Raw genomic sequence first — 240,367 nt, forward strand, 5'->3', positions numbered from 1 at the left:
CCTAATTGGAGACAGGTTTTAAACACATTGCATGTAAACCTTGACACTGCAACCCCCTGAGCCCCAACCTACTCTCTCTTGAACATTGTTACTGTGTACCCAATGTGTGCTGATTCATGTGTTTCCACTTCCACTGGGCTGTGTGAATATGTATTTAAGATGAATAATTATGTCAGTGTCACTATCTGTGCAGCCATGCATACTGCCTTGAATGTTGAAGTATCACTTGTTCTTTAAAAACGTATATTCCTACTCCATAAGTATTAATCAATTCCACTGTGGTTTGAACATCAACTTCTCATGAAAACCTACAGTACAGTATATCTAGAGATACTGGGGTAAGGCAATTAATTGAAATAGCAGATTAAATAGACTCATGTGCACTGTTAGATGTTTGACTTGTAGGTCCTTTAATCACCCAGCAGTTAGATCCACCAGTGTTTAAATCAATTCAACAGACCTATCCCTACTCATGAAAAAATAAATAAATAAATAATGTATATGCTTTGGTTAAATCACACACAAATAATGCTCCATATCACTATTATATCAAAAACCCTATCGTGGGCATTTTCTTTTTTTTTTCTTTAAAGATTAAACCTATCAATTTTGCACATACTCAGTGGGGCAGTACTTTGAATCTAACTCCAGCAGTTCCGTGCCCCCAATCTTTGGCAGTGTCTGAGTCTCACCATTTCTATTCTCTGCCACAATCACTGCTTGACTGCTGACTGATGTCTTTCTCAAGGTCTTTATAATCCTCTGAACCTCTACCAACACCACAGCTTGTACTGTCTCAAGAACCTGTCAAAGCAGCACCAGGCAGGTTTATTAAAGTATACTTAGAGAATTTGTAAACTTCTCTCAGAACACACTTCATTTTCCAGTACAAATCAAAATAAGTGAGCAAGTGCAAGGCTTTAAGCAAGGCTTAAAAGATGTATCAGTGTTATACATTTTGAAAGAAAGGGAGAGAAAGGTAGACTACAAGTTGTAAAATTCTTCTTCTTCTCAAAGTATACAGTGAATGCGAATGTTTCTATTACCAGTTAAAACAGTTTTACTGGATTGTAGGTTATAAGGATGTAAAAGTTCTCTGATGTCAGCTTTTCCAAAAACACATTTGACACTACAGGAACAGGTTGAAAGATTATTTGCAGTTTTGGAGATAAAACACCAGGTTCCCTAGCTGTCAGATTTCCTCAAAAACAGTATAAACATATCAAAGCATGTTATGGCAGGAGCTGTATATTTTTCAGAACGAAAGTCCAAAAAACCTGAAAGTGTGTCACATTACATTTCGATATGCAATTTCAAACTGTGAGCATGTGTCATCACTTTTAAATGTTACAGTATCACTGGCAGTGGTCAGTGGTCCTCAAAGCGGTGCCCACGAGACCAGGCCATCATGCCCGTGGCAGCTGGTCTTAAATTATGGGTCGTGAACAGGGTCGTAGCGTGGGAAAATGAATAAAGTAATAAACACCTTTTCCAACAAAAGCAGCACAGCATTCAAGCTGACAGTGCTGCTCGCTTATGCTCTGCTTGTACGTACTCGACATTTTATTTTTTTTTGTCCCCCAAAGGGCTTCTGCGTTACGATCAGCCAATTGAATATCTGCATTGTCTCTGCGATAGCCCAATCATAAGTTAGCTGGGTGGGACAAAAACTGTGTCTGTTTCAGTTACTGGTACTGACAGTAAGTTTAACCAATAGGAGAGTCAAATATCTGCCAAGTTTTACGCAGCTGTCCAATCATAAGCAAGCAGAGGCCGTTCATGGTATTCTGCATGAAAATTGAAGGCGAGTCAGTAGCCAATGGGAAAGAGAAAGCTCTGACATCTGTCCAATCATTCGTGAGCAGAGGTGGGTGTTAATATGCCGGGTAAGCACTGAATTTCGCCGACTGTTATTGAGAAAAATAATAAATTTCAGTATATAGAATTTCATTTTCTATCTCAATTTTTTTATTTCACCAGACAAGGGAAACACGTTGTATATTTAATTACGAATCCACTTTCTCTGAATAACTGTACTGGAGATGAGCGATCTTTAAAACAGAGTAGTGTTGACAAATTTGTCAAATTGAAACAAAGCAAGACGCTGTCTGTCCTCTTTTATTTTAGTTTATTCACGGTTATCTGTGTAAACATGCTATTTAAAAAATATTTGCATTGTGTATTTTATATAAATTATTTAAAGAATAAGCTCAGCATGCACAATTACTGCCTGAGACTTGGCTTTATCAGAGTGAGCCAAGAATAACATTTACCCCCCCCTCTAGATTTTGAGCTTTATATAGTGATATATATAAGCCCCCGTATATATATATATATATCTATATTATATATATATATATATATTATATAATTATTATATATTGTGTGAGACACATACAGAGCTCTTCCGTCACAAATTCTATTCTTTAAGATACTTTATCAGTATGTAGTCGGGACGTTCAAGCAGCCATTAAGTTAAATACTGGCACGGGTTTAAATGAAACTCATGGTGACGAGATTCTCTTATGTCCCGTCGTAGGAACTGATACTTTCCAAAAGTTTCAACAAAAGTTTTCTTCTTTATTTATAGTTTAAGGACTATGTACTTCAGGTGTTTAAAAATATATATATATATACATATGTGTGTGTGTACATGTGTGTGTATATATATATATGTATATATATATATATTATATATATATATCATATATATATGTGTGTATATACACACAAACACACACACACACACACACACATATATATATATATATATATATATATATATATATATATATGTTCGCTAGAGACTCATTCGTCTGCAATGGCAGTATTCTGAAGACTGATCTGACTACTAAAACAATGGACAACAGATAGGAAGTAATTTTCAATTCAAAGTCCCCCTCCTAATCCTCAGCCGTTTCTAGAAATGAACTTTCTGCAGCACTGCTGTTTGTGTACTGTTTCGCCAGCTGTATTACTTTGTTTGAAATTAAATTATAAGGCTCATTCTCACTTGTGCAACTCATTTTCTGTGGATGCCACCCTGGCCGGATCAGTGACATGTGACTATTCTTTGATTGTAGACCAAAAGACACTGGAGCTTGAGGTGTAAAGATACCAACATTATTCGTACACATGTCATCAAGTTCTCCATCTGCACCCCATGGGAAGAGGCAGAACAATAGAAGTCTTGCTGTATCTTGAGTTCTATTGATATCCAATTTTCCCAGATCCTGTTTTTGGCTCCTTCTAGAGTTTTTTTTTTTTGCCTTAGCATGACAACTCCTTCATCAGCAGCACTATAAATGTTATTCTCACTTTGGAATAGGTGTACAAACTCATTTACTTGATGAAGGGACACCAACGCGTTGTTCCTTTTCAGTCTAGATTGCTTTCTATCAAAGCTAGTCACTCTTCTTAGGGCTGCAGAGCTGTCATAGGAGCTCAGCAGATCTGACCGTTCCTCTGGGCTGGGGTGTAGCTGTTCCGAAAGTCCTTCCAAGTCGAATGTTAGGACATGAAAACCATTGTCTACTGAGGTGGCTTTCAATTGCAACAACGTGAAAGGGCTCAAAATGAGCTCTGGAATCGGAACCCAAAAAAGATACAACATAAATACCAAATTTTACACTTGTAAAACTTTCATTTTCCATATGCTCAGGTACTGTTATTAATCAAACCTGTTTTTTGCCATCATCTCATATTAATGTACTTGCTTTGAATGTCCACATATATAAATAAGAACACATTACTAATGAAGCTGGGATGCTACATACTGAGAACATAATAAAAATGAACACAACGCTGGAATTATTATTAAGCAACAAGTCATTTTTTATAATGATACATTTTCTGCTTTTTGGGGCTTTCAAATCACATTTCTTCAAAAGCGATAGCTGTTTTCATTTGACTACCTTTTTGCCCTTTAAAGGATCTTTTGACAAGCTCTAGAATCTTACTCTTGCTGTTATTCTCACTGAAGAGTTCCATTAGATTTTTTTTTTTTTTCACAAGGTTGGGTTCTGTTCATCCTATACTCTCAATGGGTAACTGGGGCAGCTATTTCATTATTGGTAGCTTCTTCTGTCTTTTTAAAAGCCTCTCTCTAAGACTCTTGTCTCTCTTAGAGTACGGGTTAAGGGTCATGTTCCTAATAGGAAGGTAAGCCTTGGCCCAGAAGCTCTCAATCAAGTTAGATATGCAGGGTCTGTAGTATCCTAGGATACTCTGTCTCCTTGATCAGACTGTACATGGCTCCACTTCCACCCAAAAATTCCATATTATACAATTCTATCAATAGCACACAGCTGCAGTAGTGTCAGCTACTATGTTTCTTATCTATGCTCTGGATTTGAATACCCCATAGTTTACATAATTACATTTGATCTGTGAACCCAAGCTATGCAAATTACCAAGTGCATGTTTATTATTCTGTCTAAAAATGTACAGGTATGTGCAGACCAATTAAACAGATACAAAAATACAGTAGGTAGGTACATAAAGGATTAAAAAATGAGCAGGCAGCCAGGGGAATTAACTTGTTATATAGCATATAAAAATCGGCAGAACAGGTAATATATGAAAAATTGTGAAACTATGATTTGCATATTGGGTAAATGCTTCATGTAGAACCTTCATATCAAAGCTACTGGAGAAGATATTACCCATCTGATGGTGGATGTGAATCATTATGCTTGAATGCCTGTAACCTGGCTGCTGCAGAAGCAGGTGTGAAGAATCAAGCATTGGTGCACTAGCTCCACACACTGGGGGGAAACAAAAGGTGATGTGAGCCTTCAGTGCCAGCATTTCCAGGCAGGCATAGATCTAGACTGAGGTGTGGTAAAGTTTCCAGATCTCATCCGTGAATGGCAGGGGGTATTGTGCCGTGGTGATGGTGTAAGTGGCTCTCTGGTGTGAAGGAAATGAGAAATCGACTGAAACCCTTTGCTTGCAACTTCACAGTTGGCTTTTAATCATAAACAGACACTGGTTGCTATCACCACCTCCCCCAGCAGGAGGCACTGCAGAGCATTAGATTACACTGTTATCCCTGACTAGTTCCACTCTGTGTTGGAACCCTGCCGTTTTCCTTTATTCTTCAGCTCTGCAGAGAATATACTCCTGAGATAATCAGACCATGTAACGAACTCAAGTCATAAAAAAATGTTATAATAATAATCATTTAAACATTATATTTTATATGTATTTATATTTCCAAACTCCATGTTCAATTAACATAATGACAATAAGACCAGTTTTTATTTGTTAATCAGTGTTTTAGATATTTCACCCTTAGTATTTTCCCCAGATTTCCTTATTGATTAATTCAGGAAGATAGATTGCTTTATTCAGCTGGAGACGCAGCCCTAATAACAAAAAACGTCTGACAGCTTAAAAGCCACAGAGTTTGAGTTTTCCTTCAGGAGACTGGCAGTTTTTAACTGACCACTGATTCTTTTCAGGATCTGCCCTCACAGTGGTTGCTCCTTCTAAACTGACAGAAAGAGCAGATGCTGTTCCACAGCATGCCCCTGCTGATAGCTTCCTGGCATATGTGCACACCTTCCCTGCAGATATTTTAAATGAATAGCTAGCAGCACTGAGCCCTCACTTGCAACACCACAACTTTTGTGTTCAAAGCATAATTACTGAAAGCTTTCCTGACCAAGAAGATCACTAATGAGTCTGACTTGCGAGTGACCCAGAGGAACGCCCAATTCAACAGGGCATACGCACCAACCACATACACACGCAATCTAAAGCCTAATTGACACGACGCTCTTCAAAAGGTGCTTTCGCTTCTTTATTATGCAACTTTGAGGTTCATTAATACAGATAAGACTGGGTGCTCTGAGCTTGCCTCTGGCAAGTGGCCACATTTCTCAAGCTCAGCTACTGAGCTATACCAATAGAATAATAGAAGTGACATATTAAACACCTGATTAAAAGACGCTACATACTTGTAACTGGCACATAACGAGCCAAAATGCAGATGATTACAGTGGAAAATTCAGAGCATTACCTGTGAAGGTTAGAAAGTAACTAATACATAATAAAAAGGTAAGGGCATTGTGAAATACTGCAATACTGCAATACCTGGTATTTAATTAAATGCTGACCTATTGTATTAAATTAGCACTTTAAGGACATACGCTACAAATTGCACCCAAAAATGCCAGTGAGAAGAAAAATAAAACCTTAGAGCGATTTCAATTAGAGAGAGCCTGGCCAGGAATAAAATATGCACAGCTACAAATCAGAAGGAAAGATAACTGTTGACTTAAAAAATGTTTCCCCAAGTGTCATTTCAAAAGAATGAGTCAGTTCTGACAACCTGTTTTTAGCTTATAGCTTGTATAGATAATAGATTGATAATGCAACACAGCAATATCTATTTAATAAAGATAATAGGTTTCATAGAAACAGACCACACTTATTTTCAATACATTTTTATATTTCACAAAAGATATTAACCCTTCAGCAAAGGATCTGGTAAGATTGTCTCTATGGACACCAGTTGCTTCCACAGATAAAGTTCAGTAATACTTTAAAATGCTTGTACTAGTAGCCATGGAGACGGTCTCTTACATCAGAGAAAGGGCAACTTCTGACAACAAGTTTCAAAACTTCTCAAAGCCCCAAGACTCGGATTGCAAACATTAAAAAGAGGTACGAGGACAGTAAAAAAAAACACACACACACATATATATATATATATGTTTTCACCAAACACATTGATTTTTTGTACAAATCTATTCTTTCTAATGCCTGTCCATCAAGAAAGTGGTAAAGCTTTAAGTACTACTTCTCACACTTGATAACATATTTCTTTGATATTTTCCTAATCACCGTTTACACAATTTTTGCAAAAAAGTATGATATGCAGAATTAATTCAAACACTTAAACATAGTAAAAAAAGAAATACAGTATGTGTCTGCTTTACAAGTTGTGCATTTAGGTAATCAAATCTGGCTCTGCTAATTTATTCTTTTAGTTTATTTCTTTATTTAACACACGCAAACAAATTAATAATTATCAGAAAATCATGTAAATCAGAGTAATCAGTAGTCATTTTGAAGTGATTGCTTTATTTATTAGCCAAAAAAATATTAATAAGAAATGTTTTTTCTTGTTGATACAATCTAAGTTTCTTCTAAACTAATATGTACACATCTAAAAAACAAAACAGAAATGAATCCGACAAGTGCATAATGCTATCTACAGCCCACCACATTACTATATGACAATGTAAATTAGATTGATAGGGTGAAAGAAAGGCATCACGTGACTAGGACACATTGATGTAATGCTGAATCTAGAAAATGGCTGCCTTTTTTTTACTGCAAACAATCAAACAGGCAGAGCCTGTAATATTTGTGTGTACTTGAGCAGTGAAGAGACAGTAAGAGGGCTTGAGCATACAAATAAACAGGTATGATACTAAATGTGTTCCTTTCCATTGTTTCAGCATTAAAATGGAAATATTGATTATCTGATGCAGCAGATTCTTCATCTGTGTGTGCCACATACACAACAAAGGTTACTGTGGTAGGAAAGGAATATATCTGTGCGTGCATGCGTGTGTGTGTGTGCTGTTTGGTTAAAGAAAATTACATGGATCAATAAAAGCATAACTGCTGGCTATAGAAGATAAAGTGTGCGTTTTTTTTTGTTTTTTATTTACATTTCAAACATTTAATGAATATGTTCTAAAACTGTTAATATTTCATTCATGACATATAAAACTTTGTATTTTCCAGGAGTACTGCGTAAAATATCCAGTATTTTCAGCAGATTTCATCAATTTGCACTTGCTTCCCACCTGCTTACACAATCAGAGGTCCATTCATTAATCAAAGTGCCTTGGTGTGTGTCGTGCAATGCACCTGTAACAGCCGTATCTTTTGGGTTATCAGGTATCATGTCACTCATGTTCACATTTGCTGAAAGCCTCACATTTATCATCATCTATTCTCCATAAATCTAATTTCAGCTTTCTACGGCTCTTTGTAGAGCAAGTTTATCTGGTACTGTTGGCATTTGGTGATATACTCATCAATTTATGTTATCTCTTTGCAAGAAGTTCTCTACAGCATAACCCACATGCCTGTACCACTATTTTAATCCAATGGGAAGAGACTGACAGGCTACAGTGCACAGCACGAACAACTAAAATGCAGTACTATTTATTTCTTTACAAAACTAGCACTGGTAAAGCAGTCTCTTTTTTTTAGTAGTTCAATAAAAGCATGTGCAATATTCCAAATAGATAAAAGTTGTGTAGTTCTCGATAATACGTCAGATTTTGCAAGAGTTTCAAAATATATACTCATTCGTCTTCCAAAACAAACAAAAAAAAATGTTGTATTAAAAATCTACTTATTGTCAATTGGGTTTGCAACCTGTATGTCCTGTGTGCTGGAGATGCTTGACAGTAGGTAAAAAATTGCCTCCTCCAAATGAGCATAGCGAACAGCAGCTTGATGATTGGCAGCACAAATAGAAGACACGCGAGAAAGCCTTCAGTCTGCAGCTGATGCACAGGAAGAAGACAAGGAGCAGAGTTTACAATGGAGAAAACATTACCAAGCTAATGGCACAGGCAATCATCTGACCACCATGCATCTCTGATAGCAGCAGGGCATCCATTTTCAGTTAAGTGTTAGAGTACCTTTTTGCTTTCTCTGACCACGGCAGGGGTAAAGCAACCTAGTATGTGCCTGGTAATAAATTACTGTATTGGATACTTCTTGTTTTCCTTCAGCAATGACTCTGCTGCTTATTCTGGCTATCATCGTCAATTAAAGTACAGCCATCTTTATCCAGCTGTACATCAGCCATGGCATTCTGATTACTTCTTCAAGAGCCCACAGGGTCAAGAGGCCCTTTTGACCTCTGTAAGTTAAAACCGTCTGACCACTTGCTATTCCGTGCAATCTAGGATGAACAGATGGATACTTCTCTGCCTCTCTCCATAAAGCTTGGAAAATCAAGATAAATGAAACTGGGCTCTGGCTTTGAAACTGGTTTATGAGGGTAAAATATGGTTCGGCTGCCATTTAATAGAATTCCCTTTTCCTTCAAAAAGCTCAATCACGCTTATCCCTCTAACCTGTGAATATGACAGTAGTCAACATCATTATAGAATCTTTGATAATGAAGTTGTGGACCCCATTGCCATTTATATTATCACGACACAGTACATTTGTTAGGCATAATTGATAGCACGGTAGAGACTATTGCTATACACTACATGCAAGTGGGGAAATTGTTTCCCAGCCCTGTAGAACAGCATCGTTAAACAGATTGTAATGCAACTCCAGACATTCGATTATAACACACTCTTTTAACATTTTTGTTTTATAAAATAAGTATCAATTACTGTATGACGCATGTTCTTACACCGCTTGCAATGAATCTGAAAGGACCGCCCTGAATGGATCTTGTAATGTTAATTGAAAGAGTGTGTACTGTGTAGGGAGTAGTTAATTAACGTCATATTAAAAGGGCATTCATCTAATTACAGCTATTAATTGAGATGTTTGCTTATATGCACACACTGCACTTTTAATTTTTCTAAAGTGCCGTTGGCCTGAAATAATCGGTTTTGTTCTATATAGAACATGTATACTCAGATGCTTCCCAATTAACACAAGAAAGAACTTGGTCAGAGTACATCACAGTGATATTGTCTGTGAATGCCTGTGGAAATAGGCTCTGGGTTCTATTCAACTGCTCTAAATTGTGGTGAATCTTAATACAGTAATTGTTGCAATCATTTAAAAGGGGACATTGTGAAACCTAAAATCTGTAACAGAAAGTCTCTTTGGTGTATTTTTTGTCATTGAAATTAAGCAAATTGCCAGGTTTGATCCTATTTTAAATATTCAACAGTGACTGTAGCACCACTGCACATATCAATTGAACAGACCACTCTATGCTCTACACAAGTAGCATCTGCATCCATTAATTACTGTGCTGTTAATTCAAAGAAAACAAAAAAAACATTCCAAATACCAAACAGGAGACAATGCAATTTTTCAAATACTATAATTTGCTATTATTATTTGGACTGAAAATAATCAACTGTAGCCAGTGAACTCCATCAGTATTGATTTGAAATTTCAAAATGAGTTTTTGTTCCTTCCTATACCAGAATGATGCAATGAGTTCTGACATGCCATATTAACATTCACACAAATAGGACCCTGATTATTGCTGCTTGACAGTTTAATGAACACAGGGCTTCTACACCTAGTTGCATCAACATTGCCTTTTTCCATCAGCGCTCGGCTTTCCCCTCCCTGAAGCTAAGCAATTGTAGCAACAATATTCACTGCAAATAGAACTGAAACGTGGCAAAGCTTAATACACATGATGTGGCCAGAGACCTTTAGCATTGCAAATCAGAAGACAAACATTTCCTCTGCATTTCCATTAGTCACTAATTATAATGAATACTTCTTGGTAATGTCCTCTCCAAAGACTTCATTAATCAGTAGGTTGGATATCACTAAAAGAGAATTTAAAGATTTTGATTCATTTTTTGAGTTTGTGTTACACAATCGCCCTGGTTCTTACCCACAGGCTACGGGTAATTATTATCAAGGCTTTTTTACTCAGAAGAATGCAAATTAACAAACAAGCTCATCTGGAAATTAAGTTCAGGTCAAAATTAAAGAGCCAGTCCCCTCTATTCTTTTATCAGCAACTTGAAAGCCGCATAGCGAAATTTATTTATTTATTTATTTATTTTGCACCGGTGACCCAAAAATACTTCCCTTACTTCTATCACGTTCTGCCGTAAGAGCTTGCTTGTGAACTTCAGCCTTCATATTATATATATGTTTACACAGATAACTGTGAATAAACTAAAATAAAAAGGGTAGATAGCGTCTCGCTTTGTTTCAATTTGACAACTTTGTCAACACTACTGTTTTAAAGATCGCTCATCTCCAGTACAATTATTCAGAGAAAGTGGATTCGGAACTAAATATACTACGGTGTTTCCTTTATCTGGTGAAATAAAAAAACAAGATAGAAAATTAAATTCTACATACTGAAATTTATTATTTTTCCCAATAACAGTTGGCGAAATTCAGTGCTTATCTGGTATATTAACACCCACCTCTACTCACGAATGATTGGACAGATGTCAGAGCTTTTTCTTTCCCATTGGCTACTGACTCTCCTTCAATTTTCATACAGAATACCATGAACGGCCTCTGCTTGCTTATGATTGGATAGCTGCGTAAAACTTGGCAGATATTTGACTCTCCTATTGGTTAAACTTACTGTCAGTACCAGTAACTGAAACAGACACAGTTTATGTCCCACCCAGCTAACTTATGATTGGGCTACCGCAGAGACAATGCAGACATTCAATTAGCTGATCGTAACGCAGAAGCCCTTTGGGAAAAATAAAAAAATAAAATGTCAAGTAAGTACAAGCACAGCTTGGGCAAGCAGCACTGTCAGTCTGAATGCTGTGGCGCTTTTGTTGGAAAACGTGTTTAAAGCTTTCTTTATTTTCCAACAACAACACATAACTACTTGCAGTTATTTAAAGCTATCACAGCATAAAATGCCAAAGAGCATCAGTTCTCATTTGTTGTTTGTTTTGTTATCTGGCGCTTAAAAAAAAAAAGCACACACACACACACACAAAGAACGCTATAAGGAGAGTGGCACCATCATTCAAATGTAATTATATGGTGGGACATCAAACATTATGCACTCATGAAAACAATATGTTTTTCATATTAAACCTTTTGTTTAGAATTTGAAGGGATATAATAAAAAATGTGAATCTCTGCGTCTCTGGATGTGTTCATTGTAATCAGAAATCACAAATAACTAACTTTTTTATTACCATCTCTGTAACATAAATGTTAATGTTATTATTTGTATATATATTTGTTACCTTTGCGTCCTAGCGATTTGAAATGACATATTTTTTTCTATTTGAAAACAGGGTTATTAATATGAAGCATTCACTTATAAAAAAAAAATGTTTTATTTAAAGTCAAATATGAATGGTTGTCCAATAAATATATTGTTCATACAATATAAAGAAAATTAAATTAAATGTATAAAATTCACTATATATAACTTAATTTACATATATCTTGAGGGTTAAAACAGATCATTAATATGTTTGAAGAAGATGCCACTAAAATATTGAAGATCAATCTATAGAGCTTACAATGGTGCAAAAATGCTATCAACTGGAAAGCTGATATACAGAGATCAATTGGTTATTAGCTTGCTTGAGTATCGATAGGCAAGGTCTAGAAAATAATCCAAAGATTATTTGCTTAGAATTTCATTCTAAGCAAATGTCAAATACTCACAATGTACAACCGCCAAAAATGTATCAAAATATGCCTCAGAGCAAATGTATTAGAATAATACTGATTGAAACTGTACCTATTTGCTGTGGTACAGTGTAATACTGATTATTTTATAAATTGCTGGTTCTAGTCTTAATATTATTTTTATCATTTGTGTTGTTTCAGGTGGCATGTCAAGGAGTTTTATAGGTTTTGTATTTAAAACTATCTTTGTATATGACAGTTCTTAATTTCTGAGTCAACAACAACAACAAAAAAACTAAATATATTTAGCCTCTAATTTCACTATTAATGTAAACAAGCTCTCTGATTTATATTAGCCCTGTACTGTAAAGATTATATTGTTAGAAAAGTAAGCTGGTGATAACATCAAATAAAAACAGTGCCTACATAGGGGACATAGAAGATCATACAAGTTTGGTGAAGACTGGTGCAAAATCAAGGCTGTTATCGTGTTCAACATATAGTGTGACAGACAGAGACAGACAGATGGATGGACGGATAGATAGATGGAGGGATGGACACAGTCAGCTCACAAGGTCAGCGCATTTCTATTTTACTTCATGAGGGCCACATTTGTCATTATGATCAGATTTAAAAAAAACATTTCTTAAATAATATTTCAACATTTTCACAAACTGTTGCAGAATTTTTATGTAGACATAGTGCTTCATTTGTATTTTTTGTGCGCGTGTGTTTTTGTTTTTTGCTTGACAGCCTTTTGAAAGCCTTGTGGAGTACCTAAAATCAATAGCCTTCACCATCTCTTTCCCATTATCCACAGACCAACTTGCAACCATCACATTAGTGTATTAGTCATCATAGCACACAGTCAACAAGAAACTTTTCTATAGGATGACACTTCTTTGTGGATACCAAAAGGATCAAGCAGATTAATTAGCTGAGATCAACCATCATCCCTCTTTGTATCACTGCTAATGAATGCCCTCCTCCACAGAAGCAGACAACTTTATACCTCACCAGTCATTTCAATGCCATTTCAAAGGACTGATAATGCATTTACACCTCAAACCTTTTGCATAAGCAGACTATGAGAACATGAAGAGTGTGATCACAAACAGCAATATAATTTCCACTGCCTTTAAATATTTATATGAATAAGCTACTATCCTTATGATTTGTTACACAGAGAAAAAGCGTCACCTAAACCCAAGCTTTTATGTTTTGTAAAACTCTATTTAATTACCATTTATTTACTACACACTATAGAAAAGAAACATTCATATAAAAAGCAAACAATAAAGTTTGCACTTTCATTTTTTTATATATGAAAGACATTTTAAATTGACGAGACAGGTTTAAAAGAATGCTTCTTGTCTATAATATAGACATGCTTTAGTGGCTGTAATCTTTAATAGATACAGCTTTAAAAACAAGTCCTAAGATTCACTTGTAAAAATACTAATGCAGCAGTCCTAATCAAGGCTCTTTATTAAACAAAAGCTTCAGTGGGTTAACTGAAGTTCAATTATGAAACTCTTGACTACAACTTCATTCCCTAAAATGCACCAAAACAACAAGTAGCCAAAAATAATTTTACTAAACAGCGAGAACAACAAATAAAAATAAAAACAAAGAGGGGAATGTTTCTTTTAAAAGAAACATGTGTGCTAATTTCCTCATCGGTGCATTATGAACACATCATACAGTTACAACCTACACTGAGGCCTGTAAAAAAAAAAAACAGTAGACAGAAACTTAGATTGAAAACAGATTACTATATAGCACCCTAACAAACAGAAATGAACAAACTAACATGGAACAGAAGTACATCAATGGTTACTGTTTCATTGATATGCTTTTAGGCCTAGAATTGGTTAGTGGTTTTGAAAAAGGGCATTTTTGGACAGCATTTAAATTAATAAAATGTTTTGGTCTTCGCATACAACAAAACTAAAGGTTTTATTATATAAATCATTTGAAACAGAAAAAAAAACAGGTTACCATGAACAAGAAACACTATTGATTTTTCTGCGGTGCAGTGCGATTTGGCTGCTGTCAAAGCCACTCCGTACCAGCTGGAGTCAAATTGCACTATTTACAGCAAGAGCCCTTGTCAAGTGGACCATAAGTATTCTAACAATACACTATTCAAATGGCATCTTGCCATACACTTCACCGGTTTGATGAATATCCTATGCTCTACAACAAAAGCCTATCCAAAGTTTTCCTCTTCATGAGGTGTTCCGCGCACGCGTATGTCTTTGCACGGATGGCAGAGTAATCTCTTTGCCTTTAAAGTTACCAAACACTTTAAATCTTTTCCTACTTTACATAATTAACATGCATGCCGTGTCAACTGCATTTGTCACACAAGACGAGAAGTGTCCCTCTGTCACTGGAGTTCGGGCCGGCACGTGCAGTACAATAAAGCAAACTAAACCGTCAGAGCAGCATGACATCAAGCCATTCTTCTATTGTACTTCTGATTTATTTGATGACAAATGGTTCTATACTGGAAAAGTCTTTGAAGTTATAATGAGCTATGGTGGGCCAACCCAAAGCATTTATTTGACATGTGTCGTGTTTCAAACTCAAAGGCATTCTGAAACATAGACAAAGTATATAAAAGAAAAAAAAAAGAAACTTACCAAATTTTTTTATGAAGGAGTTTTTTTTTCTAGATATCCTATATATATATATATATATATATATATATATATATATATATTATATATATATATATATATTTAGGTGATATCCACTACATCCATGTATTTTTGACTAACAAAAAGAAGAAAGGTAGGTCGACTTCTTTCCAACAGACTTTGTAAGACTATATTATCTAACACCTAGTTAACAGGTGTAAAAACACATAGATGTAATGGAAAAAAAAAACTAAAAACGTGGAAATCGATGTTTCCTTAAAATGAAAATTTTCTTATATATATATAATATATATATTAATATATATAATATATATATAAATTTTTTATAAGTTTTAACATCTTTTATTTTCAGGATGTTTCAGTCAAAAGCCCTTCTTCAGCTGTTTTTTGTGTACATTTTTTAAAAACCTTTTCTTTCATATGCCTTCAATTTTTGTGCACTGCAGAAAATGTGAAAATACATAGTGGTGGAACCCTGTCATATTTTAATTTCAATACTCTATATAACGTTTGACTGGGTAAAAGAATGTCTATAGTACAATGTGCAGATTTTTATTTTCTTTTTTTATCTAAATAAACTGTATTGACAGTTTTGAAATTACGAGTAATCGAATTTTTTTTTTTGTATACACATCTGCATTTGTTTGGCTTTTGTGTTACATTGGTCTCAGGTTTAATAAACAAATAAATATGCATTTTCATTGCTTAGCTTTCTCAATACAGACAAATATAATAATCTGACATCAGTTATGTCACAAACAGAGCAATATATGCTTGCATACTACAATCAATTTTGTTAACTACCCAGGGAGAAAAAAAGCTTTGCTGATAATGTAATAGTGGGATCAAATTCTGTGCCGGTGCCCAAGCAGTGCACCATCTGCCTTCCAAGATGCTTAGCAGGATAATGCTCCAATAATAGTTTCCAGCAAATGTCACCAAAATGGAGCTTCGGGGATATGTGAGGTCATCCAAAGATCAATGATGAATACAAAGATTTTACTTAAAAAGTCAACAATACAATTAAATACTTAATGAATTATTCCTCAAGAATATACATACATATCAAGCAAACAACTTCAAAATTGTCTCATGCATTTTACAATGTGTTTATTGTCTCTTACTAGTTTTTAATAATTCCATGTGTGGCCTATTAAAGTCATCAATTAAATTAGACAATCACTAATGTGCCTATTTTGACAATTTTCTAAACATATTGTAAAAAACCTTTGAGACCTGCCTAGATGAAATCATCACTGGCCTCCTTGACTCCTGTGTTACCCATTCACATTATATAGGTCTTATCATATCAGTAAAATAATAGCAATATAATTAACTGAATTTTAAATGTCAGTAGGGCCAAAAATCGATCATCTTGAAGACTTGATTTGGAACATACTGAGGAATTAACAATAAATTGCAAGATATTTATGTTACACATTCATTTTAATGTTTCTGTCATTACATTATTATAAAGCTTACATTTTATATACTTAAATACTTACATATATAATAGTTTTGTCTCACCAAATTGTAGTTATGTATGTACTTATTTTGCCAACAAAATATGTTTTTATATTTTCTTACATGAATTTTATATAACACACACATCAAATTCATTTGCACAATTGCATTTTAGTAGTCAGTATTAAATAATAACAGATCAGTCTGAACCTGATACAGATTAAAAAATCACTTCTTCTGCAGCAAAACCTGAAGCAACCTGAAGCGTATTTAACAATTTTTTTAAAAAAACCAAATTAATATTATTCCATTTTGCTACAATATTGATTAGTATTATAATGTATAATCGGTTATACAATGCAAGTGCTAAAGCTGTAACTTGCATACTGTTTTCTGTATTGTGTGTTTTTAAAAACATTTACAGTGGAATGAAAGGTGCCAAAGCAAACAGTGGAATTTTTTTTTTCTCCCCCAAAATATCTTTACACACTATTGTTAAATTGTATTTAATTTATAATCATATGTCACGGACACAGTACATTATATATGGTCATTGAGTGCAGCACTAAACTGTTTACACTGAGAATGATGTACAGCACTCACCTCTTACACAACCAACCCAGCTAAGAGAACAAGCAAACAGAATATACAGTCCATTCTCATTCTCACTTTAGAATAGATAACAACCAAATGCAAGCCCATAGAAAACAAGAAAGGAATGATCCTCATCACACATTGTAATATATTCAGTGCTGCTTTCAGGGATTAGCAATGCTTGTATATTCATAGCATTACAATAATTCAATTAAAAGCTTACCTACCTTTTCCTGAGTTCTGTCAGCCCGCATATTGGTAGCTATGTTTAAAAGAGCTGGTTGCTATGCAATGCAGATGATTTCTCTGATGCAGATGGTTAGGCCTTGCTCCTGCAGGTATGGGAACCCATGTATCAATTAGTAAGGCCTGGGAATCATCACAGGAGCCGAGGATTGCTTTAGCCGCGTCTCCTGTTTCATGTTGATCAAGAGCACCTAAACTAGAGTTTATTAGACACTGAAACATGCAATAATGGCACATGACATGTATTTGTGTTTGAGATTACTGCATAGGCTATGCATTATACAGTACAGCAAAACAGAAACCGCAACATAAGCATTCTAGAGGTCTGAAGTGTGTCATTTTATTTCATTCTTTTAATTCACATGAAAGAATTCCGTCATTGCTAAATATATATATATATATATATATATATATATATATATATATATATACACACACACACACACACACACACACACACACACACACACACACACACACATACTCAGTGTTACAGACCTACAATATAAACACATACAACAAATATATTGAGTGCAATGTTTATAAATGATTTAGTCAGAAGAAAATGCATTGGGCTATACATTCCAAAATTGTCTGGAGTGTAATTTGGGGGAAATTAAAAAATTACATTTCTAAAATGAATCAAAAAACTATTTAAGACTACTAATTTCTGAGTTGTTTATTCGTGGTTTGATAACTTTATTGTGTGTGTGTTAAATAGCTTTGAGAATCTTGTGTTTTACAATTTTATTTTATTAAGATTCACTGGCATACTATATTAAAACAAATAAGATCTCAGCTGTTTGTACTGAATGTTTTCATTAATAGCTTTTATTTGCAATTTTAGGGCATGTACAGTATATTAAATATATAGTACCAATATTTTTACAGCCCAGAAAAAAGATGATAAATGATAGATTTCTGGTTTGAATAAAACACTGTTCAAAGCATTAAATTGCATTATACCGCTTTCTGCAACACTCTATTTTGTTGTTTGTTTTTTTATTTCTTTTTTATTTTATTTTACTAAAATATGCATAATTGGTTGATTCATGCCATAAAAGTAATTTCTAGCTGTGGGGAATTGGAGAATTTGGGACATATTAATATACAAATGTAACATTGATAAAATACATTAGTAATAATAATAATAATAATAGTAATAATAATACAAAGTGTGGGTTGCCTATGAACCGCACTTGTCAATACTCTTTATCATCAAATAAATCACAAATACAATAGAAGAATAGTTTGATTGTATGTTGCTCTGACTGTTTAGTTTGCTTTAATGTTAAAGAAAGCAACAACGTTTAGGAAACTTATTGGCTTAGTCCTCCAATCACAGCCACAGTTTAAGCAATAAAATGTAATAATGTAATGACAGAAGTAATAGAAATAATGTGCAACTTAAATAGCTTTTAATTCCTTATTCTTTCCTTGGTATGTTCCAAGTCAAGTCTTCAGCATAATTCAAGGAGGACAGTGATGATTTAACCAGGGCAAGGGCAGGTTTTTTTTTTTACTATGAATTTTTAAAACCTAGTGGCCTAATCCAGACTTGTGTTATTTAAAAAATATATATTTTACAGTTTAAAGTTGTGTAATACATAATCTCGAAAGTGCTAAAAACAGCAGTCTAGCATTGAAACTGTACTCAGAAATTCAGTTGAATGGTTAAAAGTAATCTACACCTTGTTTTTTTCTTTAAACAAAATGTTGTAATACAAAGCCTACAAATCAATTATTTTTTCAATACACGGTCATAAAAGCAATCTTATAAAAACCAAATCTGGTATTAAGAGGGAGGGAAATATGTTCTTCTTCAACCTGGTTTTCTTTGACCCAAAATCAAAATCATTTGAGTGAGTTTTATTAAATAATAATTAAAAAAAAAAAAAACATATTTAAATCCCAGACACATATGTCAATAGCCTTTTCATCTACACAGTTAATGATGAAACATGTTGGTTGCTTCAAAGCCTTCAGTGAAATCAAATTTACTTTGTACAGCTCTTTGGGTTTTACCAAAGAAGCTTTTTGCTTCAGAGACCCATAAAGATGTACAGCAGCTCATAAACCTCTTTCAACTAAAACATCGATATGGATCCAACTACAGTATAATGAAATAATTAACAGGTGTTTTAATCCATCTGCATTCTATTTGCTGTCCTCTAGTGTTACAAGAGACACATAGCAGCATAAAACACATTGTTTAAATGATGTTATAGTAGTATATCAACTTAGACAGAAAGAAGAAGCATTTAAACTAGGATGGAAGGGGGGAGAAATCAACAAAAAAACAGAAGGGAGACCGCATCAAAACAAGAACAACAACTCAGGTAAGACAACCATTAAATGTATTTATCTAAATGCTAGAAGTATCAGAAACAAAATTCTAGAACTTGAAGCTACTGCACTAACAGGTAACTATGATGTGATAGGTGTTACAGAAACGTGGTTATCTGAGAGTGATGGGGACGAATATAATATTTGTGGGTATACACTGTATAGGAAAGACAGGCAGGACAGAAGAGGAGGAGGGGTAGCGCTATACATAAGAAACAGTCTTGAAGCCCAGGTGTTAAACCTGGACAAAGAAAATAAAACCGAATCAATATGGGTCAGAATAACAGACAAAAATTCAAAAGGCATAATAATAGGAGCATGCTATAGACCGCCAGATTCAGACGGTGAGCACAATAATCTGTTATACAATGACATTAGAAATGTGTGTAGCAAAGGAGAAGCCATACTAATGGGGGATTTCAACTTCCCCCAAATAAAATGGGAAAACCCGGTGGGTAGCGCGAAGGATGAAATAGAAATGGTGGAAATGACAAATGACTGCTTCCTAACACAATTTGTGAAGGCACCCACTAGAGGGGAGGCATGCCTTGATTTAGTCTTTTCAAATAACGAAGATAGAATAACTAAAACAGAGGTCAGAGAACCACTGGCAAACTCAGACCACAACATGGTCTCATTTGAAGTGTTTTTTAAATCCCCAAAAGTAAAGACTAAAGCTAAGGTTTACAATTTTAGAAAAGCAAACTATGAAGGCATGAAACAGAGACTAACAGAAGTAGATTGGAGTAAAATAGAGAAAACACCCACAGAAGAAGGATGGTTGTTCTTCAAAAATGTAGTACTAGAGGCGCAAAACAATTATATCCCTAAAGTAGACAAATCTAAATGTAAAACTAAATTGCCAAAATGGTTTAATAGATCAATTAAAAAAAATATTCAGTGAAAAAAGGCACTTTACAGAGCATTAAAAAAGGACCAAAAAGAAAGTACGCAGAAAGAGTACACAGAACTGCAAATGCAAGTCAAAAAGGAAGTTAGAAAGGCCAAGAGAGAAATAGAAATGAACATTGCTAAGGGAGCTAAAACCAATTCCAAAATGTTTTTCCAATATTACAACAGCAAGAGAACATTCAAAGAGGAGATTAAATGTTTAAGAGATACAAATGGCAAAATTGTAGAGGAAGAAAAAAAATAGCAAATATGTTAAATGATTACTTTTCACAAGTTTTTACAAAGGAAGATACTGACAACATGCCCCACATGTCATCCAGTTCCTATCCAGTTTTAAATAACTTTAGCATAACTGAGGCAGAAGTGTTAAAGGAACTAGGAGCTCTTAAAATAAACAAATCCCCTGGGCCGGATGAGATCCTCCCAGTAGTACTCAAAGAAATGAAAGAAGTAATTTACAAACCGCTAACCAAGATCATGCAGCAGTCTCTTGACACAGGGGTGGTACCGACAGACTGGAAAATTGCAAACGTAATACCGATCCACAAAAAGGGAAACAAAACTGAACCAGGTAACTACAGACCAGTAAGCCTGACTTCTATTATATGCAAACTTATGGAAACTATAATAAGATCCAAAATGGAAAATTACCTATATGGTAACAGGGTACTGGGAGACAGTCAACATGGTTTTAGGAAAGGGAGATCGTGCCTAACTAACTTGCTTGATTTTTTTGAGGATGCAACATCGATAATGGATAATTGCAAAGCATATGACATGGTTTATTTAGATTTCCAGAAAGCTTTTGACAAAGTCCCGCACAAAAGATTAATTCTCAAACTGAACGCAGTTGGGATTCAAGGAAACGCATGTACATGGATTAGGGAGTGGTTAACATGTAGAAAACAGAAAGTACTGATTAGAGGAAAAACCTCAGAATGGAGTGTGGTAACCAGCGGTGTACCACAGGGATCAGTATTAGGTCCTCTGCTATTCCTAATCTACATTAATGATTTAGATTCTGGTATAGTAAGCAAACTTGTTAAATTTGCAGACGACACAAAAGTAGGAGGAGTGGCAAACACTGTTGCAGCAGCAAAGGTCATTCAAAATGATCTAGACAAGATTCAGAACTCGGCAGACACATGGCAAATGACATTTAATAGAGAAAAGTGTAAGGTACTGCACGCAGGAAATAAAAATGTACATTATAAATATCATATGGGAGATATTGAAATTGGAGAAGGAATCTATGAAAAAGACCTAGGAGTTTTTGTTGACTCAGAAATGTCTTCATCTAGGCAATGTGGGGAAGCTATAAAAAAGGCTAACAAGATGCTCGGATACATTGTGAAAAGTGTTGAATTTAAATCAAGGGAAGTAATGTTAAAACTGTACAATGCACTTGTAAGACCTCATCTTGAATATTGTGTGCAGTTCTGGTCACCTCGCTATAAAAAAGATATTGCTGCTCTAGAAAGAGTGCAAAGAAGAGCGACCAGAATTATTTCGGGCTTAAAAGGCATGTCATATGCAGACAGGCTAAAAGAATTGAATCTGTTCAGTCTTGAACAAAGAAGACTACACAGCGACCTAATTCAAGCATTCAAAATTCTAAAAGGTATTGACAGTGTCGACCCAAGGGACTTTTTCAGCCTGAAAAAAGAAACAAGGACCAGGGGTCACAAATGGAGTTTAGAAAAAGGGGCATTCAGAACAGAACATAGGAGACACTTTTTTACACAGAGAATTGTGAGGGTCTGGAATCAACTCCCCAGTAATGTTGTTGAAGCTGACACCCTGGGATCCTTCAAGAAGCTGCTTGATGAGATTTTGGGATCAATAAGCTACTAACAACCAAACGAGCAAGATGGGCCAAATGGCCTCCTCTCGTTTGTAAACTTTCTTATGTTCTTATGTTCTTATGTTCTTAAGATTGTTTTAAGACTGTTAAACAGCATATGGATAAACAGTGAATATTAATTCATTGAATATTTACATCTATTGAACTCAACGGTTTAGGTTACAGTATTTGAGCTAATGAACATTCAGAATAAAGCTGTTTAAAGATTGTGTACGTTTGTACTGTAAATGTTTTTTTGTTTTTTTTGTGAGGTCTATACTTTGGATTCATGGACGTTTTTATCTGATCATTTTCTAAATGAGCATTTTGAAATCAAATTCATTCAAGTTTGTGTAGTACTGTTATAACTTTGATCTGCCACCCCTCAGATCTATTTTTATACTTTTATGTCTCATTCATTCATACATATAGTAAATCTTTGATTTGCCAAACAGAAACAAAATCTTTTCAGACAAACTAAGCAGTGTATACTGAAGAAGTGCTGATAATCACCATTTATTATGGGACAGGCTTTCCACTGAGGGTGGCAACAACCTGGATAAAAGCTGCCACTGCTTTTCACTCTGACTCTCAGGGATTTACACAAACTGCAGTACCTTTTAGTACTCTACATCACTAAATAGTTATTGAACTATATCACATACACAGTCAGTCAACCATATCAGTTATTCACTGCAAGCAAGGGAGCTGACGTTGAGGTTTGTGAGCACAAAACACACACCACAGAAACAGCACAAAAACACCAACAAGCTTCTGTCGAATTTTAGGCAGCCATTTTAGTTCTGTTCCGTAATTAACAATGACGCACGCTGTGTCTCTGTGGCCATATATATAGAAGCAAATGTGTTATAAAACACAACAAGAGATGTGTTCTACCAAAAATGACAGATTATCATTGATTTTCTTTTATGTTTTTTTTCTAAACTGAAGAAAATGTATCTGTCTGTAGCAGCTCTCTGCTTCAACTTTGTTTGTTTTTTTAAAACAGTAACTATACAATAGCTCTTGGGTTTCAAATGTCATCTTGATTCAGGGGGGTGGGAACTAGGTGTGCTTGATTGAAGCTGCTGCAGTGATAAATCCTGCTAGTCTCATGAATCTGATGAGCTGGGCATACATTGCACTGCGCCATTTTACATTGCTTTTGAACACAAACCACAATCAACCAATCAGCACCACTATCTTGACTGAGGCCATAGTTTCAGCTACTACACTACAAAGCAGGCACTATATGGGAAATACAGCAGACACTGGTGAAGGTATGAACTTAAATATTTGCCCACTTGATTTTTGTATAGGTTTATCTCACAATAGAAAGAAAACCTTAAAGTAAGCCTTAAAAGTATTAATTTAAACCCTTATATTTGAGTCAGACCTCTTTTAATAGCCTATTAACATCTTTAAAGGTCACTGGAACTGTAAAAACCTGGAAGTCTTGGTATGCGTGTCTCTGTTTGGGATAGCATTGCTTTTGTGTGTGTGTTTGTGTGTGTGTGTGTGTGTGTGTGTGTGTGTGTGTGTGTGTGTGTGTGTTGCATATTGTCTGATATAAATCCCTGATAGCACTTTAAAAATGTAACTGAAAGAAGACAGGCAGGATCAAGCAACAGTCAATCAGTCAATCATTGTGACTGGTCACTTGGCCTGATAAGCATCTTTTATCACCAAGTTCATTGTCTGACTAGAAAAAAACTATCCCACATACATATCAACCTAGAGTGCCTTTCCAGAAGAAAAACATTTCACAGTATCTGCATCTTACCCCCGACTAGGACAAGACACCAACAAGGTAACAGTTCGATTACTAAAAAAATCTGGAGTAACCACAAGAAAAAAATGAAACTGAAAAAAATAAATAAATAAATAAAAAAGATTAATCTGGGTTTTAGATTTTATTTTCAATTGGGTGACTGAGGAAAATCTGCAGGCTTCAGAAATACTGCACCACAGAAAGGTTCATTATGCTCTAGATCTAAACAGAGGTTTCAGATTAATAAGCCCTCTGATGAGCTTTCCTTGCAACCAAACCTTTAGGCTATAGAGAACGCATTTAGAGGGAGCAGTGACCATTTCGACCTTGACCATAGCTTCAGTACAGCCTCAGGCACATAAAAGGCAACCACAGGATTTATCAGCAGAGCCACACTCACCCACTCAAATATAATGCTGACCGATGACCTGGAGAAAAGCAGAGAGGGAGACACTGATAGAGACCGTAAATCACTCACATTTGCAAGGACAAAGGGGTCAAAATGATGGAATTATGATTGCGCAGAACTAATTATATAAGATCCCCTCCCCTAACAGCAATTTGCGTTTATTAAGATCGCCTAGTTTTCAGCTTTTCTTGGCAAGCGGTTTAACATGCATGGGGGAAAAGAACATGGCTTATTTTTTATGTCTGCAATGTCAATATGAACAGGAATATCACCTTTACATTTGAAAATCAAGTGCTGTCCCACATTATTATTGCTTGAGCAGCATGTAGCCCTAACAAAACTTTTCTCTGCAATCCCGCACCAAGCAGCAGTAACTAATAATTCAGTGAATGTATTTCACTATTTAAAGAAATGATAAGAAATACATAAATAACAGGGTCACTCTGACACCATTGATTTGCAATATTGTTTTCACATTTCCTTGTGCTGGAGAGTGCTTACAGCTCTGCTACAGCAATTGTGGAAAGCTTGCCTACTGGCAGCAACATGCAATTAGAAGTCCTCAGCTTGGGGCAAAAACAGAAAACTAATTGTGTGGTCAAGTTTACTGACACAACACTTCCTGGACAGTGAATTAGGAGCACTCCTCAGTAACGTGTTGTGTCCCTTCCTCTACAGGGGTTTTGGTAAATTTACACAGACTTCATAATAACATATATAACATATCAATTCTCAATAACACTGATAAATCTAGATTTTAGCTTAACTACATGCCAGTTACATGTTTGGGAGCAACTCTAATTCAGAGATAGATAGATAGATAGATAGATAGATAGATAGATAGATAGATAGATAGATAGATAGATAGATAGATATAACCACTGATATGTGTAATATGCTGACTAATACGAGCGTGAGGGACCAAGAAGCTTGCACATTCAACTATGCTAAACTGAAACAAGCTGGTCATTGTCTGTGGTTAAACTGGTTAAAGATATGGGAGGTGTTTGCTTTATAAATATATGGGAATATATGGGAATTCCACTGGCCATAGATGGCTCAAGGGCTATCTCAATGGTTCAGAAATGCCTCAGTGTACTACTCAAAGTGAGATGTACAGAACTTGTTTTTCAGAATTTCTCATAAACCTAGATGGAGCCTCTGAGCCATAATCTCTAAAAATCTCGCCTTGTGCAGACTCTTCAAAGCACACCTTCTTTCATTTTTATTTTAACCACAATCCACTTTTAGATTGCTATTTAAACAGAGCCTGATAATAACAATAATTTATAATAATTATGTACAAACTGTACGGGGAAACAAACACGCGGCATTTAACGAGTTCTCATTAGTTTCTTTTAGTCAATATGTATTTGTTATTTGTTGTTGTAATCTGTTTGGCCACAATTAAAATACAAAAATCCAAGCAGGGTAAATACAGTAATCTTTATGAAAGTTTCCATGTAGTTCTCACAATACAGACAACATATGGTTCACTGATTGATTTCCTCCTTACTGAGTGCAATACATAAAAGCTGACTATAAATCAGGTTTTCTTATTGATTAACATACTCAGCTTTATTGCACAATGTTGTAAATGCCCTGTTTTAAACTGGGTGACGTTGGCTTTAAATCAGTGTGCTTAATGTTTATGAAATCATGTACATATTGAAAATAATGCAATTTTGATTACTCATTCACTCCTGGAAACAAACCACTGTACAGTATATTGTTAGACCAATCACTTTTACCACCTTATACTGCACATTATACAGGCAGAGAGATGTCACAAGCCATTTCTTGAATTAAACACTGACAGTAACTGAAGGGGGATATGCAGGATTGGATATCCTAATTATTTGTCCTCATGTCTTATGATGCTGTTTTTATCAGTATTATTTTTGTTTGGGCTGTGAAGCAGAAACCTTAATGGGTCCTCCTTTAACTCTGATATTAGTTTGGCACTGTGCCCAGCATGATGCCATGCACGCATTCATCCAGAAAGAACAATACTGGGAAATATCATTTCAATCTGTCCTTTATAAAATACCATACTATAATGGTTATTGCAACATGCGTTGATGCAGTGAAATCTCGTTAATGAGGGCAGGCAACAGTTCTAGTTTACTGTTTTAGTTCCAGTGTGATTTGGGTGAGGTATTGTTGTGTTTATTATATTGTGTATGTACAGTAATAACTTATTTTTTTAAGCATTCAAAAAGTGTTATCTTTTAACCTTTTTTTTAGGTATAGTATTACATTTCTTACAGTAACTCTGTAATCTGGCACTCTGTCTTATTCAGCACAATTTTCCAATTCCAAGCGATGCTGGGTTGTACAGGTTTTGGAAAACACAACGTGCAACGATATTCCTGATTACCACTGCATGTCTAAGTTAACCGGTTCTTTTATTTTCCTCTAGCAGCAGCTGGTTGAGAGACACTGGACTAACAAAGAGGAGATCTCTGCAAACAACTAACCTTCTGCACAGATTGTGTGATTGCAGCTAATAAGCCTTAAACAAGTATGCACACAGTATGGATCCAAACTGTTCAGGAAATAATACTTAATGTCAAACAGATTTAAGTTTTAGATGAAACCTTATCATATTGACATTTACAAGTCGATCACAGGATGTGGGATGATAAGGAACCGGAAGAAATAACGTTATACCAATAACATTATCGTGATAGCATTAAGCAAATTATCCTTAACTACCTGTTTTATGTAATAATTAAACATTAGTCCCATTGCACACCTGTGTTATTTATGTAATACTTTTTATTATAATGTTCCAACATATATAACAGGTTCTAGATTTCTATTATGAGAAAATTGTAATCAGTAGTATTTGATAAAAAAAAGCCACAATAAAGCCATTTAGTTTCCACAAAAGTATACAAAATAAATTAGCTAAGCACAAGCTAACTAAAAGATGAAAGTCAATTGACATGACGATCAAGGACATCAAATTATTATCTGTTCTTTTTAAAACATTACATTGTTTTATAGTAAGATACAAAAGAGTAATACAAAGCACATGAATTGCTTTCGAACAATATATAAAACCAGGGTTAGACATTTAGAAGTACAGTAGCCAAGAAATCAAAGAAAAAACACACAAATATATATATATATATATATATATATATATATATATATATATATATACATATATATATATATAATTATTTTATAAAAAGTGACATTTTGTTATACGCGGCTTGATTATTCAGAAATGTTACATTATTATAATACAGGAATCAGGAGAGCTGCTCATAATATAAAATGTTATTTATCAGTGAGAATAGCACAGAGTTAATTTCTGTGTATTTCAAAACACACATGAAGGTTTTGACTGAAATATTGTTCCACCTAATGACTATCTATCAGGTTGACTGTAATTTGAAATGAAGGAAAGCTCTGGAGCTACGTCAGCTCGGAACAGATCCTAATACATTATTTTATTAAGGTCAAGGGCAATCAGAAAGTAGAGATAGAGTGCCACTCACAGACAAAAATAGTGCAGTACTGCCATAAGCATGGACTTCTAGTAATATCAGTCCCTTGAAAATCAACAGTTGTCCAAATTCAATTTGTGTCATTCTGTGTGGTAGAGGGTATATGATAAAGTGTGTCCAAGCATACTCTTAAATCATTGCACTGGTTTTCTTAACAGATGTATATATGATTGTATTACTTATATTTTTGATAATAAAACATTATCAGAAATATAGTAAGTACAATTTTTAGATACAGATTACAGCGATGTCTTGTTATCTCCTGCTAGGGATGCATATCCCTGCTGGACTGTTTCAGAGTGTAAGAAGAACATATTACTGTAACCAGTGCAATCTGTTAAAAAAAAAAAAAAAAAAAAAAAAAAAAAAAAAAACATAACACACACACACACACACAGCTGGAATCAGAACCTCACAGTCTTAAAATGACAAAAACACAACCAAGATTAGAGACAAAAACTAATGAAAGTTATAGAAAGCCAACCCATATTGACATTGGTTATATATTAGAAGTGAACACTGCAGCATACTGACCTCGAATTTCTGTCAAATAGCAAAACCGATGATCAAAAGAGAAGCTAAATTCATTCTTTCATAGACCTCACTTAGTCTCGGTGACCTTGTGCAACATTTAGGCTTTACGATGTTATCGATTCGACCAGGCAGCTAACGTAGTCTGTGTAGTGCATTATCCTTTACTGAGGATCTTTTTTAGTTCTAGTTTTTTTGATTTTTTTTTTTTTTTTTTGTTTTTACAAATAAAAGAAATAAAAATGGAAAATGTGTTTTTCAATTTTTAAAGAATGCATGTAGTTTACATTTAATTCTTCCATCATTACTTTTTTGGCTACATGTTTGTAATCTGAAAGAATGGAGCTACTTTATTAACTAATAACTAGGTGGATATCTATTATGGGTGTCAATATGTATCCAGTCAGAGAACTGCACTTCTTAATTTCCTCCATTCATAATAATGACAGAACCAACCTCCCTGAAACCCTTACAATGTTTCCTTCATCGTTCCACACCTTAAAATGTCCAGTAAACATTTGCACAGGTTCAAAATTTGGAATTCAGTTTGATGCTGGTGAGGCTAACTCTTTGTTGTTTGTATAGCATATGTTATAGGTTTTACAGTAATTTCTTAAATATAACACACATCCTATGTATAACACACATTCTGTGTATAATGTGCATGTATGAGAAGCCTTGGTTCTCTATCAAGAACATAATAACGTACTACACAGTATGCTATAATCTGAGTATAGACACACCACGTTTACAACACATAACCTGTACGCAATGCACAGTAATTAGTCATGTTATACCAATTAAATGATGGTTCCCTTTTCACACTGTCTAAATAATGCACAACTAATATATATCGAAGCACTGATGATTAATATTCATGTTGAGCGCATTACTTTGGTAGTGTGAATAGAGAATAAGCCTGTTGCATCCTGGCTATTTTGAAATTGTCAGAACTTGCGATGTCCCTAAGATTCCCTAATCTGGTAAGATTGTCTCTATGGACACCAGTTGCATCCACAGATAAAGTTCAGTAATACATTTAAGATGCTTGTACTAGTAGCCCCGGAGACGGTCTTTTACCTCAGAGAAAGGGCAACTTCTGATAACAAGTTTCAAAACTTCTCAAAGCCCCATGACTCAGATTGCAAACATATTAAAAAGAGGTACGAGGACAGTAAAAAAACCACACAATTAAAATATATATATATATATATATATATATATATATATATATATATATATATATATATATATATATATACACACACACACACACACACACACACACACACACACACACACACACACACACACACACACATATATATATATATATATATATATATATATATATATATATATATATATTAAACCTTTTAAAATGCCATCTAAAGCTACGTTCATATAATCAATTACTGACGCTCTCCAAGACACTTGCGTCAGCATCTAAATATGACTAGTTGATTTCATAAGAAAGGTTGTAAGGTTTTATTATAAAGAAACCTAATAGATTTGTAAAAACAAATGCCTAGCAATTAATTAAGTTCCAACATTAGTAATCTTCAATTGGAGAGAAACAGTGTGGCTGCTAAGTGTGCTGAACAAGGCAGAATGTCATGATATAACTGGAGGATGGGTGGGCAGTAAATTTCCCTCTTGTTAATAATTAAATAGATGGAGCTAATGTTTTTATTTATAGCTTCTAGAAATATCTTTCATTCCCATTGAATGCGATGTCAGCTCAGCATCTCTGCTTGGCAGGACAAGACTTAGAACAGTGTTCATTTATTTACAATCAGTACCTTAAAAGCTTAAAGAGTAAGTAGCTTCAGATATAATTTTTATTGCTTTTGCACATTGAACTGTTGTATGGAGTTCTTCCTGAGTGGAACAACACCAACAATGGAATCTGACTATGCACCAACTGTAAAGCCAGTATCTCAAAACACGTTGTCTGCATCATTGATATTAGAACAACGTCGCAGTGAACACCTGCAGTGGTTTATAAGGTACTAGCAGTTGAAGTAGTGGTCGTGTAGGGGCAGGCACGACAACTGCATATATGCTCCCCTCACAGGAAGTCTTCAATAGGGTGCCATTTAATGATCTTCACAGAGAACAGATGTTTCCTGGCATGGATGATGCAGGCTTGCTCCTGGAGGTTTAGGACTGCTATTGACTGGTCACTTGCTAAACAGCAAACACTTTGGTGTACTTTTGGCTGAATTAATTCATAAATAAATACATACAAACATCAATGGCAGTTAATTAGCTTTAACACTTCCAGCTTTTTCTTTAACTGTTACCAATTAAATTCTTCCTAAATCATGTTTACAATTTTAAAACACTGACCCATGTCAAGGGATGTAGCACTGGAGCCATCAATATTTTTCCTCAGTTATAAATAGCTGCAGCGTGTGATGTTTACTTTGTACCAGTTTATATTATTTATTTGCTATTTCTGTGAGGAGGTCAACAATCCCTACATATTCTATATATTCAGCTGTAGATAAAAAAAAGGGGGGAAATTGACCGTTCACAAACTAAATTCTGACCTTCATGGGCTTATTGATCACAAAGCTCACAACAGATTCACCAAATTCTGAGTGATTACTTTAAAAGAAAATGAATAATTCTGAAAGCCTTACACAACACCGAAACTACCTAAGATTTTAATTTGATTTAATAATTCTGTTAATATTTGCGGTTCATTTCACTGTTAAAAAGAAAAGCTTCTGTTAATTCACAGAGCACCACAAGGCTATAAAAGGGGTATGTATGCTGTACTGGAGCTTGGGGAGCAAACCACTTTTTTTGTCCCATATTTAACAAAGGCAACGTGCCATGGATAATTTGGATACTTGCCAAAATATCCTACCTTACTTACTTCGAATCCCCCTTCATATAAAATTGTCATCCTTTTACTGTTTTAAAGAGACTTACTCTACATTCTTCCGGAGGTAATGAAAGGTTCATCACTGGACCGGCTTGCAGTGTAAATTTCTGCAAAATTTCTCCTGTAAACACATCCCACCAGACTACACAAGAGTCTTACCTCCTGAGACCAGCCAGCTTGGTTTGAAGCTCACAGATTTATTGTACGGGTACAGCAGACAAGTAACTCTTCCACTGTGGCATTGGACAGTCTTGTGAGAGAGCCAGTCTAAAATGGAAAAGTGTGAAGAGCAACACGATGCTATTGATTGCTGCTGCTGTGTCAGACAAACAATAACCGGAGAGATTTTCCAGATTACACGAAAAAGTCCAATACTACAATAACAGCAGAACTATCACACTGTAGCTTTTAAAATACTATTAGAGGTCAAATATTGCTGCAATGAACAGTTCTTTTTGGATTAAGGATTCAATTAAAGCATAGGTTAGCTGTATTATGTGCTGTACATATTCTGGTGATTTTTCAGCATATACATAATTTGAAATTGTTGTTCTCAAATTTCATAGTTATAGGTCATCTCCCAAAACATACTGACATTTTATTTTTATTTCATATGAAATAAATGTTGATTAAGATTAATTATCAGCATATGATGTAATTTTGCATGAATAATAAAAAAAAATATTAAAAAAATACTAGAAAGTATGTCAGTTTCATGTCTGCAATATTAAAATACTAGAACATGTCACTACTAGGTTATTTCAACTGTTATTTTAACAATGAAACCACAAGAACACGGACTGCATTGAATAAAACATTGATTTCAGTTCATAAATTTAATCCAGGTTGACGGAGTCTGTAAACTGCAAAACGAATACCACTAAGGGGTGTTATAATATACATTTAACACTAGATCAGGACTACATTAACTCCTTTCTCTTGATAAGACAGCCATCTGGTATTTAATTAACTTATCCCACTTCAGACTGCAGCAGAGCCAATTCTAAAAAGTCCTTTCTAAGATTTCATGGGGCTGCCACAGAGAGTGCTCGAGGTGATGAAATGGCATGGGGATCAAAGGACAACAATCACCTCTTACTTGAGAGCGGTCGTCAAGCAGCTTTGCTCTGGCTGCATGTAAAGCTGCCATTACTATTATTTTCCCACTTTCACATCCACTCACCAGTTGATTGTTGTTAGGTTTATAAACACTGATAGTGACCGCTGGGAACTCATGCCCAGGACAGCTGAGAGGGCCGATAATATCTTCAGATACGTGTTCTTTGAAAGAATCAGCCACACTGCAAGTTATAGCCACTTGAATGTCTAAAACACAGAGAAATAAACGGAATTCCCCTTAAACAAAACTATGAAATGAAATGACCAATCAAGCATTAATAGAACTGTAAAATAGGGCAATTCGATGTGTAACGGGTGGAAGATTTGCTTTATGTCATTGCTGTGCTCTTTAAACCACACAATATAAAAATGAACCAGTAGTACTTTAACACAAACAGTAGCCCAATGTAGACTGCAATTTAACAGCACCCGTTTAGCTGCACAAATACTATTCTTTGAGATTACAATAGGACAACACATTTGTAACATAATAGTAACCATTTACCTGAGTTTACCACAAAAAATAGTATAGTAACAGTATCATAATATATAATATACTTCAGGGATCTGCCTTAAGGTTATTCTCCCAGATTCATCACCAGAGAATAGAATCTTTTGGAAAGGTTCCTTTCTTTCGCTTATACAACCCAGTATAGGATGAGAAATCTAAAATATATAAACTAATTTGTAATGAAAGGTATACAACATTATCTAGAAAGCATACACTTTGAATACAGAACCTGCCAAAGTAGACATGTAAGTTATGTGTTTTAATCCACTTGTTAACATACCTTAGATCTGGCATGCAGCACAGCATACGTGGTGAAACCGCCTCGCTGGCTGAACTTTCACAGGGGGGATAGATAACGTGTTTTAAAAGACCCCTGTATAAACAGAACAACATTAGTCCATCACAACCTGCATTAACAGAGTCATTAACTTTGTATTATTTAATGAAAAAGCTCCTATATTTACATAAAGCCATGCCTAGCATGTTACAGGATTATGCTCAGGATGTCGTTTCTTTTAACCTTCATGCTAATAACTTGGAATTGGTACAATGTGATTTCTAATGGCCGGTTATTTAAAAGAAACAGTCCCAGCTGCCAAGTTCTGCATGGATAATCTTATTTCTTCATCTCCCGCTGCTCCACACAAAGGCCTAGTGCTACCGAACTCGAGACAAATCTTCAAGCGCCAAAGTGGTTTTGTTCAGCCTTTTGATCATGTGTGACATGGTGTGATTTCCTTTAATAAACCTCCCAAAGTTCATCTTGTACCTGCACTTTTCCAGGGTTTCCCCCGTCTCAGCCCACCTGTCCGACAGCTGGTAGATGTAGCTGTATCCATCCTGTGTCCAGGCTAGGAGTCTGTTAACAGGTCGCAACTCCCCCCCCCAGTAAAGCCCTGTCCAGTTTTACTGAATACCATACACATCAAGGAGAAATCACAATAGTCGTACACCTAAAAAAAAAAAAAAAAAAAAAAAAAAGATAATAACTATTGTTGCAAAATACTTGGTTCCAATGCTAGATTGTTTAATACTGGTATTAAAATGCAGATTTTAAAATGTTTCAAATAAAAGAACGCCGCATGTTAAGTTAAGGGCTCCTGCATGCAGCTTAGTTCTTTATTTCTAGTTTATGTAACATTTGCAGTTTGTTTTGCACTTCGTTTCACAAAAATGGTGCAAACACAGCACAGCGGTAAATGTTTTCTGAATATGGCCCATAATGTAGTGCATATATGTTTTAATATTTAAAATCAAAAATAAAAGTAGCAGAATTACCAGAATGAACCTTTTTTCAGCGTAAATCATCAACATACATATTCTACATTGATTTTATTTGTCAGATCTATTGATCATGTCCGTTTATAACATGGATGCTGAAAAATATTGCATTTACTGTACTTTTTCATTGTATTCGGAAGAGGGGACAGGTTTCAGTGTTATAAGTGCACTGTTATAATACCTTCCAATGTATTTCTTTAATTTTGTCAACAACTTTGTTAATGGATGTTAGCTATTAATTTTTAGGACCATCTAACCATAAATATGCACTTGCAACAATTACTACACAGGATATTTGCAGCTGCTGATGCAGTGCATTTTATAACTGATAATATATTTAAGTAATATATCATCTTGCGTCTTATAAGAGATACAATTAGAGCTTTTTTTTGGTTCTGTAATTGTTTCCTGCAAAGATTCTGCTACACTATATTTTCTAAATTATTCATGTTAAATAGCTGTCACCTATAATTCATTTCACGCAAAGTATCAGCTCATTAAGCTACTGATCTGTATATTTAGTGATAAACTTTGGTGCTACTTCGAAGCTGGCGCTACGCTGTAGCCATTTAAAAACCATTATGAAGTGAACACAAAAGCACACTTCACCCGAATTTGCTGGCAGCAGTCTCATGTTAACTTGAGTTCTTTTAAACTCCAGTTTTTAACTGATTGATCACATTTTAACAAAGGGAACAGCGTTCACAATGGGAAGAGGAAGCGTGACACATAATATTTCTTTGTTGATTGAAAGCAGAGGGAAAATACTAACTGATCTGTGGCTAGGCAGTTCAGCAGTTTAAAAAACACATGTATCATTATTTTTTAATACTACTTATTATTCCATTACCTTCCAAGAGTCTGAACATACTACCAACAGCAATCATTCTGTGTACTTACATGATATGCAGTTTATATGCGGTTATGCAATACACTACAACTGGAAGAGAGGTTTTTCCACCACTTAGAAGCAGGTATACAGTACAGCTATGGCCAAAAAGTTTGCATTACCTATAATTTTATATATATGAACATAATTTAAGATATTTTATTTAACATCATGAAATCAAAGAAAATACAACATGACATGCTAAAAGTTTATAAGTCATAACAGTAGTAGAGCAGTTCATGTTAGATTTTGAAATGTCACTTTTTTCAAATTTTTGTCAGTTTTTTATTAAGTATATGGAAAACTACAAAGTAGTATGTGATTCAATATGTTAACGTAACATTATTCAACAGGTTTCATTTGACTTTATGAAGTAAAATGTGTTAATTCTATATAGTGATGCTAAACATTTGGCCATAGCTGCACAGTTCATTAACATGTAGTTGTATTTATAAACTGAACATCTCAAGTAACAGTAATAGCTGTTGCTGGCAAAATATCCTTTTAACATTAAATATTGCATACCTTTGTTCTCAAGCACAGATTAATTCAATATTATGAATATAAGCTTATTAAAGTACAACAAGTTGAGAAAAGAAAGAATGAATGAAGCCCTTTTCTCTGCATTTCTTATGCTTGTATGCATACTAACCTGCACACTCTTTACTGATGAGGATAAGTTCCAGGCTTTCAAAACTCCAGTAACTGATACAACTACTAAAGAGTCCTCTACAAAAAGAAAATTATCACAGTTAAGGTTAAAAAAATCATTTCATTTGGTGTTCAGATTTTCATTGAAATGACTTTGTTTCTCCAGGAGTGTTATTGATATAAAAGATGATTTATTGCATGTTGCTAACTCATCTGTTTTGTGTGGACAATAACATTGAGCTGATCCAGGCAGGAGACTCAGAAGAGATAAACGTATGAAGAAGTTCCAGCATCCGAGCATCAATGACCAGAACATCCTGGTACTCTCCACTGCACAGGAGCCATCCATCTTCCTCCATGTGGAATGAAGAGTAGTAATACTGGACAGAGAAGGAGAGCCATGTTCTGAATGGCCTTCCAATTCTAGAACACTCACTAGAGCTTTACATTTAGACACAGAGGTCTGAATAATTTACGTTTTCTGTTGAAATCTGGTATAACACTTGTGGTGATTGTTAGGCTGGTGTCTTAGTGATGGAATACTATAACCTAATTTCTGTACGTGTACAGTACACTATATACTTTTTGCATTTCTTGTTACTGTATCTTGGTTAATATTATTAGCATAGTATTATTGAAATAATCACAAACAAATGTCTCAGCATTCTTTAGTGGAATAAAGAAACAAAATCTCTCACAAAAATAATATTTCTTAATATTTAATATATTTTTCGAGAGTCACCTATTTAATGTATAGCTGATCTCAATTCGACTAGAATGTATAGCTGATCTCAATAGATCTCTATTGCATATATATATATATATATATATATATATATATATATATATATATATCTTATATATATATATATATATATATTGAATATTTACTGTAGCATGAAAGCTGGCCAATTTGCAGCATTTCTCAGAAATAATGCCTGAGACACTTACACAGATAGAGGTGTGAGTAAAGATCATCTTCATGTTCTCCACACACTGCCCACTGCTGACATTCCAAAGGCTCATCTACCTGCAAACATACCCCAATATTATTCTCAGTCATTTTCATTACATTGGCTGAAATTATCTGGTGCCACCACATCTCTGTATTGCTGCAACTGTCCACTTATATGGCTTATTGTTACAGATGGCCAAGAAAATGCTGTAGCCATTAAACAGAGGGATGCCATGTCTGTTTCTAACAGTGGCAGGTAATTACACCCTGCTGCCTAGCAGCAAACCTCAGTTTAAGGCATGGTCGTTACCCACCATTTTGCCTACAACAAATTGTAGGGACACTGCTATTATGGCTTGTCAATGTGTCACCCCAACTATCATTTGCTGGGAGTGACATGCTATTGAAAATGGTTCATTTCATCACAAGAAAACTACACAGTTCTGAAAGGCTAATGTATCTTCTGTGCATCTTCGCCTGTCAATCTTTTGAACTGATCTGCTGCTTGATGACTGGGAAGAATAGATACTGCCACCTTGTGGAATACTGATGGATTACTGATGTAGAGTTAGAATGCAATTGTTCTAAATTGAATATTCTTATATTTGTATAGTGGAATGTTACAATTCTCTTCTCTAAAAGCTTGAGTAATTTTGCAGTTGACCACATTTTACTGTGCTTTAGCAGCAAAAGCCATCTTCTACCATACTTTACAGTGATGTTATTTACATGTACCATGCTTCAGTATAATGCAGACCTTGTTTAAATCCGTATGTGTATTTACGCAAACCTTAGTTTACATGGTATATGGTCCACTTCCTACACAGTATATGGTCCATTTCCTACTTTTTCGACTTACCCATTGCTGGGAGCATTGACCACATATGGCTTCTTCTCAGAGTCTCTTGCTTTTGCAACACAGGTAATAGAGGCAGTTTGAAAAAGAGAAGGACTCTTGGTGAGATCTAGTGAAACACACAAGTATATTTTATGATCAGTAACTAATGGTTTTGAGGTCTCAAAGTCAATAAGGTAAGCATATACTGAGACAATCCTTTCCTGAGACAATTTTTTCCCTTTTCTTCTTTGACTTTTATTCACCCAGCATCAACAATTAAAAAGATTTAAGTGATGCAGTTTTGTGTAGTTCTGCAGTGTCCACTACTGTGTACATTGTGTGTATTAGGTGGTAATGCTTGCAAGACTAAATCCTGGTCTACAAGCCAAGACTGGTTGATTTATTTTCCAACTATTCATATTTTTGAACTGAAATCAAATACTTTTTATAGCAAGGAAAATGTCATAAACCAGAGATTCAACTTTTACATGTTAGCTTTACAGTCTTAGTGGTTCAGTTTCACTATCTGTTAAGGATGCATGTCAGCTGTCTAGTTGTCAGGTGCCAGTTCCCATGGAGGGGGAAGCTCTATCAGGGGCCTCACGCTCTCTCACCCAGGGAGACCATGGCAGGACAGAAATCTTAATGCAGCCATAAGACATAGTTTATGGCGTAGACATATTTAATTTTCTTTTGCATTTGGCAATTTTTTTGTAATGGCCTTGTTATTTGTGTAGTTTTAGTATTGCTATATTAATAAGTGATATGAGCAATTAAAAAGGGGGAGGGGTTTGGATGTAACTTTGTGTGACCCCAAAGTACAACAGAGCCACACTCTGGTCAGAAAAACCTCACAAGAACATAGACTACTCAAATGATCATTAGGAAGAGGCCAGAGATAATTAAACACAACCACAAATATGTTGTCTAGTGTCCAAAAAACGGTACTACAGCTGACAGTGAAGAGACATATACTGTAGCTGAAGAATTTGAATGCCTATGCACATCAACCGTTGTACTACCCTCTCTGGAGACTAGTGAAGATGGGAAATTCTTGTACACAAATGTTGCAACCTCATCATGGTTATTTTTAAATTCAGAACAACACAGGTAAAATGCGTTTTGTGTGGCATGCTACTGCATTACTGAAAAGGTGTTACAACTGGCAGCTGTTTTGTCAGATTCATAGAATCACAGAAAATGAATCATTAAAAACATGTATTAGTTAGTACTACAATTCATATCAAAACCATTCAAGCAATTACCAATTTATCTACTAAATACAAACTGTAGAATCTTGATAAATTCTCTACTTTTAATTTGGTAAAAATGAATATGGAACATTTACTGATCGACTAAAAAAAAACCGACACAGTAAATATGAAATGAATTGAAGGTACTCTGGTTTATTTTTTGCCTAAAACTACTCTTCAGGAACATGACAACTTCTCAAATAACAAACAAACAAAAGGAAATACAAAGGGTAATAGCAATGCACACTGTGCGTCTATTACACCAAAATACAATAAACTGCACCTGCAACTGGATTGCATTAGTGAACACAGACTATGTAGAACTGTTCAGTGCTCTTTTGTTTATAGGATAAACATTTTTTGGTGTGTTTTATCAACATAAACTTGAAACCAGAAACCTTATTTAAGATATAATAATAATTAAAAAAAAAATACATTAAAATAATCCAACCTTTAAATCGCTGGAAAGACTCCACAGACATAGCTGACCTTCTTGGTTTCCAGTTACAATGGTCTGTTGATCATCTGTGATCATTATCTCTGTGATAGAGTGAGATGGTGCCCTTCTGCCCCACACTGCCATAGACTGCACTGAGCTCTCTGTATCTATCCACAACCTACAACAATGGGCATATTAGGGATGTTATAGACACCTCTAGATGAATATTAATATTTCAAATATGCTACAGCAATACTAGATTATAAAACATGTTATTACAGCATTTTATAAAACTTTACTGCAGTTACTTTATAGGACATAAGGTTTTCCACTGTTAATACGTCAAGTTGCACAGTTATGACCTTGCTTAAGCATTAACAGAAAGGTGCTTTGACTGTCTCCTGAGTGGATATTAGTAAAGCTTTTTATATTAGTGAGGGTGACTTGATGCATCCACAAGCTCATATGACAAGGTCCTGGACTTTGGTTCTGCTTCTGCCCTGATATGAGTGGCTTCAGCCACTTCCGACTGTTGGCAATGGAAATATTTTCTTCATTCTGCATAAAATCCAAATTAATCTCAACCTCATTTTGTTTTGGGCAGTGTTTCTAGATACAAAGAAAGCTGGCCGAAAGAGCACGTCAATTAGGTTTAAGAACGACTCATTACTTATAGTTCTCTGAATAAAATTCACAGAACATCGCCCTGAATATTTAAACTAACGCGGCACCATTCGTGCAGGAACAGCCTTTGAAAAGGGGGCTCGGAAACGAATGTTTCTTAACCATCATTTCACTTCTGTAATTCCCACAACAACAATAAACAGGCCATCATTTTAAACTGCCTTTTTAATCTGTCATTCTGAATAGGGTCAAATTATGCTGTCTAAAGTGCTTAAATCCATTTCCATCTAGCTTCCCTTTTAGAATGAGAAAACACTCTAACACTCTTACTCTGCAGACGTGATAATTTATATAGATAGGAGATTCCTGCCAAAACTCCTGCCTCGTTAATCTTATTCTTTTATAAAGACACGTTATAGAAGCAAACTGTATTGAAGACAGGGCTCTGTTATGCATTTTTCTGGTCTTTCATTGTGTAGACGCCGGGGGTGGAGAAATACCTTTTTTTTCTAAAAGAAAAATGCATGTATGTATATGTGTGTGTGTGTGTGTGTGTGTGTGTGTGTGTGTGTGTATATATATATATATATATATATATATATATATATATATATATATATATATATATATATATAAAAGGTGTTGCCAAACAATATTATGCACCAGGCTAGAATTCTAACTAAAGATGTAAATGCTGTACAGCACCTATAGCCAAAAGCTGCAGCAATTCAGTTTCCCAACATCAGGGCAGTAAAGCACCATTGTTCTGAATAGAGCAAGATTAATTGGGAGTGCATCAACAGTTCTCAAGATCAATGACTGTTAATGTTACCGAGAATCGTAACAAATGAGAAACAGAGACTTGTGCTATATAAACATAAGCTTTTACTGCCACATTCTAGGAGCACTTGATGGGTACTTCAGTCTTTATTTTAACACCAGACAAATCTGAAATGAAAACTCATTTTCTTGATAGTCCACCGGCTGAAGCCAACTTCAAAAGATAATAAGTGAGATATCAACCAGTCTTATATAAATGGGTAAAACACACGGCCATTTAGATAGTGGGACGTTTGCACCTTAATTATGTAGCATGTATAGAGATCCTTTTGTCACTTCGATATATGCTCTACCTTAAGCCTGTATGTCACTTTCATTAGCGGAATGTCACAGAAAGTGTCTGAAGAGGCCCCCTGAATTCTGATGAGACCAGAGTATCTTTTGATGAAAACATATTTTTTATTGATTGCACTAGAACAAAATCAACCCTAAAATGAAACTCAGGGACACAAAAACAAAAAAATAAGAAGACAATTTCTGAGTGGCAGATGAAGATTAGCATTGAGAAATTGAATTTCAGCTGCAACCCCCTGGTGTAATCAGTAGCTGGGAGGTGGTCTTGCCCTTATTGTACCCCCCTCTGTGATTATGGTAGATTACTGCACAAAATAAAGGAAATGTTTGTTGTTTACTGTTTCCAGCAGCAGTGTGATGCAGAGTTGAATGGTGAGCGATAGGTGGCTCTTGAAACATGTTCTGGTGCCTCTATTATCAGCCATCATTCTGTGGCTGGCTGGGCGCATTTTTGAAATGCTATAAATGTGTACCTGCTGGAAACACCAATTTGACACATTTATTGATTCAACTTTTTGTGGCTCTACTTTACTGTTTCACTCAAAAAAAAGAAAAGATTGCTGAGCACACTAAAAAAAAAAAGAATTGCAAGTCAAACTGCACATACAGTCGTAAAAGCACCTTAGTACATAATCCATTACTGTATACTGTATACTGAAAGCTATCACACAGTCCTGAAACCTAATCAAATACATGCTATTTAGGTAACGTTAAAATGGCTGTGTAGAGTTTTAAACCAAACAAATTGCACATCAAGCTTATTTTGAGAAGGACCTAAAGCTAGGTGAAACTGGACGTGTAACTAAAACTATAACCATGCTGTTCTTCCTGCATCTATAAACCAGCTAATTCCAAAACACACCACCTCTCTACCAACGCATACCGCCACTGTTACGGTTGAGACCATCGTTAATTGTTGCTGCTGTTTTTTAAATACGCCTGTAGCAGGAGGCATGTCACGCTTGTATCTTTTTTTTATTTTGTTTGTTTACAATGCTGGTAAATAAGATACGCCCGCACATTTTCTGTTCTATACTTTTTGCAGGGGCCTTATATTAACAGAAATGTTATACAGTACTTACGGGAATATAGAAACATTACAAATTACTAAAACAATACCACTTATGAATGAGATCGTATTACTTGGTCCTTTTGAAGTGTATTTATTTAAAAAAAAAAAAAAAAAAAAAAAAAAAAAACGCATAAAAAAGGAACAGTATTTTATTGCAGGTATAGTATAGTTTATATACGCGTATAAATGTACATGAATAACTAACTAAACATGGCCACTAGAGGGAACTGTAGCACTTTAAACCTGTACCTTCTAATACTGGCTCAACATTATCTCGTTCTGAATACTTTCAGTATCCGTCCATGTGAAGTATTTTCATTTCTTATATCACCCACTCCCTTATATTATCATTATTCCTAATAAAAACATATTTTAAAGAAAACCATGTTTCCAAGTGAAGGCATATTTCCGATATCCTGCAGTCACTATATTAGTGGGTGAATCTTTTCAAATGTGTCTCTAAAAGGACAAAGACTTTATAATATACTCCTGCCTCCTGCAAGCGTTTGTTCATATATAGATATATAGATATATAGATAGATAGATATAGATATATAGATAGATAGATAGATAGATAGATAGATAGATAGATAGATAGATAGATAGATATAGATATAGATATATAACCTTTTTTGTAAACTCAAGGGCATCTGAACCATAGAGGCATAAGTGACATTTTTGTCAACATGGAATATTATATATCAAATTAAAGCTCTTGAGATCTATCTAGTGCCAAAAGGACCTAACTGAAATCACAAATTGCATTGAATAAAGTGAGAAAGTAATAAAGACACAACTGCAAAATCGAGGTAAACTTAGTGCTAGGAGGGCGTAATTAGCAGACTTACACCCTCCTGTACAATAAAGCTTTGTGTAAAACAATATCTATTGTTTGTGTAGATATTTTACTCAGTTAAATTGAGGATTCAAGAATGAATTCACTGCAGAATAAGAATCAGACCATGTGAATTGCAGAAAATCTTGTAAATTATATTTTACAGTAGTATTTTTTAAGTTTACTTTATTAAATATGACTGCATATGTGAACATTTATATTTTAAAGATACATATTGATTTATTAATTGTTATTAAATTGAAGAAAAACAAGTCTGGGATAGAACTAGTGAAGAAAACCACACTTTTGATGCAATGGGTATTCATTTCAGTGTGTTATTATAGAAAATCTAACTTTTAAGCCAACTTTTCAGTGCTATTCTTACTTCTTGAAGTTTCAAATTCAAAACTATTTTAAATTCTTTAATTTTAAACTGGTTCTAAGCCCTTGAAATGTTATCTACATATATAATGCAATGTACATAGGAGCAAGGAGGTTTCAAAAGGGAAGGAGAGTAGGGTGCATTCCTACAGCTAAAACTGTAAATCAGTTCTCTGTCCTGAATAAGTTTACTACTACAGCAGATAAGACAGGTTTTACTGCTTGTTTATCTATCAATACCAGTAGAAGCTCAGAATCATACTGGATCAACTTTCATTTTCATAAGTGGAATAATGAAAATCCATGAGTGGAGAAATGACTTAGCCATTTAATTTGTTTTGTGTTTTCATTAAATTTTTTTTGCATTTCTTCCAGGTAGAGGTTGATGCCAGGGGCAATACATCACTGCACTGTGGGCATTTAAAACTGCTACATAATATTGTGATCTATTGTGTTTGGGCTATTGACATACAGGAAAGTAATATCTTGCATTACATCATCACAGTCTCATTTACTGATTCACTAGACAATTTAATTTATAATAAGAGGCATTTTCCCACAATTTTATAAAGAATTGAAAGTTCCTTTTAAATATAATTTAGATTCTTTCTTTCTTTCTTTTGTATATGTCCTTGCTATTGTATGGTGTTTACAACAATTCCAATGCATTCTTAACCTGCCTTTACCTGGCATAATCTTGCTTTGAGCTTGTTTGTGGAATCCTAAATGCCGGGACTAAATACCCTTCCCCATTCCATTCATATCAAGTGACAATGTGACCTTTCAGCCACATCTACTCTTACTGCACATAATTAGAATGGAATGAGGAAGGCTATTCACTCCCAGCATTTAGGATTCTCCAGGTAAGCTCATTGCAAGTTCACTGCCAAATAAAGGTAAACTTTGAGAATAATGTATTAAAGTCCAGTGTAAATGCAACAGAACTCATGCTTATTTCAAACATTGTGGCAGTACACTCTTGCCACTACCCACTCCCTTACAGAGTGCTGCTGTCCAGTCATTGTGGCTCACTAACAAGTATCCATCATTCATTGGTTCTCAGAGACTTACTTTGAAACCAGTGCCAGGGAAAGGACCATTTTCTGGAAGGGGGGTGGGGGTGATAACTCATATGTTGCTTTCTTTTTTGTTGGTAATATACCATTACAATTGTTCTCAGACCACAGCTGAAATACGGTACCCTTTGACTTGATATTGACAAAATAATACATATATCTCAGTATTCCTGTAGTTTGATACATTAGAATATATGTTGTTTTCCTGTTGTAGTTGCCAGCTGGTTTTCCACTGACATCTTTTTTTTTTTTTAAAGGAACTTCTAATATATCAGATGGGCCAACAGAATTGAAAGTGTTATATGCTCTCTTTGGAGATTTTTCCTACTTTTTTTTCTTTATAATGTCCCAAATATAACTATGGTGAAATATTCAGGTGGCGTGGCAATGGCTGACTGTCATCACTAACCAGCCACTTTTTAAACTGTATATGGCTTCTTCTTAGAACACACACACACACGCACACATATGAGTATGTCTACCGTTAGATATTATTAAATACTGTAATTTCCATTTCTTTGTGTATAACCCCTTTGATCACGATTTTTATTCACATTTTTGGAAAAAAAACAGTTTGTGTGAACTCTATGAAATTCGTGAACTTGCCCTGCCCAAACTTTAATAATAATAATAATAATAAATAAATAATAATAATAATCAAAACATATATGCATTATAAAATAGATGCACAGACAGGAAATAGTTAGGAAACTTAACGTGGTGCTTGGAACATGAACGTAACGTAAATGTCATATTTAGAACACAGAAAGGAAATATTTAAATGAAGTACCATAATAAAGCTTACTCTAACAGTCACCATGACCTAACTTCATAACATGTGGTATAGCAACTAAAAAAGCACGCTACTTCTGTCACTCTGCTAAGTAAACGTTTGCACTGACTGGATTGGCAAAGGCAGCTGTTTAATTTGCATATACGCTGTAATCCTACAGTAGGGGTTTAGTTCGCCAGTGTGAAGGATTTCAAACGTTTTGTTGCTATCACAGAAGTCAAGAATAATTTTACTGTATCATCGGAGAAAAAGAACGGGTGGGAAGCCGTGGGAATCTAATTTGGAAAGATAATGGCATTACTCTGCGTGAAAGGTACGTGCAAAAACACGTACGGATTGCCTTAGTTTAAAAAAAAAAAAAAAAAGTCCTGCAGCAGACGAAGAAATAACTTTTTTTAAAATATATGAATCGACAAACAGTAATTGCTATTAATAAAAAAATAAATAAATACGAACATAAACGGTTCCTGTAAATGTCTTTGCTAAGGTGCAAGCCAGCTATGCAAATCATTTTAATAACTAGGTGTTTCAGCGCGGAGCCTGCGAGTGTGTGTTGACTGGACTTCTGTAGTTATGCCTTGACGATACACAGGTGCATGCTGAGTCCTGTTTATGCAGCTATGATATTATTTAGAATTGTAAACGTTTCAAACTGATATAGAAGTCCAACGATCATTACTAAACTTACATCATCAGTGCTATTCACACGAATGTACATCTTAAATAACCAGTTATCAGAAGTCATTAACAGCTATTACTGAAACTGGAGAATGCAATGCACAGCTATGTTAAATGCAATACCATCGTTAATGCACGCCACACTATCCCATGTGGTTTAGTATTGTCATAGATTTAATGACAGTTCAATCTTTGTCAAAAACATTCTTGTTTAAAGAACATTTGCCAAAAGCAAATAGTGTGATTCATAAAAGAAAGCTCCTGTTAGACTTTCCAAACATAAATAAGCACGTGTTGAAGTTTTTATGCCTTTTATATCCACAGTTGACTAACAACGATGAGAAATCTTTGCAGTTTTGTCTGTGTGGTAAAGTCTGAGTTTTATTACTGATGATTAATCTCCCCCTCCTCCCTTTGTTTTCAGTTAAAAGAGCAATGATGCATGGACCGTCAGGTGGGTTTATGTCCTTATTTTAATTTCAGCTGGAATAATTATTGCATGGGGGGATGCATGGTGTTTGTGGCAGCCCAGAGATGCAGCGAATTGGTATAATGAGAGACTAGAAACAGTAAAAACTCTCTACAGGGCTGGACAGCTACTGTAATAGTTTAACATACTAAAGATGTTTACCACATATGTGCAAAAAGATGCAATGCTCTTTACCTGGTGCAGAATTTTTTTCAAATACAAAAATCTTCAAATACAATCCTGTGTGCTGATTTTTGTAATGGTTACCAAAAATGATGGTGAGTGAGATTACCACTGACACTATAAAGGGTATAGGTTTCATTCAACAGTATCTCTAAATGCAACTCTTCTATGGTCCTAACCCTAGCCCTAATGTTAATGTAGATAGGTGTGTGTGTGTGTGTGTGTGTGTGTGTGTTGGTATGAAGACCAAATTTAAGTCATAAACTCAGTATTCAAGGTCTCTGTTGGCCCATCACACTCTGGCCAAGGTTTTAATCAAAAAAATGGGGACCTGCATTTCATATAATTTTATAACAAAGTATTTCTTTGTATGATAGCAAACAGATTCATTAAGGAATGAATGCAATGCCATAACGCTTTACACACAATATATTTCGGTCATATTTGGTCAGAAAATATAACCCTGGCTTTACTGTAATAAATTATTTTTTTCAGCTTGGCCTCCTTGCCAGCAAAATGCCACATTAACTGTATAACTGTATCTCTTTAAAAGTGCCATTAAAAGTAGCTGCACTAAATGTCACTTTATTACAACCCCCCCCCCCAATAAATAATTAACTGTGAATCATTGAAAAACACCAGAATTAACCTTCTGGGCCTCCAGTACTTAAGAATTTTCAAAGCTGCCCATATCATTTACATTGGATTACATTTGTATGGCACTTTTAAAAGCATAGCTGTACAAAGGTTTGCGTTTATATTTTTGCACACATTCTTGTGTATGTAGCGTTACTCTGTGGATTGCCAAATGCTAGGTTGTCTGTAAATTACTAAATAAGTTTGCAGGTGTTGCTGAATTACAATGTATCAAACACGCTAAACACATATATGTTAAATGTTAAATCAGGGAAACATTTATGGCTAATAGTATCTGCCTTCATTAACTTTTGGTAATTTACACTTGAATGCATTAAATCCTTTTGGTGGGTAGGCAGTGCATGAAGGCACAAGCCGAAACATTTATCAGCTTGATTCTGGTGAGGGGTCCCATAAGTTCAGATCTGGAAATGTAAACGGAATATTATTTCTGCACCAAGTGGAGGCTTATATTTCCCAGTGGAAGACTTAGCCTAAGTAAGTATGAAAATCAAATAGATTAAAACTCTCTGTATTTACTGTTTGATGCTTTGCCAAGTGTAGCTGTGAGCTCTACAGTGGTCTAAATAAGACTAATTGCTTATGAAATATGAATCTATTCCTCTGAGGAATGAATGAAAAATTACCTGTGGCTTTTAATGGACTGGAAGCAGAGGATTCCAGCAGCTTCTAAAGAAATTTGAAACTCGGTTGAGCCAAAGTAAAATAATATGTCTTACCTGCTTAAAATACAGCATATTGAGTCATTCTGGCCTCAAACTCTAAGTAAGGGTTGAAGTTAAATTGCATTGTCAGGGAATTGGTGTTACTTTTAAATTTTAAGATAACCTGAAACATACATTAGAACTTGAAAGTGAAGGGTAACAGATGTAAATTGCTCTTCCTGTTGCTCATACTGTACACTTGTCAAATGTTTTGCTCAAAAGCCTGTCCTTAGTTAAACTATTTTCAGGAACATCTATTTATGTTGAGGTGTACAGAGAATGCCTGCAAAGGTGGGACATATAGGTCCATTGTGCACCAAGATGGACAGAATCCTTAAGGCAGTTAATCATGGCAGTACTGAAGGTTATTTATAGCTGCAAATAACCCCAAAACTATATTAGTGCAGAGCGTTTTTGCTGCTTTTTTCAATGCAAACAGTTATAAACTGTAAATTCCAAATGATAAATTGAAATACTTTTTTTTTTCCTTAGATAAATTCAACAGCTACGTTATCCTAAAAGTTCAGAATTTGAAGAGCACAACTATAACCAGAAGAGGAAGCCGACCATGTTGGGAACAGGACTACATGTTGTAAGTATTTCAAGTATGTAAGTGCAGACAGGATAAGGGTATTTACAGTATTAATCTAAATACATTGTGGTCTGAACTGCCACGCCTGCATTGTAATCTAAATAATCAAGTTGAGGTATCTGCAAATGTAGGCAAGGACATTTACAGGAATGACTGTATGTGGAGCTTACCTGATAAGAAATGAGACGTAAAACTGAGGTCCCATTGGAGTTCTGATCTCTAAATCACTTTGGATGAAAGTACCTGCTAAATGACTAATTAATAATAATCCTTTTCTATTTCAGCGAAATAAGTGACTTAGAAAGGGGCCTTATAGTGGAAGTGTGGGACAAAGGGTTAATATGGGACACGCTACTGGGCACTGTGTGGATTCCACTGAAAACCGTAGAACATGCAACTCAAGTAAGTTTCTCAGTAGCTCCTGGCTATTGACTTTGTTCATATAATGTATTTAATCCAGTGACAGGCCATAAAACAGGTTGTGATCTTTTATTGTTATTTTTTTTGTAATTCCGATAGGAAGGACCTGGAGAATGGAGAATTTTAAACTCCAATGTTCTCATGAATGAAGGTGAAATCTGTGGTGCAGACAATCCTACACTACACAAGATCTTGTTAGACGTCTACTATGAATTACCTGCAGGTTGGGAATTATTTTTGGGTTTTTTTTTTTTTTTTTAATTATTATTCCTTGATTTGAAATGGGAATGCCTTTCCCTTTAAAAACATGAAATAAAGAAAAGAAATATGGGAAACTAGTGTAATAAATCATATATTACCTTTATATTCTAAATAAGTTGCATTCCTCATATCATAAATGTTGCTACAGTAACAAGCTTGTTATTTTATAAGACAAGCTATTTATTAACATGGTTTTCCTCTATTGGTTGGTGAGGAATTATTTTATACTCTATACTATACATCAGAATACAGTCAAAACCAGGTAAGATTGCTATGCCAGTCTTTCAAGATAACCTAACAACTGTTGCTTTACCAACCTTGCCAGTGAATATTCAACATACCAAAACAAATAAAGTACCATGCTGTGATGTATATACTTGTTTCATGAGTAACAAAACCACTCATACGATGGCTGGGTGTTTACTAAGTAAATACATTTTGGTATTAAAAAATAAAAGGTAACACATTTTTGAGGGTTTGGCTGTATCACAGAAACAGTTTTATCTGGAAATGAAACAAGAAGTTGATATTTTTGTGTAGTTCAACAGGGGAGAAACTGCATTACAGTTCAGCACACATTCTGAATTGTTATGTACATAGAACTGCATTGTCTTCTCCAATAACTGGACTAAAAAAATAGCATGCATGTAGAGGTTTCTGAATAAGGAGCACGCAAACCAGTAAGAATATGTTTCTCAAGCAGAAAATAGTTTTAGAATAAGTTAACTAGGATGGAGCTATTTTATATTCTTACTTATTCATCAAATACAATTTTGTCCTGTGGATTAGCTTTGCTGCATTTTATAAATTAGCCTTCTGTGCGCTGTGCTTTATCAGGAAGCTGACAGTGCTGGAAACAGTTTGTTTACAGCTGTAGGGACACACTGTTCTTGCCCCCTTGAACCCTGCTTGCCCCAGTGCCAAGCTCCAGATAGCTCAAGCTCTGTGTAAAAGTTTATATTTGTCACACAGTGGTGAGAACTTTTCAGAGGAAACACCAACAGAGCCGACATGTCATTCAATGTGTAAGGTAGCACTATTTTCTGATGAACATCTTCAAATGAGTGGACTACGTTTACAACGTTAGTTTTTATGGTGTACCTGTACATTTAATACACAAGTATGTTGTGTTAATGACTTTGATAAGTCTGTCTCATTGTGGATATCAAATTTGATTTCTTTTCACTTCTGCAAAGTCTAGAAATACTCCTGATGCTCTTCTTTATTACTGCTTATCAGAAACTTTGAGACTGCTTCCAGTAGGAGCGAGAACAGTACACTGTTCAATGTGAGCACATCAGCTCGGTTTCGTTGTAATGGAGTGTTGTCCGCAGTGATGCTTCAAGAGCAGAACGTGTCCTCCTGAAGGAAGAGCCTCCACTATGACTACCAGCCTTACCATGCTGTATGATTGACGGTCAGCCTGCAGGGCTTGGACCTGATCCAGTGCAAGCTGACTGTTTTCCCATTGGTGACTTCTGATGACACAGATACTGAATTAATACTGGTTTTACAACAGCTGCCATGACACTTATTAAAGTATTTAAAAAATGTTATTGTCTGTTAAAGAATGCCTAGGATGGAACACATATCTCGCTTAGAGTTAACTTGGGAATATTGATCATTTTCAATATTCAGTTTTCTTTTTCTATTTAAAAGAAATAAAACATGTCTTATGGTATGTTTTGTTTCTGTCAGTTAAGGTATACCGTTTTGCTTTAACCCAATTTCATTTTTTGGAGAAGGAAACAAATATAATACAAGGAGAGCCTTGTGTTCTTGTTTGAATTGTTTATATCTGTATAAGAAACTGCAGATAAAAATAATACATTGAATACAGTTATTTTGCTTACGTTCTGTGTTAATGAGTTGTATTGTTATCAGTAAGGCAGCTAAACTATCCAAAGGTATATTAGTTGTAAGACTACGACATCATCTATTGCAAATACATTACAGCTGTAATGTTATTTTAATGAGAACAATGTTGGTGATACTAAACCCCATAAGGAATTTAGAACAAACTACTGTTCTAGTTTCCTACAAAGCAGGATTTCCTGCATCATCTCATAAACCATTTACATGTATGTGTTCACAATTTCTGATCCAGCAACATCTCTAGAAAGCTGCTGAACATGTTCTGGGCATAGTTATCATTGAAGCAGGTAGAATAAACAAACATATATGTTTTGTAAAGCTAAGCTTTTTTACCAACATTTTTTTTAGCCATTGCAATTATTTATTTACCATAAAGCTTGCTTACTGTTGAAATGTCTGTTGATTTTTATATTTTCCGTGAATTAATTTCTAATTTTTCAGAAATCCCTGAAGATGAAGCTCATTTCCTTTTCCAACGATTTCAAAGCTTAAACACAGACAAGAGCAAAGTGCAGGTATGCGAATTTTTTGCCAAGTACTGTACTAAATATTGTACTTTACAATTCCCTTAATGCTGTGTATGTCTGCAGAGATCAGTACTGGACAGTGCCACCTGGTGTCATTAAAACAACATTGTTGTGAAGAAAGCTAATTCTACATTGGTCTGGGCCACTGTTTACATTGATCACAGTCTTGACATGATGTGGCATAGACTCCACAAGGTTCTGGAATGTGTCTCCATGGATGTTAATTCATTCAGTCTTCAATATTTTATGCAATTGGTAAAGAGAGGTAGGCAGAAGATTGTAATGATGAATGCATTGTTCAAGCTCATCCCAGACATGCTCAGTTAGATTGCAAGCCCAGGCCTTGTACTGTAGGTGTTTATAATCACTTGCTGAAGTTAATATCTGAACAAAACAGTACATAGTCCTGGACCATCTACACAGTGACAGTGGCTTATCTTCACCTTACGTGGGGTGGATTCACCACAGTATGTTCAGAATAATTTTTAAAAAGCTTGATGAATGTTAAAATGTTAGAGGTTCTAGCATTTAAACTATTGAATTTAAGTGATGTCAGTTATTCCAGGTAATTTATCTTGGTCATTTTAAGGTTGTAGAAGTTTGTAGAAAAAGCACTGCAGCTCCTGTATAAAGCTGTGAAACATGCCTCTAAAACAGGTGGAAATTTACCAGCAGGTAATGCACAGGGAAGAAAAAATGAAACTAGCAATTTTGAGAAATGTTTTGACAGGAAGGAAGGAAGGAAGGAAGGGAGGAGGGGACAGGGACAGGACAAAATGGGAGCCTGAGGACCAGCCAAAATACCAGGAAAACAACCACGATTTTCTACTCAAACCATTGTTTAAGGGAATTAAAAGTAAGAGCAATAATGCTGATTAGTTAGGAGTGAAAACAAGTAGCACTGCTTTCAACAATGCAATCTCCCTGTAGCATAAGGTATTTCTTAGGAAAGCACCACAGAAACTCTGTGTATTTATATTGTCTGAATAGTTTACTAAAAGACTAGTTATGTTTGTAATATAAACAGCGTGCAGGTACCCTATTTCTCATGCACTACTTTCACAAAGTGCTGTTTAAACATTTTTTGTAATGTTATGTATTATTATTATTGGACAGACATTCAAAACCGAAGTTGTAAAGACTGTATAGCATAGCATGGCATCAATTGAAAGTGAGTATCTGTATGATCAGCCTAAAAAATGAACCCGCTTCATAATGGCTGAGCTGGTTATGGACAGTTTCAGTTGACGTAGGAGATGTAATGTTTCAAAGATGTAATGGTGACAGAGGGTTACCTAATAAAACTCGAACCTTTGTTAAAGAAAATGTACAGGAACTGTACAGTGCCCTGGATTTAAAAACAAAACCAAAAAAAAAAAAAAACCCTTGCAGTACATCTCTTCCGCATCACAGTGCATTGAAATAGAAAACATACTGTCATCCTGGTCCAGATTTGGGTTTTGATATTTCCGTGAAGGTGATCTTATCAGGAAAATCGTGTTTGTGCACAGTGTTGTAGACTGTTCTGTCATAATTGAGTTTTCAGAAGGGTGCGAAAGAGTGCAACTTTGATTATACAGTAAATATTTGATCTGAAATCATTTTAGGCAAATGGGTTCTGATAGTGTAGCCTTAGTAAACATGTGTACCTCCATGGTGATTTATACTAGTCTGCAGTTTATAAACATGGGTGTACTTGTGTTTCTCTCACCTTTCATCTGAGAGTGTTTGCTTTGCCTTGCCTGGCTGCTGGCTGGATCAGGATTAACCCTGATACTCAGTGTAGAATGTGGTTTAAAGGGATATTTTATATCATCTACATCTTCCTACTCATTTCGTAGCTGTTTTATGTCATATCATGTGCGAAAGAGTGCAACTTTGATTATACAGTAAATATTTGATCTGAAATCATTTTAGGCAAATGGGTTCTGATAGTGTAGCCTTAGTAAACATGTGTACCTCCATGGTGATTTATACTAGTCTGCAGTTTATAAACATGGGTGTACTTGTGTTTCTCTCACCTTTCATCTGAGAGTGTTTGCTTTGCCTTGCCTGGCTGCTGGCTGGATCAGGATTAACCCTGATACTCAGTGTAGAATGTGGTTTAAAGGGATATTTTATATCATCTACATCTTCCTACTCATTTCGTAGCTGTTTTATGTCATATCATGTACGCTTTCTCACGTGAAACTTGATTATACATTAAATATTGATCTAAATCATTTTAGGCAAATGGGTTCTGATAGTGTAGCCTTAGTAAACATGTGTACCTCCATGGTGATTTATACTAGTCTGCAGTTTATAAACATGGGTGTACTTGTGTTTCTCTCACCTTTCATCTGAGAGTGTTTGCTTTGCCTTGCCTGGCTGCTGGCTGGATCAGGATTAACCCTGATACTCAGTGTAGAATGTGGTTTAAAGGGATATTTTATATCATCTACATCTTCCTACTCATTTCGTAGCTGTTTTATGTCATATCATGTACAGTTTTTGTGTGACCCTCGATTGTTATTCCTGCTTACATCTTTACTTTCCGTTTTGCAAACTATTCCAGCAAAAATGAAAGCAAAAAAATCACTCCTCAGCTGGTGAACCATTTTGGTGTTGCACAGGCTTCAGGGCACAATGGATAACCAGTGGGCTTCAGTGCACAGCACAACATACTTCTAGCCCGGCTCACTTCCCCACAATCTGTCCTCAGGAGTATTTTTAGAAGCAAATAATGCATAAAGAACAATTGAGAGTCATACAGAACACATGTCATAGGATATTACAATTAGGCCCAAGGGTGTTTTTTATGACAGAGTGGCAACTTCAGTGAATTACAGGGATCCAATATGATGTGTGTTTTTCTTTGGGGTTTTTTTGTTATGTAAACTTGGGTCTCGGAATTCCTTAGCATATGTTTTCTGAAGACCTAATCTATGTGATATTAACCAGTATTTTAATTTTGGAGTGTGGTTTTATTTTGGGTAAATGAATGTTGGATCTTTAGAACTGCTTGCCTCAATTTACATGGAGATAATATGTTATAAGAAGTCATTCCACAAACTGTACAATTTCACAGTACTATTGGCTGAGCTACGGAAAGCAATTTCTTGGGTCTCATTGAAGAAATCGCTTATCGCTAAAAGACTAATCCTTTTGCCATTGTGGCCAAATAGTTGTAAATCTTTAAACCAGACCCTGTGTTTTCTATGTCTTGTGAACTGAGCTCCGTACCGATAGTGATGTGTACGGTTCTGCTAGACTTCTCCTTATTATTAGGCACCACACCTCTATTTACAGCAATAAAAGTGGTTAAAATGTAACCATTTAGTCCCACAGCTATTTCTGGTAAATGTTTCCTTTGTTGTTTTACAAAGAAATAAGGCAAAGGCCATGATTTTCATTAATTATTTCATAACTAAGAGCCAAGAAGTAATTATCACTTTAATTCGTTAAGAATCTGTGTTAGTTTGCACATTCTATTCTGGGAACACTTTCACACATGTTTTGAAACTGTTAGAAAATACAGTTCAATTCCAGGTGGTTGTGTGTGTAAATGCGAACTATATTGTAAAACACTGGGGCTTTCCACTGTTTACAAGGATGGCTACATATGTGTAGTAATGGTCCAGTGGTTAAAGAAAAAGGCTGGTAAGCAGGAGGTCCCCAGTTCAAATCCTAACCACTGACTCACTGTGTGACCCTGAGCAAGTCACTTATTGTAAGTGACTCTGCAACTGATGCATAGTTCACCCACCCTAGTATTATATCTTATAAAGCACTTTGTGTTGGTGGTCCACTATGCAAGGTGCTATATCAAAATAATAATAAAGTGCTGTATATCATGTTTTTTTTGTGCATTACACAAACGTACACAAGATATTGGTCAACACTGGAGGGTTCTGTTTTTTTGGGGGGATTCCTTTATATTTTGATAAGTTTGTAAATTAGTTGTGTTCCTTAAATTGAATTTAGAAACTTGTAAGCTGAGATTTCTACAGATGTATTTACCAAAGGTTTTTTTTTTTTTTTTTTTGTATTTTTTTTTTTTAAAGGTTGTCCCTCTTATTCCCTCATTGTTTTGCTCCAATCGTGTAGAATCTCCTTCTGTTGTGAAGTATCTTTCCTGGTCCTCCTCTCCACCTCCTTTTCAGCTGCAGCTCCCTTTTGGGGGTCAGTGGGTCCCATCACCAGGCCTTGGTTGACCTTTGACAGTTGTTAGAGGTCTCACCTCATAGGAGTGCGGCTCCTTTGAGACCAAAAAACAAGATCCTGGGCCACACCTATCATTCCCTTAAGTAAATATTCTAACCCTTAATCATGATGTCAACCTGCTTATTGAATCAGTTAATACACATACATCCTGTTCTCTTTTAACTAGGAGCAAACAATTAAAAAAAGGTACAAACTTATAAATAAAATATATTCAGTCTTCTTTTTGTAAGCCACTGGGTGCACTTTTGAACCTGTGATTCAGAAGTTTTGATGACTAATTCCTCTGCTTCCCAGGATGAAAGATTGCTCAATTAATGTTATATCTGAACTTGTTTAATAAATCATTTTGTGAACTGAAATCTGTGAATTGTTAAAGCTTTCTTTTTTCTTCAATCGTAGATATTTTAATTTACCTTTTTTTTGTATAGGTTTGCAGAGAGGAGATCGCTCATATGAAGGTTGCAGATAGCCATGTAGATTTTAGTGAAGATACCTCCCTGTGTTGTAAGTTAACTTTTGAAATAATCATCTATATTACAGACCTATGTGCTTTGAATTAATCTTAATCCTTGTTGTATGATATTATACGTTCTGCAGTGACATACAGGGATGTGCCTTACTTCTGGTCTTATTCCCATTGCTGTGTTATTCTTTTCTAATCCACCATGTAATTATCACTGTCCTTTGCTTCTACCATGTAATTATCACTATCCTTTGCTTCCACAGTGTAATTATCGCTTTCCTTTACTTCCACAGTGTAATTATCGCTATCCTGCTTCAGAGGCCGTTGTCGAAAGCATAACTTAACAATACAGTTTGAACGGGATCCTTCTTAAGCAGATCAATGTAGAGCTCCTATCTCCGTTGTAAACACCATTACAGTTTGCCATTAAAGCCTTGAATTCCTGTAAATGATCTCTTCAAGGCATTGCATATTTCAAGGTTAAAAATAGAAGTGTAGCAATAAATGTAAGGATATAAGACCAACTTTAATAAACCTTTGCTGCACCAAGGTGATACCACAGTTCTGACTTTCTAAGTTGCTGTGCTCTTAGAATGTGATCTTACTCCTGTGATCTGCCTTCTGTTAATATCCATGACATCAAAATGGGCCCAGACTGAATAAGATAATATGGATTCAAGACCTGGTTGTGCTGTGTTGCTGATCAAGACTGAGGGAGCACAGGGAGCAGTGCATTGGCCTTTGCACCCCTGTGGGTTAGGATAGAAAACCAGTAGGTTATGCTGTTGTTCGCCTTATCACGCATCAGCAATCCCTACTGGTCAAGGTACCCCATGAGTCCAGGTGGGAAATTCCGAGGCTGGGCTTGCCACTAGAGTTCGGTAGCTTGGTAACATGCATTGCTGACATTTTCACATTGCAGGTTGATATTTGATTTTCAGCCCTCCTGATAGCAAGTAGGTCACAGAGGTGAGGCACCATTCAAATTGGGCATTTCAACTTTGCTACAAAAATTGAGGTAAAATACAGTTCATCCACAAAAAGAAAAATCAGTTTTACTTGATGAACTGCTCACTAGACCCAATTGTAACCACCCAGCCTGATCCCAGCATTGTGTTCCCTAATAATGGAACATAAATCACTTTTGCATAACTATCACAGTGACAGGCATTAGAATCTGTCTAATTTGCATATACTGGTAATGTATCAAATAAAACATGTCATGCTTAACTTCTGTAATCCTGTCATGAATTCTGCAGAGCTAATGTACATTAGCCTTCACTTTATAACACTGATTCGACCACCAGGCATACATCTACTGAAATCTTGGATGACACTTTAGCCCACATTTGCTCATCCCTCACCAAAACATTTTCCAGCTATTCTGCATTGGTAGGCCTCTGCTTCTTGGTTACTAGCTCTCCTCTCTTGAGTACACCCAGATGTGTTCTATCGGGTTTAAATCTAATTTAGTCAGCTATTGTTTTAAAAAGGGGACATATATTTATTTGATTTAAAAAATATATAATAAAAAATTAAGCACATACAGCCCTATGCATATGTAAATGATTAGGCTACATACGAAGAAGAGCTGCAGATCTAGGTTTATGCATCCAATGTAAGTAAACAAAACTAGTATTATAATTACATTTCATATTCATGGTTGGTAAATGAAGAGCTGAGCTAATTTTCGTTCACTGAGCCAATGCACAATGGCAAAGACAATATGCAACCGGAAACCTCATTTTATACATCTCTGCAACCTAAATGAATCGAGTAAAGCAGTATTTACTAACAAAAAACGTTTATACGTACAGCCCAGTATCTCAACAGTCCTACACATGATAAATCAATTAAACTCATTGATAATGATGTTACCTAGTATGTCCTCTAGAGGTCACTCTAGCACTGTATTGTTGCCGTAGATTAAAATAGCGTCTTAGCCTTGGTGGTTTGACGGGTGAGATAGCGTGTGGTTAATTTTACTGTCAGCTTATTTTATAATTGTAATCATGAATCCAAACAATAAGCCAAGTTTAACCTTTCCCAATGATAAAAGATAGGATTTAACGCAGGTAGTGCCTTTTAGACATGTTCTGTTTAAATTAATTTAGCTATTCTTTCTTTTAGTGTGTTTGTGAGCTGCCCTGTGGCTTTCGTAATGGTGTGGATGTTGTTTACAGGCTCACGTTTCACACATGGATGATCATGTGTACATTTCCTTGCAACACATTAAAGATGTTGAACAAACTGAATAAATATGTGCATTTCAAAATAAACAGTGTATACTGTCTGTTACCTTTATAAATGTGTAACACTCTACATTTCCACTAGTTGTCCCAGGGATATACTATGCATTTAACATGGTTTGCCTTTTACCACATCTCCCTGGGCTTTTCAATATACTTTATCACTGTGTAAAAACACAGACTCCACAACTTTGAGAGTTGACAACATTTTTAATCGACCTGTATTGCTTCAATAGCCATTGGAACCCATTTGTTTGAATCTGCAACAAAATAACCTTTATTTGCCAATAAGCTGGTTGGAAGTTTGAAGGACTTGCACAGCCTGTGTTAAAATATTACCCATTCATTGCTTTTCTGGCTTTGAAACGACTCTGTTTGACCAGCCGTACAACTCCAAATGCAAGCTGTGACTCTGTCAATGTGCAGTAGTCGGTAATCTGTAAAAAGCACTACAGCACTCACTTTAACTGTAGCCCTGTGCTCTCTTTTACATACAGCTCCAGCTGAAACCCTCTATGAAGATCAAGACAGTGATTATCGCAGTGATCACAGTGCCAGCCATAGGCACCACATAGCATACCAGGGTGGATCACTAACAGAGAAACGCAAGCACAGTTTTACAACCTGTAATTCAAGGTACTGCACCTATAATATAACATTTTAATCTTGGATACACTTTAAATTAATTTGTTACAGAAATGCATAGTAATCCGGTACCAGTGTGATACAACATCGTGCTGCGTCTGTTTTACCATTGCTGCTAATGCTGTGGTCTGCTCACTGTTTGGCTAAGGTTTCTTCATTGTAGCACGAAGATATTACAGTGGTATCCCAATGTTAAGCTGCTCTGTCAGGGTCCATATCTTAAGTTAAATTGCTCTGGCTTTTAAAAGGTGTGCCACCGTAATGTTAGACTGACAATATGTATTTTTAGAGGCTGCTGCCATCAGTAGAAGCCCTTTGAAATCCAGCATGCAAACTAACACTCTGTCACTGCTTAGTGCCTTGAGATTCCATTGTATTTTTTCTGCGAATCAAGGTGAGGAGCTGCAGAAAACAACATATTTTATTGAAAGGCTCGAACAAAGAACTTCCTTTCTTTAATCATTGTGTGTCACTGCACCTTGGTACTTTGTTTCCTGCTTTTTCTGTTCAAGATCAAACCTGTAACATCTTTCAGTGCAGTGCCACTGAGAGGCTGCAAGGGGCTGCTGTTTAATAAACACTTTTCTATTCACACCACCCAGTCCTTTGCAGCTTTCACGTATAGAAACAATAGCTATAGACATAGGACTTGATTTACTTTTTTTTTTTTTTCGCATGAAAACCAAGCTGTCAATGTTACCAACATTAAAATACCATCCATAACTAAGACAGCATGCTAAATTATTGTACATGCATTCAAGTTAAAAATAACCAGTTTACCTGTTTTTTTTTTACATGGTTACAATTCACAGGTCCTATAGTAGTACTGTACAGCAGAAATCACATAGTAAGTTGGTTGGTGTGAAAAACATTGCAATATATCAGCAGGGTCCTGGAAAAGAAACCTTGAAATACTTTGGTCTGTTTGGACTGAACATAGTTTTGTCTTCATTACTGTATCTCCACTGGGGGATATGTTACAGACAGGCGACCAAGCCATATAACTCACATACATGTACATTATCTAGGGAACCCGCTTTGTGATGAAACTTTCTAACTTCCTAACTTGCTCTGATCTAACCACAGGTATACAAGTTTTAGAGATCTGCATATGTAAAGCCTTAAATATTTAAGAACATAAGAAAGTTTACAAATGAGAGGAGGCCATTCGGCCCATCTTCCTCGTTTGGTTGTTAGTAGCTTATTGATCCCAGAATCTCATCAAGCAGCTTCTTGAAGGATCCCAGGGTGTCAGCTTCAACAACATTACTAGGGAGTTGATTCCAGACCCTCACGATTCTCTGTGTAAAAAGTGCCTCCTATTTTCTTTTCTGAATGCCCGTTTGTCTAATCTCTATTTGTGACCCCTGATCCTTGTTTCTTTTTTAAGGTCGAAAAAGTCCTTTGGGTCGACATTGTCAATACCTTTTAGAATTTTGAATGCTTGAATTAGGTCGCTGTGTAGTCTTGTTTGTTCAAGACTGTACAGATTCAATTTTTTTTGCCTGTCTGCATATGACATGCCTTTTAAACCCAGAATAATTCTGGTTGCTCTTCTTTGCACTCTATCTAGAGCAGCAATATCCTTTTTGTAGCAAGGTGACCAGAACGGAACACAATATTCAAATGAGGTCTTACTAATGAATTGTAAAGTTTTAACATTACTTTCCTTGATTTACAAGCCTTTTATTATGAGTTTTTCGTGTACGAAAAAGCATGAAAATCAGATTCCACTGATGATATTCCAACACCGACATTTCTGGAGCAAAATAGGTTTTATAGGTTGTGATTCACCGATTTTTTTGTTTGCAGATATTTATGGCTTTACAGTATCTAGAGAACCACTAACCAAATTCAAATGAAACTTGTGAAATCCATTCTAATCTGGGTGTATATTGAGCCTCATTTTAGTCTGTCTGTCTCTCCATCTGAAGCTTTTCTGCATATCTAATAATGTGTTTTATTACATTTTGATGAAACTTGGTCTGGTCATACGTTAGCACAGGCAATTCAGAGTATCATAATCTGGGGGTTTGTGAAGGCAACTGTCTGTTTGTCAAACTTCCATTATTACATGTGCATATAGTAGATTTATGTCACAGTGAATGCTTGCTCATTTATTTAGCATGATTAGTCACTGTAATGTTTTTTTTTCTGTTGTCATACATAAACAATTTCAATGTTTGTATGGTGTTGTCCTATTTTTATGTATCAGTACAAGTCATACATTTTTAAGGAGTTCTCATTTCCTTCGCTTATGTTTTTTTAGTGAAACAATCTGAACTATTATTGAAACTGAAACCATGTCCCCAAAGGATATTCATTTTAATAATCAGTTTTAAATTTTTCGGCACTTAAGGCAATGCTACTTTATTGCTAGACACCCAAACAAATTTGTTGCCAAAGGATAAAGCTTATTAAAAAATGCTAGTGGTTGGTGTTTTGTGGACAGCGCTATATCATGATTGATGAAACAAGTGCTGTAGTACTTTTCCACAAGAGATGTTCATTTTGTTCAGTTCAGTTTTTTCTTTTTTTTTTTTTTGGTTTCACGACCTTAATAGCACACAGGAGCTTTATTCAATCCAGTGTCAATAGCAAGAGACAGTTAGTGGATGCCAGATTAATGTGCTCCCAAGTGTGCAGTACAATACTGCATGTAAAAAAGAATTGTAATTGATGTCGACCTCAACGCCAAGTGCACAGCCCACAGTTTTAGAAATGTTGGAGTTGGTGTGAGCATGAAAAAGTTATATGAGTCCTATACATGGGAGCTTTTATTGTTCTAGCGGCCGAGAATGGGACATATTGTGCTTTTTTTTTTTTTAAAGTGTGCACATATTTAGGAAAAGTACTTTCCTTCTCACTATAAACTGACAATCTGATCAAAGAACTAGAGATGGGCTCAGCTGTTTAAAATGAGTGCTCCTCAGATTACTATCCAACCCAAGGTCTGCCAAGTGGTGTAATTACAAAATGATTAGCAGAAGGAGCGGCATATCACATTAAGAAATTAGGAATCAAAGGCTGTTTTTGTATTTACTCAAAATAGATCTCCATCTGTTTGCAGTTGTGTCCGCTTAATTACACTTGAGATCCATACATCAAATGTGGCTAAATCCTGTGCAGATGAACAAGGCCCACACAGTTTATTACAAGTGCATCTGTAACTAACTGCAGGCAATCAAGCCATATACTGTTTGTGTCCTTGGTGATTGCTGAAAGGAAGGGCTTCCTATTTTAAACATCTATGTTGCCATTCAAGCAGGAATACTAAAAGACTAATTAATTATAAATAATAATAATAATAATAATAATAATAATAATAATAATAATAATAATAATAATAATAATAAAGGAATGCCTTTTCAAGGCTGTTGTGTTGTAGGGTTCAGAAAAATAAAAGCCATACATATAATAAGGCTTTTATCCTATATGTGTCCATTTGTTTTGTGGGCAACTTTCCACCAGACAATTGCATCTCAAACCTGAGGAAACCCATGAAAATGATTTGGTGTACGAATTGAAATGATGTCCTGGGTTTGAGTCCTACCTGGTGCACTTGTGTGATCTCCAACTGGTGGAAGGCGTTCCAACCAATCCACTTTCTGGAGTGAAAAATAAATACCAGAAGTTGTTACACAGTTTGTATCCTAAACATCTGTCATTTCATTGTATCACATGTACTGTATATGTCATTTTCAATTCACATCTAGGCAACAGAATGAATTAGACTTGGCTTTGAACCTCAAAAACAATGTGGAGACCTGTTCAACCTGCAGTCAAACCCCAAGTCCCCAGCTTTCACTGGAGAGCAGACCTGCGCTCACACTTTCAGACAGGTGAGTCCAATCCGAGACAAACTAGTACATTCTTTATAACCCAATCAACATTAAAATGCAACACAAATACCCTTTGAAGTGTGTACATATTGCAACATCATTACATCCTGGAAATGCTTTCTTCTCAAGAGTGGTGATTTCTTTTTTTCGAGAGATTCAGTTGATAATTCAAGACCCTTGCATGATATTTTTGCACAGTCATTTTGCAGTTTCTCCATGTTTTTCCAGTGGTTGTACTATGCTCTTACCATATTTTACCATGGTTTGCCATGATTTTTAATGTGCTTTGCCATACCTTGCTGGGGTTTACAATGCTTACTTACTGTGTGCTTTACCATATGTTATTACACTTTGATATGCTTTTACTATGATACACTTTATAAGGGGAGCTCCAGATTACTTTTCACTGATTTATAGTTGCAATTAGTAACTTGTGTTGCTATAGTGGTCTAACCTAGTCCTACAATACAGGTTTTCTCATTTCAGAGTCCCTCAGATAGACACTGTTTAAATGAGCGTGGTTATCAAATCACCCTTCACACAGTGAGCGGGCGTTCTTTTCAATGCAGGTCTGAAGCACTGTCCATACTGTACCTCCTCTGTGGAAACATTAAGCACTCCAGTCTCTACTTCTTTTAAGCACCTAACTTTATTATATGAATGTTGTCTAACACCCACTGAGCTGCTGTGACACAATGCTCTATAGCACTTGTACAGCAACTCCAGTAGTAGTACTTCATAACATTATTTTTTTTTAGTAGATGTACGTTTTCAAAGCAAAAAAAATGTTTCTCCTGATATTCTGCTAGCGGTAAACTGTAAAGCTTTCGGCATTTGTGCCTCTATTCATAATACAAGTATATATTATATATTTAAAATATTAATGCCATTGCTTTAAATTAAAAAAAAAAACAAGTTAATTTAAACAAACACTTTTTCGCTTTCAATACTTCTGGTTTAATGAATGTGTTTACAGTGCTGATATGATTTTATGTAGGCCATTTTCCAGAGCACTGCTCCTCTGAATATGTGCTGTAAGATGGCTAGACCTTGTCTTGGTTTTGTTTTTCTGTATAAATGTTTCATGGTGATGTTGCTTTGTTTGCTTTTTTCATACATGCATACAACAGGTTGTAAGAGCTGTTTCAAACACAAGTTTCTATGACAGACAATTTTTTGGTCACAAACAGAGTAAGTTATTGCCACATAACAAAACGTTATTGTTGTAAACACAAGTTATATCGTTATGCTAACTAAAATATAGTTTACAGTGTTCATAAGAAACCAGGCATGCTGGCAGTAAAATAACACTCATTGGAGTTTTCTAGAGAAATGCTTATCCAATTGTCATGAAACGTGGTTTGGACAATATTGACGTTATTGAGAATATCAGAATCTGAAGATAGGTTCTGCTGGCTTTGCGTTCTTCTTTTTTGTCGGTGGCACACAGCTAAGCATACTGTTTAAATAGAACGGAACTATGCCAAGTAATATGCAAATGAAAAGGCATCACTAGGCCTTGTTGGTGTGGTTACATGCAAATCATATGGTTTTGAAATGGTTTGCATTTGGCCTTTACTGTTACAGCTGTGAGGACTGCAAGTTTTAAAAGATCATAAGCAAAAACGATTGAGTCTGTCTATTCCTTTTTTAAATTAAGTTAATGGATGTGGTTTAAATCTGGCCTTTGCAGTCTAAAATGGGGTAGGTAACTTTTTTATTGTTGTGTTTTTGGTTTTTTTTATGTTACATATATTGGTACCTTTTTTGTATTTTACAAATTTGTTAAGGCTTAAGCAAATGTATTTATCTTCCCAAATACAGATTTACAGGCAACAATCTATAAGTCAGTTTCCATTAGGAGCATGCGGTATGAGCCTACCCTAACTCATTTGAGTTCATTTCAGGGTTCCAATGTTGAACTGCATGTTTCCTTTTCGAGCATATGGACAGCAAGCTTAGTAAATGACTTGATTAGGCATGGTACATTGTACAGACTGAAGAAATCATATTGCACTATAAACTCGAATTTCGTATGCCTGTGGGTATTTGAATGGTAATCTAATCAATGTCTTGAATTAACATATTCATTCCACAACAGATTTTGTCGTTGAACCACAGCTGTTTTGCTTTCATCTGGTTCATCTGTGGTATGGTTGTGCAATATTATAGCCAACTATCTTGTAGACCCATGAACAGTAAACAGTATAATAGCTAGGCATAATGTGATTCCCTAGGTAGATAGGCAGTCAAGCCTTATGCCGCACTGGCTTTAAATGAAAAAAAAAAAAAAAAAAAAAAAGTTTTCTATAAAACATATATATATTCATATGAGCTTAACATTCAGCCTACAGGGCTCAGTATTCCCAGGAGGTCTCCCGTCCACGTACTAACCAAGCCCAACATTGCTTTGCTTAAGCATTGCATGGTAAGTTCGATTTGAAGAGCTTTCTGTCGTCAGAGACATTGCCTAGTCACTACAAGGAAGTAGCTCTTCTTGACCCCCTATAAAACAATGGACCATGTAAATATTTATTCTCCTATTCAACTTTTAATTTTATTTTATTTCTGAAAATGAATGGAAACAGCTATTCTGCTCCTGGGTAAGATTCATCAGTACAGTGAGTTAAGACTTCAGGGCTTTGCTAACATTAGTTGGTGCATGGATGGCTTTCATAAGACTACAGAGACTGCAACTAAAGCAATTGGATTATTTTTGCCTGCGCTAGATGTTATCTTATCTTGACTTTATTGTCCATGTTTTTTAAACAAATCATGAGCTTGGGGTGGTGTCTACATGAGATCACTCAGTTTGAGGCAGCGTTACTGTATATTTCATACTGTTTCATGCTGCATATCAGCCTAGGGGTTGTTTTAATGGACTTCCTTATGATACCATGGAAGAAAGGCTGTGCTCACCCATCCCTTCTTCTTACATGCATTAAAGGCATTATGACTGACTCCGTCTTCATATGTTTCTTTGCTTGTTTTTTTTTTTCCATACTTCAGTTCGAGTCTGTTTTTAGATGCAGTGGTTTAACCTTAGCTAAGCATTTAGACAGCTGGTTTTCACAGACACTGATTTGTACTAATCATGAACTACCTTAAGTTTATATTAGTTGCATGTAATTAATTGGGGTCTGTGAATCCAGTGAAAAAGGCTTAAAATGGTGATAGCGTTACATGCAACCTATAGAATTGTATCCTTCCATGAAGTGGGTGCCATAAATAAGGCAGAAGGCACAGGTGTCGTTGTCCATCAAATCAACAGTACTAAGGTCACTCTTGAAATCAGGACTTAAAGTATGTGTTGCAGTAAGAATACGTCTGTTAATTAAGAGAAAAAAGACTAAGAGGCTACAGAAATTGGACTATGGAACAATGGTCTGGATGGACACCTGACACCTGTGCCGTCTATTGGTTCTGTTGTCAATTCAACGCTTGTCTTCTTTCTATTCCTTAAGGATGTTATCTTCAAGTATTGCTCATTCTTGTTAGACAGCTTTTTGTGCCTTCAACTCCTGGGTTCTTCTTTATGCAAGTTAAGGTTGTTATAATAGTAGAAAACACTACTGGAGGATTTGAGTAAATTGTTGATGCTCATAATGCATCAGAGTAGATGGACAGCAGTGTGTGTGTGTGTGTGTGTGTGTGTGTGTGTGTGTGTGTGTGTGTGTGTGTGTGTGTGTTGTTCGGCAGCTTTGGTGAGATCACTGACAACATCAGAACAAATTTCCAATTGATGGTCATGCCTTGCAAGTTTCAAGTCAACACATCAAATAGTCCCAGAGATTCAGCCAATACATCAAGCATGTGTGTGTGTGTGTGTGTTGTTCGGCAGCTTTGGTGAGATCACTGACAACATCAGAACAAATTTCCAATTGATGGTCATGGCTTGCAAGTTTCAAGTCAACACATCAAATAGTCCCAGAGATTCAGCCAATACATCAAGCATCAGTCAGATACATTGCTCTTTGGACTGCTGCCCTAGAAGTCTTTCTTTTCTCCAAAACTTTCTTGTAATGGATGGTTGCTTTTCTATGTCTGCCTCGTTTGCTCCTGTGCTTTTGAGTGATCCTTTTAACATCTTGTACTGGTTATACCTCCGGTATTGTGCTCTATACTATGCTTACTTTTTAACACAGCTGTTTGGTTTCATTTAATTTGTGCAGCGGTTCCCTGGAGAGTAGGCCCTGTTCTTCATCAACCCTCAGTGAGAACGATGCTGCACAGGATTCCATAGAAGATCTTGACCACGTCTCCCAGAACACAGACTACAGCCTCAAGAACCACTCTCCGGGACCCCATAGCGACCAAGAACAGAGCATATGCAGTAGCTGCAGTTCATCCAGCTGTAGCTGCACTTCGAAGGAAGGAATTAAAATGGATGGAGAAGCCGAGGCCGCCTTCAGAAATGGAGTCTCAAGGGAGAAGAAAATGTAAGTGCTCCTTTTATAAGTAAACACTTTTTTCTTTCTCAGAAAATGCATCTAAATCAGTTTTATTGCCCAAGAAATCGATAAATAATAAACATATGCAGCTGCTGAGAAGTGACTACTGTAAGAGATATGTGTTCCCTTTAATTTTTAATAGGTGACAAAAAATGCAATATTGGCATATGAGTCAAAGAGTGCGTGATGTAGTGAAAAATTAAGACGCCTTAAAAAGGGCTGACAGTTTATCTATTCTGTCTTCACAACTACTGTGAAGGGATTTATAAGAAACCATTTCTTCAGTTTTTAAGAAATAAAACTTTATTGAAGTTTATTAATGCACTGTTCGTGTTTTTGAGATTCTTTTGACATTGGTGAGTAATGCAGTCATGGAGGGGTTCATGAAATAAAGTCAAAGCATATTTAAAAAATGAAATGCTAATAACAGAATATAGAACTTGACTTAGCATGAACAGTGTTGATGGACAATTAGCTTCAGTCTTGATTTTCAATTAACATTTAGGCCTGTTATGCATGCATGGTCTGTCTTTGCAATTTAACAAAGTATGTTCAGGTTTAAGACTATGCATACAAAAATAACAGAATGTAATATATTATTTGTAGAAGTTATATATGTATCAGACTAATCAAAATACATGGTTAAATAGTATGTGAATTTTGTGAAATATTAGACAAAGGCTTTTACTTTTTAAAAATATCTTAAATAAAATACTATGTACATGCAATAACATATCCTGATGGAGTGTTAAATATTAACATCTCCTGGCAGAAGACAACAGTGCAAACAAAAAAGAAACAGTTTGCATTGTTTTTACAATGAGTCTAGTTGTGCATATAGTGAGGTAGTTAATCAGAAAAGAAATATAGCGAATAGGTCTGATACTTGGATAATCTTATGTCAGGTCTCTATATTTAGTAGTTATGAATAAAAAAGGAAACCTGTTTTTCATCAATGTTTTTTGTACCATAAAAACTAGGCCACATGCAAGTAATGCACTAAGCTTGTGTTGAACTTTTTTTGGGTGCTTCTGAATGTACTGCTTATGAAAGTTACAGGGCCCTGAAACTGGCAACAGTCAGACTGTGCCAAAAGAGCTTTCATTTCACAGCTCCACAAGTGCACTTCAGTTATACCTGAATACTCCCCTGCCATTCTGTCCTGGGCCTTTCTCAAGCAATTGAGCTGTGGTGGTTTTGTGACTAATGTCCACTAAGGGCTCGGCTGAGATATGAGAGGCTATTAAATAAACCCCCATTGCCCCCTTAACATTGTCTTTTCCTTGGAAAGGCCAGGTCAGCCTTCACCAAAAAACGTTTTTGCAAAATTAGATAACAAAGTCTTTTTAATTACTTGGTGAATGAAGTCAAACAAAATCATCTGAGGTATGCAAAGGTTTATATTGTGAGAATTACATAGTGGAGTAGACATCTAACTAGAGAAAGATAATTCTCATTACAACTAGCAGCCATGCATTGCTGCAAGTGTAGATTCTTGACAAGTGTATTGGATTGTACTGCTCAAGAGAGAGAGAGAGAGTGCTGTGAAATCATATTGTTGTGAAAGGACTGTCAGTAAGATATTTCATTTAGTCAGTACTGTACTGCATACTACAGAAGATCTTGGTCAATCCAAAGTATGGAATGCAGTCAAAAGATGAGGGGATTGTGTTGAGAGGAGGGGATTGTGTTGCTTTGTTAATTTTATAATTACGGTTATAACGCTCTGCTATGTGAATGTCAAGCCTTTTAAAGTGTTACCATGGTAACAGCTCTGCAACGAAGTCTGGTAAAGCAATCTAATAAATGTGGTATATTCTAAGCATTTTCTCAATGTATCTTTTGAATATACATAAACCACCACAGGTGGTGGGAGAAAAGGCACCAGGGTAGGTGTTGTGCTGCTTTTTTAAATTTATTGTTTACCTTTGACACTTTTTCAGTTTTGAAGAATTGGTGTAAGTCATTGATGTAAGGGATTGAAAAAAAAAAGAAAAACCTTGGTACATTTGAGCTGGGATGACCCAGATATAAAAACAAGTACTGGTGTCCTCTAGCTTTTATTTGAGTGTCAAAATGAAAACTATACTATGGCATAATTTATAGAATTACACACTTCAACTTTATCACTTCTCCTATTACCATAAACCCATTAATTATAGAGGTGTTGGAAACAGAAAACCAAATTTCTATTTATTTTCCTTAAAATACCTTTAGTCAGGCATGTACAGTATATAAACTTTAATAAAGGCTTTCAGTTATTTCATCATTGGGGCATTAGTGAGCTGAGTCAATAATCATTGTGCTTAGTTTCAAATCAGACGCATACTTTCTGTTAGCATTCAGTTACTATTGAACAACAAGTGAATACTGTGACAATACCATGATTAATCTGCCATCCTTTGCATCCATTACAATTGTGCAAATACTGCTCTTCAGTTCTAGTTATATATGTAACAGCTAGTGACCTATATAGATGTAAGATCCAGCACCACCATTCTAGTTGCCTGCATTACATATGTCTATGGCAGGCAACTAGAATGAAATCTAACAACATTCTTACACAACTTAGTCATATACTAAGAAGGTATATCCTGTGTCTTTTGCTGACATACTGTAATTTGCTGTTGCTAGTGACCATGAAAAATAGTTTGTTCACAACTCGTATGTATTGAACTGAAAAATAATGAAGCTACTGGTCTCTCAACTGTAGATCTTACAGATAGGGTTAGAACTAAAATAAAATGAAAGCATTCATCTTTACTTTTACATCAGTACTTCGGAGCCCTATTTTTTGTTTGCGTGATTGTTGAGAAAACAGATCCTCTCCATCAATCAATGCCAAGACATGCTTGGTCCGTGACAGACTTGTTTATTTTATATTGAGGATGAGTTAGTTTCTGAAATGGTGAGACGTGATGCTTCCTTTGTCATTAAAAAGATTCAAGTGGTTGGTACATGGTAACTGACATTTGTCACGGAGAGAAACTATGGGTTATAAATTCTTTACACTTTGCATGAAGAAACTGCAGCAAAACAGAGACCTTGCTTCCCCTGAGGGGTAATAGCAATTCATTGTCATATAATGGAACACAGCTGTGCAAAGCTGTCAGCGGGCTGTATAGTAGTGTTGTCATGTGATCATTATAGGATATACCCCAACTAGAAGCATCAAAGGCTGTCAAAAAGGAAGAAAGAGTTTAAAATGAATTGAAACATCTTAATAGCACACCAAACCCTTGAACAGAGATAGAGAGAGAACAATAAGCAACACCATATCCATGCTGTATAGCAGAAGCTGAAATATTGTAGCTAATTATTCATTCTTAATTCTTAATTTGTTAGGAAGTATCCATCACATACTTTCTTTCCTAAAGGGGACCAAGTCACTCGTATTACTCCAAGTCAGTGCCGGAAAAACTGTAAAAAAGCAAACAAACAAACAAAAGCTAATAAGTAGATACTGGGGTTGGACAAACACAGAAAAGAAACCTAGCATAACACTGCCAATAGGGCGTACAGTAGCACTACTGTGGGCAGGTACGACGCACTCGGGTATTAGGAAACCTTCAGGACAATCTGCTGTCTTGCCCATCAAGACTGAAACTATATATATATATATATATATATATATATATATATATATATATATATATATAGCTAACATGAGAGGGATGCCATTTAAAAGAAACATATACTGGTGTAGAAATGAAACAGTCATGTCAGGAACAGCCCATCTATATTCAAGTGTCCATCCTCTGTAGTATGTGTTGTTTTATGTAGTGGCTGGTCTGTCCAGTAGACCTGCACCTGTGACAGAATACATTAGTGAGGTTTTTATGTGACACAGTGACTGCTTTTCCTTTTTTTTTTTTTTTCATTGTGAAGGCCCTCTTAAGAAAGAGATAATATTGGATTGTTTATCAGCTACCTTTTGATGTTACCAAGTGTGAATCCAAAATACATACTTTTTTTTTTACATACTTGGAATCCATCTGTAAGCGTTTGGCTTGGCCAAGCAACCTGGAAAGATTAATTGTGGCAGTTGCTTGGCGTGTTGAATCTGTGAACAGCATCTATCTGCAATACATATTGTTATTGTTGTGCCAGGGACTTTTTTTTATATGATCTGAAATAAAGCTCATGACTATAGACCAAATTTTAAATCAAAAAATCACTGAAAGTATTGGAATATAGGGTTGAAGAGAAAAGTGAAAATGGTCATGTGTCTTTGTAATACCACAGCATTTACACAGATGGTTGGGGGGACATGATTGTTATTATGGTTATTATGTTTTTTTACAAAATAATTTTTACAAAAATATTGGCTGTTGCTTGTTTTTCTTTTTTTGCGAATAGGATTGTGTATTTACCAATCAAAGACCTGTATTTTCTCTGCAGAAGTCCAATTATAAGTTAGCTGAGGCGGGACAAACAGTTCTGTTAACTGTAATTTCTGGCCATTTTTATGCAGCTGTCCAGTCTGCTGAATGTCGATGTTGCTAATTGTACAGAGACTGTTCATTTACTGAAAAATCAAAGTAGGCTACAATTAACATTTTAGAAGCGTATTTAGAATTAATTACTATTCTTACAAAAAAAATGTCATAACGAAAAAAATCCATTCCGGCGACTCTCAAAACCTTACAAACTGGGCTTAATCATGATGTTCCACTGGGTGAGTAGAATGAATAACAGAACACATTTCTGTGTATTGTGTATATAAAAATGCTTGATTGATGTTCACTTTGCAGCTGAATAAACTCGTTACATTTACAAATCAGAGAGTGTGCTACCACAGTAGACCTTTTATATATATATATATATATATATATATATATATATATATATATATATATATATATATATATATATTAAATTATTCAGAAAAAAAAAACAGACAGTAGATAGCAGCTTGTCTGGGTAATGCCATTACTAATGGTGACTGCCCATCATTCTGCATTTTCGCTTGGCTGTTGTGTGCAGCTTCTGTATTGGTAGTGAATGAGCAGATGGTTTTGCGAGGCACAAACAAATTTCCGAATTGCTCAAAAAACTGCTATATTCCAATGTCTCGCAACTGCTTTGTGCCATTTTGAAATATCTCTCTTTGTGTATTTTTTTGTGAGGCACAAATTTAGTGAGGGGATTGCGTGAAGATCGAAGATTGGGTCCGATGTTTCAGACCACTCTAAAACCAAAGCTGTGTTCTCTGAATCCTTTAGCTATTATAATGCATGTTTTGGTTTTACAGGGACAGATTATCATTTAAATGTTTATGACCAAATAAATATAGAGATCCATTGTTGTAGGCTGTGGAAAGGCATTTGATCGGTTAGAAATCACTTGACAAGCTTTCTTCCCAATATTTAAATTTGTAGGAGCCTGCAGCATCTCAGATTTATTTTAGATGGCAGAATTTTACTCTCTAAATAATTCAAAAACTTGAGAGCAGCCTAATGGATGTTCACTGTGTTCTTTTGTTCCATTGCGTGTATCTGCTTGTTGCTCTCCTGACAAAAAAGTTTCATTCACAGCATTTATAAAGTGTGCTTAATGCTAATTGTGTTATCTTCTAGTGTACTGTAGTGTCTTTGCTTTCTGTTTTATTATTTCCTATAAGACCTTACAGCATGTCAACACAACAGTTTGCTGTTTTTGCTGCTGTCAGTGGCAGCTAGCCGTCAACTGATAACATTGTCGGCCACAAGGAAGCACCTTTAAAAAGAGTAGTTTTGATACATTAAATACAGTTTGGTGGTCATGAAACGTTTTTAGACTGCTGTTAAAAAGCATGCTTCTATTGCAAGTCAGGATGTTTGTGAGAAATGAGATGTTTGGTTTGTTCTGTAGGATTCTGAGTTTATGGAATTCTATTTAATTTGTCTACCGTGATTCACTCTGGAATATACTGTATGTTTACTATTGAGGAAAAACAGTAATCATATTATTACTACAGTTAGGCTTTGTTACGAGTACTGTATTTAAAATTATAGACTGGTGACCTGGAGCTTGCAGCCAGTCACAATGTACAATGACCCATCACCATTTCCACCTGCGGTTCACTGAAATCAATGACAAATCGCCACGGTTATTGCTGTCTGATCCCATTTAACACTAGACAGATATAGGTAACTGGAAAAAAAATTGGCTAGCAGTTCATACTGACAGCTATTTAGCCCAGCTCTCTTGATTTGCTGTAAGCTGTTTAATCTATTTCTATGTCTGCATACTCTTTGAGATGTGCTAATTCAGCACTCCTTTCCATACCATTAGTTCAGTAGACAGTCTGGGGTATTGTGCTCTTAAATTGCCTAACCCAGGGCTGTTATGGACCCAGATACTTACTTGCTTTAGCATGGCTTTGGGATGCTACCTCCGCTATTGCAGAAAGTTGTCTGTTGTGACATCACTGACCAGGAAGTAAACACAGGCTCAGTACTGCGGGTTGAGATGCAAATGTGCTTGTTTTTATTAAATGATCAAATAAACCAAATCCAGCACGAGTAGCAATTGTATTTTAGATATTGGTTCTTATGTTCCCCCTCTCTGAACAACCAACCCCTTCCAACACACAGCTACCGGTATATATAGTGGTCGAGGGATTAACTGGCTGTCAGTTACCTCGTCTATCCCTCGACCACATTCTGCACAGTTTTTTTTAATGAGTGTGGTCGACAGCCAATTTTGTTGATAACTTACTGGCTGCCGACCATGCATTATCACTATTTTGGCAGAAACGAGAAGCGACCGTCGTCCCTACCAACTACATTTAACTAAAAATAAAATAAACACAATCACATAAAACAATAATAATACAAAAATAATACTAATAAACACAGGGGCAATGTGTACCCCGTCACCTATTTATCAAACCTGATGTTGTTGTTTTTGTTATCTTCAGGCAACCGCAAGCTTTATTTTTGCAACCTATCAATCTACTATAATTAATTCCTAATTCTATTTTTTTTTTTTTTTAAGAAGGGAGAATGGCTAAACTGATGAGCTAGTTTAAAGTTTTTCTGCTAACTGAGCTGTTCTTCAACAGACATGGGAAATGAGCATCTGCTAGCTTAACAATCCAGGTAAAGCACAGGTTCCTTTTGAACTCATAATGAGTCGTGGTCTATATTTCTTGAAGCTTGGGGCCTACTCTTTTGTAATTCAGAAATACTTCGAAACAAAAAAGCTCAGTCTTGGATGCTATAGTGCTGTAGTTTGGATATAGCTGAGCACAGCTCTCTTTGAAGCACATTTACTGTAAAAACCTTTGTATAAGTCTATTTTGTAGATATTTTAGGTGGTCCTAAAAAGGGGGGAGTGACTTATACACTGGTGTGAACTATAGGCTTTTTCCTGAAATTGTTCTCTCTAAAAGGGGAGGGGGTGACTTATCCACCGTTTTTTATGGTACTTTACAACATGATGCTTTTTCTTGAGCACACCAGGAAAGAGGAATTGCGTTGGTAATACCATTTCTGCTGAAACAGCAAATATTCCTCATAAAAAGTAATTGGCTGAATTTCTGCATGAATACCTGTTTTCAATAAAATTAATAAAGACATATTAAAATGACCTGCTTTTATGCTGCCTTTTTAATATGCAACAGCTGAAGCAGGGAAAGGAGGTAGTGACATGTGTGAACAGTAGGTGAGAGATACAGCATGCAACATAATCCCCATGTTGAAACAAGAGCCATCGCAGCTTTTTAAAGTCCATGGCAGGATGCTGGAGATAAAAATAAAATACTGAATGCATTGCTCAGGTGTAGATGACAGGATTAACCTAGCAGGGAAGGCTGTTTTAAGTGTTTACAAATATCAATATGCACAGTGCTGTCTAGAAAAAAAAAAAAAAAACCTTGTGCTATTGAGAGAACTGTTAGCAAAGACACTCACCCTCAGTGTGATTATTCTAATGATAGAGTGCTCTACTACAGTAAATACTGTTTAATGCGTATTGGGTCATTGGTGATAAGGACCAACAGCTGCAGATACAGGCATCTGTACAGACAATATGGATTGACTCCCCACCTCTTTATGGTTTTATGGTTTGCATTTTCATGTTGGTGTTTTTTATTCCAGTGTTTACTCCAGTCTTTTATTAAGCCATAAAATGCCCATATAATTCCTTTTAGTGCTACACAACACTCTATGCACAAATCAGTATTCAATATGTGTATTATTATTATTATTATTATTATTATATTATTATATTATTATTATTATTATTATTATTGTTTTTGTTTTTCAGGGATTATGATGGTGTGATTGGTAGAAACAGCATTGCACAAGCAAGATGGACAAGTGTGATTCAAAAAGTAAGAATATGTATTTATGATGTATGATAACTTGTTGGATTATGTACAGATGAGTTGCACAGTATTTTGGGATTATTAGATTGTGTGGCATTAAACTTGGCAACACAACAAATGGCTGTTGTTTCTCAGACAGGTACAATTTAATACAATCCCTTCACTTTACCCTGGATTTTAACAATTTACTTTTATGTAATGTTTTTATTTTTGGTTTGTTTGTTTACTATAAAATAAGTTATTGCTCAATTATTTTGATTCATTGATTAATACATACTCTGTACATCTGACCCTTTTTTAAAATGCATATACAGTATATGATCTGCTGCAGAATACAGTGATTTAAGATTTCCTGTTTCCAAATGCTCTGATGTCCTGTTCTTACTAATCCTGGCAACTCATTGTTGTGTTTGTGTCATAGCACTCCCCTTTCTTTACTCTCAATACCCTAGCGTGGCATGTCACAGTTATAAGACTGGAGAACATCACCTTTTTTTTTGTGGCAGATGCCACCTAATCTTTATTTGCTAATGACTTTCTGCAGCTCCAGGTAGGAACCATCTGTTTTCCATTAGTCATGGTAGTGTCTTTTTTCAGTGATATTTTCCAAAGATCTGTGCTCTCATGCCAGTCACAGTGTCTGCTTATGACAACTCACATTTGTTTATTTTATTTTGCTGCTGAAAAATCATCTTTCACAGATTTAAAAATAACTAACAATCAGAGTCCCAGAGTGGCTTCCATGGTAAAGTCAGCATAAGTAGATGGTAAGATCCTGCTTGATAAAAAGAAAAAGGCAGTTGATTCCACAAATGTTATTGGAGGAAATTAGCGTTCTTCTGAAGGCTATTGGAATGGACAGTCTCTTCCTTTTAAACAAATATTGATAGTATTATTGTATGTCTGTCTCAGGAGGCTGTGTGGTCCAGTGGTTAAAGGAGGTCCCCAGTTCACTCAATGACTCTCTGTGTGACCCTGGGCAAGTCACTTAACCTTGTCTTTCGGATTGTTGTAAGTGACTCTGCAGCGGATGCATAGTTCACACACCCTAGTCTCTGTAAGTCGCCTTGGATACAGGTGTCTGTTAAATATATATATATATATATATATATATATATATATATATATATATATATATATATATATATATATATATAATATTTGTTTTATTATTATTCAGCATCTGAAAAAATAATTCAGTTTTCATGTTACCATATTATTGACACATTTTGATGAAATGTAATTTCTTTAATGTTACATTTTCTTCAAGTACTATTTTATAATACGCATTACAGAGATCAGAAAGTTTAGCAGGGAGTAAATAACAAGGGTGCCTTTTATACAGAGTGGATTTTTGTTATGGTAACCAACAGCACAAGCCAAACATATAACACTTAATCACTTGAAGAATACATTTAACACTAGAGCTATACCACCCATTCTTCCCAGTTACCCAGACAGTTTGGAGCCTGGTGCTAGGCAACAATAATCTAATGCATACAGGCATCAAACACAGACATTAAAAAAAAACAACACTGTCAAGTGAGAAAGCTTAATAAAATTCCTTAACTTTAAGAATACCAGTATTTTTTTTAAATGCTTCTTGTTGAGATATGTAAACATATCTGTATTTCACCAGAGGTTCACATCCATTTCAACCCTAATAAAGTCATACTGGGTATTTTAATATGTCACTGTTTTACAAATACACAATTCATTAATGAAAGTTATAGGGCTAAGAATTTTATACCACGTTTAAAAATGAAACACTCTTTTAAAGTTCAAGAAGCATCCACATTTAAATGCTGGCATTCCTACATGATGTGTTAACACATCACTGAGACATTTTTGGTGCACTTATACATTGATCAATGAGGCAGGAAGAAAGTCAATATGTAATGGAAATGTTCCTCCTTCCCAGCTCCTGCAGGAACTAAACACAGTTTTGGGTGGGGATTTGGATTAGGGTGGCATAGGTTGGATTATTGGTTTGGGATTTAGGGATTACTCTCAGCAGAAATGATGCTGCTGCATTTTGTATGAAGTGACAGTGTTAGATGATGGTGGCAGGGCTGTATCTGGTACATCGATCGCCAGTCGGCAGAAACAAGGTGCTACCTTGCTGTCTCAGCTGGGTGGTATTTGCAAATAAGTCTTAGAGAACCACTTCATAAATATTCAGTACCTTTCTGATCTGAGAAGGATAGCAACTCCAGGATTGATTTTAATGGAAGAGATTGGATGGGTTCATTCACAACACGTGGGTTTTCATTTGTAATTGCCAACATGCCTAGTCAGTGTAGAATAATAAAATGGACAGAAAATGAACATGCCATTTGTATGTTGTGCATGTGTAATTCCACCATGTAAACATAGTATGCTATCTGATAAAAAGATAACAAATTTCAGTATTGGGCTATTATTTTTTTTTTTATCTCAGCTGTCCACCTTTAGCCTATTGGCTGTGATTGTCAGAGCTCTGTAGTTACTGTCATTTTCAAATTAAAATTCATTGGCTTTTCAATTTTCTCTGGCCTGTTCACTGGAAAGTCACAATTCTATGCAGTTCATCTGTTTTAATTGTACTTTGTCTCAGAATGTTTTGGTTTATTGCTCACGTTTATCAGATTCAGTTTATGACACTCATTAAAATGTTGTGTCTCGGCAGTTATAAGAACAGAGCCTGTGCCTATGGGTCTTAGTGATATACGTCTACATTGTTCAGCTTTAATTTATTCACAGTAGAGTCCGTCCTTTACGATCACCAGAGGGACTGACTATACAGTCTTTATATTGAAATGGAATGTCTATTTATTTACTGGGTGTAAACTGGTAAAAAGTACAAAATACAGTGTTTCACAAATATTAGATGTTTCTTCACCTGCTTTACTTATTTCACTTTTTAACAGGCCCTTTCTCCTTTTTTAATTCATTAGTTATCTCTTCCAGTCTGTAGTTCATATGCATATCCATTGTAGGAAACATTTGCCTGCAGGCAGTCCATATTAGGTGCTGGGGCCCTGTGTAAAAGTGCAGAAGCAAAAAAACGCATTACAAATAAGGCGTCATTTCCAAACGTCCCTTTTGCCAATGTTGAATACTGTGTATAAAAAGCATGTCATGTATAAAAAACAGCATCAGAAGCATCTAGGTGCCAACTTTCGCAAGTGAAAGATAAGATATTTACTCAATCACAGTGTTAGTCTGGTTGTTAATCTTTTCAATTACCTGTTCCCTGTTTTATCGCCTGGGGCTTTTGAGTTTACAAGCCTTCTGTCCAGTATTTCACATTCTTGTGTGTATACTTTTTGCCTGCTTCTCAATATCAGGGCATGCAAATCTGCTTTGGTTAACTTGAACGAGTCGCATTTCCTCCACTTGGAAATACATGCTCTATACTGTATGTAAAGAGATGATGAAATGTTCTCATTTCTGTGAAACTCAAGTTTTTCGAATGTGCATGAATAGTATACTTCATCAGCATGTGTGTTTTGAAAATGAAATATAAAATAACAGCTTGCCCTTGACAAACTGACAGATTATATATATATATATATATATATATATATATATATATATATATATATATATATATATATATATATATATATATATATATATATATATATATACACACACACATAGTGCATTACTGCAAGCAACATGTAGAAGCTGTTTTTAGATTCAATGCTAGATTACACTGGGGGCTTTCACTTGTGCACAGAACTGTACTATACAGATTAGATGAACCGGATAATACAACAGCATTGCAGAAGATGTCTGTTTCATCCTAAGATCTGTTTTCGACAATCAGCATGTATTGTCCTTTTACTTTATGTGATTTAATATGTATTTTTATTCTATTAAACCATCCTCTCAGAGCTAAAACTTTAATGAATTCAATCTGATTAGAACTAATTTGTGAATGCTTATGATGCTAACAAAAACATACTGTCCTTTATGGAAAATTGATGTAATAAGAGTATAAAAGGCTGGGTTCAGTATAAGCTGCTGGAACTGCTAAGAAATATAGGATCAAACACGGTATTGTATCTAACAATTACAGTAATTTGAACAAACTTTCTAATGGACAACAAGTACATTTGAAATAAATAATTTCACTAATTCAGTTCTAGCATAATTTGAAATAAACATTAGTAAGCAAGCATTTATCACATTGGTGCTGCACTGCTTGCTGTCAAGAGACATTGATAGCCATCACTAAGTATCTAACTAAATAGTGTGCATTCTACAAGCACAGTGATGTATTTGCATAAGTTGTATTTGAAATCAAGAATATTGGTGGAAGATGTGTTCTAGAAACTCTGAGCAGTGAATGCTTATAAAATATTTTGTAAAATGTATAAAATATTATTTTTAATATATATTTTGCCCAAAGTGAAGGAACAAAATAGGAATTAGTAAATCTTTTAAATGGCAATCTTTTTTTAAGCAATTATTTTACCCAATTTTCTGTCCACTTTGGACTGTCCAGTCAGTTTGTTGTAGTGTGATGAGGAGAAACTGTCCCTGGTGGTTTTGTCTCCTTAACTCATGGGAGCACCAGAGCCAATGTGACGCTCCCTTCAGAATCCCCAGTGAAGACCAGTGACTCTGCACAGGCAGGATGTGAACCTGCGTTGTGCAACTTGCCCTGCACTCCACAGAGCTGCGCATTTACCAGGTGAGCCACTCAGGGGACCCTGAGAGACCAATCTTTGAGTCATCCATAAAAGGATTTAGAAAGATACAAATTCTGGTATGAACCATTTCATAATGAATCAAAAACAGTCAGATAAAGCCTAAGATAATCAAGCAACATCATAATACAGACCTGTGTAAAATCACAAGTGTATAGGTTTCATTTGTTTTTACAGAACATTTTGTTTTCAAAGGTCAAACGTTGTGCTATTCATGTACAGTACAAGAGACGTTTTAGATAAAATAAACTATCCTGAGTAGTAATTTGACATTCTGAGACAAAGTAAACTGATTTGACAGATCTCAAGCCACACTTAAAACTGTCATGATTGTTGGACTCAATACTTAGCTGTTTATTATTAATGAACCAGGTTAAAAATCAATCTGAGCATTTTGAACATATAGCACATAATTTCCCAGTAAGGCAGGAATATGTTTGAAACAACAAAGACATTAAAACAAGGACAAGTAACAGCAGCACAGTACCTTGTCTCTCACTCTAATGATCATTCACTGGTTAGCTGCAGTAATACATCTGTTCAGAAAGCATACAACCAGAGAAAGTACAATGTTATGTTCAGGGTCATTAAAGAAATTGAAAGTATTTTAATTAAGTGAATGTTGGGTCAATTAGAACACCCAGGAACACCTACTTATCAGTGTCTTACTATGTACTCACTGTGCTGCACATATTTTTTCATTAACCCCCTTGCTCTTTATATATGCAGTGGAATGTCTACAGGAAATAACGAGGTATGGCGAGAAGGGCTGTGGGGGCTGGCAATAATGTTTAATAATGTAACAGACTTGTGCATAATTTACCATTCATCAGAATTCATCATGGTTGACGCTGTCACAGCTAAAACCTCACCAGATAATGTATTGAGTAAAGTGTCAGAAAAAGAAAAAAAATGATGGTGTAATCCCCAGAAGCAAAACTCACTCGCACTCAAACTTACCATGATTTATGTCTTACCAAGTGCTGGTTACCTCATTATAAGCTTGTGTTTTGCAGTTGTATTCATCAATGTAGACCTTATCGTTAATACCAGTTCTAGTTAAGTGATCATTAGACAAGCAGGTGCCTTTTTGTAAAAGATGGTATGTGCTTGTGTTTGTATTTTATCATTGTTCATCAAGAAAGGTGTATCGCACCTTCCTGGCCACTGCAGAGGAATTCAATGCTAATATTTTTTGTACAGGTTCATATTTGTTTGTTTTGAACCACTGGCTATGAGTTCAAAGGGCATCTACCATAGGGCATCTTCTAATTCGCTTAGATGATCTGTGAGGGTTATAAATTTAACCCCTGGATAGTAAGACCATGATGTGTCAGAGAATTATAAATGCTGGCTATTTTAAAACAGTGTGACTTTTCTGATGCAGGCCTAAAACCAAACCAAATAACTTCTAAAAAGACCATGGGTTATTTATGTTCCTTTGTCAAAGACATCCAAGTAGACTTAAACCTTAAAACTCTAGTGCTTCACATTGTACAGTTCTATACAGTCCTTCTACAGTGCATGTGTGTGCTAGTTTAGCCCAAAGGTTTAGTTGTAACATTATTGTGTTCTAAGTAATGTCACATGTGTCAGCTTGGAATCATTTTAATAAAAACTAATTGGTTTCCTTTGGAAGAACAGATTAAATCATGTTATAGATAATTTATTATGACAACAACTAACTCTACTTTTAGTGCATGGTAGGCATTGTCGTTAGTTTGAAGATGACTAATTGACATGGTCCAGGATCAAATATATAGGCATATTTACAATTGCAGTCTTGCTCTATGCAGAAGTTGTAAGGTTATACACTGTACATTCGAATACACCAATATTCAAAGAAATTGAACCCTACTTTGTTTAAGCATCACAATCTTTTCTTTCCATAAAAAAACAGCTCATCTTGCTTTAAATAAGCGAGCAGGGAGCTCCTTGCTGTGATGATTAGCCTTCCTTAGGAAGATCATTAGCATTTGATGGCTTCTCTTCTGATAGATTAGATTAATGAAATCTACTGTCTAACTTGTGAGCTACTTGCCCACACACCATGCTATGGAAGTCCATTACAAAATTTGTTTTGGAAGAACTTCCGTACACTGTGAATATTGCCAGCAATATTCAGATTGTTGCTTCCAATTGAGTTTGACAGACGGACATATACAACCTCTAGCATTTTCTCATATTTTCTTCCCTGACTTTATTGTCTACTGTAATCCCAGCATACATGATGAAGGGAATTTATAAATACAGTACCTGTTTTTAGCTTCATTGTTATTATTAACCAACTCTTATTATTATGATTGGTGCTGCAATGCCACAAACATTTTGACTGGTATACTAGGTCTACTTTGTCAGCCCCTTTAGCTCGGACTTACAAACTAGTTTATTGTGCTGCTTTCCCACACTGATTCTGCAATTACATTTAGATTATGGCTCAGCTATCCTTTTAAACTTCTGAAGTTTCAAATAACTGAGATAAATAAATATAAATGCTAAATATGATCACAATGCATTGACACACCATGTATGTTTGCTGTTTGTTTTGTAATTTAGTAGTTCCTTTAAGCAGCTATAAGGACAGCAGTGCCGGAATTAAAATTGAATCCCAACCTAGCACATATTGTATTTTCTCAATTATAAAAAATCATTCAAATGCCTTTGATTAGAATGCAGTATCCCTACTTAGTAGTTTTAATAGTGCAGTGCATTAAAATGTCAATTAGAGTGCATGTTTTTCTAGTGGTATGAATCATTATGAAAATAAATTAAACCCATTTAATTATTTCTTGTTATGGCTATGTCATATTGTGCGTAAATGTACTACATAGTTAACAGAACTGTAAAAATAAATGGTACGAGCAAATTAATTTGTATGATGGTGCTTGTTCTAGCAAGGGGATTGTCTTAATTTAAACATGCTGGTTGTAGCCAGACAGTTAATCTATGGCTGTAAATCTCTTCACAGGTCTATTACTTTTTAATCATGTGTATCCATTAGAAAGAAGACCGATAAATCTCATTTATCGAATTTCATATATGCTATCAATTTCCAGTTTGCTAGCTGGACACTAGGTTATGGCTGTCACTAGATGTGTTTTATTGTTCAGACATTTAAAAATGTGCCTGCTTAAGTTATGGCTGAACACTTTCCTCAGTCACACTGCCTATAACAGACCAATGTAAGACCAGAATGCAAATTATGTTTATATGGTTGTATTTCTTATTTTCTTGTGGTGTTATAAGGGCTGCATAAAGAAAATGTATTTATTCGTAATATTCCTACAGTGACAAAGCCACCTCTTCAGCGTGCAGGATTCACCTTTACCAAGGATATGGATATGAAACTTGTTATTATGGGTAATTCACATTAATCCATTTCCAAAGTGATGTATGATCATTTTCATTGCAAGTATTACCAGATATTATGTTTAGTTATAGAAGAGGGTGTGGGGGTCAAACTGCTTTGAAAAGACTTCTTGTGAGGCTGTCTGTGATTTGTGAGAGACTGCTTATGCATTATAGTACAGTACATACATCAGTGACATTTCTCTAGGTTACAAAATAGACCATAGAGGTTCACAGCATGTACCTGGTTCTTCAAACTGCAAACATGCTTATTTTTACAGTAAAAACAATATTTGTAACACTGGAACACAAACAACCATTAACAGTTGATTGACATGCCAAATTAACAGAATGGAAAGTTCTTAACCTCCTGCTAGTTCCCCCCAAGCACGTGACACACTCTTTTATAGCAGTCTATTATTGTAACAGTGCACACAGTTTCCTCGCCATGATTCATCTTGATGATGAGACCAGTATAAGAATTACAGCAGCTCCATAGGAGTCCTAAAACAGACAAGTAGAAAAGTATAGGGTGTTTATACATTACTGAAAATATCAGTCCAATTATGAATCTTTTGATAGTGTTTTAAAATGGTAATATTTTGTTAGTTTTAGTTAGTTTCTTAAACATAACTCCCTTTTACCTCGTTAAAAAATCAAAACTATTTATTTGAGTACAATAAAACAGATTAGTACCAAAAATTTCCAAAAATCATCTACTCTTTTGTTTAAACTGTTTACTTGGTTGATGTTTGTTTATTCTGTTGTAGTTCTTATCCTTTTGTGACCCAAACTCTAAGTCAAACACAAGACATTAAGAATAGACAAATGAGTCGGCAAATTGATGCACTTCAGTGCTCATGGAAGCAGGAGCCAGCTCTATTCAAGTGCCCTGTTCATACTGACATGCATGCAATGAGTGTTACATTATTTTAAATCACAAATTAAAACATTTTGCCACATTTGGACCTGACAACTACTGTAATTCCATATAAGACATCCATGCTATGCAACACAAAATGGCATTAAATCATGTATAACAAAATATATTATGTTCTGTAGAATGTTTTGTTCCTTGTATTTTTACTTTGATCAAGACCATTTAAACTGCAGCCACCCTGTCGATCCACTCCATGTCCTGCAGTTATTGTGTACTGCAGTGAACTATAAAGTATTTGTATATACACATTTTATTTTCAAAAGCCTATTCCAACAATCCCCCAGTTCCCACATTTTATTATTCACCAGGGAAAAACATTCTGTAGAGGTGAAACAATTGTAATTGTATTCTAGGTACCTTTTTCCATCTCTTATTTACTTTTGTATTTCACAGTAGAGTTATACCGGCGAGATAAAAAAAAATAAATAAAATTTCCTGTCGGCATGTGTGTAAGAAGCAAACCCCATCTGCTCACATGAAAAGAGCTGCAGACAGTAATTCATGTGTTTTCAGGACTAAGTGGGTTTACCTTCAGTGTACATTTAGTACACCATCAATTAAAAGTGATCAAAAGAGGTTTAAGGTCAAGGGGTCTATTTCAGGGATTCAGGCAGTGACCTTTGACATACCACCACCCTTATCTATGCAATTCCTGCTGGTGTTTCTCCCCAAAGTTATTTACTAACGACAAGATTACATTAAAAAACAACTTGTTATGCAGGTTTGTGAATTTGAGGGCTCCTGTGTTAAGAGCTGATGCTCTTTTGTTCAATCCAAGTGAACATTATAATGTCTTCTATGTTCAGTTTATTACTTTCCTGGGATTTTGTGTATTAGGATAGTCACACTCGTATAGCTTACTCATTCAGCGTGGTCTAAATTGCAGATCACTTTAAGTGAACTCTGATAGCTTCAACAATTACTCTAAATTGCTATAAACTAACAAACCATATCCTAAAAACTGCTGAAGAAATGCCTTTAGTTACAATGGACCATAAATGCTATTACTGTTACTGTTTTTGTAGCATTGCTAATTCTGAACCTCTTTTAAAGGAGCTCTTCATAGATTGAATGTTCAGTAATGGTTTTGTAGCCAGGCAACCAGGTTGCCAAACTTTTGAAGCCCACAGGTAAAATGTAGCAACTAACAGAATAGTATCTTCAGTGATGTGGATAACACATCAATGAGTAAGTAAGAGTCAAAAAAATATTTAATTCGTTGTTGGCCGAGTGATCCATCTGCCTGTGTACCATTTACTCCTTTAAAAAGGTAAATGGTAGAAGTCAAATATTATCCGTCTTTGACACAAGCCTCTACTTTCCTATTTGCAAAATGAACTATCTGCTCACTTTGGCCACTACTTACAACTTGTAATGTGCAAACATTTAGCCAGTTTGCATTGCTGAATGCTGATTATTGTGTTCTTCACACTGCATGATGCAAATTAATTATATAGTGAGATGAAATGGAGTTTTTTCAGAGCTCATTTAACAGCACTGCCTGAATACCTTTCGTGAAAATTATTTTTCTAGGAAACCGTCACTCACTGAATATTTTTTCATGCATGATTCTCCAAGATGCCTGTCAGTTAAGTAAATGTCATGCCCTAAATTAGTGAAACACCTCGACTTTGCCAGACATGATGCTTCATGTTCATATATCCTTCAAAAGCTCTCTACCCCATGTGTAAATAGTGTTATAACAACTGCCAGCAGGCTTTATTCTGTAGTTAAGCATGTTGAATTGTAACTACACACTAGTATATGTAATTACGGTGTTATTACCATGTAACTACACTGCAGCTAAAGACCTATTCCTGTCCCTAAAATAGAATTCATTTTGTTTGCCGACCATTCTTGGTGTTTCAGTTTTTGATGTGTGCCTCCTAAATGGGTTTGTTTTTTTTGTTTTTTTTTTCTACAGTTAGAAAATAACTAAGAACACTGAAGGTCAAACCGGGGAAACATTTTCCATGTCAGAAAATGGAAAAAACGAATTTTGTTTTATAATATATGCAAATTACCAATATTTATATAACCAAGCATTAGCAACTGCTAACCCTGAAACACTTACCGCCTGATTTTAGATTTTTAATTACGTGTCATAGGTGTGTTGAGAGGGGCCACCTCCGGTGTTGCTATGGAAATATGGTCCTCACAATGCACCACACTTCACTAGCCTAAATTGCTGTTCCATCATAATGACGGACTTATTTATTTATTTATTTTTTAATTCAGTAGCCAGTACTGGGTCAACATAGAAGTTCTCTTTTTACAACTATATTCACCAACAGCACCTACAAAGTAGATTCTGGGCTTGTGATGGACTACATGCATACTTGTCTTAGTTGAACTCAAGAGGACTATCCACAATAATGACAGCATTCAACAGACAATTTTTGAACAAGATTGAGACCCAAACTATCAGATGGGATGGCATCAGTGAAAAGGCTGTTGAGCAGCTGTGTTATAAGGTAGATGGTTTACTCTCTTGGGGTATATTATAAATGTCCTTTACAAAGTAGCTCTTTGCGTCGTCTATGTGTATATGTCATGTATCAATCAATTCATTTAGTTGTATCAAGTCATTCATTTGTTTTCATTCAATTTTATGCATATGTTTAATACACAATTATTTTTTATGTGAAACCCTTTACTTTCAGATGAAAAGGGTAGTCCTAGGATTTGTGCATACAATATTCTGAATAATATGGCTTTGTTTGTTTTAATGACGATGTATAAAGCCTTTTTTGGTTAGGTGGGTTCAGAATACATGTTGTATATATCCCCTTCGGTCACAATTTTTTAATTACAGTTTTTGTGAATATGAGCTAGGAGAAGTTGTCCACCTGAGACTTTGAAAAAAAAAATAATAAAAAAAAAAACATATAAATGCGTTATAAAGCACAGATATGGAACATGATACAGTTATTCATGCAGTGATCAAATGAGATTAGTCTCACAGAGCAAGCGCTATATGCAGTATGCTATATGTTGTAATTCCCAAAGAGGTCTTTGACAATTTGATGCCATTAAAATTGAAGGCTAAGCTGGAGTAGACCCATAACCCTTTCAAATCGGATGGATGTGCAAAGAAAGACTGTTCAGCAGTGTTTGTTTTTTCGATACACTGATATATTCATCATATTATGTTTTCTAATTATTGTAAACATCACATTGACTCCTGCGTTTGTGAAATCAATTCATCATATTTAAATGAACAGGATTCGGTAGTGGTTATCATTTTAGTATCACAATTTAAGTACTGTATACCTAGTTCAACAGAGTTGCTTTACAGTGTTTAAGATGTACAGTGTATGTATGTTTTGACTTCAAACTCCAGAAATGATTGTATAGTGTTATAGCTGTAACCACGAAGCAATGCAAAGATTTACTTCTGAATTCCTCATTTTTCTTCATGTAGCATGTATCCCCAGTAGATTTATAATTTTGTAATTAAAAAAAAAAATGATACAGTTTCGGTTAACAGAATATATGCAGTTGTATTTCTGACCTAGATAATTGTAATGGTTTCTGCTTTATTATGAATGAATTATTGAATTAAATATTTTGGTGCAACCTGTCAAAAGCTTTTACTTGACTTTTTGTATGCATTTGTTCTACTCGACACTTGAGTCAGCTCTTGTTAAGTCATTACATTGTTTTAAGATAACAGATGGTTTATATTTATGACCAGCTGTCATCGTCATTACCTGTAAAACAGTGCTCCATAAAGTTCATTTTTGAGACCACTTTCCTGTTGAATGTATTTCGCACTCTGCAGATTACACTGTTATTATCCTCAAGCTCCAGGACAATTGCAGAAATTGAAATAAAAAATGCATTCCGATTACAATGGTTTCAAATGAATACAAAAAGCCAAAACAGGACATCTTGCTTGATAATTGTAAGGTCTGACAGGACTTGTATTTATAATTTGATATACTATACACTTAGTATTGGGTTTTTAGCACGAGTAAGATAGATAGTGAATGTGACATACTGTATCAGAATATAAATAGCTCCAAGTGAACTAGTTGATGTAATGGTTATCGTTATTTAATTGCCTGTTCATTTATATGACATTATTGCTGTTAAATGTTGGTCCACTTGTGCTGGACAATGTGCCTGAATAGCAGTATATTATCAAGCAGATCTTTCGTGATCTTTGCTATGTCCTCTTCCAATTTAATATGTACTGCTAATATTTTGTTTATGGACTAACCTACTGATTTGATTTATTGTTTTGTAATTTTTTTAACCTGGGACCGAGGAAGTGGGGAAATCCATTTTATTTACAAGACTGTCCCAGGAACAGACTGCTTGCGAGCGTATAGAAATGAATATAAGTTTGTTTGTGACTTAAATGTATATATTTAATGTGCTATACTTACTGCCCAGGCCACTCGTGGGAACTAACTGTTCACATCTCTTGAGATCTGATAAAATGTGTACTGTTCAATCAATAGAAAAAACAAAAAATGAATCTCTGCCAAACCATTCTCCAAGGCTAATCTCTTTTGAGATGTCTGTGGTTTGGAGCTGTGCCAGTCCTAACCCTTTGTTTACCATCCTGCCAGACAAGCCCAATAGCGTACAGGTCCTGGCAGGCCTATCAATCACCTTGACCTTTTTCTCAGCTAGAAACCGGATGGCATCCTGAACAGTAGTTCAGTTTAACTTTGCCTACCAGTAACAGCTGTGACCAAGACAGTGTATATAAATTCTTGTTTATATCTGTTTGTCACTGGTTTGTAAATGTTACACTTGTGTCTACCATGCTCTGTGAAGCTCTGTAACTCCAATGTCCCTTTAATTTACAGTTACATGCAAAATGCAGTTACTTGTTTTATCTTGAATTGGCAATTTTATCATTCCTTTTTGATTTAGCCACCTTCTATTCAGGGAAGCTGAGGCACTCCCTTGAGGCTCATACACACTCACAGGTACATTATTGTAGGTACCCTTAATCACCTTGAAACAGCTGCTATGTTTGACTTTGGTGTATTCACTGTCATCACCCACTTGATTTACATGAGGGGGTTAGACCTAATAAGGTGAACATGGCAACAGTTTTATTGTCCAACCTAATTCAATTTGGCTGTAAAGTTGATTTAAAAACCTCAAAGTTGAATGCAGCCAGGTGTTATTTCTATGGCAAGGAAATGATTAATGATATAAGAAAATGCTTTTTTTGTGCATGTAAATTAATTTTGTTACTCTGCATCTTCTGTTTGTGCCAGCTGTTCACTTTTGCTGAGGACCTGAGGACTAAGTGTTCAGACTTGGATTTGGACTTGGACTTTGATTTTGGTGACTTGGACTTGACCAGTAAGAATATGACCACAGCCGGGGTCTGTTTGCATCTAGTAAGCATAGAGCTTTTAAAGTTTTCAAATAGCTTTTCAAATGTGCAGCAATGCCATACAGTATTATATTTCTTGTCACCGCAGTTTATTATAACAGTAACAACATTGCAATTGCCATTTTGGTTCACTGTACGCTACAGCTCATTGTATCTGAGGTTTTGTATGGAGTATTTCTAATGCTGATTGTTGTGCGACCAACTTTCAAACAGCTCCTGTTGATGACTTGATATTCATTTAAAAAAAAAAGTGTTTGCTTTAATTTACATTAATGCAGGGTTTGGGCAAAAGTGTGTATAGAATATGTAATGAGCTGTATACAATAAATACCTTTTGGTACACCTTTTTTAAAGGTTGCATAAACATGCAGTTTCTTAAGAAATATTGAACAGCTTACTAATGAAAATAAAAATCAATTAAATGCACAACCTAATCCTCTACACCAGAGGGACCTGGGGTAATCCAGTTGTCAACTTAACTCAAGTTTCTTGTTGAAATGCATGTGTGTTACCCTGTATAATATAATAAAAAGTTAAATACCATACATAAAATTTGAATATTGTTTTGTAACGAATATTAATAACGCAGTGCCTGTGATGGTGAATGCATGACTGTTGCAGTGATTGTAAAGTGTTTATAAAACCTAGAAGTCTTTTTTTGATGTCTTCAGTGTTTGTAAAACCAAAATATTCTGCACATATTCCCTTTCGTAAATACAAAGAAAGTAAATCCTTTTATTCTTATTTACAAATTTAGCTACATTTTTTGAAAAATGTGTTCCCTTACTATTCTATATTATGATTCTAGAATTATTTTTCATCATGAATAAAGCTTTTAAGATTCAATTGGCTTAACAAAACAGCCCACAAACTTTGCTCTTTTGCAAATTAGAGATGTTAAAAAGGAGCCGTGTAAAGTTTTGTGGCAAGAGAAACTAAACTTTTAGATTGAGCTGCAGGTTTACTGAGTTGCCTTCTAGCTTTCATTATAAAATGAATTACCTTGCAATTTTGTTTTAGTAATTTGCAAAATGTCTCCAGCTGCCTTAGATTCTTGCATGCACATAAAATCTGTGCTGATAAGTTACTCAAGGCTTAATGGAAAGTTATATAATATGGTAGAGCTTTTCAAGAATCCAAACATGCGCTGGTTTGGTACATTTATTAGTTTCTAAAAAATTTAAATGCAGATAAATAATGTATTTAACAGTAAACGGGTTCAGATTTTAAATGTGGGGCTGAGGATAATGTCCTTTTTACTAATCTAGATTAAATGTTAAAATGATTGATTTCTCCCAGTGTTAGGTTTGGCCACCAGATTTAACAGCTGCTTGGTTTCTGAGGAAATCTAATACTGACTATCTTGTATTGGGTATATATTGTTTGACATGGCTACTTTCAGTCTGACACCAACCTTATTGACCTGCTGAGATTGCATTTTTCATATACAGTATATGTACAATAATGACATTGTAAAAGAAAAACAACCTGTGTGACCTGAATTGTAAAAGAAACCATAGTCTGAACACTGTTATTAATATTACAGAGCTCTCTTAATCACTGTTCATACCAATCCCTCAGTGCTCTTTCCTCAGAATGACATGTTGCGGTCTAGAGAATGTGCTCTACAGTTCAGTGTTGCGGTTTCAATTACAATATGATGTGTTTACCTACTACAGTACTTACTGTATATTATATTGCCAGAACATGTAACATTTTGAATTGGGACCTGGCACAGATAAGCAGCTTCTTGGTTAAAAATGAGCTGTTCGAAAAAATTTAAATAAGCCAGAATAGATAAAATACACATAGTATGATAATAAGATGTAATATTTAGAAAATTATACAAATAAAAAAGGATGGATGCATGATATATACTGTAAAATAAAGTAAGACCCTATTCACTGAAAGTATATTAGGTTAATGAGGATGTACAGCGAATTCTTGCCTTTGAAAGATAAATGATGATGATTACAGGTTTAATTGTATGAAAATTAATTTAATTCAGCTTTTCTTGCACGCATCACCGATTCTTAATTAAAATGCAAAAAACTGACTTTGTCTTCTTTCTAGAATAATCCTAATTAATACCTTAGCCTTCTTGTGTTCCTTAAGTAACTGACCAGAAGATAAACTTTTTTTTAAAAACTCTTAAATAATATTAATCAGCATTTGCATTACAAATAATAATATCAAATCTAATTTTCAATGTAAATGCCAATATACTGAATGATCTCTCATAGTTTAAATCCAAGGGGCTGAGATATATAATAGGGCTTTTTAGGCTTCATATTTGTGTTGGACTAAAATTAATTTGGTAGTCACACTAATAGCACAAATATCCATCAAATTTTGTTGTCTGTATATGTAGTTGAGATTGAAAAATGTCAGTTTTAGATTGCCATTATATGATTTCCCTTGAGGATTTGGTTAGCTTCATTTGTAGGTTTTTGGATTGATTTATATGTTCTGGTTTATTTGCTCCCTGTAGAAGCCCTCATTGAAGATCCTGGATCATCACCACAGCAACCAGTATGGTGGGGCAGGGCAGAGCTGGAGCAGCTGCAAGCTCACCTATGATCAATGCCTGCCAATGCATGCTTCACGAAGCAATCTAAGGCTGATACGTTGGTTTTCTTTCCTGTTAACTTTAGGGCAATCATTCTACTCACCACAGATTGAAAATCACGTCAACTTTTATAACTTCCGTCTTACAGATTGCTCATAGAAAACGAAACAAAAAACAAACTAAAACCTTTTCTTTTTACTGGCAGCAATTTCAACTGTCAGGGCAGATTAATCAGTTCATGATTATTACGATTATGTAAACAACTTCAATAACATGGTAAAGGTCACAACAGTAAAAGATTTCCTCTAAGGGTAGAGGGGTTGATAAATCAGTAAATCCTGTCAAATTGTGCCGACACATCTTTTTTAATTGACTTTTGTTTTGCTTTTCTCATTTCAAACTTTTTTAAATCTACTACAAAAGTTTCAGATGACATATTTCGTTAGTTTTGAAGGATTAGGGCCTTTATAGGGCTGGTAGCAAGTTAGTATGGAAGTTTTCTTGCATCTCTGTCTGGTAAACATGAGACTCTGTAAATAGATAGGATTGCAATAGAATAGTTAATTTAAAGGAACAGGATTATCGTAGGTATTCCTTAGAAAATATACTGTAATATACACTACTGTAAAATTTAGTTGGTAGAAATCTGAGCATATTGCTGTTTAATGTAACTCTAATAAAGTAAGACCATTTACATATTATTATCTCTGCCTTGGACAAGTCAGCAATACATTAAAAAACAAGTTGAATTAAAATCTTAAACTAAGAATACCTTTTAAATTTAACAGTGAAGAAAAGATTGGATTTTACAAATACAATAGAAAATATGAAATTCACAGTCTCAGTAATTGAATTGTAATGGCATTGTAACTGCATGTGTGGTTGCATAGTAATTACATTCGAAATACATAACCACAAGTGTAAATGCATTGTAATTACAAAAGCAACTATAAACACATTCCTTTTTGTAATTAAACATGTTACATCACAATATGTGTAATACGTGTTATTACAGTGTAGTTACAGCATAATAAGAGACACTCAATGTAAAGTATTACCATTGTATTAATAAACATTCTTCTTAAACTAATACTTTTCTAAAACACTGTTACTGACACAGTCATGTTATATGTTGTTGCTGGACTACAAGCAGGGAATCCCATAGTCTGCCCCTAATCAATATTGCAATAGCAGATCGACATAGGCTTTAGACTTTCAAGTCACATTTTTATTATAACCTAACCATGAGAGAAGGGGCAGGTTTGGCTCTTTTGAAGCTTCCTCTGCATGCTGCCAAGCAGTTGAAATCAATGTTTGTCTTCTTCAAGTACATTAACAATTCATTTGCAAGTCTTTGCATCTGTTTATGAAGTAGTCCACTGTGTTTTTTCAGAGACACTGCAAAGGCATCAAGTCTTTCATTGAATATTGGATGTCCCACTGTTATTTTTTTTTTTAAACAGATTTTAAAAATGTGTTAAGCTCTGGGGCGACAAAATAAAAACAAAATACAGTTAATTTAACTGGGATTGATTTGTACAAACAAACACCCTTCAGTGCATGCCCTTTTACAGCAGTTTAATACAGAAGCTCATGGATAAAAATGTACGAAAGTAATACAGAATTATAAACAAATAGTTGGTTACAAGCTGAACAGATACCTCATTGGTCATCCTTTGTAACCAGATTATTAAGTTACTATGTTCTGGTGGATGAAAATAACTTTAATACAAAGCAATTTTACTTTACCCAGATAATGATCTTGCTCTATTGAAGATAACATTGAATTTAAAATGTTTTGTTAACATTTTGTTGTTCCTTGTTTCTTCAAAGTAAAAAAAAAGACAAAGAAAACAATACACTTAAAAAAGAGTAGTTCATGAAGACTGTTCCTTCTTTGTATCTTATTGAAAATAATTGTTTGTAGTCAGTTTGAACGTTTTGTGTTTATTGAAATAGGTTGATCAAATGGCTCCTGGGTAAAAGGTGTGACTCTTCAGCAGACTAATGAAATCAAATCACTGATCACTGGCACTTCAATATGTCTGCAGGTTTTTACTGAATGGAAAATGTCCATTTGACAATGTTCCTCAGATAAATGTGTCTACTTAACTTTAGGAAGTGTGAGTAATGACTGCTAGGTTCCTCTAGAGTACATGCATCAGCACTCTCTCCTGTACACTGAATACATTTCAAGAGATGAATGAAAACTACCCACATGATTGTGGTGTCAAATCCAAATTAACAGTAGAGCGTTGGAAATCCTTTTATTATTTATAGTATGTTTAGACCTGCATTTCACAGCATGCACTTGAGTAATTCAAGTTAAGCCCAACCGTAACTAACTGCTAACATGTCCTTTTGATGGCATCAGGAACAAAATACATTATTTGATCACCATGATTGATGCTTTATGTCTTTTTCTGATTAAGGTGAGCCCAGAAGTACTTAAAACATTGATAGTGTTGTCGGCATGTTTCATTTCAGATGCACTACCGTGGTGGCACGTTAAATATGTTTTGCATTGATGGCCCTATAAAATACCTTAGAGTATAATATTCTCATCAGTCCTGCAGTGTTTTTCGTACTTTAATGCTCACCAAACCATGGCACCAGATGTATCAAACTAGATTGCTTTCAGTTTTGTCAACAGTGATCATTAAGCTGCCTGTATTGAACTGTGTCAGACAATCGTCTGTGAGCTTCCAGAATATATATATATATATATATATATATATATATATATATATATATATATATATATATATATATATATATATATATATATATATGGTTTTCATACAACCTGTTTGAATATGCTTGTTTAATAATACGCTTCCAACATTAAAATGCTTCAGTCCTAAATTAGAATAGTTTACTCTGTGTAATATATTAAATCTTTCTTCTACAGTTTTCCTCTATACTGTATATATGTACTTAGGCAGTGATTTAAAGTTTATCATCAGGCATACTTGATCAGACATGGCAGACCACAATTGATATATTTAATAACATGGTAACATAGTGGTACAGGCCATTTCCATGTAATTGCACACATTCCTCTAGCAGTTATCATGTAGTTTACCAGTTATTACCATGTTGTCACATGCATATTTATGCCCCGTTATCTAAATTTCTACCAAAATGATTAGCTGATACATCTAAAGAAATATATAGTAATGGTACAATTTCATTCAAACCCTTTCAAGCAAATGTATCATATTTCCATACAGCATCTTCATCACTGGTACGCAGCTTTCTTGGAGTTTGTAGGTTAAGCATGGCTGAAACCCCCGGGAGTTTTCAAATGGTAAAAGCCTTTAGAGATTTATAAAGGCTTATAAGAAGCTTGGATGTGTCTTAAGATGCATATGGGTGCTTTGCCATACTTAAAAGGCTTGTCACGGTAAACCTTAAACTGAGCTAAGCACATGCATAAAATGCACAAATTTTACATAAATATTAAACATACCTGTCCTTCTAAAAACGGCAAACATCAACTTTCTACTGTTGTTTTTTATGTTTGTGACACATAACTGATTGTGGTTATCAGTAACTGTTGAGTTGTGATGTCTTTGATTCTTTATCCTCATCATTGTATTATTAGTCTTATAAGAGAGACATTTATCACTGCAGTCCAAACATGAGAAAGTTCTTTATTTAAAATGATGAATCCCTTGTGTTGAGGGCACAGTGGCACTGTGTTTTGCTCGGTGATTATAAATCATACTCTGCTCTGTATCAGTCCTCTGTGTTTGCAGTAATTAATTACTCTCCACCACATTTTATGTGATGGAGGGTGATTGGTAGTCCTGACACACTTTTGTCCCAGTGGTTAGTGTAGATTTAACTCTCTAGCAAGGATTTAAGGCAAATTAAAAGCTCAATCTTTTGAATTATTATATTTCCTATTCAATAAATAAACACAGCACTCAATGAATAGTCATAACATCAAATGCACTCCTGTCTGTGGAATGAAAAGACCACTAATCTCTAATAATCAAACAGGACAACTAATCTGAGTAGAGAGCTCTTAAGCACATGCATACCAACAATTCTAAACAAATCCTCTACTGCAAACATGTTTGAAAGCTTTAAAGGGGGAATTGCACAGTTCAGTTTATATTATTCTGTCTTTAATGGTTTTAAGGGGGGCTATGGTCATTAGAGGGTTGAGCATGGAAGTCTAAGAACCTTATTTGTGGGACCATTTCTAGCAATTGTGGTGGGTTTATTAGAAATCATCTGTAACCTAAAAACCAATACATAAATGTATTTGTTTTAAAGACATTCAAAGCAAACAAGAAATGGATAGACTTCAGTCTATTTGTGTCTTCCTCATTAGTCATAAACGAATCATAATTCAAACCCTAAGTAAAACGTGCATCTTACGAAATAGTATTCAAATGCGAAGTACTGTGCAGGATGAATGTTGCTGTGTTTTCCACTTGAGGAAAGAATCTTTTGTGCTGGAATAGGAAACTCTCCGCGGGTTTGTAATTTTTTATATTTGTCACTTCCAGCAGCAGTGTTTACGGCTGAAGTAGATTCTGGCAGTTGCCGAGGAGAGACCGGGTAGATTGACTAAACAGAGCCATGATCTCTACATATTTTACTGTAGGTGGATAAAATACACTTGAGTCTTTACTTATACAGACATGATAGGTGTTTTGATATTAATGAAATCCCCAAGCAGTCCTGATTGCTCCCATCTGGAGAAGCGTTGCTTTCAAGTCTCTAATAAACTGTGGCGATGTGCATGTTTGATGTGCCTTGAGGCTGAGAGGAAATGACAGAGCTCCGCTAGGGTTCTTTATAGGGTTTTAACATAAAGGCATGACAAATGAAGTGAGATATCATGGAATTCAACTTGTAAAGATGTTACTAGATGTGTCGAGACATGCACTGGCACACCTTACCTACCCTGTGTTCACAGGAATAAAAATGAAGAAGTGACCTTTTTTGAAGTACCAAGAAATGTCTGCCAATGGTAAAAAAAGGTCTTCTCTCATTTTTCCTCTGTGCATTATACATTGTATTTGGGATGGTATCCTTATTTTACCAGAGGGTATGCAGTCCATGTATGAAATGTTTGATTGCAAAAGCTGACTTTCTTAATGACGTAATAAATGGGAGTGTGGAGCAGACTGTATACCTGCAATGCAGCAATCAGCCACATTGTGGCACATGTGGAAGTCACCAGCGGGATTCAGCAGGTTTTTTTTTTTTTGTTTGTTTTTTGTTTTAGCGTAAATACAGTAATTCACACTTCAGCTGCAAATGTTCATCTGTAAAGTTAACTTAAAAATGTTCCCTTTTTCTCTATGTGTCTGTGTTAATTCTGAATAGCCGTGGTGCTCTTTTGGCGGAGCTCAATGCAAAATGAAATAAAATGTATATTATAAATGTTAAACTAACTCTCCAAACTCCCATTCCCAGTCAAAGAGGACATAACCAAGACATTAAACTAAAGTATGGCTCGCACTGAAATTTCTTTAGAGATGTTTATGTAACCCTGCAGCAAGTGCACTGACAGCAATCATCGCTTTGAATTTCAGTTGTTGAAATCTGATCTCCACAGGGCTAGAATTGAAGATCCCATTCTGTGCTGATGATGACTGGCCTTTAGGCGTGTGTGCCTGTTAATCTTAATATCAAGAGGTGTGTTTTTAACAGCTGGAGCACATTTTAAATGTTTCCTTTAAGTAAGAACACAAAAAGGATTGATATCTGTACGCGTATATGTAACAACCAAATGCATCTTAAGCACTGTACAACGTGTCAGACTCGTTTGGACTGGTAGTTATCTCTCCCACACAGGTCAGAATAAACTTTGTGTGCCAATCTAGGAGCACTTTTTCTTGATTCTAATACCTGGAGGTTTCTTCTTGGGGATATGTATGTTAATTGTTTTTAATAATGGTATTTTCTATGTTTGTATTGAATGGTACTTACTAGAATCCGGTACATGGTTCTATTGAGCTTTTAACTGTAATATTTTATACAATATTGTCAATATAGATGAGCACAGTAGTATGCTTTGTTCTTTGTAAGGTTTGACCGAGGTTATCGAGGTTAGAGGTAAAATTATCAATGACAATACTGCAACAGGATACTCCTTTCATGAATGTATCAATCAATAAGTGTTACTTCTGGTGTGGCCCATTAGTGAACATTGCATTGTAAACTAGGAATCCCTTTGGTGTTTATTTAATTTACATTTTCATTGTTAACTAAACCTTCGATAGATCAGAATATTTATGAATAAAACTTGATTTTATTCATTGCAAACTACTTTAAGGAACTTAAGACTGAAAGCTTTGTGAATAGATTTATAAACAGCACATTGTATTCAATAAAACAATGCTTTGGACAAAAGTGAGAAAGCATTTCTAACACTCTCTATAAAAGGTTTCCTAACCCTGCAAATGGGCTTCGAATCAGTCTTTGACAAAACGTTCTTTAGAGTAGAGCTTAAGTCTTTAACTTTTCCTTTAACCCAGCTGCGAACAGTCGAGGATAGGGCTCTCTCTTCCTATGCACCAAGGCTGTGGAACTCACTCCCGTTCGAGGTTCGAGTTTCTCAGTCCCTATCTGTTTTTAAATTACACATGTATTTAAATTGTCATTCTTTTAGATTATTTGTTGTTTTTATTTTCTTGATTTTTAATGTTGTTAATAGTTTGTATCCAATTCTGAATAGGTCATGAGTTTTGTGAGTCCCTAAATAACTTTGATCATTATTGACATTTGCATGAACTAAATGACATTTGCACGAATCCTTTTTTATTTTGTAATAATATGTAATGAGGTGTAGTCTGTATTCCGATATGGGACGGGTATATTTAGATTACTGTAATGGATGTGTGGTATTCATTGTATCCATGTTAGTTGGATCAGGATGTAAAGATGACGAGGTGTTCATTGTAGCGTGAAAGTCCTCCACATGAGTCAGATATCCAATTTCCTTTCACATTACTGGCATTAGAGCATACATCAATATGGGCCCTGGCCAGTCACTTCAAAAACCACTGTTAAAGGTGGCACTTCATTTTCCTGGCAAAAGTGTTTTTAGCTAGCTGGAAATTAAATTGTGTACCAATGCTTTTTTCATGTTTGTATTTATTTGGACGTAGTCATTCCATGGAGTTAGTCCTATAAGCTTTATTTGTGCATATATATTGTAAATGCTTGTTGAATGCTAAACAGTCGTTTTATACAAATCCTTCCAATAACCTTTTCCAGATGAACATTGATGCTTACCCCAGTAGGGGGTGTGCAGTGGCCATGCTTTGGATCCAGAGTTACAGTTTTAATGAGTAAACTTCCTGGAAAGGGAGGTTTCCCACCCCTCTTTGTGCCAATTAGTGCTTCTTGTTAAAGACTATACTGATTTTTTTTTTTTTTTTTTAATACCAAAGGACCATGTTAAAGGATCCTGTTACATAATATAATAGTCTATAGTGAGATATAAGATAATTGAGCAAATTAAAATGAGTGTTCCAAAAATACTCAAGAAGGTTAGGTTGCCTAAAATATTTTTAAGCCAATCATATACTGTATATGTATATGGAAATACTGGTCGCCATGTAGTACTCCACAAAGGACTGCTTTCAAAACAGCTTTAGTTTACTTGCAATTAAGAAAGTTGAGGCACATTGCCCTGCAGTCTGGTATGAATCTTGCATATTCTGTTTCGTGATTCACAGCTCAGATCGGGCTTACTTTAATAGATTTTCTAAAGTTAATATCCAGAGCTGTAGTAGCAACTCCAGTTAACACCACTTTCTCCCTGATCTTGTGTATTCCCACAGCTGTTTCAGTGAACTCACACCCAAAACAGCATTTTAATATCTAGGGTAGAGGTTGAGACATTTCATCAAAAAATGTGTGAAAGATCTTGTTTTTCTCCTTGTTGAAAAAGCCAAATACTGCATGCTTGTAATTTATATGGGGCAATTTTAATTGTAAATAATGCCACTATTTAACTCTATAGTAATCTTGCTGATGTTTTCCAAGGGTGATCTATTGATCCATTTATTATCATTATTACATACATTAAAAAAAACACAGTGACATGATTTAAGGGTGATGGTTTAACCATTTCAATAAACCAGATACTTTTTTTTTAATTACTTTTTGTCATGTTTTTTGAATGTTAAATTACATCAATGGCCACCACGGGCACAAAGAATAACTGTGAAGCCAAAGGATTGGTATTTAACTAACTATCTACCTACATGAAAAGCATACCTGTTGAGATGAAGCAGTTTTATTTTCATCATGTCCCTCTATCTAGAACAAACTGCTATAAACATTGCAGAAGGTGCAGTGCAATAGACAGTTTATTTGCTCAAGGCAGTATCATTAAAATGTCAAATTATTGTTTCATTCTCATACTTTTTAGGCAGAAGGAAATAAATGAATCAACTTTTTTCTTCTGTTTACTAACACAAATATAACACTGGTAATTAGGATAAAAAATGTGCATGTGGTGATAAATTTTGTCTATGCCCTAGGCAAATAAAGTTGATAGTGTGCACTAGCAAATCATTATACTCATCTATTTAATGTTTTGTGGGGGATGGTTTGTTTTTAGAAATCTGTAACTGTGCCTGTTTCAGTACCTCGTATTAACTGTACACATTTTCAGAACTGTCTGACAGGTTTTCACGGAAACAAAGAAACGAACATCCAAACATGAAAAAACCTCTTAAATAAGTATGGTGTCTTTTCAATTGATCTAAATACAGTCACTATTGAAATAATGAATAAAGGGCCTGCTGTTATTAGGATCAAACTTCTATTTTTTTTTTTTATTTTGGTCTCTTTAGTTTATTTGTAGTCTATAGAAACCCTCATATTTTAATGATTTATTTGCCGGTGGTATTTCGTTTCCCCGCTGTAGTCCCTATGTGTGCTGTCTTTAAATACTTTTTTGCAGTGTTTTTTCATTGCAAATCTGAGCTTTGGAATTGGAATTATTGTGTTCTAATTCTTGGTACGATACAGTTCTGTTTTTATTGTTTCATGTGTGATTTATTCTTTCTATAGAAAGACAGCAGATGGTTTGGAATAAATTATACATACATGGCTTCAATGAATGTAATTGTTGTTCTTTTTTAGCAGCATATGGAAAACCAATAAAAATGAACACCGATCAATAGTTATAAAATATTTCATCAGGTTTGTTACTGAAATCCCCAGCTGGTGGAAAAAATATGCCTGCCAAAAGAAAATTGCTGTGCAGTTGCCATTCTAGATCACTTTCAGCTAATAAATGAGATAAAGTGAGACATGGCCCTGGCAACCAGCTTTCCTTACCAAACTGGAGGCTGAGCCAAGTGTTATCAGTGCTGCAGCCAGTGATGTGCCTCCCTTTCTGAGAGCATCACATGTTTTATCTGAGCAAAAGCTTTCTTTAAGGGCATTTCACTCAGTCTGTGAAGCAGGGGAGCTGCTTTCACACAGCAGGGGAAGAGAACGGCTCCAGCCTGATGCAGTGGAGAATGACTGTAGAAGCAGATTTGGCTAAGGAAAGAGCAGTCTGTGAAGTAACCACTACCACAAACACATCAGGATGCTTTTTGTTTCATGGACGATGCTTGCTGTAGCGTCTAAGTAGTTGCAAAGAGGGGGTTGGGCCGACTGTCAGTTATTGCATTACAGGTTCCAAAAGGCAAAGAAGGGTGAATAGAAAATTAAGAATGGGTTGCTGCTTCTGTTTGAAGTGAAGGCTCAGAACTGTGGCAGCGATTTCTTTATAAGCATGCTGCAAAGTTGTTCATATGCATTGAACGCTGCCTAGGGAACGCAGTGGAATTTAGAGGGGGAAAAAAAAGATACCATTGCAGGCAAGCAGAATGCCTGGTTGCACATAACTGAAATCACTAAGAAACGGCTTCATGGTGTGTTGTACCATTTTTTGGCTGAATGGAGAATGTTGGTTTTCTTATTGTGCTGCTGCATTAAAAGGGAACTCTGCATTGCTCTTTGTTGTTGGTGGGTACATTTTAGTTTCTTTTCACGAGGAATCCCCAAAGCAGGTATGTACCAAATAAGATACTGCTTATTGTTATACAGCAAACTTAGCACCAGTACATCAGAGTATATATATATATATATATATATATATATATATATATATATATATATATATATATATATATATATAGCTTTTTTCAATTGTATATATTATTATTAAATACAGCTTTAGCTCAGTACAGCTCCACAGATATTTATTTTCTTCATTTATTATTCTTTTTATATTTGAAGATTTCTTATTTCATGTTTAAAATAGCAAGTATGCATAATAATTAAAACACAATTTCTCTCTCACTCACTCTCGTGCATGGGTGTGTTTTGATTTAAGCTTTCAAAATGAACTGCCTGCAGCTTTGCTTTGAAGGGACAGCTTGGTTATAAGGCTAGAATCTCTGTACAACTATAGCATGGGGAAAAAGAAAGCTGTCTGATTCTGTCAGCTTTCTGTGTTTTCATAACCTATAAACCTTTAGCTACCAGGACTTGCAAAGAGCAAATACCCATAAATGACTTGCTTACCATTATATTAGTGTCCATCTATTTGAAGTGTGTATTAGACAGCTCAGAGCTTAATTACTTCCAGTAGTGTACTTGTTAGTGTAAAGAAAAGTATTTAAATTCATTAAAAAATATGATTGCCTCTGTCTTTCAAAGTATACATCTGTGAACATATTTCTGTTTTGGGAGTATTCAGTAGTAGTAAAAGCACTTATGGTCATTTTTTTTATAGTCAGTGGGTGGGGCTCTGCTTTCTGTTGCTTGGCTTGTATCAAGCTTATTCCAAAAGTTGCTGTACAGAAACATCCTTAAAAATTATTGTCAGGACATTCTTGTCAAGTAAAACAGATAGTCTAGAGACTCCCTGTACCAGTTACGTACTCCTACTTATTTGTAAGCTAAACAGTTGTAGTGGACACTGAACATGTCCTATCAGTTTCTCTGCCATCTTATCTCAGTCCTGTCATTCACACTCCTGCATTAGTTCACTCTTGGCTCAGTTTTAGGTTAGATGTAATGGTATTTTAAGGAAATGGAGATTTAGGAACACCACATATTGTGTTACAGTGCTTACAATCCCTCCAATTAAATTGCAATCATTTGTACAGTAAATAATGTGGATAGCAAGCACTCACTGACTCATCAGACCTTGAAATTAGGTCAATGTAGATGCAAGCCACGTTTTCTGTGAACCATGTAAAGATGTCACTGTATATTGCGTAGCAGCTGTTTTCTTGAAACAATCACATCGCAATTTTCAGCCTTCAGTTAAAAGATGTGCGCACATGCATTTCGCTCATTTTCCAAAGATTGTCATTACATTGAATAAATAGCAACTGGAAATGTATGCTGGCGACATTGACAGAATCAATAATGTTTTATGTATTCTTGCCTTCAAAATGACTCTCCGTATCAACCCTGATGTCTGTTTAATTGCACCATCAATAGTACTGTCATTGCAGTGTCCATACTAAATTACCAGCCCAATCCATCCTCGGGCAAGAAAATAAATTGTGTTTAAAGCTCTCTGTTCTAAAAATAAATGTTGCCGTTTAGGAATGCAGATTATCTTCCCTCTTATCGGTAAACTCAAAACTCAAGGGTACACAACATTCTTGAATTAAAACCATAGTGTATTGATGTAGGCATATAGTTGATAAATGTACACTATATGTACAATAATATAGTTTTATCATATTTCAGACCCAACACAAAGCTTGGTTATCACGAAATGAGCATTCTATTATACTATCAATATTAAAAGTAATAAAGGAAATAAAGGCTGTTGTTCAAAGAAAACTATGTATCATATGCAACATGACAGCAATAAAAAAGTACTATTCTTTGATATTTGTTAAGATAATTATTTCCTAACAATAGAGTGGTAAATTGCCTACTCGTTTTTTTTTTTTTGTAATTAGTGGAAGTCCCTGCAGGTTACCTTACCTTTGACAAGTAATAAATCCATTGAGATTCAGTGCTCAGATTTTGGAAGTTAGTTTAGGCTCTAATTACAAGACTCAATTCCCATAGCTGTCGACAATGTAGAATTAGTCTTTTCTTCACACATGGTGCGAAACTAAATGTTTTGTACAGTTGTCATGCCACCCAGCCTCCCTGCATTCATTGGGATCATCCCACAGTCCCTAGGTAAGCCCCCTATTAGGTGACCTTTCTCCATCATTTTCATCACATTGTTTGGCGAAAGGGACCCGCTTACCCTATACTTCTAAACACTGCCCAAAGTAACTTTTTATTTTTCCATTTTACCTTTGAAAATCCAAGCTGCCCCTGCCTTCCAGAATATAATTGTAAAACATAAAAAATGATCTTGCACCTGCACAAGTGCTTTCAAGTACAAAACATGTAGATGCCTGCAAGACCAATACACCAGAGCCAGGTCCCTAAGTCCCCGTTCAGAGTGAAGAGAGTCTTTGATCACCACTGCAGAAGAAGTTTGTACTGTGCTGTGTAGACGTGGGCTTTGGGTATTTCATTTTACACCTGACCTGGATTTATTGCCTCAAAGAAATGGAATGCAAAATACTTCAAACCTACTCTTAAGAGTGTACATTTACCTGTCTATTCCTTTTGATTTGTTTGTACTTAAAAATTGGTGCTATAGGCTATAGTATGTGGCCAAGTTTAACATAACTGCCGTTGGTATTCAGTGATGGTAGCAACTGTTTCCTCACATATGACTATTAACTAAAATGCTCAAAGAAGCTCCATTAAACCTGTTCCTTTAAACCGCTGCCATAAACGGCGTTTTTAGCCCTTAAGTCATCCTAGAACCATTGATAGTAACTCACTTTATGCCTAGCAATTGTGTCTGTGGTGGCATATAGTCTGAAGAAGGCCAAGTAGAAGTAGTGTTGGTGCTTTGCCAAAAGACACCAATTTAAGGCAGATAGTGTTGCCAAAAATGCATACTGTATCTGAGCCTTACTATCATGCATGTATGTCGAATGCCCCTCCCCATTTTTACACAATGAACATCAAGTAATTGGAATAAGCTATTTAAGGATTCGTGTGATAAATGAGATGGATGTCCACTTGACAGCTCAACCCCACAGCAATATTGCATAGTGAAGCAATTAAACACATTTCTGTGCCCCCTGTTGTAGCAAGTCTGCATTTTTAATGAGGTTTCTGTCTGTAATGAGCTTGACCATCCTTTTCCTGTACAGTGATAAGCACAGAACATGGCAGAGCTATCAGTCACCACACCAGGAAGAAATAGGAAAAATGTCAAGCAGTGGTTTCCTATTTTTACATCTAGAACCATTTTGCTTTAAAGTTTGTATTGTTAAAAGAAAATACAGAACTTATGTGGTAGAGAAAATGCTGCCATCGCTAATTGTTATGCACGGTGTTATTGATTTGTTTCTTTATTAATTTAAGTTTCTCAGAGGCAGTACTTAAATATAGATTTCTCTAAGTAATACCTTTAGTGGATGAACAGTGAGGAAAAACAATTCTGTCCCTTCAAAGTTGCAGGATGTTCATTTTTAATTATTATTGCTTTAATTTATGTATTTATTCATTATGCCTAATACTTTTGTAAAAGGCAACAGTTATGGTTAATGTTTGAATTTTATAGTTTGACGTAATGTTTTTGAGAACAGTAATGCATATAAACATGAACCTGTATAATTAATCTAATCACTATATTTAAACACATTCTTCCTCCTTTGTAGAACAGTGCAGTTAGCCATGATGAAAGCAACATGATTTTACAGTGTCTCTGCTCTTCCACTAGGATTTATAGGATTTGCTTGCTTGCATAATACAAATTAAGCACAACTTTAACAGCTGCCACATCTTGCCACTCATCCTTGAATAGTCAAACCATTATCCCGTCTGTGTTTGAACGGCCGGATTTTCAGAAACGTCAGCCTCTAAAATGTAAACCTTCTCGCCCGTCATTTGGAAGAAGTTGACACACACTGCCCTCCATGGTTTATGCCCTTCTCAAGAGCATCCCATCTTGCATACTGAAGCTTTGCAAAGGAATGTTTACAAAGAAACTGGCAAATACTACAAAGAAGAAAGAGAGCAGTCAGAATAAAAAGGGACAAAATTTAACCCCAGCCGGTGAGGGACGAAATCCAATATTTTCCACAGCATTCAAAAGCACAGTCCAAAAAATTGCCAAATGTTCATCAGCATGCAACTTATGTACTGAAGAAGAGGACGGAAAAAAAGATTTTTCACTGTCGCCCACATTTAGTTACAGAGTAGCAATAGCAAATGGGCTTAAGAAAAATCTTCTATTAGCTAACAATAATGAACGTCTGCTTCAAGAGGTCTTATCTATTGACAGCAGCTATTCTGGCTCACTGAGTGAGGAAAAAGTTGTCTGCAGAATCAATGAACAGAAATTTTTAACAATGCCAGTAAGAAAGAACAAAAAAAGCCTGAACAGCCTTGCTCCCTCTGATGGAAGTTCAGAAGGGGAACGCACCCTGACCACACTGCGGCTTGGTGCACTGCGCAAGTTAAGAAAATGGAAAAAAAGCCAAGAATTTGTCTCTTCTGATTCAGAGGTAAGCAACTGGAAGAAGACACTGGGTATTAGGAGCAAGTCTTTGGACAGAGCTGGTCGCCAGCAACAAATGCAGCCAGTGGAGCCTGGTTTTAGCTCCACTGGCTGCATCAGTCAAACCCACGATGTTATGGAAATGATTTTTAAGGAGCTTCAGGGAATAAGTCAGATCGAAACTGAGCTCTCTGAGTTACGAGGACACGTCAATGCCCTCAAGGATTCTATTGATGAAATATCCAGCAGTGTGGAGGTTGTGCAGAGTGAGATTGAACAATTGCGATCTGGGTTTGTCCAGTCCAGACGAGAAACCAGAGATATACATGACTACATCAAACAAATTAATCATCAAGGAAACAAACTTAGTTTAAGATTTTTAAATGTACCTGAGGACCAGAAGGAAAAAGCAGAACATGTAATTTATCAAATCTTAAAGGACAAAATGGGTTTTGCAGATGCACGCAAGACTCTTAAGATTGAACTTGCCCATCGCCTGGGACAACAAAGGGAATGTCCCAATGCAAAACCTCGTCCCATCATCGTGTTCTTTGCAAGTCCACAAGAAAGGGATTTAGTTTTAAAGAAATGTTATAAACTGAAGGGCACAGGCATATCTGTCTCAACTGATAGCCTGGCTCATGACACAAGAGAGAGAAAAGACAGGGGGATGACATCCTCGCAGACATATGAAAGCATGGACATAAAGGTATCAGTTACAGAGAAAGAGGAGCAGGATGACTGGGGCTCCTTAGACAGCGATAAAGAGTTAGAAGACCTAAATAGAAACAAATATGCAATTCTATCTAAGACTCCAAGTAAAGGTAAAACTGACAAAAAAAAAGCAGGTGTGGAGTCCCAAGATAGCAGAGCTTTTGACAGGACTGCTGATGGAAGTACATATTCAAACATGGCACAGTATGCCGGTGACAGCTGTCAGTCATCTGTATATAAAGGCCATGATCAGCAAACAAAGCCTTGTTACACTGACATTACCCCTGGATGGCTTTCGCAGAGCGATTACTCAACGCCCAAACTTAGTCGTTCAGAGTCAGATTGTTCAAAACTGTGCCAGTCTTACTCCGAGGATTTCACAGAAAGCCAGTATTTTAGTAGGGTCAATGGATGCTCACTTATGTCATCCTCAGACAGAGAACTTTGGCAGAGAAAGCAGGAATACGTGGCCTCATCCTGGTTTGGTAGCCCACCAAGTCCAAATTTAAGTCAGGAAAATCAGTCTTACATAGAACCCAATGAAGCTGAGAACACTGAAACTGTTGACAGTGGTGTCAGCAATGGGCTGGTGTGTATATCAAGGGACAAAAGTCATTATAGTGATTCTCAGCTCTCTTTGCAAGCTGACCTTTCTCCCTGGAAAGACTGGCACCATTTAGAACAGGGTGCAGACTCAGGTCTAGATGCTTCAACCCTGCAAAACTTTGTTTCAGAGGTAGACAGCTCTTTTGATCCCAATCTAACAAATTACCCAGAAAGTAGTATGCAATGTCAGGAAGTTGATCTTCCGTATGAAGGTGAAAACTACATGACCGTCGGAAGCAATTTTTCAACTTGCCCCGGCTTTGAAAGTGAGCCCCAAAGTCAAATGGATGCCCAGAGTGATCCAGATCCAGAATCGTATGCCAGCAGTTTATATCCAAGCCAAACCAGATCTGCTGCTATGTGTCGAAGTCAGAGTGAAATACAAAGTGAGGATGAAGAAGGACCCCCCAGGTCGTGGCATAGCCGACTGAGTATAGACCTCACTGATAAAACATTCAGCTTCCCTAAATTTGGATCTACTCTTCAGCGTGCTAAATCAGCATTAGAAGTGGTATGGAATAAAAGCACCCAAAGTATCAGTGCGAGTGAGGAAGTTAACTATCCCGGCAACACTACGTTCATGGGCCGGATTAGGACTTTGTCCCAGTCTACTGCTAATGATTCTAGCACAACTATTGATTCTGATGTTTACATTGAGCCTTACTATTACAGGGCAGATGATGAAGAATACAACAAACAATCTGTTGACAATGAAACAGATTACGTTGAAGTTATGGAAAAAGTACTTGCTAAACTGGAAAACAGGACAAATGCAAACGAAACTGATGAACCGTACCAGGTTTATGAAGCTACCAATGAGGTTAATTATGTGTTGGAATATGACTGCAGTTATGATGATGATCAATATGAGGACCAGTATGAGGATCAGTATGAGGATCAGTATGAGGACCAGTATGAGGACCAGTATGACGACAATGATTTTGCTGGCGACACTCCAGAGTTAGAGTCCTTGTTATATGAAGAAGGGACTGAAGAAAGAGAGGATGAAAATCAAAATATCCCAGAGGAACCCGTTGAAATCGAAAAACCCAAAAAGAGGTTTCGACCAACCTTCAAAGAAGCTGCTTTCAGGGCGTATAGAAAACAAATGGCTGAACTGGAAGAACAGCTTCTTGCAGGAGGTACACTCATTTTTGTATGTGTTTTGTATTGCTTATAGTCATTCTCAATTTGAAAAAACAATAGTTACAGATAATAGTTAAACAGACTAGTTAAATAGTAAGTAGTGGGGTTCCGATAAATGTAGCATTACATGTCCCCACATGTTGCTAAAACTGTTTAAATAACGTAGCTGTAATTTTTCTTTTCATTGTTAACATTCTGACACATTTTTACTCTTATAACTTTAAAGTCTTTTTCAAAGCTGTTTTTCGATATGTCCGCTCCAGTGAACTTGGGTTTGGGATCTGTCCACTAAATCACTGCAGGAATCACTGCATAAAAAAACAACGTTTGCAGCAACTCTTTCATATCCCATATTGCTGTGTTGCCTCTTTTCACAATGTCAACCCTTGCACAGTGCACTAGAGCGGCCATTTTGAAAAGAGCTTTGAAACAGACTTTTAAAGTTATAAGTGTAAAAAGTTGTCAGGATGTTAACAGTGAAAAGAGCAGGTACAGGTATGTTATTTAAACAGTTGTAGCAACACGAGGGTACGTGTAAAGCTATATTTTTTCAGAACCCTGCAAATTACTCTTTAAAGTCTGAACTACCAACAGTTAACAGTGTTTTATAACATTTGCAGAGAATTTAAGCAGTAGTTTTGTGTGAAAAGAGTATTTGTTTAAAAACGCAATTGTGATAAAAGAGAATTGTCAACAAATAACTAAATGTGGCTTTAACATTTGATGATGAAGAAATAATAAATATAGAAATGTCCTCGATATATTACCTATGCATTATTTAAAAACTGAAGTTTATAAAGAAGTAGATTATTTTGTACTGGTGTTTTCCAAAGAATTTAACTTAAGACCACCGATATAGGATTGTAATTTAATTAAAAGATAAAAAAAAAAATAGATTAAGGAATTGTCATGATAGCAGATGGTAACTTTCACCTTGGCTCATAAAAATAACATGAAACCTTCAGAGGAAAAAGAAAGGGTTGTGAGTTCAAGAAAGAAATAGAAATGTAATTACAGTGTTCCATTATAAACAGTCTAGGGAGTTGGTTGAATTGTATTTATTCCTGTCATCAACTTATGATGGTATTCAAATAAACTATATTTGGCTGGATTATAAATTAATTTAGGAATCTCATACGGATATAACTACCATGATTAATATTGGCAGTATTGGTTTTATTAGTTAGGAAGTTTCATAACATTCAATGCAGATTTACTAATAGTCAGAATTTGGGTGGGCCCATCTGTACCGATTATTCTAACACATACTCACCTGATAGCAGGTCCTTTCTGAAAACAACATTTAAAAGTTTAAAAGTTATGTTGTGGGTTTATGAATCTGTTTATACGTTTCTATTTGATTTGCTTACATTGGCACTGATCATAGCCAGGCATAGTGCCAACTGAACTGAACCAGCAGAGTATGCCAAGATGCTTTTAGTCAATAAGAGTATGTTTTGTAATGATCATGTTTGTGATGGGGCCAGTGGAGTGATCCAACCCTTTGTTTAAGGAGACTAGAATAATTACTGTATTGTTACATAAAATCCATAGCATTGCACAGAAGTTGTTTCTGTAAGGTCACATACTGTAGCACACACTGTAATGGTCCATGTGGCATTTGTGTCTGATTAGTTTTTGCTTACCCATGCAAACATGGAATCTACCCACATCATTCTTAGCCAGGCATTACTAGATAATCATGCTCTGAGCTATATTGTTTTCTTATTATCCACCTCATTGACACACACTCTGGATATTATTTTTTCCAGGTTCCCGTACTTATGAGTTGTATTTTAAGTTCCATTCTCAACTTTAAGTGTGCTGTTGTTTTAGTGCATTTTAATTAGTTCTATATTTAGATTTTAGATTTAAATGAAGATGTACCCCAGTCTAGCTGAACACAACGTAGAGAGCTAGTGTCCACAAGGTATATTATATTTGGTCTGTTGAACAGTGTTAGATTCTAGTTAGTCATTTTCTTCATTAGCCCTCCCTATCACTGACACCCCCTTTCTTTTGTTGATATCTTGGTTCTTTGCTCTTAATGATGGTAGTGGTAATTGCTATGCAGTTGTCATTCAGTCCATTTCTATGTTGTCATTCTGGGCATGCATTCTGATTAATCCTATTCATCCTTTTATGTTAACTTCTATTGACCAGCCTTAAAGCAATGGGAACTATATATATATATATATATATATATATATATATATATATATATATATATATATATATATATATATATATATATATCTTGATAGTATAAAATTCTATCATTTTAAAAATGGAGTGGTTGGTTAATTCTTTCCAGTGTCCGGTTAGATTGCACATGAGGTATGTGCACTGATAACTAGAGCAAATACTATATTGTTTTACGATGGATCTAAACGAAATATCCCCGCTTTACATTGTCCTATTAGATTTGCAGCGTAATGTATCTCTGTAATAGAGAAAATTAGATTTGCATTGGAAAGCCATAGTGTACAGGTGGACTGAGACATATAGGTGAGATGTATCTGTATCGAGCATGGGAAGAAACTTCAAATGGATTTTTGGTTAGCACTGGTTCTCAGATAAATCAACATGCCATCTCGGTGGGTATTATCGCAGACAATATCATGTCTCAATGACTTCCTGTTTTCCTAGGCTTATTTCTGGATCCTCCAGAACGTTGTAGAGAGCCTTGAGAACATGATCGTATGAAAAATTCCATAGAAATGCAAGTTTATAATATTATTTTTTTTGATGAAAACAAGTGCTGGTTAATTTATACAATTATAAGATTGTGAATGCTTCTAAAAAAGATTCCCAAATTGCATTCAGTATTTGGTTTCCTGCTGAATGCTTGTATAATAATAGTTTGAGATGAATACACTGGAGAGCGACTTTGTCCACAAACAGGTCACAGCTAGTTACATAGCTGAGGGTGACAGGCTTACATAAAGGTTTGCATATGGAAAAAGGAAACTACTCCCCTACCATTCTTGTTTTCGGGAGACCTGTAAATAGTTTGTTACTTGGTTTGCCAGTTGCACTGTGTTATTGTTGGTCTCTCTTCATACAGAGTTTTCAGATTTTTTCCATCTTTGAGTCTTGGATTGTTTTTTTTGACATAAACCTTTATTTGCTACCTAGGTGACCAAATCTCATGTGTCAATCATTCATATGTTAATGGTGCCAGTTCCTCTATTAAAAGCAAACTGCTGTGTCTTGGGTATGCAGATAGCATTGTCCACCTCTGCTCTCCCACCTCTGACAGTGAATGGGCCTCACATTGACTGCCTGTATCTCTATTCTAAGTTGTTGAATACAAAATGTTATTAATAATTCAACAAACCAGACATAAATCACTATTGCTAAATAATGTGGTTAGAAGTTGGTTAGGTTTGGAAGTTTAAGTGCTGTGAAACCATCCACTTACTGTAAGTTAAGATCATGTAATTTCTCTACAATTTTATTTGGGAGGTGGGGAGTCAACATTTTTTGTCGTATTCATAATACTTGGGTTGGTGTTTATGATGTATGCATCACATGTATTTGCAAAAGGAGAGAATCCGTCTGGCTTAATTAGTAGCACTAAAACTTAACGAAGCAGTGATGTACAGTATTGTATTTATATATGAGCACACCACCCAGCACAGGATGTCTGAGGCCTAAACTACCACAGAGATGCCTGTTTCAGTTGTGTTTGTTACAAGTGTCCCATTTCTCAAGGATTACTGAATGCTTGATAGAAGCCCCAACAGAGGAACTGCAATGTCCTGCTTTATTACTGTTTTTCCTGTACTACTCGTTATAGTGTCTCAGCAGATATATTTTAAAGGGGTCATGCTGCCTGCCAGCACAACCTTTGCTTCTGTATAGTTATAAATGTGATATTCTAATTGTGGTCCCCATGGATGTTCTCTAACCAAGCCAGACATGTTTAGAATACAGTGTTCATTTTACTCTTAAACTAAGATGTCTCATTTTTAGATGGATATTGAAAATAGTGTATCAATGCTAAATGGAATAGATTGTTGTTGGTTTGTTAACTGGACAGTTACATGAATACAAAAACATTATTCCATTAAAACGTTATTTTAATAACTTATGATATATGCAACTAATACTGTATTTAGGAATGGATGAACTCATAAAAGACACACAATTAGATGAACTGTGGTCCTGTCCTCTGGATAATGTCACACACACCTAATATTCAGCTTTCAGGCTGTCTTGGCTCTGTGCATATTGTTCTCACCCAAGGTGTTTGAGATAAATACAGTTTGCTTGACAGATAATAACATTATTGCACAATTATTTTAACCTTTTTGATGTAGTGACAATATTCTATTAAATACTTCAGTGTTTTACAGTGGGTTTATTAACCGGTTTTGGTGTGTGAAAGGGTTAATTTGATGATTACAGTGTCTAAATTAATCAAATAAAAGACACATACGTTGTAGCATGTAAGCTGGATAATGAGGCTTGATGCATGTAGAAATGCCTATAGGCTTGCTGTGTTGGTCAGATGCAATTATCTACATGGGTGAATTTTAAGAATAACTTTTAAAAATCCTTGAACATCGTATCAAAGGTTATTCTGCATCAAACGTGTTGCATCTGTGTAAGGATACTGGGGTTTCCATGTGTTTCTGGTAGTAAATATATAAAGATAAAGTTAGTGATGTAACTAATACCTTGCTGTTAGCATGTTACTGAATATTTTCAAAAAGATCATTTTCCAATATGAAAAAAAGGAAAATTATCCATTGGCGTTTACTCCAGTGTAGCAGCTGAGCTTGCCAACAAAAACTTTTTAAATTCCATTCCCTAACAGTCCTTGCTGCCCCAATCCATTTTCATCAGTCCTCATAAAAGAAATTAGCAGCCAATTTACACAAAAGAGTACACTGGCTTTTCTCCAATCTCTTCTAAATAAATTGGTTTAATATTATGTATGATACAACAATTAATTCTAAAGTCAACATTTGATTGTTTTTGCAGTTGAACAACTGCAATATAGAGTAAACACATTTCTCTGAAAAGCTTTTAATAGCTTACCATAGTAAAATCATATCAGAGTGTAATAAAGCATAGCGAAAGCTTGGTAAAAAAAAATAGGTAAGCACTGTAAAGACCAGTGAGGTATGGTAAAGCATATTAATAACCATAACAAACCAGGGTAAACTATTTTAAATGCAAAGTATAATTATATATATAAAGCAGTCTTGAAGCATTATTACATTTAAAAATAATACAAATATAGTGTTATTAATAAATGTATTATTCTTACAAATAGAAAGATATTAGTATAGGCTAGCCTATTTGTAGGTTACCAACCCTTCCCTCTAGAGAACATGATAACAGGTGTGTTTTAATCATTCAATGTTATATATGTACACTATTGTTTAAAAAAATAATACTAATTCTCAAGCCTGCCCTTAAAGACAAAACACAATTCTTCCCTTCAGAAGAAGTACTTTTATAACTTTCTGTCTTCCTCTCCTTGGTTCTCTTTCAGATAGCAGTGCTTTGGATACACAGGTTTTAAATTGCTGTTTTTCATTAAAGATCATTGTTTGTGTTTCTGTTTTCATTGTGGACAGTGTGTTGTATGTATCACTTCATTTGCTCATTTAAAGAGTACTGCATGTGCCTCAATACCCTCTCACTCTCCTTATTGTGGACTTTTGAAAATGTGATGCATTTGTAAACAGGATGATTCTCCCTGATACAGATCACGATCTTAATGAAATGTTTTTACCTGATCTGATTAAAAAGTGATATCTTTTCTTCCTGGTGGTGTTCATTTTCTGCACTGTTATGCAATGAAAACATCAAATCCTTCATTGAAGCACCATACTCAGTGAATCTCTGTTACCTAGCAGAGATTTGGCTGACAGTAAAGCTGGTGTGTTGAATTCTTTCATTGGATTAAAACCACGTGGCAGGGTCAGCAGAGCTACATTTTTTGGCATGTATTATCATCTCGTCTTAGTGTTTTTAATTCTCAAATAATGATCTGCATTTATTTAAAATAAATGTAAGGATGCACATAGCTATCACTTTTGTCACTTTTAGCCATGGTACATATTTGTCATTATTATCGTTTGCGTATGGGATAGATTCCCTTGCAGAACATGGAATGTGCTTGAATTGTGTTAATATGAGGTCGTTGTCTAGATAAGGTAACACTTTTTAAAATCTCTTTTTAAAGGCACGACTAGCGAGTGGAAATGCTTTTGATGCATCAAAACTGTTGGGGCTCCAAGCCTCTGGCGGGTAAGTGACATTTAAAGATTACTCAAAATGCAAATACGAATTTTTCAATAAAACAACTGTAGTGTGCCAGAAAACATTACATGCTGCTAGCTTTCTGATCCAACATGCATGTTTGCATCAGACTGTAATGTATACACTTGGATCATAATGGCTTTTGTAGGGATTGTTGCACATTCCAGGACATGTTATAAAAAGAATCATATTCACAAAGCCTTAAAATTCAAATCTGTGCATATAATCTATAGGCAGCAAGGTTTAGAAAAAGTTATGATTGTAACCCTGGCATTGTGCAATGTACAATTGTTTGGGGGGGGGGGGGGGGGATGGAGGGTTCACATAATTTCTCAATCAAGCTATAGATAATTAGTATAGTGCCCTTCGTGGTTAAGAAAAACAAACCTCTCTAATATTATTTGAAAGTCTCTTTTAGATATTTGTAAAATATCTAAAATTCCAAATTACCTTATCCTGCTTTTCCAAGTAATCTACTTGAAAACAGAAAATAATACTAATGGTAAGTCCTATGAATAATCAACTGGGATTGTTTTATGAAATTAACATAAATCATGTAAAGAAAAAATAATAACCAACTTTGACAGATTTACTTTTCCTAAAAGCTTGTTGTAAGTAGATGCCAGGATGTTTTGTGAGGTGTGTTGTATTTCTCGGTATGTAATGCACACTCTGTATAACATATAATGTGTATTACTAAGCAACAAGTTACATTCCTTGTATAACAAGTATCTGTAATTGTTGAATTTAAGGCATAAAAGAAAAAAAGAAAAAGTTGCAAGCTTCTTCTTTTGGCTTTCAAATAAGTATAGTTTATTGAAGGTAAAAGTTCTGAGTTGCAAAGTTACAACCAGACATCTTAAAGGTTACACGGTGACAACAGTTTGCAAGGATCCTCTTTCCAAGCACGGATCAGAGCAATACAAAGAACATTTCAGTATTCTCAGTTTAAATGCAGTCTCTCAGTGACCATGATTTTTCCTTAAACCAGTCAGAAAGACACAAATCTCTTCTCACTTGGTTAATTGCCCATTTGTCCTAACCCTAGCTTCAAAGCATCTGGTTCAATCCAGTTTATCTTTGAAGTAGCCAGGTTTCATAACCTTCATAAAATCAACTGTAATTTCATAAGAAAACCTGTTTTATTTCTAGTTTTTACTGTCTAAGTAGGAATTTAACCAGAATCTGACTTAATCTTTAACCCATTCTGTGAGTTTTATTCTAAGACCAAAAGTTTATTTATATCTAAATAAAATGTTCCAACAGTAATATAACACAAACGCCTCTTGTATATTATCCTAAACAAAACGCAAGAGAGTACTAAGTAGAATGCTATACAATTTGTGAGTGTTTTATCTTGAAAATTACAGTAACGGGAATGTCGTCAGTGTTTACATAAGTTAATTGGAATTTACTAAACACCTTTTGTACATGTTTGTATTATTTTGAATACTTATTGTGTTCATAATGGCAAAAATACCTGTGTTTTTACAATTACTTAAGGACTCTTTTTTTATTACTGTTACTTATTTGTCATTGCATTTTTTAAATATCCTAGGGAAAATTGAACTGTACTTTCTTGGGCCCCATGAAATGAAAAGAGAAAGCTGGATGTTTCTTCTTACAATTCATTAGCAAACGTTATTCCACAGATAAGCCAGCGTTTTCCAATTACACACCCACCACATCTCATTATACTTAGGAGGCTGTCTGTAAAATCCACATCTTATTACCACTGGAACAGCAATGTTCAAGCATAAAGATGTCACTGAGCTTACTTGATGACAATCGTGAGTGTATTGTGGAGCACTACTGCCAATCATGGAGGTTAGAGAACTTGCATGAACCTGATTAGCTGCTGCAGAAAACGTAACCCTGTGTTCTTAATGAAGATGCACAACATTCCTCATTTACATTAAAATTAATCTGTTTTCTTTGTTCTTTATATTATATATATATAAAATGTGCTTATTTATTTGAACAGGGGCTGTTTCGCTCAGTTATTTCTCAGTTCAGGGCTGATGTGAATTAACTTGTCTTACTGGAACAACGCCTACATCTCCGTCCTAAGGAGCTGTGGAATCCAATCTACAGCATATTAGGTTGCAGTCAGACTTGGCATATGAGGTGTAATTGAAAGGTTCTCTTAACCGAAGAATTCCTTACAGTTTAATGGAAGTAATAATATGACCCTTAAAGCTGTGCTCATGAGACCGGAGTGTTCTACCAGCCCCCATAGTTGACAATTTCCCCCAATTTTTCAGTATCGGCATATAGCCCATGTCATACATTTACCAATTACTGTTGTCCGTAGTCTTGGGATGTGCAATATCAGTGTAGCATTGAAGGACCTAAAGCCATTCCACTACTCTATGATCTGAACTTCTGCTGTTGGACCATTTGATTATCCTGCATTTTACTGTCATTTTGGTTTGTATTTTGGAATAAGTAGTTCATTTTCTGTCAGAGAAAAAAAAAAAAGAATCATGCACTCGACTTTATGAGAAATGTAAATATCTGCCCGTGGCTAAAACAGTATAACCTGATTGTTTGTGTGACTGAGGCTCCTTCCTAATGCAACAAGTAAGTGAGCTTTGCTAGTGTTCTCTTGAATCTCAGTCACTTGTTAAGCGTAGATATTAAAATTCTCAGGTAATGTAAACCCTGTTCATTCAGATACAGTGAGGTGTGAGTTAAAAAGCAGCCACTCACAATACTGATAAAACTTGGGAGCCACCCAGCAGTATCCTTAAGGGCCAGTTTACACTAGGCCGTAATTGCTAGCAATGAGTGTCAGTATACCAAATGCAACTGAATTGTCAAGAGCAAAAATGTTGAATAAGATATTGCTTGCAATTATGTCATTTGTTATCATTATTTCAAGATGGCAGGAGCATGTGAACCAGCCTTTAGTTCTAATTTAATGTGAGAATGTTCCCTCTTTTTAACTTACTTTGTGCTGGACCATGGAGATTTATAGGGTAATTTTGTTGCCTAATGAAAACCATCAGTGTATAATAATGTTTGACAATAAATTAGCAACCAGAGGCAGTGTACAGCATATTAACACCACTGCATCCATTCCAAGTAGTTTTTAGAATGCATCCTGTTACATTTTAACTATATATATATATATATATATATATATATATATATATATATATATATATATATATATATATATATATATTGCAGAGCTTGCTTTGGGACCAAAAATATGTGTGATCTGGAAAAGCCCTTGTCCAAGAACATTCCTGATTTGTAAACATAACATAATTTCGGTTGTAATTTATACCACCAGATCTTGATAACTAGGCAGTCGTGATCATTTGCATCACCAGTATAAGCAGATGAGGTGTAGCTGGTACCACCTATCAAACAGTCAAACAGATTATGCTTTACCACCTGCTGTGCATATTTTATTTGGCTCATTTACAGATTTTACTGTTAAACAAACAAGTAAATCAAAGTTTCAGTTTGTTTACTGTCATTCCTTCTGTTAGAAAGTAGTAATCGTTAAAAAAAAGTAACTGTAATCACCAACACATTGTGAGTATACTAAAAATGAACTGGAGGCAGGCATATGTTTTTGTGTATTAGGCCATTGGAATTTTTCTATACTGGTAATAAAATATGTAAAGAATAACATAATTACCCTTCACAATGGGATTATCTTTTATGTGGTAGTTGTCTAAATCCAAAAACCCAGGTAATCATTAACATTATTATATTATATATAGTGTAAATTTCAGTTTCCCTTTTTTTTTTAATGGTTGTTAGTTTCATTAAATTTTTTTATAAGGTTAATACACCTGTTTGGTTTGTGTTACATATGAGCAGAATGCATCTGTTTACTCTGTTATCAGCAACCTCATTATCATCATATATCCTTTTCCGTGTTTGTTTGAGGAAGGATATATATATATATATATATATATATATATATATATATATATATATATATATATATATATATATATATATATAGATATAATATATTTTGAAAATATTTGTTTTAAACCGTGAGAAATTGCAAATTCAAAGTTGTCTTTTTTTAACATGCATCGCACATCAAATTAAACTAGTGCTAATCTAGAATTATTTTACTACTGTACGGTACACATCAACACTGTTTGAACAAATAACTACGCATAGACACTTTTCAATCTCTATACAGCTGTGCTGCTTGGTTAATAATTATCTCACTTTATGTAATAAAGGTGTATAGATCTTGATTGCTTTTAGAACACAAATATTTAGCCATATCATATTCGCAAATTATAAATGCACAGTTAAAAGAATATAGAAAGTAACAGGATGCTTGCAAGGTGTTAATATGGTGTTTGTGTCCATGCTTCAGTGTCTATTCTGTAAAGCGAGTGAGAAGTATGATCTAAGGTATTGATAGTCTTCAGAACGAACAGTTCTACCTGTGATTTTTATACAAAAGAAAATACTCAGAATTCTGATGCAGGTTTACAACTTGGGGATGTTGAACAGGAAACATTGAAAACAGACACTGTTGATGGATTTTGGAAAAAAAAGCAAAACTTCAAAAGAATTAAAAATCGAAACAAATCAGAGTAATGAAAGGTAAAGCATGTGTTGCTCATAATTTCAGATTTGCCGGCATGTTTTGGCAGAAAATGTTCAATAATGGTGATTTGTTTATAAATTTGACTTGTTTATAGCAAGATGGAACTATGAATGTGTTGTTTTTTTATTTATATTGTTTATTGCTAGTTCATTATCCTACGAGTCTGATAATGTCGTATTTCTGTAAACATAAATAAATATTTATTAAAGTACATTTTATTTGGGCATGTCAATTAGATTTACATTGCGAGGAGGTGTTCCTAATTGCATACAGTTCTGTAATTATACTCTGTAGGTTTTTACAGTTAATGGTTTCAGTATATTTGCATCATTCTTTGTACAGGGATGTAACCCATGGGTTTAAATACACATCTATAATTAAGTGTTAGCAGGTGTTCTTACCGTTCAGCAATACAATACTAATGGTGTTACAAGCCCTTAATGAATTGTTGCTGCATTAAGCATTTGATAATTGTGGATTTGATCCAGTCTTCATTCTGATAATAAGAGTCATCCCTCAGATACAAAACCCTCTTCTATTCTGTACTGTACACTATACACTGCTACATGAAAAATTGCACACATTGCATTAAAATGAGAGCAGTCAGGCGTATGAATAACATTAGAGCAGAAGCAATGCTCTGTTCCTGGTTTGTGTTTTTTGGTTTTTTTTTGCTTGTTTCAAAGTATATATTCCTTCTCTGTGTTTGTTTTTTGTGTTAATGCAGTGGTTCTTGAAAATTCTTGGTCATTGTGCAGTGTATTGTGCTCAGAGAAGGGAAGGTGAAAGTACAGGGCTTTAAGGGGAATTTGACATCATTTTCCTGTGTGAAAGGAAACCACACCAGAAACAGAATCAACAAAAAAAAAAAATACACAATAACGCTAACCTTAACCCTTATCAAAACATCATCCAGAAAATTCACAAGCCCCCCGGGAAAGTAATGGACATGGACAATGGTCAAATCATCAAAATGTTATATATGTGCTGATTTGTTTTGTGGATAGCATGGTAGAATATACAGTCTGTTATCCTCTATTGAAAATTGACCTGTTCTGCTTTTAAGTGAATAAGTACAGTAAGAAACCAGTAAATATGAGTGCCAATGTTAGGGGATGCTCAGCTGTTGTATAAAATCTCTAGAGAGCCCTCAGTGAGAAGTTGGGACTTGAAATATGCTCATTGAGGTTTAAGTGCATCTTTTTCATTCCAGATCCTCGCACATGGTCTTGTTACTGTATTAATATACACTAAATCTAAGCTTTATTTTTCCATATGCCTGGCAGTGTACTTTATGGTATTGACAGCATGCCAGATTTACGACGGAAGAGGACGATGCCTATTGTTCGGGACCTGGTGAGTTATATTCTTAATGGGAATTATTTTAATGTATGATCTGTCATCCTCCTTTTCTATAGGACACTTGGGATTACATTTTCGTCCTGCAACTGCTTCCTATATTTGAATGTGAAAACTAATCAGTAACAATGCATTCTCATTTATAGTCATCATAACCCATATGGTAGCTGTTGGTGCAGATAAGGATAATAGGTAGAACCCTAAATATATTTGGCCAGTTAGTTACTCTTTTCATTGAAGTGCCTTATATTTTCACATGTAATAACCATGTACAGTGTAACTCAAGAGATGTAATTGTATGTGGCTGATTTTTATTGATTCATATTATCTGTATGTCCTGTGTCTTGATTGTTCTATTTGTGTTTACTTTCACAATCAACATGGTCTCAGTTATCCCTATTCTTGTTACCGATATACAGATATCTTACAAATGGCGTTAAATCTTAATTGGTTCTTCACGGGAAGCCAAGCCTCCACTACAATAGAGTTTATTAATATTAATTTAATTATTTTTAATAGTATGTTTTAGCAATGTAAATGTAAGATTCAGAAATCTTGTAAAAGGACAAAAGTTGATGTTGTATTTGTCCATGTTTCTCATGAAATTAAAACAATCATTTCTTGGTAAGTATTTTGTTTTGTTATTGCGTATATATATATTTCTATTATGCATTTATAGAGCCCCATAACAGTTATGGGTGATATTTTTCAGTGAGTTGTCACCTTTCAACCTACTGCTAAAGCTTTCTTTTTTTTTATCTGCTAAATAGTCTTTTTTTTTTAAGCGGGAGGTCCAGGTTTGAAATGTTGACAACTCAGCCCAAAAATATATCTAAGGAATCTCAAGTAACAGTGTCCAGGCGTACAAACCATATGAAAGCGAAAGCCTTTTACATCCCAGATGAAGTCATTAAACCTAAGGGTTGGATTTGGATGTCCTTACTTTTCAGATTTAATTCTTCAATGGCACTTTATGATTTGGTGGTGTCATTACAACCGCACAGTGAGCAAGGCAATGCAAATTGTCTCTGTGGGTGGGTGGGGTGTTGATAATACTGACATGAGCCCATTAATAGAGCTGAATATTTACCAAGACATGGTTTTAAACTTTGAACCCGTATGACACTTGACTTCAGACTGAGGCTGTAATGTCTGTTGCAATTTCAATATTTTCAATGCATGTTCAATAAATAAATATCCAGAAGTAATCTTGTCCATCTAGAGTTCACTCCCTCCCCACCAACATTCTTTACAGAATAATGTGCTGCTTCTTATGGGTCCTCATCCAGATCTGATTGTAAGATAAAGCAGAACAGCAAAGACAAATCCAATATTCTCAGCTGTCTCTGCCTGCATTATTATTGTGTGAAACCAATTGTTATACTTATAAAATAAGTTCTTTCAGTACCAGTATTTCTGCTCCAGCTGGACGGAGAGATTACATATTACAAGAGAAATGTCTGTTAGCATCGTGCTGCTTGGCCCACAAGAAATAGCTTGTAGACTTATAGAATGGATGTTTAATAACTGTCTACAGTAGAGACAGCAGACATATTTTAAATTCTTCACATGGCAGAAAAAACTTAAAGCATGGTTTGACATTTGATATGCATGCCTACACAATTATTACTCGACTGTTTCACAGATGGATAAATAATAATGCCGTAGACTCCACTGTGCTTTTTTCTTGACAAAGATGAGCATTATTTGTTACTTCTTGCATGACATCAGAAGCGCCAATGCACTCACTATAGACAAGCTTTATATATGCTAAGTCATTTCTAACAGTGTTGTACACTGCTAATTTATATGCTAAGTGTGTACTCATCTTTTTCTGAAAAGTGGCTTGCTTAGTGAAACTAATTCTGTAAATGTGTATTTTCTTTTCATACGGCCACTGGATGATTCAGGCTCTGGTAAGTATCATGTGTCTCTCTTTCTGTGTTGTTTATATACAGGATACAATACGAACCATCATCAAATAATCACACCGCTGAATGCACCTTTAATGAGTATTCTTGTTGTATAACAAGTACAGTCATTTGGAAGATAAAGTTTAAACCTCAATTAAAGAATGGAATTGCGAGGTCAAGCTCTGCATCTGCTTCACAGCTCTGTGCAGTTTGGAAGAATATGACCTGAATGAATACAAACTAGATTGCAAAATGAGATCAGTAAAAAAAAAAATAATAATAATTAACTCCACCAGATCTCTCTACACTGTTCGTATAATTTGCATTACCCCTGACTGCTGTTGCATGTAAGGAACAAACAATAAAACCACTGTAAATAATATTTTGTTTCATCTTCAAAGTCCCTCTTAATCACATAGTTTGGTTTAACACAAAGACCCCAAACAAACACCTGATGTTTTAAAAAAGCTGGCATTGCCTCTTCCTTAATAAAAATGAAGTTTTTTTTTCTCACATTAAAGTTATAAGTGTCATTTTGACAATAACATTTTGAAACAAAAATTCAATCTGCTGACCATTTACTTCACTGTATGGGGTGTATTTAATTCAATCTGCCATATGGCAGCCACAGATCCCTACACTACTGACATTATTTTTTTTGTGGCTCTGAATATTAGATTTTTTCGGTGAAAGTAACCCATGACATTTCCGGCAGGTGGCATTCCTTAATTTGAAATTGTAATGACATTTTGGAAGTCTTTTTCCCCCTATTGAAATGTGAACTTGGCTCCAGCGTTGTCCATAAACTACTTATGAAAAAGCAATTGAAATGCACAGCAAGTGTGGAATAACCTTTTTAGCCCGCTGCTTTCCGGAGGTTTTATCAAATTGGCCTGAAACTGGCTTACACGGACTGGAGGGCTCATATTCACAATTCAGCCCCTAGGCAATGTAGTGAGGGTAGCTGTAGTATAATTGTCATATGTTTCTATACTGTACATGCTCAAAGCTTTGCACAGTGAAGGCATTCAGATAGGTTTCAGTAACAAGGATTGCACAATGTGATAATGCTAATGGAAAAAGGGATTGATGTAAGCCTGGCAATGGCTTTTAAATAACTGAATTCCAGTCCTCTGCATTTGCCCCCAAATACTGAAAACTGCATAGTACTTAGTATGTTAATTAAAAAAAAATAATAATAAAATACTGGTACAAAAAAAAAAGATTAACTTTTGTATGAAAAGTTTACTGATTAAAATCAGATATAGGTTACAATTTTAAAAAATGCATGCTGTATTTGCTACTCACGTTTATTAAATGTTCAATAATAACAACCAACTCAAGTGGACCAAGGGTGTTGCCGTTATTATTGTTTTGTTGTAAGAAAGAACTTGAAACAAGCTTGAATTGGTACTAAGGTTTTTTTGTCCTGGTCATCCCCCACATGGAGAAAAAAATAGATCAAAGGTCATGGGAATGGGCATTTTTATAACCTTCAGACATGATCTTGCCAGATCTGCTTTTACATGAACACAAAACCCACCTTTGTTCTATAGCAGCATTTCTAGAGAATAAACGTGCTTTACCCTGTGAGATTACGTGTTCGTTGTGTCAGGCTTCTAAGTACAGTAATATCCAAATTTATGTATACATGTAATAAAGAACACCTGTAGAAGGGCTACTGATCTATAATGACTGCTTTTAGATGATCACTTGAACAATGTCTTTAAGCCATTTGAGGCCCATTGTATTCATCGTCTCTATTTTTCATTTTATTAAAACTTTCTTTGTGTTTATTTTTTAATCAGACTCTGACTGCTCGAAAGGCTGGTATATCTTTTGCCCTGGTTACCAGGACAACTTTGAACAATGAAGACCTGGTAAGTGGTTTAAAGTTATATAGCACCCAACATTAAATCACTCACAAATCATAAGGATTAGAGTTAATAGGGATTAGAAAACCGTGTTATCAGCCAATCAGCTTCTAGGCTTTTATCAGACGGTAGATGCCCCCTGGAACGTCACAGCATCAACTGTGAATCAAACTTAAAATCACTCCAGTCAACTACCATACTGTAGAGTCTTCATTGACATAGCAGTGTGACTAATGTGATGCGCCATGCATAAATGCATAATTGAGGTTGTTATGAAAAATGCAGTGCCATTACTGTAGACTGATTTTAACACAGCCTACTAAAAATGTGAGTATATATACATGTAGCAGTGGTGTTGCACTGCACACAATCAATATGTATTTTACATATTTTGAAAGATGTTTTTGGGTATTCTTGATCTCAGTTTAATTAAGTCAGATGGCCTTGAGAGTGCACATCCTGAAAACTAAATTAGAACTGGATGACATGCATAAATGGATAATTACGATTTGAAGGTTGCTGAAACTTTAGACAATCAATGAAGAGGGGGTGTTGCTTTCAGTACACTTCTCCTCCAGAAATGTTCACATTTCATTAGTTTGAATCCTGTGTGTTAGTCAGAAAAAACATTTAGAAAAGAAAGAGACAAATTCAGCAAAAAAATTAATAAAGAATAAGAGGTTATGTTTGAATTGTAACAGTTAAATGCTTTCAACCTGGGGGAAAATGTTTGTTTGCCAAAACTGTATGCTATATTAAAATGCATGGCTGTTTATTGTTAACTGCTGTTGCTTTCAGTATGTGACTGTTAGAGTGCTTCGTTTTACAATTGTGAGGCAATGGTTTTATTGCTCTGGCTGTGTGCAGATGTGTGTATACAATCAGATTGTACCTGGTATTACACAAACCACAATCTTAGTTTTACATGAGGAAATAACTTGACATAATTTGAGAGTACAACAGTGTGTTTTAATTGACCTAGTCAAGACTTTAAATCTCTAAAAATAGTAAGACCCTCCCTACTATGTTTAATATTTTTACAGCCCTGGTAAATGTTTGAAAAACATGATACACACATTTATATAATCTCAGTAGCTGTTGCTGTTGATAACCACTTGGATAACCTTGGATAACAAGGGCACTGAATTTAAAATACAACAGTAATGCTCATTTGGAATGACTATATACTGAATAGTAAACCAGTTTAACATTTAAGTTTAAACTTTAAACTAACAACAATCCTAGAAATTGAAATAAGCATGAACACACACACGTCTTGTGTCCATTATGGGTGGCAATAGCACTCTGAAGAACCGCAAAAGGCCCAGCAATTAACTTCAAGTTGTTTTAGGCTGACCAGGTGTCAATGTATTATCCACTGAATTAAACCCACAACACGGCATCCCTGTAAGGAATTCCTATTCACAATGTTCAAGAGAGATTAGCAATATGTTAAACATGTTACTAGTTAGAGTGACATATCCACATTAAGCCTTATGTGGGCCAGTGTAATCTCCGGCACAAGACTATATAAACCTGCTTCATGCTGAAGAAGCCTTTGATAGGGAATGTCTTTGTTGTTGGAGGATAAGTAGGTCATAGGCTGTTTTTAGAATATTTTCCTTACTCTATTGCCATGTTGTTTTAATAGTGTTTTAATTGATAATGTATTTAGACACTTCTACAATAAATTTCACCTGGCAAGATGTAAATGAAGGCGGCGGTATGTGGTATAGCTCAAGCTTATTTAAATCAATCAACCAATCAATCAATCAATCAATCCATCAACCAGTCTGGCTAATTATCACCTATACTGCATACAGAAGAGTTCAGTGTTGACCACTTCTTGTGCCCTACCTTTAGAGGGTGGTTCCCTTAAGGGATAGGTGTTGGTCCCTGTGGCAAATGTAGTTCACCTTTCTCTGACATTTCTCTTGAATCCCCATCTTTCTATTCAGTATGGACTGATTGAATCTTTATGACAAGTGCTGTGCTTGTGTAACATCTGACACAAATTAGTAAAGATGTAAAACAAAAAATAAACAGGCCTTAGAGCTGTCAAACCATGTTAAATGTACTGACGTTTACAAAAGCATTACAAAGCATTTCATATGGTTACTATTAAAACAATTGACACTGATTGTCAGTTGTTGTGTTTGCTGAATTTTCAGAGCTGTGTAAAACATGTCATCTGTTTATGAAAATGTCATTATAAAAATGCATTTTTATGCACATTTTTTATTTATCCATGTATTGTATTTGCTAACATTCTGAATATTTAAGTTGTCTTTCTGATAGTTTTTATGTATTTGCTCTTCTCATGAGACTTTCATAATCTCTTCTGATTGGGGGCATCTTAAAATCTGTCCTGCTGATTTCATTGTGTACTGCCCGTATCCACAGTATACTGTAATTTAATTTATAGAGTTAGAAAATATTTCATAATTGTCTATTGAGAGAATGTTGTTCTTTTTCTGTGAAATCCCTAAATAGAAACCATTTGGGAAAAATCATTATTTTACATTATTAAAATAGCTAAATCTGTTTAATATGAGTGGCCATTGCATTTAAAGTTAACTGAAGACTGAATTATTTGAACATTGCTGCTGATTTGTCAATGAATCTCCCGTCTATAAGGAAATAGCTTTTAATCAGTAGATTGTCCGCCATGTCTAATAACCCATGTTAACATCAGTAAAAATGATGCAGATTTTGCTCTGGTGCAGAAAACCGACCTGGTTGTCTTTTACTGGGCCGGGATAAACATGCTTGGTGTATTTAATAGGTGCAATGAAATTGCATTGTCACTTTTCATTTAACTTGCAGGGTCTGAATTCTGTATCCCATTCAAGGTTGTTATTTCCTTGAGGGACCGACAGCTACAGATCTTTCATGTGTGTGAAATAGCATCCAGAGCTAACATCATGCTCCATTTATTCTTTCAGAAAATGCACGTCTTCAAGAAAACATTGCAAGCCTTAATATATCCAATTTCATCAACCACACCTCACAACTTTGAAGTTTGGACAGCTACAACTCCCACTTACTGCTATGAATGTGAAGGGCTTCTGTGGGGCATAGCCAGGCAAGGCATGCGTTGCACAGAATGTGGAGTAAAGTGCCATGAAAAGTGCCAAGACCTGCTAAATGCTGACTGTTTACAGAGTATGTATTTTTAGTATGTGTAAAATGCCAACTGGGAAACAGGCAGTGAAAACAAACAAAAGTTAGTCCCCATCTGCACTGCCCTGATCTATGTAGTGATAAAAACAGTGATCAACTTGGTACCTACAGGCTTGCTAACAAAGTAACGTACTGTAAAAATAATTATAATGGCGTGTCTTGTGAGACACCATGTGTTATGAAGCCACCTTTACAGTATTAGGTAATACATCACTAAGAACTGTATTACATGTGTTGCATCATTTGTATTTTTCTTGCAAACAATTTAGATGTGTGATGTATGCATATGCCAGTTCTTTAAAATATAAATTAGACCTGTGAGAAGACTGTCTGCAATGGTGCCCAGTGCAAATTGAGACAAAATATCTTCATGTTTTTATATGGACAACTGTCCACTGAGGGCTTTGCTAACTTGGATTTGAATTATTATGCAATTAAATCAAATTATTTTGAATGCTTCAATGTGTTGCGCGAGATATATGGTAAGCAGACATTTAATTTATTCTTTGTTCTTTTTGAACATTTAACAAGTCGCCTAAGAGCTGTGGTCAGATAGTTTGCATTATGACAAAGTACAAATTCTTGAAAGTTGAAGTATGGTCTGTTAAGTAAAGGTTAGAATGCCATTTCCATTGTCTTTTATCTTTTGACTTCCATATTTCTATAAACGTTCACAGCATGTTGGTTTGTGCTTTTGTTAGTATTTAATTTAGCAGTGGGTCGCAATTTTTTTTAGCATAATCACAGGTGATACAGGTCTGGCAAGCCACATAAACTAGCCTTAAAAACGCAATTTAATAATTCGATTTCTGTTTTCACATGTTGACCTTCCTGTGAACAGCATTTCAGTGTGAAGGATTAAGTCTATGGTTTGAAAAATATATAGATGCATGCTTTGAATTGCAGTAGAATCAGAACTTTTGATCCTAATAGCACCTGCTGAACACAGTACATACCCAAGCATCCTTGCCCTAAATACTAAATACAGTATAGTGTGTCAGTACAGTGCTCCAGTAATATAACACTACAGTTTGGAGACTGTGCCATTCGCATTAGAAATGTTCAGCCTTATAATGTCAAATGGCATTGTGGGGAAAATGGGAGTCTCAAAGGTTTTGAGCTTGAAGCAATAACTGTATAATGAACAGGAACTTGATAAAGTGCAGTGTTGTATCAGTCCTGTTAATATCTTCTATACAGGGGCTGCTGAAAAAAGTTCCAAGCATGGAGCAGAAGACAAAACACAAAACATCATTATGGCAATGAAGGAGAGAATGAAAATTAGAGAGAGGAACAGACCAGAGGTTTTTGAGATGATTCAGGAAATGTTTCTAATATCAAAGGACGACTTTTTACAGCACTTGAAATCAGCAAAACAGATCGTATTGGAAGGCACATCCAAGTGGTCAGCCAAAATAACCATTACAGGTATGTCCATTATTCACCAATAACTGAAAATGCTGTAATGCACTCGTTTCAAGAACGATTATATACACACAAGGTCAAAAAGAATTTAATAATAAACACCAGTTATGGGAATTTGGTCTGCATTTTTCTATAAAAATAAATCAATATACTTTCTCTGTTTATTTTCTTGTCACCACAAGTAATCTCCCTTCTGTCTGGTGCTGATGGTGGTCCGAACATTTTCAATCATGTTGTTAACCAGGTGCACTGCTCAGCAGTAAGCAAGGCATGGTCTCCATGGCAACCGAGCCCAGCAAGGCAGAAATGCTGTAGCAACCTACAGTACCTTCATCTGTCTTGACTTAGTGGCTTCTGTAGTTATAACTTTTTCCACAAACTTTTTTTTTTTTAATTTCCTTTTTGCTAGACCCTTGGGTCTATTGCATTGATCTGAAAAATGATGCCACAGTTTAAGTATTGGTAAAGGTTATAAAAGTCAACATAGTCTACTTTAATGTATTTCTGTCAGTAGAAATACAGGGGGAAAAAGTTTACATTTAATGTGTTAGGTGACAGCTCCATGATTAAGATGGCTTAGGAAAATGAAAAAGTCCACTGCACCTCCACTACTGTACCAGAGAGAGAAGCACTATTGTTAGGTTAACACTCTCTATAGAAGCAGTTTAACCTTGAAGCAGTTTAGCCGTTTAAATTCAGAGATACTGAGTACAGTAAATTAATTCTGAATGCTACCAAAGCAGATCAGTGTTAAAAATGTAATTTGCTCTTAAATGTGTTATTTTTAAAAAATGGTACTAAATAATTCAAGAGAAATGGATAAAATATATATTATTTGTGCACATGGTTTCTCAGTAACTCTTGGCAGTGTTCAATGCATTTTGGTGCATCTGTTGTATTGAATCCCTCTGCGTGCTCCTCTCTCTGTAGTGCTTTGTGCTCAGGGTTTACAAGCCAAGGATAAGACAGGCTCCAGCGATCCCTATGTAACAGTGCAAGTTGGAAAAACTAAAAGAAGGACAAAAACCATCTTTGGTAATCTTAATCCAGTATGGGATGAAAAGTTTCATTTGTAAGTATCTTCTTTATTCATATTTAGTACTGAAATGTACAGGACAGCTGCTCTGGAAAATTCCTGTTGTGCCTATTAATTACATGCAGTATTACAGGATGTATCTTAGAGCTTTTGAGCTTTTTATTTCTCACTTATTCAAATTGTTAATTTGAATAAGTGAGAAATAAGAACAATTATTCCAGTTAACCCATAAAATGCCTAGCATTATCTTAGCTCATGCATTTGCCTATGCTGTATGCCGCTGTGTGTAACACACATGTGTAAATAGTCTGGATTTACATGTCTTGTATAACATGCAGCTCTTGTGTACTACCCTTGCAAAAACAACATAGTATACTATATACAATATTACAATCAGGGTATACTGGAGACATTATAAAGAATACATAGACACTCCTGGATTTGTGAAAGAGTGTGTATTATACTCTTTCAATTACATAACTCTAGCTGAGCAGTTACCAACTGTTAATAGTTTGCATAACAGATCAAGGAGAATCTAGTTTCCTCACCCCTTCCAAGAATAACTTAAACCTTGAAACCTGCTCCAGGCAATACGATTGCTTGTATGATTTAAATTGCATTTACTTTAAAAGCCAGCACACTGCTCAATGTAATTCCCAGGAAGGCTCTGACAGCTCTGAAACTTGCAAAGTAGAGAAAAAGACAAAATCAATTTACTGTATATGCCTGTTGGTTTCACCTGATCATACAGTGATGGTTAAAACTATACATTCAGTATCTCTAACTATTTAAGTACAGTATAAATGCATGTGTGATGATGGTTATTACATTGTGAATACACACCCTCATGTGTAAATAGTGTCATCAAAAAGAAGCGTTTGTAATTAAACTGCCAATGCAGTGTAACTACTTAACCGTATTGTAATGACTGTGTTATTACATTGCAATTGCAGTGTAATTAGACGTAACGTAAAGTGTAACCTGTCTAGATCATTTGAAAAAAATTTAAAATGTTAATGGTTTACCAGATGTATTTTGTCTCACATTTTGAAAATAGTTTTAAATGTATTTTTTGATCGCAACACGTACCATGCGTGACTCTGTCCTCCTTCAAGTCTCATCTATAAGTGCCCCCTTTACTCCATCAGTTCTCAAAATTATCAAGTGCCTGACAGTAGGAAATATCACCGTATTCAGCAAATTGAACAGACATGGACCAACCCTTATTGCCTCCCATGCATGTATGTTTTCCAGAACCGCCATGAGGTGGATTACTGTAATGCACTCCACTCCACATGCACAGACTAGATAATGTCCCACTTTTAGACCCATTTGACCCCTGATCCAACTTAACTGTATTTAACGGCGAACTAGCTTATCCTGTAGTCAATTAAGTGAAGAAGATGAGGTCAAAACTAGGGATAGTGGTAAATGCTTCCCACATGCTGTGTAGATAACACTCCACTTCAAGTGTCTTCATTTCTCTTTATAATGCTAGCTAAGCCTCTGGTTACATGTACTGCCTAATGCTGCTTCAGCTGTTCCATTAAGTATAGTGTGAGCGTGTGCTGAGAAAACAAATCTACAGAATGCTGTAGCAATCCTGAGTTGTTAGGGAGACTCCCACAAGAATAGTCTATTTCACTGTAGTATTTAGGAGGGCTGCACTGTGATTCTTTGCAGCTAAATGCTATTGAAAACATCAGATCAGATGGCTCCCACCTAAAAAAATGAAAGAGCAAGTAGAGCAATTAAAGAGCATATTATTAAAGAGTAAGTGACATACCTGTAATTTTTCTTTGATTGTGAACAACCTGGCAACTTTTTACACTTATAATTAGAAAGCGTTGATTACATCCAAGCGTGATTACATGGTGCTATATGTCTCACGGCACCCCCCCCCCCCCCCCCCCCCCCCCCCCTCCCCCGTTTTATAGCGAGAAACTTTGGTTATAACGCTCATATTGTGTGTGTCGATACCTGCGAGGGAGCACTATAGCTACAATTAGCATAAAAGGGTATGAGGTTCCAAATTATAACAATGTCTTGTCTTTGATTTTCTAGCTTTCTCACTCTATAGACATTGTAGATGCAACGATATGTAGCAGTTTACTGTAAATACATGGTTTTGTCAATGTGATATTTGAAATTTCGACCTCCCGTTCTTAACCTGCCTTATCTATTTGAAATTCGTACCTACAGTCTTTCAGATAACTTGACTTATCTTGGAAGCTTTTTTGCTGTAGGAATTATGGATAGTGATTGACTAACAACTAAAACAGAAAATAAATGTATTCAGGAAACACCCGAACAGTGACAGAATGCACTGTGTTAAAAGTTTTTCCCCCCCACATATTGTTAATTACACAGCTGTTTGTTTTTACTGTGTAATTAATGTGAAAAAAATGTTAGATTGGGCTGGCATTCTTTATGATCAGTTCATCTAGTTACTGTGATCTCATGTGGCAGTGGTCAGATTCTGGCTCATTGTTGTTCGTTGTCTGCAATAGTATGCCATGCTAATTGGTTGGCAGCTGCATGGCAGACAGTACTAGTGGTTAACCAAGTGAGTTAATGCCTTAAAATGATCCACCAGCTAGGTATAACTTTTCTCAGTTATATCTTAGCTAGTTTTATGTTTCATTGGCCTAAAAAATAAATCTGTCACGTTGTTTTCAAGTTCTTTGTCAGCTGTCATATCTCAGCATTGCTCATCTGTAGGGCATCAGAAAATATGTCGAACTTCAGTTTATAGCTTGCTGGCAAAAAAAAAAAAAGAGAGATACAATGTAGCTGGTAGAAAATTTAATTAGCTTATTTCTGTTTTCCACTTATGAAAATGGTTAATCCCCCCCCCCCCCCCCCCCCCCCCCCCCCCCCCCCCCCCCCCCCCCCCCCCCCCCCCCCCCCCCCCCCCCCCCCCCCCCATTTATTTTTTTTTTTTATTCTAAATAAACAACACAGAAGATCAAGAGTAAGATTAATGCATGTACTGACAGTTAAATAGGGGTTTGTGGAAATGAAAGGTAGAATTTGACATACAAAGATTTGATATCCTGCTGTGGCATCTTTGTGAACCTTCAAGGCTTCTAAGGTCTAGTATGGATTAAACCAGAGATGTATTTCTATGCTCCCAGATTATACTTTAAACACTCCAAAATAACCTAAATTATAAATTAGATTATTTTCTTTGAGAACAGACTACAGCTTTGAGAACAGTCAAATTGACAAAGATTTTGGCCCATTCTTTCATTATGAAAATTGTAAAATACCTACTATGTGCAAGAAACTGAACAGACAGCTTTTCAGGAAGGGTGATTATTAATTTAGATACTCTGATGCAATCCTGACAAGTCTCCCACACTGAGTGCACTGAAACATTGTCTCCACCCCTTCAAACCTCTTCTCTCCCACCCTTGAGCGATTCCCATCTGTGAGCCTTGAGTGTCAGCCAGCCTTCCATTCTGCACAGAATACAGTGTAAACCGAGAATAACAGAAAGGTGCACCTTCTCAAGGTTTCTGTGGATTTACACCAGTAGCATTGGAAGATCCAGCTGGCTGCTCTTATTGAAATCAAAGTTGACAATTTATAGCTTTAAACATCAAGCAGTGACATCTTCTGTTTACAGGAATAGACAGAATAATTAGCAATTACCAGGCTGTGTGTTTAGATAATAGGTGTCAATATTACATTTACCAGGGTTCATACTGTAAGCTGTTACATCTCTGAATCCTTTCTTTTATATGTGCTTCTTTAGAAATGCACACACAAAATGCAACTAACTTGCATGCAAACATAAAGTCTCTTCCACATCTGAGGATCTAATTCTCTGTCTATCTGCTTTAGTGAAATCTGTTTGACTCCAGGGCTTCATGCAGCTTTTCTAAGGGTGGGTGAGATTTGAAGTTCTCTGGTTGAAAATCGTGCCGTGTGGGGGATGCAAGCAGGGGCAGGCAGAAACAGTACCTTGATTAGATACAACGTTTCAACCCCCTGGTTTTTTTAAAAACACATTATTTTGCATAATACAACATAACAGTGTGGATTCGTTATTGAACTCTTGGCTCTGTGGTGAACAACATGTTTAAATGTGTTGTGGGTGCAATCTTATTTTGACCTTTTGAAATGAAAATATGTGATCTTGCCACTGCCCTGCAATTAGGTAAAATAGCCAAAGCTTTTAGGTAAATTAGATTTGTGAATGTGCATTTAGACGAAAAACTCTGCATATGAATATATTGTAAATAGACAAACACAGCATCCAGTAGTTTTTGTCCATATTATAGTTCCTTAATATGACTAAGCACCTGCCCTTTCCTGAGCGACCCAGATAGTACTTAGTTACTATGAATGCATGTTTTGTTTCATATTTAAGAGCAGCTGCACATCCGCAGCGTGAAGACAGATTCCTCAGCGTCTGTAGTCTTTCACCTTTTTGAAAAGGTTTTCTTTTTTTGTCCTTGACGTTTTCTTTTTGTCTTTGTTCATAAGCTGGATGGGAAAAAAAATGATATACGTAAACAATATACATTTGTAGTTGGTACCAGTTATTTTGGGACCTACTGTATGAAACAAAACCTACAAAATAGGGTGTGATCAGTCACAATACAGTGTAGTCCTATGGAGGAATTTTGGGGAGGGCAACTCTTACTAACATTCTTAGTTGGTTGTGATGCTGTCAGTAAATAATTGTTCTGAGTTGTTCCCTACTAGTTGCACATCGTTAAATTATTCCGTTCAGAAAAAGAGAAATTGCACCTGGTTTTAGAGATTTAACTTGTCTTATGCTATCTACTTCCACTTTTCCTTTCACTCATTCAACCTCATTAAAAAGTGAGATGTATACATCTATGTATGTCTGCCCTTTCAGCTGGTTAAGAGTGAGCTTTCAGTCCCATTAAAAAGACTTGTATGGAATATTGACCTGTAGCGAGCGCTGCAGCTTCATTCCCAATTGACTTTAGAGTATATCTAATTCTGGAAGTCTATCAATAATTCTGTCTTTTGGTTGACAAGTCAAGACTCCATGTAAATGAAGCTCCGGCGCCAAATCAATTTCACAAATACATCAATAATGCAGTCTAGTACTGACCATTTTAAAAGAGCTTTGTTTGTGTGATATCTTGCTTTTTAACAATCTCCCAAGCGTCTGCTCGAACAACAGAGATCTTTTGTTGTAAAAGTGTTAGACCGGACGTATGGTTCCTATTGGAACAGTGCAAAGGTCTCAGGCTCACTCATTAAAGATGACTCTTGAATTTGATGTCATTATTTGTGCTTCACAGTGAATGCCATAACTCCACTGACAGAATAAAGGTGAGAGTCTGGGACGAAGACGATGACATCAAGTCCAGAGTCAAGCAGCATTTCAAAAAGGAATCTGATGATTTTCTTGGGCAGACAATTGTGGAAGTGAGAACGCTTAGTGGGGAGATGGATGTCTGGTACAACCTAGGTATGTTAGTGTTGCCAGTTAGATAATATTCAATTCGGACCTCATAACTCCACACTTAAAACACCCCTGTATTTGTATATCAGTATTCTTTAGTGTGAATGTTTGTGGAAACTTTGAGTAAAGATTTATAACCTTAGATTATTGCTAAATAATCATTTAGAGAGTTTCTAAGTAATCACCCTGTATAGGCTTATTAGTCATGTACAGTCTAATTTAATATTCTTGTTTCATAGGATGTAGAGTGCTACTGTACATGTCTTTGAGCTAGGAAGCATTGTAACATTAGAGTCAAAATGTAGTAGAGTTACATGTTGAAATAAATTGTCAAAAATTCTGCTCATATACTGTAACACTAAAACTGCCATGCTTCACGCTTTGGAAGCATTTGTTATAACAATTTTGGATAAGCAGATAGACAGCCAGAGGAGACATCGAAAGATAAATGTGACCCGAAACAGATGTTTTGAGGGCATAAATATATTGTAGCTGAACACTGACAATTAGAACAAGAAAGTAATCCTGTAAGGAAAATGATATTACCCAGTCAATATTTTCTAAGGTTGATATTGAAGTATTTTAAAAGTCACAGAATTCTGCATTAATGCGAACACATTGGTTGTCTTTTCAGGAAACACAAAAACTGATATTGAGGAATATTTTATGGCGTCTAATATCTTATATTAGTTTATTTCATATTATGTTGTGTGTTTTGTATAATTCTCAATGTGTGTTTCTGTTCATTACTTACCATGCTTAAGAAATAACAATTCAGAATGATAGATGGAGTATATTTGTAACCTCTGATATTAACAAGTTGTTTAACTATTTCATTGTTTAGAGAAAAGAACTGATAAATCTGCAGTGTCTGGTGCCATTAGATTAAAAATCAGCGTTGAAATGAAAGGAGAAGAGAAAGTTGCCCCGTACCATGTGCAGTATACATGTTTACATGAGGTAATATCTGATTTTAAGATTTAAATTAATATTTTTAATGTACAATAGTTTTTCACAATCAAACCAAAATAACTTGGGATACAGTTTATAATTTGCATTAACATTTAATTTGTGTAACTAATGACTTGAAATAAGGTTGTTGCCAGAACGTTTTTGTGGACACGGCTCATTTTCAATGAAGGTTTAAATATTGTCTTTGCTAAATATGTATGTCTGGAGTTTTTTTTAAGTGTTTCCAAAAAAACGTCTTTCTACAAATTTAATAAAATTTATATGCATCGATCAAAACTATGTGTTTTGCTACAGTAGTGGAAATAGTTTAAACCCTTGGCTTCAAACAATATTCAATGTGTTGTTCAGTGTAGTGATTGAGCCCTATTGATATGTTTGTTTTCTCATTTTTTTTTCCAGAACTTGTTCCATTATTTGACAGAAGTCAAAAATGGTGGCGTTGTAAAAATCCCAGAAGTGAAAGGGGACGAGGCCTGGAAGGTATACTTTGAAGATGCGTCTCAAGAAATTGTTGATGAATTTGCAATGCGTTATGGAGTAGAATTCATCTACCAGGCAATGACGTAAGTACAAACTACTTGAAACACAAGGGGCAAGGGACTATCAGGTCTATGCCCTATTAGGCAATACATACTGTAGCGTGAACAGGGTGGTGGTCAGGGCTGGTAGGTGACGCAATCAAATATGAAGACATAACCCCAATACAGGTGCTGCAAGCGACCCAACACTTTTGTACAGCGGTGTTGGCGCTATGCTTCAGATCGGGGGGGCCTGGCTTTGCGTCCCACCTCCACCTATGAGATGCCCCTGCCTGCAGAAACCGCGGTTCGCTGCAATACAGAGTGGAGGTGTTTTTAGTGTTATTTGTAGAAAGTCAATTTTTCAGCTTTCTAGCTCCGATTTGAGAGTTACTGCTGGTGGGAGAGGTTTTAGATTGTTGTGTGTGAAGTGCTTTGCTGGTGACAGATGTTTTATATTGTGGTGTATGAAGTACTTTGCTGTTCAGGAGACATGGAGTTGCTGCAAGAGTGTGGCACTGAAAGATGAAAGGTTGCACAGACAGGACAACTATGTTTCTCAAGAGATTTATGACGGATATGAAGCTACATTTGCTCTCCCTCATTGGACTTGTATTTCAATCCAAGCCAGACCTAAAATCATAATTCATCCTCACCTGGCACTAGTTCAGAAGATGTTCCCTTTGAGCCCTTTTAAGATTAAAGAGTGTTGCTGAGCTGGGACGCTACCAGTACAGAGAGGACAATGCAGTCTTGAGGTGCATTACACTGCAGTAAGATTGGAGTGTTCTATTGCCTGTCACTATACTTGAGTTTTAGAATGTATAGTACAGACCTGGAATCATCATTTATTGATGATGTTTACATACAGTAATATCTAAATGGTTGTGGTGATCTCCTGCTCATTGCTGACGCTTTGAAAAACACTTGGCATTATTGCAAACATCATAAAACCATAAGGGGACAATGTAAAAACAAAAAACAAAACCAAATTTGAAAGTAATATTCTTTAGCATTTGCTGTACCATTCCAAAATAATCATCATTTACTTTGATGATTGCTAACCTACACTTTTCTTGCCTTTTTAAATGTGCAAATGAATTACATTTTGTCGAGAAAGCTCAACAAATGCGTCATATCTCAGAAGTACGAAAGAGTGAGAGAACAGAATAACATATCTACTGTAATGACACATGCAATATTATTTTAATTTGAATATAAAAAAATGGATCATAAATATTAAAGAGCATTACTTTTTTCTTTGACCAGCAATTTAGCTTACTCTTCCAGCATTAATGTGTTATGCTCATTTTCCTGACTACTTTGTTCTGCAGCTTTAAAGATTGTCTTTCACAAAATCATAGGAAAGATGTACTGAACCAAAAAATATATGTATATTCATACACTGCCCTTTGTCTAGTTACTGAGACTAAAATATAGCCTCTTGTGTCTTCTGAAAAAGGATTACAAAATGATGTAGGATCTTGTCTTGTCAAAGCCACTGTTGTGACAAATGTGATTGTCCCCTCCCTGAGTTATGACCCTGAGGGCTTTGCTAAGGGGAGATACTGTATAACAATAGACATTTTTTTATGAAAGAAATATATAACACGGTTAAATTTGAAAAAACATGACATGAGCTACAGTCGACAAATGTTGTTTGAAGATGGTAACCATGTTTAATTTGTACATTCTGAGATGAATAGAGCCACTGAAGCTTGGAAATAAAGATCTCAAACTAACAGCTGCATGCTGTGGATGGATGTTTCCAGGTATCTGCATACCAATATCACTTATCAGGCTGTGCCTGCAGCATTGTTTTGAAGTTGGTAAAATCAAATGGACAACAGAACTTTTTTTTTTGTTTCTCCACCATGATCACAGGATTACAGAATACGCTTTAAAAAGGAAAGCCAGTTAAAGTCAGTGTTTCATTGTCAGTGTAAACCTAAAATTAGTAAAGTACGTGGTGCAAACTGTTAATGGTGGTGCAAACTGTTTTTTTTTTTTTTTAGCTAAAACACCCCTCTCCCACCCTCTTGGATGTAAACGCCCCCTTTTGGCTTCAGAACGCCCCTTGGGAGACAGTACCGCCCCCGTTGAGAAACACTCAGTATGTTTACATGACAAAGCGTTTTCCAAAAACGAATGTTTTCGGAAAATTGAATCAGAAAACTTATTTTCTTCAAACGGCACTTTTCCGTGTTTACATGATTAACGATAGAAAATCAGATTAGAATTTAACTGTATATACATGGTTTGAAGTTTTTGGAAAATGCAGGATATTTTTGCATGCAAAGTACTGTAGTAGCCTAAGCACGATTTGAAGACTGGACATTTCTGTGATTGAACGGAGACCAATCCAATAAATCAAGTGTTTTATCGAAGTGTAACATCTTAAATTCAAAGATTACTATCCTATACCTCTATTCAGATTCCCCAAAATGTGTAATCAGACTTTCCAACAGCACATCTTGTTCTATATTACCCGTTTCTTTTGCAGACATTATTTTAAATTCTCACGTCATTTTAAAGCTGAAAAACATTTGCTGCTACACTATGGGTTATTAACAAATACATACAGACTTTAACAAGTGTATTACTTTATCCCTAACTAAACAAATGGGTACATGCAGACTGACTACAGATTATTATTATTTTCTCTGTTTTCTAAAACCACGTGCAGGAGAAAAGGGTCAAAGTGTGCACGTGCGCAGTATGCTGTTTCAATCTGAAAAGTGTGTTTACATTATATACAGTTTGTTAGTTTTTGGAATTTATTCAAAAATTTCTAAGTGCTGTTTTCCGAAAACTAACTTTCGGAATATTCCGATACATTTTCCAAAAACTGTGTTTACATGACTTTTGATATCGGAATTAGTTTTCCGAAAAAATATTAGAATTCTTATGCTCATGTAAACGCACTGACTGATATAGATGCACTGAACTGATGTCTACTAAACTACCACCAGCTTAGGACCTGCTTAGAAATATAGGTCTCATTGCTACATTCAATTGTGCAAACCTCATGTTACTCGGTTCTCACACTTTGCTGTCAAAAGTTGCCTTGCTTTTGCTGGTGATAAAAGTTACCTCACAGGTTTGTCATCTTGGATGACAATCCAGCTGTGTCCGCTACTGAAATAAACCTAGTATCCTGAAGCGTGGTCTGATTCATTTTCACTCTGTGAACACATTCTGAATTCATTAAGTGAAAGGTAGATGCAAATTATATAGCAGCCCCTTAACTGAACAAAATAACAAAGTGATTTTAGCTGAATATATAATTACATTTATTGGCAAAACTCTGTAGTAAGATGCCTCAGGGGAAAGCTATCTGATTAGAACCTTTTCCAGCCAATATTTTGGTACAAATATAAACTATTTAGATAATATTATGTTGTCACAGATGGCTTTGTGTGGTGTGTGGGTGATGACGTCAGGTTCTTGAAGCAGTAGTTAAACAAGGAATGGCGGGGAAAAACTGAAGCGCAGCGGCACTCAGCGCGTTTATTAAATAATAAACAAAATATAGATTTATACAAAACAAAACACCCAACAAAAAGGGCCCAACAAACAAACAGTAACAAGTAGAACGCTGGTTGCGAAACCAGCATACATAGCAGTTGTTTACTTCTCTTCACAAACTCACGTCTCTCCTTCTGAACCGAGAGTGGGTCTTTTTATATTCGTGGATGGAGCCTTAATTACCTATTAATAAATTATCATATTAAGGCTCCAGCCACATTCTCACGAGAGTTCTAGTGAAGAAGTTTTAACCCCATCCCCAACAACTGTACATTATAAGGCTATACTGGCTTTTTCGCTGGTCTCAAACATTAAACAATAAAAAGATGGACGGTGCTCGACAGCCCACACATAAACACAAAAATAATGATTAGGACAGGTGGCTTCATCCGCCCACATACAAATAATAATAATAAATAATAATAATAATAATAATAATAATAATAATAAATACATAAATGCCAAGGGGTGGGCACTTTGCCACATATGTTTAATATCATCAATAGTGGTGATAAGTTTGCGCGTGTTTTGGCTGATGCTGAAAAATGTTGACATTACATAGTACACAAGCATCTAGATGCTAATGTGAATGATTTCTCAAGATCTGAACCCATTAGAGCTTTAAGGCATTAGGTCTGATTCACTAACCCTGCAGGAGCCTGCTTCATGACCCACAATCAAAGTTTGCAATGCAAGTCATTTTCCATAAAAAGCTGTAGGGTCGCAGCTAAATGTAGTCACCTGCTGTTCTCATGGTCTTCAGCCCCATTGCTACAGAATGCACATCCATCGATATGTTTGCTCTCTCTAATGAGGTGTCTACCTGACCTGAATGATGTGGTTCCCATATGCATTTCCCATGGATCTTTAAATGAAGGGGTGGCATTTTCTAGTTATCAAAGCATAACTTTGGGATGCAGAAGATAAAAGGATTTGGATCACAAAACAATGCACACACTTATTTAGACTGTGGGGATGGTATGGAGTGGGTCTCCCAGTCATGTTCTTGATACTAAATCATTGGGATCATTGAAGACCTCACTTGACAGTTTTCTGGTCAATCAGCTACTAGGAACGGGTCGAGCACCGATGGACCGAAGGACTTCTTCTCATTCCTAAGTGTATTCGTTTTTATTTGTATGTATTATTCTTCCACAGACATTTCTCTTGCCTGTCTTCCAAATACATGTGCTCTGGAGTCCCTGCAGTGATGAGTACCTTGCTGGCCAACATCAACGCGTATTATGCTCACACTACAGCTACAACTAATGTGTCTGCTTCAGACCGCTTTGCTGCTTCAAACTTCGGAGTGAGTTGCAATTGTTTGTTTTATGCCCATAAATTTAAATGCCCAATGTTAATTGCATAATGTAGATAAATGTTGGGTTTATTTATGTGGGTTTGATGTTCATCAAGTATTATTGTGTCATTTTATGCTGATAGACCATTCATTTCTTTCAACACAGAGGGAAAAGTTTGTAAAACTCCTTGACCAATTGCACAACTCGTTGAGGATTGACCTATCAAAATACCGGGTATGTGTGTTATGCATATTATTTTACCTAGGCCTAAACTAATAGTCATTGGTATTATTCACCTAGTTACAGTATTAATGAACTGTATACTTACAGATGACTAGGTCCACTTAATTTTCAATTGCTGGTACACTTTATAAACTTTTCTAAACAGCAATATTAATACAATACGTTACTCTAATGCAATTAAAACATCACATAATTAAGCTGTACGTATCCTATTAGAATTTATAAAGTCAGATCATATTCCTTAATTCCCTGCTTATGGAATGATTTGTTTGGTGAATAGTTTTAGGAGATTAAAATCATCTACACTCTCGGTTCCAATTTCTTGGACCACTGATTTCGGCATTAGAAGAGTGAATTTGCGTGACTGTTTTAGACCTATTTAATTCCATAGAAGGTGTAAATGTTTATGTCTGGTATTTAGCATATTTGCTTGCCTCAATATACCATATCAACCTTTCTTACCAATCAGATAACTGCAGTATATTATGATACATTTCTGCTTTTGATTTCCGTACTGTATGAAATTAAACTAGTTTAGGATAATTGAGAGGAAAAAAAATAGGTGACATTTACATCTGAAATACCTTGCTGCTTTGCTTCATTTTGTTCAGCTCCATTTTGTATCTTTCTGCCTCCTCTGCTGCTCGGTTCAGACGGACCTCAGTGGCGCTGTGATTGCTCACAGTCTGCTTTTGTACTCTCTTCAGTCCTTCCGGTTCTTATTGATGCACAAAACAGAACACGAAAACAATTGTAAAAGTGGTTACATCAGCAGTGTTAAAAAAGTATGTACATTGAGGAACTGACTCAGTTGGTACTTTCACATAATTGTGTTGCACCATGCTACTATTACCATGTTATAAGCTTGAACAGTCACAGTCATCTCAAGCAAATATTCTGACTCAATATTGACTGTCTCACTAACTCAAGGGAATAATACAGAAACCAGTGTTTTATTTGCAGGCAAGAATTGATCAGTATGTGAACTGTGTAATTCTAACATGTCCAGCATGCCATGCAAGAACAAATCGTAGTCAATTTGGTAGAGGATGCAACGCTATGATTTTAGTGCAGTAAGGGGAAATTAAGCTGGACAGTAAGCAATGCAAATCAATAGAGGCTCAGAATACTGTAGAAGAATAGAACACACCTTCCCCAACACGGAGAGACAGAATCTTACCATGTAGCTTCAAGCACATCCTTCTGATAAACCTCATGTTGACATTTTTTAAGTGTATTTCTCCTGTAGCTTGTCCAAACATGTTTCACTTCAGTAGGCACAGTTACAAATACTGTCCCAATAGCAATTACTGGGAGTTAGGGCAGGTGACTACATAGATGAGCCTTTAGTTCTTGAAATCTATAAAAGAAGAGTCTTGTGTGACACACAGTGCCCAGGGCCATTACCTTGGTAGAAAAACATACCCTGCAAAAACATACCCTTCAATCCACGAGGAATGGGATGAAAACAGAACATGAAAATAGTGCACCATTTCTGAAGAGTTTGTTTTGTCTAGTCAAAATATAAGCAGTACCCCTTCTTAACCCCTAAATTGAATCAGAATAATAGGCCTTTTTCTGGTGAAGGTTCTTTTAGAGAATAATAAGTCAAGACCAGCAGTATGGCAATAAGTGTTGCCATACTAATTAACTAGTGGTTGTTTCTGTGGTGTGGCTGTTACTCGTGTGTTGATATTACCAACACTGTAATAGCAATAATAAAGAAAACACAATTTGGCTCACACTTGATGAGATGCAGTAGCTAATGTGTATCTTCTTCCATAAGTAATAGCTGTGCTGCCAGTTTAATTTCCTCAGCCAGGCCTCAGTGGTGATTTAATAGATGTGCATCTCTTCTCTGATTTTGGTTTCAGATGATTCCTCTAGTAATTATAGGTAACAGAGTAAATGTGTTCAGAAAGGTATGGGTTTCCTTTCTATAAAGAAGTGACAAAGGTCAGTTAAGACCAGGTCAGTTATTTCTTTTTTTATGTAGTTAAGGTCAATTGCTTTGGGAGTTTCAAGTGCAAAGGTCACTGAGCAAATGTCTCCAGTGAGCTAAACAGGCTTTGCTGGTCTCAAAGATGGATAATAGTATTCAGTGATGAATTGCTATCAGTAATAATTGATGGTATACTGATAATACAAATCTTACAAATTGAAGTTTTTCTTACTAATGCTTGCTGTGTGACACAAGGAGGTTGAATGAGTTATTCATGCTATTACCTAAAGGGACTTCAGATACATTATTAAGATTTTTTTGAGCTATAGATAATGTTCTACTAAAGCCTACAATAATGGGTACCAGAGAGTGCACCAGTTTGTTAGCTATGTCCTGAAATCATCTGTAGCATTCTGCCTGTGGAATTCGTTGACATTCTAAAATTAGAGCTCCACAATAAAGAAATCAGCATTATGAAACATCATCCCGCTAGATAGCTCTGCACTGGAACAAAATAAAACAGCAGAATGCTTTTACTGCAAGACAGGCTCATTTGTAAAAAGAATCAACAGTTTTGTGTGGAGAACTAGTGTAATGCATTGGCAAGCCAAACAAAAAGATTGTTGCAAACTTTAAAAAAGGTAAGGAAACAGTAAAAAAGTACATTAAAGCTTGTTGTGTGTGTTGCGTTCAGTAGATCATGATGTTTGGTGCTACAGTATTTGGCAGGCGTGGAAATCATTTCAGCCTGAACTCCACCAATCCAATGTAAACAAAACCATAAGCAAATTCAAAAGAAACCACATACTGTAACTGAAATGGAAGTTTGTTAGAAGTTGAAGAACATGGAATGCAATGTAACACATTATTTCATAGGATCCTGGTATTCTGTTTCAGTCTCATTTAAACTCACTGACTATGTTATCATGTATTCTGAAATCTGTATAAACATCTTTTAAAAAACTATAATTCTGCCTTACTTGTAATAAATCAATACCCTAAATGGCTAAGTCTCTGTGAACTATCACAATGTGTGTTTTCTTTTTTATTTAAATGTAGATTACAGTGGAGATGTTTGGTCATGAAGCAGTTGAGACTCCTGAGGACTTCATTACTGTTATTATGTTTTATCAGCAAAAGGCAAATAGGAATCAATAATAGTACATAGAAATCTAAAGTAAAACATTGATCTAAAGCTGTCTGTTTCCCCTTTGTAAATATCAGGAAAATTTCCCTGCCAGCAACCCTGAAAGGCTTCAGGATTTGAAATCAACAGTAGACCTGCTTACCAGCATCACCTTTTTCAGAATGAAGGTAGGATGTTATTTATCTTAGCTGCCAGGTCGAGGAACATGTTCATTTATTGTCGGCAAATGGCCACATTTAATTTGTTACCCTTGAACAACCCTAGTAAGGTATATTCATCACCTTAGTGATTGGTGGTCCATGGTTTCTCTGAACTTTTAATTAAGATGATAGAAGATGGAACAAGTGTTAGGTTTTAATGATTTAGATACATAAGCTTCTGGTTTGAATTATTAATGAAATTGTTCTTTATTCTGAAAATCAGCTTGTTTGGCAAGAAAAAAGAAAAGAACTTGTGACCATGTTATTCCATCTCTATTTAATAAAAGGCTATATATATCATGTATATCCAACAACCCCTTGTGTCTCCTTATATTCCCTCTCGCCCTCTCCACTCGTCCTCTACTGGCTGGCTTGTTATGCCTTCTCTTCACTCTCCTTTCTCCCATGCTCACTGTTTCTCTTCCCTTGTCCCCCTGTGGTGGAACCAGCTACCAGTTATCCTCAACTGCTCATTCTTTTACTGCTCTTCACCATCTTCTCAAAACCCACATATTCAACCTTTATTTATATATCTTTTCTTTTCTATTTCCCTTTACTTATATTTATTTTGGATGTATATTGTATGTATGTGTTTGTTTTGCATTTTATTTAGTTTCTGTAAGTCGCTTTGGATAAAAGCATCTGCTAAATAATAATGTCATAAGATAAACAGATTTGGAGTTCTAATGTAATTACAAAGAGATTCCACTTGTCTTAAAATAATGTACTGTACAATAATCCTGCTAGCTGTATGTAAACTTTTAAAGTGGCTCACTTTAGAAAAATCTAGACGCTAAAAATCTAGACTTTTGACACTTTGCAGTCGAATAGTCTAAAACAGGAGTTCCCAAAGTTATATATAGACCCAAAACGTACATCTTTTCGGCTGCCTTTTCTTTTAGGACAGTATTGGGAAGTGTTAAGCTTGATATCTGCAAAGTTTGTAAGCATTTGTTTTTCAGCACATTATTGACTGGTTTCACAGATCCTGGTTAGCACTAATCTTATCTAAATTAACATTAGCCCAGGACTAGTGCTAATCAGGGTCTGTGAAACCAGCCATAAGCCATGTTAGATGCTTTTCACATTACTTGCAGTTCACATTAAGCAGGTTATTTTTAGGGCTTAATGTGATTATTATAATGTGTATGTTAATGAAAACCATGACTGATAATTATAATTATTTGATTTCAAGGAACTGGCCTAGTTTCTGCTTGACTGAGATCTATGCAGCTGACGTTTTTACGGTGATCATTTGGAACTGTATCACTCCTCTTGCAGTTGGGATCGGCACCCCTGCTGGCTGCACATGTGTCTTGTTTTCATGTTCTTAAAGCTACAGTAGCGCCTTGCTGTGATGTGCTCTGCTAGTACCGATATTGAGCAGAAAATTAACTACTAATGGCCCAAGTCTTCCTAAGAAAATATAGAATCATCTATAGGTCATTCCTTTAACATTGTTTGACCAGCTCAGTCACACAGTCAGTGAGGTTGTAAACATAGATTCAAAGTTTGAACCAAAACATGTTTTGCCATCACATACTGCACAGGCTTTGGGTTTCAGACTTACATATGCAGCAAGCCTATTTGTTACTGCAGTAAAATTGAATAATGATTTCTGGCCTTTTTGTACAAGTTGCAACTTTTAATAACTAAACCTACAATAGCACTGGTAGTAATGTTGTGTTATTGAGAAATGCCAAAGTGTATCTCTGAAGTTAACAGTATTGTTCTTCCCAATCTCTTCAATTAAACACCTCCCTACTTTTATATTTGAATTATCAATGCAAAAATATAGTATGCTACCACACTATAACCTAGTGCATTGTTTGTCTGCTTTTTTATTACGTACAGTTCAAGCTGGTAAGGTCCCCATAGAAATAACAGATTAGATTCTGCTTCAGTTCTGATTCCTTTGTTAATAAGCTTTGTGTCAACCTTTTGTTTTTAAGGTTCAGGAACTGCAGAGCCCACCTAGAGCCAGTATGGTGGTGAAAGATTGTGTGCGAGCCTGTCTGGACTCCACCTACAAATACATTTTTGACAACTGTTACGACCTCTTTAACCAACTCGTTGATCAGGTTAGACATTTATAATCTTACATTGATCAAACAGTTTCATTTGTTGTGTGTGTGTGTGTGTGTGTGTGTGTGCGTGTGTGTGTGTGTGTGTGTGTGTGTGTATATATATATATATATATATATATATACACACACACACACATGAGGTATATAGAGAGGAAGGAAGGTCCTGTCCATATATATATATATATTATATATATATATATATATATAATATATCATATATATATATATATATATATATATATATATATATATATATATATATATATATATATATAGATAGATAGATAGATAGATATTAAGATAATAACTTGATTATATATATATCATATGTCACTCATTGACTGTTACAATGTAAATGTTAAAAACTAAACTATTCAATTCTTAGCAAAAGTGTGGTTTCCACGTTGAGGTACCAAGCAGAGAAGCTGGAATGTTGCCACGGATATAAAAATGCTTTGCATTTTATCATGTTGAACTGTTGTTGCCAAAAAGCTCTTAGACTGCACCCGTAATACTACCAGCTTGCAGATTTTGTTGTAAGGGCTGGGGAGCAAAAAGTTGAAACTATGGGCAGTTCTCTCTATTTCTCTCTCATAGCGAGTTATTGCACATTCATGTTGTAGAAAAACACACTGTCATGAAGCCATTTGTAATAAAAATAGCTTTCAAGTGAAACACAATAATTATACCAGTTCTTGGTGTAGCCCCCACTCACCAGTTTTGACCCAAACTCATTATTAGATGTTTTTATTGCGTTAGTAATAAGACTCACTCTTGCCATATATTAGATTGTTTATGGCCCTGAGTGACGGTAACAATACATATCCAGTCATTCTTGGAAAAGAGAACCATAAATCACGCTTTTGTGGTTCACAAAAATTGGCTTGATCCAGTACATACCTAGCAGTACAGACACGGTAAGCCTTTTAAAGCAAGGAATGTTCTCAACTGATGATGGGAGGCAAAACATGTTTGTCACTTTAGTTGGATAATTTAATTGTTTGTTTGTTTGTTTGTTTGTCTGTCTCATATTCTTATTTATTGTGAAATTAACCTTAGCTATTGATACATAGGTAATAACTTGATTAAAGCATTGTGGGGGGAAATCACAATTTATAGATAATTATTGGCCTCTAGTGAGTGTCGATAAAAGTACATTTCATGCCTTATTCGATAGTTTTCAATTGTGTTATGTGGATGTGTTCTTTGATTCATAATGATGATAATAATATTAATAATAATAATAATGATGAATTGTATGAAACGGGTACTAAAGGGTTAAAGGAGCTTGCCTGAGCAATTTTATTAAAGCAGCCAGGTCTACCGCCAGACTAATTTTGCTTTCAACCGATAAGAAAGAAGTGAAATAGACATCTACTTCTAAAGATTTAGGTCAGCCTAGATCCTTTGCCTCTTAGTGCAGCTGTTCCAGTATGTTAATGATATAATGATATTACTGACAACTGCATTAGCAATGTGGTCTAATGGTTTCCAGACATTTAGGGCTACAGTTTCAACCAGCCTGAACGCACACTTACTGTAAATAATGTAGGATCCTCAGCAGTTGACAGATCAGGTAGCTCAGGGAGATCCTGTGTCAATGTGACTTTAAATGTAAGTCAAAATAAACAAATACACCACGTTTTATCATCTGATCTGCTGAATGTTTTGTCGAGGGCTTTCATAATAGCCTTTAGATGGTCAAATACTGAATGATATGGAGAATTTGATGACCTATCAATTTCATCACGTAGTGCTTTGGGTATCGCAGACCGTAGATGATGACATTAAATAATTTATTTTATCCAACAGCATATGGTTATATTAGTGACAGCTACCTTTTGCTGGTTATGATTGTATATCTAATTCCATTCAAAGCGTTTGTTCTGTGCTACATTTCCAATGTTCATATGCCATTTTAAGGCAGGCATATGGCTGAATGGATTTGTTTAGTTTGCTATTGGAAAAATACACATGCTTAGTCATAGTAATCAATCATAGTAAAAAAAAAATGAAAAGATTGATTCAGAATATATTAATATCAACATTATATTAAAAATGATGTGATAAACTTTAGTTCTAATGTGAAAAACTGCTTGTCACAGTGGTGAGTGGTCCTTTTATTGCCAGAATAATGAGTGATTCTGTTCATAATAAAAACGTACTGAAAAGTTCCTTTGAGCTCAGCCTCCAATTTGACCTATACCATTGCACATACCTATAGCAGGGTTTGCTTAAGACAGTCCTGGCTTGATTAATTTTATTGCATTTCATTGCTGCGTCAGAATATATGGTATGAACAAGAAGATGTACTTGTACAGTAATATCGTAATACTGGAACATGTAATACCTGTAACTCCATATAAATTGGTAATGATCAAATTAAATTCTGTGATTTTAATTAAAGCGTTAGAGAAATCAATCTCATTTCCCAACTGTTACCATTGGTGCTTTACAAACTCAATGATGTTAAAGGTAGAAAAAGAATCGATTATGGATAATTGGTTATTTATTTTATTAAAATATTATACTGATGCACATTAAGGTTACATTTTTGCCAATATAGTAGGATGTCATAGAGACAGGAACAAATAGCATGAAAAAGTATTGTTTTATAAGTGCTACATACGGTTACGTTTAAATTTCAAGCTGGCTGTGTTGTATCTCGTTTTTGTCAATCTAGAAATGTAATAATCATCGTGGATTATGGGATTATTGTGTCATTTTCCTAGCTTGAAAGATGGACACATCTGTTAATTATGTGCTTGTCCAATACTTGAAAAATACATTTAATCACCACATGGGTAGCTGTCAAAGAAAAAGATAATTACTCCCCAAACAACTCTCCAAAGGACCCTAACAAAGTAACTCATTCTCTTATTATTTTAGAATAGGTATCATTTACCATCTGTGATTGTAACCTTTAATGACCACTATTACTGACTCAATGCATTCCTCCAACTGTACATTCATTTCTAAATCAATAACTTGGAAAGGTTTAACAAGAATGTGCTTAACGGTCCTCTTGGATAACAATTACTGTTAGAATATATTGCTTTTTGTAACAGTTGTGCAACATTTGTTCTTTTGATCACGGTGTTGGTATATAAAAATATGTTTTTTAGGTTGTTCATTTCTGTGTTTTTTTCAGTATGAATCGAGATTTTGAATCAAAAGGCCTGTCTTTCACTATATTATTAATGCAAGTAACCATGTTGTTTCTGAGGCCATTGCAGTATTTGAAAAGTACTGTATAATCCAAACAACCTTCTAGCTAATAAGAGACAATTGACATGCATTTATATATTGGTAGCCTGCTGTTTCAAAAAATGCAAAAGCCAGGTTTTAAATAAATAATGTACTTTTGGAAACAGTTATGCAATGGAAAACAACAGGGAATGTTCAGCTACTGAGCAACACTATATGTGCTGGAATACATCAGCGATTCGGGATGGCATTGCTCACGGCACCATGCATCACACGGGAAATCTCTGGTCACCTTGTTTTCTGAAGGTTGTGTTTATCAGTCATCAGCGATGGCAGAGAGAGATAATAGGTATATACATGGAATGGCTAAATATAATCTGACATCAGCCTTGGTTGTTGTTGTTTTTCTGGGGGGTTTTTTCTGTCTTCCACGAATGCCTGTGTCCTACGTCAGAAATGGTTTGTTTGTGTGAAGATGTCAACCAGTTTGTGTTATGCAGTGGACTGAGCACAAATTGTCCATGTTCTCTGACAGGGTCTGAATGTATGCCTTCTGATTTATGTTGATGGTCCAAGTCTAATAAAGTCATGTGAGGTCACTTTAGTTATGGATAGACTGAAATTAAAAATGTACTGTAAAATAATTGCTATAATTAGAAACTAGTGACTGGTACATAAAACATTGACTCTAATTTTCTTGGGGTTTTTTGTTTGTTTTTTTTACATTTTTCGAAAATACTATTACCAGGTGTAGAGTTAATATAGATATTTTGATATGCCTAACAAAAAGCCAGTTGTTTAAAAAGAACACTTTATAACATGAAGCAGATGGGAAGCGAGATTTGTTGAGAAGACCAAATGACACAGTTTAAAGCTGTTATATAAATATACAGTTCTAATTGGCCTACTGTCACCCAGGCCCTTGGGTGGTGCCACATCTTGCTGACCTTGTGAAGATGAAACTTTGTTTTAAATGACAATATAGCTGCACCAAAGGGGCTTCAGAATTTCCCGTACCAGTAACAATGTTGATTTTACATGTAACCCTTTTCCCAGTTGTCTGCAATAGCTTACGCATGGCAGAGTTCTGGTTTCAAATAGCTATGGAACAATTACAAAAGTTGTCCTGTCTGAAGGGTTGGGGGGATCAATTGAAGATTGTTGTTTGTTTTTTTTTTTCCCTGGTTGAAAAATGTAACATCCTCCCTGAGTTCCTGGTTTAGCTGGGCTAAGATAACTCCTGAATAAATGTGTGTGAAATAGAACTAGTGGCTTTCATTCTTTAAACCTGATTAGCAATCTGAGGATTACATCCCTGAAAATAGGTGTTTGGGATTCTTTCCTTCAGTGCTATTACAGTACAAGCAAACGACATAGTTTACAGGGAAACAGTTACAATGTATTTAGATAAGGGGGGATAAAATAACAGTGCCATCGAAAACCTTTGTGTCATACATTTTTTGGCTTTTCTCCATAACCACCTTTTTCAATTTGTTCTTGTGCATTTTGTTTTTGGAAAAGGGGTTTTCTTGTGAACAAAAACAACACAATGAATTTGTATTGTTAAGCATTGGAATTATTGACTTAAACTGAATATTCATTGCTTTTAAAACCAGTCTGCATAACAAAGGGCATATTGCTGAGAAATGTATAGTGTCCATACTTTGAAATAGTTTAGTAGTAGTAAACTAGTAGGTGATCCTTCCAGGATAGGAGTGAGTTTAGATACTTACATTAGCTAACCCCATGGCATTTGTAAACAGTAATAGCACTGTAAACAACTAAAAAGTATATTTAACACACTTATTTGTCTCTTGTGTTTACTGTATAGTCCTGTAAAATCTTCCCCGAGAATATATTACAGTAGCTTACAAAACAGTGTTGGCTAAAGCATTGGGGTACTAAAGCCCCTTTCTTAGCTACCTGAAGCTTGTTCATTATCTGTAGGTAGTTAATCATCGTCTCCCACTGTTCAGATTGTAAAACTACTTCACTGGTTATAACTGACTGAATTGTTCCCTGAATCGTTCTCTCATTTCTACTATGCACCGTCTCGGACAGGTTTTTTGTCTAAAGATGCGTTACCTCAAACGCAGTAGTACCTCTGGCTTTCCCTGCCAAGCCTGTCACATTTAGACTGAGGTTTTTATGACAGCTGAGAAGAGATGTGCAAGGATGGCTCTTTTAACGAGAGCCCCTCTGCTGCCTTAATTGTTTCAAATCTGTTTAATGAATTGGTGAAGTGGTAGTGTAGATTCATCGCTTGAACAGAAGCATAGTTTTATAAAGATAGCTTTTAGCCATTTCCACTCTCTTTCTCTGAGCAGACCAAGAAACAAGATGTTCCACGAGAGGAACAGGGACCAAGCATGAAGAATTTGGATTTCTGGCCTAACATGATTACACTAATGGTGACTGTCATTGACGAGGACAGGACAGCCTACACGCCTGCTCTGAACCAGTAAGTAAACACAGCGCACAATCCCACCATTAGTGTGATATGTGACGTTACTGCTTAAAGATTCAGTATCGTGCCCTTATACATTTTATAACGTTACCTGTTAGACGCATTGGACCTTGCAATACTTTCAATACTTTTTTAGCATTATGAACTGTTTTGGAAAGTTTGATCTGTCCCGAAGCTGGATGGTATTTTTTACATTTTTGGCTGAACTACAAAGGCGTGCCTTTCAATATCTTTTGTTTAAGTGACGTTCTGACTACATATATGCTGTGGTGTCAATACAATGTAGTAATTTTCATTTTAATGGTAAAGACATCTCTAAGGAACAATTATTCTAAACCTAAACTTTGAAAATCATCATATATGATGCAGAATACCATGGTATACTTTTTGTTTAAATATGAATAGGAATACATAGGTAAACAGGCGAGCTAAAGTATAGTCTGAATATGATGTAATATGTATTGTTAAATATATAATTTATAAATGTGTATTATATATATATATATATATATATATTCTATATATATATATATATATATATATATATATATATATTATATATATATATATACACACACACACACACACACACACACACACACACACATGCTGTATGCTATGGCAAATAGGTCTGTGACAGTATTTTAATCAAATGAATAGCTGTATTTATTCAATGCAGATTTATTGTAGTGTATTATTAAATGGAAAGGATGTATAGTGTAAAGGTATTCTTGTTAATTTCTGTTTAATATTTTAATACCACAAGCAGGAGTGCATGCAATTGTTGTTTAATAAGATGGACCTAATATACATAATATAATATTTCAAGACTACTAAATGTACCAAATAAAATAAAAGTAAAAACATGGAAACCCATGGTGAAGGCATAGTATAAAAATGGGAAAAGAATGGGAAACTGTAAAATTACCATGCAGATTTACTGTGGTAAATGTTTATAAGGGTATTGAGAATCGCAGTGCAATGTAATAACAGACAATACAAATTCTGAAGGCAGTAAGATGACATAATACATTGAAAAGTAGTATTTTGTGCTTACTCATTTAATGAGATCAACTGTAGCCCAGTATGTTTTTGTACGGACATTTTTTTTTTTTTTAATTCACACATTTTTTTTTTTTATATATATATATATAAATGTATTTTTAATGACACAGTTTGTCTAAAATAAATTCTATAACACTGCACTGTTTTGACTTGTTGATGTCAACTTTAAATTATAGGTTCCCTCAGGAGCTGAATATGGGAAAAATCAGTGCAGAAATCATGTGGAACCTTTTTGCCCTGGATATGAAATATGCAATGGAAGGTAGGTCATGTAAAATGCTTGGGCAGCTAAAGCAAGAATAATTCCCAATTATGAACTGAAAACAGAGGTTTTGCAGGTAATATGCCTTGTTTAGATATGTCTGACACTGCGTATCATGGTGTTTCCCAGTTACTTTCATACTAGTACAAAAATAATGATTTATTGAGCAGGGCACTGTGGTGTTAAAAATAGATTATAGTGTATAGCCAGTGTGTCTGGGGCTATTAAGATTCAGTACAGTATGTCGTTTTCCCTCACTGATTATTTTCTAGCACAGAGAAGAGTTTGGCAACATTTCATTTCACCAAGGTTAAGAATTGAACTATCAAAGAGTCTCACTCTTCCCAGTGCTGCATGTGCATTTCACCAGACACTTGACCTCGTTGCTTATAATAATGAGTTCAAACCTTGTGTTACCCATACATTTCTTGTCAGGAAAGACTGTTGCTTTGCTGTTGGAAAATATGAGTGGCACATTGTTTTTGAGTATACAGCATAACAAAATGATCAGGTGATATACTGGTAAAAACTTTAGCTTGCTATGAATCCCATCACAGCACTCATTGATGATGATTTTCAACAGTTTTCTTTTGAAGTGTTTAAGCATTACTGTTTATATTTAAAGTGCTAGATGGCAGATTGCATGGTTCATAATAAGTGGTGGATCAGATGTTGTGGGTACAAAATACAGTTTTGTAGCACTATTGAGTGAACTTGCTAGTATGAGCGTACAACACATTTCCATGATGAATGTAAATTATAATTAGGTGGCACAAATTTGCACCCAGCTGGGTCTAGTATAATATCTAAACATGTTAGAAAAAAGACCTAATATTTCACAGGTTTCTGAGAATGAAATATGCGTTTCTGTAAATTTTTACTCTAACATTTGTTTTGTAGGGGAGACAGATTGTACATTTAAACAAAACCTTTGGAAACTAGGAGAAATGTTTGTATTATTGTATTATTTTAAAGTAAGAAATGTATAAGGCAATTTAACAGTGCCTTATATGTCTGTCAGAGTCAGTGCTTTGAACAATTGAACTTTGAGTAATTATACTAGAACTTTAATGAACCTTTAGTACTTTGAATTCAGCACAGATTTATAGCACCATGTAATTAGTATGATTTTATAGCCAGGGTTGCTCTGAGTAATAGCATTATCTGTACTCCTACAATAATAATTTTCTGGTTGGAGAATAATCAGTTTTCACAGGTGGCATAAATTGAGAGATAAAACAGACCAGGTTTTTAATTCAGATTTATAGTATTGTATTAGAATAAGAACAGTAGTGGGCTTTTTGATAAGCTGCATTTGTACTCTGTTACAACGCTTTAATTATTCATATGTTGTTTGAAGGCACAGAGACTCTTTCATTAAAGATTACCTTTTGCTCTGATTTTTTTGTGTATTGCTGTAATCTTTCAACAGGATTTAATGCATTTCTAGCTTTTGCCAACTGACTCGCCTCATGAAACTAGCCAACAGTGTTAGTAGGAAGCTGTAATAGAATGAATGCATTTGCTTTAAATTGTTTATAGGCAGGACAATAATACATATAGCCCAATACTCTTTGTAATCAAAAATCACAAGACACAAGAACAGTTTTCTTTTTTTTCTCAGCAAATTATCAACCATACTTAGTTGACATTCAAGGTTATTTCTTGAAATCCCTGCTGCGTTGTGGATAATTAAATCTGAAGGGAAGATACAGTTTGTTTCATGATGTGATGAGGCATAGCAGGGGACAACCTTCCACTGTGATGGGTTTCCTATTTCCCCTAAGGACAGCGCGTGTGTTTGTGTATCTCTGTGTTAGTGTACAAACTGTGGCACAAACAGTGTGGCTTGCTGCTTATGACTGGCAGGCATATGTATGCTCATGTCACAGTACCTGGAAGGAACCATGTGAGGACTGTTTCTGTACGTGGTGTCACTGTTCAGCAAGAAATCCCTGATAGTGGATAAATATTATCCATCCATCAGTTTTCTTGTCTGTGTAAAACAAAATATTACAGTGTCATTACTATTATAAAGATGTCATTTTTTAGGAAACTACATTTGCATTTATTAACAAAAAATAATATAACATCATGAACAATAAAGCCTGCCTTTTATAGTAGTGCCATTTGTATTCTGTGCTTATAAATCACATCAGGTCTTAAAAAGGATTAGTGTTTTCCAGTCACAGAACACTGCTTATCCAGCCAAGGGAAATAAAGCATGTTTTACTACAGCTGAATTTACTAAAAAAAACTTTGTTTTAAGCTGCATTTCCCACATTTTTAAAAGTATTAAATTCAATTTTACTTGTTGACTGTTTACTCATCCTTATGTGTGTTCTACTTTATCAAAAGGCAGACTTATTTGCTTTCCCCAAAATGTAGTTTAAACTGGGGACACAAGCTTACACTTGCTTTGAAACATCATTATGTGAGTCTAGTTCATTTGGGTTGGAATCATTTACATTTCTTGAAAGAGTAACTCCATATTATCAAATATTAAAACTCCACTGTTGCTGAAATCAGACAGTTTCACAGTCCTGGTAAATTGCGTTAGACTGCTCCTAGACAAATGCAGTTTGCAATGGCCATGTGTATCTTGAATCAGATGACAAATTAGGTCAGTTAGTTTTATACACAATATTTGTCACTGGTTTAGTTACACAGGACAAAGCGAGTAACTAAATTTGTATTCTTTTTGGCTTTTCCCACTGTAGTGTTGTGCCCTCACTTGGTGCCCATAAGCCTGATAAATGAGAAGCCTGACTCGCTCTTGCTATGTCAGCAGTACTTACTCTCAGATTCTTTTGTTTTCATTTTCTCTCTGGGTTTGGTATCAGTTTTCAGTTAGACCCTGCTCAAGCAGATATGCATATTCTTAAGTCAAGTTCAATCAGGAGACACGTTGTGTTGGGATTCAGCCAGGTTGTGATAGGGTCATTCCATGACAAATCGCCCCCAAAAAAGTTGGATTTGATACCCTACTGTCTCTGATTTACACCAGATTTAGTTCTTAGGGTTGTTTCAGGCAAACAAGTTCAAATTTACATTTTTAGACAGGTCAAGGGGTCAAAAGTTATAGAGAGGTCAACATGTGGTTGATGGGAACCCCCTTTAACGTTAACCAACCTTTTGCTCAAAAATGGTTTGTGCTACAGATGTGCGGGAGGTGTCTTTTTCACATGGCAATTAAAAAAATACATCTGGAAGAAATCAAAAGGAAGTTACACCTTAACAGTTTTCTACCTTAGCTGCAACGATTTGAATAAATTGCAGACCTCTGAGGTTTGTAGGAGCTTATTGTATATCTTAAGCCCCTTTTACAATGGCACTTCTACCCAAGTCTGGACCCGAGTTCTGGCTACCTGGGTCCCAGCGACCCACCTCAGGATATGGGTTGACACGGTTTGACCCAGGTTGAGCGAGACAAAATGCACGACGGCCAACGAAATAACAAACAGCCACACCTGCGTGATGGTTTCACTTTTGCAAGGAACGTTTTGTTTATTCTATTTAGCCATATTTTTGTTGCTTGAGACGCACCATGTGCCAGATTGCAGCAGGGCTGAAGAAACGTTTAGTCTAATCAACATTTGGGACGACGTTTCAATCCAGAGAAGCTTCGGTGGAAGCATCGGTAACAAGCTGCTTCTGGGGCGTTGATACATCTGTCACCCAGGTCAACTCTGATTTATCAAAAGCAGTGTGAAGTCGCGTATCCGACCCGGTTCTGACCCGGGTAGAGCATGCCATTGTGAAAGGGGCTTTGTATATTCAAAGTACAATTAGTGGAATATATAAACTATTAGGCTCTTAAACATAGATTTAAGGTCACTTCCTTCCTTTTTTAGTTTGTAAATTAGTGCTTCTGTCTACTATACTGTAGCAAGAATAAATTATATTTAAAACAGCAGAGTTGTGATAGATTAGCATATCACCTCATCTTCGTTTTCATTAAGCTGTTCAGAAGAAATACTTGCAGGTTTAATATTGGTGGTATTTGTCTCCACATGTTTAGCCCTGTGATGAGGATTTGATCTCTGTTGTCTTTTTTTTTTTTTGTCTTGGTGCCAGCATCAGTTATGCATTTCCTAGTCCTAGTAGGTTGTAAATAAGTCCATGGAATAATGCTTACAGCTAGTGTACCGTACATGATAGAGAGAGACTTTCTGGCTAGTATTCATGCGATTTGGCCCTTTTTCCTGTCAATGTCCTGCATAGTGATCAGCCTTAGTCTGCTGCATTGTGAGTAGTAGGCAGAAGTGGGCAGAGGTATGTGAACCCAACATGTATTGACTATTCCTGGTTTTATACTGATGGCAGCCTAAAACAAAGCGCCATTTATGAATGATATCCTTCAAGTATTGATAACAGGAGAAGCCTGGCCAGGGGGGAATGTGCTTTGAGAATTTTCAGATTGGTTGAGGTCATAATTTATGATAAATTCCAGTCCTGAAAGTCTTCCTCTGCCTACAGTCCACATGTCCTTCATCAGACTTTCATCGATTTTGATAACTGGAGGAAAATCTGTGGAAAGAAGAATTCAAGGAAGATTCTCAGCAGGTGGCAATCATATACCACACATATCACTAGCAATCACATACCACACAAAAAGTAAGGAATCAGGTTGGCAAAAAGCATGTGTTCCTGTAATGTGCAGGATGTGTATGTGGTACCTAATATCCCCTGTACATATCCACCTTCAGTTTAAACTAGTGCTTCCCTACTGAACGTTTGGCTTTGGTTGGCCTTAGGTGTAGTTGTCAAGCAGCCATGCTGTTTTATATGTTTTTCTTCCCCTCAAAAAAACATTATTCTGAAATGCACCATTCTTGTGCCTTAATGCGTTACAAACATTAACAGCATTACCTTAAAATGGATTTTAGCCTGTACTGGACATCCCCGCTATACAGTAAATGTTTCCATTAAAATGATATAAATATAAGATGATTTGGTTTTATTTAGCTTTCTCCCCCCTGGTGCTTCAGCCAAGCTTGCAGGTGATAGTGACAATCTCCTGCTGCATGTAGCAGCAGAAACACGTCTGTGTAGTATACAGAGTGACAGGCAGGAAGCCGTTGGTGACAGAGGAACTTGCCTGAAGCAGCTGCTACCTTTAGGGAATGTAGCCAGACTAGTATGTAAATAAGTCCTGATTTCTGAAACTATGGAAGAATGTGATAAACAGCCACCCAGGACTCGTATAGGATAACCTTGGACATGCTTGTGGAACATTACTTTGATAATGAGGCTAAATAATTACTAAAATGTGAAATACTTCTGTAAGAGAACACTACCAGTGGATGACAATATATTGCTGTGGGAATGAGCTGCCAAACCTGATGCATACTGAACAAAATAGACCACAAAACCTTATTGCAATGTGTTGCCCCCCCCCAACTTAAAGATGTTCAGGGAAGCAATTTTCTAGACTGAATACCTGAGGTGGTTTGTTATTCATAATTAATCTGTATAGGCCCAAATATGTTCCCTAGTTTCTGATTGGTTACTTCAAACTTGTTCAGGTTAATAGAATCTCTTGGAGTGTAAACTAATGAAGTGGAACATGTTCAAAGGACTGACCTTCTATGTCAAGAACACATGGAAAGAGAATAGAGCAAGCATAAAACAGCAGAAGAGTGTGCATACCATTGTGTATATAAGAAGCAATAAAATATAGTTAGGTGTTAGTAGAACCGTTTTCTCATTATTCTATTGGAGTGTGTCATGAAGTCATTGATGCATCTTCTGGACTCAGTCACAAGCTGTCATGGGGGTGTCACTAAAAGGAAGGAATGTGGTTAAATGGTCCAGTCAGTTATGCAGTAAAGCATAATAAAGCTTTTTTTTTTTTTTTTTTTTTACAGTAAACTAGTATGTTAATTAATGAGACACATTGACAAAACTTAGAAAACCAGGGAACCAAAATAATAAATAAAGTTTGATGTGCTGAATCCTGAACATTTTAAAATGCCCTATTCTATGGGATGCTGGTAAAATGCTGAAGCTAAATTTACAGTATGTTTCATATGGATGTAAAGCTGAAAAAGTCTGTGTTCATTTACCACAAAAACTGACTTGCAGCCTATAATAATAGTAATATTATACCTGTTTTTATCCATTTAACTTGTCATTTTAAACTTCTAATTTGGATCCTAAAATGTCAGTAATTAAATTATAATTGCTAGCATTTGATTTCTTTTAGTATTCTCTAATGCAATGATTCAGTAACTGTAGAATTCAAATGTTTTAATTCTGGATATGATATGTCTGTTCACAAACAATTGTGGATTGTAATATTATACACCTAAAACAAAGAGCTGTCAGTAGGTGACCTTTTATGATATTTTAAAGCTGTAGCCTTGGATGAATTGTATTTCACTGATGGTAATGAGGCCTCTTAGCTAATGGATACATTCACAGGCTGTATACTGTATATATATAACTGCTGGTAAGATAATGCTGAATTAACATTGCACGTCTAAGCAACCTTGAGGTTATTTAAGTTGATCGATGCTAATACTTGATCGGTCCCAAATTGCTCTACGAACAATACAATAAACTCAGAGTGAGAGAGCTGGGTAATGTCTTACAATTAAGGGTTGTGAGCTTGCAGTCAAGCTGAGGTAAAAAGCTGAAGAACTAAACATGCAAAGGGGCCTGGCTCTTTTGTACAGCGGCGATGATGTTGTGCCAAGCCTCCACACTGTAGCACGTTATATAAGTATTTATGTAAGCAGAAAAAAGCATTGCTAAGTGGAATACACTGTAGAATGTCTTTGTTTTACATATATTTACCAATAAAACAGGTCTGACTAATTATTTATAAATATAGTAAAGCTACCGAAATTCTGGGAGACTCAACGAGACACATGGTGAGCTGGTGGGTGGGAATGGGTAAAACTGAAAACAGTACAGTGGTAAAATCAAGTGAATACCTTGCATATCTTCTTATCACTTTATCCTATAGGCTACCGGTAACACAAATAATGCATTGTACAAGCAAAAATATATATATATATGTGTGTGTATATATATATATATATATATATATATATATATATATATATATATATATATATATATATATATATATATTTTAAATTGAAACAAAATGATTTTTAGCACTTTTTTATTTTATTCTTATTATTTTCTTTTTACCGTAGCTTACTTGGGCACACAATTATCACAAAGTAGATCATGGTGCCACATTGACACGTTATGATACTATACAGTACCCTACATATACTGCACACGCTTAACAGAAATAAATACTTTTAAAATTGGCGGAAGTGATTAGTGTAGGACAGGCTGCAAGTAAAACGCAGAGCCTACCTGCTACTTTTGTTTTCTTTCATACTTTCTTTTCAAAAGCAATTAAAGACTTCAAATAAGGAATTTGAATTGTAGTCACATCTTGTGATTCAAACCACTGGAGCCCATCAATATTTCTGAAAGCTTCTCACCATTTTCCACCTGATCAATCGCAGTTAGTTTAAACTCTGTAGCGTATGAGTTTATATGCCATTTTTTAATCGTGTACTTAATTGTTGTGATTTAGTAGGCTACTTGTTTCTGTTCTTCCATTTATTTTCATACTCCTTAATGTATTATCGCAAGCACTTTTCAGGATGCAGAGAGATAAAAGATCAGTCTCTACCTGCCTTAAATCTGGAACTTGCTACACTTTTTTTATTTAAAACAACCCCCAATAGCATCAACCCTGATCAGAGGCCTAAGGCTCTGTCTGCTCCCCCAATGGTCACATGTCCATGATCTTGATCCAACCTAACCCATGCATGCTTCCCTAACAATTGACCCAAAGCAAACCCAATTAGAAATCAGCCTTGTAGAGGATTCAGTTTAGCAGGAGCCAGATTATTCAAGATCAATTGCACCTCTGGCTGAATGTATCGCGATGCAACCCAACTTGAGAGCGAGTGATAGAGTACAGGGATTAGCCCAACCAAACCACTCTACTCGTTTAGCTGGTAAACCCTTCAAAAATCTTCACCCTTTGAATTTTGTGTTCTTCTAGCAAAAAGCCAATGCAAACAATAACAAAATAACATTATATGAACATATTCTGAAAGAAACGCAAATAAACTGAGTGATAGTTTTTTTCTGCTTTGTTTGTGCTCTTGGGTTTTTCAGGAGGCTACATTTTAAAGCATTGTGTATATCCACATTAAGCAGTATATTTTATTCAAGATGCGTGTTTAAGACTTTGAAAAAGCCTTGAGTGTTTATGAGAAAGCAACATAAATCTGTGCAGGATTCGTGCATATATAAATTATGGTCATCAGACTATTTTTAGAACGCAGGAATTAATGATAAACTGACCTCATATTAAAAATGGGATGGCTGTCAGCACAATCAGGCTGCTTCTCACTCCCTCTGGATTTTGTTATGAAGACTCATAGGCTGTTACTTTCATCTGAATTCTGTAGCAAGGCAGTTCTGAAAAAAAGCCTCTCAAGGGAAAAAATAAAGCCAAGGGTTTAACTGGGATTGCTTATCAGTTCGGCTGAGAAGTTACAGTTGCGCCTGAAAATGTTTTGAATTTCTTGCCACTTTGCAGAATTTTTAGCAGATGCAATAAGAAATTAAGAAAAGCCTGTCAATGGCAATTTGTATTTATTCTAAACATGAAAGGTTGTAAAACTCACTTTTCACTTAGAAAACTTGTAAAACAAGATGAGGTGGTTTAGAAGTGAATAATGGAAATATTTGTAAGAACAACAAAAAAAAGATTCCCTGAACCCATGTGACCTATAACCTTTGCTTTGTTTTCAGCAAAACAATAAGGTAGTGTTCATGAAATATTGACTTGGGTAGGTCAAGTTGTAATTCATAATGCATGTAGTTTTCTGGCTGAAAGGTTACGTTTCTCAAAAAATTGAAATAGTACACAGAATAATAATAGCTGGGTTGTCAACAAAATAGATGAAAAAAGCACTATGCTTGTCAACTGGCTTTATTTGGCATTTGGGGTCATCGATACGTTATTGCTCATGGCATGCATAACCCAGTGTTTATTGGCAATACATATTTATTTAGTATCCTCAATAGATCATCTGTAAGATGATGAGCTCCCATGTTTACAATTGTACAGCTTGCTGGACTGATGCAGAAAGAGGTCAATGGAATCACTTTTATGGACCATGAAGGCTAGTATTGCAAACTAGGATCTTCAGACCACACTTGACATGTTTTCTAGAAGGGTGGTTTTATTTCTTGGAGATAATCAGGGACTAGCAATAGCAATCTGTTTAACTGTGCCATCTAGTCTAGTGTCTTTTAGAGTGGTTAGTAAAAGTGCATTGATTCATTTTGTATTTTTTTAAAAATCAATTTGTGATATTCAATATGTTTTTGAATTAATTAGGCAGTTTTGATTATTGTTTAGCAAAATACAAATAAGTGCATTAGGAGAATCACATGCAGTTTTTTGTGTTACACTTACACTTTGTTAGATGTTCATCCATCTGGGTCTCTCTTAACTTATTTTAGGCACTCTTGTTTAGAAGTGATTCCAGTTTTACACATGTGAAAGTGCTGATGCCATGAGCTTTGTATTGTACTTCACTGTAGCTCTGCCAGTCAGCCTGGGAATTGCAATTGTGAGTTTTTCAGGTTTCAGCCATGCATGTTCAGGGTTTAAGGGCATTGGAGGAAAAAATCTGTGCCAGCTGAGCTGACACATTTGAGGCAGTCATCCCTCTGCACCCAGGAGAGGGACATTTACAAAATGATTACATGTGCCTGCTGGATCTGTTCTACAAGGATCGATTCCAGGTCAGGTCAATTAGTGACAAATGTTGTTATCAAAAAGGAAGCATCCAACAGTAAACCAAACTGTAGGAAGATGCAAGGTTTAAATCACAAAGCTTGCTGACAAACCCAGGAAAAGTGTACAGATGGAACGTTTAATGTGTATGTAATATAATTCATTTTCCTCTCATCAAGTTCATACCATTGGAACCTGGGTGCTGGGTTGAGCACAATGATGTTTTAAAGATTCAGATTGCAGATTGACAGATAACATATGGATCATCTGGCTACAATATGTAGGTGTAGCATGTACAGTTTTGAAAGATGCACTTTGAGTACTACTGCTCCATCATATTTCTAGTGTCCATGTTTACTAACCAAACTGCAAGCAGAAGAACTTCGCTGCAGCAGTTATTCCATAGATGTCTATCCCAAAGCCTTATATGTTGTGCTGCTGCAATTCCGATGAACATTTATCAAAAGTTTCTATCTTTTTTTCTTATTTTTTTATGCATTTTCCATTTATTTAAACATTTACCAGTATGTTTTGTTCTGATATGTCTTCCTATAGGCGTGCTATAGTGTTATTGGCATTTGAAGCAGGTTGTGTGGGGGAGCGAGGATGCAGGATAAGCCTGTTTTAGTTTTTGCTGTGTGTAATTCCAGTCTTTTTAGATTGATGAAGGGATTTTCCCCCAGGTTTACCGTCTGCCTGTTATGCATTGGCATATGATTTCAAGGTGGCATTGCATAACGAGATTTCAGTTAAAGGGATGCGCAGTGTCATTTGCCAACATTTGTGTGATGTACAATGCATTAGAACACCATTGACCATGACATGTTCCCTTTTTAATAGCAATTCACAGGTTCCTAAAAAATGTTAAGATTGTTTTATATTCAGTTGCTCTGTTAACCTTTTAAACCCAATCCTGCAGTTCAGATTGATGTGTTTCTCTTAACGGGATCATTCATTGTCTGTGACATACAGCATGATTTATAAATCCGTCGGTGTGGAACCACCGGCTTTATATCCGAGAGTAGCGGCCAGCAAGGCCTGCATTTTATAAATTGTTGTTATTATTATTATTATTATTATTATTATTATTATTATTATTATTATTATTAGGACCCTGGGATGATTTACCTCAGAAGCACATGTTTTCTTCTTTGTTGACTGTGTTCTATAGCTTGTATTGAACTAATTAAAATTATGTATGCAGTTTTTTGGGGTTCTTTTGTGCTGTTTACATTGAAGATTAGTTTTGCGTTCACCAAAAGGTTTGACCTGAAGGGAAAAGTTTCATTCTGGGGGAAATTGTGACGCAGAAAATGAGAATGAAGTGAAATTGCACTCGGAGCAGCTGCTCCCTGGCGGGTGTGGGCTGGGGGCTCCAAGGTGTCACTTCTTCCTCAGCCAGCTTGTAAAGTTTTCTGTGACGCATCAGTGCCCCCAGTACAAACAATAGACTTATTAAAGTGGAACTGTCGCATTTCATTAAGTCTTTCAATCTGTACGTAAAAAAACAAAAAAAACAATAAAATACTGCTTTCTCTGCGTGGCAATTTCAGTAGTCCAATTAGACTGAACGATCACTAAACCAATCAACCCAGACTTCAGATATCACAACACATGAGACGGGTTTGCATTGTTTACTGTATACTGGGGAGGGGGTGTTGATGTCATGAATAGGGTGCGGTTGATTTAGAGTGTAGTTGATTTTTGTAGTTGATTTTTTTTCAAGTCTGTCTCTGAGATCCACTTAAAATGAAGCTCTTTCCTAAAATCCAGCTCTTTTTCTTACCTAAAAACTCTGCAACCTGAGCAGTACATTTGAGACAGTAAAATGAAAGGAGAAACTGAACTTGTGAATAATGATAACTATGCTTCTGGGAGACACCCTAAAACAAGCACTGTTGCTTAATGGGGTTTTTTCTGTTTACCAAATTAAATGCACTACACTTATGGGACTTCATCTACTCGTGTGACCCTGCACTCAGTTTCAAATTCTGTAAAGCGGGCATACTTTTTTATACAGTATATCACAGAATAGCTTCTTCTTGATCATTTGTGGTTCCTCTTAAAAACTCTTTGCTACTGCACATTATCTAGATAATGTGGGCAGGATTTTCAAGAACTAGTATTATTGTATCGAACTCGTGGTATAGTAGTAACAGCTTTAGTAGCGAGTGATTTTTCAAACGAAATTTGTTAATAAAATGAATCCATTAATGCTTTGGAATTGAGTCGCTGAGGTCGTTAATGAACACATTTCTCATTAAAAAGCTTAATTGTCTCAGGTCATTAGATAAGGGGAACTTGTTAATCAAAATGCATGTTAACAAGATCAAGAAAAATGAATGGAAGCAGAATCCACTGTTATGGAAACTACTAGGGTAGAGGGAGACAGCTGTCCCACCTGCTAGCAGCAGCCAAGTGCAAATAAAAAATAATGGGAATACCTATTTTGTGTATAATTAGTAAAACTGTGCTTTTTTTAAATCCAGAATGTACATTCATTTAGAAAATGTCACATATAAAATGCTGATGTACGATTACCTGCCGCTTTAGTATAAATCAAACGGCACAGATTTAAAATTAATTAATTAATTAATTAATTAATTAATTACCATCAGTTATTTACCCTCATTTGGGGGTATATTTTGCAACTGCTGCCGCTCGTAGCAAAGCCATAGTGTAGTGTGTTGGGGGGGGGGGGGGGGGGGGGGGGGGGGTTTTGTTTTTTTTTTTTGGGGGGGGGGGGGGGAGGGGGGGGGGGGGGGGGGGGGGGGGGGGGGGGGGGGTTGTTTGTTTTTTTTTTTTACACCAAAGAACTTAAATGCTGTTACAAGGTGAATTGTATACTTTTCATTAAATAAAACCCTCATTTTCCAAGTGCAAATTAACTCCTGATAAAATCTGACAACGAACACGGATTTCCTTTTAAATTCCCACACAAACAAAAGAAATAGTAGCAAGAATATTAAAAGATATTAAAGATATTAAGATATTAAAATTATTTCGTAAATCAACGCAATTGTTAGCATTGTTAAGCAGCTCATGTATTCAAATTATTCATATCTGTATTCATATCTGGTGGTGTTTTAATACACTTGTTGGTTATTTTTCTTCAGTAAATAGACTAATTCATTTAAGTAGGCTTGTGCAAATAATTTGAAATGAAGTGTCAGCATTTTCTTTATTAGCTTCGGTGCCAGGCCGCATAGAAGCAGAGAGGATTACCGGTATGACCCACATCATGTGTGTTCTGTTTCATATTACCCCTCATGGTGCCCGTTGTTTGTTTTAGCCTGCCACTGTGGATCGTGGTATTTGAAATGAGTGGATAGAAAAATAAGAGTTGCTTGCAATTTTATTTACCGAGTAGCTAGAAGGGGGGGGGACAAGACTTCAAGATCATTTGTATTTACTTCTGGGAAATGTGTATTTCACCCTGTTTTCACACTCCATAAGATTTTTACTGGCATGCTATACATAATCATTCTTAATATTTCACTAACCTGAGCCTCAAATAGTCCCCCAGCCCCCTAATGAATGGAAAATGTCAATTTGTGTTGGTATTATTAAACTGCAGACATGTTGATGTTTTTTAAAGCAGGGAAGGGTATAAATACAGAATAAATCTGTATTCAGAATGTGCTAAAGGAACTGTAAGCCCTCCATACATTTTAACATATATAAAAAAAGTTGTATTAAGAGATTACTTTCTTGTATTCTTCATGCAGAGCACGAGAAGCAACGTCTATGCAAGAGCACAGAGTACATGAACTTGCATTTCAAAGTGAAATGGTTTTATAATGAATATGTACGTGATCTCCCTGCCTTTAAGGATACAGTGCCAGAATATTCTTTGTAAGTATTAATACTTTATAAATGCGATATACAAATCACAGCAATTTTTTATTTATTTTTTTACCACCTTCAGTTAGAAATTAGAACTCTGAACACAGATCACTGATTCTTAAACTGGAATTCAGTATTCATACCGTTTGTCAGGAACTGAGTTTTGCCACCAGCATTTCCAATATACGCCAAATGAATGTAGAACTAGCAAATAATAATGACTGTTTCCATCTGTAACTGTAGCTTAGCTGCAGTCACTGCTGTCCCATTTTCATTTGAAATCCCCCTCTGTATAGGTGCTACACCTGTAGAAGGACTGCATGTCTGTACAGTAGTGACCAGTCTAATTAATCCCCTTGTTAAATCCACTGTATTAAAATGTCACCTTTCTAGGTCATTCCCAGGTCTCTTCAGTGGTTGTTTTTTCATCCACAAAAAGTTAAGTGGTTGCCTCAGTTTGGTCACCTCAAATGAACTGATATTTACAGCATAACAAAAAACTGCTAAATCTGTACAGTTCTTGACATAATAAATTAATCAAAACAACTAAGCTGTATGTAACCATAACAGCCCATCATACATACCTTTCAAGAGCTCTTAATCCAGAATCAAAACAAGTGATTGGTCAGCATTTTACCTAATCTCTTATCACATGAAATATTAAGCCTGAAAGTGGAAACAAGACGTTCCCTTAGTGCTGTAGAAAAATAGTTAGCATGCTCGATAAACTGCTATACTGTGTCAAAATCCCTGGGAACGATGTTCTCTGATTTACTGGCTGAAGACAAAACAGATACATGTATTGCTGCATCCTTCTGTTTAAAAGATAGTTGTGCCTGTAATAATCTTTACCATTACTTAATTAGTTATGTCAGGACACGGGGGAGCACTACCAAAGTAGGACAGGCTTGTCAAAATATCATATTTAAATAACATACCTGTGATTTATTTTCAATCTTAACATCCTGACAACTTTTTACACGTAACTTTTAAAGTCTGTTTCAAAAGTCTTTTCAAAATGGCCGCTCTAGTGCCCTGATAGTGTAAGGAATGTTGCCCACACTGTCAAACAGGTAACACAGCAATAACGATCCATGATGTGGTACGAAACAGAAAAGCCAGAGCACTTGTAGCAACACATGGGGACGTGTAACGCTATAGTTTTTCGGAACCTTGCTACTTACCCTTTACGGTTTTATGTGCAGTTTTTTTGTAGGGACACTAATAACACGCAGCATCAATACAAATAAATGAATAAATCTGCATCTTGTTCTGTACTCAGAAAATGACTAAAGACAACATCCTAACTTTAAAAATCTGTGGCTTTTATTATTCTAGGAGGAAGTTGGAAATGCTTTCTGAGCAAGCAGCCTGGTCAAAAATTCCTTCAATGGAATGCTGAATTAACTCAGCCTCATTCATAAGAGAATTTGCCCTGCCCTACTTTTTCAAACTAAAATGTGACTGACTGAGTTGAATAGAGTTAATGGTACAAATGGATTTCAGTGCACATAATGAGGCTTACCCTGACTCAATTACCTTCCAAAGTTCAGGAACGTTCCAGAGAGCCACGCATGGAAGTGCTTTCATGTTCCTAGCATCAGTTTGATGTTATATACAGTAAATTGCAGTTTACAGGAAACAATACCAATTGTTTAAGTGTAGTAATTCCAGAATAGGAAGATGGTCCTAGAGTCTGTAAAACAAAATGGTCATTAAAACGATGCCAAGAGTAGTTACATTTAAAAACTGTAACCAGATTTACTGAAGTGAACATTATGTTAATGCTACTTAAGAATATAATATGAATATGAATGGATATAATATGTGACAGGTGGTTTGAGGCCTTTGTCATTCAGTGGTTGGATGAAAATGAGGATGTTTCGATGGAATTTCTCCATGGAGCACTGGAGAGAGACAAGAAGGATGGGGTAAGTGCAGAATAGACAATTTGCTTTACTATTCCTGAAAAAAAAAAAAAAAATTCCCTTGCGTCTTATAGTATTATTGTGCCCTTGAAATAGGAATTTCATATTTACAACTCTAATAAAACGTTCAGCATATTATATACTGTAGGAGACTTATTTTTTCTCTCCCTTAGTTCCAACCAACATCGGAGCATGCCCTGTTCTCTTGCTCTGTGGTGGATGTTTTTACACAACTGAATCAGAGCTTTGAGATCATCAAGAAACTGGAGTGCCCCAACCCTCAAGCTTTAGCACATTTCATGAGGCGGTTTGCAAATGTAAGTTAATTAACTAATTCAAATTTTTTTCAACAGTAATGGCCATTGTCTAGTATGGAATATGATACACCTACAGGATACAGCCTTCTTAATTAGGCAATTCAATACCATTTAGATACACTGGATCTAGATTATTGTACAAACTATAGTTTGGATGTTTAACCAATTTTCTGTTCTTTATTTCCAGACCATAAACAAAGTGCTACTCCAATATGCTGCAATTATATCTAAATATTTTGGAGCATATCTTTCAAAGGAGAAACTGGTATGTAGGGATAAATTGATTTTTATCATGTTATGTTCGATTTCATTGTTGTTACTGATTTGTGTACAATTTGTGTTAATTTCTAAATAACAATATAACTAAGATAAGCTATTTAGTTATGGAGCAATTTTGAAATTGAGGCTGTTTAGCGGTGCTTTGTTGACAAATGATGAGGGTTATATAGATTTGCATAAGCTGAACGGTAGGTCAGCCAGTCAGTAAAGCCATTAATAGCTGTAATAAATGTGGATTATATTGCTATCATTGCCATTGAACAAAAAGTATAACTCAACCCTTACAAACCCCAGGTATTAGCATAATACAGTTTAATAACCTAAGAATCAACTCTTCATAACTTGTGAGCAGCAGGTTGTTTTATTATGAAGAGCCACAATTGCTCTTTCAGGAGGAAAGAGTTGAATCATTATAATTGCTAATGGTAAATGCAATATTGACTGCTCAGTATTTCCAGGTTCATGTCGTATAGTAGTCACAGTGTTGTTGTGTGGCTGATGGAGTGAAGACAAGATCCATTCTGCAATCAATCTCTAAGCTTTAACATCACTTGTCTACAGTATTGATAATTTTTTACATTTCAGAGTGGTCTAAAGTATTACATTTCTTTAGAAATCAAAGACAGCGTTCAGCAACTTTATATTTTGAGGGTTTGAAATATAATAATAAAGAGGTAGGCCACTTTCCAGATTCCAGATTTTTAGAGTGTAATGAAATTCTGATGGAGAATAAATGTATCCTTCATCATTATTATCAATTCTAAGGAGACAGACATTTTAGGATGTTAGAATAATCATATAAAAAATGTATTATTCACAAGCATTGTATATTTTTTAACTGTCTTTTTTAATTCTCCAAAAAGGTTAATACATTTACAGATTATTCACATTGCATCATTGCAGAATTGAATTAATATTGCAATAATATGAATGCATTAGTACTGAACAGCAATTAATTACTTTGGCAATTCCTGTCCTGAAAGGACGTTTTTGACTGTTCATGACTAAAAGCCCTCTTAATTTGTCTGTGTAAAATCTTGACAAAGGTCAGCAGAACAAATTGCTGGCATACAAAAATGATGTAATGAAGAACATTTGAATTGCCTGTGTAGGGCCAGAAAGTGGTACACTGTCAGTGCTGTGATTGCCTACTGCACAAATTACTACGAACAAGACAAACTAGACAAACCCACAAACTCATATATATGTTTACAATTTTAGATAACCCAATTTGTCGCTCATCAGTTAGTCACATACATTTGCTGAATTGTGAAAAAAAAATTATATTAAAAATAACTTTAAAGGGTTAAACTCAGTACATCGTACTTCTTTCAGATGGGCGTTTCCTTGTTTTAAATCAATTGTGCATTCCAGGGCAAGCACAGTACATGGTGTACCACATTGTGACGTGTACCACAAAATAACACCACACTGGTACTAGGAATTGCAATTCTTGAGTACAGCGTGTGGTGTATTTATTAATCTATTTGTTCTGAAAAGCTTAAATTCATCTGAAATGCCAGCTGCATGGTTTATATTATAGAGCCAGGCTGCCACACTTTTATATTTACATGTATATTTGGAAGTACAGTCTGGGTCTTTTGGAATTGTATGATTGTTCTATTATATAGCCTCATAAATCATCATGCTGCAATTTGGCTGCAACCTGGATTTCATATATTAGCAATATTCCCTATAAGCCTGTCACACACACACACACACACACACACACACACACACACACACACACACACACACACACACACACACTCTGTTGGCGTCCAAGAGATTTATCTTGTATGGGTTTAAATATTCATTTCTCAGCTTTTTTTTTCCATTGCTATCATTATTAGAGTCACAAGGGCAGATAAACGCCTTGCTTACTCTATCACAGTGGAAGAACAATCAATTCATTATACCCTAACTTTTGTTTGGAGGAAGTGATTACTGTAAGTAACTGACAGGCAAATAGAAATTAAATGTCTCGGCATGCTGTGGAATTTAAATGAAGTGACCTGTAACTGGCTGGAACATTCAGGAAATTCAAGTTATTTGAATTATTACAGATTATCAAAGGTACAAGACCCCAGTTCTTCATTTAAATGTTTTGTAATTGAGTCTGTCTTCTTGGTCAGGGATGTATTTCGCAATAACTAATGTATCTATCCATCAACTCCTTCAGCCTTGCATCCTGATGAACAACATTCAACAACTGAGGGTTCAGCTGGAAAAGATGTTTGAGTCTATGGGCGGCAAGGAGGTCAGTGGTTCATGCAGCACTATTATGCCCTGGTTTTAATTTGATCCATTCCATCAATGTTTCATTTAAAATCTAACCCTAAATATGAACACACTGCAAATGATTAATAGGGTTGTATTTACTGTGTGTCCCATGGCATTGATTGTGATATATTTCTATTTTAAGTTACTAACATTTTGTATTTTTTTGTATTTGTTTACGAGTGCTTTGTCTGTAGTCTGCCTTGTTGTTGTTTACTGTTTTTTATTCTTGATTCCGCTGGGCTGCAGGATGAAGGGGCAGTTGCCTTTTGTAAGGTCTGTTAAAAAGGACTCCTTATGCTACTTAATTTAATGAGCTTTAATGCACGCCCAGATTGACCTTTGCACCTAATAATACACCACACATATATTGTGAATCTTGCAATGTCAATCACCCACTGAACCATCTGACTTATACATATTTTTACACTTTTAGTTCACTGAACTGCACTTAATTTTGCACCCATGGTTTATTGGAATGTGGACATGATGGTCATCATTTCAATCTCTCCGTTAGATCCTCTCATCTCATTCCAGTTTTGAAGGTAGCAGTGCATTCAATTGAAATATTAATTTCATAGCAGAATCCTTCATTAGAAAGTACAGCACTTTGGGAATTCTGTTGACTGGATTGGAAAGGATTTCTCCTTCAGGCAATCATAAGATGTATAAGAAGTACTAAAGATATAGGGAAACCTCTTGCTCAGTTGGATTTTAAACTTTATTTAATCTCAATGTGATCGGTCCTTGATGACTTTTTCTAAATGGTATTAATTAAAGACCCTATTTTTTCTTCTTGATACATACATGATAATGCAAAAGGTCTGGCCTTTTTCTTGACAGTTGCGATAGACCTGTGATAAAGGTAAAAGTATACTAATAGTACTACTCCTAAACTCTACATTTATCCTCCTATTACTTTCCCAAAGAGGCGATTTGTTCATGACTCATTATCGTCACTAAATATCATGACTCATTATCGTCACTAAATATAACAAATAAGTGTAAGGTGATCTATGACAGTGCCATTTTTGAGATCACAAAAATAGAAATCTCTTGTCAGTCATTATAATTCATTTCAAAGGGACTTTCTGTTCATCGATCATTTGGAATACAGACACACCCAGATAAATTAGTTACCTTTTCTCTAAAGTCATTAAGGAGTCAATAGACTTAAGGAAAACAATGCACAGTGATCATGCACAATTGAATCAGTAATCAGATTAAAAGCACGTTATTGATTTGGTTTAGGTCTAACACTTCCATTTTTAATTAATTAAATTCCCACTTTTTGTAATGAAACTTTGATTAATGCCATTAAAGGTGAACCTGACAGAAAGACCATGCTCACTTAGCTTGCTCTAATGATAAACCCTATTCTGCAGTTTGATATTACATCAGATTAAAGATTGTTGCCACAGCTTACGGTATATAGTTCCAACTATATCCTATATTTACTTATATTACTGTACCTACATGGGAAATGTATATAGCAAGACAGGCACATAATTATGTACATAAACAGTGTTTATGCAAGACTGGCACCCTTTATCCAAATTTGAAAGTATACAGTAAATATATTTGTTTGTAATTAAAAATGAACTCTCTGTTGAAACGTTTTGGCATCGCCTTTTCCTATAATCGCTGTGCTGCTTTGGGTATCATCACATGGTTTGCACTGTTGAGGTGTTCCCTGTAGATTTTATTCTGTTTAATGGGATGTATTCCTAGGGTCCATAAAACACCAAAAACCATCCCCGCAAGGTCCTGAGTCATGAGTTCCCTGTCTTCCATTTTGTTTTCTCTATTATGGCTGAGGTGTGATGGTTGCACAATGATAAATGATCTAGTGCAGCTTTGGAATTCTAAATACTACTCTGCTAAGAGCACTGGTGACAGAGGAAACATTTTGGTAATTGCCATTTTAAAGTTATAATGTGTTTTAGCCTGGATTTGAAGAGGCAGGATATTCTTCAAGAAAAAGTATGTGTCTTGGTGACCCCTAGAGAATCTTGGTTGGTATGATTTAGCTCAGCAAATCTTTAAGACTTGTACATTTCCCAGCCAAAGTTTCACCTTGTAACATTTCATATTGGGTGATTATATTGCTAGTGTGTTAATTAATCATTTATGTTGGTAGTCCAAAGGGAAGCAATGTAAAAGCTTGGTATGTGTTTGGAAATGTTATTTATTTATATTTTAAAAGATGAAGGTACTTGTTACATTTAAAAGGGTGACCATATTTAGATGTGCTTCATCAGCCTATTTGTCATACTGTTAACCAACATAAAAAGTTAATCAATTGTACAAATTGGAAACAATCTTTTGTCAACACAGAGGCATGTACAGAGTTAGGAAATTCCCATCCCTGGTAATTCATATTCCCCTCTTGGTCCTACCCTATCACCACAATAAAATGATAAATGATGTAAAATGTTGTAATACAAAGTATACGGTCAAGTGACAAAATGAATGGACAGCTAATAAGGAATTCAGTAAGTCAATAGGTGCCTTCAGACATGTTGACTTGTAATGTGTGAAGATAAGAAGGAATACAAAAATATGTATAATTTAAATGGTTTACAAAATGTATCAGAATTATTAGTATGGACCAATACTATCTCCAATGCATGTCACCTTTTACCCCGCACACTCATGTGTCTTCCCTTGTTTTTATACTTGTACTTTTGTATTGTATCTGTCACATTGAGGTGGAGGGGGTGGCATGAAAACGGAAGTCTATTCAAGTGCACCTCAGTGAGCACTGTAACGGCACAAAACTGATCATTTAATTTCAAGCTTTACTCCTCCAGCATTTTTTATATAGCATTTTGATGGTTCAGGTTCTGATTGCTGTTTGGATTTGCATGTTAGCATGCAAAGTTTTAAATTGTAAGTATAACGTTGCTTGTTTGGGAAGAATATTGCATTACTTAAATAAAATTTCAATCCGGTTATTAATAACTGGAACAAATGGTGCATTTAGTTAATCAGAGAAGTTCCCTGCTGTTAGAAAATAATGTGTTCAGGAAGTATTTGGTAGAAACTGACAATTATATTGGTTACATCAACTTTGTTTTAGTGGTTTTATGTGGCATAAATCAGAAAAGGCAACATCGACTCTTCAGATCCATTCCACTGGACTTCAAATCAGTGCCTTCATTCTTTAATATATCCTGCTGAAGATACATGAATTAAGGTCCTGGGTAGACCACGGTTCTGTAATGGAATAGACTGGTAGACACTATTCTGATATATGCTGGTAATGTGGGATCAAAGCATTTCAACTTTAACTGCAAGCTATACAAAATCTAGAATCATAAAAAGGGGGTTATATTTTTCAGAATTTATTTGTATGTGTTTTTATTGTTTGTTCTGATCCAGAATTCCTTGTTTGGTGCTTGTTAAGCAATACCATACCCTTATGCGTAGACAATGACATACAGTTTGCTGAACTCAGGGGATTTTGTAATGGTAATGATCCATGCACATAAATGGTCCCCAGGTCCAACTTACTATGGTTACCATGATTACCTGAAAAAAAGAACCCATTCTATAAAAATAGTTGACAATTTCTTTCTCGTTATACATCTTCATGTTGTGTAACTTGAATTAACTTTGTGTACTCTGCATGCACTTTAGCATACTGGCTAAAACTGTACTGGAACTTTAAGATTCTGGGTTTAATTGTTAGTATGACAGTCTTGGTTTTATTCATTAATATTTCAGTATATATAATTTTGTCTTTTTTTTATATTTTTGCACCAGCATTTGTTTACAAATGATTTTAAGAAGGATACATGCATGTACATATAGTTTTGGCATTTATCTGAGTGAAAAATGAAAAACACCATATACATCCAATAGAAACCAAAGTAGTATTAAGCAAATTGCTAAAGATCAAGCTAAAAAGCATATACATTTGATAGATTTTCTTATTATTTGCAAACTGAAAAGAAATGCGTTCAGTGATAAATTTGGAGATCTTGATCTTAACAATGCAAGGCTGTAATGGTACTTTATATATATATATATATATATATATATATATAATATATATATATAATATATATATATACATATACACACACACACCTTAAATATCCATTATTTTGATTTATAGTGTGGCTTCCATTTTGGCAACTTTTGACACGCTAATTGCATTAAAACAAAAAATATATGTGCAGTATGAAGCTACTGCAGGTTGATTTGCGAGACCACCATAATGACTATATAGAGGCCAGTGCTGACGCTTCTTGCAGTAGATGTACGTCTAATAAATCCATAATTCATCAGGATCCTGAATCCTCCTGAGAGCATCTCAGCAAGTGCTTTATCTGCAGGATGTAAAAGTTACAACGTATCAAAAGGTATCAGCATATGTTGTTGTTGCAAGCATATAAAGGCTGTTTGACACATGCTATTATTAACTTAGTTTCTTGATATAACAGATTGTGATCACTATATTACCATCAAACAGTAAGAACTCTGATATACTGTTTGGCTCAATAGACACCAGGCCTAGACTGCACACTATTTTCAAACAGTGAATCACTCAGTCATGAGGAATACTTCATACTGGGGACAGGCTACAGACATTCAACTGTTACTATTACCCACGAATTGCTAATGTAGTTTCCTTCACACAATCCCAGTATAGCAATTTTATTACAACTAAAATCTTATCTTTCCTAGCTCAATTGTTCCTGTATTCCTTACCCTAAAGCACAGCCTGACCCATAAGAAATTAGAACTCTCAACTTTGTTTCTAAACAATCCTGTATCCTTGACTAAAGCACATTTCTGACAGCATAATGTTACTAGGTCTTCTTTCCTCTAGTGCTAGTTCTGTTGCCTACCAAAAAACATTGGCCACATTCACATTTAAAGAACTTCAAATGTCATTTGAATTACTCATTTAAACCCCCATTACCATGGCATGGTGTGTGTATCACTCCGCTCCCATATTGAGTTATTAACTTGAGTTATTAGATGTTATTATATAGCTTTGAGTTATATAATAATAAGTGCCGTGACAGCCTTTCCCATTCTGTACAAGAAGTAAAACCAATAACAAAGTAATACATTATGCTGTTGTTTTAGTACATCGATACACTCTAATAAAAAATAACTTTAGAGGATATGGCTAAGACAGAGAATCTTATTTTAAACCATGCCTGTCCTGCTACCAGTCCCCTCTCCTGCTGTAAACTAGTCAGATTACTGAGGTTTCACCCCATGGCGGCTGGAAGGTTAACCTCCATCACAAAAAGCTATGATCTCTTCTTCTCCAGATATATATCAAGCCTGGAAACTTGACGAATTGAGAACTGACTTTTGTTGGCAAGATCGTATACCAGCTGTGATGGCCAATACCCCAGAGAAATAACGCAGTGGTGCACCGTGATAAACCTTGTGAAAGGGCAGACACAACAAACAGGAGTGTTAGCTACAGCAGATAATGAGATCCTCTACTTTCTGTTTCTTAACTCTCTGTTACTCTCTACCTGTTGTCTCTCCGTGGACAGACGTACAAAAGAGGTGGCAATCAAATATTAATTTTTAAAAGGGACTTGTAATGTATAGATTTTGTGAACACAGCAATGATCTATTTAATTCAACCTAGAGTACTGCAAGGGATTTCAATTGACAAATAATCATTAATATCAAGAGCTTTTGTTGCTGCAGACTTCTCTTCTACTTGTCTTGCAAACAGATGACTGGTCTCTTTTTAATCTTTTTTTTTTTTAACTTGTTTGTTAGTATCCCTGTGGATCTTTTTATTTTGAAGTAGATTTGGTTTATTTAAAATCTGTATTCAACAGAAAATGTCAGAGTAATTACCGTAAAATATAAGCCATTTAAAAACCATGCATTTTATAACTTTCTGGGTTTTTTTTTTGTTTTTTGTTTTTTTTTGGCAAATCAAAAAGAGCTACAATGGGAATTTGTATTGTTAAAAAATAGTGAACTGAATTTGTAAATAAACATTTAAAGTACAAATCATTCTTATACATCTATTAGGATAAATACTAATAAAATACCAATGATTTCATTTCAATGCATTAGAATGAAAAAAAAGTATTGTACAAAATGAACCCCTAAACCAACCATTACAGAATTATATTTCAGAACCTGAAAAATTGGCTGGTATAATATTTTAGTTTCTGTTGAAGGATCTGGGCAGTCAAACTTGATGGCTATTTACAACCTGTTATATGTCTTTTGCAGCTCGACCCTGAAGCCAGTGCTCTCCTGAAAGAATTACAGATAAAACTCAATGCAGTTTTGGATGAGTTGAGCATCGTTTTTGGCGCAAGGTAAACAAATAATAAATACAATAGCTCTTTGATTTTGTTTTGATAAGAGAATCCTTGGAGTCAAGGCATTTAGTTTTTCACACAAACAAATACAAAAAGTGTCAGTCACTGTACACAGCCATCCCATTTAATAACCAAGTAAATGTTTAAACAAGCAAGGTTGTAGCTACTGTACATTGGGATTTAATGTGGTGTTTAGGCCAACATTTCAATGTGAAGTCACCATAATTGTCTTCATATGTTATAATTACATGAGCTACAGGCCATGTTTTTTTTTGTTTTTTTTTAATTAGTAGCACGGGAAGGAGGGAGTAGCTTGTTAAATGAATCTTAGATGCACACCTGTAAACCTTTACATGTTTATATTTATTTCCATCAGCTTCCAGCCTGTAATTGAAGACTGTGTCAAGCAGATGAACCAGGAATTGAGTCAAATGAAAGGAAATGGAGCTGCAAACAAAAGCAATGTTGCCATGGATGCAGAAACTGCCCTAAGGCCGCTTATGGACCTGCTGGATAAAAAGTAATGTGTGACAATTGATGCATCTTTTAATTACTCGGTTATTTTTTATTTGTTGTTCATCTTTGAACCTGTGTAAAAAATGATTTTCAATCCCCAATTTGGAAGTGCCAGCACATATTCAAAGCTAGCTGATACAGGAGGTTATGTTGGTTCAGCTGGACGTCTACCGGGTTGCACCGCTGTGCTGTAAATGTTTGTTTATTTTCCCAAAAAAGAAAGGCGAAGATCAACTTTTACTTCAGTTTCAACGCAGTTCCAACAATTGAGCGGTTTAACTGTATAACGCTATGAAGTAAACTGCAGTCATTTGTAGTCGTTTTCAGCAAAGGTAAAAGATCCTTAGAAATTAAATATTTAATAGATAGTTAGGGTAAAAATTTATTTTAGAGTATCCTCTTAATCATATATGAATAATCAATCCATTCCAGCCTAATTTATTTATTTTTCATTTTTACAAGTTGTATTTCTAAACCCTTGCATTCATAATTCAAGAAGATTCAAATGTGAAGTTTTATATACTTGTATACTCTGACATATTACATATTACATGTGTGGGAATATATATATATATATATATATATATATATATATATATATATATATATATTATATATATATATATATATATATATATATGCATATAAAATATCCAAAATGGAAAATTCTGCACTGAAAGTGAAAATTTTACAGTGGCACAAGTAAATGCTAAAATCGTACTTCTCAAAAAAAGCTATCTAGGCAGCTTAGTGGTGCATTGGATGGTCTGCTGCTTTACTTATACAGTGTGTCTTCAAAACTGCGTTGAATATAACAAAATGCTTTGATATCTTAACACTGTTCTTGGTCTTTTTGCAGCCTTACTTTGTTTGCTAAAATCTGCGAGAAGACAGTGTTGAAAAGAGTTCTCAAAGAACTGTGGAAATTAGTTCTAAACACTATAGAAAAACAAATTGTACTGCCTCCATTAATAGACCAAACTGTGAGTATATATTGAAACATATATTCTAGCTGTTTGGTTGTGTGTACGTATTGTAAGCAAAGCTGTATAATTTTTATTTGAATGTCTGCTCTACCATGTTTTTTGTGTTTGTTTTTTTGTTTTGTTTTTGCCAAACTCTGGTTAGCTTATTGCCTGAATTTAAATGTAAAAAAAAAAAAAAATCAGCTCTGTAAATCCATGTACATATGAGAAATGTGTTAGCTCTTTTAAGCCATTAATGGAGCATGTTAGAGTTTGTTCTCCGCGCATATAGAAGTGTTTTGCAGCAACACTATGATATGCTATAGAATGAGAGAGCAGTATGAACCTACAACCCAATAATAATAATACATCTCTAGCAGATTAAACATAAAAGTACATTTAAAAGATAATAATGTAACAACCAATGGCTTTCTGCTCCAGACCCTTTAACTGCATCTACATGGCTAAGACTTCTTGCATTTCCCTGCAATCTTTTTTCTGTCTTTATGATTTATAGGTTATTACTTTTTTTTTTCAAGCACAATTTTCATACGCCAATGGAAATTTATACTTTATAGAAATTTAAGAAAAATCTTTTTTAGCAAGTTTTGCATTTGTGGATGAGGAACAAAAGTTACAAGAAATAGAGGTCTACAATTATTTGTTTCAGCATTTTTTTTGCAAAACTCCAAAAATGCCAATTCAAAGGTATTCATACCCTTTGATGCTGTGATAGTATTGTCAAGAAATTTCAATATGATAATGCAGAGCATAATTCTAGATTTAGAAAATGTTGGATTGAAGGCATAGGATGATTGCTGTCATTACCTGTCCATATGGGAAAAAAGTAAAGACCTATCTGAAGATCTTAGGCAGAAAATTATTTATTGTCATAAAGCTGAAGATTTCCAGGCATTTGAGTATCCCAATTTCAACTATTGTTTCTATTATCAAGAAGTACGAGACTCATGGTACTGTTACAACGCTCCCTCGGTCTGGAAGAAAGAAGATTCTTTCACCAAGAACAAGTAAAAGAATTGTGAGTAAGGATAATAACAATCTGAGATTGACTGCCAAAGATATTCAAAGTGAATTATCTGCAGATGGGACTGGAGTTTCCATGTCAACCATAGGTCGAGTATTGCACGGTGAAGGTCTCAATGGTCGCAGGCCAAGGAAAACACCACAAGAACAATCGCTTAGTTTGCAAAACGACATTTGAATGATGGATATGAGTTCTGGTCAAAGGTTTTGTGGAGTGATAAAACAAAAATCAGGCTATTTGGCCACGCTGATAGTTGTTATGTTTGGAGAAAGTCTGGTGAGGCGTACAAAGAAAAGAGCACCATACCTACTGTCAAGCATGGAGGCCCCTTCTATGGGGCTGTTTAATAGCACCTCTAATGGCACAGGAAATTTTATTCCAATACATGGTAAAATGGATTCCATAGCATACCAAAAGATATTGGCCAATCACCTGAAACCCCCCTACAAAACTTGGTTTAAAGAGCAACTGGACATTCCAACATGACAACAATCCAAAGCACACATCAAAATCTACTTAAGAATGATTAAAGAATAAAATCAAAGTTCTGGAATGGTCTAGTCAAAGCCACAATCTAAATCCGATTGAGAATCTTTGGTATGAGTTGAAGAAGGCTGTACAGAAGAGAAGTCCTCGGAATTTGAATGAACTGGAACAATTTTGCATTGAAGAATCATGCCAAAAGCTCATTGACAAATATCCTAATTGTTTAAAAGAGTTTATTAATGCTAAAGGTGCCTCAACTAACTATTTTTCCTATAATTTGTTTTTGAGAATTGTCTAGACAGTATACATTTCCATTTGTAAACTTTTAACTACAACTGTATCTTAATGAACAAAAACTCTTGTTTCACTGAGTTCATTAAAAGTAGCAGTATACTAATCACAGTACAGCAGTATATAAAAATGTCACATCTAACATCAGCATCTACCATTTTCTATAGCCTGCCATGAATGTGCTGACAAGTTATCCTAGGCAGTCTCAATTGTACAAACTGCTATTAAGTGGCACAACTATTCCAACAGGTTGTTAATTATATAGTTTATAGTGTACACATATCCCAGAAATCGATTATGGCTTTAATGTAAAACAGCTTGAATATAAAGAAATACTGTCTGCAAGGGCTATACTGTTACATCAGTCCAAATAGTAGCTTTTAGCTTCTTTTTGTTCCCCTTAGAATTTCACTTGTTATGGCAGATGTGATATGACTTTGAACGTACATTGAAAAGAAAACGTAACAAAAAAGCTTATGTAAGATAGGGACCATCAGTAACCCTGTTATAGTAAAGAGCACACATGTACTTTATCATTTTTGCTGAAACTTTCCATCGCACAGTTGCCTAAATGTCTCCCTTACTAGTCTGTGGGTGTGTTTATGGGATACAACTACAGCCCCTTTTAAACAGTTTGTGGTTAGTGCGAAGGGAGAGTGTAATTTGGGTAAAAAAAAAAAAAAGCATTAATAAATCTGAAACAGTTAATTTAATAGTTTAACTAGTTACGTCACCAGACGTGTTCCACAGTAAATTCAGTATTTGTTCAATTCTACCCAAGCTGGAGTGACTTTAGAGGATTATAGTTCTTTGACTGCTGACCACTTTCTGTACAGGACTGACAGGATTGCATGTTGTAGTCTAAGAGTTTAATAAAAGCACTATTCCATTTTCTCTTTGCATCCAGGGAACCCAGCTGATTTTCAGTGCAGCAAAAGATTTGGGACAACTGTCCAAACTAAAGGTATTTTTTTTTTTTTTTAATTGACATAACATTTCAGTATGGCACTTTTTATAAATCCTTTACAATAACACAGTCTCTGTTAAATTCTCTTAATCAAAGCAGTAGGCCTGATCTTGCATAGGTATGCATGGTGAATCTCATATACAGTAAGTGTGGTAAAGCAATGTCAAACATGTGGTAAATGCACAGTGCAATATAAAGATCTTTAAGATTTAACTTAGAGATGCTCGGTTTACACTGTTGCAGCAGTTCTGAACATACACTTTCATCCAAAGTAATTTCTTTAACAGTAAACTGTGCCTTCTAGGGAGGCTCTACTGCCATCAGATAAGCCGTCAATTCAATATCAATGCTGTTTTATTTTGCTATTTAGCGCTATTTTTTTGTTTGTTTAACCCTAAATCTAAATCCGATTGAGAATCTTTGGTATGAGTTGAAGAAGGCTGTGCAGAAGAGAAGTCCTCGGAATATGAATGAACTGGAACAATTTTGCGTTGAAGAATCATGCCAAAAGCTCATTGACAAATATCCTGATTGTTTAAAAGGGTTTACACAACTTACATTTCCTATAGCCTGGGCATTCGTCAAGTTCTGTAAACGGTTAAAAACAAATTAACAAAAGAAAATCAACTATTTGAATGAACCCAATTATCCTGGAGCAGAGGATGAAAAGTTCGATACAAAAACAGTGCAGAAATATATAAAGATCTGTCTAAATATTTGCTGGCTCCCTGGTGTGAAATCATGTAACCTAACTGGACTACTTAGTGACCCAATCCCTTCTTATTAGTCAGCACAGTGGCTGTAGGTTGACTTTAACAGAGAGTAATAGGCAGTCTTAGACTTTCCTAATCTCAATGCTGTCAGCGAGTTAACAACTAATCAATATCCTTCGACAAAACATTAAAACTCTTGTATTGGAACAGAGCTTTCAAAATGACCCTCAAGATGAGATCGATGCATGAGGCGGCATGGGATTGGTATCCGATAAAAAAAATGAAACTCACCTCTGTTCACCTCGTTTTCATTTAAACACATTAGAGTTCATCAGGTATCAATCCACAACAGTACTGTACTGGATACCATTCCCAAGAGAAAACATGCTAATTAATTGTATTACTATTAGGATCTTTCAGAATTATTAAAGATGGTGGAGGCTGGGGGTCGTTGCGTTATTTGTAGTGTTAATATTTTCCTTTTTATTTATTTTACTCTGCTGGAACGCACAGGCACGTGTGTGTGTGTGTGTGTGTGTGTGTGTGTGTGTGTATATATGTATGTGTGTGTGCGTGTGTGTGTGTGTGTGCGTGTGTGTGTGTGTGTGTGTGTGAGTGAGTTGTTTATCCAGTTGTGGGGATGGATCATGGTTTAAATGTCTCATCTGTTAATCCAGTTGATCCAAGGCTGCTGCTGCACTGCTACATCTGAAGTTTTTGTTGTTCATTGACAGGAGTTCATGCAAGTTTTGACTCAGTAGGGTTATACCTGTTTCCCTGGGAAAGAAGCTGGTGCTCCTGACCCGAGTGTTAAAGCCTGGTCAGTTTGGCACTATCTATCAATGCATTTACATCTTTTTGCGTTGGAGAGAAAAATAAAAAGTACTACGGGAGAAATTAAAAGAAGCAGAACAATGTTTTATTAAAATATCAATCCTATCTGTTGCAACAGGAGCATGTTATCCGAGAAGAGCCTCGAAGCCTGACTCCAAGACAGTGTACTGTCATGGAAGTGGTGTTGCCTACCATCAAGGTATTCTTTTAATGTGTTTTCCTTTTTTGTTTTTGAATGAATACTGTATATTCTGAAATAAGAAACCATATCCATTGCAGACCCCCCACACACACTTGTACACAATAATGCAGTAATGTTTTTATGGATCATATTTGGCCATATGCATTGTGGTGTTCTGAATGTTATTGTTACATGATTCCAAAATAAAGCTATCCTGTTAATTGTCCAACTATTCATTGTCTTAACCATTATATGGCAACATCCATTCACTAGCTAATTATTGACCACCTGTACCCAATTAAATTGCACTTATTGCAGCAGTTTAATTACTATGTCCACCACCCACTTATATGGGGGAATTCTAATCTGTTCATTGTAACCATTGGTATCACGCAAATTAGTTTTCTAGCTTATTTGCATTTTTTCAACATTAACCTTTGTGTTATTCTGGTTGAGAAATAATGTTGACACCTGTGCTTAAGAATTCTGTATGGGGGGTATGCTTTGCAGCTCCAGTTGATTTATTTACAAAAATAAATAAAAAATGCCTTCAGCTCATTTTCTTCTGGGGTTTGCTATATATTGGCTTGAGAAATCCATGAAGCATCACGACTAGGCATAGTTGCACAGATAATGCACAGATACCTTGTGGCGTTTTAAATTGATCTGCATGTCTCCAAGGAAATAGTTTCCCTATCTAGATCCATCATGATCTAGAAATGCATTCTGTCAGTATCCCATATGTCCCAGCCCAATTAGCAGAGTTAAATACTTAAAATGCCAGCTGTATTCTTGTCCCAGCTGCAAGCTATACTGCCTGCCTTCACTACAGACTTCACACACAAACACTGATCATACCCTAATCCTCCTTGACACTAGAAAGGTGACATTAGGTTAATCATATGTCAGGTGTACCAAATAAAGGACGGCCATGTTTCTCAACAGCCGTGACATCATCAGCTGTCATCTCTACAGCTCTATGCTGCAAGAGTGCACCCCCAGCTACACTTTGGGTTCATCCTCCTTCATTCATGGAAAGCAGTATAGCCTAGTGGACCATAGGCCTGGGCCACTATCTTCAGTTACCCCAGGCAGACAGCTAGGATTTATTTAATTTTCTGAAAGCAATTGAATTGCATGCCTTCGGTTCATTAGCTGGTTCACTTTCTTCTTATTTCCAAGTGAGTTTGGTTTCACATGTCCATTACAAGAAATGGAAATGGACCAAAAAGGGTTTTGTAAAGCTAAAGACATAATTGTGAAATAACTCAGATAATTAAATGGTTGACTGCTTTGACTATTTAATTATGTCCCCTATTTCTTTACATTAACAAACATAATTTTTTCTGTTTATTTATTTGGTTTTGTTCCTTTGCTACACAGACTATAGTCCAGATTATGTGTGTATTAATAGATTAACTAATGTCATTGTGAATTCAACATCCAGGTGTAATTGCAAGTTGTAAAATGCCTTATAATGAACATGTATGTAATGGTATGTGTACCACAACTAATTCTTTGTCTCAATAATGCCAATTAGAGAAATGGTAATACTAGGCAGTAACTGCCACTTTTACACTGACATATACAGTGCAAAGTTATTGCATTTAAGTGGCTGCTACCTACTATGTGTGGCTGTATTGTGCAGGTATGATATTATCTGTTCCTGTTAACAAAACAGAATTCCCCTTTTCAATGACTGTCCCACTTATTTCACTAAGCAATATTTTCATGCTGGAGGAAATGGACTGAAAAAGGCTTTTCTGGAAAAGAGCCCAGATTTGCAGTCACTGAGATATGCTCTTAGCCTTTACACACAAACTACTGATGCCTTGATCAAGAAGTATACCTGCACTCAACACTCTCAAGGTAAGCAACTCCAAGTGGATCAAATTAAATGCATGTCAGACTTATGTAAGTGTTTGTTTTTATATATTGAAAAGGGGGGTTGAAAATACAGTGCTGCTGTCATATCCCTGTTCCCCAATGTACTTCCAGGTATATGAAAGCAGCTCGCCACAAGCAGGTGTGCCGTAGGCCTGCTAAACATATAGCTCTAGTGCCAACAATCATTTCGATAGACAATAATATGATGATAACAGTAGATGGAATTTTTATTTGATGTCGGTCTTAGTGGTATTGTTGTAAATTATTTCAGAATTTGGGTTTATGATTGCTTATGATTTGATTGCTTAGTAAATGTTTGGTGCTTTAGTATTTATTCTAATATTATAATACTAATTGGTTGTGGGTTACAGTATAAAAAAAGGAAACTCTTAACTGCTGTTTGAAAAGGTCAATCAATCTTTTGAGTAAAGAATGTCAGTCTTTCACTTTCAACAAGAGGAAAGGCTGAACTCGGTTTTGAATAGCTGTCAAGTTTTCAAATGCTTAAATCTCAGGGCTACTCTGGTCAATCGTTCACATTGTCAGCATAGCTGTGACAGGTATTTTGGGGACCATTTTCTGTATTTATGACGTTATGGCGACCAGCTGTATATAATTACTCTTATTAGAAATGGCTTTTCTATTACCCCTCTGTCTGTCACATGTCATTTTAAGACAGAAATAAATTTACCTGAGCAGAACACGTTTGTACCATGTCTTGTGTGGTTAATAGAAAATGTATTGCCAGCCTGCTGACCTGAATTGTAATTACTGTACTGGCTGTGGCCCCCAGCGTTATGTCATTTGTAAGAGCAGAAACTAGCAAAACATAAATCTTGTTCCCTTTCTTTATGGATGCTCTATGAAAACAGCATGAACAATTTTAGGCTGGGGATATTTACTATTTATTTCCTCTTTAAACATAATTTATCAAGTAGAAAGAGCCACAGCAGCAATGAAACATGTTACATTGGCCAATTCTACCTGACATTTCTGAAAGTGATGAATACGCTTCTGCAATTTAGTGTCTATATTAGCAACTGTCCAATGTTTTAACTTTAGATGAAAGTATGTTAAGGGTTTAATAGTGAATTATAATAATAATGTATTTTCTAAGTGATTGGGCATTGCACTTGGGCTTCTGTTGACTGCTTTTGTGAGTCACTTAGACCTGATATCAAACTAAAACTGCCTCAAGACATGACAAAAGCTCAGCAGGTGAATTAAATGAAAATTTGCTATTGCTAATAGAAACATGCACTTTTTAATAGCCAATTAATTTGAAATGCTCTTTAGCTTGAAATTATATTTTATCACCACCTGTGTCTGGGGACCTTGGGTCTTTCTGAACTATTTAGATATGTTCACAGTGTGAAATCAAAACTTGCAATAAGGGTGTGTATAGAGGGTGGTTTAGTGATCATTTGGGATTATTTTACCTGGTGGCTGTTTAGTTTCATTGTCAACAGACTAGGCTTTGATGTGGATTCAAACATCTTTTTAGATGTCAGAGGCAGGTAGATCAGGAACTGGCATTTCTTGATTAAACTCGTTCAAGGAAATCCGAGTCCAAACCAAAACGACAATAGATGTTAACATGTATCGACGGCAATATTGTTTTAACTACCAAAGCGCAACAACCGAAATGTATCCCACGATAGATATGCGCACACTTGTGGTACAAAAAAGTAAAATGTAACTTTATAGTAACTTATACATTGTGTTCTTGCCAAATGCTATAATTCCTTAAACAAAACAAGCTACTATTATGAGAACACAGTTATATACTATTATACAAAATGCCAGTTCTGTAAGAAAAACAGTACAATATTTGTAAATAGCAAATCTTCATGAAAACTTCTTAAATAAAGCTTAAAAAGATATTTATTTCTCAAGCTATTCCCTTGAACCGCTTAAATTATCTGCTTTGAGTGTTTTTAACATTTATCCACACATGATCACATATACACAGACCACTAAATCCTGTCAGGTTTCAGAATACCTGTGTTTTTAATAGAGCATATTAGACAAAGAAACTGTAATTATATTGTTTCCGGTGTATTTTCCTGACACAGATGATATTTCAAGTGCCTTTAACAAATGTTTGCTTATAGAGTTCTGCCCAGCCATTCACATAAAATTCTGACAAAAACTTCAGTATTGATGCCAGCTAGAGGTTAGAATGAGCCGAGATCCCATTACCTTCTGGGTGACGGCAATCCAGTTTCTGTTACAGAATTTAAGGGGATTCAGTAGTTGGGTTTGCAGTATTCTTCTTCAAATCACTAAAGCAGAACATTGTCTCTTTCAGTCAGGTTACAATGTTGATTCTGTTTCAGCAGAATAGATTTGATTTATTGGGAGCCAGATAATCCCAGATGAGGCTTCGCAGAGAGTTTTCTAAAAAAAAAAAAGGAAACATACATTTAAACCTCTCTCCCTTCACTGGCTTTCCAAACATAGACTGGCACTTACAGTTGTAGTGTATGATGAAAGGAAGGCTTAAACTTGTATGCCCTGTGAATTTGCATAATATTTATCGGGGCACACTAGGTTATTGTTTTCATTCCGACAATTTATTAAGGATTTGAAATGGGAATGTTTCAAACAATGGCCCTGTTTCAAGATGATTCTATTCTGTACTCCCTGTAGAAATTCCACTTTGCTTAGACATGCTCATAGACAGTCCAGTTCATGATAAAAGAATATAAGGGTTAAGATTAACTAGTCATGAATATATGTTTACTTCAAGAATTTCATTCAAAATTTTAAAGTGATGTACAATCAGTAGGTGTTACCACTGCTACTTTTTAATTGATTGAAGCATTATTTAGTCATCCGTAACTAAATTAGTTTAATATATCGATACAAACACTCCAAAGCAAACCATCCAAACTATTACCTTGAGAAAAAAATAGAAACTTTGTGTCGAAGTTCATTCTGCTATAATCTACTCTAAATTATTATGGTTTGTTTCTAATCTGTGACTCAGTAGAAGGTGGTATGGGGCCAGTTGCCTTGGTTTTTATGACTTTGATGCCATATATTGGCCCCATATCAACTAGTTTGTTATGATCTGCAAAACAAAGATGAATCCATCCTTTGGTTAATTCATCTGACAGCAGCTGTTCAAACATAGCTAATGGCCACTGGGGTGATCTACACTCACAAGAGAATAATCAAACAGAGCAGGACCCCAGGAGATTACAAATGTGTTGTTTTTTTTGTTTTTTTTAATCTGCCAGTTTCTTTTTACATTTTATTTAGCCTATGAGACAATATATGTTGCCAGTTCTAAAAGGAAAAAGCACAAGTTACCAAACCAGAAATAAAAAAGTGGACATTTAATTAAGAGGCTTGTACGTAGGCTATGCTCTCCTACTCTTGCATCCTTTGTTCTTAACTGCAATGGTCCATTAAAGCAACTGTGGTCTCCAAAGTGAATTTGCAACATACTGACTGTCTATGGATTGAAAAGTAATCATTAAAAGCAGCCCAGCTACATTATACTAATGTATCTTGTTCAGTACATATACGAGGGTGATGGGCTCATTCATCATGTAAACCTGTGCACTAATTGGGTGTCAAGTGGGCAATGGGAAGCCTGGTATGTGACATTTCTCCAGTTACCAGTGTTTTAATTCCATGTGAAGCAGCTCCTCGGATCTTTGTATGAGGCAGTTTGAGTGTTCGGTCAGAAAAAGAGTGAACTTACTCAAAACAGAGTTTTTGTGCTTGTTGAATAATTAGTATGCAAAGTATGTTTTGTCAAAAATGTTCTGCTAAACTTATTGTCATAGACAGCACATGCAATTGGTTCCTTATTTCATGTTGGTGCGTCTTTTATTTTTGTAGTTTGCTGTATACGTCTGGCATGAATACAATAGTTCCCCACATAAAAAAGAAGGGTGTACTGTATATAAGTATAAATTTGGATTGTATATTTTTCTCTAAAGACAGTAGTTCTTCATGTTGCCAGTCCAAATAAATAAATAAAAGCTACTCTAACAAGGCAGGGGATAATGTTGCTAACTCTAATAAGAGGTAAGAAAATTGATTTTAAAAGTTTATCCTTTAATCATATAATTATGTGCACCAATTCGGGAACGTGCCCAGATCAGCTTTTTCTAAGCATGTCTTCCAAGTATCGTTCACTTACAGAGTGTGGTTTTATTCCTATTATTGCTTAGTTCTCTACAGGGAGGTATTCCCATGGCCTAAATTCTTAAGCTCACAGATCAACACTTAAGCCTAAACCCCCCTGCAAATGTTTGAGCAAAGAGGTTGATGCATAAAGACAAGCCTTCTTGTCTGTTTTGTTCCCCAATAGGTTTCAATTACGTGGTTTTGAATGGAGAATGGGACTTAATAACTTTCAAACAAAGTAATAGTGCACAGCATATACACTGAAGCCCAGTTGTATTTGCCTTGGAGCTGCAGCTGCCACAGTGGTTGTGCATTTTTCAAAAGCTACAGGTGTTCAGTGAGGATGAAATTTAATAAGCCAGTCTTTTTTTAGTAATGTACTGAGAGTAAGACGAAAGCAGATATGCATATGTATAAAGTGTGCTTGGCAATTAGGTTACTTATTGCAGCAAAATTCTGTATGTTGGGCTTGGGGAGCTCAAGTTAAAAAAAAAAAAATGGCCAGAAATTAGCCCAAGTTTAACTATCGTGACATTATTGTTTTTGAAAGCATAAAGTGAAACAAATGCTTGTAAAACAAATTCCCTTGTAAGCGAGTGGGATCTATGGTTAGCCAGCCACACAGCATTATTTTCCTTATTATAAATTCTTATCCCAAAAGACCCTGCAAGAGCAACAGAGTGAAAACACTTAACTGTAAAATGTAACTTATGGTATGTGTAGGAAGGAGCAATCTTGATAGTGCTTGTATTGTTAACATAGTTGTATTCCTCTCTGAAAATCCCATTTTGGCACTTCTCAACTCAAGTTAGGACCCAACAGGCCATAGTGACTGGCTTGTATCAGTCAGAGGAATAAACACACTGGTTTAGTGAGCAGGAAATATTATGTCAGAGGTTCCAAGACTATTCCTGGAATTTAGAATACCTAGAACCTTTTTGGCTTCCATTCTAACCATTAAGCCTCCCAGGAAAAGGATATCTTAACATGGTTTTGTTTCTACTGAAATACAGTAAATTGTTGTCAAAATATTATATTCTTTTGTAAATCTATATAAAAAAAAGACAATTTATGCATTCCATACAATGTCCTGCTATTGACTTTGAGCCTTACCAGTTAAGAGCAGGACAAAATGATATTCGTTTAAAAAAAAAAAAAAAAAAAAAAAAAAAGACATATCTTTATCTAAAGTAGGAACAGTGACATTTGCCCGTCAATGAAGTGTGAAATCCTATTAACCATTTCAAATTCCAGAAACGCTTTTGAATCGATTTTAAACAGAGAACAATGACCACTCATGCATGTGTCTACATTACTAAATCTGCTATGCATTTGGCAATGGAAAAATTTGCTACACTGTGTCTCATATGATGGTTACAATCCAGTATCTCCCAGTTAGGGAGCTTGGCTGTCAAATCAGCTGTGCCCAGGTTAGTTGCCCAGGGTAACTGGAAATACCAACAATACATGTAAGCTGAGTATATTGTTCTTAGTAACTGTGCGGTATGATTAAGTAGCATAACAGACTATTGTTCATGGTATTGATTTCTCCATGGAATTATGAAATATTGCAATGTACTTTCATCATGTTGTCACTGTAGCTATATAACTAGTTATAAGTGCTTATATCCTGCTGTGCAACCAATTGTCAATTTACAGATCTTGTAAATGTCTCCAACCATCTGGGTTGGTGTTACCAAATGGCTATATTTATAAGGAGACCACATTTTAGATGCACAAGTTTGAAGTGGCAGCTTGTCTTTGTTTGTGGTTGAAATGGGTGTTCAACCTTCAATAATTATTCATGATTTTCATGATACACAAAAGGGTGTGTTTAAAGATTAAATGTGTAACCAATGATAAAAAAGACTAGATGAAGTGTGTGTGTTTTAATTGCAAGCTGTTCTTTTTCTTTAGGTCAATCATCCAATGGATCAGTGGGTGAAATATCTGTCCAAGTGGACCTGCTGACACACCCAGGCACTGGGGAACATAAAGTCACTGTGAAAAGTAAGATTCAAAAGCTTTTTAAATTATTGAGTTAAACAGTTTGAAATTATGAGGTGACCAAAGAGGAAATTGCTTTCACCCTTTAATAATGAACAGGCAAGGCTTCTATGAGTGTGAGGTTAATTTTTTGGTTCATCTGTTCATCATAAATCTTGCACAGCTGCTATAAACCTGCCAGGCTGCAGATCTTCCTTTTAATCAGCTGAGTGTAAAGTACCCTATTTGAACTGAAAGGATTTCTTACCCATTTCCATTGTGATCATTGAAAAAGTAAATGAACCAATTAGAACAAAAAAGATGCCATTTTCACACAGCAGCTGCATGTATTTGGCATTGAAGATTTGTGTCTGATGCCTTTTCTTTATTCTCATTAGATAACTGAAAGGGTGACATGAGGAATAGGTTACCATTTTGATTGCCTGACTCCAAAGTTAATGTGGGCATAATAACCACTCAACCAACACTTTGAGGGGAATAAAGGATCTCAAATAAAATAAGATACTGCACAGTGTCTCATAAGTAAATGACCCTAGTAACAGGCAATGAGAAATATTACTGTTCAATGAGTGCCTAAAGTGAATTTCGGTCAGGACATTTAAAACCCACAGTGAATTTAATTTAATGTGCCCCCCAATTATTAGCTATTAAGTATTTATAAAGCTAATGGCAATGATTTTACACAGTGCCTAATTAGCATATTAAATAACCCTATTTTATATTTGTAATGTATTTATACATGTTACCTTGTGTAGAGTATGGGGTAGAGTTACAGGGTTTATTTATTTGAAGGGTCACTTTACTTAACCTTAGCCATTTTCCTTGTGGAGAATGTTTTTCAATATAATCATGATTGTTTTGACATTTTTCAACTTTTACTCAGGAGTGTTCAAAATGTATGATTTATATTGTTGCGAGTTACAGCAAGTAAAAATAATATGCTTCTCGGAAACACTAAAAGGTGTACTGTAACTCCTTTTTAAATATTTAACAAGAGACATCCTTTGAGATGATGTCATCCCATTTAAAAAGGTGTGACCTCACAGTACAAACAGAGCCAGCTCTTCATCCAGTCAGAAGAGTCTTCCCATTAATTGCTATGTGCAACAAAGATCAGGAAACATGACGTCAGGAGAACATTCCAAGATTCCAAAATGACTGGAGGTGCTTCAGTGCCAAGCTGCCTTGTCATGCCAATATACTTTTGATTAAACTCTGGTTGTGTTGATTCTCTGAATTAACTCTGGTCTTGTCTCTTCCTTCTAGTTGTGGCAGTGAATGACCTAACCTGGCAAACAAATACCATGTTCCGTCCCTTTGTGGAGGTGAATGCTGTGGGGCCCAACCTCAATGACAAGAGGAGGAGGTTTGGCACAAAGACCAAAAGCAACACCTGGTCCCCAAAGTATAACGAAACATTCCAATTGTAAGTCATGTTATTTTTGGATTTGCTGTTTTGCTGCAGTAGGTTGTGCAGCCATGTGTCAAAATGTGTAAATCAGACAAGCAATTTATCATGCTGATAAAAGTGAAGTGGATCACTGTTTGGCCTCACACTGTAAAGGGACTTTCATATATAAAATATGTACCAGAGCTTCAACAAGCAACGGCAATAATGTATTTACAGAATTTGCAGACATGCATTTTTCTTTTTTTAAAGATCAAAATTGAAAAACTACTTTGCAATCTGACTAGGCAATATAATGAAAACCATAGTCTTAGAGAAGACAACACTACTTTTGAAACAGTCAGACACATTTGGTAACCATGGGAATCCTCTCAGCTGTCTGTACCTCCTGGCATCTTACTTTACATTATTGCTTGCCAATATGATTTGTGAATGTTTTGGTTGAGTGTGTAGATATTGAGATTGCCTATTTTCTTTTAATCATGCAGCATTTTGAGCAACGAAGATGGCCCAGAGGTCTATGAGCTTCATTTCTCTGTGAAGGATTATTGCTTTGCCAGGGAAGACCGTATTATAGGAATGACAGTTATCCAATTAAGGGACTTGGTGGAAAAGGGGAGCTGTGCATCGTGGTATCCTTTAGTGAAAAACATCTCTATGGATGATACTGGATTAACCATTCTGAGAATACTCTCCCAGAGGACCAATGATGAAGTGGCCAAAGAATTTGTGCGTCTCAAGTCAGATTCACGGTCTGCAGAAGAAACTGTATAAACCTGAAGAGGATTGAGTGTAAAGGAAGAGATCAGTTAAGGAGATGGTATACTGTAGGTGCAGTTATACCGTTTGTTTAGTGCATGTGTGTGAAAATCTGTTGGAATGTTAATTTTGAAAAATGTGCAAGTGTTTACCTATAATTATTAAGTACTTTATTCTACAAGATACGTTGAAGAGACATGAAATACTTTTTTTTTTACAAAATGTAGTCTTTTTGGACAGAAAACTGTTCAGCTAAAGTGCCAAACCAAAATACAATGGTAATCTTGGTATCTTTTCAATTTGCTTGACTATTTTGTTTGAGTGTTTCATTCTGTTTAACTGTATAGTGTTAACTGCTAAGTCTGTTAATTTGCATAGAGTAGCTGTTTGTTAGTACGTTTGACATCACTTCCTGTCCTGCGCATGTCCTTTGTTCCGTGTTACATCCTGTATTTCACAGTGACCATTTGCTTTGGGTCCTACACCTCCCCCCCCCCTCCTTTGTATTTTGAGACATTTTCTAATACGGCAATGACTGCTATGTTACCTTCATAGTTGTTTGTAATTTTATAACTCCTGAAAACAATGAAGACACGTCTTTGCTGCTATAAGTTTAGAAAGAAACAACAAAAAAAAAATTTCATTGGCTTCCAGCCTTTCTGAATAATCACTGTGAAGATGAGCTTTGAAGTCAAGCTTACATATAACATTGCTACCAGTTTGATATTGTCATTTCATATCTAGAAATAACTTTGTTCTTAAGAAACTGCCAAAGTTATATAACAATGTTTGTACAAAAAAAAGGCAATCCATTACCTGTATGAGAAATGTACATGTGCTTTACAATGATTGCATTAATAATTGTTGATGGTTTGGTTCTGAGAATCTTCTATTTTTTTGATCTGTGAAGCTGTTAACCACTTTGAAAGTTGTAAATGTTGCTTTACATATTTGTTACATCAGCTGCAGTCATTTTACTTATTTTCTTTAAAACAACAAAAATAGATTTGAACATTTGGTAATTATGCATTTCTATGTATTGCACTGATGGTGATTGTATGTCATGTAAATATATTAAGTGAGAAATTATAAAAAAAAAAAAAAAAAAAGAAAGTTTGTTTTTATTGAATTTCAAAGCATGCCCTTGTTGTCCTCACAAATACTGTAGGATCTGTGAGAGTGGCAGTGGCAGATCTAAATACTGCCGCTATTGAAATCTTTAAAATACTGTAAGGTTGTTTGGGTACCAAAAAGTTATGAAAAACAACATTACTGATACATTCGAGTCGCATTAGTGTAATTTTTGTGTAAACCAAAAAACGTATTTATAAGACCAAGAATAGAAAAACAAATCACTTCTTGCCTTCACGCTGTTGGTAGGAAGACACTACACTTCTGCATCAAGCAATATCAGCAATGCATTTACTTGCTGATTACCTGCCATTGCTTTAAAGACTCATCTAAAACATGAACACTTCTTTACGATGATTAAATACAGTATTGATATGTAGATTTAAAAAAATAATATAATAATAATAATTAATGCACCACAATTCTGATCAACTAAACAGATCAAAAAAGGCACTTATGAAATCAGGTGTTCTCTGAAAATAAATTAAAACTTATAAAAAGAATCTAAGTAGAAAGCAAGACAAATAGACAGATTTACAGAGAGTGAATTCAATATAAGGGTTTCCTTGACACAGGTTTCAACTTTCCAACACAGGTCCCAGACCTTGCCCAAGGTTATGCAGCCAAACAAATTTCACAGAACGTACTCTTTCATCAAGAAAATAGACCTGCGCTGATAGACACCCAGGGAATTACATACAAGAAGAAAAGAAAAAAAAGAAAAAAAAGAAAAAAAAAGTTAATTCCTGTAATTCTTTTATGATTCACCCTTTAGAGTCTGATTCTCATTAATCTAGTTCCTGTGTTTCATTCTGCACAGTGCCCAGACCTACAAACAGATTTGAATTATGAATTATATAAAAGCCAGAAGCTTCAAAGTGACTTGTGTCCATTAAAGACCACTTTATGTCTTGTCACAGCAATGGATTGCCTCTTACTGGAACAAGGACGAATCTAACATTACTCTTAGTGCAATGAAGTGCTTAACTATATAGAAGTAGATAGAGTTGGATGAATAGATGCTTGTTTGATAATACTTGTTTCTTTTTTCAGAAAATCTAATCAAAGCAAATATTTCTCTTGAATCACTTGTCTTATGAGGTTATACCTTATACATAGCAGATGTGCTGTAAAGAAGGTTTAATTACTAAAAATATGGATAAACAAAATATTTAATAAAATAATAATTGAATATAAATAGGACATCTTGCTGGGTAGGCTGTGACATAGAACATTAGCTATTGGTTGCATGGTAGATGACCTATAAAATGATATCAATTTCACAGATATCTTCCACTGTTTGGAGGTTAATATTTGAGAGCATGAGCACTTTCGTTCTGTGGAGTTCTTGACCATAGATGTAAAGCTACTCAACTAAAGTGTGACTTTCACAAAACATATGGGGCTCTATCGCAGTGGTCAAAACAGTGGCAGATTTGAATACCAGTCCCCTAAACTTTGTAAACTTTATTTGTTTTTGTATGTAGTCATGTTAGTGAGTCAATAATCGCAAGATGGGTCATTGAAAACAGCTGGATTATTAAAGAATAAAGAGCTGCACTCTTTAGATCTGCTATTATTTAGTTAAAATATACCTCATGGTACAAGCATGATAAACATGCAATAAGAATCATCTATTACAAGAGACTGATACAAAAAGAGGGAAATGTAATATCAGATGTACATTGTTAAAATAGTGCTCCATATTTGCAATATTAAGAACAGTTGCCCTCAAAAGTGTTTAAGCCTCCAAGACAAAAACAAGACAAATTATTGATTCTGTAGTCTGTATCAACATGGTTTTATCTGCATTCACGTGAATTCATGCTGGTTACCATGGAAACCAAGTTTGCTGTAACGGTCCCATTGCAAAATTCAATTAACATAAGGAAGCTAGACCTTTCAGATTCAAAACGAACAATACCTTATAATTACATTTCTGTGAAATTGACAGTATTATACAACATTATTCTACTCCGCATCACAGCAGAGGATCATTACAGAGGTAATAATACACCTTGCAATTATTCGCCATTAGGATTAACTTAAAATCTTTTCAACAAGAACCCTCAACCATTTTCTATTACAGACATGTTCTACATGTTTCAACATAACTGTGTGGCTCAAAAGTAGAAAATGCATTAATTGTTACATTGTGCAAATTCTTAACATTAAGTGATGCATTTCTGTCTTCATAATCAACTTGTTATCAATCCTTGCCATACTAATTAAATGCTATAGTGCTTACTAATAGAAAAATAAATAAATGAAATAGAAAAATAAAATATTTAAATGTAGAAAGGCACTATACCTTCTAAGGTGGCCCCAGAATAAATAAAATAAACAATCTTCTTATAAAAATGACTTTACACGTCAATGGGGAAAAACAACATCCATTTGTAGTAATCTGATTATTCTACGACACTCTAAAGCCTCTGTAATATCTCATTCTGGCAGCAAGGATTGAGCTTTATGTTGGTTGCATTTTAGATACTAGATATAAAGAGGTCCTCAGACAGTCCAAACTAAAGGTAATTGTTGTGGATTTGTAAATTGTGCTAGAAACCCATCTAGCATCGGTTAGAAGATCTCAAACATCATGCACTGTATGGTGCTGCACAGTGCAAGTTGATGTCCACCTCACAGGCAGTCTGGCCACTCTCACATCACCTTTCATCTTACAGCACTCAGTACAAATAGTTAGATACAAAGATAATTCAATAAAATTAAACTGAACACTCAACACAAACCAAGACATTTTGATGACAGACACAGTGATGACTAGATGGAGATTGCATGTGCAGCCACGATATTAATTAAATACATTAAAATATATACTACAGTATGGACATGTAAAAAAATAATGTACAGTATACTAGAAAAGAAATGCTTTGCGATTGTATACAGTAACTAATCAGGCTCACAACGGTGCCCCAAAATGCTTTTATTTAATTTAAAGTCTAGTGAAGATACCCTGCTGGTGTAGCAGCCTACTTATGTCAAAGACAAATTGTTGATACAAAGCCTGGCTCTGTTTTTAGACACATATTCCCCTGTTGCATCTATTTTCATCCATATTTTAATTGCACAGTAATTCCCCTAAGACTTAAACAAGACTATTGTCCTTACTGATGCATCAGCTGTTAAGACGTTCGAGGATCTGTTTTACACATCAGTACAGTTCCACTTGCAAAGTATTGCTAGTACCTTGTTACTAGATTTACTGTTAATCAGGTGTACCTGATTATTCACAGGTTTAAGATTTCGACAAGCGGACAAAAAACAATTGTTGTGTATTAGGTTCTTTTCAGAGCTGCATGGTCTGTACTATGCATTGCATTGCTAGAAAAAGTCAGTGATCAGGAACGTGTGACGAAAAGCAATGTAAGCTGCCAAAACACCTCATTCTGCATACCAATGCAAAACAGAGTAGCCTGGATGTGATCTCTAGTACTTCGAAACCATTTAAGAAGTACAGAGGTTTCTGTGCAGAATAAAAAAGTATTACATTGGCCGAGCAGTGCATGAAAGGGTTCCAACATTGTTTTACAAATAAGTACACATTTTGTTTACCTTTACGATTGTGGTTTTAGGCAATATGCACCTTTGAAAAGTATCTGTCAATAACAAGATGAGACTGGAAAGATAAACACAAAGAAAGCTTTCAACCTTAAAGTTGAAATATATATTTATATTTTAATATTTTTGTTATTTGCATTTAAAGTGCTTAGAATTGATAGAAATTGTAATGCAAAAAGAATGGAGTGTGCTGTATTAATTTGAAAACACACACATTGAACCCAATATAGGGTTCGCTTTCAATGCATCACACACAATGTCAACAGGAAGGTTTGGGGCTAGTTGGTGACGTCAGCGAAGTCAACTGCAACACAATTTGGCACCATTGTGCTTGAGAGAGGCCCAGAACTTAATAGCATGATGAGAAAAAAAAAATCACTGTTTAAATTTTCATTCATAAAAACAAAGCAGTTCTTAGCTGTCAATGCGCATCAACCAGGTGACGGTACAATTATCAAGTGTCTAACTTGTATAAGTCACTGAGCAGTCCTGTATAATTATATAATGCACACTTCTTGTGTACCACCCTAGCAAAAATACCACAGCATACTATACAGAATAATTTAACCTGAGCATACATACATAAATACATACATACATACATAAAACAGGCAACCATTATATAACGCAACACAATTCTTCAAAAATATGAAAATTGTACTGTGAAAATGGTGGCCTACATATTCCTCTCTGTATAAGTTGCCTTTTCATTTGCTCTGGAAGTTTTACACCAAGCAGTGGTGCGCCTGTGGGAGTATGATGTTTAAAATAAAGCACATCAAATAACTCTTTGTGTGACCCACACAGATGACATCTCCTCAGAACCCGTTTGAATTTTAGGTAAATGAAAAAGGATAGGTGGGAGGTTAATAATAGCCCATGTGTGGAGGAGGTCTCCTAGATTACACCAGATTAAAACAAAAATCTCTACAAAGAATCCCTTTTATTTTCCAAAGCAGTACACACACTGCATTTTCCCATTGAAATACATCAAATCAGTCTACCCCTATTCTGGTATTAAAAAAAATACCTAAAGATGTGAGTGCTCACACCTACATTACAGTGCTTATAACCAGCCCTTAGTAATTTTAGATTAATCACAGATGTAATTAACACTTCATTAGTCATTTTTTCATATTACAAGCAGTTTTGCTTTGAATCTATTGCAAAACCAAGAATCTGCTAAATGTGTCTGATCTAAATATGTTTCTCCTTAAGAAGCAAGTCCACAAACTGAAGCTAAACATGCAGTTTCTGAAATAATTAGCATCTGTTTTAAAAGGGAGGTTTGGTTTCTTGGGGAGTATTGATGATTCATTGAATATTGGTCATGATGAGGCCCTGTTTCGGGTTGTTTCCTACCAGTAGGATCACCAGTTAAGATACACAAAGGGGATCTCGTTTTGTAAACCTGTTCATTTTGAACCTCTCTTACAGGTCATTTGCTAAACCCTAAAGCAGATGGTATGGATCTGTGCCTTTGTTTTTCTCCAGACAGATCTATTATGTTTTCTCCAGATAGACCTATTATGTTTTCTCCAGACAAATCTATTCCCTTGGTTGTACAGAGAGGCAATGATTCATTCTTCACCATATTCCCATTTGATACAACTAACTGGTTTTGCATCTCACAAAGATTATTAATTAGTTTGCATAGCACAGCATGTAACACAAAAAGTGCAGCAAAAGTAACAGCTGAATATAATAAATATTGAAAAATCTCATCAGTTGCTTATTTTGACCAAACCTTTTCAAGGTGTTTTTTTTTTTTTTTTTTTTTTAAATCAAGATGATAGTCCAATGCAAATCCATACGTGCAACCATTGAGTGTAGTTCCAAAAAATAAGTATTTTATTCCCTACTCTAACTTAACTAAAATCCATTACTTGAGTGTAAAACTCATCACTTGCTATTTGGAATCATCATGAACGGTGTCAACACCTGTCAATAAACTCAAGGCATATGACTTGTACTGGGATTTCTTCAGGTATACACTAATAAGCAAACACACAGAACTGTATCCTGTCTTAAACGTATTTTTTTTCATAAACAGTACATATTCCATATTGCTGCTTTCACACTCTGTTGCACAATATCTGTGCCCCATGGACCAATCGAGGTTTTAGAAAATGCAATGTTGCTGTTGCCTTTAGTGGTTCAAGGTGTATTCAATGGAGCTGAAATGCAAATGAAAACTCAAACCAGGCAGCACAATCAAATGTATTTCCTGTAGGAATTGCATTCTACATGTTTATAGCCATTAAACAGCTGTAATTATGTTTATCAACAACAACAAACATATGGACAGAAAGACATTGTCAATGTATCGTCTTCTCAGAATGGATTCTTGAGAGTTTAAGCTAAAAAAAAAAAAAAAACACAAAAAAAGTTATCTTCTCTTAGGCAGTTGTATAAGGAAAAGCAACACAGTTCAGCAACTAAAAATAAAAAATGAGTGGTCCTTACCCACTTAGAAGAGATGCAATTAGGATAAATACCAAATCAGGGACACTTGATCTTCCATTAACAACTCTATTGAAAAAACACTTTTAAAAGCTATGGGTAAATATTAAATCAGATCAATGCTGTAACTACTGGGACACAACCTCGCCAGGTAATTGACAAAAACTGTCAAGTATTTTGCTACAAAACCTTCATGTCTAAGACTGCTCTGTGTCTGTAATACACCAATCTGCTCTGCATGGCCCATTAGTTGAGCCTTACAACATCATAATAGAGTGATTTCTCAATGCAATACCCCATTGCTCAGTGTCTCTCTCCCTGTGACAGGCTTAAGATTTCAAACATAAATCCTTGAAATTTTGACTCAATATTTGAACTTTGTGTGCAAGAGACTAAGCTGCTTCTTTTTTTTATCTCATTATAGCCCTATGCAGTACCTGGTTCACTACTTTTAATGGTCATAGTTTTACAAAACATTTTAAAATAAAAATTGGGGTACTGTTACTTAAAAAAAAAAATAATAATAAATTAGGGCGCTAGTCCTGTATATATAAACCAGTTATATAAGCAACAGCTTTGATTTACATCCAAACAATTTAGATGCATTTTTTTAGCAGGTTAACCTTTCATGATCTGTACAATTTCTAAGATTAGGTGCACCTCCAGAGAAATGTTAATTTCAATGCTACAGTTTGGCTTTCATTTTCATTTCAATTCAAGTGAAGCTGCACTGCTCAACAGAGTATTGGGTTTATGCCTGCCCATTCTTACTGAAATAAATCAGAACTTCAAAGAGCTGTTAAGAAAAGGTATAGGAGAAATCTATTACCTTCTTCATTACCATTCATGTCTTTTAAATAAGATACAGCAGTGTGCAATCAGTTCAAATGAAGATGGTGGTTTTCTTTATCAAAGCAACCAACACTCAGTCTAGACATCTTATGCCAGTGCAATCCAGCAAAGAAAATTGCTTCTATAAGTAGTGTCATTAGTGTATTTACAATATAAGGATTAAATAGCTTAAGCTTCACAAAGTTATTAATATACCAGTATACCAGTTTATATATATTCTATATAGTATACGTATTACATACAATACTACACTGACTTCTTTTGCACATATAATAGCCTCCACATATCAAAGTGTGGATTCTACCAGATTCTAATATATAGGGAAACCAGACAACAGTAGACCTGGCAGGGGATGACAGTAGTCAGGCACTAAAGTTCCAATTCATTCTGTATCAGGGACTGTACAAAATATCAATGAGGAGCAGCCGCAACCATCCAAACCCGAATAACTTTGATTAAGCACAGCAGTGTTCAAATAGCTTTATCTAAGATAGTATCATCGAGCATTGAACAGAATGTAACGCAAAGCAGTGTTATTTCGTAACACATTTCCAAAGCGCAAAGTGGTAGTCTCAAATGAAATTAGAGCAACAGTGATTGATCACGTCACAAACAGAGGTTTGACAATGCAAGAAGCTGGTCGTGTTGTCCAACCAAATTTGAAGAGGTCAACTGTCGATTCAATTATCAGAACATTTCGGACTGAGAATCGGTAAGTGTGCAATATTGGAATGGCATGTACAGTATTACAGAGACAATGCTTCCATTACTGCGGGTGTTGGATTGAAATTACTGTATTTCAGAACTGAAAGGAAAGACGCCAGTGGCGGACGTGGCTGTATTCTTACTTCAGAGCAGGAGATGGCCACAGTGGACATGGTGCTGCAAAAAATGACATTCACCTAAAGGACATGTTGTACAAAATCCTGTGCTAGGGCATTACAATTCAGCCCATCTGCTGATTTTTTTGGATGATCTGCATAATTGCCTCGTACATCCAAATGCTGGAGTTACATTTGTTGTAGTTGGGACAATGTCAATTTCCATCATGCACTGGTAGCACAAGCATGGTTTGCAGCGCATCCAGACTCCAGCATGATGACCGCCGCCCTTACGAGCAAGCAACCCTCATCCAGGCCATGGATGAGGCATGTGGTGACATCACAGTGCAGCAGTGCCATGGGTGGATAAGGCATTCCAAGAGATATTATCCACGGTGCCTGGCTAATGAAGACATAAGATGTGGATGAAAATCTGTGATCTCATGCTGAAGAGAGAGTAGATAACAGATGGAATGGTGTGGAATATCATACCAAATGCATAATGTATCTTATTTTGGATATTTACAATACTGTAAGTTATCATTTTGTTCACTGTGATTTAGATCACCTTTTTATTTGATTTAAACAAAAGATGCATGTTTTATGTTCATTTATATTCGTACTATGTTGTGTTCAATAATATTATTTGTTAAGGATTATTTTATGTTATTATGCTCAAATGATTAAAATAAAAAATGTGAACTCTTTGATATTTTGGTGCTATGAATTGCTTTTGCAGTATGTATTTATCACATTTGATTCAAAGACTTTCATTGTGCTCAAGATGATGATAATGGAGTGAGTAGTTTGGGGTTTTGTGTTAAGAGTTTTGCACTTTGAAACTGTATTTCAAAAAATGTGTCAAAGCAATTGTAAAAAAATGTGTATACTATTGAAAATAGCTGCCAGAAGACTCTGCAGTCCCAGTGCCAAAGGGGACTGGATTTGTCCTTTCATCTTTCTACCCGATGGACCAGATGGCCCTAAGTGACTCTTCACCAGGGTCATCAAGGGTCAAACTTCAGGGCATAAACTGCAAAGGACAGCCTGATAACACTGCCCTTTAATGCATATCATTATGTATAAATGACTCACCAAGGAGTGTTATGTAAATATGTTTATTTCCGAGGACTGCAAAATTGATGTGTGTTAAAAAGGACGGTCCAGTGACGAGTATGTTTTTTATGCAAAAACAAAAATCTTAATAAACAATCAATTCAATTCTGCCCCCGTGATATTAGCATCTATTCTGGGGCAAATGGTGATAGGAAAGGAGGAGCCTCAAGCAATGAACAGCCCCCTGTTCATTCCCAGTATTTCTTATGGCCTTATGTCTGTTGAAACAATCACTCCAGTAAATAGAAAGTCAGCCTGCTATCCTGAGTCTATTTTAAGATGGGTTCGCTGTCACAATTCTGCATCCAGGATGTCAAAGAGCCTGACAAAATTAAAAAAAAGAGATAGATATCAACCACAGCTATCACCTCTGGTTCTACATACATCTCAGACTGAAACTTGAATCTTGGTAGTCTTGTATGTGTTGACCTCTGTAGCCTTCTTCAGGGTGTTACTGCTGAGAGAGAGGATTGCAGCAGCTCTGATGTTATAGATCCTTGTGGTTTTATCCCAGGTAATGATGTCTGGCTGTGGATTAATTGTAATCTCTCGTGTCTGCTTAGAATGTAGAACCATAACACCATAACAACATTAAAAATCTGTTTTATTACCGCAGACGCATGTTCAATTTTAAGATAAATGATAACGCCATGTCAGTTTACTTACTCATTTGTCCACAGTCTAGCATTTACAGTCCAGCTTGATTCCGATTAGTTTTATCTGTAGGTATACAAGTCCACCCCCTTTATAAAAATTGTAATGAAACAATCAAGGCTATAATCCCTGTCCTATGTAAAATTAACAATGAAACAGTGCTACAGTATAGTAGTTACATTAATTAATGGATCTTGATATGAAACAAATAGATCCCGTGGCTTTAGATGACATTCCAAAGGAGAATTGCTCTTTCAAAACACAAGGTACCATAGCACAGAGTGTAAATGGAAAGCCTGCTTGAGCCAGCGCGCACCCAGCTGCCTTGTTAATTGAAGCTACAGGGTATTGTCTTTGCTCTATTATTTGTATCCATCTATATTCATGTTAAAGTTCCATGTGTTGTTTTAAGCCTCCCTTTAAGCACTGTGGGGAATAGGCATATTGACAACTAATAGGTCAGTAATGGTTTGGTTGACTTTGCAGCACTTTCACAGAATCCATCATCTGGCTTTCCAACATCCAAGAGCAATTTCTTATGCTGAAATTAAAACAAAATTCCAAAGTCAATACATGGCCATCTGTAAAATGTTCCTGTACTGCAAAAAAATATACATCTAAAAAAAAAAAAATTTAAAAGTGTTTGTTTGTGTAACAGTAATGTGTATATGATATAATACACATCCAACTTTGCATAATAAAGCTATAATATTACGCAAAGCCTAATAATTAAGATCAAACCCATATCAAAGAAAAGTGCTCAACGTTGCATCAAAAAGTCCTAACTGCACATTGTTACTGGTAAATCATGTTGACTTATTGTTTATATGATGGGGTTTGGCTTTGACACACCAATTAATTAATTTCTAAAATTCATTGTGAATTGGGCATTTTATATCTCAACAATGCTTGTATGACGCAGGCAGCTGGATAAAAAGTTATTATGTAATTAATATTTTCCCTCATTGATTATGGCAACCGTGTATATTCTTTAGACTTACAATCATTGTTAATAAGACTAATAAGACAATTTCCTTCCCCATCCAGATTCCTGTTAAAGTCTTGTTAACAGCATTTCCTTCATTACTTGCATGAATGTTTTTCACACCTTAAGGTTTGTATCTGTGATTCATTTTGTTTGCTTTGATACAAGGAAAGCTGTTAATATAAGCTGTCCTGCTAGTAGAGCATGAAAATATTATTTTTTAAAGGGTACACTATGCAGATTTGTACTCCTTGTAGTGAGGGCCATGCTGTTTTAGGACAAGAATTAAATAATTGTTTTTGAAAACTAAAATAGGCTCCATTTTATTTGCTATTAATCGATGCCATCATTTTTACCCATGTGTGGAATTTGGATACACTACTACAAGCTTTTATTTTCACTTGTTAAACACACTTTCTTCTAAATGAACACATGATAATTATTTAAAGGCTGTAATCAAGGTAAGGGAATGGTAGTCACTAACATTGTTCAGCAGGCCTAACTGATTGATTTTACATAGGATGTCCATCGATAGTAATTCCAAAATGAAATGGGTTCGGGATTGTGTGCACCGTTACTCTGGTATCATTTTTCTAATTAAAGCACATACCTCCTAATTGTTGTATTTAGTTATCTATAAGAAGTAATACTACACATTAGGTACTCCTCAACTACATAGAACTGCTGTAATTGTAACACGACGCATATAGAATCAGAACTGTGAGTGAATGTGATGGAGCTACAGTAGGTCATTGCTATGGATTTTGTTCTGTATTACCTTGGTTTCCTTAACCTAGAGACATGTGCGTAGGAGGACCAAAGGGGTTTTGCTATAGTATCTTGTTATTGATTTGTCTCATAATGACTTCATTGTATACTGTACAGTATGTCATGGTTACATAATGCTCTTTTTTGCCCGGGGGCCATTTTAATGACCCGGTAAAGATTCAGCAGCAGAAGAGAGCATTAATAACATGTTGCCTTCAGTTCTACTGTCTGAGAAGCTAACTGCTTAATTATAGATTTGTGTGTAAAGTTCTATTGTTCCTGCTGTGAGGTTCAGAGAATATAGACACCCATTGTGGTTAAATCTGTTTCAATGCAATCAAAGACCAAACAGTATACTATTAGACTTTTTTCCCCTTTAATCTGGATCATACATGCAAAGAAACGTGTGTTATTGTTGTTTTGTTACAGGTAGAACAGACATGGCTCTATATTCTGTAGTCTATAAATAATTAACCTGTGCTTATGAGATATAGGCTGATTACTGATGTAACGTGCAGTGTTATGAATTCTGTCCCCTGTCAGTGAGATGAGATTAAGTTAAACTCTGAAGCCACTAGTGCAGACGAGCTCGGCTCTTTTGCATTGTGGTTAAGACACTTTCTTGAGGTGCGAGCGGTCGCCAGTTCACGACCAGCCTCTGCCCTGTTACACTGAGAAGCTGAGTTCTTTCAAAAACTCCCAGAAGCCTTGTGTCTCTACGTTCTGTCATGTGACCGTTTGAAGTCGAATGCAGGGATGCAGCAGCCTTGAAATATCTGAAGAGCGTTCAGTAAATTCAGTTAATTAGCAGTGAGAAAACAATACATCATCATTAAAAATAGGAAAATGTGGGATAGAAAAGGATGCTAATACCTATCATATAACTTCCTGGAATTATGTTGTTAGCACTTTGGTACTTTAAACATTTTCAATTACAAGTAGTTAAAGAACCCACTGGCATTAACTTAGTTTCTTTAATCTTACCAGTTCTGTGATTTTAAGAGATGCTGACATGTTTTATGGAGAGACACCACTGCTTCTCAATCCCCCTTTTCTATTAGTTTTAAGGTTTACAGCAGATAAACCTGATTAGGATCAGCAAGCATGTCCTGAACCGATGTTGGGTGTAACTGCTAGAGTCTGGAGCTAGTCCATTATTTTCTTCTCTCCTAGATTTAGTAGGATCCTTTTCAGTAAATCATTCTAAAACTGTATGTATGTCGGTAGAAGCGCCAACAATTTATACATTTAAGAGATAAGCTATGTCATCTATAAATAAATCAACCATCTTTTGATTCACAGGCAAACACTGAGGGTTACATTAGAAAATATCTTCTGGTTTGATTTAGAACAACTTACAAATAACTATATATTCTGTAGTTAGTTATTCAGAAACCAGTGAACTGTGGCCTAGTTTAGCACAGCCTTATTTGGAACACGGCTGTTGTTCTGAATCTCTTACCCGTAATGTCTCTGTGTACACAGACGCATACAAAATTGACTGAACAACCATATGGCAGCTTTTTAAAATAAAAATGTGTCCTTCAGCTATGATAACAAAACCTTGTAAGCAGAATATATTTAGGTTTTTCATATAATTTAAAATTATTACAATATACAAATGCAATATTCAAAGTCACTATCAATGAAAAACGAACCCAGTTAATAAAAAAGGTTGAATTGATTCTGACAGCTGAACTGGTGAGGAAATAGAAAACCTGCCTCAAATAAATTGCACATATACATATTGCACATATAATATAATTGAATTGTATTTTATCAGTCTCTATGCAGAATAATAAAGAAAAAGTTAAATCTTATCTTTGTTAATATAAGGTTAATTAAGCAAGATCTATATTTTATCAAGCAGTTTGTCAATCTCTCTTTTAATTAAGGAAATGTGCTTTAACTGCTGCTCATAATGCAATTAGCTAAAATGTCTCTGTCAAGTGCACTTCAACACTAATTTCAATCATATACTAAGTGTTGGTGATACCCACAACATGAAAAGTATTTCAGCTTTTAAAATAAAGAGATGCACTTTATAAGCAGGGAAATCTGTACATATACATGCAATTTTATTTTGAAACGCGAGCTCTGTCATGATTTAATTCTGTTTATCTGATCTTGTAGATGCATCCTAGTACTTATAAGGTTGAATAAACATAGTATGTTTCTGCCACATGCACTTACCAAGAAGAATTATTAGCTAAGTGGCAAGAATGACACAGAGTTCTGATGCATCAAATTGCAGTATTCACTTGAGGTTGCATGTCTATGGTGCATTACCAGCTATGTGAGCTTTCTAGCTGTACTAATATTCTCTCTTCAGTACCTCAACAAAGTATGGTGTGCCGATAAACACTACAAACTGTTTTATTTTACCTCCTCTGTTGAGTAGTTTTGTCCAACTTTTGTTTTTTTTAACACTTAGATGTTAGTAAAGATTTGCTGCTTTGACATTATCCCGCTTGTATGACTGAAAACAAAATGCCATGTATTCTACCTTTATATAGATAAGCCACTGGAGGTTATATACAGTACGTATCTTGAACTGGTTACAATTACTTAGCACTAGTTAAAGGCCATTGACATTGACATCTCTTTCCAGGGTTTCTTATCAAGTCCCAGTAGCCCACGAAACCCCTTTAAAATTCACGTTACACATACAGTAAAAAGTGAATGTTTAATGATCCCAAGCACTTGTGATTACAGATCGTTTTCCCAAACACAATTACAGTCTGATTTTCCTGCTCTCATGAATATTAAAATGACATATTGTAATTTGTAGATACTGCATGTACACCCAGGGCAAAAAACAAACACAAACAAACAATTATTTCACCTACCCTTAGTATTCCTCTTTTGTATGGATTTTATATGCGTTATGGTAATTAAGAACTTGTTGGAGTCTCAGACAGAACATCTGAAAGGGCTTTGCGTGGATGGGAATTGGGGTATATGACATTCAGTTAAAATGCATGTGCTCCTAAATTGCGCAGACTAGTCTTAAGTGTGGTGGTGTATTCTCATGGTGAAAAAAAAAATAAAATACTTGTAGATATGCAGTATAATACCAACATCTTGGAATTGTCTCTTCAAAATGTGATGACTATAGATTCTTATCATATGAATACTTTATTTTCACTAATACAGGTACTGAACTATGGTCTCGAAATGTTTAATCAGTGGCCATTTTTGGGCTCTGCTGATAAAAGACTGTAAGAGACAGAGGCAATCATACACCCTATTCACAATAACTAAACATGATCATGTGTTGTAAGATGATATATTAGGGTTCATTTAAAATAACAAGTTGGGTATATTTTTTTTTAACTATACTGTGTCAGGGGTTGTGGCAGAGCAAAGCTTTGCCCTTTTTAAATTGGCAGGGATGGGGTTAATTTCCCCTACCTGCCTGGGTTTATTATGTTCAGGTGGCTGGGGTTGATTAGTTGATTAGATTAATTAACGATCAATCCGCGCCCAGCCACCTGACATAAAAGGAGGTCTCTGCTTCTCATTTGGGAAGAGGGAGTTGAGGAAGCAGGTTGGTGTTTGTGGTTTTTTGTATTTGTGAATCCAGTGAAGGCATTGCCAAGCCTGGAAACCTTCATTTTGCAAGTTTTGTTTTTGTATTGCTTTATTTGTGTTTAAATCCCTTTATTTTGCCCTTGTGCACATTTATTTTGTGTTTATTTATAATAAAAGTTATTTTTTTGAACTACAGACTGTCTCTTGGCCTCTATCCACTCGCCAGCCTGCCACATTTGGTGTCAGAAGTGGGATAGCGCCACCTAGAGGCTCAGAGCAGTATTTTTCTTTTTTTTTTTTTAATTTTTGGGATTATTTTTTCTGCAAAGGCAGGACAAGCAGCAGCTGAAGAAATGTAAGCTGCTGCAGCCACTGCTGGAGGACCCGGCCAGCCTTTTCCCTTGGTGTTCCTGGTGCAGGAAGGAGGACCATTGTTGGCGGTACTGCCCAGATGTGCCACCGGCAAACTGGTGTGGCCGGTGTGAGGAGGACGGCAACAACTGGGCAGGATGCCCCTACAACCAGGCCCAGGAAGAGGTGCAGTATTCACCCCGGGCATCAGGGGCCACCCCACTACCTCCAGCACCACCACCTTCACCACCATCCCAGGAGATCTGGGACTGGTTGATGCACCCTGAGGCAGAACTCGTCCACGATCTCCCCATAGTTATCAACACGCTGTGGCGTCGAGATGGGGAGAGGTGGGAACAGTGGGAGGAACAACACCACCCAGCGTCCTTCCCAGAGGTTGCCCTCATGGTGGTTAATTACCTGCCCCAGTCACTCCAATAAAGAGGGGTGAGCCGCCTTCCCAAGAGCCAGAGAGGGGTGAGCCGCCTTCCCGGGAGCCAGAGAGGGAGGAGGAGCTGCCGTCGCTCCCAGAGCCAGAGAGGGAGGAGGAGCTGCCGTCGCTCCCAGAGCTAGAGCGGGAGGAGGAGCTGCCGTCGCTCCCAGAGCCAGAGAGGGAGGAGGAGCTGCCGCCGCTCCCAGAGCCAGAGAGGGAGGAGGAGCTGCCACCGCCTCCACCACTAGAGGGAGCCGGGCCGCCGTCGCTGTACTGCCTTGCAGATCCGGGGCCCCCTCAACCAAAGAAGGCTTGGGGGCTCCGACATCAACCCCGCCCACCACCGCCCACCATAACAGCCCACCCAAGGGACATAATTGGACTCTTGGGGGGTGGGGAGGGAGGGGGGAGTTGGCCGATTGCGGCCGGTGTACGTTGTACATGGGGGGAGGTGTGTGGCAGAGCAAAGCTCTGCCCTTTTTAAATTGCCCTTTTTAAATTGGCAGGGATGGGGTTAATTTCCCCTACCTGCCCTGGGTTTATTATGTTCAGGTGGCTGGGGTTGATTAGTTGATTAGGTTAATTAACGATCAATCCGCGCCCAGCCACCTGACATAAAAGGAGGTCTCTGCTTCTCATTTGGGAAGAGGGAGTTGAGGAAGCAGGTTGGTGTTTGTGGTTTTTTGTATTTGTGAATCCAGTGAAGGCATTGCCCAGTCTGGAAACCTTAATTTTGCAAGTTTTGTTTTTGTATTGCTTTATTTGTGTTTAAATCCCTTTATTTTGCCCTTGTGCACGTTTATTTTGTGTTTATTTATAATAAAATAGTTATTCTTTTGAACTGCAGACTGTCTCTTGGCCTCTATCCACTCGTCAGCCTGCCACAGGGGTATATCTGATTTTTTTTTTTTTTTTTTTTTTTTTTTTATTCTGTTTTTAGCTTGCATAACATGGTGAAATAGAAAGCCAAAAACAAAGAAAACACTTGCATAGACTGAACATTGTACATACTGTATACATTTAATTAAACTACTAGTAGAGAGCAGGGTTTGCTTATTTTTCATACCTTGTGAATTTGTTTAACTACTGGTAGTGTTGTTGTATAGCAATGCGATAGGTCTCCAGTGATGTCTTGTCCCATGTTGGGCAAAACAGCTGGACAAAACATTAGAGCCCAATTTAAATTAATGAAAGCTGAGAAAACTGTGGGGTTGTAGAATGCAATGTCTAATTCCGTGTCTAACTCTCCTGAGATTCTACGGTTCAGTAAAACACAACGATAGGGCTTAAACAAATTGGGGACGGATGGAAATACAAAACATGATTGAAGACTTTAACAGTGCATTTGACGGTATGTATGGAAATACATATCACTCAAAGTACAAAATGGTTATTGTAGCCTTTGGAAAAGAAGGTACACCAAAATTAGTTATTTAAACCAGGTTCATTATTTACAAATCATGCCCAAAAACGCCTTCTCTGGCAACAACATTGCATTTTATTTAGAATTTACCGACTTCCGTTGATAAAAACTAATCCACATCTGGGAGGTTACCAGATCCTCTGCTTTTGATCAACTCTGGCGACACCTGTTTTTAAGTCCTGTGCAAATCATGCTTTAAACAGCTTTTGTCAAACCGACACCTATAAACACTCGACAAGTTTGCAATGACAAACAGGAAGATGGACTTGTGGATCTAAACTGGTACGTATTATGTGATCAGGACTAAATAAGAAATTATATCCTAAAAACTTGGTTCTGTTAAAAAGGAATGGTCAATGACCTCATTCTAGCATTGGCAAACAGCCAAAAGCATTCTGGGTTCTGTGTGTCTCTAACATTCTAATTGCCCGGTTGAAATTTGTATTTCACATGCTATGGAGTCTGGAGACATGCAGAAGACACTATTGAGAAAGGCTCACTTATGGAATGCCCAGCTATTTACAATCCTTCCGGGGCTGAAAATCCATTGCCATGGTTTCTCTACTTTGATCAGTGGAGCTGTTGACAGGTGTACTGTGTCTATTGGCATTTGTTTTCCAGCCAGGCAGTTTGGTTTATCCCAAAGCATATGGTCCACCAGCCCAGAGGATTTATTTTAGACCAGCATCTAGCCAGAGAGAACCTTACAGTTCAATAGAACATATACTCACCACTATGCAATGTTGTCAGTGCTTTTGCTGTTTGACATTTCAGAGTCTATCTGTACTGACTCTGTTGGCGTGTTCATAGTGCTGCAGGAGGAGTCCTGCAGTCGTCCAATACAACGCCTGTGGGCTTTCCCTCTCTCTGGGTGGCTGATTGGGGATTGTTAGCCCTATAAAATAACACTCTGCTGTTCCCTCAGTTCTGCCCTTTTAGATGTGCTGAGCGTGCGGAAGTGCTGGTTCAGGACTGAGAACGACTGGGAAAAAGAAATCCCAAAGAAAAGAAAAACAAAAGAAAGATAGTAGTAGTGGGGAAACCTTGGGCAGACCCCCAAAGTATTGTTTACAGCAGGCTGAGGGAGCCGCTAGTGTAGGTCAGTGACCCGGGTCATGCGGGTAACGACAACCAGGGTAACGCTGCCAAGTGCAGCACCGTTTATTTGTAGTTTTATTACTGTTTTATTTTCCTTTTTTCTTTCGCCTTCTGTTTTTGATTATTCTTTTGAGCACCTGTAAGTGCGCCCGCACTTTGAACTGTGTACCGTCTTTGGTATTACTGTGGTTCTGTCTACCCTCATTGGTAGGCAGACCACAGTCAACAGCACCCTCTATTGGCTAAAAAGTGGAAGCACCCACACCCAATAAAACCGGGCACCTGTGTGGTGTTTCAAGTTCACCTTTCTGTCTCCTCTTGTCAGTGAATTACCCATCATCCTTCCACAGAAGCCTTTTCCAAGAAACCTTTAAAAGTTTCTTTCAGCTTGAATACTTTAAACTTTTTAACTGCAGATTAAAACGTTTGTAGGTTTCCCTGGCACCAGTTACATTTCTATCAGTGAAATTGCCACAAGTGGTACTGAATACAGTACTGTATTGAATTATAGCCTAGTTTCTGGTTGCGCAGCACCCTAGTGATTCCCAAAAATGTTATGCCATCTACATTTTCTTAACATCTAATTGAAAGTCATTTGTCACCCACTGCAGCTGGTGTCAAAGCATTAATCTTGGACTATCCAATGTTATTTCAGGGAAGGCAGCCCAAGATTTCTGATAATCACAGCTGAAACCAGCTGTTAGGGTGTGTAGCTGTAATTTCTGTCCCCCTGAAAGTGTAATTTTGTGCAGAGACTTTCCATTTACTAACTCACAGTTGCCACTGTTCCAGTGGGGGAAGAAATGACTGTTGCACACTTTACTGAAGTGGACATTTCTAAAACTCAATCTTCAGAAATGCAACTTTTCATTAGTTGCAAAAGGAGCGCAGTTATAAGAAATATTAAAATGGAATATTTAGAAAGGTACCCCTTTCATTAATGAGAATATATGAATTTAACATTGGCATTTACCCTCATAGTTTTGCCACCTAGTTTGGGATTTCATTAATTAGCTACCCTACAAAAGTATCATAAATAATTTAGCAAACCGTTTTTAAGCAAGTGGGCAGGCTCGATCTCCAACTAGAGTGGAAATTTCTAAACATTACAGAATCATGACCAACAAGATCTCAGAGTGCAGGAATGGTAAAGAGAGAGCACAAGCACTTTTGAAACGAGCAAACCTGGGTACAATTGTCCAAAGGCCAAATGTGTTATTAAAACACTGATTGTAGGATGTGAGTTGACTTATTTTTTGTATTGATAAACATTAATGACTGTATTGCCAGCACCTTTTTTTGTTATGTTTGAATCAATACTGTCACAGGGAATTAACAATTTATACATTTTTTTAAAAAGCATTATAAATAATTTATTGGTTTTTAATGAGGAAGGAGAAATAAAAACATTAAAATGAATGATTAATAAATATGATACAACAATAAAAATAAAACAGTAAAATTAATGACTAATAAATATGATACAACAATAAGTCCCTCTACACTGCTTGGGTGTAATTGCGCTATACTGAGACACAAACCGTTCTCCATGCCTGACATTACCCTCTGTGGACAGGCCAGTTGCTTAAATAGGGATTCTAGTTGACAACCACAGGATCTTTAAACTGATTTCCGGTGGAGAACATTAGGTTGTAATACACACTGACAGTGAAAAATAGTTTAAAGGGTTTAGCAGTTATCTTGAGAGCTTCTCTTAGTCCAGTAGCAGATTTATTTTTCAGAGCCTCATCGCAGGCACATTAAGATAATACATTAATCTAAGTAGAACTTCTTTTTTTTTTTTTTTTGCCATTCAGGATATGTCCATTAAATCAGCCTGCCACTTGGAATCAATTTTTGAAGCACATTATGTTTCTTTTTCATATTTATTCTGGCAGGTTTGGGTAAAACAGATTAAATAAAAACAAATGTATCACTTGTTTATCTTCTACTGTACTTTGTGGAATTATTTCCACCCAGCTCTGAAGATAAGCACAGCTCTGTGAATATCTATCTGTATCAGCAGAACTGTTGGAATATTAATGACCTTTAGTATGTATGTTCTCTGCTAATTGAATATTCTGTAGAAGTCTTTTTTTTTTTTTTTTTAAATCGAATATTGATACGTTAATACCAGTCTATTCACGTCACAATTCAATATCTTTGAGTTTCTTTTAAATCCTGTTTAAAGTTCCTCTGTTTGCCCATGCTCCCTGTTTTGTTTGTTTGCCTTTATTTACCTGGCATGCTTATTTAATAAGCAATCTGTTATTTGCACAGTTTTGTGCAGAATTTCCAAAATGCTTGACCCTTTAAGTCATTTTTTGTGCATGCGTTTTGTGTTTGTGTGTGGTTTAATAGATATTTTTATACATCATCCCAATGAATCAAAATGCCAGAGTACAGAATACAATTTAATTTCACTAAAGGCATTTTTCCATACGTATGTTAAAGTAATTAATGTTTTATTTTGCATACCATATCTTTTGTACATAATTAATATTGGTTAACTGGGATGGTTGGGGTCTAGTACATATTCAGCATATTGTCCATACATCAAAGGTGCTTTCCACATCCATTTTGTGCTAATAATAAAAAGTGTATTATAGACAGTATTCCACTCCCAATAATAATATCCACTCTGCAAAGATAGACCTATTAATCCACTGCACTTGCCACTTGATTAAGATGGTATATTAGTCTTTTTAAGTTTCTATGCAATTTGTTTATTGCTCCACAGTTTTAATTTAACTCATGTTAGTTACTTACTGTAATTAAGATTAGTTGCAATGCTTGCTTCTATCCACTCCTCTTGATAAGACCTATATTGAATATTGTCAATAAACATGACACTGCAGTCTTCCTTTCCGTTTTAAATGGATTTGCTTCAGTGTTATGCCAAGCGATCTGACTCTGTATTCAGACATTAGCAGAACTTTGCTTTTCAGGTCTAGTGAGCGAAGATGTTAAACTAACACAAGAATACACAGCAAGCCTTTGGGGGAAATGAACCGGCTACATTTCGCATCGTTCAGGCACTTGGAGATGATCCACAGACGTATCGTCTGCCTTTTCTTCAGCCTCTAGGGATCTCAATTTCAATAACCCAGCTTCAGTCAAAAGTGATACAAATTTGAGAGACTAAGCCCTGTCCCTAGTGGCATGCTGTCCATATCAGAGAATCATCCTTTTTATGATTTGTTGGCAGTCAATTGCTTAAAAGACAGCAAAGTGAATATGAGAAGAGACCAAACAACTATCCTCTCCCTGAACAGTATGACTTCCGGTACAAAACATTTAAAAAACTGGGCACAATAATTACTCAATCTTTCTTTTCTGTTTAATTTGTCACAAATATTAAAAATAAGGAGCATTGATTTAGATATAGTCTGATCCCTAATTCACTATTTCATGGATTGTGCAACCAGAAATACTGTAAATTAGTGTCACAAGTTGAAAATGCAGATTTAACAAAAAGTATTGCTCTAAAATGAGAGTTATATCAGTATGTGTGAATTTCCAGACTCATCAGAAATACTGTTTAATTAATCAAGACATGCAACACATGGGTTTGTAATGGATGACCTCATCACAGCTGATGAGTTAATATACTGATATAAGACTTGTACTGTACTTATCGCTTGACTGCAAAGCTTGCTCTTTAATTGAATGGTAAGATGTTTTGTCTTTGAATCGTATGGTTTGCAGTTCACTTTGCTTTTCCTTTCAATTCAATGGGCTTGTAGTATCATGAAACACCACTTGTATGCAATTATCCGTGTACTGCAGGGGGGAGCAGTTGTTCCACTTCAGAGTTCAAGTTCAGAGTTGAGAAAGTATTTGAGCAGGCTGAGACTGTTGCTGTATAACACAAGCTATCGTGTGGAATAAAGTTTGTTGGGTATTTATTCAACAAGTTGTGAGTTATTACAAGCTGAGATACCAATTCAATAGAATACATACTTACTGTATTCTGTGCCCTAATTTGGATTCATTACAATCACTTTGATAACTCGAGTCTATAAGACATGTGCAAGGTTGAATATCACCAAACATGCAAAAAAAAACGCATGCAGCTTAATTCTCTCAGGAATTTATAAGAGATCAAACTAGCTTTGCTTGCTGAATGCAAATTTCAGTCATGCAATTCATGAGCAGGCACTGCACAGAAAGAGAAAAAGAACAGCCTTGAAAAAGTCTGCCTATTTTAGACTGTTACGTTTATAAACCACTTCTTTCGAATAGTCATAGACTTCTTAGTTTAATCACCTTTTTATTTGTATTTAACCATGCAATGTCTTCAAAGATTGGGCTTCACAACAGCTGCCTGGCGATGGAGTTAATGTTGATTAAGGAGCTACTATGGGTAAAGAATGTGCTGTGAATAGATGCTGCTTGCATAGGAATTCATCTGGGAATGTGTTAGTTCATGTATAATTCAAGCCTTGGTATGGTTCTGAGGAATGACTGCTTTTTCTTTTGTAAAATGACATCAGCTTCTAAAATGAAATCCCAGTGCTGAGCTTTACCTTTGTCTTGCTTTTTTTAGTTCCTTCACCTCTGCAACTGTATCTTCCTTAAGGGATCACAAGCCCCTATTAGAGGGGTCCGCTGTCTTCGGGTCTCCACTCTGTGAAAGGTAGACACCCCTTAGGAAAGAGAGGGTGACCTCTTGAGTGAATTTCATTTCCATTTGTGTAAAGTCATGTAAAGTGTAAATCAGTAGCTGTGACATAGTGTACAGTATATGACTCCAGTGGTATCCCAGCATACGACTGATTTGTGTGTTAATCAAAGCAAATTATGATTTAGTTTGGTGTGCAGCAACACGCTGAGAGGCATGGCACTATATTCAGGCTCCTCAACTCCAGAACGTTCAACATCTTGCCAGCAACTGATACATTTTCTAAATATTAAGTGTGATTATATTATAAATTGACACGCTGTGGGTTTAACTTTGGGGTGGGTTTAACTGAACGATGCTGATAACAAAAGTGGAAAGACTTTCTAATTTAAAAGTCTCATGTGTTTTGCAATGTGTTTAACTAAACGGAATTTATACCAATAGAATGTTTAGTGGTGGTGAAAGAGAGTTGAATTTTTTAAGAAGTATGCAATTGTGCATTTTGGGAATAAAACTTCAGCAAAAATTCTGTAGTACTCTAATTTTGAGAGCTACGGAATTGCGCTGAAAAAGGAATCTTTTTTACAATCAAGCTGTGAAGAAGAAAATGTCACTGCCTCTTCCCCAACTCCATCTGGCTTTGGGCCTGACCATAGTGGCTGGCATACAGAACCTCCGTGTCTGTCTCTCCTCCATGTGGAGTCATTAAGGTTCCACTGTAAGGTTGTCCAGAGGCGACACAAGGATGATTCATTAAGGTAAGGCTGAACAGCATGCTTACCATAATTCTATCAATACAACCCTATTCTCGGATGATTTTTCACACTTTATAAAGGTTACATCTTATATATATAGGATGCATGGCACAATATATTCATCTTCCACAGTTGGTTTAAAATGCATATCAAGAAAACAAAGCACTCACCAACTGAAATAGCTGATGCTGGTGGCTCTAATGAAACAATGCAACAAATCCATTAAACAAATAAATATCTATATAGTATACAAGCTGTTTTTGTACACACATGACCTATTTAATGTTTAAAATATCATCCCTTTAAATAATTACTGAAGTACCAGTATCGAAGTAAATGTTTTTTTTAGGTAATGAAAAAAAAACTAGCTTCTCAGCAATATTCTAAAAACTTAAAATTAGAACATTTTAATAGTACCGTTAACAATTATAATTGACAGGACATGCATCCAAATACCCTGCTTTCTAGAACTGTGTTTTATTTATTTATTATCCTTGCTAGTCTTAATGTTATGTCATGACATGACGTGAGTCAGCACTTGTAATCCCAATTGGAAATTAATTCAGATCTGGTTTGACAGACAGTAACCTTGAAACTATTAAAAAGTTGGTCTAGGTTGGTCTCTAAATTACATTATATGCAATTATTTATAGTTTTAAAAATCTCTCTTCAACATGTACACTGTAGCACAGTACAGTGAAAACCTCTTAATGTGGTCATGCTTGTATACTTTCCACTGAACACAGTAGATTCAATAAAGCAGTAGGTTTTGTATTGGTTGAACAGCAAAGATAATGCAGTGTTTGATTACAACATGTGATTGATTCAATACTGATTCTGTGAAGTGGTTTTTACTGTGTAGTATAAACTGTAATATGCATGTCGCTTCATCTGGAGGCAAATAACCCAGGAGCAGGCTTCCAGGAGCATCTACAATCATTCTAGATGCATCTTCAATCATTCTAGATGATCATGGCCAATAACCCTTCACCCCCCCCCCCCCCCCCCCAAAGAAAAACAGTTATTCTCAGGCTGCAAAGAATACGGGGGGGGGGGGGGGGGGGCAGGGATGTTATTGATTACTCACAGAGAAAATAAATCTATCCCTAATAAAACACGCTGGTAATCAATATGAGCAGTGTGTTTTTCAACAGAAGACAAAATACCTGGACATTCCTACAAGGGGGGCTTATACAGCTATGGCCAAAAGTTTGACATCATCTAGAATTATAGGATTGAGACATAATAAAAATAAAATAAAAAACTATATGAACATAATTTAGATCTTTTATTTAACTTAATATACTCAAAGAAACTATTGCAAAAGTCTACCGGAAGCCATAATTGTAGTACAGTATTTCATGTAGGATTTAAAATGGTTGCATTTTTCAAATTTTGTCAGCTTTTCATTAAGTACGGAAAACTACAAAGCGGTAAGTAATTCAATATGTTAACCTAACGTTATTCAGCAGGTTTCATTTAGCTTTATGAAAGAGTGCTGTACTTCTTTCTTTTACATCCCAGCGGTCTATTGCACATTGCATTCCAGCAGGGTAGAACATTAAAAAAAAATTGAACTATATTCTAAAATACAATTTACTGCTGTAGCACAAATCTACTTAGTGCATTAAAGTGATTGAAAATACAAAATATGACCTTCCTCTGGGCTAAAGTAATCTTTATAAAATTGTTTAAACAAAAATAGGTCTAAGAAAATAAACACATCTTCAAATACAGTTTAAAAAAAATGCAATTGAAAGAAAATAAACTGTCCTGGTGGCTTTGTCGTTTCATTATCTACAATATGATTCCAATGCTGAGTTTTATTATTATTTTTTTCCAATAATCGTATACCTGTTCCAGAATCTGATTCAACATGAACAGATTTTATTTGTAACATGATTCTGTCCAGTAATCATTTGAATAGGATTTCATGTGCCTAGTAAATACAGTATAATGGTTTCTTCTTTTTATCTCAGGTCGTCGCATAATATATTATATATATAGATATATATATATTATATATTATATATATATATATATATATATATATATTATATAATATATAATTTATCATATTTTTCGGATATCATAATACGAGAGATTTTTTTTAAAAATCGAAATTTCTCCATGTATGGTAAAGGAATAAACACAATTTGTTATATTCTGAATAAGGACAACACAATTGTGTTATACACTGACTAGAATAACCCTAGTCTGAAATGTATTGAAATGATTGTGGAGATGTTGTGAGAAAGCTTCAGTGTGTCAGCGATTTCACAAGGGGAATGACAGGGTGCCACTGTAACAGGTTCGTCCATCTGCACTGTGATTGCATTGCCTAATGACTCCCAGGTTTCCTAACTGCATAACCCCCCTGTATACCACACAGCCATGCCTGAGACCCTACTGGCATCGTTTTAAAATTCAACAATTTTCTGCATTAATATTGACTTCTGGAGCTTCAAAAGACCTTGAATAAAGAAAGCTTGCATTCAAAATATGACTCATTTTTGATAATGTATTCTTTTTGCTGAAGGAATCAATGTATTAATTTAAATAAAATACATTTTGCATTATGCATTACTGGGCTTTTCAGTAAGCTCAAAATTGCTAAAAAAATAATAAAAATAAACCCGATAAGGGTCAATTCTATATTTCATCTCGCCAGGTGTAACACAACATTCGTTTTCACTTAATCTCTCATGCTTGTAGAAGGACAGACTCCATGTATTCATTCTTAAAAATCTATCTTGCATAACACTTGTCTCTTGGTGCTATATCATATAAAGGCACTGATAAAAATGTAACCGTCTGATTTGTCCTTTCTACTTTGTAAACATTTGGGACAGAACAGATTTGCAATCTCTCAGAATGTTCCTAGCCCTCCACCGTTCTCCAACAACTTAACCTACAAACTTCAATAAAGGGCATTATAATGAAGGCAGTTAACACTGGCTTTCTTGCATGTACAGGGGAAAATCAGGCTTGCCTCAGGTATAATCTCCCAAAAATCTAATTACCACATCTACAATATAATGAAAGGATACAAGGTATCAAAGATAAACATATTGCACAATTTGTTTTAATACTGGCTACTTTGATTTAAAATGATATTCAATTGAGCAGCTTACATTGTAATACTGCTGAAAGGAGTCTCAGTAATCAAAACATTTCTCTACTCAAAGTAGCAGGACAACTTTCTTGTAAGTCCCTTATCAATCTTCCAGCTGATTTCACTTTGACTTCATGTAACCAGCCACCGCACTACAGATTCACTCCCTGTGCAACAGGTATTAGGACACCAAAAGAAACATCCCTTTACTGCTCTCAGGATTTTGCAAGTGCTGTAAGAGGAAATCCTACAGTAATTTACAGTGTCAACAGTTGCTATGATAATGATAGGTATTAATAGAGGCTCCAATTCATTTCATAGGCGGAAGACATTGCTCTACCTCCAGAACCTCTCTAAGGCAAACGAACGAATGCTAATAGTCTGGTTGTCTATCTTGAATGCAAATGTGTGAGCTACAGTAGGACTCATCTAATGGAATCAGTGCAAAGTGTTGGCGTAGATACTCAAAACACAATTAACTAGTAATGTGAGCTTGTCACATGCAGGACCATCTTCACTTGTCTTTTGTGTAACAGGAACAGTAGTCCACACAAGCACAGGTAGGTTTTAAACAGGGCAGGCCTGTGTGTTGTTTTAAACTCCAAAAACAAAAATAAACAAAACCAAAAACTCCTCCCAGGAGTGCTAATTAAACTGTTGCAGGTCTAAGCTGTACCAGACAGCTAAGAGTATTGATTGTTCACTGAATAACTTCTATATTCAAGAAGTACAAAGTCTTACAATAATGTGTGTTTTTTATCACATGGAGCAAATGAGTGACAGGGTTCTAGATAACTCTTTGACCTTTGGCATAGTTATAACTGACATAGGTTATCATAAGCGATTTAATTATCTCAGAAACTCGCATTACATTAAATCAATAGTTGCCAAAGCTGCATACTATTCCGCAGGACAACTAATCATAAAAATGTGACTATACAGAATTCTATTTTTGGAGTTATTGTGTGTGTCTGTTGAAAACAGTGTATGCCATTTCAGATACAATAATAACAGTGTTCTAAATTCTCAGATTTTTGTGAATTACTCTACGGCAATACTTCAACAAACAAGAACACTATGTATTTAAATGTATTTATTTATTTTTTAAATATCAAGTCAAAGGGCAATCTTTTCTTTTTCTTATATCAGGCTGAATGTGCTAAAAAAAAAAAATTTGCAGAACAGTGCCAGAGTTTAAACTGAGTGTTATAATTACGGATTTACAATGAAATTCCACTTCACCTGTTAGTAATGTTGGTCTCTGTTACAAATGTTCAGATATTGTCCAATAGGGAGAGCAGTCAGATTACCAGCTGAAAAAAATAATAATAATACAGGTTGTTTCATTGTTTCACTCTGTACCTAGCACTTGTTTTGGCCTTTGATAACAAGACTTCAGGTCACTTCCTGCTTTAAACATTTAATTTCTATTACAAATCATAATGGAAAGACTTCAACAGAGTGAAAAAAGAAAATATTATTCACAAAATTAACAATATTTCTCTACAAACAGCAGAGCTGACTGGATCTTTGAAAGGAGCAGCCTGGTAGACTATGGTTTCAGCTACGCCAACTCCAAACAAGTAATCCACTGCCTTGCTACAGCTGCTTCCCTGCTGCAAGCAGATTTTGAATAGCTTCTGAATAACTCCTATCTAGAAGTTAAAGCTGTCCTTTAGCTCTTTTCCACACAGAAAAGTCACCCTGACATTTAACTCTTTGAAAAGACTACCTCTTTCTTTATTGCACAGATCCCATGCACTTTATTTCAAAGTCTTAGAGAGTTTTATTGAGAAGCACATAAGAAGTAGTCAGTAAAATATATTCATGACTACGCAATGATCCCATAAAGATACAGCTAGCTTGATTAATTCAGTTCCCTTTGATATAGGTTTCCTCTCTCTTATAATAACAAATCTGTTACACATAATAGAAAGACTTGTAAAAAATGCATGTATTACAACTTCTCATCGTTATTTCTAATGAATGCTAGTGCAGAGGTTTAAACTACATTGTTTGGGGTACTCCTTTTCAAAACTGATTTGCAATCTACTCTTTTTACTCTTGCCTTAATATTCTACTTTCCCCTATAAAACCTAGAGATAATGTTACTGCTCAATGTGAAAGGGGGGTAGTATTTAATAAGCCTAGACCACAGTGGACCAATAATCCTGAAGTATTTCCATGTGAGGCCTAATGATTTACTATTTATCATCACATTTTATCATTTTCCAATGCTTTGAATTTAATTTAATGCAACGTTAAACAAAAGAGAAATATTTTATTCTGCCGAGCAAGTAAGTATAGCATACGAATCTTATGGGCTTAAACAGGAAAGGAAAGGAGCCACACTGACATCAATAAAAACCTATCCATCCTGTGTACCAAAATATGTGGGCAGCCTGGGATGTTTCACTGCCCTTCGAATGACTGTAAGCAAATCTGGGAGAAGCAGCTGAACTTAATCACGATACTCTGTAGGGGGGTTCCAACAACATGAGGAAACTCCCCTTCATCTCAGTGAGATACTCCGGTCGAAGGGACTATATGAATATAAATGTAATTTAGCAATAAAATGTGAGAAAATATGTTTCTCCTGCCTTGCACCAGTATGATTGGCACATCCTCTAAAAAAAAATTCTCCCATCAATCACCTGCCATTCCGACTGATGTCTTTCTTCTTTCTATAACTCATCTACTGAATATATTTCTATTTTCCCAATTTACATACGATCTAATAACATGTTGATATGTATGGTAAGTCAGACAATATGAATTGAATAATTGCATTTTCCCAGTTTCTAGGATGGTGAGATTAATTGAATGCAGGGGCAGGCAGTCAAACTACTGCAAATTGAGATGAGATTTTTTTGCAGGTATTTAAAGAGTGGAATAGAGGGACAAACTGTGCAGGTCTGAATTTAATCAACGCTCCCTGGAGAAGAAATATCATTACTGACACTCAGACCGACCTCAACCGGCGACCCAATTTTACCCCTTCCAATATTACCCCTTACAAATTCCACTTAGTAATAGCTTTCCATGTTATTTGTGTGTATCCAAAGCTAAAGAGTGTATAGCTGGTCACAAGTGCAAAACACAGGGGCCCTGCCTATTCACACGGTGGCAAACATGAATCCGATGATCAGTTACACTGAAATTGCCTCAGCGAGTGTAACACCTGAATTAACTCATTTAAAGCCATAATAAATTGTGCAATAAAATTAATGGAAATCTGTCATTATACCTGTTTTGAAATCCCAAAGTAAACTGCTATTCATACTCCCATTACATTGCAGCAACAAGAAGGGCACATTAAACAAATAAAATCATGAGATATAAGTAAATTACTGCAATTTAAACCTAAAGTAACCCAATCAAACCTCATAGCGTGACTATATATATATATATATATATATATATATATATATATATATATAAAAAAAAAAAAAAAAAAAAAAAAAAAAAAAAAAAAAAAAAAAAAAAAAAAAAAAAAAAAAAAAAAAAAAGATATATATATATATATATATATATATATATATATATATATATATCACATTTATAAAGCCTGACGTGGAACAATTTAATTAGACTTTCTATATAATAGAGCCTTAAGTCTACACCTTGTTGCCATGTGCATAGCGGGTAGCTGAAATAGTGGAAATCAGAACCAAGTTGCTTGAGCTGAATGCTTAAGAAAAGAACCTTGCTCTACACTGCTGAACCAGCTGTGCAACTGCCCATCTCATCCATGTGCAGTGTGCAGGGGAGCATGAACACTGACTTACACTCTCTCTCTCTCTCTCTCTCTCTCTCTCTCTCTCTCTCTCTCAAATCAGTAGTAATGACATCTATGCCAGAATCTGTGTTGTAAATGTGTGCTTCAGAACTGTGGAAGTGTCAGTTGCTCCTTATTCTGTCAACAGAAGAACACTTCTGAACACTTGAATAGAATGCACTGGGACGATTTCATTGAGATGTAATCAGCTGGGCCCACTCACACACAAATTAGTTGTCTGTGGTCAGGCCTTGCCAGGGTCCTTTATTCTCAGTTTGATAAACAAGAAAACTGTAACAAAAGATACTGATGCTACAGCAGATAAAAGCAACAAAAAATATCAAGGACGCAGCTTCTGGAACGTAGAGGTGTGTACAGACCTGTACAGACCTCTATTCATACATATCAAATCCTGCACTGGGTCCACATTATGCAGGCAGTAACAGTAATTTACAGTGGAGTATTCTTGAATTAGAACTAGCCACTCTCAAACTTAAAACAATCTAGGTTATAAAAAAAAAAGTTACGAACTGTATTGTATTTTGTATAAACTGCGAAGAAAGATGATCTACGGGCCAATAATCAAACTGCTTTTTATTTAATTTCATTATATAAAGGCACAAAGTAAAAAGCCAGTGTCACAGACCAAGTCTGTTTGTTGATCAAATGAGAAATGAACGAGTACTAAATATTGTTCAAGGGCAAATTTCCTCGTTCCACAACATTTTCTGTGTGTCAATTCAGATCACACTGTGATTCAAGAGCCTTCAAAGAACCCTCAGCATTCAATGACGTCCAGAAATAGCAAAAGAGACATTTTCAAGCAGGAATGGAGTTTTAAAGCATGGTCATATGCTTTAAACTTAATTGTATTTCAGATTATTGAACTAACAGCATATTTCTAAGTAATGCATTGAAATATTTCAACCACAGGATCTTATTTTGACATGAGCAAACAGAAAAGAGGTGAATAAAATAATTTGAATGGTACCTAACTATTAATAAACTGCTCAGAGCAATAGTTTAGCTGCTCCTCAATGCAACTTTTTTTTTTTTAGTTCTTATTAGTTTCATACTGTTATGATTCCGTTCAGAAAATTCACCTTTGTCTTTGCTGTTGCATGAAAAATTCTGCCATTCATATTCATATGCCAACCGGAATTCTTTCATACAGGAATTATTAAAGCTGTCTATACTAACCCTCTGTCAGGTGGTTTTACCTCATAAATGATCTAAACCTATTCATATATTAAAACTTGTATCATAATCTCACAGCATGTCTATAGGGGCTCATTGTATATCAGTTACTTATAACCCCTGAGCCCCCAACCGTCTACCCTGAAAACACTTTCCCGTGTAGCTACCCATGCTCTCAGATCTGTATAATATAAAGTACAGTTCTGTTTTTGACACTGTTGACATGAAATCTCACAAGTCTTGCGCCAGTACAACACTAAGCAGTGTTGTTTATTCATTCAGAATTAAGGGCCGCTGGTTGGAGTCCTGGTAGTGGCAAGTTGCCCACAAGGAAGGCTACATTGGCAACTGTGCTCCCATTGGGTAGGAAGGAAATTCAGTAGCTTGGCACGACCAGTTGCTTTGTGGCTTATTGGGTTTTTTTGTTTGTTTGTTTTGTTTTTAATTTATAATCTTTTTTTATACAGAACCACATCCTAATAGAACCTGACTTAATGAAGCCAGCAAGCCAATAAAGTGAAGATAATCTCAACAAATCAGATACAAGAAATAATAACAAAGTGACAACCGAGAGTCAACCAAAGTGAAAAATAACATGATCAACAATAACATGATATTTATCAAATTTGTTTGGGAGCTGGGAGTTTTAGCAGCTGACATTGCAAAGTGACGAGCCAATAAATGCTAAGACCCATAAAAACAAAAACAAAAGAAAGCATAGCAACAATCGAAAGACGCCTTACAAAAATGTTCTTTAATGTCCATTCCTCCAACCTGTAATACAAGCGTGTGCATATGGTTATCTACAAAGCACAGAAGTATGATTGATTACGAAGGCACAGTGGAAAATAGGACCTACAATTGTGATGGTTATAATTCAACAGCATGTCTGAACACCTTTTATTAAAGCAGGCAGTGATACAAAGATAATGCTCTGTTGTCATTATTGAAAATCGTTTTGTCAGGCAGGTTTCTGCAAGGCAGTATTTTAGAATGCAACAAAAATATATTCTAACTTTCTAATCAAAATAATTGCTATACATTACTTTGGGGTGACAGTTGTCTGGTAAAAGCATTGTAATTTACAGTTAGTGTTACATTTGTTAAGGCTCGTCTATGGATCATGCAAGTGATCGTCTATTTGTCTTCAGTTAACTCAAATACATTGCAGTTTGACAGTTGGCTGCAGTTGTGCAGTTTATCTGACTATCTGTTCAAACAGCGTTATAAGGTACCTGTTTGCCGTTAATCTGTATCAATATTTATGCAAAGCAGTTGTGCATCACAAAAGTCATTTCCAAAGCTTAACAAACTAGCAGCAGCTGGGACCATATTTGTTTAAGGGTCATCTGATTTGCATATGACTTTGCATAAGTTAACTTAAACGTCTATGATCAGGATGGCTATTTGCAATGAATATTAACTGAATTAGTTTGCCTTGTAAAAAATATAAATAAAAGGTGAACTTTAACAGTAAGGGCGCTGGCTCTTTGATCTGCTAAATAATATGTGGCCCATGGCTTTTTAAAAATTACGTTGATATAGTCATCAAAACTCTTTAATAGATTTTAATAAAGATTGTTACTCAGTAAGTGCACATCTAATTATGTTATTAATTAGATATGACCCCCTCTCTCTCATCAAAGTGTGCGTATGCCTTCACAACAGGGGCTGATCTTTTCGCCTGAACACGGAAGAATGGGAAATCAAATGTCCAGTTGTGTTAAATTTCTTTTTTTTAACTACTTTGATCTAACAAAAACTGCCTAAATGTCACATGTATTTCAAATTGCAATTAATGCTGACGATCTAGAATTGCTGTTTCAATTTCTCTATCTTTGCAGTAAGCATGTTGATCGACCTTTCACTCCTTAACATAAGAAATCCCCCAAAACACATACTGTTTCCAGCATATTACAACACTCCCTGTCACAGGCATATAGTAGTTGTCAAAGCTACCTGATCTCTTCTAGGTCTTATCAATCAGCTAATGGCTTCATATTTCTATACATAAAATAGAGAATATTGGCTCATTAAGTAATGCTAAAATAATAATGTGTTGTCACCCTATAGGCACCCTATTGATAAAGGGCTCCATGCTGCCAGAGGCCAAATCTGACATGGCATATTTTTTTTTGCTTAGGCCTCCAGCTGATTGCATGTTTAGGATTGCTAGACATATACAGTTGTATGTTGATCACTTTAGAGGACATGCTGGCATGTACTTTTTCAAGGGCCCAGATGTCAGTGCTGACACACACAAAGGAAAAGGGCAGACTGGTTGCTGCATACTAAAATGTGACTTGCATTTACAGATCTATGAATTTTGAATACATTCTTCAACACTTTAAAACTCCTTAGACAAAAGTTGTAGGATTCATTTACTTACTCAAGTTCGCTTAGCTCAAGTTGTTCTCTGCTATTTGCACATACTGAGACTATACTTTCCTCTGTTATATACATATTGTACCTACCAGCAAAGTAACTTGGCATTGCCTTGCCTGTAGACTTCAGTGAAATTCATGTCATAACATCTCAAGGGAACTGGCATGTCCTGTAGGGACTTGTAAGAAGTGATAGTTTAGGGGATCTGACATCTTGATAATACCCATCAATATGCCATACTATATTTACTACTGCAACCACATATAATGTGCACAAGGATGACTGATGTCACCTGGTAAGGCAACTCCAGTATACCACTACTCAGAAGACCTTCTAATTCCACACAAGATCTTCTAAACACATGCCAGACTCCACATCTAGATGTGTCCGAGCTGCAGGGGTTACAAAACTTATAATATTACTGTTGACCACGAAGAGCTACTGATATTTTGGAAGGGCAGTAAAGAGTGCATACATTTTAATGTAGTCAGCAAAGCAGATCAATGTATTGGCCTGTGTCTACATCAGAACATCAATTCAAATCTCACCCTATCAATGACATGTGGGTGTGTGAACACCAACGAGTGGTAGCCCAAGGGAGGCCTACAGAATTTCTCCTTCAAATGGTAGAAGTGTTTGTTTCATGTTTAAAGTGATGCATCTAAGTGATTTAAGATATCACTCATGGAGCAAAGGAAAATGAGAAATGAAATCTGAAAAAAGTTTCTCTTACTGTGTTTTCCAGAGAAATACATTAATTTGGCTTTCCTAAGCCAGCTCATTAGTATGCATCCCACTGCTTCTTCACACTTTAGGATGATTAATGGGCCATATTTACATATTGATTCTAACAAAGCTAAGAAAGGGCTGCACCATTTTAGTCTACTAGGAAAATTCTCTCCTCAACCGGTTTGTTTATTTAGCACAGGTTGGCTTTCAAATACAAAAAAGTTGATATTATTTAAACCCGCTTTAGCACTATTCCACCACAGCTAAACTTCCACTTTATGGATGCAATTGTACCTCAATATAAATATATCTATTTGGATTTAAACGGTGGCATATCTTAATGCTGCCGCCTTTAAACTAATCAATGTAATTTTAACCTAATTTCCTGTTAGAAAGTGCGGCATGTGATTATAGAATAGAAGGGGGAGGGTTTAGACTGGTTCATGCTTTAGAATTACAATCACCAGGAGATGGTCGTGCTCATGCAAGCTGCCCAACTAGGGAGGCTAGAAACCACCATCAACAATGAGTGCATGACTGAAGTATGAAACAGCCATACAAATAGAATAACTAATAAACATAACCTCACATATCAATATCACATTGAAAAAGTTAATCTGACCGGACATTACCCTCATGTTAATACTATTCGTCTGTCCAGATGTTCAAATATTCAAATGTTCTAAGGCCTTCAGCTGCAGTTCCAAAATACAATAATATAGTAGCTGACTCAGTTAGTTTTATTATTATTATTATTATTATTATTATTATTATTATTATTATTATTATTATTATTACTCCATATGCCATTGGGCATTTCATGGTCCCAGCCATTCAACTTAGCCAGGTTCTAGTCACCCTTTTGTTACATCTGTGGCATTTGTCCACCTCTTGTTCCTGGCTGTCATTGTCAACAAAATGATTTAAAATGAGCTGACTCTTGAAACTGATTGATAAGGAAAAATGTGCACATCACATCCACGGAGAGGCTCAGAACAGCACTGCTACCATAAAGAAATACTGTTATTTAACTGGGGAGTTGGTAATACAAAAAGGACCTTTTTTTTCCCAATATCACAATGTTTTGGTCTCCATGACTGTTTCTGGGGTTTATCAAAAGGCTCCAGTTAAATGCTGAACAGAAAGATCACTGCATTGGAGTCTCTAAAAGATCTGCAAGCTGGAACCAGAGATACTAAATGCAATATTGTAACTGCAGAATTCTCCCCAAAGACTAAAGTTCTGAGAGAACAGAACAACTGTAAATACTTCTGACACATCTACCTAGCATATCGTATCCTTTTAATATTTCACAAATCCCTTTACCTGCTGAATTCCCTCACCTCATTAACTTTTACAATCGCTTTCCAAGGCATGATTCAAGATATCAAGATCAAGTTCTCTTAATTCCAAGAGAAGGTCATTTTGCTTTATTCTTTTAGTGCAGACATCAAAATAATATATTACATCAGTTGACTGTAGATAGAATCTGTAGAATCTAAAGTGTATTCAAAATTAAGCAAGGCTCACAGCTCACATACATTTGAAATTCAAAACAGAAAGACATGATATAATCATAAAAAAGATGAAATGTCCATGCAGAAACGTATGGCTCCTTAAGATATTCTCTGGAACACTTTTATCTATTCTACTAAACAACTGTGGGCTCTTGTCATGGATGGCTTTGTGTGGCGTGTGTGTGTGTGGTGACGTCAGGTTCAGGAAGCAGCAGTAAACGCAGATGGTAAGGGTGAAACTGAAGCACTATGGCTGCGCTCAGTGGGCTTATTAAATAATAAAACAAAGATTTAAACAAAACACACAATAAACTAAAGGGCCCACTGACCAAAGCAAAAAAAACACAAAACAATAATAATCTTTTCTAACAATGAGTGCCTTCGTTCGCTTATTTGGTAGCATTCGCTCTTTTCTGTTTACTTCTCCGTCTCTCTAATACTCTCTGGTTCTCTGAGCCTGGAGTGGGTCTTTTATACTGTCTTAATTACCTTATTAAACAATTACCTTAAGGCTCCAGAAAAAAAACAAATAACTATATGGTTTAATATAGAACATCCTGGAGGGTACTGTAAAGAAATGGTAGTCCTGGCCCCTTTTATAGGAAACTAAATGTACATGTATTATTACATACCATAGTATCCACAGTATAAACAAGATATGTTCTTTATTGTTTTGGCATTGGCAATTACCTAAAAATGCATCTGGGTATTTAAATACAAACAAAACAAAATATACTCCAAATATTATTATTTACAATACATCAGTTAATTTGAAGCATGAAAAAGATGACGCTACAAATAAATAATTGAGGTTAATTTAAGAGCACTTGCAGCTCAGATGTTTAATTGCTAGCCATTTAGTCATTGTTTAGCCATTGTTTTTTCTTTTACAGAAAAAGCGTGCAAACGCTGGGTAAATGCTTTGTGAATATGGCCTTGCGTCTTTATACAGAAAAAATATAACTGTTGCAAAATGTGCCGTTAAGTCTTTTAGGCATAATATGAGTATAAGAATTATTGCCCACATTGTCAACCTGGTGGCACAGCAATAATGATCCATGATGTGGTGTGGAAAAAAAAAACAGAGCACTTGTTGCAGTGATTTAGAGGACAGATCTTAAACCCCAGTGCACTAGAGCAGCCATTTTGAAAAGAGCTTTGAAACACACTTTAAAGTTATAAGTGTAAAAAGCCGTCAGGATGTTAACAATGAAAAGGAAAATTAAAGGTACATTATTTAAACAGTTATAGCAACACGTATAAGGCTATATTTTTTGGAATCCCGCTATTACTCGTTAATGACCAATAAATCAATGCATATACAGAAAAACAGAAATTCCCGAGTGACGCATCTAGTAAAGACGCTCCGCATGGAGTGCAGGATGCGCCCTATAGCCTGGAGAGCACTGGTTTATGTCCAGGTTATGCCATTGCCGATCGTGGCCGGGAGTTCCCAGGGGGCGGCGTACAATTGGCTGAATGCTGCCCGAGAGGGGAGGGTTCAGGTCGGCAGGGCAATCCTCGGTTCACTGCACAACAGCGACTCCTGTGGCCGATAGAGCACCTGCGGGTCTGCTGTAGAAGCCAATCAGATCTGTCTTGTCCTCCAACACTACGGTACTATGGTGGCTTTGTTGTAGACCTGCAATGTGAAAAAAGGCTTGGCAGGACATGTTTTGGAGGACACATGTGTTTGCCACCGTTTCCCAATTTGGCGTGTGAGTTGCAGCGGTGAACCGATAAAAATAATAATTGGGCGTTCCAAACTGGGAAGTAAACCAGGGTAAAAACCATTGGTGACGACTACATTTATAAATTAAAAAAAAAGACAAGAGCCACGAGAAAAACATGAACTACAAGGATTCCTTGACAAGTGACCTCAGTTTGAATTGGTTACTTTAATGCGATAACTACAGGGTTCATTGCGTGTATCAACAGCCTTCCAGTGGATAAAATCTGAGACAAAGTTAACGGTTGTTTCAGATATACTCAATGCATCCTATAGTTCTAGCTATTATACAACCAGTGCAACTCGAAGGACTGCAATAAAAAAAATACGTACAGTACGGTACACTGGTATTATTTATACTGTTATCCCAATTTCATTTTTCCAACTTTTCTGTTAGAAATGACTGTGTATGGTGGCAAATTAAATACCATACGTCACTAAAAGATTGTTGCTTTCAACAGTGAAACTGCTTAGTAAAAGCAATATCCTGGGGTACCCAATAAGAAAGGTGTTTATTGAGCAACTATGAAGACCAACATAGCATTTAATAATAAACAACTGCTTTATTGGATTGGATAGAGATTTATGATTCAGCGGTCAGTGTGTCCCAAGGGAATAACTCTACTGTATGTTACAAAATGAAACCTTAAGGACAAATGTATACTGTGCTTAGCCATGGTTTTTACCTTATGTGTTATTGTGGAGAAAACCTGGTTAGGTATAATGTTAGAACTTGCTGGGAACGCTAGATCTTATAGCATTAAGAGAAGAATGTTTCATTGTCAAGCAGCAAACTCTGAGTGATGAGACATTAGAGACTTTTGCAAAGGGGATCGTGTGTTAGGAAGGCTGCCTGTTGATATGTGTGATTGCATTCCCTGATTCCCCTGCCTTAACAATCAAGCTTGACAGCAAATGAACCAGGACTCAATTGCAACAGGCAGTTGAACTGCAGGATTTACCCAAGTATGAAATGCCATTCTATCTGATATTGTCAACATTTTGCATGTCCATTCCATAGAGAATTGCTAAGGACAATAAAGTTAATCACGCCAGCCACTAGGTAAAGTATTATTTTGAAATGAGAAAATGCCATAAACTGTACCTACACTATAGAAAGTATTACAATATCAGTCAGTGGCCTTCCTAGGAATTTGTTCTATAAGTGCCCACAACTCCGCACCTGCATTAGATACAGTCCAACTTGACTCACAAATGCCGCATTCTAGATATTTAACACATCAGTTCATGTTGCTCCTCTATGTGTAATTCATTATTCCAAAGCCCAAAATCTGTCAGTAAATTATCTATACTACCTACAAATGATATGATGGTAATCCAGCACATCTCTAACACAGCTCCAGACAGGAAATATCTATCTCAGGTGTTTTAAACATCCCCACTTCTGTTTGGAAACAGCTCTTCCGTTATGTTGATTGCTTTTCAATAACTAATGAGTTTCTGCTTAAAGCTAGTTCCCTTGATATTGTCATTGACTTTCACAGCACTTCAATCAAACGGTATAATTGTGTTTTCCTTTAAAACAAAACAAAAAAACAACATGCGTTGGAATTGTAAAATAAATTATGATACTTTGTGATATTTTAATATAAAACAAGACAGCAAGAATGGGAGTCATGATCATTTCAAGATCCCAGCAGAGAATCCTGATGGTTTTAAACAGCATAATGCTACCATAAATGACTTAGAAATACAGGGTAAAGTATATCATTTAGACTTGTGTGAAAGTAACATATTCTACCTGTGGGATACACACCGTCATGTATAACCCTTTGATTGTTGTACTGTATTTGTTTTCATTTGCAAACTTTGGTTCATTGGGAAAACAGACATTTGTTTGCATGAGTAGAGTTCTGAAGAAGCCTTCTGTACCTGGTTAAACATACAAAGTAACTACATTGAACAAATGCACAGGGGTTGATACTGCTGTGTAATGCACACTTTTGTGTAAAGAATACAAATGAAATGTATGCAGAAATAAGCACTTAATAGGCCACTTTGGAAATGTCTTTTCATTACCTATTTCTCGGAAGGAATTCAAGAGCATGATTGCTAGAGAATTACCACACCAGAACAATATACAGCGGCTATAGAATTTTGCTCACAGCACTCTGGCCAACATATTGTCTCTGAATTTAACTGAATCAATTCATTCTCAGCAGTCAGAAGACTAAATCAATTAAAGTGGACTTTTGCCAAGTAATTGCACAGTTCTCTGATGTACAAGGTAATCATAATTTCTTGTCTCAAGAGTGTTGGCCAATGCAAACAATTAGAATAGAGAAGCCTTCTGAATGTCGTGACAAAGTACGGTAGGGATTTATACAAATGACAGCTAGCAATGAAACCCCTCATAGCCCCACATATCAAGCCAGTCTGCCTATGCAGAAGCTACCCTCTTGAGGAGTGATTGAAACCTTTACAGCAGAGTAGATAAGCTGTGCTGGATCATATACCAGGAGTACAACAAAGGGTTATAAATATCACTATACATATCAGCTGGTCCTATCACATTTAAATATAGAAACAGTAAATTAAACTAAATGTACATTTTATTTATTTATGTATTTATTTATTTTTAAACTTGTCACTAATGGGCATTTTATAGTTATGGGTGATGTCACCAGAGTAGACATTTGTTAAGTCTTTCTGGTGAAATCACTTGCTGTAACTACAAGTAGAAAAGCAAAGTGACAGGGCTGTAACTTCACACTGAAAAGGCATGAATTAAGAACCCATGAAGTCGAGGCGAAGGAGCACAGTGCAATTATGGGTACAGGAGTAGAAGTGAACAGATTCATTTGTTTTTCAGGTGGACCTGTAACTCACAGGAGGTGCTCTACTGAAGTCAGGAGATTTTAAAAAAGCATAGGAAGATTTTATTTCTTTCGGCAAAACATTTGAAGTAACACATCACAAGCTGTGATTATCTGCGGGCCATTAAGTTAATACAAATACAATTGTCTGACATATCACTGTCTATTTGCTAATCTGAGCTGGTAATACAGCACGCTTCATTTAGATTACCACACAGTGGGTTCTATTTAAATCTCTGTGAGGCCTGTGCACGTGCAATTGCTCGGCTTAAAATAAGGTCAGATCTACTCTATGGCTTTCTTGTGTTGTTTGGATATAAATACATGTATGGCTTGTGCAGCAGAAATGTTTTCTGCAAAGAAAGATGGAGTTCAGCTTCCTGCTTCACAAGACAGACTCATAAGAGATTGCGTTTGTTTTCTGGTGTTTCTGGTTGCTAGCCCTTGTGCGTATTTTGAATCCTCATCTCCATCGAGGGAAATGCTTAAACACTTTTTATTATAGTTATTATTATTTATTTCTTAGCAGACACCCTTACCCAGGGCAACTTACAACTTTTCCACTCACATGGCTGAGGTATTGCAGGTATTCTCTCTGCACACCCAAGAGTCCCTATCCTGACAAGGGCATTGTGAGGGTTATGCTAGAGATCTCAGCTGCATATTGATCGCCCCTCATTTTGGCAAGGCTCCCACAAAGGCCTTCGTGCAGAAAGAGAAAAAAAGTGAGGATGAAAAAACTCCGCTCTCATCCTTTGCAATCCTTGGAGTTTTCCCTCCCAGGTTATTTCTCACACTACCTCTAGATACTGTAGATTTAGTAGACAAATAAGACCTAGATGTCTTTAGGTAAGCAAATGAGATGTTAGTATATTAAATACCTTATTTACAGAATGTGAAAACTAACACGAGCCTTCAACTGATATACGTAGTTACACAGTATCCTTGTGCTTCATGTGTGTTTCATAGAACCATGGCTCTCTGTGGAACAATGCCTCCTTGTAGGAACTGCGCATGCATTAGCACTTTTTAATCTGTTATAGCTCCTCCCATAAAAGTGTGCCTCCCTTGTACAACATCTTACTGTATGTAGGTTTAAAAATATATATTGGGTAGTGCATATAGGTGTGGTTTCACAGGGAGGTGTGGTTTTACAGGGAGGTGTGGTTTCACGGGGAGGTGTGGTTTCACGAAGAGACACAGTTTCATGGCTTTAGCTTTTGGAACATGCCTGTGGGAGGCATGGTTCTATGGAACACTCGCATCACATAATATTGAAGCATTTGTATTTGTACCAATATGAGCTCTATCCACTGTGCATAAAATATGTATTAGCTACAAAAACTGGTGCATACCAGATTAACTGTAAAACGAAAACTGAATATGGGTACATTTCCAATTTCTGTTTCATAGTTTTCTATAGCTTCTAAAGACTTGATAAAGTAAAAGGATTTACACTGGGTTCTATCCTGGGTCAGTGACTGACCGGGGGCTTGTAATCAAGAGCTGCTGGCTCTTACATCATTATTTTTCTTCAACCATTAGGCAGCACTGCCTGTGTCGGACCTTTTTCCTTGGCGTTCTGT

At 35.7% G+C, this 240,367-nt stretch overlaps 1 protein-coding gene and 1 pseudogene across 2 annotated transcripts; one reads left to right on the forward strand and one right to left on the reverse strand.

The window, feature by feature from the left end:
* Positions 1-32,356: 32,356 nt before the first annotated feature.
* On the reverse strand, positions 32,357-40,245 carry LOC121299385 (annotated as a pseudogene).
* Positions 40,246-45,497: 5,252 nt separating this feature from the next.
* LOC121299143 (protein unc-13 homolog C-like) lies at positions 45,498-197,985 on the forward strand. 2 transcript variants are annotated; one of them, XM_041226712.1, is made up of 41 exons: positions 45,498-45,684; positions 46,474-46,503; positions 48,555-48,654; positions 48,939-49,056; positions 49,174-49,297; positions 51,652-51,725; positions 56,369-56,444; positions 59,150-59,288; positions 63,014-63,139; positions 67,312-67,578; positions 75,844-75,910; positions 116,082-116,146; positions 122,042-122,111; positions 124,025-124,030; positions 125,836-125,907; positions 128,847-129,066; positions 130,285-130,512; positions 131,440-131,581; positions 136,834-137,003; positions 137,842-137,957; positions 138,369-138,532; positions 143,174-143,324; positions 143,482-143,550; positions 146,726-146,815; positions 148,801-148,929; positions 154,470-154,603; positions 155,851-155,936; positions 169,458-169,584; positions 171,410-171,506; positions 171,677-171,820; positions 172,008-172,085; positions 174,282-174,359; positions 180,611-180,699; positions 181,079-181,222; positions 182,078-182,201; positions 184,913-184,969; positions 186,638-186,718; positions 188,422-188,569; positions 194,651-194,743; positions 196,007-196,166; positions 196,637-197,985. In XM_041226712.1, exons 1-41 carry the CDS (start codon positions 45,663-45,665, stop codon positions 196,920-196,922), a joined length of 4,761 nt encoding a protein of 1,586 aa, XP_041082646.1. In that variant the 5' UTR covers positions 45,498-45,662; the 3' UTR covers positions 196,923-197,985. The 2 variants fall into 2 exon arrangements, with proteins under 2 accessions (XP_041082646.1, XP_041082647.1); XM_041226713.1 differs by lacking the exons at positions 45,498-45,684; positions 46,474-46,503; positions 48,555-48,654; ... (6 more) ...; positions 67,312-67,578; positions 75,844-75,910 and adding exons at positions 106,824-109,872; positions 115,386-115,408.
* Positions 197,986-240,367: the final 42,382 nt, after the last annotated feature.

This window comes from Polyodon spathula, chromosome 24 (assembly GCF_017654505.1).
Source record: "Polyodon spathula isolate WHYD16114869_AA chromosome 24, ASM1765450v1, whole genome shotgun sequence".
Classification (NCBI taxonomy): domain Eukaryota; kingdom Metazoa; phylum Chordata; class Actinopteri; order Acipenseriformes; family Polyodontidae; genus Polyodon; species Polyodon spathula.

What these genes read in the sequence shown, in the direction of transcription:
- LOC121299143 (XM_041226713.1), top strand. Translation starts at nt 106,827, where the DNA reads ATGGTTTATGCCCTTCTCAAGAGCATCCCATCTTGCATACTGAAGCTT. An exon ending in TACACGCCTGCTCTGAACCA is followed by an intron (nt 154,604 to 155,850) that starts GTAAGTAAACAC and finishes TTTAAATTATAG; the next exon opens with GTTCCCTCAGGAGCTGAATA. An exon ending in ATCTTTCAAAGGAGAAACTG is followed by an intron (nt 172,086 to 174,281) that starts GTATGTAGGGAT and finishes CAACTCCTTCAG; the next exon opens with CCTTGCATCCTGATGAACAA.